At 34.5% G+C, this 288,358-nt stretch overlaps 11 protein-coding genes and 7 non-coding genes across 27 annotated transcripts in view; 9 read left to right on the forward strand and 9 right to left on the reverse strand.

The window, feature by feature from the left end:
- Nucleotides 1-30,988: 30,988 nt before the first annotated feature.
- TRNAY-GUA (transfer RNA tyrosine (anticodon GUA)) lies at nt 30,989-31,081 on the reverse strand. Its single transcript has 2 exons — nt 31,045-31,081; nt 30,989-31,024 (listed from the first exon to the last, which is right to left on the reverse strand). It is a non-coding gene; the product is annotated as a tRNA-Tyr (tRNA).
- Nucleotides 31,082-33,087: 2,006 nt separating this feature from the next.
- On the forward strand, nt 33,088-159,562 carry LOC149426522 (uncharacterized). Its single transcript, XM_089631504.1, has 8 exons — nt 33,088-33,404; nt 42,999-44,193; nt 148,123-148,185; nt 149,866-150,057; nt 150,520-150,661; nt 153,561-153,736; nt 156,610-156,869; nt 157,279-159,562. The coding sequence occupies exons 2-8, from the start codon at nt 44,026-44,028 to the stop codon at nt 157,730-157,732; spliced, it is 1,455 nt and encodes a 484-aa protein (XP_089487630.1). The 5' UTR covers nt 33,088-33,404; nt 42,999-44,025; the 3' UTR covers nt 157,733-159,562.
- TRNAE-CUC (transfer RNA glutamic acid (anticodon CUC)) lies at nt 63,537-63,608 on the forward strand. Its single transcript has one exon. It is a non-coding gene; the product is annotated as a tRNA-Glu (tRNA).
- Nucleotides 63,811-63,881, forward strand: TRNAG-CCC (transfer RNA glycine (anticodon CCC)). Its single transcript has one exon. It is a non-coding gene; the product is annotated as a tRNA-Gly (tRNA).
- TRNAQ-CUG (transfer RNA glutamine (anticodon CUG)) lies at nt 65,127-65,198 on the forward strand. The gene has a single exon. It is a non-coding gene; the product is annotated as a tRNA-Gln (tRNA).
- Nucleotides 66,286-66,358, reverse strand: TRNAK-CUU (transfer RNA lysine (anticodon CUU)). Its single transcript has one exon. It is a non-coding gene; the product is annotated as a tRNA-Lys (tRNA).
- LOC149426527 (pancreatic lipase-related protein 2) lies at nt 80,265-121,148 on the reverse strand. The gene is made up of 8 exons (XM_089635104.1): nt 121,038-121,148; nt 110,653-110,752; nt 110,248-110,393; nt 102,169-102,235; nt 97,219-97,406; nt 90,089-90,307; nt 81,361-81,499; nt 80,265-80,328 (listed from the first exon to the last, which is right to left on the reverse strand). Exons 1-8 carry the CDS (start codon nt 121,087-121,089, stop codon nt 80,265-80,267), a joined length of 975 nt encoding a protein of 324 aa, XP_089491230.1. The 5' UTR covers nt 121,090-121,148.
- Nucleotides 110,535-110,605, forward strand: TRNAG-GCC (transfer RNA glycine (anticodon GCC)). Its single transcript has one exon. It is a non-coding gene; the product is annotated as a tRNA-Gly (tRNA).
- Nucleotides 114,842-114,913, reverse strand: TRNAE-UUC (transfer RNA glutamic acid (anticodon UUC)). The gene has a single exon. It is a non-coding gene; the product is annotated as a tRNA-Glu (tRNA).
- Nucleotides 159,563-159,614: 52 nt separating the features above from the next.
- On the reverse strand, nt 159,615-162,771 carry ND-SGDH (NADH dehydrogenase (ubiquinone) SGDH subunit). Its single transcript, XM_089631505.1, has 3 exons — nt 162,562-162,771; nt 161,387-161,642; nt 159,615-159,910 (listed from the first exon to the last, which is right to left on the reverse strand). The coding sequence occupies exons 1-3, from the start codon at nt 162,717-162,719 to the stop codon at nt 159,752-159,754; spliced, it is 573 nt and encodes a 190-aa protein (XP_089487631.1). The 5' UTR covers nt 162,720-162,771; the 3' UTR covers nt 159,615-159,751.
- A 4,946-nt stretch (nt 162,772-167,717) lies between these two features.
- ND-75 (NADH dehydrogenase (ubiquinone) 75 kDa subunit) lies at nt 167,718-186,306 on the reverse strand. Its single transcript, XM_089637343.1, has 14 exons — nt 186,197-186,306; nt 185,669-185,854; nt 184,517-184,848; nt 182,628-182,769; nt 179,886-180,107; nt 178,617-178,787; nt 175,973-176,138; nt 175,719-175,870; nt 173,462-173,549; nt 172,862-172,974; nt 171,873-172,047; nt 168,694-168,856; nt 168,233-168,380; nt 167,718-168,118 (listed from the first exon to the last, which is right to left on the reverse strand). Exons 2-14 carry the CDS (start codon nt 185,849-185,851, stop codon nt 167,972-167,974), a joined length of 2,202 nt encoding a protein of 733 aa, XP_089493469.1. The 5' UTR covers nt 185,852-185,854; nt 186,197-186,306; the 3' UTR covers nt 167,718-167,971.
- Nucleotides 186,307-187,056: 750 nt separating this feature from the next.
- On the forward strand, nt 187,057-188,462 carry eEF1beta (elongation factor 1-beta). The gene is made up of 3 exons (XM_089631604.1): nt 187,057-187,237; nt 187,509-187,752; nt 188,055-188,462. Exons 1-3 carry the CDS (start codon nt 187,158-187,160, stop codon nt 188,397-188,399), a joined length of 669 nt encoding a protein of 222 aa, XP_089487730.1. The 5' UTR covers nt 187,057-187,157; the 3' UTR covers nt 188,400-188,462.
- Nucleotides 188,463-188,562: 100 nt separating this feature from the next.
- LOC149426533 (erlin-1-like) lies at nt 188,563-198,692 on the reverse strand. Of its 3 annotated transcripts, none has more exons than XM_089631582.1 (7): nt 198,563-198,692; nt 196,331-196,465; nt 194,746-194,826; nt 193,600-193,708; nt 189,720-189,871; nt 189,224-189,376; nt 188,563-188,987 (listed from the first exon to the last, which is right to left on the reverse strand). In XM_089631582.1, the coding sequence occupies exons 2-7, from the start codon at nt 196,436-196,438 to the stop codon at nt 188,613-188,615; spliced, it is 978 nt and encodes a 325-aa protein (XP_089487708.1). In that variant the 5' UTR covers nt 196,439-196,465; nt 198,563-198,692; the 3' UTR covers nt 188,563-188,612. The 3 variants fall into 3 exon arrangements, with proteins under 3 accessions (XP_089487708.1, XP_089487716.1, XP_089487700.1); XM_089631590.1 differs by having other exon boundaries at nt 198,541-198,676; XM_089631574.1 differs by lacking the exon at nt 198,563-198,692 and adding an exon at nt 197,460-197,583.
- A 48-nt stretch (nt 198,693-198,740) lies between these two features.
- Nucleotides 198,741-213,311, forward strand: LOC149426534 (puromycin-sensitive aminopeptidase-like). Of its 2 annotated transcripts, none has more exons than XM_089631507.1 (10): nt 198,741-198,790; nt 200,543-201,495; nt 201,765-201,954; nt 204,042-204,293; nt 204,837-204,914; nt 205,675-205,839; nt 206,432-206,709; nt 207,545-207,764; nt 212,787-212,909; nt 213,076-213,311. In XM_089631507.1, exons 2-10 carry the CDS (start codon nt 200,753-200,755, stop codon nt 213,286-213,288), a joined length of 2,262 nt encoding a protein of 753 aa, XP_089487633.1. In that variant the 5' UTR covers nt 198,741-198,790; nt 200,543-200,752; the 3' UTR covers nt 213,289-213,311. The 2 variants fall into 2 exon arrangements, with proteins under 2 accessions (XP_089487633.1, XP_089487632.1); XM_089631506.1 differs by lacking the exon at nt 198,741-198,790 and adding an exon at nt 200,170-200,431.
- Nucleotides 213,130-221,786, reverse strand: LOC149426535 (SET domain-containing protein SmydA-8-like). Of its 7 annotated transcripts, XM_089631516.1 has the most exons (10): nt 221,669-221,786; nt 221,224-221,414; nt 220,690-220,910; nt 219,561-219,854; nt 218,620-218,890; nt 218,305-218,535; nt 217,927-218,015; nt 213,834-214,020; nt 213,529-213,558; nt 213,160-213,249 (listed from the first exon to the last, which is right to left on the reverse strand). In XM_089631516.1, exons 1-10 carry the CDS (start codon nt 221,722-221,724, stop codon nt 213,239-213,241), a joined length of 1,581 nt encoding a protein of 526 aa, XP_089487642.1. In that variant the 5' UTR covers nt 221,725-221,786; the 3' UTR covers nt 213,160-213,238. The 7 variants fall into 7 exon arrangements, with proteins under 7 accessions (XP_089487649.1, XP_089487642.1, XP_089487635.1 ...); XM_089631523.1 differs by lacking the exon at nt 213,529-213,558 and having other exon boundaries at nt 213,130-213,249; XM_089631509.1 differs by lacking the exon at nt 213,160-213,249 and having other exon boundaries at nt 213,472-213,558.
- A 5,606-nt stretch (nt 221,787-227,392) lies between these two features.
- Nucleotides 227,393-250,348, reverse strand: LOC149426536 (uncharacterized). Its single transcript, XM_089631617.1, has 21 exons — nt 249,930-250,348; nt 249,691-249,841; nt 248,014-248,102; nt 246,658-246,816; nt 246,441-246,567; nt 245,697-245,876; nt 242,140-242,234; nt 241,905-242,028; nt 241,459-241,538; nt 240,346-240,450; nt 238,040-238,211; nt 237,674-237,700; nt 237,347-237,427; nt 236,810-236,901; nt 234,139-234,294; nt 232,735-232,896; nt 232,228-232,312; nt 228,927-229,125; nt 228,687-228,801; nt 228,400-228,605; nt 227,393-227,805 (listed from the first exon to the last, which is right to left on the reverse strand). Exons 1-21 carry the CDS (start codon nt 249,978-249,980, stop codon nt 227,607-227,609), a joined length of 2,655 nt encoding a protein of 884 aa, XP_089487743.1. The 5' UTR covers nt 249,981-250,348; the 3' UTR covers nt 227,393-227,606.
- Nucleotides 250,349-251,370: 1,022 nt separating this feature from the next.
- CSN4 (COP9 signalosome subunit 4) lies at nt 251,371-262,434 on the forward strand. The gene is made up of 8 exons (XM_089637352.1): nt 251,371-251,602; nt 251,693-251,772; nt 251,868-252,123; nt 259,673-259,858; nt 260,491-260,609; nt 260,715-260,869; nt 261,172-261,388; nt 262,176-262,434. The coding sequence occupies exons 1-8, from the start codon at nt 251,520-251,522 to the stop codon at nt 262,307-262,309; spliced, it is 1,230 nt and encodes a 409-aa protein (XP_089493478.1). The 5' UTR covers nt 251,371-251,519; the 3' UTR covers nt 262,310-262,434.
- Nucleotides 262,435-268,961: 6,527 nt separating this feature from the next.
- Nucleotides 268,962-288,358, forward strand: part of LOC149426538 (ionotropic receptor 40a-like) — a 24,848-nt gene continuing 5,451 nt past the window's right edge. The window contains exons 1-8 of the mRNA XM_089631644.1: nt 268,962-268,970; nt 269,148-269,249; nt 269,337-269,473; nt 270,279-270,444; nt 272,856-272,962; nt 273,282-273,375; nt 285,331-285,489; nt 286,706-286,856. Coding sequence (XP_089487770.1) covers nt 269,178-269,249; nt 269,337-269,473; nt 270,279-270,444; nt 272,856-272,962; nt 273,282-273,375; nt 285,331-285,489; nt 286,706-286,856 — 886 coding nt within the window. The 5' untranslated portion in view covers nt 268,962-268,970; nt 269,148-269,177. The remainder of the gene's footprint in view (nt 268,971-269,147; nt 269,250-269,336; nt 269,474-270,278; nt 270,445-272,855; nt 272,963-273,281; nt 273,376-285,330; nt 285,490-286,705; nt 286,857-288,358) is intronic.

Here is a 288,358-nt window from a genome sequence, read left to right on the forward strand (position 1 = left end):
AAACATAAACATAAACATAAACATAAACATAAACATAAACATAAACATAAACATAAACATAAACATAAACATAAACATAAACATAACATAACATAAACATAACATAACATAAACCTTTTTAAAACACTTTTGTTCTGTTATTTAATATGTTATAGTCATGAAACAATTCACAGTGTATCTTTAAATGCAACGTAAAGATTTATTGAGAGATTTAATCTCTATTTAATAAATATTTTCTCTTAATTATTGTCGTTTTTTTATATTAGGGCGCTCCCTCTTACATTCGTATTTACATATATCTTTATTTCAAACCATCTTTAAACGATTACTACGGGGCCTTAAGATGAGACAATACCCTAAAATAAAACCAGAATCCGACGTAAGTGAAGCAGCCGCCCTTTGCATTGGACAGACCTGCGGTTGAATTTGCCCTATCGAATTTCTAAAATAAAGTGGGAATCTTAAAGACATAAGTGATGAATATTCGGCGCGGGGCCCAGCATAATGGATAAACCTACGGTCGACTTTAGCAGGCTTAGAAAATTAAATTTTCCGTGAGGTTTATGTTAATTGTTTTGATGAACTTATTACTAAAATTACAAAGGTTTCTAGAGGGATCCCTCGGGGAAGTTACTAATTCATCGTCTAGAAAAATGAAATCTGGTGCTTACCGCTAATTTCAGAGTTAAAAAAAAGTTTTATAAAATTTTCAAATCGTTTTTCACAAAGGATTTTAAAAGTAAGGTCCTGTTTTTATTAATCTTAAATATAAATAACTTACATCCGTAGAGATCCCTCTAGAAACCCCCGATATTAGAGTGTTATGTCGCCAATTAGAGTGTTCGCAATATCAAGATTAATGCAAATTTTATTTCGTCAGGGTTCAGGTGATTAGTAGGCATATTTGAACGTTGAAACTCTTAAACAAAGCCGTTGTGGAGTGTTGATTTTTGAAATGAGAAGCAAACGTCTTGAAGTACAGGAAAGTGAGTGCTACCACTAAACTTGTACACAACCGCTTTCCATGCGTTAATTTCTACAGTTGTACCAGTAGTAGTAGTAACAACTCGTAGTTGAATTGGAGAATAGAAGCTCGTTTTGCGGACCATCTCCACAAACGGTATTGTACGTGTATTATAATGTGCATGCATACGTAGGTATGTTATATTATTTACATACAGTTACTCTGTACTGTAAGTGGCAAGAGATAAAATAGCCTGTTTGGTCGCAACAAATAATTATCAAGAATTGACAAAAAGTCGCACATAAGGTTGGCTATTTGAGAGGCCAGCACACCCTTGTAGATCAATATTACATTGTGTAGACAATTTATTTTTGGTATAATATAATACAGAATTTTTGTATTCTGTCCAGGTTTCGCCTAGTTATAATTTTGCTAAACGGGCATTTTCGTCGAAGTTTGTACATTGCGTTTTTGTCATCACCTACGATTTTGATTGTTTTTTTTTGTAATGAAGTATTGTAGAATTTTGGAGAGTCTGTTACTGCCATTCCGTGACTATATTTATTTCTTCATCAACGCCCTTTTAGGGACTTTTACACAGGAATAGTTTATAAAATTGTCCACAATTCCATTAGTATTATTAAATGAACTGCCCCATTGACAATCTTTTGTATTTTATTGGGTGATAAATTGAAGATGTTCACTGACTCGACATAATTATTATCCCCAATATCCATTAGTATTCTGAGCAAACAGGAATATATATTATTATGTTAGTTTGTCCCAGAATGTATACCCTAAAAAAATCCCGTCTTCTAGAAATCCGGTTTGATGGAAACTTATAAGTGAATCAATAAAATAACGGAAATTGAATGCATAAAAATGATAAAAAGATGTAGGTAAAAACTTTGGCTAAAATTTTCTTCAACTTTCGATTCAAAACGTTTCTTCTGCGCTTCCCTATTTTTTTTCCTGAAGGAAAATAACGCTGATATTTCTGAATGAGAAAAATTATCGCCATGGCCGGCCTTAAGGGCGCTGTATTAGATGTAAGGTATTATCAGTGCTTGGCTCTTTGTCTCTTTAGCGCCTTGGCAAGTCGGCGTTCGGGCGCCTGCACAGGGCCAGCCCTGCCAAGCTTAATATTATTTGGTGATTAGATTAGAAAATTTATTTGGTAGGAGTCTGCACACAATTTCCTACAAGGTACAGTAGGTAGGTACCTAATGGACTTGTTTGAAATAGTAGGAATTTCGGGAAAGCGGTCAAAGGAAAACCGAATTAGTTCAAGTAACTGAAAAGCGAACATTCTGAAAACAAATTTAACGCGCTATTAACTTTCACTGTATACAATGTATCATAATATTTGAAAAAAAAAACACAAACACCACCAAAACATTGCGTGCGGCTAATGCCATTTTAACATCACACACATACGTAATGAATTACGATTCAATTAAAAAGACACGAGGATGTCGATTGGAACAACGTTTAAATCGCTTTTACAATTCGATCGATTCGAGGTAAAAGCAAATTTGTTTTCAATTGAAGAATTTGGCCCGAGATTGTTATTGCCATCTAATCGATGTTGCGTAAATCTTTTATTTTTGAAGTAACATTTTAATAAAAGCCAACTAAAAATATGATTGCTTTTATAAATATCACCAAACGCGTATGATATGTGTTGATCATTCAAGGTGTCCACGATCGGTCTACGTTGTTTTTTTTATTAGGTCAAATTCAATATTGTAAAATTGTTGTGTAAAATTATTTATAAATTAAAAACTTAAAAAAAAAAGAAAATTTAAATTTAAAAAAAAAAACCAAAATCAATTAATATTACAGTTATTCGCAAAATCTTCTGCTACAAGTAAATTATTTTGAATACTTTTGATTGGTGGAAGCGGTTGTAAGTTATTTAGGCCCAGATCAAATTGAAATTTCAAATCCCGTACAAGTCTTCTCAGTAAAATCTGGCCGTCTTTAATTAGCCCTAACATAGATACCACAGTAAGATAATATTACAGGCGAATAGAAAAGCAATCGTACTTATCTGTCCAGGCGGGACGATCTTGTTGTTAAAAGCAACGATCCCCCTGTAACTAATATCGGTTAATTTACATACAAGGAAAACAAGTTTTATTCCTTCTTTTGGTCTTATCCCGGCTCCCGTCCCACAATGTAAGCCACCGGTATTCCCCAAATGAGATTGAATCGTTTTAAACCTGTCACAGTTTATTTAGATAAGTACTGAATACCTTTATTTATTTGAATACTCGACCACTATTGTTAATGTCAGACCTTCACGTTTCTTTGACTATATACTATAAAGGATTCATAGGGAAATTAAGGGTCTCCTTTTTAGTTATTTATTTCAATAGGGTGAACGATGTTGAATGCTCAGACAGGAACCCACCCTTTGGCGAACTTTTACCCTCTTTTAAATTTTAAAAATACGTTTTTGGCGATCTTTTTTATCGTGTGTCTAGTGCCTCGGTCCCACGATTTGGTATATCGAGCAAAAGTGCATATTACATACGTAGATAGTAAAAATTATTATGTAGTAGAATACAAAAATATTGTAGCGAGTAACGGTTCTATAAATACCAGTCGAAGTGCAAATAAATTGGTATTACTCAAGTTTTGTCAAGCAAAGCTTTACTTCTTCTGGTGTTTTATCTTATCAAAGGTTGACTATCATCGGGCCAATTTTCAGCCTGGAGACCGTATCCCCTTAAAACTTATCCTTGTCCCTATCACGTAAGTAAACAAATAAGAAATGCGAGGAAGATATTAACATAAGTAGTCCGTATTAAGAAAGTAACTTCCCGAATATCTTTTCGCACGCAATGTTGATAATTACGCTTACTTTCTTCGGCAATCAAAACAATACACACATGTCACAGTGATTGGTTCTGTAAATGTCAGCTTTCCCTCCGTCTTCGTGACGTTTTCACCCCATCCGATAAGTAAATACCAGGCCTCGGGCAGCAGAGAAAGAGTAGGACTTACAGCTATGTACCTAATACTGTAAATTTAACATAATATAAGTTTTTCACACGAACTGTAGGTACATTATAATTTAATTGAAAAATGTACAATTTATGAAACATACCAGGCGGCTAACTAACTAACTAAACATCACGTCATTTCACAACAGAGGTAGGCAGAGAGGATACACCGCCTGGTGTGATAACTACTACCTGGCTATGGTAACCAATTTTTTTTCACCTTGAAAGGGAACATTGGTAGAGATGCAGGGGGTGGGGGATTAAAACTATGAATTTTAGTTCAAATCCCCTCCCCTCTCTAAAGTCACCGGGACCATCTCTAAATACAAACTGAAGAGATAAAATGGTGAAAGGAAGGTAATTTTTATCTAATTCTGAGTAAAATTAATCCAACATTTACAAATATCGAAAGTCATTTTCGAACAGATATGCAAATTTTATTCCTGGAGCCCAGGAGTAGAAAGGTCGTAAGGCACATCTAATTGGCGACATCAGTTCTCTTTCTAATTTTATTTGTTTTTCTATGACGATATCTAAGGACGGGTTTTTCACAGAATTTGAACAATTCATCAAATTTCAACGTTAATATTCAAGTTCTGTGAAAGTTACATTCAGGTTCTGTAATTATTTTACTATGGGCCAGTTGATTATCAGAACGGAAATAAAAACCGAACTTGTATGGAACTTGGAAATTGTGTTTGAAATTTGATGAATTGTTCAAATTCTGAGAAACAACTGGCCCTAATAGTCAAGATAATCTTTTGTTTTCAATTTGATGTCGTGAGTGGCCTGGTCTCGGCGCTTTCTTCGGACAACGTGTCCCGTTCAAAAACGAACGCATGGTGACGTTGTACTTGGCACACACTCCTTGGTTTATTCATATTCATTTAGCTTTTCATAAATACTCTGTTATACCTACTTTTGCGGAGATTAAACTTTGACATAACGCAAAACAGACCAGACAAAAAAAAAATTATAATTCAAATGGAGTAGGTAAAATGTAATAGAGACCAACGATGACCACTGGCCTAGTGAATCTAGTGACCAATGAACGTCATTATCAAACACAAATAAAATGTACCTACCGTATCATCATAACTTAGATGTGTATTTATAAGTACCTTAATTAATCTATTTTGAGAAATCAAAGAAAACCTTTCATTGTGATATATTTAAAAGCTGATTCAACAGCCAGCGATCCTAGTGTTAACTAATCACTCAATCAGTAACATGTCCTTCGAAATTTGGGGTTAGCGAAAGTAGTTGTGGTTCCAGTATTTCGAAAAAGACCCAACCCTCGAAGTAGCGTTGTATCGTTTTATAGGGTTTTTTCCATCACATTTTTGGCCCGTGTACATTTGTTATTTTTATTTTCGCTGAGTTGCAAGATTCTACTCTGCTTAAAAATATTACGGTTTAAACGTATCCTGCAGCGACGGGCTAGAATTATTATGTTGCTAAAATGTTTTTTTGCCCTGGGCTTTTTATACCTCTCCCTGCACCAAAACGTATATTTTTCTACGAATCACTTTGATGATGTACAGGAATGCAACCAACAAAAATTTGAATATTTGACCACAGCTTGGAATAATTTATTACAAATTATAATCCAACAATCCTTCAAGGATCGAAATAAAAAAATAAAAAAAATCGCTTGTGGCGTGTGCTTACCTAGTAGGCTAGTACCAACATATACGAATACATTTATTTACCATTGTAAGCCATCTTATAATGTCCTGTTTTTAAATTGGAAGTCAAATCGCTCCCCGTATATTTATATAGACAATGACAGCCTTGTGTCGCCAATGCTTACCATTGTTTTAACGGCAGTTTTCAATGGATGATAATTTTTTCCCTCTTAAAAATGAAAAATAATTAATTTATAAGTAGACATATTATTTTATTAAGAGCCTTGTTTAGTATGCAAAAGTAAGAACATTAATATTAATATTATCACATTAACCATTTCAGCAAAGAAATTAATTTATTTTGTTTAGTTGTTCTGCTGAAAGTAGTAGCGCAAACATGATACTTGAAATCAATAAACTCGCAGGTGTGTGTAATATCAAAACATGGATCGGGTGTCATGGATTTGCCATGGTCTTCTTGATCGTATTTTTGAAGTTGAGGTACTTTTAGTGATCAGATCCGAATAGACGGGCACTTCCAACGTTCATTCACCCCTTCTCCCTCTCCTCAGTTCCTCCAGACGCACAATATTGACAATATTGTGGATGAAAATTTCGCATATGAAAAACCACCTTCATCCCATCTCCCAACCATCCCGTAGAAACTCAATCGTAATTTATGTGGCGTAGCATATTTGGTACAAAAAGTGTGTAAGCACCAACCACTTACTTATAATCGCAGTGTAAATATTACACGGCGCATAAGGTTGCGATTAGAGGTGGGTCCTATGAGTACTTTTCGTGACTGGGTACAATGAGTACATGTACAAAGAAATACCTGGTAAAAATACAGGTGACAAAATACTCAAAAGTATTTAATACCGACCTGAGGATTGATTAATTCAGAATAAGTAATTTCTAAAGTGCACCACATAAAATCTGCCCAAATATTCCCCACAATTAATTATTCATAAATCCATAGGGGGGGGGGTTGTTAGAGATTTTCTCTAAAACATAATTCCCCCCAGTGAAAAAAATTTCCCCACAAACAAAAATTCATATGTGATTCCCCACAATAATTTTTCATGGGCGGCTATGGAATTCCCTGTCAAAAAATTCCGTACATTTTTCTGATCACAAAAAATCATCATAAAAAGTACCAGTCACAAATACCCATCAGGAATACCCATCAAAAATACCCGGTACTTTTACTAGGTACGTTAAATACGCCTCACTATTTAACGTACCTCTAGTCGCGATTGGTGAATAACTTGACTTATCACCACGGGCGGCGTAGGTACTGTTAAAACACCATTAAACGCTGAAGGCCTTATTAACTACACAAACCTAGACCCGGCGCGTAAAATTTAAATTTAAGTGCGACGAACAAATATTTCAACAATATTTTTTTTATTGGTGCCCTTTTTTACTCATTTAAAGTACGCTCTAGCGTGTTTAAATCGCACTTTATGGAACGCGCGTTTTTTAAAGTTACCATGGCAACATCAAAAAATCAACAAAATGTGAAGTCTGATTCTGCTTTGGTATTTAAATTATGAATGTTAGAACTCATTTTACAACACACAATAACTAGTAAAAACTGTGATGTCAACTATTAATCTTATGTGACAGATTGCAAATTAATGTTTGTGTTTTTCATTTCCATGACAACAAGAATTGTGATGTCACATCACAAATTCATTAATAGTTCTTATTTCCAAATTTTTAATAATAATATCAATATTTATGTTTTCAAAGTGTACCAATAAAAAAAATAGCATAAAGTATTCGTGGATAACTGGTCTTTAAAACACTTGCTTTATTTCGAGCACTCGGCTACGCCGTCGTGCTCGAAAAATCGCGCGTGTTTTAAAGACCTGTTTATCCACTTATACTTTAATATACTAATTCATATTATGAAAATCGTCATCATCAATCTTTACTTTATTTACCGCAAATTCCATGCTTTATTTTTAAATAGGCAGCATACCTACATAATTGGGTTTTAGCATGCGCATTACAGATCCTGAGTCCTCAAGTCCTGACCCAACCGCAATGTGAGTAGTCAATCGAACGAATTTGTAACAATACCCCGACATATGAATTCCTAAAGTGCGACCAAATCATCAGAAATGTGTTATAAAACCCAATGAAATCAGTCATCAAGGAAATTGGGTCAAATGATCAATATCCATATTAAATAAAATGATGACGAGGCGCAACAAGAATCCATGATGTATATTTTTTGGTTACGAATCTAATTGTCGAATTAAATGTTTAATTGCGTTACTTCGGCTTCTGACAGTCGCATTAAACAATCAGACTAAGCGATTACTATGTTCAAATATCACAATAGCACAACAGTTTTTGTTGTTGTTGTATTTTTTTATTTTTGTTTGTGTTGTTGTATCGTCATTTTATTATAAATATATTTATAAATTACAATTTGTCAATGGTAGTCGTACATTATTAAAATTATTATGTAGGATCTAGGAAAATAATATTTTGTAGAAACAAATAATATAACATAACAGAAAAAAACAACATATTTTAGAAAAAAAAACCAAAACAGAATTAAAAGTGAATATTAAACTGAACGGTAAAAAATTATATTTTAAAATTTCAAAATACATATTACAAAGTAAGATTAAAATACATCATATTAATTATTTATACCAATTATTTCAAATAAGTTCTTTTTTTTTCAATTGGTTTCGAAAAAAAAAAATTATAAATACGTTTTGATAAATATATTACTTTTCCAGATAATATAACAGTATCGCCCTCCTTTATTCAATTTTTACCTGCTTGAATCTATGTACGAGTATTCCGCGAAGCGCTGTTTGGCGAAACTACCGGAATAGTAAAGTTGAAATAAGAACAGTACGTAGTTAAATAAATAATACAATGTTTGCAAACCAAACCACACCTCTTGCAGATAATATCAACGATCTAATATGAAAGGTTAACGATTCAAGTAACATAGGCTTAATATTAATGCTTCGAAAACAAAACTTCTACTAGGTAGTTAAGGTAGCCTTGAAATTCCTGTATTAGACACGAAGAATTCTGTTATCTACAACAAGCCAATAGAACGTATACACTTGTACAGTTCAATGAAAACAATTACGAATGATAAATGGAACCCATTTGCAGAAATATGGTTTTTATTGATTTGATTTTCTGTGATTAGGGACATCTTCAATAAGACGAAGAAAATATAGTGTAGCTATGACCTAAACGAATTTTTATATTATTAATAGTTCATTGAAATGACTGGTGTATTTTTCTCTGTTTGTTTTGGAAGCCTAGACTTCTCTATCAAGTATTGAACACGAATATTAGCTTTCGATATTTACATCGCATACATTGTAAACTAATATGCGCTTACGAAATTTGGGTATAAAAGGCTGTAAAACTAACATGAGCTTTCGAAATGTATGTACAAAAGGCTATAAGCGCATCCTCAAAATACCTACCAAAGCATTGAAAACTAACATTGGCTTTTGGAATATGGGTCTAAAATAATATAAGCGCATCCTCAAAATACCTACCGATACATTTGAAACTAACATGAGCTTTCAAAAGGGGGCCTAGAAGGCTATAAGCGCATCCTCAAAATACCTACCGATACATTTGAAACTAACATGAGCTTTCAAAAGGGGGGTCTAGAAGGCTATAAGCGCATCCTCAAAATACCTACCGATACATTTGAAACTAACATGAGCTTTCAAAAGGGGGGTCTAGAAGGCTATAAGCGCATCCTCAAAATACCTACCGATACATTTGAAACTAACATGAGCTTTCAAAAGGGGGGTCTAGAAGGCTATAAGCGCATCCTCAAAATACCTACCGATACATTTGAAACTAACATGAGCTTTCAAAAGGGGGGTCTAGAAGGCTATAAGCGCATCCTCAAAATACCTACCGATACATTTGAAACTAACATGAGCTTTCAAAAGGGGGGTCTAGAAGGCTATAAGCGCATCCTCAAAATACCTACCGATACATTTGAAACTAACATGAGCTTTCAAAAGGGGGGTCTAGAAGGCTATAAGCGCATCCTCAAAATACCTACCGATACATTTGAAACTAACATGAGCTTTCAAAAGGGGGGTCTAGAAGGCTATAAGCGCATCCTCAAAATACCTACCGATACATTTGAAACTAACATGAGCTTTCAAAAGGGGGCCTAGAAGGCTATAAGCGCATCCTCAAAATACCTACCGATACATTTGAAACTAACATGAGCTTTCAAAAGGGGGGTCTAGAAGGCTATAAGCGCATCCTCAAAATACCTACCGATACATTTGAAACTAACATGAGCTTTCAAAAGGGGGCCTAGAAGGCTATAAGCGCATCCTCAAAATACCTACCGATACATTTGAAACTAACATGAGCTTTCAAAAGGGGGGTCTAGAAGGCTATAAGCGCATCCTCAAAATACCTACCGATACATTTGAAACTAACATGAGCTTTCAAAAGGGGGCCTAGAAGGCTATAAGCGCATCCTCAAAATACCTACCGATACATTTGAAACTAACATGAGCTTTCAAAAGGGGGGTCTAGAAGGCTATAAGCGCATCCTCAAAATACCTACCGATACATTTGAAACTAACATGAGCTTTCAAAAGGGGGCCTAGAAGGCTATAAGCGCATCCTCAAAATACCTACCGATACATTTGAAACTAACATGAGCTTTCAAAAGGGGGCCTAGAAGGCTATAAGCGCATCCTCAAAATACCTACCGATACATTTGAAACTAACATGAGCTTTCAAAAGGGGGGTCTAGAAGGCTATAAGCGCATCCTCAAAATACCTACCGATACATTTGAAACTAACATGAGCTTTCAAAAGGGGGTTCTAGAAGGCTATAAGCGCATCCTCAAAATACCTACCCAAGCATTGAATACTAATATGAGCTTTCGATACGTGCGTCTATAAGGCTATTTATAAGTGCATTCTCAAAATACCTACCTCGAACTTTGATCAGATAGGGTGACTAATAATTTAGAGGCTCTTCGTAGAATTGATAAAAAAATATTTTCCTTTTAAATATCACTGTTGCAAGGTTCCAGTCAGAAGCTACAGTTAAATGTAAAAGTGTACGATTTTCAAATTAATCATAACGATCTCCCACTGCTCTGTGATTACGTAAAATGATGTCAGTTTCTGAACATGTAAATGACGTCTGCTTACAGAAATCAACAATAATTACTAATGATACCTTAAGTACGCAATAATATTAGCTAATGGACACAAATATTGCGTGAAGTGCAAACAACAATCACAATAGATATTTATTAGTGCCCGCACGATACTGTAATGACTTGGAAATTTATGTATAATGCCCAGATTTCTATGTATATTGTCAACTAGTTGATTTTACTAACACTTCCACCTGCACTGAGGTGTGACTAATAATGTTTCTATTCAGCATAGTTTCCACGGAAATCACGTCATTTCAAAGAATATTGGAATAGTTCGCAACTTCATAGATAAATGTAGTATTTCATTTGTAACGAGTTCATTTTTAATGTTTTTGTGAAACTTAAAGAAACTAAGCACATTTTTTGTTGTTGTGTGTATACCACATGTATTGAAAGAAGTATTTGAAATGAAATATTTGGGGGTAATAATTGACTCCAAATTAACTTTTGCTCAAAATACAAAACAAATTATTAAAAAGATTGCCAAAAAAATCTCACTGTTGGGAAGAATAAGAAGATTCCTTAACACAGTTTCCAGTAAAAATGTGTACAACGCAATTATTGTACCACACATAAATTACTGTAGCAGCACTCTATTCTTATCCAATGACGGTTTAATGAAACAAATGACAATTCTAAAAAATAGAGCAATGAGAACCACATTGAAGAATTATCGATACACAAAAATTAAGAACATGTTGAAGGAGTTAAATATCTTGTCATTCAAACAAATTATTTACTTTAATACCATATTTTTAATCTACAAGATAATCAATGGCCATACGTCTAGTGAATTCCTAAGAAAAATTGATAAACTACAGAACAAACACACACATGAGACGAGGAAAAGAAATGAATTGAGACAAAAGTCATTGATGTACGGAGCGTTGAAGATATTTGGAGAGCTACCAGAAGAAATAACATCAGAAGAAAACATAAAAACATTTAAAATTAAACTACGAAAATATGTGATTGATTCATTTTAAATGTGTTACTATAATTATATGTATATGTATATAAGGATTGTATTAAGACATAGATAACTATGTACCTACTTAAAATACCGCAATAAACAATAAATAAACAGAATAGTCCAAAACAGTCCTAACCGGCGCCAGTAGGACTACGACATCTCCAATTGGGTACCTGTGTTGTGAGACGGAAGGGTACCTACTTTTGAGACTGGTGACGTCATACCCCACGTCCAGAGATTTGGTGCGATTTTTTAAAACTTGCAACATTATTTTAACTATCAAACCTAACTATAACAGTAAAAACATTGTTTTTTTTAGTTAGTAGGTCATTATTGTTAATTACAATTACATAAACAATAAATAAAAAAGTGACTGGAGTTCCTTGTTGAAACGTTGCTTTAAAATGAATTCAGTCGTGTTTGTTGACCAGATCTGACTAGCCAGGTACTTTCTCCACCTTCTCCTCCCAATCTTATTCCCATTCCCACTGCCTTCAGCCTCAGGAAATACTTTTATCGGGGATGCCATAGTCTCACTGGCTCCAGACGGTTGGGAGCAGTTGTAGTTGTAGCAGCATGGTAAAATATTACTAAAACAGCCAATGAAAAAAATCAATATCTGGAGGAACAGTGAAGGAGACAAGCAGATGTATCAAAATATGTCGATATTATTGTGTAAAATAATAAAAAATAAGATCTTTCATAAAAAGGAGTTTATTGATTTTCAGTGTTCATCCATAAATGAAACAACCTGTAGGTACGTTTCCTGCTTTGTTTGCCACGCCTAATCCAAGACCTTCTGAGGCCTGCAAAAACCACCGCTTGTTTTCCTTCATTAACTTATTGGCCATTAAATGTAAACATAAACAATCGTACATTTCAATCAGTACATTCTTATTTACTCCGTACTCGCCTACCTGTCTAGAAAATTCATTTTACATAGGTGGGTACATTAAAATATTATGATTGTGTAAACATAAAAAATTATAGAAACCTAAAAATTAACCATTAAGTTATAATTATACTATAAGAGTTTGGATTACTTTAGTTTATTGTTAAACCAAGTACATTTAGTATTATCTAGTTGCGAGCTAGGATGTTAGAGAGAAATGAAGCTAATACATGCTTTTATCCTACTATACTATATCTGTCTCGCTCTACGCTAACAAAGTCAAACACCTGACTTTAATGTCTCACACTTTACTTACCTTTGACCTTCTAAGAGAATTAGAAGCAAACCACAATAATATATTGTTAAAATAAAGGACATACTTTATAATCCTTTACAATTCAAAATAAAGGATTAGAAAGTATTCGTAATATGCAACCATATATATTCAATTATTAATCTTCTTTAGCGTGATATTTTATTGTTTGTAACAACAATTGTTTTGAAAACAATTTCCACAAGTAAAATATTATTATTATAAATGTTGATCCCAATTTACAAGGGCAAGTCGTATTGCTTTTTAATCTATTATATTTTTGTTTATTTTTAATGATCCTAATGAATACCTAAACATATAACTTATTACTTTTTTCAGGATGATGTTGTTTAAAACCATCACGACTGTTTAGAAAACGATGTAATCATTAACGTTTTAAAATTAATATTTTTAATATTATATTTTAATCTGGCAACGTTATTTGCATAATGAACTATCAACCTATGAAATTTCAAATTATTGATTTTTTAGAGTATAGATATCTATAAATATATTATTTAGAGACTAATAAATAAGTGTTCGACTTATCAAAACATATTGTTGCTTTGCGAAGCTGCGTAGTAAATCTAATACATTATTGTTTATTGCAGATGTCTATGTGCTTTTAGTAATTCTTAAATATTACACACATATACACGTGTAATACTCTGATTCGTTTCGATTCATACTCACCTGCATAAAAACAAAGTAATCAATTAATTACGTCGCTATGAGTTATTTTCTGAACAGTGTAGTAGTTTGCCTTGGATATACATACAACTTTTGGATTTTATCTAGTAACTATCTACAACAGATCACAAAACATTTTTTTTTTGTTTGACCGCGTCTACCTTAATTCGACATAAACTGACTTGTCAACAAGTCTTTATTAATAATTTGTAAAGGTACGGCGATCAAAAAGTAGATCAATAAGTACCTACCGGCTCCAGCTGCTGGACTAGGTAAGTAATTTATGGTTCCAGAACGAGTTATGGAATTTACAACAATAATTAACTTTTATTTCATACTCCCTAACCCGCGGAGTTAACTAGAATCATAACTCCATAGGCATAATCGTCCAAACCGGTATAAAAACTGATCCAGTACGAGGGTTTATAACAAAAGAACTATTTCTCGACTACAGGTATAGATTTAATGTCAAATTAAATTTTTCACCTTTTTGATGGGGTGGTCAAATGTCTCCCTTGTGGGGTGGGGCTGGATATAATGGAAAGACGGGTCTCTCTGGTTAAAGACTATTTCAGGTAGCTAGGCGAACAGGGGATTCTACGGCCTTTGTAGGTACTTCTAGGTTCTTATTCTCGGTAGGTACTTTGTGCGATAAATTGTATTTTTCAACGACTAAATACTGGCTATTTTAATTTTATATACGACTTAAAGTGTTCTAAAATCAATTTGCGTTTTATAGAAACATGTATAGTTTATGGATACAAAATTATATAAAACCCACATCCTCATTTTCACAAAAGGGAATTTTGTAGAAGGATCATTTCATTTACATTACGAATAATTTTAGTTTATTTACAGGAAAGGGGAAAAATCCATTACGAGGTGTAATTAGCAATCGTACTTCGTACAATCACCGTGGAGCAATTAAAATTTCACTACTATCTACCAAGGTAAGTACCGACCTAACATTTATTAAAAAAATCGAGAAACATGTGTTTTAATGGTAATTACCTCTCAGAATAATACAATCAAAGTAGAAAACGGTTAAATCAAATATTAGGATCGTATCGAATCTTACCTCATAACTTCCCAATAGGTTTCGGACTACTACAAACAGAGGTATTGATAATTAAAGGCATATATTTATCTCATAATTAAAGAAATTAAATCCATTGTACCAAATATTGTAATGATTGTGGTACGTACCTGAGATACCCTTTCATAAGACGGGCGACACAGCTGTCACGGTTATTATCTGGCAGAACTTAATAGTAACAAAAAAATTAATGACATACTCTTATAATCTAAAAATCTTTATAAATTGTTCAAAAACAATACACGTTTCCCGGAAACTTGTAGTACGAGTACAAGCTGTAAAATTGTGAATCTATATCGATTTCGTAGAATGACTTTTTTTGATTTGAGCTTTCGTTAATATTAGCTGTAATGTCTTTTAAAATGCGTCGAAGTGTAGACTCGGGTCCTAACGTTTTTTTAACCTAATTTCGCAAACTAATTGCGAAAAAAAGTCGAAACCACCAGATCGATTTTTTTTTTAGGATTCACTAGTTGCCTGCTTGTACGACTGGTTTCCGGACAACGTATATTCCAGTTTATCCACCGAGACACTCAGACTCTATGCCAAAACTCGTTTGAAAAATTTTGAAATTAAGGATTCTCACAACAAAACATAAACACACCTCAAAATAACATAGCATTTATATAACGCAGTTTAGTGTCATTTCACTAAGTGCGATGAAACAACGATGACAACTCCACTTTTGTGAATTTGCCAAGAAGAAAAAAATTAAAATTAAGGATTCAAACAACAAAAAATAAACATACCTCAAAATATAAACAACGATGACAACTCCACTTTTGTGAATATGGCAGGAAGAAAAAGATTGAAATTAAGGATTCGCACAACAAAACATAAACACACCTTAAAATGAAAACAACGATGGCAACTCCACTTTTGTGAATTTGGCAGGAAGAAAAATATTGAAATTAAGGATTCACACAACAAAACATAAACACACCTCAAAATATAAACAACGATGGCAACTCCACTTTAGTGAATTTAGCAGGAAGAAAAAAGAGATGATTTTGTATTTTTTTTTATTATGTTCACTGTAATATAAACATTCGAAAAGTTCTTGACAAACTGCCACCGTTTTTAAATTTAACATGTTTACGAAAAATTTTACAGGGTTTGTGATTTTTTAATTAAATATTTTTATGTGAAACGAAAAAAAGTGAAGTGAAAATAACCTTTATAGTAATGATATAAGTTTTTAGTTCCATATAAATTGGTAACTCTACAGTTTCCGAGAAAAAAAAATAGAAGTGTGACAAATAATCGTAAAAATTTTACTCTCTTTTTGAAATCAGAAATTTTATATGGGATTTGTCCGTTTGTAATATTAAATTCTGAAAGAGTCTTTTATCAACTTTAAAAATCAGTAATTCATTTTGGTTTACATTCAAAAACAGCGAATCTATTAGATTCATAAATTTCAGAAAAAAAAACATAATTTTTTTCACGCAGTACCAGAATTTCAAATCCGCGAGGATTCGCGGCTTGACGTCAGAAACAGCCGATGTAGTGATTTTTAATTCTTTGTTCATCATAAAAAAATCAGAAATGTATTGGGAATCGGCTTTTGTTAAACTATATAACAAACGCCTATATATTTATTTATTTCTTTGAACCGTGTTAATTTTCACTGGAGTTTCTTAAAAAATATTGCATTTAATTATTAAACGAATTGATGAAATATGTGCTGAAGCTCCTAAAAAATAAATACAGAAATCAAAATAAAAGAATGCTTTTACTGTTATCCAAGTCCGTGGTCATAACGCATGAAATAGGTAGTAGTAATTAGGTTACCCACATAATAAAATCTTCGCTGGGTATCCGTCCGGTAAATTCCTCTACATTTTTTCTCGGTTTATCCTCAAAAACTTTGTATTATATCTAGAACATTTCCCCTTATCGAATTACATATAAATAGTGAGATGGAAGATGGCACTTTCTGCACGGCACTTGGGACGGAATACATATAGTGGGATGGAAGATGGCACTTTCCGCTCGCCAGTTGTGACGGAATAAATATAGATCCTGGGATGGAAGATGACACTTTCTGCAAGCAATTTATGCTGGAATATACATATATAGTTGGATGGAAGATGGCATTTTCTGCACGCCTCTTGTGACGGAATATATATAGTGGGATGGAAGATGGCACTTTCTGCACTCCACTTGTGACGGAATGAAATAACATGGATACGCCACTATACATTATATATAGATAGTGGAAAGGAAGATAGCAATTTCTGCACGCTATGTGTGACGGAATGAAATAAAAAGAATACGCCACGATAAATTATACATTGATAGTGGGATGGAAAATGGCACTTTCTGTACACTATGTGTATCTACCTACATAACAAGATTGTCTTATAATATGGTAGGTTAGGTAGGTATAGCATTTCCTCGTCTACATACACGCATTGTTTTTTTTAACATTTTCAAAAGAACGACTCCAAAAAACTTGTGCAACGTTTTATCTCACTTTCACAATAATATTATATTAGTTTCCTACTAGGATATGACTTATGATATGGGGAGTTTAGTAAAATGCGAAAAATACCAAAAGATTCCATCCCAAAAATAGTAAGTACCTATGTAAGAGCATATAAACTGGAACAAAATTGCGAGAAAAGCTTTTTGAAAACAATAATTTCGATTTGGGTACACTCGTATCAAAAATCAAAGAGTCGTAGACGAAAAGTGATGAGCTGAAATATCAATTGTCAATGCTCAATCCTTCCATTGATTCATTCTTCCATCTTCCATTTCATTCATACAAGTAGAGTAAGCTGGATAAAATATAAAACCCAGCCTTCTCCCATCCTCAGAGCGTGTGTACCTAGTCTCCAAAATACAGTGCAACAGCGTACCGGGATAGGAGTACTCCTGGCTGAGGTGATACAATCGTACCTTATCGGGACTGAATACTACTGGACCATACACCGAGAAAACTTCCCGATAAAAAAGTTTTTTTGAGAATCTCTTCAAAATATTCGTATTCCTGTTACAAACGGTATTGAAGGAATGAATAGATAGGTAGTTTATGTAAAATACCAATGTTTTGTCACGATGTCCGAACACGTGTTCATAAAAATCCTAACATTTTTGCATTTCGTCTTGGATGAACACGTGATACGATATTATTATGAATTTAATACTCTACCAGGGGCCTGCTGTTCCGTTTTTGATAGGATTTGCCAATAATTTGAAGAGATTTTTTAATAAATAAGCATTTCTCATTTTTTCCGTGTAGATAATAGAAACAAAGGGTTTGAGTTTGATCGTATATATCAGACATCTGGTATATACGACCAAACTTCACGATTGGCTATGCAATGAAAGTTATGCGTTGGTGTAGGTGGAAAAAAGGCGGGGAGCCGCTGAGAGCATGTCAGAACGATGTTGGCGACACTTTTGTGCTGGTATTCTCCCCTATCGGAATATAACTATTAACCCTTTGGCTTTAGCCCAAAACAACTGAGGACACTATTAAGTTTTGTTGTGATAAAATACATCTAGAGCAGTCATCATATTTTAATTAGGACGGTTTTTGTTGTTTCACTAAATTTGCAAAATTCATCAAATTTCAAAGTTAATTTTCAAGTTCTGTGAAGGTTCTTTTCAAGGTGTGTTATTATTATTTACTAGTTGTCACACAAAAGTGAAATAATAACATAAATTTAAAATTAACATTAAAATTTGATAAATTGTTCAAATTCTGTGAAACCACCAGTCCATAATCTTTTTCAGTATTTTTCAATAGGGTCTGTTTTTAATCAAATATTAGATACACTTATATCGTGCTGGTGCACAAGCGTGTGTAATTGATCAATGTGCAAGATGCGAAGTATTTATTTAAAAAATAATAAATATTATAAAGGTAGGCATTGCCTAAGTGCAGTGTCGACGGTACCTTCTCCACACTAAAGACTCTCCTTAGCCGGGGCTAGAAGGCAATACCTGCCATTTCTACAGCTTGGAGCTTTGCTACCATGGAGACCTATTTGTGCATCTTAGAACTTAGAACCAACAATGAAGTAAGCAAATTTTGGCCTATCCCAATAATTTATTTATCTATTCATTCATAAAATGGTGCATTACAATAGAATTCTATAATTACTCTATAAATTTATCCTGTATTATAATAGAATTACTATAAGGAACTCCAGTCCTTTTTTATATTTTTATCAAGAAAAAATACTACCTAACACTTAGGTCAGCTGCATTTTGTACGGGGATCATTTTGATGCAAGGTTTCAATAAAGATTTGCTGCAAATTTGACCTGTACTGTACATGTAAGTTTGATTACACCTTGGTGTTTCACATGCATATTTTCGTTGAAATTTTAATGATAGTTTCTAGATTTTTTCTTTATTATACCTATTATTATGTTACAATTATTATAACAAACAATGATTACATCATAAACATATTATACAGATTACCATTAGATATTGTTGTATATAACTAGGATCAACTTACTTTGACATTGACCTCAAAATTGCCTTCATAAAATATTACACCTATATCTATCATTCTATCTGTGATGTTATATCCTTCAGGATATACAGCCGTGGACTTCTTGCCACAGACTCCCAACACTCCTTGGATGGAAGATACCTCTTTCAGTAATAAATAGGTTACTTGTTATTAACTGGTTTATTTAGAATATCGCGTGTACAATATAACCGCGTTGGTCAACCTTTATCGGTACTCGCTAGATTCGGTCTCCCAGTGGGATTCCAATGAAACCTCACCTAAAGCTGAGACGCCCTCTGTCGTCGGAGGCTAAAACTAAGAGCACTGCCATCTGTGTCTGAAAGCCCGAAGCTTTATACACAACAATTTTAAATATATTAGAGGATCTTCCGCTATTGCTAACGTATTTCTCAGGCGCCTCCGACTTTTTCCACCATTCACTACTGTATACTACAATGTTACTGTTAAAGAACTACATTATATCGACTTTTTCGACTCCGTAGTAGAGATATTCCTTAGGCGTCGCCGACTTTTTATACCATTTTAACATCTTTTAAAAACAACAGATTCAGTAGTGCCAACCAAACAGGGCGTTTTAATATAATGGTGTTATATTCATTTTGAAATGACGATTTATGAATTCTACGTATAATTATTTATAGTAAAACTTTTTATATTCGGAATCATCGTTTGTTGATGCATATGAATATATATTTTTTAAAGCCGTAATATTTTTCACTAACGTTCCTTATTGTGAATTTTAAAAATAATTATTAATTCCATAATTTCAATTTCCAACCATGGACGAAAAACGTAATATCTTGGTTTTACAACAAATTGGTTTCGCTAGATTCAGGCAGACACAACTTGACCTTATGAAAACTAGAGTAAAAAGTAGCTCCCAACCCTCGAATGATTTTCATCTTAAGGGGTTGAATAATATATCTAAGGAAATGCGTTTTTTGAGTGGTGTATTTTTTTTATTTTTTTTATAGTGAATACCTCACAAGAGTCCCAACTGCTCCCGTCTGGAGCCAGTGAGACTATGGCATCCCCAATTGGGGGATGTTGTGAGGCTGAAGGTAAGTGGGGAAGGGAAAGAGGAAGGTGGGGAAGTACCTGGCTATTCAGATCTAGTCACTATACACGGCTAAAGCCATTTGGAGCAACGTTTCAATTCTGAATGGTGGTCTTACACCAGGGCGATACTGGTAGTATCTTCCACTCTGGAACGTGCCGCAAATATACTATAAATTATTTTAATTAATTAATTGTGAAATAACACAAATTAATCAAATAAAATTTATTTGCGCACGCCGGGTTCGAACCCGCGACCTTCGGAATGGCAGTCCAATGCGTTACCACTGGACTATGCCGGCCGTATTGCGCCCCGTTAGATAAGTTTTGAAAATATTGTAAGCATCCCCGGCCTACGGCCTACACCCCAAGTTGCGCCCCCCAAAAATCTTGCGTCCTAGGCTTTAGTCTAGTGAGCCTAAGGGTTAATCGCGCCCTGAAAATGGACTCTGACTATTCAAATATTATTTAGTTGACTAAATAATTGGTTAATGTTTATGTACTAAAAAAACCGTATGTAAGTAGACGCTTTTTTCTTAAAATTTATATTTTCTTAAAAATTTTCGGCTTTCTGTAATTCCGAATTATACTGAACTACAATAAGGCAAAGTTTATTGTTTTGAGGTGAACACCATCATCATTGTATACATATAGGCAATCCAATATTTTATTACATCCCTATCACACAATGATTTTTTCTCTTTGTACGGCCGTGCGAAGGAAGATGGAGTGAATATACCCATAATAATTGGGACACCGCTGCGTTCGCAATTACCTACATTCCTCCATTATTTATATCGAACTGGGCACGATTTGTTATTTGTTAATATGGATACCTTATCCCTTGGAAGCGTGATCACTGTATTTTATGCAGGTTTATATTATAAAAAAATAATATTTGTTTAGTTATCGATAATCGAGAGGTGCCCTTGTAAAGGATTTTGACTGATGCGTATGGTGACTCTTCACTTTATTGCCTTTTAATATAATATTCCTAAATTTATCAATAATCGAGAGGTGCCCTTGTAAAAGATTTTGACTCATGAGTATCGTGACTCTTTATTCCCTTTTTACATTCTAATATGCCTAAAGTTATCGATAATCGGGAAGTGCCCTAGTAAAAGACTTTTACTCATGAGTATCGTGACCGTTCACTTTATTCCCTTTTAACATTTTAATATTCTTAAAGTTATCGATAATCGAGAGGTACCCTTGTAAAGGATTTTGACTCATGAGTATCGTGACTCTTCGCTTTATTCCCTTTTAATATTCTAATATTCCTAAATTAATCGATAATCGAGAGGTGCCCTTGTAAAAGATTTTGACTCATGAGTATCGTGACTCTTTATTCCCTTTTTACATTCTGATATGCCTAAAGTTACCGATAATCGAGAAGTGCCCTTGTAAAGAACTTTTACTCATGAGTATCGTGACCATTCACTTTATTCCCTTTTAAAATTCTAATATTCCTAAAGTTATCGAAAATCGAGAGGTGCCCTTGTAAAGGATTTTGACTCATGCGTATGGTGACTCTTCACTTTATTCCCTTTTAATATAATATTCCTATATTTATCAATAATCGAGAGGTGCCCTTGTAAAAGATTTTGACTCATGAGTATCGAGACTCTTCACTTTATTTCCTTTCAACATTATAATATTCTTAAAGTTATCGATAATCGAGAGGTGCCCTTGTAAAGGATTTTGACTCATGAGTATCGAGACTCTTCACTTTATTTCCTTTCAACATTATAATATTCCTAAAGATATCGATAATCGAGAGGTGCCTTTGTAAAGGATTTTGACTCATGAGTTTCGAGACTCTTCACTTTATTTTCTTTCAACATTATAATATTCCTAATGTTATCGATAATCGAGAGGTGCCCTTGTAAAGGATTTTGATCATGAGTTTCGAGACTCTTCACTTTATTTCCTTTCAACATTATAATATTCCTAATGTTATCGATAATCGAGAGGTGCCCTTGCAAAGGATTTTGACTCATGAGTATCGAGACTCTTCACTTTATTCCCTTTCAACATTATAATATTCCTAATGTTATCGATAATCGAGAGGTGCCCTTGCAAAGGATTTTGACTCATGAGTATCGAGACTCTTCACTTTATTCCCTTTTAACATTCTAATATTCCCCTTATAATTCGAAAGTGTTGAATTGGCTCAAGGGGGAGATTGATGGCCGACGTAGCAGAGGCTTCGAAATCTACGTTACTGGTGAGTACTATAATTTTATTTTATTTGGTTTTACGCCCAGTCCATTTTAACATCGGGATTTTATAAACAGAATATGCCGAGTAAAAATTGTTCTGCATGAGTCGGTACTTTTTTACAAAAATACCCTCCGTTTCGATTACCTTGTGTATCGAAGAGTTGGAGAATGGAGCCGGGTTATAAATTACAAAGAAGGAAAAAAACCGGCTCATTTTAATTTGCAGTTGCGTGTCGAGGAAGGCGCGGATTTAGAAGAGGTGTGAAAATAACATCTTGAAAATCCAACATCCGGGAGATTGTTTTACACAAATTGATGGAAAAAATCGGGATTTGAATGGGCGTTACTTCTTGAGAACGCATTTGGCGGGTACAAATAAAGACACGAAACAGAAAGTAGGTACCGCCGACTCGTTTTACTACATGTAGAGGGGTCCGGAGACGATCGATGTCAATTTATTATCAATGCGAAAGCGACGCTCGTTATATTCTACGTGTTCATAGATGGCGTTAATTAATTTATTTTTATAAATACGCTTTTGCAAGGTACTGCTTTACAATATGGACAAATTATTTTTTTGCGTCCGTATATAGGAATAAACAGTTTTGTCCTTTTCAAAATATTCAACATGTTACCAAGCAATATAAAAAAATGCGAATTACCTCAGAGATTCAGATATATGCTGAAAACATGGCTACTAAACAGAGATACTCTGTATCAGTAATACTTTTGATTATGGCAGTGGTTGGTGATAAATATGATGTAGGGTGAATGTCCCAAAGGTCAGCCTCTTAAGATTTTTACTTGATTTATTACATTTTAAAAAGTAGTAAATAGCGTTTAAGTTTCTAACAATTACACCTTATTATAGTTCAAAGAACAGACTATTCACTTATCATTATTGGAAATGTATTTGTTTCATTGAAAATGATTTAAAGGCCTTTCAAAAATTAAATGCCAAAATCACCCAAAGTCAGCCACCATGTGCCTATCTCCAGCCTTTCGAGTTCCTAAAGTCAGCCTAGTCGACGGCTGAGGGTTTTAAATTATTACATATGACGTGAAATTAAAAAAATAGGTATTCAATAGTAGCAATTTTATTTATATCTACATAGTAAGCAGACAAATATGGCAAGTAAATTGTTTAGAAGCAACTTCCGCATAAGGTGTTTTTGGGTACACTTGAGGTGATACCATCTTGGACAGATGTCACAACCAACATTTTTCAGATCATCGTCTTCTACATCACTGATTAATTCTTCTTCACATCCAGTGCATGAAATTTTAGATTTTTTCAGATCATCATCTACTACATCACTGTGTAATTCTTCTTCACATCCAGTGCTTGAAATTTTAGATTGAGTAGATGTTACATTTAATTTCTTATTGGTTTCTCCAGTCTTTCGTCCTAGGTTCTTGTATTTGTCAGTGTTTGCTTTTCGTTTCATTTGTTCTTCCCTTCTTTTCGTTCGTTCTTCTATTTTTGTAGCCTGTTCTTCTTTTCTTTTTTTTTATTGCTTCTTGCCTTTCAATCCTCTTTTTTACTAGTGCCTGTTTTATATCTTCTTTTTTGGCCATGTAATTCTTCCAAGCATCAGACGAAATTGCCATCGGCATCGGTTCTCCTGGTTTCAATTTTCTTTTTCCAAATTGCAAACATTTTGGAGTGAACAAGTGATTGCTGAAGGAGGGAGATATTCCGCTTTTAATTTTGTTGGCTACGCACGACAAAGGTGTTGTTGCAGGCACCGGCGGTGGTGTATTTACAGACTTAGTAATAATTGAGGTAGGGCTTGAGTGGAGAGAGAAATTGGAATGATTTGTCATGTCCAGTGATTCAAAATCATCATCAGGAATAGACAAAAATAAATTATTTTGAGCATCTTCTTGGTCGCAATTTACTATGCAATCACTAATTTGTAATTCATTTGCTTCATAGCCTGAAATTGAGGGTTGAGGGTCAGCATCTGGTTCCAGAACACCTTTGGAATTTAAAACGTAGTTTCCAATAGTGACAACACGATTGTCTGCTTCAGTAAAAGAAGCTTCGATAATTTCGATAACACGGAGTGCATCTATGTTCTCATCCTCCAATTGTTTTTTTATGCTTTTGATGACGTTTTGTGCTGTTATTATTTCTTGTCTGTTAAAAGTAACCGCATCTTTTGGAGTGGTTAATTGTTCAATTCTGTTGGTATTTTCCGCACGCTCTAATGTATTTTGAATACACTTAGTGTAGTCAACGGCATCCGGGTTAAAAGGGAACAGCCCACATTTTCTAAACCCATTCTTAATAATATCTGTCATATCTTTTTGTAGCACTTTGTTCAGTAATGGACAAAAGGTGCTCTTAGACAAGACTGAATTATAATTTTCCGAATTCCCTTGCCATTCTCTAATAGTTTTTCGCCATTCGACTTTAAGAGGCCGGAAAACGCTGACGTCAGCTGGTTGCATCAAGTGAGTCGTGTTTGGGGGTAATGAATAGAGAATTATTTGATTATCATTGCAGAATTTGCTCAGCTCAAGAGTAAGGTGGGATTTATGCCCATCTACTAACAAGAGTACTGGTTTTGGAACAGAGTTTTTCTCCAACCAAGAATTCACTGCATTGGCTACGTATTCAAAGAATATTTCACTCCTCATCCAACCAGTCTCCGAACGACCAAGAAACCACTCATCGGGCATACTTTGTATTACATCTCGCGGTGGTCGAACATATGGAAAGACGACCATCGGTTGTAAGGTGTCACCTGCAGCTGTGAAAACTAACAATACCGTTATAGTTTCTTTTTCATTCCCAGCTTGAATTTCGTATACATTTTTCCAGCCTTTTGGTGCGATAACTTTTCCAGTTTTAGGGCAAACACTAAAACTGGTTTCATCGCAATTAAGTATTCTTCTCGGGTCTTCCAAAAGATCTATAGCATTGATGTCACTTAAATACTTTTTGAGATCATTAAACCATTTGCGTATGTACTCTTCAGTAACAACCGCTCTACCCTTACTTATACCTTCCGGGACACGCTCATTCAAGATTGGATGTCTCTTAATAAATAGGTCGTACCATTTTCTTCCCGGTCTATCATTTGTGAAGGGGTTTGGGCGTTTGTCATCCTTCATAATTTTTTGAACTGTGTTTAAAAGATCATCCTTCTTTCTTGAAAATCCACATTTGGCCAATTCGGATAACCATTGCACCAAAGACTCTTCTTCCTCTTTAGTTAATGTGGTATCTCTACCCATATTTGTTTTATCAGGAACTCTGCCGTGGAGACGATCTTGTAGAGTTCCCCTGGGAACTCCATATTTTCTGCTGGCTTCTCTGATGCTAATTTGATCTCCCCTTATTGCTCGGAGAGCATCTTCAATTTTGCTTCGGTCGTATTGTAGAAGGGGTTTTTTATATCCCTTTGGTTTGACGATCTTCTCTTTCGGCATGTTGAATTTCGTTTTTATGAATACCTACCTAGAATTCAAATACAACATTAAATCATTCACCATACCATAAAGTGTATTAGCACGTTGATGGCTGACATTTGGATCATTAAGTTCCTAAAGTCAGCCACGTCTACCCCAAAACAAAATGAGGCGGCTGACCTTTGGTGTTTTTATTTTAATGCATTTATTTGTGTATGTAAGATCACATTGTAAAGATAGAGAACACTACTGCACACTTAGATTCCATATTTGAAATAACCTACACATGGCCTAAGGACAGCCCCCCCGGCTGACTTTAGGATGCTCTAACAAAATTTGTTCCTAAAGTCAACCACCACAACATTGCAAAAATCAAACATCATAAACATAATTTGAATGCTTGAAAACAAGGCAAAATAATCACAGAAACATAAAATAATACTTAACTCAACAATATTAGTAAAATTCAGGGTTTTTAAACTTACTTTGAAACCGTGGTCAACTGCAAATTTATTATGGCGCGCGGGAGAATGTCTGACAGGTCTTCACTTGTTTGAAAGCAACGGTCGAATATAGGGACAGAAAATAAGTTAGAGCCGCCATTTTGAAACCATGTTTGGTTCATTAGTTACTAGTGCGTGAACATTCTCATAGATGGTGATAGAGTGCACATTTTTCTTATTATTTCACGAAATTATGAAAGAGGCTGACAATAGGCACAGGCTGACTATAGGAGCGTTCACCCTATAAGTTGTATTGTAAAAAGTAAATTAATGATAATTAAATAATTTATGAAATATTTATTAAATTTATTAATTTATTTTATAATTTATGAAAATATGTTATATTGTAATTGAACATGAACATCCTGTTGACAAACTGCGTTTAATGGGATTGTACTTTGAAGAACAATAAATAAAATAAAACTCAATTCTTTCAAGAAAGGCATACAAATACAATATTGGATCGAATCATCGGTACAATATTGTAATTGTATCTTTCTTGAAAGGATTGAGTTTTTGTACAAACAAAACTATTTATTCTTGCTCATAATAAGTCTTAAAATTGTAAAGGTTATTTACCCAAATGAATCAAATAAAATTTACTTGCGCACATCGGGTTTTGACCCGCGACCTTCGAATTGCTAGTCGAGAGCCTTACCCTCTACCACGGAGACGGTTATTTTTAAAAAATTTATCACCTTCTCTACAAAACGTGAATATACATAAAATACGTACTCATTTGTGCAGAAGGAGGCGTCGCTGTTATAGACAAAATTTCACTAACTAGACCGAGGGATAGCGGCGGTGGAATCAGGAACTACGGAAATTAAAAAAAATATCTTCAGTATAATTATTGTTCTTTGATTTTCATTCTTGGTTTCGACTGAAGTAAATTGAAAGATTTTATTCCTCCTCTTCTCCAGGAGAGATGACTTTGTAAAACTGTTAGGTACGTTATGTTTGTAATAACTTTATACACCTACCGAAAAAAAGCATTTAGAATATTACCATTGAAATAATATTTTGGCTCTTTTTTCCACTCTATGATCAATAATTGTAACTACATGGTGAAATCAGAGTTCTGTAGTGGGCAACATTTTGTTAAGTCTATTAAAACATAGATGGCAGGCATTGAATAAATATTCGACAAAATTATTAGACATGTAACTTTTTATATTTATATATAATATATTGTAATAGATCAGTTATTTTTTTCTAATTATTGAAAATTGAATTGAATTTAATCTCTTGGTACTTAACAGCACGGTCCTAACCTTTCAACAATCCTATAAAGTGACCAACTTAGTGACCTCATATATTGACGTATATTGTATACGTATATCGCAGTGGGGGTGTGCGCATAGGTTGGGCGGATAGTAAGACATGGTTACATATATATGTTAAAGTTAACATTTTGCACAAGGTTTGTTTTGTTTTATAATATGTTAAAAAAATCTTTTAAAAGTAAGAAAGTAGCAACGCCATTGATTTTTTTCTATCTAAGTAGGTGTAATTGCGTTTGCTACAGGTTTTTTGAAACATAAATTGTATTTGGGATACGTTCAAAAACAGTGAATTTATTTGAAATTGAATGTCAAGGGGGAATATTTCATGACATGACATTATATATTTTGTCTAGGCCCGAGGGGTAAAATGATCTGTCCATACAACAGGAAAGTAGTTATGTAGGTACCGTATAATTTTTACAAATAAAATAATTCTAAATTTAAAAATTAAAAAAATAGGAAGTAGAAAAATAACTGTTTTTAATGGTTTCCATAATCAATAGGTAATTTTAATTTCACCGCAAATGAAATGTACAAAAATTACGAATTTTGCATGTTTTAGTAATTTCGTCACAATAATTTATTTAGGTAAAATTTTCTCGTTTGCTGATGATAACGGTTCATGGAAAAACATGGAAAGACGCAGAGATGTGCTTTATTTCAAATGGAAATGCAAAATGCAAAATGGGTATTTTCCATTTTGCATTTTAAATGCTTTTCTAAAAACCATTTTGCATTTTAAATGCTTTTTTAAATGCATTTTCCATTTTAAATGCTTTTTTGCAACATTCTTCCTACTATCTCCACTCATCTTTTTTTCATAACCCCAAATATCAGTCGGTCCTCAACCTCGCTATGAGAGATAATTTACATTTGTCAAGTTGATCCCTGGTAGGAGCCCTGGCAATTGAGTGATACCATTACAAAAAATACCGATTCAAATACTGAACATGGGGCCATGACGCTGTAATATTAAATGTTAGATAGCAGTTTCTATGTTTTTACGTTGGCAACATTAGTCCCGCGCAATTTCTTTGTGGTTTCATAATTTGTAGTCGTGGTGTTTGTGGATTTACCATCATGTAATATGTGTGTTCTACATTGATGTCCATTATTAAATGACAAAATTGTTTAAAAATTCTATAATTATTTTAATTGTTTGACCTGAGAAAGCATTTTGCATTTTCAATGCATTTTGAAAATGGGTATTTTGCATTTTGTATTTGAAATGCTTTTCTAAAAACCATTTTGTATTTTGCATTTTCAAATGGAAAAGTTCTGACTCATTTCCATTTTGCATTTCAAATGGTTTTGGGTACCCATTTTGCACATCTCTGGAAAGACGCAACCAATAAAGCTAACAAATTGCTATTATTTCTACTGTCAAAGAGTGACTAGACAGAAACCTTCTAATTTTAAAATTCCTTTTTATTTTAATAATAACATGCGCAAACTATGAATAGATCAAACCAGGAAAATACGGGTTTTAACATAAAATGGACCAACCACGTAGAAAACACTCTAAATAAATTGAGATACTTATTAGTTTATGTTTAAGTTTAGATATGTATATGTTTAAACGAATGAGTAACACTGTAGATATAAAAAAACCATAAAACTTATCTACCGTGCACTAGTTCATTGTTCATTTGTCTCTTTCCTATGTAATAAATGGGGAACTTACTATAATCACATAAAATCCATGGAAATTGTCCAAAAATCAATTATAAAGATTATGTTTAATAAAGTCAAAACTTATCCCTCCACAATTGTTCTAAGAACGTGATATTTTGGACCTAGTACAAACCGATTGCATGCAATATCTAAAAGTTATTTACATGAGTCCTTACAATGATAACCGTTCTGGCCAGATTAGCCCAAAGGCATGTTAATTTTATTGCCCCTAAAATGTACAACTTAAATTAACTAAAACTTTTGATGAGACATTGTTACGAAAAAAAATTAAAACACATCAAATTGAAAATAGATGTATTTTTCTTATAAGTCAACAGTCATCTGTAGTAATGCCGAAGTGTTGTTTTTGATTGCACAAATTATGATATACTTATAATTTTATCTGAATAACAAACTCTTCTTTTTGAAAAACATTAGTAGGTACCTTATTTTATTGTCTGGTTTAAAACTTCTACTGATAATGTCAAATTTGATGTTATTTTTGGTTTTCATTTCATCTATTCTACGTTTAGAAGTAAATTTTATATTATTTATCGCGAAATAAAACGTACACATTCATTTTATGTTTTATTCTTACGAATTGTGATAATGTACAATAATACCCACACACAGGCTTTGCCTTTGTGGGATTTTTTTATACACACTACATTGTAATTTTATTTGTATAACTGTTCATTATGTAAATATGTATCAATAAATAAAAATATATAAATACAACAGATATTTGAACGGTTCTATACATTCTGTCTAAGCCTTACCCCTTACAAAGAATCAAAATGATTAAAAGTAAATAGTATGTTTTAATAATAGCTTAGTGTTAAAAAATGTACGCAGAAATGTTCAGAAACATAGCCGCAAAGAATAGTTTTCTTCTTTAGTACCTACCTACTTATTTCCGTTTATTCTTGGTGAACATTAAAATATGTTTGTACATAGTTTCTTCAAACAACGTAATTTTTTTGGTTTATTTATGTTTTTTGTGTTGTGCAATGAACAAAAACGTAGGCGTGTTATTCATTATATAATATAAAAGAGTCGTCTAAGGAGAGGCAGTCCTTTGTTACCCCTTCTACGAACACTCTCCCCAAGTTGCCACGCCGTTGACGTCACAATGACGTCATTCCGTAGTACTATCTACCTACGTCACTTCGTAGCCCCAATCCTATACACCCAAGCCGTGCGTGTGTGCGTGTATTCTGTCAAAGCACCAACACATTCGAAAATAATATGATTTATTTTAACGGCAGGTTTCTAATAATAGGTACCTACTAAAATCAGATACGAAAATGGCTAAAGATTCCCATGAACAGATAATTTCAATTATATTATAATCATTAATTATGATAAAAATGAATCTGGGACAGGTCCCTGAACTCAATATTGCGGGAGTAGTTTGCTGACGTCATTGTAAGAATTTTATTTGTCACTGTTATTTTTTCTTTGATTTTTAACTGAGGCAAGCCAGTTTAGTACGATTATAAATAAAGAAATGATAATGAGATTTAAAAAAAAAAACAAAATATTTATTTATTCCTTCGAGCCGGATTTGAACCAGCGACCTATGGATAACAATATTGTTGAGAGCCTCTACAGTCCACCGCTCTACCAACTGAGCTATCGAAGGTTACGTGCTGCCGCGAAATTTATAGAATATAAGAGAGAAAAGTTATGATAGACTTATTTCCGGTTTTCCGGCTTCCCCAGTTATTATTTCCCATAAAAGGATATTAAACACGTTTGAGGGAATGTTTATCTAAAAACCCTGGTATTTAATACTCGTATATATTGGTAAAAAGAGTAAATATAAGTAAAAATCGAAAATAAGTAATGAAAATTTTTTACGTTGCATTTTTTTAATAAAATCTTCATACCTAGATATCTAATATGCAGGTTGGTATTGGTAACAATAACATGACATTATTTATCAAATAATATAATATTAATAATCAAACATATAACATATTCCCATTGCTTTAATCCTTGTAGTTGGTAACACTGGTTATTCTATAATAATATTAAAATGTAAATTACTGCTGCTAAATAATATGGTTAAATAATTATATTATGTATCACTGTAACTCTCGTGTCTCTTGTTTCTTCTATTATTATTTGTCATTTTACTGAACTTATGTATAATTTTATATTATTATTTGTTTGGTTTTTTAATTGTACGTAACCTGTATTTAATTTCATTTTTCCCTGTATGTATGTAATTTCTAGATTTTTGCCTTTAACTTAGCTGGGTTTTTGTAACTGGATAGTTCTTACGTAAGTGAGTTCATCTGTAAAAAAAACAGTATAAATAAATAAGTAAATGAATAAAGATAACATTGTTTGAACCACTATGCCTTGTATATTCTGGTTTATATTTCGCCCTGAGGAAGGAACCGTTGGTCCGAAACCGGTCGGTGTTCTATGTAGTTTGACATACCGTTGAGAGCCTTTCTTGTAACCTCCAACTTTTCCCAAAAATAAGTGGTTACAATGGGGCTTTCAGCAGCAAGAGTCCCAAACCTGTCGAGAAATTCAGAGCTCTTTCTAATTTCGCCTGTCACTTTCTGGTCAAGTTGTACAAATTAGACCACGTTCTAATTTCCAGATATTTCAGATATTCAGCAAGCACATTTGAGACATTAATATTTGCAATGTTTGGCATAAGTGATTAATTTAAAATGTAAAAACGGAGTTCAATAAATATTATGAAATTTCGCTAAATATTATCTAATTTGGAAATTGAAAAGACCCGACCTCAGTTAGACGTAAGTCAGAAAGTTGACATAGAATCTACGCCATAACTTCGGATAGTTGAAAGCGCCCCGAAAGGTCATTGATTTGGGATTAAAATATAATATAGTAAATAAATAATGTATTAATATCAATAATTAAATAATACCTCTACACTTTCTTATAGGTTCCAATATACAATGCTGTTAAACAATTTATTTAAAAACCTTGGTAAGCCCGGGGCATTTTTATTTCTAGACACCTGTGTAGGAAATATAAACATATATTTATGCAAATTTCGTCATGTACATTTAATGCGACAATGGTACCTACCATTGACATTTTATTCGACAGTGGTACCTACAATCTACCATTGAAATTTTTTGGGACAGTGGTACTTACCATTGACATTTCCGAAAGAAGCGAAATATTTTCAGACTTTGCACACAAGGATAATATTTAAATATTTTACCAGAGTGACAGCTTCTATTTACAAAAATAACTATTGATTTTATCCTACAAATATGTAAATGAATATTTTTAATAAGGGATCGCAGTTTTTTCTGACTAGACAAAATCCAGTTTTATGCTACCCGCTATAGATAGTAAATTCTTACTAGCTGCGCTCCTTGAGCGTAAAAGTGAAATTTACCGTTGCTTAAAGTAAGTTGCAGTCAGGTGGGCAGAGCTATAAATACCCGATATGGGGTTGTACGGTGTACGCGCCAATTTCCATCGGAAAACGCATTAGCGTTGTATCGAGGAAAGCGGCTGTGCGGGGAGGGACGTGGGACGCGGGACAGGGGCGGCGCGTGCGCCCTGGCGCCCGCCGCCGCAGGAGCCAGGGAGGGGAGCGGGCTCGCCTGCAGTGGACATCCCTGAGCCAGCGCCAGTGTGTAGGCAGCGAGCAGGGCCAGTCGCTACCCTCCTCCCGCGGGAACCGTTGACGTGTATTTTGGCGGGACCGGCCCGACAGCCACTATGAAGTAACGCACGCGGACCAAGGCTCCTCGGAGCGGTTCTGTCGGCGGCACCTTGCTCGGTCCTCTCCCGAACAGGATTCGAGGGAAAACGGGGAATTTCGGCTACCTTTTGTGTTATGATTCCAATTCCCCGCGCCTGTCAGTGACGCCGTGTTGTCTTCCACAATTCACTTTGATATGACGTGATTCGCTTTGTGAAGGTCACGTTATCCTGCACAATCGATGCGTTTATTTTATCAGGTAATAACAACCTTTAATTACAATATGACACTGACCGGTACTTCATTAATGAATAGTTTCAGTAACCCGTTTTAATTGCAGTAACAATGCGCCAAATCTCGCTAATCTCTGCGGAGTCTTCGTTTCATAACAAAGTACCCAGATGAAAACGTGGTCAGTACACAAGAGTACATAGCCAATACTAGCTTTGTTACACAACAACATAAAATCCAAACAGAGTTGTGTTGATTTGTTCCTGTTATCCATACAACTTTTTTTGTTTTGTTTCTTCAGTTATGACTTTTTCAGATCATGAAACGCGCAACAACATTCATTTGCCCTTTGCATAAAGGTTGTGGGGTCAGTGTTTTTACCTTACCTTAATCGAATAAAAACATATTTTTTAGTATTGCACACAACCACCACAGTATTAAAAACTTTTAAAAAAATTTCTAAAACGATTTGTATTGGCTTTTTATATTTATTATTTACTTCACTGCGAATTTTGCAGTCAAAACAATAACAAAAACAGAGAATTTAAGCAATATAAAAAAGATTATTTCCTACTTCATAGAAAAAGAAACTTTAAAATTTTCAAAGCTACATCGATTTATGATATTGTTTAGGTACTTAACCCTTCAGGCCTCTGGCATATTGACGGTTATTTTTCTTAAAGAAGCTGCCAGAAATTCGGAGAATTTGTGTGTATTTCCGTTTATTAATAAAATCCAAATAAATGGAATATTTCTGAACGTATCCGAAAACCAAACACTGTTTGTGAAATACGTTTTCCTTTAGCCATTGGAGGTGCAAGATATTTACGATTAAATACGAAAACATATAAATTGTTAACATTTTTTCAAACCCAGTGAATTTACCTGTATTTGGTAATTTATTAAGTTTCTAGGTTCAATATAAAAAAAAATAATTTAATTCAAAAACTCGCGAAATTCGTCTGATTGTTAAAAAAACGGTTTAGGACGGGTTGTTTCGGAGAATTTGAACAATTCATCAAATTTCAACGTTCATTTTCAAGTTCTGTTTTCATTTCAGTTTTGTCAAGCAAGTAGCCTATAATGATATAATAACAAAACTTGAATAGGACTTTCACAGAACCCGAAAATGAACGTTGAAATTTGATCAATTGTTCAAATTCTCCGAAACAACCCGTCCAAAAGAATGGTACTTATTACGGAAAATTTTTCGAACAAGTATTTTAAGTTAAATAGAACTAAAGGCATGGTTTAAAAAGATATATTTAAAATAACACTACGCATTATTATTTTGAAATGAAAAAAAAATCGAATGTACATTATTTACGAAAACCGCAAAAATCGCTTTTTTGATTTTTACTTGACATATAATTTTTTGATCGTAATTTATCATAATCGTAAGTTATCCTAGAAAAATAAAAATTCTGTCTATTACTTTGTTATAATTACTCTAACTGTATTAATATATTTTTTTTAAATGTACGTGCGACAATACCTCTAATTTAACGATTATTTAGGTACGGCACCGAAAAACAACATTTTTGAGAGGTGCAAATTAAACTTCACTTTAAGATCTTATTTCATTTCATAAATATTTCAAAACTGTAAAACGTTGTTTTTATTAGAGCACTGTATAGAGATGGGAGGCATGACAAGTGAAATGAAACAAAACTGATTCATATAAATCCTATGTTATTATTATCTATTGAAAAATAATGATTCCATTTGCTGTTTAAAACAATTAGCCCAGTGAATATCGCAGTTACGAAAACGTGGAAACTTTAAAAATAATTCAAATTTTTTTACATCTATTCAAATTGGCTCAATTTTTCGAAGCGTAAGAAAATAAGTTCCAGTGTATATTTTAGAACAGATTGACTCTACGGGTGATAGCGGTTTGTTCCGAAAATCGGACAAATTAACCCGAGGAGTTGATACATTCAACATAGAAAAAATCTTACTAAAAAATGTCTTACGATAGGTAGCTACCGACCGCGCCGTTTCATTTATCCAACTTTATATCTTTTGCTCATGCGATTTGGTCATTTGTTGAAAATGTATTCGAACTTGTTTGTGGTTAGACGGTACACTTAAGGGTAAATACAGACTAATTGTATTATGTTAATAAGAATTCGACAAAAATTATTATTGTTAGCCTATTCCTGAGGAAAATAAATAATGATTTGGGGTGAGATTTAAAGTATAATGAAAATGTTTTAATACATTATTAGACTTCTCTGTACAAATTACGCATACACAAAATTCTTTAATTTTAAAAAGTTGGCAATCAATATCTGAAATTAAGCCCTAAATTTACTTATTGTCATGAGTTATCTTGCTTTACAAATCCGATTAACTGGTTGTATACAAATGTATTTATTAAAAATGTTCGAACTTTTCTACACAACTTTGAACGGTAAAGCAAAAAATAAACTTGAAAATATCGACAGTTTTCAAGTTTATTGTCACAAGCAAGTCACAATCTAACTGCTTTTTACGATAATACTATTTACCTTCTATAATAGTTTATTTTACGTTAATAGTAGGTACTTATCAACCTTCTCTTCCCTTATTAATTTAATTTAGACTTATTATGGCAAGCCACAATGTAGCTGCTTTTTACGATAATACTATTTACCTTCTATAATAGTTTATTTTACGTTAATAGTAGGTACTTATCAACGTTCCCTTACCTTATTAATTTAATTCAGACTTATTATGACAAGCCACAATGTAACTGCTTTTTACGATAAACTATTTTTTTTTATTCATAAAATATATTTGAATACAGTTTCTTACATGCTTTTCGACTATCACACTAGACACATGTCCGTATTATGGTAGTCGAAAAAAAATTTACCTTCTATAATAGTTTATTTTACGTTTATAGTAGGTACTTATCAACGTTCCCTTTCCCACATCTTACCCAACTTTTTTCAGCCTCGCAACATACCCCATAGTCCAACTGAATCCGGATAGTTATGACTCTTCAGTTTTCTTCTTCTCCAATCTTTTGCGAATATTTCTTTAAAACAGTTGTGGCAAAACGGCGTGTCTATTCCGGTACAAAGTTCAAAAGACCATTGATTTACCATTTACCACATATTATTGAACAACTAAGCCTACGAGCGCTCCGCAGACTTAGCGTCGCGGCGCCTACGGGTCGGGTATATTACCGGCGTGTAGGGGAAAGCCCAGCGCCACGTCGCGACGCTAAATTCTGTACATTTTCATCGGTCGCCGATACCAGAGCACTGCAGTGGTACAAATGTGTTTTTTAACACGTAAATATTAGGTTGGTGCATAAATTCCCATATTTATATGCCCTAAATTCCGGCAGTCCGAACTCTCCGGAGGCAGTGGGAAAATGGCATCCCCAGTTAGGGTATTGGAACGTTTTTTAAAATCCATCCTATTCTACAGATTCAGCATCAGATTTTTTTAATATTTCCGCTATACTTATCTATCCAAAAATCTCTCAATCCAGGAATCCTAATAAAAACAACGCGGCTTTCTGAAAATTTCACCTCCAAATGAAGGACGTTTCATTCACGGAATTTTAAAAATGTTTAAATGCTGGAGGTCAATCGTAAACTATGCGAGTAGGAGTAGCTATTTTTTGTTTAAAAAATCGTTTTTATTAATTTTAAATTCTGAGAATTTATGCAACCACCTATTACATAGATGGTAAGATTTGTGGAGTAATAGTGTAGTTTCAGGATTTACATAAAAGGATATGAAAGATGATAAATAATAACTCATCTTATTTATGTACACATAAAAATTTCGGAGGCATATATATCTATTTTCAAATGTCTTTTAAAATAAATTGGTTTGACTGAGGATTGAACCTTCCTACCCAGAGAAAAAAAACAACTCGAACAACTGAGCCAAATCCTGTTTGGATGAGACCGACGTTAATTGCGTATATTAACTGCTGAAATGTCATCGAATTTCAGAGAAATGCGTTTATGTCCGCGTGTGTGTGTGTTAGATTTAGATTGCCACCAAGTTGATAAAATGCATTGTCATCGATAAATAGTATATCTGCCGGGTTTTAGCTCGATCAGATGTCGGGAAGTGAGTTAATTTCTGCTTCCAAGATTTGTATTCATTCACGAAAACAAAAGTGAAATTCAAATAGACATTATAAATACATATAAAGAAGTCAAAAATGATAAAAAATTATAACATACCTTATAGTTTTTTTTTGTAAATAGACTCTTTAACTTATGTTCAATGATTTCGGGGCCTGTAAATAACAATGTAGTTGAAACGTGAAAAATATTTCTTTATTATTTTATAAAACTTAATTAATTATTTTTTTTTAAATTCAGGAAATTCTAGTTTTATGTTTTAAATGTAAACAAAGCAATAAACAATAAACGATTTTATTCAAATTGGTGATGCAAAATGGAAAGCTATTAATAAAGAAAGGCGTATTTCATTTAGGTTATAATAACAGGACGTTCAATATTATTAGCTATCCATGTTGCTGACTCATTGTGGCAAGCAATATGGCAGAATTGGCATTTCCACGGCGAAACAATGGGCGGCTGGCACGTAGAGCCCGGACACTGGACACGTATTCCCAAGAAGTGTATCTAATCTATACCGATTTGAAATTAAACTGGTGTCGCCAATTTACATAATACCCTTCGAAATCTAGACTCCACGCGGAGAAAAACAAGTCTTGCTAATTTATTAAGAATCTCTTCAAATCATCCGCTTAAAAACGGGATTGTGATCCTTTAACGAATGAAATAAAAGGTTGCCTGGTAAACTTTTAGTACATTTCGAATGCATTATTACGATGTCGAAACACGTGTTCGAAGCAATACTCATATTTCTCCGTGAGGTCCATCTAATGAAAATGATTATATCCCCAAGTAAGAAATTCGATATATGAAAATGTTTCAACAATTTCAGCAGAAGTAAGGTAAAATTGGGCTTATTTCTGGCACTCCCAAAGTGAATTTTTTCTATTCAGTGGTCCCAGGCTATCGTCGAAACATATACGAAGCACTTCTTAAAACGTGGCCGAATACGTTAATTTATTCTAACAGTAGGGGTTTGTATCTTTTTTTGGTGTAACTACCTTGGTCTTCCACGATGTAAAATGTTTAATTCAGTATAATCGAATAGAATTATCAAAATAATGTAGGTAACGTAAGGTAAGAAATTAGACAGAAGGTAAGGTAACCGTAGAACGCTGTTATTAACGTTAATGACGTTGCTAACTGCAAATAGTTGCGTTGATCTAGAAATTGACAGTAAAACAGTGAAAATGTCATAACACTTTCCTCTACGACAAAAGATTCGATTTTCAGTTTTAGCACATAGGTACATAACTTGATAGCGTTTAGCATGTAGGTACACAAATTTAATTGAGTTAAAAATTCTAACACCTTTACAGAAATTTAACAGTTTAACAGTTTTAGATCTACTGATAGGTGCTATATAAATTTTAGATATAACTGTCACCGAAAATAATATAGGAACTTAATGCGAACCCTGCGGCATCCGATTTGTTTGGCCTCAAGAATGGATCTAGAACGCATAAAATATTAAAAACAAGAGTTTGATAACGCTATATTATCTACTTTAAATCACATTTAAGATAAAGACAGAAAACGATGATCGCAAAATTCGAAATCGATATGTGTACAAAAAAATTAATTCTCCTAAGTGAGGTGGATGTATTCAAGTATCAATATATTCACCACAATCGAAAGTTTGGGAACCTTAGAATGCAAACAGTAGTGAGTACATATGTTATTATAATCTCCTTTTTTGTATGTAGGTAGTATGTAATGTGTTTATACAACACGAGCTTTTCCACGTAAGTTACGTGAAAGTAACAATAATTGATTGATGATGACTTGATGACTGATGACAACAGAACGGCTTCGTGTATTTTTACAATGAAGCATGTTGTAAAAATAAACGCGCTATTTTTTATATACCCACACAATTCCAAAGATGTAATTTACAAAAAAAATGTGGGAAAGCATTATATTAATAATATAGATGCACCGACATAATATAAACAGTACCAGCCTAAAGATGTCCGCTGCAGGGTGATTTTGATTATGAGTTAAATAAATAAGTGGAACTATGTTATTCATATAATGAAAATCCAGCACGAATTCAATTTCATAATTAGAAAAAAATCATCATTCTAATGATTGAAGACGGGTTCACAGATTTTGAACAATTCATCAAATTTCAAAGTAGATTTAAAAGATTTTTGAAGGTTCTATTCAAGTATTATTATTTTAGTTTTGAGAAACAACTGGCTAATAATGGTATAATAACAAAACTTGAATAGAAACCTCATAGAATTTGAAAATCAACTATGAAATTTGATGAATTGTTCAAATTCTGTTAAACAACACGCCCTAAATTTATTTAATTATAGTTTTGATTAATGATACAAACCGGTTTCGGTTCAGCCTGTACCGTCCTCAGGGCTATGTGTATAAATGCATGCTGCAATCAATCATTCAAACGAAGTTTTTTTTAAAATCCAAATTATAATTATGTCTAACCGCAAATTGATTGCTTATCTGCGAAAGTTTATTTCATTCATTTATTTATACTCCATCAAGACCAAACATGCAATAATCGTAAAACAAAGTTAGCGTATATAGTTATAAAATGGTATCATGCAAATTATATATTATATATTACTTAAGTAATTGAAATGACTAAACTTTAGATTCAATTTTGAATGGTTTTATCTAGAGAAACCAGAATCCAATTACAAATAAAGCTTCGATAAATCTTTTACCGTATTGTTAATCGCGTACCTACAGTGCAGCAGTATAAAATAGAACCTCATAAATCATTGCTGTCAAATATTTTACAAGTAAAAATGTAAGACTTTTAATCGCGTGTAAATCGATTGACTATTTGAAAAGCGTAGAACAGTGTCAGTTTGCAATAATAATAATACTAGGTAGGCAACTAGCCAGATTACCGTACCTCCTCATTCCTACCTGTCAAGTCCCTCCCTAACGTTAATGCGTTAAATGCTGTGTCAAGTCGGCGACCAACCCTCGAATTAGCGTTTATATCAACGATTTAGTATATTGTCATCGACTTTCATTTGTATATATTCAATAATGTTATCATTCAATTTATAAAAACAGTTTTTTTTATAACCAAGTTCTGCTGTGTTATTATTATTATTATTATTACGACAGCTGTTTCGCCTTCTGAAGGCTTTATCAAACTATACTATTAAAATGCCTTCAGAATTCGAAACGGCTGTCAGTCATATTAATAATTAGACACACTGAAAAAACTGAGTACTGCTAATTTATTAAGAATCTCTTCAAATTATTGTTAATCCGGTTAAAATGGCTTGAAAATATATATACAAAAATAAAATCGGATTTTCATGAACATGTTTCCGACATCGTGACAGTATATTCGTAATTTACTAAAAGTTTAACAGGAAATCTGTTAATTAATTTGTTAAGGCCTGTAATCCCGTTTTTAACTAGATTACCAATAATTTGAAGAGATTCTTAATAAAGCAGAAATACTCACTTTTCTTCGTGTATAACAGTATAGAATATAAAAGTGACGAGTTGGCACTGTTATGAAATTATAACTTTTAAATTTTTAGCCCTATGTATATATTTTGAATAGATATATAAAAGTGCCTACTAAATAATCAGTTGATAACACCAATTAATTATGTACCTAAGATTTTTTTTTAAATTATTTTGCGGTATTATTATACCTCCTAAAGCCCTAAAGGATTCATGTTTTTTTATCTCTTCTTCTTTCTTGTTATTTCAGTTTTCTGCAAAATCACATGAAAAGTATAAAATATTCACCAATTATTATTTAAAACTTTTGTCACATTTACAAAATTAACTCACTATGTACCAGCTACATAATCGTAGCGGGTTCATCGGCCAACACAGGAAATCACAACACAGACTAAAAACCTTTATTTTACACCCAATAACAATTAACGATAAACTTGGATGGTTAAAATGGTTGGTTTTTAGATGTTACTAGTGAAACCACATAATTTAATTAAACATTAAGTTTAATCTATGTACTAAACTAGCCACATTTTAAACAAGCCACAATATGACAGATTTTTACAAAAATAAAATAACGAAATAACTTTTCAGCGAAAGTGACCTTTGCGGATTTTAAATTTTTAAGCGAAAATTTGACCTTTGAAGCAGATTTTTAAGTCAGAACTGCGTCATTGGTGAATTTTCCACAATGCCTCCTGCCCGCGACGCTTTCCTGGGGTCAGCTGCTACAACTTTAAGAACCTTCGTGTAAAATTTTATGATAAAATCAATAAACCCTTACTTTTACTCTACACAATTATATCGTATGCCTTACTTTCACAATGATGGCAGATACGATGCATACATAAAATGTCTTTTTACGCAGTCAAAATACAAGATAAGAGTATGTTTTTAGCCATTTTAACGTGTACGCAATACAAAATCGAGGTTTTTTGTGACAACATGTTGTACATTTGAAAAAACACTATCTGTATACTAACTAGCTTTTTAGATCACCCTTCAAAACAAACGACATAAGCTTATCCTGTTTTTTATGCTTTTTTAAGTATTTGAAACCTTGAAGGGGACTGAAAGTATGGATTTTCTTATACAATAAGAAAAAAAAATATTTGAAAAGAAAGGATTTTACTGTTATAAATAGATATATTATAAGTACAGAGAAAATTATTATGTCAGCGTAATTTATTCATCCTATGTTTCTAAAATACAGATAGATTATGAATATAATATGGATGGGCAAGGCATTTGTATTAGGTGCTATGTACCCCAGTGGCGTGCTGCGCTGAGAAAAAAATCGAATATATATATATTTTTTTTAGAAAGATAAACACTCTCGGGTTACGAATAACCTGACAATATTTGAAAATCTCCTACTACTCCACAAATTACGAATATGATATGATATATTATCATATTTCTTATGTTTCAAAACTGTCATTAAAATTGTACCACCTACATGTAAAAGCCCTTTGGGCGTTAAATAAATAAAAGACAAAAACTCATACATTTGCCTTGATAGGGAAAAACTGAAAAACTAATATTCTTCTTAAGAGAGTTGTTCCTTCTTCTGGATAGCAATTTTCAAGTTAGTTTTTAAAAAAATAATCATTTAAAATTACTGTTTGGTTGATTACGAAAATCGTAAAAAAAGTTACCGCCCGCCTCTTTGAATAACCTTTTTACGATTATACTTTAATGTCGAAACTTGTTCAGATTTATTGAATGTTGATTTAACGAGCATTCAAAACTCTATATCACTTATTATGTCAATATTATTTGTCCTTTTTTAGTCGAGCTATCTTTGGTTTGTAAAGCAAACACTACCCATTTTGGGGAAATTACACTATGGGTCATAATGTGTGGGCATCGGAGATACGCTTTGCCTCTCCTATTTTATATGCATACTATGTAATATGAATTATTAATTGAAATTACAATCCCTTGCTTTAACCAAAGCTGGCTTTAAAATGGTTACATATATACATTGTGTGTTATGTTTTTCTTGTTTAGAAAGATGGCATTATGTGAACTATTAATTTTTTTATTTTTTATTCCAGATTCAAGCAATAAAAACTACTTACGTAATAAATTAATAAAGAGACATTGACTATATTAAACAATAAGATAAAGTATAAATAGAAACATGTTCAGTATGTCTTAATATAAATACTTTAACGGGATAAGTTTTATTAATTATGTTGCGAAAGATAAGTTCTAAAAATAATTTAACCAATAAAATTTTAGTTTGAGGGTTAAATAATAATTTTAACTTCTTCGAAAATCATTAATTATTTTTAATTAATTAAAGATTTACTTTCTAAAACACGTTTTTCCTCCTAATTAGTGTTCAGCGAGTGTTACGTGAAAAGTACGAAAAAGTTTACTCTCATTTATCTTTCATCTTCAGATAAAACTAGCTGATGATTTAAGTAGAAATAGTTTACTTGTAAAAAAATAGTGTCAATTTCTCAATGAATAGCTAAGCTATCAAAACTCCTCTATTTCTAATTAATTCTATTTAAACTAACACCATGATAAATATAACCTCTACATAATATATTATAGCGGGATTATTAATTCAAACTTGGTTACTACCTTTTCAAGTGCGTCAGAAACATATGTGGTTGTGACACCGCAGTGGGTTTCGTCACTGCAGCGGGTTTGAAACAGGAATAAATTTGACATCTCAACGAGTTTGATGCATCAGTGGAATCGACTCATCTATGGATTTTAAACTGCAGTGGGCTTGAAGCGCCCGTGGATTCGGTGCGGTAGATAAATTAACACAATATTAGTAACTTCGAGACCACAGTGGGTTTGACACACTAGGGAATCTGACAGCGCGGAGGGTTTGACACATCAGTGCGTTCGCCACCGCAGAGGATTTTAAACAGCGGGTTCGACACATCAGTGGATTCGTCACCGCATCGGGCTTGACATACCAGGGAATCTAACTGCGCAGAGGGTTTGACACATCAATTGATTCGTCAGTTCATCGGGCTTAACATATCAGGGAATCTAACAGTGCAGAGGGTTTGCACGTTCGTTACCGCAGCGGGTTCGGCGCAGCAGTGGATGTGAGCCATGCCGCAGCGATCCCTTTCATCTTCCGCCCTTATGCGCCCTTTCGTGGTGCTGGCGCTGCCGGGCATGTACCTCTTCTACAAGTACAACCAGTACAAGCAGCAGCAGGTGGAGAATGCGCGGAGGAAGATCACGGAGAGGGAGTTGCAGCATCTCAACCATAAAATCGTAAGTCTATCTGTATTTTATTTCTAGAAACATAACCACAAAGTAGAATTATCGAACCTATAGGTATTTTAACTAAGTGTATGATTTTTTCAATGAAATAATTTTTTGAACAGTAATTTTGAAAGACAAACTTCCACGTGTTTTCCCTAGTATGCCCATGGGATAGGTGCTTTTCTCGGATTTCTTAGAGAAATATAATTAAAGGTCAAGATTCTTATAAAAAATACGCTACTTCAAATACACAAAGTTATTTCACAGAAGTCGCACCATGGTATGGGTAGTGAGCGGTTGGTAGGCAAAATTCATTCCATTAATGCATACCAGTTTTGCACAAAACTACTTACACGTACTACACGTACTCACTACACGTGATATGGTTTAATCAATTTCATAAATAGCGTATTATAATCATGGTTAGCTACCAATAACCGATAGTGTAAGCTTGCATTGCGAAAAACTGTCTGGAATACCCACATTACCTATGTAGGAATATTGTAGTTTGTTCACACAATGCCTGCGAAGTAGGGTAGTTCTATGTAACTACAGAGTACAGAGCTACCGATACAGAAAGCCCTTGTTATGTTCTTTCGAGGCGAACACCGTACCTACGGCGTACCTACACCGTACCTACGGCGTACCTACACCGTACCGTACAACCCTCCTGTACACGTAAATACTTGTTCCTACGCCAACTCGTTATCCGTTAGTATTCTATTCTTCTCCTCCCCTGGTGGTCCCGTAATGATGATTTGTCTGGCCTTGTTGAAATAAATAACAGATTGAGGCAGCTTTAAAATAATTAAAATGGCACCCTTCTTATAAGTATAAATAGTCTATCTTAAATTCATTTCTTTCATTTTGGTTTATTTTTGTTGTCTTTAAAACTCTAGTAGTTCTTCACGTCCAAAAAAGTATGTTTATAATTTTCTCCTGTTTAAAATCAAGATAAAAATTTCCTCTGATATCATAAGATTTGTAAGCAGGTATTAAAATACCTACCTACTTAATTATAAACCATAGATATTTTTTTACATTTTCATTTCAAATAAGAAGTGGTCGAGGGGTGAGGCTCTCGACTAGCAATCCGAAGGTCGCGGGTTCAAATCCCGGCGTGTGCAAGTAGGTATATTTTGTTTGATGAATTTATGTTGTTTCACAATTTGTTCATTTAAAATAATATATAGTATACTTGCGACACCTTCCAGAGTAGAAGATGCTCTCAGTTTCGCCCTGGTGTAAGACCATCATTCAGAATTGAAACGTTGCTTGAAATGGCTTTATCCGTGTTTGGAGACCAGATCCGAATAGCCAGGTACTCCCTCACCTTCCTCTTCCCCTTCCCACTACCTTCAGCCTCATAAAATACCCCAATTTGGATGCCATAGTTGGGACTTTTGTACGGTATTCAGATAAACACAAAAAATTGTTCAAAGAAATGTCACCATCCTTATTCTTTTTAAAATTCTTCAGGTACCATAATATTGATTATTCCAATTAACAACTCGAAGTAGGAACCGCGATCACACGAACAACACGACCACCATGTTGAACCGAAACCGGAGCCAGAACGTAACAAACATATTTACTGATAGATGAAATGCCAAATGGTCGAGCTAAGCTCAGTAAATTAACGTGAATCATGATGAGATATTCTCTAATGTTGGCTGTAAGAAAAATGAGAAGAGTATTAAAAAAATGCTACTTCCTCCCGTGTTAAAATCACCCACAATAATCGAAATGTCGTAGCGTTGCTTGAAATGGCTTTACCAATGTTCATATATGAATGGTTAGGTTATACCCACGCATGTGTTACTTCAGAAAACGACGAATACTTCTTAGTATTCGGATGAAACATGGTTTTTTTTCCAGTTCCCTCACCCTTTTAGAACATATTGATTGTATTGTCCTCTTTTTGTGAGTATACAAGCCCCGAAATCTTTTTCTAGCCAACAACACCCTCGTCAATATTACCATTAAATAGATTGTGCATTTTCTTTAGACGGATACAAACATTGAATCCATTTATTAACTTGATTTTACGTCCAGTTTGTCTTTTACACTGGGCCTTTTTTAAAAAAAATTATTTATTCAAAAAAATACAAAATAAACTAATTCGTAAACACGTATTGAAACTTTTTATTCTTATAATTAAGTAGGTACATTTGTAGCTATATTTTAATTTGTTTTATTTAACTAAATTTTTAGCCACGGCATTGTTGTCATTGTCTAGAAAAACAGGCAGGGAGATACGTAATTTTTTATTGTTCATATGAGCTCCTTTCTCGTACATAGGCTAATACCCTATATACACATGCATGTGAGCGAAAAATATAATATAATATATTACTTACGTTCATTCTGCACGATATCTAAAACCTCTAGTGTTAATATCACAAGAGATTTTGCGATGCAGAGAATTCAATTTTCTGCGGATTTCTCAAATGCTAAAGGTGAGCCATCGATGGTGCGGGTTAATTCGATAACCAAGCCACTTACTTACCTACGTTCACCAAACTCTCGCTAGATGGGGTTTACTAGACGATAACCTTTCCACAAAACCTTTATGATGTAATAAATAAGCACGTAATCCATCGCGTAGATCGTAGAGGTTGAACGTAGGACGAATTATACAATCGGAATATGTCCTGTTCATATCAGGAGTACAAAACCTCCCGGAGACATGTAACTGCCGTTGAAGCAAGGCGGCCATTGGCAACACTTTTTAGAGATTGTCATGTGGTAGAAAAAACGTCGGCAGCTTTATTACTCCCAATAAGAACAACATAAAATAAGGGAACACAAGGATTTTATGTATTTATTTTTTGTTGAAAGGTGTTTTGTAGTTATATAGGTAATTATGTTCGGTGAAATTTTAGTTTTAAGATAAACAGGGTATTGCGGAAAAATGTATGTTGTGTGGAATTCCATACTACATTATCTTCTTGTTCTCTAAATAGTATAAAACAAAGTCGCTATCTGCGTCTCTCTGTTTGTGCGCTAAGTTCTTCTAAAATACGCAACGGATTTTGATATGGTTTTCGTTTAGAGAATCAATAATTTAGAGAATTTCTTCTGGAAGGTTTATATATATTATACTTAAAGTAAATAAAATAGAGAAAAGACGGTGTTTTGTAAACAAGTAATATTGAGATAGGTACATCAAAATAATTTACTAAGGAATTGTATATCTTGAAAATTCCTACAGAAAAGTCCGAAATGATATATGTTTATCTCCTAAAGATAACCCCCAGCAATGCCGGGTTCTTGTCAGCTAGTAATATATAAAATAATGTACTAAGGAATTGTATACCTTGAAAAGGCCTACAGAAAAGTCCGAAATAAAATATGTCTGTCTCCTAAAGATAACCCCCAGCAACGCCGGGATCTTGTCAGCTAGTAATATATAAAATAATGTACTAAGGAATTGTATACCTTGAAGAGGCCTACAGAAAAGTCCCAGATAAAATATGTCTGTCTCCTAAAGATAACCCCAGCAACGCCGGGTTCTTGTCAGCTAGTAATATATAAAATAATGTACTAAGGAATTGTATACCTTGAAAAGGCCTACAGAAAAGTCCGAAATAAAATATGTCTGTCTCCTAAAGATAACCCCCAGCAACGCCGGGATCTTGTCAGCTAGTAATATATAAAATAATGTACTAAGGAATTGTATACCTTGAAGAGGCCTACAGAAAAGTCCCAGATAAAATATGTCTGTCTCCTAAAGATAACCCCCAGCAACGCCGGGTTCTTGTCAGCTAGTAATATATAAAATAATGTACTAAGGAATTGTATACCTTGAAGAGGCCTACAGAAAAGTCCCAGATAAAATATGTCTGTCTCCTAAAGATAACCCCCAGCAACGCCAGGTTCTTGTCAGCTAGTAATATATAAAATAATGTACTAAGGAATTGTATACCTTGAAGAGGCCTACAGAAAAGTCCCAGATAAAATATGTCTGTCTCCTAAAGATAACCCCCAGCAACGCCGGGTTCTTGTCAGCTAGTAATATATAAAATAATGTACTAAGGAATTGTATACCTTGAAAAGGCCTACAGAAAAGTCCGAAATAAAATATGTCTGTCTCCTAAAGATAACCCCCAGCAACGCCGGGATCTTGTCAGCTAGTAATATATAAAATAATGTACTAAGGAATTGTATACCTTGAAGAGGCCTACAGAAAAGTCCCAGATAAAATATGTCTGTCTAATAAAGATAACCCCCAGCAACGCCGGGTTCTTGTCAGCTAGTAATATATAAAATAATGTACTAAGGAATTGTATACCTTGAAGAGGCCTACAGAAAAGTCCCAGATAAAATATGTCTGTCTCCTAAAGATAACCTCCAGCAACGCCGGGTTCTTGTCAGCTAGTAATATATAAAATAATGTACTAAGGAATTGTATACCTTGAAAAGGCCTACAGAAAAGTCCGAAATAAAATATGTCTGTCTCCTAAAGATAACCCCCAGCAACGCCGGGATCTTGTCAGCTAGTAATATATAAAATAATGTACTAAGGAATTGTATACCTTGAAGAGGCCTACAGAAAAGTCCCAGATAAAATATGTCTGTCTCCTAAAGATAACCCCCAGCAACGCCGGGTTCTTGTCAGCTAGTAATATATAAAATAATGTACTAAGGAATTGTATACCTTGAAAAGGCCTACAGAAAAGTCCGAAATAAAATATGTCTGTCTCCTAAAGATAACCCCCAGCAACGCCGGGATCTTGTCAGCTAGTAATATATAAAATAATGTACTAAGGAATTGTATACCTTGAAGAGGCCTACAGAAAAGTCCCAGATAAAATATGTCTGTCTAATAAAGATAACCCCCAGCAACGCCGGGTTCTTGTCAGCTAGTAATATATAAAATAATGTACTAAGGAATTGTATACCTTGAAGAGGCCTACAGAAAAGTCCCAGATAAAATATGTCTGTCTCCTAAAGATAACCTCCAGCAACGCCGGGTTCTTGTCAGCTAGTAATATATAAAATAATGTACTAAGGAATTGTATACCTTGAAAAGGCCTACAGAAAAGTCCGAAATAAAATATGTCTGTCTCCTAAAGATAACCCCCAGCAACGCCGGGATCTTGTCAGCTAGTAATATATAAAATAATGTACTAAGGAATTGTATACCTTGAAGAGGCCTACGGAAAAGTCCCAGATAAAATATGTCTGTCTAATAAAGATAACCCCCAGCAATGCCGGGTTCTAGTCAGCTAGTAATATATAAAATAATGTACTAAGGAATTGTATACCTTGAAGAGGCCTACAGAAAAGTCCGAAATAAAATATGTCTGTCTCCTAAAGATAACCCCCAGCAACGCCGGGATCTTGTCAGCTAGTAATATATAAAATAATGTACTAAGGAATTGTATACCTTGAAGAGGCCTACAGAAAAGTCCCAGATAAAATATGTCTGTCTCCTAAAGATAACCCCCAGCAACGCCGGGTTCTTGTCAGCTAGTAATATATAAAATAATGTACTAAGGAATTGTATACCTTGAAAAGGCCTACAGAAAAGTCCGAAATAAAATATGTCTGTCTCCTAAAGATAACCCCCAGCAACGCCGGGATCTTGTCAGCTAGTAATATATAAAATAATGTACTAAGGAATTGTATACCTTGAAGAGGCCTACAGAAAAGTCCCAGATAAAATATGTCTGTCTAATAAAGATAACCCCCAGCAACGCCGGGTTCTTGTCAGCTAGTAATATATAAAATAATGTACTAAGGAATTGTATACCTTGAAGAGGCCTACAGAAAAGTCCCAGATAAAATATGTCTGTCTCCTAAAGATAACCTCCAGCAACGCCGGGTTCTTGTCAGCTAGTAATATATAAAATAATGTACTAAGGAATTGTATACCTTGAAAAGGCCTACAGAAAAGTCCGAAATAAAATATGTCTGTCTCCTAAAGATAACCCCCAGCAACGCCGGGATCTTGTCAGCTAGTAATATATAAAATAATGTACTAAGGAATTGTATACCTTGAAGAGGCCTACGGAAAAGTCCCAGATAAAATATGTCTGTCTAATAAAGATAACCCCCAGCAATGCCGGGTTCTAGTCAGCTAGTAATATATAAAATAATGTACTAAGGAATTGTATACCTTGAAGAGGCCTACAGAAAAGTCCCAGATAAAATATGTCTGTCTCCTAAAGATAACCTCCAGCAACGCCGGGTTCTTGTCAGCTAGTAATATATAAAATAATGTACTAAGGAATTGTATACCTTGAAGAGGCCTACAGAAAAGTCCCAGATAAAATTTGTCTGTCTCCTAAAGATAACCTCCAGCAACGCCGGGTTCTTGTCAGCTAGTAATATATAAAATAATGTACTAAGGAATTGTATACCTTGAAAAGGCCTACAGAAAAGTCCGAAATAAAATATGTCTGTCTCCTAAAGATAACCCCCAGCAACGCCGGGATCTTGTCAGCTAGTAATATATAAAATAATGTACTAAGGAATTGTATACCTTGAAGAGGCCTACAGAAAAGTCCCAGATAAAATATGTCTGTCTCCTAAAGATAACCTCCAGCAACGCCGGGTTCTTGTCAGCTAGTAATATATAAAATAATGTACTAAGGAATTGCATACCTTGAAAAGGCCTACAGAAAAGTCCGAAATAAAATATGTCTGTCTCCTAAAGATAACCCCCAGCAACGCCGGGATCTTGTCAGCTAGTAATATATAAAATAATGTACTAAGGAATTGTATACCTTGAAGAGGCCTACAGAAAAGTCCCAGATAAAATATGTCTGTCTAATAAAGATAACCCCCAGCAACGCCGGGTTCTTGTCAGCTAGTAATATATAAAATAATGTACTAAGGAATTGTATACCTTGAAAAGACCTACAGAAAAGTCCCAGATAAAATATGTCTGTCTCCTAAAGATAACCTCCAGCAACGCCGGGTTCTTGTCAGCTAGTAATATATAAAATAATGTACTAAGGAATTGTATACCTTGAAAAGGCCTACAGAAAAGTCCCAGATAAAATATGTCTGTCTCCTAAAGATAACCTCCAGCAACACCGGGTACACGTCAGCTAGAAATATATATAAAATTTAGCCTGCATATGTTTGTAATAGGTAGTCTATCGATACCACTAAAAATTTCGAAGTTTGTTCTTATTACTGCTAGGGGTGTATAGAAGTGGTTTTAATGGTAGAAGAAGTCGGGGACGCCTGAAAAATACTGAACGCAATATCCCTGCCCCGGAATGAGACGCAGAGTAGAATTAAAGTCGATGTAATGCACAGACATAGGAATTAATAGACGAGAAGATAATGGCGAGGGGTAAAATCAACTGTTGAAGAACGAAGGGCGTAAGACTGACTGTGATTCGTCAATAAATCAATCTGACAGTAAATAGGCATCTCGCATTATAATATCACCATTTACTTCTTAAAAGTAAAATCTGCTTTTGAATGAATAGACATTTTTACATGGGAGCGCAAATTACTCGCCACGTTATGAACTAATTTGCGAAGTCCAAATTCGGCAAAGTAAATTTCTTCTGTTTGCAGAGTCGTAGTTAGTTTCAGAGTATTTAGTTAAGACACTTTTACAAATGTTTCATAATTTACTTACCCCAGTAAACAACGATGAGCACACTTGAGAATCGCTACATTGTGATGTGATAGTATATGTTTCTAAAACTGATCCATATAATACGGTGTGAATAAGCTTAAAATAAAGTAAAATAATGCTTACTTATGAAATGTAATACGACAATTGGGTTTATTCTCTTTTTCACATCTATTTTTACAAGTTTTCATATCACAAGTCAACATTTTGCCGTGTTATTTCGTAAAATGAACCGATGATGCCTCGACCATAGTTCGCACAAGAATGATGACGTCACGTTTTCAAATTTCACTTGAGGCCATACGCGAGCACAGCCGGCTCCAATGGACCCGGTATGGGGAGTGGGGATAATACGCTTTTAATCACTTAGGGCAGGTCTACTAATATTCATATGTCTATGATGTAATGTAGTTTTTTAACAGTAACATTGTGGTATACAGTACTGAATGATGGAAGAAGTCGGAGACGCCCGATAAAGACATTAGAAATGGCGAAGCATTTGGGATTCATTAGTTTAATATATTTAAAAAATAACAATATTTTTTAAGAGGTTCCTATCTATTCTAAATTATATGTTTTGTAGAAATAGAATATGTTTTCAGGTAAATAAGTTTTGTGAAATTATTAAACGTTTTAAAATGAATTGTGGATTTGATAAGATTAATTTATTTATATAAGTTTGCCAGAGAAATCATTCTTCTGATTTGTAAAATTTACCGATTATGGCATAGGTAGGTATCAAAGCTTCCTGCTCAAATATTGCGAGGACTGTTCCACGATATATATTTACATATTTTAGGACTGCGGTCTGTTTCGTAGCCACGTAAGCCACGTAGACACTCGTAACAGTGGATACAGCATGCAACATACGACAAAATCGTATACTGAGCAATAAAATCTCTCGCTAATTTCTTTTGGTTGTTCATTTTTTCAATATTGGTGTTTTTTTTCAGAGAGTATTTTTGCTGTTAATTAATTTTTTATAGTGAATAATAACTTTTATTTTAATTTTCTTTATTTTTTATTTATTAACCCTCAAAAATACAGTTTTTTACTATTAAGTCCCGTTAATCTGATTTATATCAGTTTGTCAACGGGTTCTTTTAACAATTACTTTTTACATACATACCTATACAATTTTAACAAGTACATAAAATATACACATTTTTTAACATACATACATTTCCTTCTGTGAGTCAGTTCACAGCTTTTTATTGAGTTTGGTAACATGTTGTAAATTATTGGTACGAGGTATACTAGAGTTCTTTGACCGTATTTATTCAGGTATCTGGGAACTACAAGTCCATCGTTTGCAATTAGTCTTGTATTATGAACATGTGTCACTATTTTATTATGTTCAGATTGAGATGTATGCTGGCTCGCAATTTTAAGCCACAACATAGAACGAACAGATAATAAATTAACAGAATTAAATAATTTGTTGTTGTTAATAGAATAGGCCATCTTGAACTAATTTTCAGTGAGGTCTTCATAAGTTGTTTTGATTCAATCGGTGAATTGAAAGTCTAGAGTAGTAGTTAGTAAACCTCGCGTCCAATAAAGTATATTTATTTTTTTCTTATTTTCATTATTAACCATATATTTTATGCAAGATTATTTATATCAAAGACTCTTCGGGCAGGTAGGTACCAAATAATTAAAAATAGATTAATTTACCCAAAGAACAAGCATTAAATAAACGAAATTTTCTCAGTCACTGATATTTTACACTTACCGGCCAAGGCAATTTAGTAAATGTCCCCTGGAAAAAGTGAAATCATAACAAGGCTACTGTGTGTAATGGGACATGTTATAACTATCATTTTTCTTCCTTTCTTTCTTTCTACAAGCATCTTGGTACATTATTATGTTATTATATACATATCTTATCACATTGTTATGTATATTATTTTCCGTGTTTGTTGTCGAAGTTTTTTGTGTCCCGATTAAAATTAAAAGCTTATGTTCACATTATTATTACACGAAACGCCGTTTACGGTTGCTTCGATCCTTTCCCAAAATTGGTGGTAGGGCTCGCGCAAAATTTGTCCTGTTTATACGCACCCTTAGCTGTAACGTGGTGGAATCTTCATAGTCAATTCAATTACGGTTAGCTAAGCAAATGCGTCCTATGGATGGAGCAATAATGACTCCAGTGAAAAATATAATGGCTTAAAGAACATATATCCAGGTAAGTAGGGTACTGTATATTATTATCTCCATATATAGTGAGTAGATCATTGTAGAAGTGTATTATATATTTGTACAGACCCCTTGAGGTGATTTTGCACAAAAAAACGGCGCTATATAAATCATCCAAATATTATTATTATTATAGATCAACAAACGCACCTTTGACGGCCTCCGTGGTCGAGGGGAAAAGCTCTCGACGAGCAAGCCGAAGGTCGCGAGTTCAAATCCCGAAGTGCGTAATTTTTAAATTTTATTTGATTAATTTGTGTTGTTTCACAATTTAAAATATTATATAGTATAATTGCGACACGTTCCAGAGTGGGAGATACTCTCAGTATCGCCCCGCTATATGACTACCATTCAGAATTGAAACGTTGCTTGAAATGGCTTTAACCGTGTTTTGTGACCAGACCTGAATAGCCAGGAACTCCCCCACCTTCATCTTCCCCGTCTCCTTCCCTGCCGTACAAGTTGGGAGTCTTGTGCGGTATTCGCATTAATAAATTAAAAACGCTGTTTCTGAATACGTAATTTTTGTAGTGTGGAAATCGATTACATTCGAGGACATTCGGATAATCTTCCCATAGTTGATACGGATATGATTATTTTATTATAAGTATAATACTGACTACGATTTCCTTATTGCGTCAATTCAATCTCCTTCATTTATTCCATAAAATATTTGTCAAAGATCAGTCTGAGATCAAAACCTAGATCACTAGTATCAGAACCTCCAAAAAATATTTTTTTAAATGAACTAAAATATTTTAAAATCTTTTCATAAATGAGAAGAAAGAAAAAAAACATTCTTTTTGTAGAATCTCATACAAGTTAAGAGGCTGATTTGAATGAATGTCCCAGCCTCGTAATCTAGAGGGTTTTGCTGAGATTCGTATGAAAAATCCGTTTGAAAGATGGACTTTGTGCTAGATTTTACATAAATGACACATTTACTATGTGTTACCTTTGAACAATTTTCAATTATCCTATGAGTTTAAACCCAGCAGTTACATATAAGTCGCTTGTTTGTGTGTCAACCTCCCACATGAATAAAACATCATTTGGAACCCTGAAATAGACTAGATCTCCATACACGGTACCAATTATTGTTCCCGTGTTGTAAAACCACGAGGGTTGGTTCATGTTTGCCTTGTCAGGTTTGTGGGCCCGTCCCAAACTATAACATATTTTGATCACGGAATATCGGGGTGCAGTTGGCCACATTACTAAATTAAACCTACAATTAGTCATGGATTTTGACATTTCATAAATTCACGTATAATTCTTTTTCGTTTTAATTTCAAAGGGATCAAGCATATTACCGGTGGTCACATATTTAGACAATTATTGAGACTATTTATAGGCAATTTACAACGTAGACGACTCAATTTTTATTCAAATTTTTGTTTTAGTAGTATCGTTTTAATGCCAAGCTATTACGTCCAAATAACGGTTTTAATTATTTTTTCTTTGACTTGAATTATTAGTACTTCTGTAAACAGTAGATAGCGCGTCCAAAAAGTATATTTCTTATTTAAAAGGGTGATTAATTAAAAAATATTCTAAATTATAATAGTTAACGAAAAATTAGTTTTCGAGTGAGAATATATTGTTCACGTGATGAAAGTTACGCGTCAGTAGCGTAACAACGTAATATTATATAATCAAAAAAAAATAGTTAACTTTAAATAAATTGTTTCCTAGTAGAGCCAGAAAGCCTGTGATTTATTTCATAGCGTGAATGAAAGTCCAATAAAAGATAATAATATTTAGCTAAGGAAAATAAGGAATAATATACCTTTGTACGTAATTATTCTTCCCGGCTAAATATGAAATTATTTATCTGTATATAATTCAACGATCCACAAACAATAACATAATAAACCTCTAACAATTTTTTTTTTATATGTATGAGAGATAAAAATACTTATAGTAGGTATTTTCCAATATTTATTTATCAGAAGGAAAGTGACAGTGAATTCGACAAGTTCATAGCCAAATAATACCATTTTCAATATGCTTTGAAACATATTGGGGATTACTGACTGTACCCGTGATTACTGATGAGAGGTAATTGGTAGCCCAATATTATAAAAAATCGTGAGCTGGTCCTATCGCGTCTGCAGTACGAACATCTATAAAAAAATAGTTTGATAACAGTAGTTGTATAAAATAGTTTAAAAAAACAATAGTTTGATAAAAATAGTTGACTAATCATAAATAACTCATCTGCCTATCTAGTCCAAATTAGGGATTAATGTTAAACAATTATAGATTAGTACCTACTCACTTATCTGAGAAATGTCAGAAAAAACTGTAAATTCGACAAGTTCCATAATCAAATGAATATATTTAAACCAAAAGAAAAGACATGGCTGAAAGAAAAAAAAGTGATATTCAACCTACAAACATTATGAAGACGGTGTAAAGACAACTTGAAACTAAATACAAAAGTTTAAAAACTACAGGCCGCCTCAGAACAAGAAACCCTAGTGGGGAAGACTGAAAAAAATTGAATTTATACATATATTATACTTTATACCTACATCATGTACAATTGCAATTGAAACTAATAAAAAGAACGCCACTGTCCGGATTGGGGATTACTGACTTTGCCCGTGATTACTGATGAGAGGCGTCCAATATTACAAACCAGCTGTGCCCCGCGAATCGTTGTTGTGCAAATAGAGAAACAAGAAACAATACCGCGTTTTACTTTTACCTACAACAGATGGCGCTGCTTTTCAAAAAAGCATTTTGTCCAGCAGATTGCGCTGTTTTTTAAAAAATGCATGTTTTCAACTGTCACGGTGACATTTATCTTCTTGATATATAAATTAAATTCTTAATAATATGTCACTGTGTTCGTACAGGCTAATCTCCGAAACCGCCCAACCGATCTCCTACACAGAAGGCGGTCTGTTGCAGGATATAATAAAATGCATTCCAAATGGTTGAGTTAATTTCTAACTGGTTTCTAATCTTATTTTAATTTAATTTAATTAATTTCAAAATTTGTTCTTATTAGTGCATGGAGTGTTTAAGGCGATGCACTACGTGTAATATTTTGAATCGAGCCGCTATCAATAACACACCTTACGTAGATGGCGATAAGGCTTAAATTCCCGCTTCACACCATACACCTGTTTTGATTTATGCAAGAAAAAAACATGGCCAAAAAGTGCCTTTTATTTTATTTTGTGGACGTTCAGGCACAAATATTAAAATGTTTTTCGATCATTTTATAAATAACTTAATTTGCCGCATTATACAATAAAACCAAAACCGAAAAATGGTTCGTAAGTAGGAGGTTTTGAACTTTAAAACAGTTTTCATAGGCCTAAACATTATTTTTTTTCTGGGATTATAAAAAGACTTATCTAAAAAATAATCGATCATTTCAAAGGCTAAGATGTATTCTACTCGCAGAATTTAATTAAAGCATCTGAAACATTTCTAGACGACCAAATTTTCGAACCAAAAACACATGATTTTAAATTACTACGTAGTGCATCGCCTTAAAGATGTTTAAATGGTAGAAGTAGCCGGGGACGCCCTAGTAATACTAAATATCATTCATCAATGCTAAATATCTCTGCATCGTATTGAGATACGGAGACGAATTAAAGTAGATGTAATGTAGTTTTTTAACAGTAACATTGTGGTATACAGCAGTAAATGGCGGAAGAAGTCGGAGGCGCCCGAGAAAGACTTTAGCATTAGCGAAGCATTGCGCGGGATCCACTCGTAGGTATATAAAAACCCAAGCGTATTCGAATGTAACGTTGTGTCAAAATTTCAAAGCAATGAATGAAGAACTGAGATTTTAGATTTTGAACAAACAAACATTGACATTTTTATTTATATATACAGGGTGTATCGGCACGTACCCGACAAGCTTTAACCAGCTATTCCTTAGCACATTTTGAGTAAAAAATGTTATGGGCACTTTGCTGTCCGGTAACGTTTTTTTTAATAAAAAATTTACTATTCATATTTTCACCACATGTCACCACTGTTTTATCCTTTGTCAAAGTTCGAAAACCCATCTGGCAATATTTTATTCGAATTTCGTTGAATAATGTACGTGTGTACCTATATTGGCGCACTTTTACAATCACAACGAAATGGCACGGCATCATTCGTCTCATTTTTAACTATTATTATTTAGTGTGTGTGAAAGAGCGAAGACGCTTTTCGACATACTTGCTTATAACAGCTGTTGAACACGAAAATCAATGCCAATGATGTAGTGTGGAAATTTTTAAATTTTTTGTTTTTAATTGAAAAAAAAAATGCTACCGGACAGCAAAGTGCCCATAACATTTTTTACTCCAAATGTGCTAAGGAATAGCTGGTTAAAGTTTGTCGGGTTAGTGCCGATACTGCCGATACACCCTGTATAGATGGCGTGAGTTGGTACCGTTGGAAGGGGTAGTCAGTCCCCTATCCGAGAGCCGCTTTTCTATTCTGATCTCCGTGAACAGTGGAGCATATTGTTCAATTAATTTATCCTAAGTGCCCTCCGACATTCAGTTAACCCGACAAGGTGTGAATGCCAAATTAACCTGTGGAATGCATCGGTTGACGATTCTTTTCCCTATTGAAACAACGATGTTCACCTTTTTATTTATTCATTTTTATGTTAACGCGTTTGCATTTTGTAGGATTAAAACATACAAAATACTTATTCACATGGAAGTAATGTTAATATTGAAATCACGATGGCTGTTTTTGAAAGCCAACTTATTAGATGCAATTGGGGAAGCAGAAATCTGTTTGCTGGTCACTTGTTTAATTTTTACACCTTTTTTGTGATGAATTGATGAATATTTTAACGACATTTTTATCGCGAGCTTTAAAATATCCATTTGACTGCGAAAAAATAAGTAATGTCGCCGAAGGAACAAACTGAAGAAAAGTGGTGCAACAAAATATGGTTGATTAGTCAATAGATCTGTGATGACTGTTTTTTTTTTGTGTTAATAATAATAATAATATTTGGCTAATTTAAACAGCGCCGTTTTTGTGAAAAATCACCACGAGGGCGCTGTAGAAATATATCTATTAAATAATCAATACTGGAACTACTGACTTAAAACTAGTGACTTACATCTAATTATCTAATACTTTTATCTAGTGACTTACGACTAAGGCCTATAACTTCTATCTTAATGACATATATATTTACAAATTTAGAAACATACAACAAACATTAACAGTCTAATTGTACTAGCGCCTGAAGAGGAGGAAGTTCTATGATATTGGGGTGTTTTTATCAATAATTGTAGAACACGGGTGCAAAATGCGCCCAATGGGTTAGCTGGATATATATCTTAAATGAATGAAATTCAATTAATCATGTGCCAATAAACGAGTAAGATAAATTGCCCGTGTTTGCTTGTTGACGAACAATATATATTGTCATGCCAAAATAGTATTTCGGTATAAGGTGTTGGCCATCAATATTGTCGTGTCCCGTCAAGATTGCCGCATTGTAGGAACCTACAAGACAAATTAACATGACAAAAAAAAATCTCCTGCAAAACTTGTAAAAACATGTTAGAAATTATGACAGCTTTTGTGGTAGGTAGGTAGCGGACAGAGTTGCACATAAATACATGATATATGCAACAACGCGAGAATGAAATAGATTTGGCTCGGCAATATTGTCCTAATACCGGTAGTCGAGCGGACTCACAGGAAAGACAGGGCAATACGTCGATAAGAATAAGATACGTCACAATCCTACGCAATCTTTGGTAGGTATACTGTAGATTTTATCTTCTTTGTAAAATCGGTACAGCTTGACATAGTTATCTCTGAATGTGGCCAAAGGAGGAACTAGGTAGGTACCTAGTAGGTACAGATAAGTAATATTATAAATATTACAGATAAGTATTATCTGTACCTACTTCAAATATTAATTCAAACTTCGATCTTCGTCGTCTCTGGTACATTCCAATTATGAAACTGTCAGTCTTTTCGATAACATTTCAGTTTCAATACCGGTTTTCATTCAAATTTGAGTAATGTTTAGATACATAAATAGATTTGATCTTATTCGAAAACTCGGCTGCGGAATGTTTTGCCGGCCTCTGTGTTACTCTCTCATACAGCATGGGTTTCTTCTCTCCTTCCTCTCCTCAAGAAAACTCTCCACTCGGCATCCACAAATATGACAGGCCGTGAGGGAAATTATTTTCCTCAGGGCCTCCTGTTTATATAATAATAAAAACGTTTCTATTATTTCACTTTTACTTTATTGATAATGAACTTTATTCCATGAAATTTCTCGGATATCCATTATTTCATCTACTTTGAAAGCGCCCTCTATGTGATTTTTCACTAAAATGGCGTAATCAAAAATTATTCTGATTGTTCCGAACAATCCGAACCAAAATGTCTTTGAGATTTGTTAATATATATCACAAACACAGTAATATCGACATGGGCGTTGGTGGTGTAATGGTCAGCATAGTTGCCTTCCAAGCAGTTGATCCGAGTTCGATTCTCGGCCATCGCACAATATTTTTTGCATTTTCTTCTTTTTTATTTATTTATCGTTTTGATAATAATTATCCAGATAATTTTTTAACAGAAATCTCATAGATAGGTTACAAAATATTTGAAAATTGTTAATAATATACAGGTAACGAAGCCACTAAACGAAGAAATATAGAATATACGAAATAATACGAAAATCGAGATAATGTTGAAGGAGTTAAATATCTTGTCATTTAAGCAAATTATTTAATTCACCACTATATTTTTAATCTACAAAATAAAATGGCTATAAATCAAATTAATTCCCAAAAATAATTAAAAACCAGCAGCACAAATGAATCGAGGAAAATAAATTAAATAAGAGCGACGAAGATATTTGGCGAATTACCAGAAAAATTAAATTAGAAAAAAACAGAAACAAATTTAAACTTAATTACGAAAATATGTGATTGATTTATTCTAAAACAATGTTTTTTAAAACCTGCATAATGATTGTATTATGACGTTGATATACCTATTTAAAATAAAGACTAAAGAATTCCACAAATAAAAAAATATATTTTTACACAAAGATTTAATTTAATTGCCATTTCCAAGAATGGAACTTATTGTGCCAAGAATTCTAACAAGCCATAAAGTACCCAAATACCTATTATAAAATATTTACTAACAGAAAATTATTTGAATGTATTTCTTTTGTTATAATCAGTAAAGTTAAATTCCGTGATTTTTTAAATGCCTATGCTTTTTCATTTACAATAAAGAGTTATATACTAACTACCTAGATTACATATATAACATAAAATATTCCGTGATATTTCATGGGTCTGCACTAGCCTTATAATCTACATATAAAGATCTTCGGATTTCTCAGATTTTTTGTTCTCTGGCGTTTGGTCGAAATATTGATTTATTTTTGATTGGATTCTATATCAGCATAAACGTTTCCATAATCCAAAGGAATCAAGTCACTCCGACTTCGGACTTCGCATATTTATGTGGCATCGCCTGCACGCTTATTGATTCAAGTGTGTATTCTTTGTTCATACATTTTTTGATCACATCAGGTATCCGAAAAAACGGTTTACATGATATACTGTGCCCATTCGTAAACAATTCTTTCTAAGTAGTTGATTTTACAGCGAGATTCTGATTCTAAAAAAAAGCAAACCTCGTTGATTATGTTCCGAGTTTATTACTTATGACGAAGTCACGTTTACCAACGTTTACAGAGATAATTTGATGTAGAATCATAGACAATAGATAACGTTGTGCATAAATGGCGGATTACGTGCGGAATTTTTCAGATATTATAATATCGCGTAAAAAATTGTTATTTGATTGAAAGAAGTTCAAAAATATGCTGAGCCGTAAAATGTTATTTTTCGAACGTTGAACAGCTGTTTACACGGTCTACACAAAGCATGTCAAACTTGCGGCCCGCGACGAATATCTCGGCTCGACGAATTACAAAGTGTCCGGTGGTAACAGTTCTAACCAAGATGAAGTATTCAAATGTAAGAAAGTAAAAGTTATATTTTTAAATATTACAATAAAGAAGCATTGTGAATTATGTGTCCTATTTAAAATCTTGATTAAAACAAACGTCAATAAGGTTACATTTTATAGGTTAGATGGTTTCAAAAAACTATAAAAACGATATTTTTTTTGGCTAGGATAATTTTGGCGAAAGTTTTTTTTTCTGCTAGTTCAAAGTCGATCACATGTGACATGGATTTTTTCTATGATGTTTTATACATGAAAATAATTTTAATGTGAAAAATGCTGAAACCCACACGTGGATGTTTCTAATATTGAACTTTTCGGTTGGGTGTCTTGGGTCAAAATAAAATATCTCTATATATGAAGTAGGGATACATCAAAACTATTTTTTTTTTCAAATTGTGGGTTGGGTGGTTTATGCATAACGTGGTCCATCTTAAACCTTGTAAATTTGGCCAGTCAGAGCCTCTAAATTTGACATTTGACGGAGCGATACAATATTTTGGTAAATGGGTATATCTAACGCGGGAGTTCATATTATAACAGTTTGAGAAGTGTACAAAATACAGTGGATCTGTAAAAATATAATTTATTCTGTTTCGAGCTGAATGGTGGTAAGTGTTTTAAGTTATTTACCAGTGTTGGACGTGATTTTTAAATCTACATTAGATAAATACAACCTAGGTGCTTATTTCCTTATTTACATACATTAATAAAATTATGACTTTCTACAATTATGTAATTTAAATGATTCTATGATGAGATAAATTCAATGATTCTATTGTTATTATATTCAGACTATTTTCGTCTCGTGGTGTTTTGTAAGCAAACATTAGCTACCTGCTTTCCTGATGGCAAATACCCTAAATAATATGTCAAACTCCTGTAAAATATTGGCAGAATCAACAACGCTAGAGGCGCTAGTGTAGTATATTGAACATATTTATTAGACAAATTTAATATATTTAGTACTTGGCTGCGATGTTGTGCGTTTTTTAATTTGTATTTTGATCAATATTGTTAAAAATATGGACATAAAAATGCCCCAAATGGAGGTTCTGTGTGTGCAGTTTACAGATGTAATAATCACAAAAACAGAGTTATTAGCCCCTTAATATTTTTGTTGTAATGTATAAAAAAAGGAAAAGTTCGTAAGTAGGTTACCTATTTTTTTCTAAGATTTCTATGATTTATTAACGTAAAATAAAGAATATATTTCATAAAAATTGGTTAAAATGTTTCAAAGAAAACCAAGGGGCACAACCCGCCGCTAGGAGGCGTCACAAATAAACCACTAGCGCCAGCTACTCTATGCTCATCAGAAAGTATGGGAAATGTCAGAAGTTGGAGATATTATTAATATTATAGGGTATTTGCACATCAATGGTATTTGCTAATAGCGAGATATTTTAGGTACCTACCTACCATTGATGCACAATTCGATGGTATCTACTAATTTATTGAAAATAATGCGATGAAAAACGTTGTATAATTCGTTGTAATTATTAAATAACTTAAGTACCGTATTTTCGCACCTTACGGCATGTCCGGTATGGTCTAGTGGCTAGGATACCTGGCTCTCACCCAGGAGGCTCGGGTTCGATTCCCGGTACCGGAAATTATTTTTTGTCAATTTTCTGAGATTCTGTTTTATTTAAAATGTTTTTTGATTATTTCAGAAAATTCATGATATTTTTAATAATTCAATTATTAAATACAAGCAGCGCCTTGAAAAAATAATGAAATTGTTAATTTTTCCATATGGACTTTTGGCAGCCGGGATGTATTTATAATTTCACAATTATTTTGGGAATGCGGAAGCACTGCTGGTGTAGTGGTATCATGCAAGATTCCCATTCTTGCGACCCGGGTTCGATTCCCGGGCAGTGCACTCCCTTTTTTTATGGAGAATCATTATTTTTCATAGGAATAAGGGAAATTAAACTATGCGATCTTTTTGATATTGTATCTTAGCTCCAGTAGTAAGAAATAAAATTTTCTTTTATTCCTGTTGAAGTGTGCAGCTATACAGCGACAAGTTGGGAATGGAATAATAAATTTAGGCTGTACTGAAAAAAAGATATGGCATACCTTTTAATTACAGAATAATTGAAAAACTATTATCAATTTACTAAAATCAAAACAGCTATTTTCCGTTAGTTAGGCTGATTTTAGTGTCACGCCGACCGCACGCGCACCGTCGGCGCTGATGGTCGAGATATATGAACTTCTAGGAAGCGTTTTTGAATGACGCGTAGCTATCAGCGCGTAAGGTGGTCAGCGCTGATGGCTACGCGGCCGTACGCGTCGCGCGTCGGCGCCGCGTAGCTGTCGGCGCTGACGATCGCACGAGCGCCTCTGCTTTCAGCGAGCGTTCTAGTGTCGAGCGGAGCAGACGTCATCGCGTGTACAGTCATGGCGAATCGCGAAGTGGATACAGGTCGATTTATCGATGAGGTTCGCCATATAACAAGACAAAGTCTCCAGCAACGGCTCTCTGCTCAATCAATGGATGAACATGGAGTCTTCGTCGTCGCCGGTTTTTATTTTTTTGGGATAGGTAGTACAAAGCAGCAATAACTAATACACTCCGCATTTTGGTCTTCGACTGTACAGTAAGGCGGTCAGTACGATACTCATAAATGAACCACTGAAACTGAAACGAGCCACGCTGAGCCTCAGCGCTGACGAACTACGCGCTGATATGAGCGCTGACGGTGAGCGTGACACTAAAATCAGCCTTAGTAGTGTAGATTTGTAGAATATTGCAAACACATAATTCCTGGCAAACACAGAATATTTTGTGGAAGTACCTACCTACCTCAATCATAAAAAGTTCCTTTGTGATTGTTTTCATCTGCGACCGTGAGATTTCGGTGATGAAAATTTATAAAATTATTAAAACCTATCTGTACTATCTATAGGTACATGTTAACGATATAATAGTCCGGTCTTCGTTAGTGTACAGTGTTGGTAAATAGTACAAGTAATCTCGCCTGTTCGGAAAGGAAAGGAGGTTTTCTGTCACGCGGGAGACATGGCTTCGATACTTCGATTCCGTGCCTGGAAGATTTTTGCTGTTTTATTTTATGTGCAGTGACTAGTTTTATAAATTATTTGTGAAGCGATGACCGTCGGTTCCATGGTGTAACGGTTAGCACTCAGGACTCTGAATCCTGCGATCCGAGTTCAAATCTCGGTGGAACCTGATCTTTTTTGTTATTTCGAGTTTTTTTGTTATTTTTTTATAGTTTAGTAATATATAATGATTATTGTTAAAAATAAAACGACAACTCGACATACTTTTTATTTTTTTAATACTTAATGCCGACCGGGTTTAAGCAATTTATTTATTTATTGGACAATTTGTATAGCGCTGCTTTTGTGAGATATCACCTCAGGGGCGCTTTACAGTTGATGCAGGTATTACAAAAAAATATAAATATTACAAAAATAAAGTGAAGTTAAGTTAAGTAAAATGAAGTACAGGAACAGGTGACACGAAGATAGAAGATGGAGAATCCTAGGTGGTGAGGAAACTGGACCAGTTGCTGCAGCGAAAGAGTCCACCGCGTCCACCAACAGTGCACAGCACGAAGTTCGTCATCCGTCCAGGTATATGTCTGCTGCTAATAAAGCGCTGACAGAATATCCTCTCACAGATACCAGACCTTGGCAGCACCGCTGTGACGTTCGACGAAGATAGAAGAAGGGGACTCTGCTGTAGTAGCTTCGTCAGGGCTGTATAATACTTTATTAAAATTTAAATCTACAAATAATATGTGTTAACAATATATTAATATGGTAGATTTAAAATTTGAATATGATGCCCTGATGAAGCTACGGTTGTTGCGAAACCCGGTTGGCATTAGTATTAAAAATAAAAGTGGTGTTTACTAAATTATTGTTTTATTTTAAATTATAATGTTACATCACAAAGTACATGTTTGATTTGGACAAAAAAGAGAAATAAACCAAGGAGGTACCGGTTAAACTCGCAAAGCTTAATAAACATCATAGAAAACTTTAGATCTAATATTTGTATTTATGTAAATGGGAAAACAAAAAAGTAAATTCTTATTTTTCTATATCAAAATTTCAACAAGGCATCAATCAAACTGTACGTCAAACTGGTTAGAATTACGCAGTCCCTCTTATTCCGCAGCAAGCCCACGATACGGTACACAACTACAACTACACGAGCGATTTTCCTGTACACTGTAAAGTGCACATGAAATTTCATTTTATATTATGTATTTCAATAACTAATATCAAATAAAATGGCAAAAAATATTCGCCCAACGTGGGGCTCGAACCCACGACCCTGAGATTAAGAGTCTCATGCTCTACCGACTGAGCTAGCCGGGCTGGTACAGTATATGAAAAAAATACTCAATTTAGTTGTTGCATGTGTTTTCAAAGTACATAGATTAGGTACCTATATCGTTATTTTAAAACCTGCTACCTTTCTTTTTTGGCCGTCAGATAAATAATGATGCAATCAGTACACAACCTTGTTCCTTGATGTAGATATGAAATGTTTATGAGCCAACGTGTAGTATAAAAAAAGTTATAATAATAATAACCTGATTTTTAAGTAATAATAAATAAATAAATAAATAAATAATAAATAAATAATAAATAAATAAATAAATAAATAAGAGTTAATATTGTTTGAGTATACAGGTGAGCAATTTTAAAGCATTTTTTTGGTTTGACTGAGGATTGAACCTCCCTCCGCAACAAATGTTTCTTAAACTGCTGTGAACTAAAGGAAAAAAAGAAATGGTTGGACGGAGGATTGAACCTTCCTTCCCAGAGACTGTCTTAAATAAGTTAACCGCGCTTACATTAAAGCCAAATCCTAATCGGATGGTACCAAGATTTACATCGTATAATAACTCCTGTAATGTTTATAATGTCATTCAATTTCAGAGAAATACGCGTGTGTGCGCGTATGTGTACGTGTAAGCCACTAATGCAGTTGATAAAGTGCATTGTCATCGACAACGAGTCCTGCCGAGTTTCAGCTCATACTAAGTTCGGTGAGCGCGCTTTCGGAGTTTTAGGGCCTAAATTGGCATGATTTCAGAATGATCACAGACTCGATAGAATTCAGAGCTAAACATAAATCTCACCTTTTTAGACAGTCATATTCATAAAGTCAAAAACCTTTCACCTTCACAGTCATAGTCCGCGATATTGTAAATAACTAAATATGTAAAAAATGTAAACAACCAAGAATTTGTAAGCTTTTTAAGGTTATTTCATAAAAATTCTCCAGTTCTTAAGAGTGCCAAACTAACCAGTCTTTCAAAAGAAATTACAACTCTACTTTTGCCACTAATCCTATAATAAATTTAATTATCAATAGTAGTGAAGGGTAAAATAGTAGAGTAAAATCAATGTCCAGTATTTTTATTATAGTGTTCTCTGCGTGCAAATTCGTAAACTTTTTAATAAAAGTGTTTTTGTCTGAAGTACGTTTTTCTGAATCTGTTTGTAAATAATAAAATTATACAGAACCTAGGAACTCGTAAGAAATTGTACAGCGCCCTTGAGGTGAGTTTTCCCATAAACGGTGCTGCATAAATTATACAATCATTATTTTTACTAATACAACAGCAGGATTTTTACAAAATTATTGTTCATATCATGACAGTTTTATCTAAAAAGATAAAGATGTCATGAAGCTTGCATGGCAATGTAAAAAAGCCCAGAATCCTATTCTGGTGTACTTATTAGAGCACTTTCCAAAAATTGTTCCCATTAAGAGCTTTATTTAGGATCTTTCATGGACACTGGTGGTATTTCCTGAACAAAGGCAGTCGGAATATTTTATCTGTTTTTGCGAACCGAGTCTGCGTAATAAACTAAAGAGGGAATAGGCTGTCGAGATAGCGGCTATTGTGAGCTATATCACCAACAACTTAGTGTTTACAACTCTTTCTACTTCTTGCTCTTAGTTCTCGTGAGATACATGTTTGATATTTCTATAAAGTCATAGGCGCTTATGGGAATCGACGCTTATAAAAATAAGTAGTCTGTTATTGTTAAATCATTATTTATTATGTTCAAATGGATCGTGGGCAATTTGAAAATACAATTATCCAAGATTTTCGCTACTAGGGAATCTGATTTTACGTTTTAACCCCTCCAGCGTTTGTGGGTCATATATAGGGTTGCCAGACGTCCTTTATTTTAAAGGATGTCCTCTATTAAATTGATCTTGTCCTCTAATTTAAAATCTTCAATAGAGGACAATACTTTGTCGTTTCATTTGAAAAAAATACATGAATCAGCGTGATTTCGCGCGATGTGCTGCGAGGCGGCGGGCGGCGGCGCGGCGCGGGCGGCTGAGTCGAAATGCGGAGGAGGGGAACACGGTCGGGCAAATATTGCTCGGCGCCTATTTCCTATTTCCTCTGCTAGGTGAGGTGACGCGTGACGTTAGAGAGCGTGTTATTTCGTCTGTACGCAAGTAAATCGAATTGAAGATGCCTTTTTTGGAATGGCAGTCCAGCAAATTCTTCGAAAAATGTCTACTTCTCAGGCTGAAAAATACACTACTATATTTTTGGAGTGGTATCGAAATGTATTGACATATATAGAATCGCAATTCGATTTCTCAGAAAACAGTAATATCCATTATTTGCAGCTGCTGACACTGACGAAAGAAATTAAGTTCCAGGATTTGTGTATCATGGTATCAAAACTACAGATACCTAATATTAACCTTGATGCATTGTATGAAGAGTTCTGTATATCAAAGCCTCTCCTGACGAAAATTATAGACGATAAGAAAATGTTCTTGAAATTTGGAATCAGATTCTCAAATCTACGGATGAAAACAAGAATCTGCTAAAAATAATACAATACGTATTTTTCATCCCCGTTTCTAATTCCCAAGCCGAAAGGATTTTTCCTTGTGTACGAATAGGTGGACCAAAACAGAAATAAGTTAAATATTGATACATTAAAAGCCGAAAGTAATACCAAGTATTAACTTTATTTATTACTTTAAATGCAAAATGACTAATTAAGGTCGTACTACTTACTTGGCTTCGATTAACATTGTTTTTTTTATTAATAAATGTAACTACTGATACCATTACAGCATTTTATTAAAAAAATATTGGTGTCCTTTATTTTCATCATATATGTCCTTTATTTAATCGTATCAAATCCTCTAATTCAGAAAACGGGAGCTGGCAACCCTAGTCATATATGACCGGGCGTTCATATTTTATAAAAGTATTTATATCTTTTTTTATCATGCGAAAATACTCAATTTTTTGACGTTAGAAAGAGAAATAATCTTTCTTTCCAGTTTGCCCCAAATATTTCTACTGGAATCCAATAATAATAAAATCCTAAAAATAGCCAAAATGAATAATTCACATTTCGCGCCGCTCTCATAACAATCGACTTTACTTTAAAAATTATTTCTATTTTTTTATTGTATGAACGAGATAAAAGTAAATGGACAGTTTTCTTACAAATTCCCCAAATAAAACGAATGTTTTTCGAAATATCGGGTGCTCTCAATTTTTACAAAATTGGAGTAAAAAATTAAGTAAAAATGTGTTTAGAATTTTTCACGTTTAATACTAAAATTTTATTATTTAAGAAAAGTGATTTTAAAAATAATAAATTTTAAATTTTAAATTCACCGGAATGATAATTTTATATAGTTTCTAAAACAATATTTTTTTACGGAAAATTAAAAAATAAAATGTATATAGCGAATTTGAAATAAAAATTGCAAACTGGACAAATGTGATGAATGTACTGAAGGGTTAATATTATTGATTCGGGTAATAAACTTTTCGGTACATTTCACACACGAACAATGGTAAAGGTAAATCATTTTAAGAGACCCTTGCTTGTGTAGTGGTGAATTGGATGGATAAAATATAATTTAATTGAAAAATTCTGTTTTTGAAAAAAAAACATTTTAAGAATATTCTTGAATTGAATCACGACTCTAAATTTAAGCGGAATTGATAAACGTCGCAATGCACTCAGTATCTTTGGTCATTTGCGGGGTAAGAGGGGACTTAGTTGGGGAGTTAGTTGGACACATTTTTTTGAAACTTTCCATACTATCAGTGTGAACAAAAATAAAACATAATTTTATTTCTTGTGGTAATAAGGAATTCCATAATTTAAAAATATATTTTTATTATGAATTTTCACCTTCTAACTTAAAAACCAGATTTAAAAAAAAAATTACGAATGTCGCTTTCATCGTTGAAGTTTTCAAAGCCCGCCAAAACGATCGAGATCTGATGGGTTTTGCGTGACGTCATACGTACCTCGGTTTTGTCAGTTAATAATGAGGTCAATCCCACTCGGGTCGTTTGTAAATAAAAAAGCCAATTCAAATGTATTGCAAGATTTCCAAAAAATATTTGAAATAATTTGTAACCTTTTTTTTTTTTATAGTGAATACCTCACAAGAGTCCCAACTGCTCCCGTCTGGAGTAATCTGCGGTAATTCCACGTGTGCGTGTGGCCAACCCGCGAGGAAGCGGTCTAAGTGCTGTCAGAACCCGCCGACCAAACAGGGCGTTTGAGTGTCTTACGGTTTTAATCGTTTTTAAATGACAATTTATTAACTCTACATTTATTTATTTATTTATTTATTTTTTCATGTTCTCCATGAAACGGTCATACACCAATATATCATGGAGAAGATTACATATTGAAAGGTTTACACAGGCAGTTTTACTATTTTGTCACATGTGTTATAAGATAGTTACTGAATTGTCTGTAGGTGACATTGAAAATGTCGATGGCAGTGTATATAACAAACTTATATATTCGAAATCAGTGTTTATTGATCTATATCAGCGTCTGCCAAACTCGAAGGAAGAAGCCCCAGAACGGTTAATTTGAAATAATTCTGATTCATTTAAATAAATTCAGCATTTGTGTACATATATTCAAATAAATATTAATCACGTTCGTAAATAGTGGTCGATGTGACACGGGGATTCAGTTTGGCTAGTATTTTGTTATATAAATGTTTATTCGTTTTAACACAAACACGTTTTGACAAAAATTCTTTCTAAAAATCAATTGCATTCTTCTCACTCATAAAATTATTACCACCTATTTATATGTACGTTGATAAAATAATAAATATATTGTTAATAAATTGTTACCTGCACTATGATTTCCTTTGTTCATTTTAATAAAGCAAACTTCTTTTTTAAGACATTTTTATTTGGTTTGCCGTGAAGTAAAAAGTTTTGCAGTTACTGATCTATGTGAGTACCAGTTTTTTAAGCCATAATATTTTTCACTCCTTTCTTTCAAGTTCCTTTTTCGAAAAATATCTTCATTGCTCCGTACATCAACAACTTTTGACTCTGGGTTTTTTTTTCTGAAGGGAAGTCTTATTTCTTTTATTTTATGAAAAAGACAATTAACTCAGTTTACATCATTTTATTTTTTTATATACACAATCTTCATGTTTCGCGATCAATGTTCGCTACATCAGGAGTACAAGATGATTAATCTAATATTCTAACGAAATGATGTAATGAAATGACTGTAACTTTAGGGTTCATTTACTCCTGATGACCTTTTGTATGACAAGATATTTAACTCACACAAAGTTTCCTTGATTTTTGTATATCTATTTTCTTACGTATAATTTGCATGGCTCTGTGTTGTAGTGTTGTCATTTATTTAATTAATCCTAATACTACCATTTGTGTCATCACAACTTTAACATATTTGTGAATTAAACAGAAGCAGAATATACGTTGAAAGACCATGGACCGCTATAGTCGTCAAGACCGCAAAGTTATAATAATTATTTTTATTTTATTTACAAACTATAGTCTTAGGAAATCTGACGATTTTTGCGCCATCCCATACTTACCTATAGCCTATAACACCATAGTTCTCTTCTCTACATGTTTATGTATTTCCGGTTCTAACCCCAACCTTCTGTGAAGTCTATTTCCTATTTCCCAACATGTTATAAACTCCCAAAGGAGACTCCTAAAGATTTCTCAGGAGTATATTTTACTGTGTTTTTGTTATGGAAATATGCCCCTTCCAGCGTTCAATCTAGCAAGCGGGAGTTTTCCATTCGTTTTCTCTTTAAAACTCTGGTTAAATTATAATTGCTCGTGGCTCAATTTACGGTTTTAAGGAAGAGCAGAAATAAAATATTTGAACCCGCGACCACCGGATTCCGGAAAAGGATCGTAACCATGGAGGCCGTCATATTGTTATTATTTATTATTATAATTTTTTTATATTTATTTTATTTAAAAATCTTTAGTATATAATATCATCATAATTAGGTTATTTTGTATCTCATGATTTATACTGCTCTTCCTTTAGAAAAGCATTTGCTTGTGGATGAAAAAGGAGTGTACTAAAATGTATTAAAAACTGTATTAAAATCTATTCACAGATACAGTTTGAATGATTCAAACTTCAAATGATGTTTTATGAAAGCATAACCGTTAAGCTTGACGATTGATCATAATTTGATGAAAAGCTGAAACGGGCCGGAAGGGGACCGTTTAATAGTAGGTAATAATACCCATTAGAATCATGTGCACTGAAAGATAAATATTTTGTGTTATGCAGTCCTCTACGTCGCGTCGTTTCCATCTGAAAACATTGAAAAAGGGGATAATTGAACCTGAAAACATATTTTTAATTCTGCCTAGACAAGTAAGTACCGACGCACACTTCTGAGTCGAAGATAGCGTCACTTATTTAGATTCGTATGAATTTACGACCTGCGTTCTGAAGATCGACACGCACGGCGTAGCCATTTGGCTCCGTGCCATTTGGATTAACGGACCAAATTAGGGTGACACACACTTACGAGCCGAGCCAGACCAGTTCACCAGTTTGATCTATTTCACTATTGAATGAACAACTCGAACTTGTGAACTAAAATAGTATATTGGTATTTAAAATATGCTATTTCTTTCAAAAAATATTTAATATAGGTTTATTTAAAATTAAGTATCTATTAAAAAGTACCTAATTTAGATTAATAAAATACTTTATTTCAAATGAAGTAGTAAGAAATAATATAGAAAGGTAGTACCTACTAGATACGTAAAATAGGTATATATTTTTCCCTCCGCTGCTCATCTCACTAGAGAATTCCTGTGTCGAGATGAGCAGCTTTACGATTATTTTCAATCAAATATAGATATTTTTTATAACATTTAGAAAATATCACGTGCGCTTGACAAAGCTACACCATGGAGGATTTTCCCTTCATGGGCCATACTATCCGACACGAGGTCTGAAGGTCAAAGAGGACTAACCGACGTGTTTTAAAACAATAATAAATAATTAGTCGCCTGAAATATCAATACAAATTGAAAATATCTCCAGAGTAAAAATAAATGCCGCCAACGGGAATTGAACCCGTACCTTCTGATGTCCGGTCAGGTGCTCTGAACTACTGACCTATGTCAGCTTATTTCCAACTCGCCAAATAATTCAATATGTACTAGTACCTCAATCAACAATTACTGTTTATTATATTTTTTACTCGGGAGATATTTTCAATTTGTATTGATATTTCAGGCGACTAATGATTACTTATAATTGTTTGTTATCCTTTACGCTATGCATAAAACCTTTTCTTATAAACATTAGTTTATCATTAAAAATAATAATAATAAATAACCCTGGTTACTCTGAATTCATGGTGAACGGATTTTGGCTCGGGGATCTCATACACACGGCGGAGCCGGCGGCATATTCATAAATAGCAGACGCGTTACCCATTCGAGATATTTCGACAGCGTTCAGGCGCCCGGCAAACACCCCGTGACGATACGTCAGTTATTTACCTCTATATTATTTTAAAGTTCAATGGCTTATTTTCGGCGATTGGCGGCAGATATTAAACGAGCAATATTTGTTTATGCTACGTGTATATTTGGTAACCGAATCACAAATTGTGGGAAAGAAACGAAGCAACCGCCGGCAGCGTTTCGTTTTTGGTTGCTTCGTTTTTGAATGTTGGACTCGCCAAATATCAGTTTTGGCTTGGCGCGGGGCCATTTGGTGCGTTAGCTCTGCCGTGTGTGTCCAGCTTTAGAGCCAGCCAGAATTAGATAACCCAAGTTAGTGTATTTCTTATCAGCAATGGGGTTGTCGGGTGAAAGAATATGGCGGCGAGAAAACGCGAATCACGCGATGTTAGCTTAAAATGGCCGCCAGTCAGCCGTTTCCGGTTTTGTTTAGCTTTCGGTGCGGCGCCTTCAACTTTAACCCTTTAGCTTCCGAATGGAGAGATTTATGCATGGCTTTACGGCTTCATAAAAATAATATTAAATCTACAGTAGATAATATAAATCTGAATGTTCTCATTTCGTATCCGAATCCTTGTTGTTTGTTGAAGTTAATACGGTAAAAATATAAGCTTATTCTGGTGGAAAATGAGATGTCATATTTTAAAAATTAGACAGATTTTAAACCAAGCTTTGAGCCAAAAGGATTTTATTATTGTATAGGTATAGCTATATAATATGACAAGCCTAACTTACGATTAAGTAGAGTACCTATAAGAAGGCGGGTTTTGGTACCGCCGCACTGGGAACCATTTTTTGGACAACCAACACCTCTTCCAGGTCTGCATAGTTCACCCCAAGTAGTTCGATACGTATGGTGACCTTTCCAACTTGTCTCTCGACCTATCACCTTGCGCCGCAGTGGGAGGGATATTGTCCGAAACAGAACTTCCTCTCCTTCCTTTCCTTAAAAACGAACCTCCATGACAATCTCTGAGGGAAATGATTTTCCTGAGATTTTTTAAATATTTTTTTTATATATTAACTCCACACAGGAGGCCCTGAAGAAAATAATTTCCCTCAGGGCCTATTTCATCTTTGGGGATGCTGTGTGGAGGGTCTTTTTGTGGAGAGGAAGGAGTGAACATGGGTCTTGAAGAGTCCCATGTTGTAGGAGGGAGGAAACACAGAGGCCGGCAGTTCGTTCCATAGCCGAGCTGTTGAACTTAAGAACGAATCGTAGAAGCGACCCGTTCTCATGTGACAAATGTCAACCGTGTACAAATGTTAGGCGCGCGTTTGGCGTGTATCCCGACTGGATCAATGACGCTAGTTCCTCAGAGCATCTTCCATTGTAATACCGATAGAACAAGGACAGCATACCTACCTGACGCCTGTGCTCTAAAGATTGCAGTCCGTTTCTTAAGATTGGGGAATCTATCAAACGGACCGCCCGTTTTTGCACAGAGTCAAGGGTTTTTTTCAGGTATTTAGGGGCTCCGGACCAGAGATGGCTGCCAAATTCGACAGTAGGGCGCACTTGCGATTTGTACAGGGTCAGCAGTTGTGTACTATTAAAGTATCTGCGGGCCCTGTACAGTACGCCCAGCTTCTGAGAGGCCAGCTTTACTCTGGCTTCGATGGAGCCCCCGTACGTGAGCTGGTCACTTATAGTTACACCAAGCATATCAATGGAAGGCCTGTTCGGAAGATTGCTTCCGTTGAAGGAGACTAGATTATCATTTAGATCCCTTTTAGACGTAATTAATGTGTGGGGTGTGATTAGAGGTGTGGGGTTAGTGTAAAAAAAACTTTGATACCTACTGTGTTTAAACATTGATTATAGTTTGTTTATATTTTGTATATGTGTATGTATTTATATTTATACTTATTTTAAATTTTTACTGTTTTTTTATACTATTTATAGTTTATACTTTTTTTATTATTTGTTCATAATTTGTTTTATACCTTCTTTATACAGTGACCGGGCAACTCAGGGCAGTGGCAATTCTTATATCTACACTTCAACACACCTTTGAAAAGTAACGAAAAAAACTAGATTAAATAGATTACGTTAGGTTAGGTTAATACTCATTTTTTCATCACTTTTTGTGACTTTATATAATATCACTTTTTAAAAGTATGTTGAATTGCCACTCTCCCGAGTTCCAAGGAACCGTTTATACATCATTCTTACAATATGAATTTACTCGTATTAACGGTGCATAGATGCATACTGCGTTAGGAAATGTGGGGTTGAAGAAAACGAGAGGGAGATACTTGTACAATAAGCAAAGCGAATCACGCAAGGACTAAAAAATAAAAATGGAAGTGATAAAGATACAATTCTTCAAGACGAAATACTCATTCAAAAAAACTTTTTTCTGTTCATCGTTGGGTTAAACTTTCCAATATCCAATCATTCATTGAGGACTGGAATACTTTTCACTCAAATGTCCTAAATACATCGAAGAAAGGAAATCTATGTAACGTCACCCAAATATTTTTCGCCGTTGGCCGCAGCCCTCCACCCCTCCTCTCGCCCATGATGGATTGTGTCCCCTTCCTCTCCCTTCTCCTTGACCTTCCCCGCCCCTCGGACTGACCAGCAAGACCGATCGTAGGGCCCCATTCTATACAGGTACTGTGTTGTGGGTAGGTACCGCAGTTCAGCAAATGGAAAACATTCAATCCGTTGGAAGGCCGACATTTTATTTCTGCGACCTAGAAACGCGGCTAATACGGTTTTAAATGAGCTAGCAAAATTGTGCGAAGCCTTTTATATAAAATAACCCCTCTGTCAAATGGCAAGTTATCTCTTACTTCCTGCGCAATATTAACGACAATGTTTTGGTAGTATTAAAGAGCGATCTTCATGTATAAGACGGACAATTATTACGACAGAAAAAGTTTTAATTATAAAACACAATAAGAAGATTATGCATAAAACATTTATTATTCCATTATGATAACGCCCTTGAAGATTTTAATAACTCAAATAGGTCTTGGGTCAATTATAAATATATTAGTAATGTTCCTGTATTAAATCAATCCAAATAAACATGACCCTGACATTTTGTTTTGCTACTTATTTTTATTTAGAACACAATCCTCTTGACATCTATTTAATATTTTTTCTGATATAATGTAATAATAATTGGAGCCAGATAAATGAATGCACGGCTTTGGCCAGAGACAATAATATAAGTAATATGCATGTACAGTGTACACGGAGAAATGTTATTGCTGATTTATTGAAAACCTCTTCAAGTTATTGGTTAATTAATCCAGTTAAAACGGGACTGCAGGCCGCTTCCTGATAAACTTCTAGTATATTCGTAATAATATAACCTGCGTTTGTCTTAATATGACGAAATGCGAAATTGTTGGGATTTTATGAACACGTGTTCCGACATCGTGACAAATTTACTAAATGTAAATATTAAATCAGGATACCTATCAATTCATTCGTTAATGGCCTGAAATACCGTTTTCAACTGGATTACAAATAATTGGAAGAGATTATTATTAAATTAGGATTTTTTATCAGTAAGTTTTCTCCGTGTATTATTTTTATGCAGTTATTCTACAATTAGGCAATGCAAAAGGTGTGCATTTGGATTGAAATTCACACTAAATTAACCGAATTAGATTCACACAAAATGAATAGATTGAGATTCATACTAAACTAACAGATTGTGTTTCACAGTAAATGAAGAGATTGAAATTCATACTAAAATAACAGATTGTGATTGACACTAAATGAATAGATTGAGATTCACACTAAATTAACAGATTGAGATTCATACAAAACTAACAGATTGAGATTCACACTAAATTAACATGTTGATATTAACTTATTACATAAAATTGAGATATTAAATTAAATTAAAGAATTCGGAGATATATTTGATGAAAAACTAGAATTTGTACAACACATAAATCACATTACAAACATTAGTATGAAAACATTAAGGTTTTTGCTGAAACAGTTAAAAACTTTAATTCACTTCCTGTAATGAAAATGTAATTGTTTACCTCAGTTCGTAGCCAATTAGAGTATAACATATAGCCGTTATTTCGTCACCTCACATAAAAAAATGTCATAAATAAGAATTCAGCGAAAGTTTTTACGATTTATATAAATCCCTTCAGAACAAATTAATAACAGGACCTATTTCAATGTCATCATTCACAAACAAATTATGTAGCAAACTCGCCAATTCCTCGCCTAGAATAGATCAGCAAATGAATACACGAATTATATTGACATTTTTAATGTACAAAATAGTAAAAAATTCAATGTAGTTAATGTAAAATCCACTATATATTATATATTATACTATACAAATTGGGCGTAAAAAAAACAAATAAATAATAATCACATTGGTTAAAAATGTCTTCGCAGGAAGGTGAAGGACATAAAAAATATATTATTTGAAATTTAAGCTTAGATGCTCGTTACTAAAGTAAATAACTCAGCAATTCTTGCGAATACAAATATAAATGTTATATTTAACCTTGGCAAAAAACTGACTCAATGAACACTTAAGGGCTTTTAAAATACGTAGTTTCCTGTTTCGCCCAATCACAACATACAAAATTTAATGAATAAATAAGGAATACTGTTAACTAACCCATAAAAAAGAAGAAATAACGTTTCATACAATTTTCATAACACAAAACGTACAATTTTTAAAATGTCACACTCGCATGCATAAGGAAATTATATATTTTTTTATTTTAACTAATGCCGAGGTCGTAACTAAAGCATTCACATTGCGGTTGAGGAGGGAGGGGGAGGTGTTGAAATGTTTTACAAATAATTAAATATACAGTATTTAATACATATTTGAACATTTTATTTTCTTCATAAAGTGGTAACATTTATTAAACGTTGATATCACCTGATACTTAATAAATTCTAGTGCTTGCTTCTAAAAGGGTCGATGTCAATTTTTTTGCGATAGATTGGGATATCTTCTAAAATTCTACGAATTCTAAAATAATCTCTTGATTTAGAGAAAAGATATTTCGATTTTCGGGAGCCAATACAACAATAGAATTCTTAGGATTAAAACTTGCTAAAAGGAGCATATTATACATAGTCCCTCTGAGAAGCAAGTAATAGAATTGTCTATACCTAATAACTATGGTAACACCCCGAGCTACGGAACACACGACTTATGTAAATTAGAAAACTAGATTATTTTTTTTTAAATCAACCCGTAAAAAGTATTTTTTTCTAGTTGTTAATAATTTTTTTACGGGTTGTTGTAAATTCAACTATTTTAAAATGTCATGTAAAACTTTTTTTTTTGAATAACTGAGGATTACCATGGAAATGCAGTCTACAACTCTAACAACCGAGCCAAATCCCGATTGCCGAGCCAATTACCGATATTTATTGCGTATATTAACTGCTGTAATGTAACCAATTTCAGAGAAATGCGTACCAATATGTCATGTCCGCGTGTATGTGCGTGATTGCAACCAATGATAGAATGCATTGTCATCGACAAACAAGTCTATCTGTCAAGTTTTAGCTCTATCATATGTCATGAAAACTAAACTGAAATTCAAATAAATCTAATTTACAAATTCTATTTGAGTTCCTTCAGGTTCAATCCTCAGTCAAAAAAAATGTTTTTTTTTTTAAATATTTTCAAAGACATTTTAAAATAGATGTATTATAGTAACTTTGTTTTTTTTTTTATTTAAAAAAATATTTTTCCATTAAAACTTTTTTTTTATCCCGTATTTATAAAAGGCTACATAATGTTTTAAATTCTAACACATGTATGCATAAATGGCATTGTATGTGTAATATTAACTTGTTAACTGCTTCAAACTTCTTTCGGGATTATTCGGCTGCTCTAACGAAGCGCTATGAACATCATGAACAGCGTTTGGGGTATTAATTACTTTACAAATTTGACTTGCGTACATAAAATTCAAGTTACGAAAAGTCTACGGATAGGATTACAGTAAACAGTAATAGTACAGTAAACTTATCTGAAAGTATATTTAAAAATTCATGTGAAAATCACAATGATAAATTTATTATTTTCTCGCAAATATACTGTTCTTAGTTCCGACACCACATTAAATGCCAATTGGTACTTAATTATACATTCATAATATTATATCACCAGTGTGTTTTTAAAAGTAGGTTTTCAGCTGGGCAAGAATTTTCTTCTGTGGCAAGCACAAAGTATTGATTACATTAGCTGAGGTAATCGACTGTGGCAAGCACAAAGTATTGATTACATTAGCTGAGGTAATTTGCTTCTGTGGGAAGCCCAAAGTATTGATAACATTAGCTGATGTGATCGACTGTGGCAAGCGCAAAGTATTTATTACATTAGCTGATGTAATCGACTGTGGCAAGCGCAAAGTATTGATTACATTAGCTGAGGTAATCGACTGTGGCAAGCACAAAGTGTTGATTAGATTATCTGTGGTAATCGACTGGAAATTCTTCATGGGGCATTCTTCGCGTAAGGTTTTTCGGCATTGGTACCAAGGTAAAATTGTCCCCTTAATCTGGAAAAGGGAATCAATTAGTTAAGGTAGATGATAAAGTACAACATAATTTTTCAAGAAAAACAATGGAAGAGTGACAAAGGAAAATTGACAAAATTTGGTGGACGCATTTTTGCTATTGAGAGTAGTAAACGTTCACACTAAATACCACATTTCACTATTAAAACATTGCTATAGCCGTAATTAGTGACTATGTGTGAATAGCCACGTTCTTCTTCCCAATTTCTTTATAGGAGATGTCCATTGAACAGACGTCAGATACGTAATACACAATTCTTATAATGGTAGGTACTTACTCTGCTAAACACAAACTATTGAAAAGTGTCTGACCATCCCTACCTCTAACTGTCGTAAACCAAATGGAATGGCGATGTACCTACGACGTCTTTACGAGTATATAAATAATATATTTTTATTTTAAATTTTACACAGCTGATCAACTGTTTACCACACATAAATGGTTTATCAGGTGTGTAAAATTTGAAACACGTTTATTAGTAAGGCGACTTCTTCTCTCTTGGCTCCGGTCAGTTGGGACACAATCTTCAGAGCCTAGGGTAGATAGATGCCTGACTCTATAATTCTTTGGAACCTCCCTATCTCTTTCATGCATCGTTTACGAGTCAGAGTTATTTAATTATAATTGTTTAACACATATCAGCGGTTCGTCTCAAAATGTATTTTTTTTTCAAGAGATTTATTTATAAAAATAAACATACTTGAAAACAGAATAATAATTCATATGTACAATACACAGAAATATTTAATTTTCATAATTATGTACACATCTATATTTTTAAGAAAAGCTGTGCTTATATGTATGGGATGAAGGAGTTATAGTATGTAGTATAGTTATTAATAAGATTTTATTACTGTTATTTTTTTTTCACATTTTTACTAGTGTTTTAATGCTTTATAAAAAAATAAAATAATTTTCTTATTTTTTTAGTAATTTTTTATTTTATTTTTAATTTACACTGATTATTTTATTTTATTTTAATATTTTATAATTTGTATATTTATGTCATTTACCTGGGGTCCGCAGCGATACCCATATAGGCAACGGTGGTCTTCTTGCACACCCCGCCCTTGCAGCGGCGCGCAGGGAAGCCCGTGGGGTTGATGACTGACTCGGCGTACAGCTGCCAAGCGCGCCGGTGACTGCACCCGACTGCAAAAAAAACGAACAAACCCACACGAACTTTTTACGTGTTCCTTTTTTAAAACACTACAATAAGGTTTCAAGGTTTCCCCGAGCTTAAAAATGTTCCACTCTGTTTTCCGGGCAGTGTTTTGGAAGGGATGGAGAAAATTGTCTAGAGAATTACCTTTTTATTGAAAAAAATTTTTTTTGGGTGTGACCAGATGGTAATATAGTTTGCTGGTATTACGCAGTACATTCAGGGGAAGTCTTGTTAAATTAAAAGGTTTTTCTAAATATAGAACAAAACGATAGCATGATATAAAATAATTACCTACCCACAAGATATTGTTCAAATGATATTTTTAATATTATATTATTCAAATATAACGTGACCTGTTTTAAGGCCCGATGAATTATAATTATGATTTTAAAATGTGATACGAAATATTGTGTTATTTAGCAATGTCAACAGAACGTATTATTATCTATATTTGCAGCTATATTCATTTTTTGGTACCTACCTATAAATTTCACGAGGTGCAGTTTTTTTAATAAATAAAAAATAGACAGTTTTCCACCATGAAAATTGGGACTCTTAACTGTGTATATATTTTCCAACTCATAAAGCAATATTATTCTGACATCAACAAGAGATTATGTAGATATTTTGAACGACGCGACGTTCAAAATCGTCTATCATCATAAGGTTGTGGGATACTAATGGGATTATAAGAATCGCTCTGCCAAACTTTAACCCATTTCACGAGCAGATTAACGATTAACTAATTGACCCGATTTTCACATTCTTCAACAAGTCAAACAAACATCAAACAAGTTTAACGTCCAATCTATTCTTCACCAGTCCTTGTTGTTGTTGATTGTTGCCAACTTCATGGGAAATGAGTTCCGAGTCTTAACCGTGCAATCTTTCACGTTAGAATCTTTCTGTCGATCTGGTCGCATGCGATCTCCAGAAGTTCACGTTCGCGTTCGTGCTTCGCTGCATTCAATTCAACTTATTGAGTCTTTCATTATAATGCTCAACATAAATCGAATAAAATACCATTCAGGCAGTATGTAACACATTTAAAACAGCAAAAGTCGCAAATCGTTTTGAAATAAATTTTCAACGCTTTAAAGCTGAAACCATAAATAAGCTTCTAAATTACTTGCGTAACCAGCTAACTGGATTTGAATTTTTTTAATGTTGACCCATATTGACAAAGCTAACAAGTGCCGTGGTATATAAATATTTCCTTGAATCGTTCGTGATTAATGAAAACGTTTTTGAATGTATGTTGAATGTGCAGCATGCATGCAATGGTATAAAAAATGTAAGGTTGAAAAATCGATCTTGAATTTCCCCCAGATAATTTGGTATTTGCAAGCTTCGGTGCGATATCCAATGCATTTCCGTAACATGCCAGCCTGGAAAATGTGTTTGGCATTTCGCCAGATTTTGGAAAATTACTCTTTTACAAATGTCCCTAGGAAAACACACATTTAACTATTATCGACAAATATATGTCCCGATCGGCTCTGTAACGGGGTCAGGCGATAAATAACCACCAAATTTATTACAGTAGCCACTGTAAACCTACGTTTTCCATAATAATCGTTTACGTCATGAATTTAAAACCCACAATAATCCAAATATAATATTACGGAGCTAAAATGGGTCAAGACTCTTTAAATGAAATTTTTAATTTATCAATCGGAAATTTTCTCGAAAAATCGGTTTAACTTTTGTAGAAATCGTCTAAACAAATACCTAACAAAAGAACGCGTAAGTTTTTTCGTTTTATTTCGATTTGCGAAAAGTTCTTTGAAGTGACCGTGAAACGTTAGAAAATAGAATCTGTATTGATTTTTTTTCGTAGATGTAGACCGAACCTTGTAATAATGGAGTGCCGCAACTAAAAGTCAAATATTACGCCAGCAATTTGATGGGATACGTTTTACAGTGATTGATTTTGATAGATTTCGGATAAAGCACGCAAATTTAACGAATCTTTAAAAATAATATTCACATCGAAGCAAATATTCGTGATAACAAATTGACATATATAATATGTAAAATAATAGTAATAAATATGCCTTTCCTTACTAACCGTTTTCACGAAGATATTAAATAAGGTAAAAACGATATTATTTTACGTAGCAATGATGTCTATCTTTTCAATTTGGTAGGCGGGAATGGGTACCGCCGCCCTGGGAACCATTTATTGGATGACCAACACCTCTGCCACAGGTCACCCCAAGTGGTTCGCTACGTTTGGTGACTTAGCAGGGGTGCCCGGGTTCATGGGTTAAGGTTTGCCCAGGTCTTGGTGGCGGGTGCGTCGGCCCACCTTCTGCGTGGCGGGCCGGTTGGGAGATGCTGGTTGAGGGACACCCTTTACAACCGGTTACCGCTGTCCGGGCCGCTCGATAGTACAGGGGCCCGACCCTCAGGCTCACGACTAAGGGTGGGCTGCCCCATCAGCGAGTGAAAAAACCCCGCCACTGCTGTTGTGCCGGTTCGTAACCGGAGGGGACCCAGCAGCAGCGTTTGGGGCGCATTGGATGCCCTCTCCAGCCGGACTCTCCCAGCCTATCGCCTATCACCGCAGTGAGTGGGCTGGAACCAATCTAAATTCTGTTCATCACCATCTTTTGTCCCAACGTCCCAACCTTCTTTTCCTATCCGAAACTCAGATAGCCGAGCCGCCAGACTCCTCCTATCTGGACTGCCCGGGCTTTACCCTCGCAAGCAAGTTCCGTCTCAAAGGAGGAGTCTGCCTCTACAGTCGAGCTGACGTCAACTGTGTACGACTATTGAGTCTGGAAAACTCCAGATTCGACGTAATGTGGGTGCGCGTCAATCTTGCCAGTACGGCAAGATTCTACGCATGTCTATACCGCTCACCGAACCATAGCGAATCAGACACTTCCGAGCTCTTCAAACATTTGAGAGATACTATTGATGATCTCTTGCCCCGCTACCCTTCGGCCGAGTTTATTGTTCTGGGGGACTTCAATGTTCATAACGAACCATGGTTGAAGTTCTCAGGCCCAACGGACTCGGCTGGCCGACAGGCGGAATCCTTTGCCATTTGCTACGGATTAGAGCAACTGCTTCAGGAGCCTACAAGGGTTCCTGATGTCCAGACTCACCGTTCCAATCTGTTAGACCTATTCTTAACTACTGTGCCACACGGTTATAAGATTGACGTCACAGCGCCTCTGGGATCATCTGACCACTGCCTAGTGACGACATCAATCCCCGTTAGCCTCAGACCAACCAATGAGAGGCTGAGGAGAAAAGTGTGGCACTATAGGTCAGCAGATTGGTTCGGTATGCGGGCCCATTTCAACGCTTTTCCGTGGTCAGCTGTTTGTTTTCGGACTTCGGACCCTTCAAGATGTGCCCAGGAGATTGGTGAAGTCATCAAATCGGCGATGGATGGCTTCATACAATCGACTACTAAAGAAACTGGTGTGGGCTCAAAGCCGTGGTTCAGTCGACAATGCTCCGAAGCAGTTCGACGAAAAAACGCGGCTTACCGAGCCTACAACACATCTCGAACGCCCGAAAGCAGATCAGCATACAACAAATCGGCAAAGGAATGCAAGAGAATCATTAATAGGTCGAAATTCGAACACGACCTGCAGATCAGCAAAAAGCTGGCTGCCTGCCCGCATGGCAGCAGAGCATTCTGGTCCCTTGCTGGCTCAATAGGTCGGAATTTTTGCAAACCCAGTTTGCCACCTCTTACCAGACCTGACGGCTCACTAGCAAACACCGCCACCGAAAAGGCTAACTTATTAGGGAAAATGTTTGCGGAAAACTCGACCCTCGATGACGGAGGTGCTGTTCCGCCGTCGGTTCCTCACTGCGGCTTCTATATGAAAAAGCTGAGGATCCGGCATCGGGATGTACTCCACGTTATACGGGGGCTCGATGTTAACAAATCTAGAGGACCTGATGGAATACCTGCCCTGGTATTGCAGAGGTGTGCTGCGGAAATAGTTCCAGTTTTGACAAAGCTCTTCAAAATGTCCCTGAAGTGTGGCACTGTGCCCTCTGGTTGGAAAAAAGCGGTCATTCACCCTATTCCCAAGAAAGGTGACCGCTCCAACCCGGCCAACTACCGCCCCATAGCGATCACATCAGTTCTGTCCAAAGTGATGGAACGTGTGATCAACGACAAACTGCTCACATACCTCGAGAAGAACAAAATTATCAACGACCGTCAATACGGATTCCGGCGGAACCGCTCGTGCGGTGATCTTCTCGCGTATGTGTCGCATGTTTGGGGGCGGTGCCTGGAACGTCACGGTGAGACCCAAACGGTCGCACTAGACATATCCAAGGCCTTTGACCGCGTCTGGCACCGAGGACTTGTCAACAAATTGCCTTCTTACGGACTTCCCGCATCCCTGTGTACGTGGATTGCTGACTTTTTAAGGGATAGGTCGATTCAAGCAGTTGCTGACGGTTTCACCTCATCCTCACACTCTATAAATGCTGGCGTCCCACAGGGATCGGTTCTGTCTCCGACTTTGTTTTTGTTGCACATCAATGACCTTTTGACATGTGCACCGATTCATTGTTACGCGGATGACAGTACAGTTCATGATAGCTTTTTGTTTGACAAGCCCCCAAAGGGCACACAAACTCCAACGGCTCGGAGGGCTTTGAAGCAGAGAATGGACGGTTATCTCGAGAGTATTTCCTCCTGGGGTAAAAATAATCTCGTCGAATTTAATGTTTCAAAGACCCAATCCTGTCTGATTACGTCTAAAAGGGATCTAAATGATAATCTAGTCTCCTTCAACGGAAGCAATCTTCCGAACAGGCCTTCCATTGATATGCTTGGTGTAACTATAAGTGACCAGCTCAGGTATGGGGGTTCCATCGAAGCCAGAGTAAAGCTGGCCTCTCAGAAGCTGGGCGTACTGTACAGGGCCCGCAGATACTTTAATAGTACACAACTGCTGACCCTGTACAAATCACAAGTGCGCCCTACTGTCGAATTTGGCAGCCATCTCTGGTCCGGAGCCCCTAAATACCTGAAAAAACCCTTGACTCTGTGCAAAAACGGGCGGTCCGTTTGATAGATTCCCCAATCTTAACAAACGGACTGCAATCTTTAGAGCACAGGCGTCGGGTAGGTATGCTGTCCTTATTCTATCGGTATTACAATGGAAGATGCTCTGAGGAACTAGCGTCATTGATCCCTTCCGCACCGGTGCGTAGTCGGGATACACGTCAAACGCGCGCCCAACATTTGTACACGGTTGACATTTGTCACATGAGAACGGGTCGCTTCTACGATTCGTTCTTGAGTTCAACAGCTCGGCTGTGGAACGAACTGCCGGCCTCTGTGTTTCCTCCCTCCTACAACATGGGACTCTTCAAGACCCATGTTCACTCCTTCCTCTCCACAAAAAGACCCTCCACACAGCATCCCCAAATATGACATAGGCCCTGAGGGAAATTATTTTCTTCAGGGCCTCCTGTGTGGAGTTAATATAAAAAAAAATATCTGGTGAGAAATTACCTCAATTTACGGTTACCTTTCAAAAATGTGTTTGTCATCCTCCCTACCAACGAAAACAATTTTCTGAGCAATTGAAGAAAACATTAATCGTATTAACTAATGTCCTAATGCTTAACCAATGAAAAAGGCGTCGACGTTCTCAGGTACCAATTAAATAAACTCGAAACCTTTCTAGGTAGTTAGTGTGTTTATTGTTTATTAATTGCTCACTCACTAATATACACTTCATTTTATTTAATTACGATAAATCAATCACGTGGTAGAAGTTAATTCCCGTTGTTGAGAGCTTTTAGCGTTTCTCCCCTCGGAAGATTAATCAACTGGGATATTGTACCCGCGGGGATAGTCAATGTTCGAGTGGTTACGAGTAAAATTGCTTACTTTAATTTCCGCAAATTGAGCTGATTGGATAATTGAAATGGTAGCGGTGATAGCGTTGGCGGTTCTGGGTTCATTCTAAATCTTCGTAGCATCGACCAACTCAACAAGTCATTGAAAGTGTTAACTATTATGCTACCTATTCTGTTATGTGTCTGATTGTAGGTTGGCACATTCTGTGAATACCAGCTAAATAAATATTTTATAAAATACGTTTAAATCACTTTCATACCTACATATCAATTTGGTTATTTGTATCAATATCAATTACTTCCTCCACCGGATCCGGTTAAGTTCGAGGCAAATTGAATTTTGGTGAAAAGAAACCATATTGTAACCTATATCGTTACAGCACAATTGATCCAAGTAAATGAGTCCAGTCGGATTATAACTAACGATAAAATTATAGACCTTTTGCCAAGGTCTTCTGTTAATTGCTTTCTCCTTTGTTACTTTCAGAAAATGGAAATAGATAATGGAAACCCTTATAGCAAATCATATTAAGGAACTGCTGTGAAAAATATTATGGCTTTAAAAAATATATTCAACAAACGCTGATTCTGAATATATAAATTTTATTACAGGTAGAATTTATAAATTTTCAAAAACGAATAAAACACAATGTCAGGTTTTAGATTTTCACAGCCAAAAGCATTTTTGTTGTTTGTTTTTGGGGTGTTATGTCGTGTTGCGCTAACTCCTACTTTAGAAGACGTTTCGGACAGCGTTGCAGTGTCCATCATCAGGGCAGATCCGGTAGATCCGAAGATGTGAACGTCGGCTAAAGAAGGAGTTAGCGCAACACGGCATAACACCCCAAAAACAAACAACAAAAAAACACAATGTAATTAAAACACACCGTTTGGTTGGTAAAACTGATCCTCCAATTTCTACACAACCAATCCATTAGAGTAATAAATCTATGGTTAAAACATCCACATGAGGGTACCACTTCGTGGAGAATTCCCCGATTTTCAGGGAACTTAAGATTTTCAGGGAACTTAAGATTTTCAGGGAATTTAAGATTTACAAGAATTTTGCGGGAGAATTGCTTTTTTTTGCGAAAATGTTTTGATTCTAAGCATTTCTTGATTATCATACCGTATTGAAAAATAATACTTACAATCAGAGGCGGCTCTAGGGATTCAGTCGTGGTAGGTCATTTGAAAAAAATGTGTGACTAATCTTTATTTGATATTGTGAAAAATGCCCATATATTATTAACTATATCAATTTGTTATAGAGTTTTAGAGTCGCGGACTCTAAATAAATATTATGTTAATATAATAAATTGGAAATAAATACACAATCCATGTACTTACGGCAAATTATTTTTAAGATATTAAGTTTTAATGTAGTTGTCCACAACATTAAAATAAATAAAATCAGTGTTTGATTCTATTTGACAATGATTTTTTACGTTTTTTGTTTTGTTTCATTCTAAATCGATAACAACATAAATAATTATTCTAATCCTTTCCCGAACTATGCAATTGAAAAACAACCATTGTTCCACACACTACAAGCGTGTAAAATGAAAAAACGACATTTGTTTATGTCACCATCTCTGTAAAACATATAATATTCACCGTGTTGTCTCCCCCACGGTCATGACCTAAGCGTCCCTAAACTTTCTTCGGAAGCTAATTTTTACTTCGACGAAAAATATAGTGCCATCTCGTTTATTCTATGGCGCGCGTAGGGACAGAAGATGCCAAATTGGACATTCTTTAAAATTGACCCAGCGAATCGTGTGGACTTGTGAATGAAAGCTTCTATTAGAGACAACAGATGTCACTGCTAGTCACTCGCCGCCGCCGCTGTTTCGCGTTACATTTTAAATGTTTTGATGCACATAATTGATTATTATATTTATTATTGTTGTCTTATAATTTTGGGGGGTCAAACACCAATTGACCTAAGGGAAGAACCGCCACTGCTTACAATAATTGTGGGAATTGTGTATATTTCGTTTTTGTTCGCAGCAAATTTTCAAAAATATATTTTTTTAAAGCCTGAATGAAAGATAAGATTCTAAAATAACTAGAAAATAAAAAAAAAAACAGCAGTACTAGTAGTAGTAGTAAAAGTAGTAATACAATTTGGTTTCATTTTGGAGTTAAAGGAACTTGTAGAGATTTTGTGAGGAATTTGAAAATCTCTTCACCTCTATGCAATGGCAACTCTGGTTCACATTCACATTTGAACCGATGAAAATATTTTAATGCAGGTTTTCAAACACCGGAAAGTTGTTAGTCAGGTGCGGTCATGGATACATTTTTGCACTTTGATTCAATACGACAACATTAGTGAAGAGATGTTAACTTTTTTCCTAGTGTTCTTCAATGTTAAAAGCGAGTAATCTTAAGAATAAAAAAAGTCTCGATTCCCATACAAAGTACAGCGCCGGTTGAAAAAAACGTAGGACATCGGTGACGTCACGGGACACCATAGATTCGATCCGTTTTTCGGAGACCCGAAAAATTGAAACTTCAACTATCAAAACTAACTTTTATAATATTATTTAAACTATTATAACTAACTATAACAATTGAAAAACTATGCAGGTATATAGTTTAGAGGGTCATTATTGAAAAAAAAAATGGACTGCAGTTCGTCATTGTACTTTGTAGAACACCCTTCAAATCAGAACAACAAAATTGAAAAAAAAAATTATCGAAAGATTTATTACGTAATTGATCCAGGATTCTCCTTCTGATGATATCCTGTGGTAGGCAGCCTGGCTGGATGGGGGATCCCCAGTTGGGGTAGAAATCCACATCCCCTATTGGAGTTGGGTAGCCAAAGACTCCCGAGTTGGTGTGGATCACGTCCACGAAGATTGCATCTCCTGTGCTCAAACGTCCTCTTCTCCCCATCAAGTTATACAGGGGAAATGCAGGGTCCAATCCTGTAGAAAATATTTCAATATTGCTAGGGAAACATAACATACGATACCAGAGCTTAATGTTTCTTAAAGGCAGAAAAATGTAGGAGACAGTAAAAGAAATAAATTAAATACATTTTAGGTAATTTAGAATTTAAATAATTCATAACTTATTTTAAATAGTGGCGCATATAATATTATTTATTTTATTTAAAGTAAAATCAGGCTATAAAGTAAATTCGCAATTATGGAAGAAGAAATTTTAGAAGCCCCCGTGTAATGGCAATATGCTGTATCTCCAAAAATTGAGATAAATGACTTTAAAATTTTTTGGAAATTTTGTTACTTTCCTCGCAAACTAAGAGTAGTAACAATTTAAAATTTTACATTGTTCCGAATTTTAGTTTGCAAATAATTTTAATAAAATGACTAAAAAAAGTCTTTTAATTTTTTTTGTGTTGCATAGTTTTCATTTTATTTAAAGTCATTTTTGTTTTTGGAGCTTTGCGTAGATACAGCATATTGGCAAATCAAGCGACACGCACATGGCACGGATAGCTTAGCAATAGGGTGCTTAGCGTAAAGATTAATTCTGTACAATCGTATATATTTGAGGCCACAAGTGGGGTCCAAGGGTCCAAGGTCCTCAAGGGTCCAAGGTCCTCAAGGGCCTCAGTCCTCAGCACCTCAGCCCAATATTTTTCTTACCATTTATCAATAAAATTGTTGACCAATTTAAAGATGTAGAAGTCCTACTATTTGCTGAAGATTTAAAATATATAAAATATTACCAAATGTACACGATTGCCAAATTTTACAGACTAACTTAGATCAACTTCAACAATGGTGTAAACAAAGTGTTTTACTTTTGAACAAATTTCAAGTTATAGTATTTTCCAAAACTCAGTGAATCCATCCATTTTCCATAAATATAGATTAAATAATATTAAATTAATAGTACAATAATATTCGATGAAAACGTGAGATTCGTTGCACACATTAACACGATATAACTAATAAGACTGAGATGCTTGGCTTCCTTTGCAGAACTTTAACTGATTTAATTCCTTAGATTGTATGAGAACCCCCTATATTTCATTAGTTAGAAGTCAAGTGGAATATAATTTACCTATTTGGTCCCCTTTTTATAAAGTTCACTCTTCATTCAATATATAAAGAGTTCAGCACAAATTTCTTAGGTAGGTAAATTTTAAGCTCAAAATTCCAATTTAAAACATTCATTATGTCAGTTTGATGAATCAATGGCATCTTATAACACTGTCTGAGAACTTAATTGACAGCCCTGCCATCGTTGCCACTATTAAATTCCGTGTGCCGACTAGGAACACGGGACAAAATTCTTCTGCAATACATCCACAACCAACTATCCGACACATCCACTAATCAATTGGATGTATGATCTGGGCAACACGTTTGGGGTACTTTTGACATATTTACTGACTCAATTTATAATGTAATCTATACCAGCGCTTTGTTGAATCCTACAAATTATAGCAGCGGTGGTAATGTAGTATTAGTGATTTGTCTTATTTGTAGTATTGTTTCCATATTATTTTATGTTACTGTTACATGTTTTACTTACGTTGTTTCGTATTCAGTTTAACGTTATTTCATTCTTTAAAAACTTTGTGTATAGTATTAGATATCTCATTAGGTATATTCTGTTCTTAAAATCAATGTAAAAGCCCAGTTGGGCGTAAAACCAAATAAAATAAAAAAGCTGCCGATGTGTAAGGTCAATATGCTATAATTCAAACATCCCTTCTCCCGCAAGGTAATGGCGCTGTGTTGTAATTGCAAAACAGCATATTTGTGGGAATGTTCTGTCAGAATGTCGTATTTTAAGTTACAATGTTCTGTCATTACAGAGGTGTTCTTTTTTGCAGTTGCAACATTATTTCGCGGGTCCAGTGTCTAGTGTTGATCTAAGTTAACGCTGTTTTCCCTTTTAACTCTATTTAACTTTCAGCAGCAGCGTTGGTCCACCAGACCAGCGTTTCTTTGGTTAAACATGTTTTTGTGGTGTCTACAGAGGTTTCTTATTATTAGGCTATCGGAGTTGTGGTGGAGTTATGAGAGAGAAAATTATTTTTGTAATTGCGTCCCACACGATCATCGATAAAACTATTATTTAAAAATTTTATCGCTATCGGAAAATGTATGACATATGCATGTGAATTTGTATGTTGTAGGTGTAAACATAGAGAATAGAATCTAGTTGTGAATCATTTAATGTAATAATGAGGATTTGTGGAAAATTGGCGTGATATGAAATCACACAAAAGCACGGTCGTCCGTCTACCGAGAAAAAACTACCCAAGCGCAGTAAATAATGTCTTGCATGTTAGAATTATAAATCATTATAAATAAATAGGAGCTTTTGATATTGTTCTCGACTAAAACAACCCGAGAATAAAAACAACGTAGTACCTAGTTGTGTGCGACTGCTGTGTTCCTTTGTGTTCAGGAGTCAAGGGTGCAAAATGTCTCCAATATTATTAAGAAAAGTGTTTATTATACGGAGAAAAGTTACTAATATTGATTAAGTAATAGTAATTTATTAAAAATCTATTTAAATTATTCGTAATCTAGTTAAAAACGGTATTGCAGGCTTTTAACGAAAGAATTGATAGGTTTGCTAATAAACTTTTTGTAAAATATAAATGTATTCCAATATTTCCCCATGTCGTCATTGTATATTATCAAGGTAAATGCGGGGGAATGAACATGTGTTCCGATATATTATCAAGGCAAATGCGGGTGAATGAACACGTGTTATAAAAAAAAAGTTAAAAGTTTATCTTTTCATTTTTCTAGGGTGTATGAGCATGTATCGGAAAGACTTTAACTAACGATTCGTGTGCATATTAAAAATGATAATAAATGTTGACTTAATTTTTTTGGTAAAATAAAAGTGTTTTTTATATATTACATACTCGTAGAATCAACATGCCTGGAAATGATGGGATTTTTACCATGCTGAAATTTTCAAAAGCTGGTACAGGTAGGTATTCGAAACCTCCGCGATATGAACCTAATACATCTCATACAACGTAATGTACAACCCGTACCTACTAGAATTTTAATGAATACCTTATGTACCTATACGTTTTCAAAGGTTGAGGAACGGGAGTTATATTTACGTGACATTTACCTTCAGAAAAAGGTCAACAAGACGAAATGTCACGTTCCAAATTGGAGAATTCGCAGGGAATTTGAATCAAAACGCAATGAAATTGTAGTAAATAACTAATTTTGTATATTATGCATTACATTTATTTAACGTAATTTCATGTATAGGAAAAATTTAATTCAACTTTTTATTATTTAAAATTATTTTTATTTCTTGCTATGGAGCAATCACTCATTAGGACGGAAGGAATTTACAATGCATAAGTGGGAGGTAATACTATTTTACGTAAATAAAAAGTATAAGTTTCACGTGCTAGGAAAATCAACATGAAAAACAAAAAAAAATCAAAAAACACACACACCCAAGGACGTACTTAAGGTAGGAATTTTCAGGATGATTTCAAATACTCGGGAAAAAAAAGGAGAGAGAAAAGTTTTTTTTTCATTTTGAAATTTTATAACATTATTTTTAATTTTTATTAGTAGTGTGCATTATAGGATTTTATTATTATTTCCAGTGCTTTGGTTGTGGATGGCTTGAAGTTGAGTGTCGATTGATTGTTGAGTAATTTGTAGGATGGTGCTTGTGATTTCATTTTGGGAAGCATTGTGATTAGAAGGATACAGGAAACTGACTAGATGTCCCTGACATTAATATCCCATGGAAGACCAAGAAGATTTTTGAGAGCATGCAGCCTACATGTCAACTAACAGTTTATTCGAGGCAAAGCCCAGATACAGCAGAGATAGGATAGGTAATACATAAGAATGTACCTTGGCATAGTAAACTAAAGTGAGTAAAGGATTGGGAATTAAAATTATTGATGTGAAGTACCTGAATGATTATAAATAATTTCTGAAACGTTGAACCTATAACTTCTCTATGACTTCATTTCATTTCATCAAGTTTTGGCCAATTCATAATTAATCATTAGGCACCGTTTATGAATGGTTCAATTGGTGTAAATATTTGATCGAAGATTGGGTCGTGCTTCGTCGACTATTGGCTGAAGTGAATTACGTACTTAATTTAAGTAGAAGGTTATTTATATTAGATTATTAATAAATATTGTTGTAAACATAATACTGTAGATTTATTTCGTTTCCGAACATCAAAGAACACCTCCAATCATTAATTCTAACGAATTAATTAAAATAATTTATACAAAGCTAATGTGGCTATATTCAGAAACATATTAGGTGTATCAGTGGGTGTATCCAATTTGGAAAAAGGTATTTTGATAGTTAGTTTTAACTAGCAACTAATTAACCAAATTATTATAATTCCCTTGGAGGACCTTCTACTTTTATGTTGAACAGTCAATTTAAATATTGTGTCGTCATAAATAAGAGGAATATTAAGGTACTCGCAAGCACGCGAAATGAATGTCATGAAAAATTTTGTAGAATTTGATGTTAAAAATTGTATGATTTGATGTCATCGTGGGATTTTGTTTTTTTTTAAATTATTTAAGTAAGGGAACCTTTATGATTGTGGTCACATGGCTGATCCATGATTCTGCTGATACACATGGTTAAAAATCATAACCCCAAATAGATGTTGTCCTTCACATCCTGATCCAAACATCTTCCACTCAGTCCAGTCCAGTCCACCTCTTCCTCGGTTTGACTTCAGGTCACATTGTGGAGTTATCTCTGGAGATGCTGTGTGGAGGGTCTTTTAAAGGAAAATGAAGGGGGGGAAGCTCTGACAACGAAAAAGGTACGAGGAATGGGTAGAAATCTGGGGGGGGGTCAGTGTGTCCAGTGACGGACGTATGAATACTCGCATTGCGGTGCAAGGCGATGGGTCGAGAGTCCGTCTAGAGAGGTCAATGGGTCTCCCTCAACCTCCAGCTGGTGTCACCAAACGTAGCGAACCACTTGGGGTGACCTACACCAGAGATGTTGGTTATCGAATAAATGGTCCCAACTTCACCAGCACATGGTAGTCTATGTGACCTACAGAATCTTACGATGGTATCATGTACAATTAGTTCAGAATTTCCCAACCTTTTTAGTCCAGCGGGATGGTTAATATTTGAGTATTGCTTCGCGGACCAGATTCGAACTGACTTATATACTCATATCTATAAAAATGTACTAACTTTGAAAAGAAACAATTCCCGTGTTTTGAGTGAAATAAATAGTGTTCTTTTAAATTATCTTTGAAAAATTAAATTCTTGCGAGCTCTGTAAAGAAACCATTTAAGCATGATTTATCTTTTATGAATAACATTCTAGCGACTTTTGTGATAAAAAACAATTCTAAGTTCAAAAAGAATTATTGATTATAATTGTCATAGTTATGCCCTTGGAGAAAATTATTTCCTCAAGAACCGTGATTATTCACTAAAACACGAAATTATTTCCTCCAAAACCGTGCTTAAACCGTGCTTACGCCAGCCGTGTACAGACGTAATAAATCTACGCCGTGATAATAATTCAAGTTGTCACTATACCGAACTTCACTGCCGCATAATACTTACACTGCTTTGTATGCGTGCAACAGTAGCTTTTTCCAAACACCATGAGTAGCGAATGAGTCGTTCACAACTAGCAAGTAATATATAATAATATATAGTAATAATATATATATATATATATTGTACGAAAGACAATTTATTGATTTCGTGCACTTTATTTAGCTTTTCGAATGCTTGTTTTTTTACATGCTGGTTGTGAATCTCTCACGTGCGCTGTGCAGGCCGTTAGTGAACGAAGCTTGTAAGTGGCTCATTACCTGTAGTGCCCGAAACTCTTCCGAAAATCCTCGTGCGGTTGGGAAACGCTGATCTATTTCATTGTTAATTTTAACAATGAACTAAATTTCCTTCATTTTATAGTCCAAACATTTTTCGATGCATTCTGCGTTTCAAGATTGCTAATTTGGTATGTGGAATAATAATAATAATCGTTTTTTTTTCGGAATGTATGCAAGGGTAGTGAAATTCAATACATTCCATATTGTGAAATAACATAAAAGAAATCAGACAATGATAATAGAAATAAATTAGACATAATAACAAAATATTTTTATGTTTAAGAACAGTAAAATAAAGAATAAAATACGTAAATGAAAAATGGGGAAAATAAGTTAAAAATGTATGCAAGCAGCCGTTTATGAAGGATATTTTACCGTCTCCAGGGCCATCAGGGGGACTCGACAGGGGAACAACCATGGCAGTTATTATTGTATTATTTGATTGGTGTAGTCTGCGCCATACTATGGCGGAGAAGTGTTCTGAAAGAGTGCAATCGTCCCTCCAGGAACATTTCCGTAGCGCTGCAGTGTCTCGGTAGGCGAAATAGTTGGCGATATGCATTGTTGTAAGCGACTTTTAGCTCATGCCATGGGATGGAGTGTAATCTACCCACAGTCCCGATGTGTACAGCGAAGTACAGAATGCGTTGAATGTTTAGGTGTCAAGTTTTGTTATTTTGCTGTGCAATTTGATTATATTACTCAGTGTTTTTGACCTCAGGGATCCCTCCCAGATGTAAATGCTTCTGATTCCGGTAAATGGATTATTATTCAGTTTATTAAAAACGGCGTCTTTTAAGCAGTTATTCATTATTTATTTTGCAAACCTGTCGAAGTGATTTCATACGATTTCATGTGATTTCGCTCAAGAATCGCCAACCGATTATTGAGCGAATTAACATATTCATTCGGGGAATATTGAGAAGCTGAATGGTGTAAGGAAGGGAAGATTATGGAAATTTACAATATTTATGATGAAGGTTGAGGTATAAAGAATAAAGGCATCTGTAATCCTTACCTGTGATCCTGCCGATACGCAAGCCCCTGGTGGCCAGCTCCTTGCCGGCCAGACCTGCGGCCTCCGCGCCCAGAGAGAAGCCCACCACGTGCAGCGTGCGAGGCCGCACGCCGCGGGTGTCCAACCAAGACACGAAGCGGGCCAGAACGGTGCCGGCGTGGATCGTATTGCGTACCGCCGATATATACCTGAAAAAAACCAATATCATATTTCGGAATGAATTTCGAACGAACACAATTTTTCCTTACTTGGAGAAATTTATTTATTTATTTATTATTCATTAACGCCCTATCGGAGGAAATTGACAATTTATGTATGTAAGTGTAACATAATACATGGATAATATCATAACTATATACAAAAAAATTAAAATTAAATGCTAATACTAAGATTAACATCAAATCCAAATAATAACACTTAATATTGTAAATAAAGCAAAATATAAAGTAAGTTATACATTGTACATTCGTATATCCATATAAGTATTCGTGTTGGTTGCACACCAGTAAGACTGAAAACAGGAAAATAATTTACTCGTAAGGTAAATAAAACATAAATATATATAATATACTGATATGTATTATAAAACAAATGTTTAAAAAAGGAGAAAAATAATGTCTGTTGTATCTACAGAAAAAAAAACTAATAAGTAATGGAAAATACCAACGCCGTAATTTATATCGAATTTCAATAATAGTACTTGAAATGATAAAGTAAATCAAAGTATAATACACATATCAAGTATGACCGTACATGATTAAGTATATCAACATTTCTGTCTTTTATTTGTTTATTTAGACATACACCGTAAATTATGTTACAAGTGATAAGGTACATTAAATTGTACATAGAGTACCTATTATGTATGTCCATACAATATCTTTGTAATTTGGCCTAATTAATCTTTCATAATTTTAACTAATGAATATATGCGTAATAATATCTAATAAAAAATAATTAATAAGGAGGAAAGTGTGTGTGGAGAGATAAATAGAAATGTTCAATACAATACTCACGAATTGTAATGTTAATAAAAGTTGAATGAAAAATTGAGTTTTTAAAATTTTTTTATTTCCTTTATTTTTTCCCAATTTATATATTTGACATTACAAGTTTTATAATAATAGAAAAGGGAACCCACTAAGGTGCAGCCTGTGCGTGGGTAATATAAGTTTATACATTAGATTTTTGTACCTAAAAATAAACAGTAAACATAATAAAGAAAAACGGTATGATTATAATTAAAGTTGGTCTAAAAGATTGTGCAAGAGGTGCATATTAAAAATAAATCAAAGTAAAAATAAAAATTGTAAGATAATATATATGAAGTAAAAGAACACAAAATAAAATAATAATAAATATACAGAAACAAATAGAAAAAGAGAAAAAGTAAAAATTAAATCAATAATGCTTCAACATTTGCATTGTACAGCCACAAATTTAATTCTTTTTGGTATTGCGCTAGTTTAGTTGTTACTTGAATGTTTTTTGGTAATAGATTAAAAGTGATAGGTCCAATAAAGCCACTGTGAGCTTGCATTAGTTTGGTATTGGTTTGTGGGGTATAAAATACATGATTTCTTCTAAAGTTGATTTTGGGTTCATATTTTTGAAATTTGTTTTGGTTTTTCATGACATATTTCAGTTCAAGTAATAATTTACATAATAATTGATGTCATATTTTTAAAATTATAAATTACTTTTTTATTTGTATGTTAGCAAAGAACCATGAAACATATAGTAATTTTTCGTAGTGGGTACATGTCGTGATCGCGCGAGTAATTGGTGATTTATTTGCTGCATTAGTGTTGTTGGCTTCTACACAAAGAACCTTAGTGTGCCTGGTCTTGAGCTAATCGATTTCTCCGGCCTGTCTGGGGCCTAGAAGTCGAAAGGTCTTATGTAAAATGGCGAAATCAGTTTTCGATTCTTATTCAGTATCATTCGTATAAAAATCTAACTAAAAAAGTTTTCCACAATTTCAGAGTATATGTTTTCATTTTCTCCGATCCTTCTAAATTGTATTGTTATGAGCAATGAGCGTTCACTTTTACCGGCCCTTAGTGATTATAAACCGTGTTTCACACTCAAACCGCAATATTTTGGGATGTGATGATATTAATGCTTTATTACATTGTAAGAGTCTTTATAACTATGGCTATGCGAGTCGAATTATCACGAATTCGTATAAAAATTGAGAGGTGGGGGTAGGTAACAAAAATTCTTGGAATAACATGGAATACAAAAGTACCAACTTTTAAAACAACTTTTTGTCATCCGGACGCAAATAAGAAAATTAGGCTTTCGTTTATTTGCGCTTTAATGAAATTAACATTTATTTTCCTCAGATTGTTATGAATATTCCCCTAAAGTTTCGCGGTTTGAACGTGAAAAGCAGTATACCTATATAATTTTATTATAAATGCACGGAACTAAGGGATGAAAGTTTGCGTTCTTCCCTAGGCTATGGGGATGAAAATTTTTCTCCTTTCTTCCGGTGGAAAAATGAAAGAAAGAAAATAAAGTAGGGCATCGCAAGCTTTAGGAATCACTATTTTTAGCTTTTAATGAGTGCTGTGCAATTTAGCTCGCAGACTCAGTACATGAAATTTGAATGTTGTTATGAAATTTGAATGTGCGAAGTTTGAATGTATGAAAGTTAACCGTTTGAAATTAATTGCGTGCATTCTGAATAAAATTTTGAAGTTTTATTTTTGAATGTGTGAAATTTAAACGCATACAATTTGAAAGATTGAAATATTTAAATTGGAAATAATGAAATTTGATTTCATGATATTTGAAGGAAGAAAATATAATGAATGAATTTAGATTTAATGAAGTTTTGATGTACGAATTTGAATTTATGAAATTTATATTTATGAATTTTAAATGTATCAAAGTTGAATGATTGTATCGATTGCAATGTGAATTGATAATATTTCATGTCACGGGTGTAAATTAAATCGCTGTTCACTCCCGGAGGAAATGAGTAAATTGGTTTTATGGCGCTGTTATTTCCCAGCACTCCCGATAGATGGCGCTTATGTGAAATATCAGAACAGAAGCAAAGTGGCGGGGGAGGGGAGGGTAAACTGAGTTCGAGAAGTTTCAAAATAATTTCAGAATACCTAAGCCTCTGTTGTAAAGTTGTAATATGTAATGTAATGACTAATGAAACTGATTATTGTAAGGAGTCGTTGTGCATTTTTGATTTTAACACTAGCAAACACACCGATCATGCGTTACGACATTCCATTACCCCGGAGACGCTACTGTTTATAAAATCCATTGTAATAAGAGTTAACAGAATCAACAAAATCATAAAAGCAACAAATATAAACTCAGCAATAAAATTCCCACCATTTGTATCTGAAGTGAGCTGGGGAATCTGATATCCAATTGAACAGAGCAAACAATCATGAATAATAAATATTAATATTCGTGATTGTTTCTCACCAATTGTATCTGAAGTGAGCCGGGTAATCTGACTGATATCCAATTGAACCACGCAATCAATCATGAATAATAATAATTCTTATTCATGATTGTTTCCCACCATTTATATCAGAAGTGAGCCGGGGAATCTGATATCCAATTGAACTGCGGAAACATCACGAATAATAATTATTATTCATACTTTCAAAACCATAATCCTGCACTTTGGTGAAATGCGTTGATAAAGATATAACTGATTTTGCAAATCAACAACTTAACACGTAATAAGCGCTGTATTATAATTATGTAGTATTAGACAAATGAATGTGTTTCACATTGAAAAAATAAACATACAAACAAAATGAATAAGTCAACAAAAATTCTAGATTTTTCTACATTGAACATAGATTCTTCCGTGGTTCTTCAAATGAGTCAACAATTAAATAAACACCTATCTGTTTGCGACATTGTGTATTTTGACTTTTAAAGACAATGTAAATAGTAGAGCATAATTAAATTAAACTTCTAGGGAAACTAGATATTACAACCATTTGATGAGAGAAGTAAAATTATTTTAACTCTCAGACTTGAATTATGTTTTTAAAATTATTAATGGTATTATAGACAACCCTGATTTACTGAGCCTAATCACCTCCAAGATATCAACTAGAACTACTCGATCCAAAATTATTTTTATTTGATACAATAATATCAGGACTTGGTCATTTACATATTATACTCTTTTATACCTAGATTGCATTTAGTTGGCAATAGTTTCGCCGAAATTGTAGATCTGCACGGAATATATGTAGTTACAAGAATGCTAAAATAATACACTTCAATAATAATAGTAATTAATGTCAGCATTATGGTCAGTATGTCAGTAGTCTTCTGCATGGGTTCTAATGGCTTCAAATATAATTTTGAAAGAAAATTTTACTTCATGATTACTGATCCACTAAATTATATATAATATAAAGCCCGTATAGGAGTATAATATAAATGAGTGTGGTAGATCGGTAAAGAGCTTGGAGGATGTAAATAAATGAAATAAAAAAACATACCATGGCAATGCAATGAGAGCGCCCCAATCGACCAGAAATACTATAATATAAATAAGTGTGGTAGATCGGTAAAGAGCTTGGAGGATGTAAATAAATGAAATAAAAAAACATACCATGGCAATGCAATGAGAGCGCCCCAATCGACCAGAAATACTATAATATAAATAAGTGTGGTAGATCGGTAAAGAGCTTGGAGGATGTAAATAAATGAAATAAAAAAACATACCATGGCAATGCAATGAGAGCGCCCCAATCGACCAGAAATACTATAATATAAATAAGTGTGGTAGATCGGTAAAGAGCTTGGAGGATGTAAATAAATGAAATAAAAAAACATACCATGGCAATGCAATGAGAGCGCCCCAATCGACCAGAAATACTATAATATAAATAAGTGTGGTAGATCGGTAAAGAGCTTGGAGGATGTAAATAAATGAAATAAAAAACATACCATGGCAATGCAATGAGAGCGCCCCAATCGACCAGAATAACGTTGTAATCCCCTGTGGACAGGTAGGCTGAAACAAAACAATCATTTTATTACGAATACCACATATTGGGGTGTGCGGAGATTTGTGTTATTTTTTTCCGATTACCAATAATTTTATACCAAAAGAGGATTATTAAAAAAAAAACAATTATGAGGATATATTTTTTTTCTATTATTTATTTATTAATTATTCATTAACACCCTATCGGGCTTTTACAGAGTAAATTGACAGTTTATGTACGTAAGTGTAACATATGGATAATAGCATAACTAAATACAAAAAAGATAAAAATCAAATGCTAATACTAAGATTAACATAAAATCCAAATAAAATAATATTGTAAATAAAGAAAAGTTTCAAGTATAAAGTAAGTATGTACATTGTACATTCATATATGTATTTAATTATTTATGTTTGTTGCAATACCAGTAAGACTGAAAACAGTAAAATAATTTACTCGTCAGGTAAATAGAAAATAAATATATATAATATACTGATATGTATTATAAAACAAATAGAAAAAAAAACAACCTAATATAAGTAATGGCAAAATACCAACGCCGTAATTAATATCGAATTCAAATAATAGTAGGAAATGGTAAAGTAAATCAAAGTATAATATATATATATCAATTATGATCGTACTTGCATACAGTCATATTATGTAAAATGCGATATGATTTTGTATCCAATGACCCAGTATAATAAGAAAGAAACATTTATTCTACGTTACTCTGTGTGATTAATATGTGATTCTCCCAACGTGGGCGGTACCGTCCCTCTGGGGGCGTTAATGAGATCCAGGAGGCGATGGTGGCCTCAAGCGGGCGAAGAAGGGATAAAATCGAGGGTCAGAGGAATTATAAAAAATAATACATTTTCCTAATGGAGTCGTAGATACATCTTTGAAAGAATCTGGCGGATGAACCGTTCAATTAGGTATTAAAAATCCTTAAAATAATGTGGAAATTACCTAGAATTTTTTTTTTGTAATTTAGAAATAGAGCATTCCCGGGTAACAGATAATCTCAGTATTTCAAAAAACCACCCACTTCCGTCATTATAAGCGAAAATGTGGCTAGTGAAATGAAGAAGGAAGAAGGACTAAACTAGTAGAAGATCGAACCCGCAACACAATAAGTAAATATTTCTTTTAAAAGTCCACCGCTCTAACCGGTTGGTCGTGAAATCATTGATTGATGGCAATTCGTGATATTGGTCATGACCTTCCCGTTTATGTAGTGCTTGCCTCAGCGGTTTATTCTAATGCCGTGTAGCTAACACAGAAAACTTACTGACATAAAGTATTGCTAATTTATTAAGAATATCTTCAAATTTTTCGTATACCTGTTAAAAATGGGACTGCAGGCCTTTAAAGAATTAATTGACAGGTTCCCTAATAAAGTATAAGTAAACACGAATGCGTTATGGCGATGTCGGAAGGTTCATAAATATTCTGATGTTTTTGCGTTTCGTCATGGTCATCAGGAAAAACGCAGGTGCATGTACACGTTTTCAGATATATTATGAATGTACTAAAAGTTTATTAAGAAACAGCATACTATCCCGTTTTTCACAGGATTTTTAAAAATCAATAATACTAAATTTTTTCCGTGTGTAGTAAAAAAAATGAAAAGATTATATTATTATTATATTATGATTTTTCATTTTAGTCAGGAGTGTGTGAAATTGACAGCGGGAATGTTAGGTGGAAAGTTATGCGGAATTAAAACCTTATCACCATCTACAAAATATAATATATAATATACTACTGATGGCATTACTGAATGAAGAAAACATGAAGACAGAACGTTTTTCACAACTAGAAACGGGCGATGAAAATTTATGGGTCAAGGTCACTATTCACGACGTTTGTTTGTTTATTTGTGCGGTTTATATACCACCCAGTTCCAAAACAAGTGTTTACACGACTTTTTTCGAAATGCTAATTAGTAATTTAAACTACCTTGTTCGCAAGAAAATTTTAGTGATTGGTGATTTTAATATCAATTCTTCACAAAATCCACGTGCTGTGAAAACCGAACTCTCGTATGTTATGGAACTATTTCAGCTGAAACAATTTAATATAGTTCTGAACTCAAGTGGTCGTACTTTGGATCTAGTGCTAGGTAATTTTAATATGGTCATAGAAAAATCTGATTTCTGTCTTGTTCCAGAAGACAACCATCATCCCACACTTTGTCAGAAATTAACCTTAAACATGATAAACCGTTAAAAAATCATCATATACTATCAGAAAATAACTTCCGTGGTTGGAATTTCTACAAGGGAGACTTTGAGAAGCTGTACAGCCAACTGCGTGACCACAATTGGCAGGCTATCTTGGAGATTTCCGATGTTGACGAGGCAGTTAAATGTTTTTACGATATCCTATTCGCGTATTTAGATGAATGCTTCCCAAGAAAAAAAAGGCATCGAAAAGAAAACTATCCTAAATGGTTTTCGCGCGAAATTATTGGGGACATAAAGATGAAGCGCATACATCACCGGCGGTGGAGACAATCAGGTTTGGAAAGTGAACACGAGTTATTTAAAACTTATCGTACTAGAATTAAACGCAATATTTCAATAGCCCACAAAAATTATATTTCGGAGGTAGAGAATAACGTGAAAAACGATCCGAAATCATTCTGGAAATATATTTCTGACAAGAAACGTGACAGAGGTTTCTTAAGTCATGTCAATCTAAATGATAGCACACACAAAGGATCCGACATACCGGAAGCCTTCGCAAAGTATTTTCAATCCGTATATAATTCAAAAAAAGTTGATTTTGAATCTTATGTTCCAAGACAGACTGAATCAAAAAAAGCTCAAAATATATCTATTCATAGCGTTGATATTGTAGATTTTGTTTTAGCAGTAAAGAAATTGAAACCAAAAACATCGTATGGTCCTGATTTCATTCCACCCTTTATTATTAAGGGATGTTCTGAACCATTATGAAAGCCACTTCTATATATATTTAATCTTACGGTTAAAAACGGAATTTTTCCTAAATTATGGAAGCTGTCGAAAGTCACCCCTTTACACAAAGATGGCGACAAGTATCAAACAACCAACTACCGTCCTATAGCGATTCTCTCCGCACCTGCTAAACTATTGGAAATAATTATCCATAAATATGTTTATACCAAAGTTGAACCATTCTTGATCGAACAACAACATGGATTTAGACATGGCCGATCAACCACTACAAATTTAATGGTATTTACAGATTACTTGTCGAGAGCACTCGATAACAACGAGCAAGTTGACGCATCTTACCATGACTTTGCAAAGGCTTTCGATAGAGTTGATCACTTAGTGCTTCTAAATAGGCTCGAAGAAATTGGTTTTTCGGAAAACTTATTGAAACTCTTTTGTAACTATTTGAGTGAAAGAGAACAATTCGTGTCCTATGGTGAGTTCAACTCTAATGCATATCCTACAAATTCTGGTGTGCCGCAGGGATCCAATTTAGGACCCCTATTGTTTTTAATTTTTATAAACAATATTCAGGGAAAGATTAAATTCGTCCGTTTTCTACTTTTTGCCGATGACATCAAACTCTTTCTGAGAATAAGATCGATAGAAGACTGTAGAAAGCTCCAGGAAGATATCGATGCAATTATTGACTGGAGTATTGATAACAAACTTGGGTTCAACTTCCAAAAATGTTCAGTGATGTGCTTTACAAGGGCACACAAGACCATATATTTTAATTACAAAATGAAAGATACGTCACTGAAGCACATGGTGACTTGCAAGGACTTGGGAATTGTGTACGACATTCGCTTAACATTTCACGCTCATATTGAAAAGATCTGTAAATCAGCCACTAAGATGTTGGGTTTTGTCATACACAATTCGAAAGACTTGACCAACCTTGCAGTAATAAGGCTGCTTTACTTTAGCTTAGTGCGTAGCATTCTCGAGAATGGATCTCAGGTATGGGGGCCAGAGGACACTGTCTATGTACTAATGGTCGAGAAGATACAAAAAAAGTTTTTACGATACCTCTACATGAGAGAGTTTGGTTATTACCCATGGCTGTTTCCAACAGCATTTATCTCGGGAATGCTGGGTATATGCAGCCTTAGTTCCAGAAGGGATGTTGCATTACTCCTGATGGCGTATAAGCTACTAAACGGTTTAGTATCAATACCAGACATTCTGGCTAAAATAGGATTTTATGTCCCGGATAATTTCGCGCGAGGCCGCCAACACAGGCTTTTGATTCTTCCTAGGTGCAGAACTAACTTACCAATGGTGATGCCCTTGGGAAGAATCACTAGGTTAATTAACTGCCTCGCAGGAAATGTGGATATTTTCCACATGTCCTACAACGTATTTAAACGTGAAATATTATTATTCAATACTTAAAATTGTAAATCTAAATTTGAAACTTTTTTCTTTGTCCCACTTGTAAATGTACCTATTTGTTATTCACTTTTTTGTAAATGTTAATTATCGATATTGCAATGTTCTGGTTCATACTGTTTTTGCAAATAAACAATAAATAAATAAAAGGAGGGTTATTGTTAGCGAGCCGATTCCAAATTGACTTATTCTCAAATTTTTAGGATTTTAAATCGTTTAGCACCGTGGAATCACCATAAGTTATCATCGCATCCCCTTAAGAAGCTAAGGTTTCATCTAACTACCTGTGATCGAAGAAAACGATTTTTTTAACCTTAGCAAGAGATTTAAAGCTTTACATACCTACTTCCTCTATTCTCCCGATTAACTGCCACCGTTAGCCCAGATGCCAGCTTATGCCCTATGCCCACCGCAACGCAATAAAGCCCATTAATTAAACGACAAGCTACAATGTAGGTATAATGTAGTGAACACTGTACTAAATTGCACTACACTGTACATGTGCACAAGTACCTACACTCCTACACAGGAAACCGTGTACGAAGGAAAGTTTCCCGAGGGAAAATCTTGAATATACTCGTATCTACGAGGGATTTAAAAACGATAAAGAATAGCGAAGTGTTCCTACTCTTTAAAGCCTGCAATAGGACAACGTAAGGTAAATGATAATATAAGAAACCAATGAAAAACGTAAAAGCTTTTATCGGGAAAATGAGTTTCATTGAAAGGTCTTTGCTGGCTACACTGAAAAATATATATGTGTCATAACTGTTTGTGTTCTGACCCTGGAAAAAATATGTCTACCTAATGCTTTTATTAGCACATACTACCTACCTACGTCCGTACCTACCACAAATTCTACTATTGAAGAATTCTCAATAAAGATTCCCGAGGTAAGATTCTCAAATGTGAATACGGCAAAAGCATCCCGGGAGGCAGGGAGACTGCTATGTCGTCCCCAATTTTGTTGTGATGCTAAAAGAAGTGGGGAGGGAGAGTAGGGAAGAGAATGCTTGGAAAGTAGATATATATTATGTATTTTCAGAAATGGTCGTTTCACTGCTCAGAAACGCTTCGATTCTGAGCGGTGATCTTTAATCATGACAATGCTCAGAGAATCTACACGTAGAAAAATGAGTATTGCTAATTTATGAAGAATCTCTTTTATCCGGTTAGCGGGATTGCAGGCCCATCTTTAATAGCCGGAGACTTGCAATTGCAGGGTTGAAGAATTGAGCCCACCACGTCACGAAGCACTACAATTATTGCAGTGTCGAATTTATACATTCATTTTTTCGCTTACAAAAATCAAAATGTCACTTTATCAATAGTGGTAATGTCTTTATACTGGCCTGAATAAAAATATTATATTGAATATTCTTGCCGGTTCCTACGGGTTAACAAATTGAATTGATAGGTTTCTTGATACTTTTAGTAAAATAAGAATGTATTAGCACCTTGTTGGAACGCATTTCGTCATTATACATATCGCACCTCCGGTGCTAAACTGTCACTTATGCAAGTTTTGTCAAAATTGATCTAAGTATGAGAAAAAATAACTAATGTACCTCTTTACTTGGTGTGTCATCGTCGTTTGTGTAGTGCGTATAATTTCCGCGTGAGGGTAGTTATGTCGTTATGGTTTTGGTGCAAATCTAACCTCCACTGGGAGAAACAACGTTTGATTGGTTAGTTGCGCGCGGCACCCCGCACGAATAGCAGTCTCCTGGAGCTACAACGCCACTAAGGTAATTGTGACTATGATTTTGGAGCAATAACAACACTTAAGTTGGTTGTGACATGAAATAATAAAGATACTTGTGTACGTAGTGACATTGTTTCCCCAACCCTTATGTTTTATGGTATAAAGTTTTCGTTCGATTAACAATTGTGACAATGTTCCTGATTCGTGGGGCGAAGAAGACGGGTAAACCATTTGTGGTAAAAGAAATGAATTACGATGATTTCTTTGATTTGAAGTCACTTGAGGAAAGCATGAAGTTCAATATAGCAAAAATTTAAACGGAGATGTAATCAAAACTGGTTATATTAAATGCATTAAATTCACAAAGAATTGTGAAAATTACCAATATCGAACAACTTACAAAACTGAAAACTGGGAGGAAGCAAAAGCTATAATTCAACCAAGAGGAAAAAAATTACGCGGAAGTAGAGGCAACTCCCAAAGAATAGATCACATTCCCTTCAAGCAAGCATACACTTCAAAAATACCAATTACAGAACGCAAAAAGCGTGATTTATTGCAATTAGTGGAGGCAAATATCATACCAAGATACTATGAAGGTTTCTATAATGATCTCATTTAATTTTTTGTGCTTCTAACATTCTATAAATTCACATTTCCACTTGCAGGGAAAACAAGTTTATTGAAACCACATCGTTAAAGACTCCCTGATTTTCCTGTGAATGTAACAATAAATTTAAGGTTTTTGTTTTTTTAAGAGTACCCAATTAGTACAAAATTAATGCTAATTAAAATAATAATAATAAGTAAAAGAAATTGTATTTGTTTGATACTGTTGTTAATTGCGTAATTATAGTATTTAAATAGGAACCATACATGACCAATGACTGATTTAATATGAAACGTCGCTGAAAACCGTTCGTAAAATGATAAGAAGACTGAGATTAAAAAGTCTGATTAATAGTAAAGTTCTATATGTAGAATTAAGAAAGTTTGTTATACTGCTTTGATATTTTAATTAATAAAACTTTAGAAAAGTATGATATCGTGTTTTGATTGTTATGACATAATTGCCTGGTAAATTGTTTTCTAGTGCCATAATGTCACTTCTGGGAGGGTTGTAAATTTAAAATGTTTATATTTTTTTATTACAAAGTTGTGAGACGTTTGCTTTTACTTTGATATGAAGTTTAAAGTTGTAGTTTAAATAATTACCAGTTCATTTTTTAGACAAGAAGAACTATACATTATAATAGGATGTCGAATTTCCAAACGCTTCTCCTGAAAAATTACATTATTTGCATAAGTGACAGTTTAGCACCGGAGGTGCGATATATTATCAAAGCAAATGCAGGTGCATGAACACGTGTTCCGATATATATGGAATTTACTGAAAGTTTATCAGGAAATGGCCTGCAATCCCGTTTATAACCGGATTACCAATAATTTGAAGAGATTCTCAATAAATTAGCAATATTAATTTTTCTCCATGATACACTTACATAATACTTTATTTTTAACAAATGTTTAAATGTTTCAAGTATAAGCATATTGCAGTATTTGGTATTAGTTTATTGCAATCATTACGTGTTAATGCAATATTTTACATTTATATAAAATTTGTATGGATTCAAACCAACATTAAAAGAAAAATTCCTAAAGTTTATTTTTGTTTTTCTAGCTAAAGCGCCTTTGAGGTGCACAAAATATATGCCATGTAAATTAGCCAAATTTTATTATTGTTAGTAGGTAGATTATTTATTCTGCGGAATAAACACAAAAGTCTCTGTGTAAAAGCACACTTTGTTAGTGGTGTTATTTATTCAAAGCCTCCAAAAATTACTATGCAAAAAGGCCGCCAGAGGGCAGTAATTCCAAATAAATTAATATTTTTCAGGGTTTCATAAAAAGGTATTTTTTATAAAAAAATAATACGATAAATACAACATACCGTCTCTTATATCAGTCCCGCTCTGTCCTGGTGCAATCTCTGTGAACCCGTGCAGGTAGATTACTGTTGGCCGGGACGAATTCAACTTTGTGTTGCTAGTCAGTTCTCGATATGAAATTATTTGCTCTGCTTCAGTAGGATTTTCTCTAAAACAAAATACCTATATTTTTATTTCATCTTGCAAATATTGAGGCAAGTACACAAAGTTAAATTATTTTGAAGTAGCAATAAATTATGAGATAAACAACGCTCGGGTTTTATACGAAATAATTGATAGGCTAGTCGTAGCATCGGTGGTTCAGTGGTAGAATGCTCGCCTGCCACGCGGGCGGCCCGGGTTCGATTCCCGGCCGATGCAATTCTTTTTTATTGTTCCTTTTAATTTTTTTATAAACTTTTTCTTACCTTGTATATAGCAAAAATCTCATATCCGTGTCATCATCAATGGGGCAGCATTTAAAACAATCCCCTTTCGGTAATATATTTACTTTTATTGGGGCATACGCTGCAAACGAAAAATAATAATAAATCAAGAAAATACATTGGACCATAGAATATGGGGCATTCTAAAAAAATCTTTGAAAATAAACATTCTGAACTTATTTCTGGGGATTCTTGAGGTATTTTTCCCGCCACAATTTCCCTCGACAACTTTATTCCCATTTCAATCATTTCATTTTCTTTCTCTCTCGAGTATTCATTAGGAGAACATTTCTATTGAAGGCGCAAACTTAAATAATAGGTTAGAATTTCCTGGCATTTTCCCTATTTATGTTATATTGTCTCAAATGTCAGTACATATTAAAACCCTGTCTATTTTTTTAAAATACCGTTTAATTCTTTTCATGGGTGTGAGAACCTTGCAAAGCCATTAATTATATCATTTAAAGTATTTCCACATAAAGGAACACAATAATAACGTCATTATAAAACATTTGTACTAAAGTATTTTTCGCTATTATAATTACATAAAATATAAGATCAAAGTTCCAAAAACATTTTTGTCACTTCATCTAAAATATACGTGCTTAAAACACGATAAAAATTTGCAGAATCAAGTGATCAAATATACATAATTTTGTGCTTTGTTTACATTAACTCCCCGGCGACAACAAACAGGCAATTTGAATCACTCTCACGTATAATTTGAGTTGGCCGCTGAGGTACGCGGTGCGTATCTACCAGGAAATTTTCCGAACGAATTAACAATATAAATCACATTCTCTGTAAACCTCCTGAATAAGTTAACAACCAGATTACCCACAGATTACGATGGGCTGGATTAAGACGTTATTACCAGACAAACCAAGCCAGTGTGTGTGCGGAATGCACACTACACACACTGGCACACGCCATAACCTTGTATGTAAATTTAAAAAGCCCAAACAAACCAGCAAATCAAACAAACTGAATCATTTATTATGTCATATTCTCTCATTTTAACTAAAACGTAAATGTCAACAACCCGTGAACCTAAAAATCCCTGGACAGAGCATTATTAGTAAGATTTCAATTAATGACATTGAAGCCAAATCTAGGGTGAGGGAAATTGCCTGGCAGCCATCTTGTATAACAAACTTTTCAAATGATTTGGGCGCTAACAAGAAAAAGATTAGTGACAAAAGAGTAATAAATACAAATTAATAGTTAGGCTGAATTCAATTCTTCGCCTTTTATATCGGTGTATGGTTTTATATAGATGCTATTGGATACCTCGTGATACGATTTAAATCCAAAACAAAAGATGATGATTTTTATTCCATTATTCCATTATGAGTAAAATATTGACAAGAGTGAAAACAGATTAATTTATTGATAATGATTTAAGTGAAGGTGCCTTCTCTTACTAACTAAAGGATACATAAAATACGATGTTATCTATCCACAAGTGAGAAAGTTGTCACAAACTTTCGTTTAGTGTGAGCCATGTTGAAAACCTACAAATTATAATAATATCGATATTTGATATTTTCGTCACTACCCAACCTAACCTAAGCATTATTTCAGACAAAACATGTCTAATTTGTACTCCTTGCATCGTTTACAGGTATTGAAAGAGTGTTCCTACAGCTTCACTGCGAATGTACACAATACCAGAACAGAGGACTTTCCAATGCTTCGATAAAATTGCAAAATATTTAACTTTTTACAAGATATATTTTGAGACGGTATGGCACGCCCCTGGTGTTACGTCAAGTTAAAGAAAATAAAATGTTGAAATTAATAAAATAATAAGTACCTATTTTTAATTAGTAAAATATTTTTTATTCAGAATAATATATAATATTAATTAAACAATGGAATTTAATTTAATGTAATAAAATTTGTTATTACATTAATTAATGATTTAAATTATGATTTTAATTAATGATTTGAATTATTTTCTGTATAATTGACTGAGCATGATGAAGTCCTGTTTTATTTTGACCGTCTTGCGTATAGTCTATCTGTAAATTTGTTTGTGCTTTCCATTTCCGTTTTCGAAATTTTACAGCATCCACTATATTATTCAAACAAGCCGTACTTTGACTAGAAGACTTTCTAAGATCTTTTACTAAGAACGGGAGAATTTGAACAATTCTTCAAATTTCTTAGTTAATTTCAAGTTCTGTGAAAGATTTTTCAAGTTCTGTCAAGTAACTGGCCTTTAACGATATAATAACATAACTTGAATAGGACTTTCACAGAACCCTACATAGAACATTGAAATTTGATGAATTGTTCTAATTAACCAGCCTCAGAACAGACTATGTCTAGTGAGGAGGGTAATGAAAAAAAAACATCTGTACAGAACCAACCTTATAAACGCCCGGGTTGCCGGCACTGAAACTGAACTGAATTCTTTGAAACAACACCTCCTAACGTTCGGTGAAGATTCTATTTTTAAAAATGAAATCGTCGTATTAATTTGGATTTTACGATTTGCATATTTTCAATATTATGGTACCTAACTGCCTGAAGTTGTTATTAAAATAGTGACATTTCTTTGGAAGAATTGTATAATTCCTTATTTGAAATTGAAAACACGTCACGAAAAATATATTGTTTTTTATTCATTTGGTAAGTATTTAAGTACTTTATAATTTCAGAGGAAATTTTCGTTTTGATTTATTAAATGAAAGAAAATTCGAAATATACTTTTTTGACGGGAGGTCTATTGTTCACAGAAGAAGTATAGATAGACATAATATACATATATATTATTATGTTTGCCTTCAAGGCGACACTTACATCACTTGAAATAAAATTATAAACAAACTGTGTACATATTAATTTTACTCTAATATTTCCTTAATAAAAAAAGTTATTTCTAATTTATTGGAAAAACACGACATTAAAACTATAATTTTTGAAGTGAAACTTCTTTAGGCGCGTAATGGATTTTCGATGGACGGAGTAAAACCGAGTCAGGATCGACACGAAAATGCGGGTACCCCCACCACCGCTCACCGTTCACTGTCCCTCTCTCACCATATGCGCTTGTTGAGGTGGGGGAGCCGCTCACGAACGTTCTCTCTCTTCTCTTCTTTCCTCTCTCTCAGACACCAGCGAACTGCGCCACGCCAAGCATCAGCTGCTTGGTTAGTATACTGCGTCGTGAGTGTAATACGAGTGAAATACGTAATTGATTGTGGTTCATACGGTTTAACAAAAGAAGTTTCACTTCTGTCTTGCGTAGGCTTGACACACCCACTTTTTTTATTTTATGTTTTGGCAAAATAATTGGGCCGTTAAACAAAACCGGATATCGCTGATATATAATATTAATAATGGTATAGGTAATAAAAAATACAATCAATTTATTTTTCATTATAAGTACCTTATTCGGAATAATATAAATAGGCATATCGTCTGTAAGTGACTTCACCCCAGTTTGATGATGCCTTCAGAAGGCGGAACAGCTGTCACGAGTAACAATAATTATACAGCAGAACTTCCTTTTAAAGAATGTTTTTTTTTATTTAAAAATAATGTTGAAAAATATGTAAAATAAAAACTCACCCGTTAGATAATATTGAAAATAATCATCATCATTAACATTGTTTGAACCACTATATATTTATTTTTTTATAATTATTGAGGAAAAGGGGAAACATGTTGTGTCATATAACTCTCTTTGTATGCAATATAAAATGTGGATATAATTGTAAACGTTTGTTTATATATGTAAATAAGTGTTTGGTAATTTTTACTGGAAATTTGGTATAAAATACTGAGAATGAGACCTTCAGAAGCCATGTACGTATAATAATTTAAAATAAAAAATGCTAATTTAACTACGAAAATTCAAAAGTATTAAAATAATGTCTCCGTGTTATTTTTGTTTCCTGAATAATAAAAAAAATTGGTTTGTGTACTCTACTCAATGACTAAATAAAATATCTAACTCTACTCATACTCAAATAAGTACCTACCTAAATCTTTGTCAATATTCTATAACATTCTGACAGCGATTATGAAAAAAAAATTTGCACTTTTTTTTAAGATAAAAATTAATTTAAAATAATAAATTTGGTTTATTCATGAAAATATTATTTATGTAAGAAAATAAAAGAACAGATTAAAAAAAATATTAAAAAATACCGAACGGTATTTCCCGTACCGGGAATCGAACCCGAGCCTGCTGGGTGAAAGCCAGCTATCCTAGCCACTAGACCATACGGGAGGATGACAATGGAGGCTAGCATGTTGTTCTAAGATAAAAAATAATGTTGAAGGTAAGTACTAAGAAGGTACAAATGTACATGGTTACTAATAATGCAAACTAACCAACATAATATAGAATTTGTGATTCTCACGACTGATTTTTAAGCCGCGACCCCCATAATTAGGGTCGTATTACTATGGTATTAAGACGAATATCGCGGACTTTGTTAAAAATGTATTTGATTTCACAAATATAGATCGGTCGCGCAATGAAAATGCAAAAATTATTAATGCCTATTGGCAGCACTATCAGAGGAATATTTTAAATCGAAATATCGATTTACCAAAGCAAATACGGAACGCACAATCGAATTGGCCAAATTTCCAAGCAATTCAAAGCATACCGGGTCCATGACATCGCCAATGTCATCTGAAGATACGTGAAGTTAGTAACTAAACGCGAAATGTAAAAATTACTATGTTTTTGAGGATTGGAACAAAGTGGTGCCAGTCTGAAAAATCCAATAAGAGGTGTTATTTTATTATGTTCATAAATTAAATTTTATTTACATAAACACTCACTTGCCACAAACTACACATCACTTCTTATCACTTATCACTTCTTTTATTTTATTATGTATATAAATTTAAAATGACAGCTTCAAAAGTAACATCTACCGAAATAGCGGGCTATTCAAAATAACACCTCTTATTGGAAAACCCTATATTTTAACCTGAGCAGTGTACGGCCTTCCTCACCGAATAGAAGCGAGGCAGCAGTCTATTAGGGAATCTTTATAAGTAAGACTGATTATGTTATATGAATTTTTGGGTACGCGGTAAGAATAAAAAGTGCCCAAACATGTATAAATAAAACATTATAATAATATTGAGCCAATCACGTTATAAAAAATATTAATTTTTTACACCATAATATTAAATCAATATCTTGTGCATATTCAAACCTCCACAAAACGATAACGAATTAATTATAAAACATGTACTGACATGGCGATCATAGGTTAGTATTTTACAAACCTTGGTACATAATAATATCTGCTATTTTTTTCACTTGTATCGTTTGATTTACTTACCGAAATTATGTCAAGACTGGCATAGCATGACTATAGGTCCAGTCAAAGATATTCGAAGAACGAGATAATGCTATGTTGGCCGCCGGACCGTAGGCAGAGTACTACCTAATTAGGGTACTTTGAATACTATCGGGACGTGTACGCATAGAAATCTGTTCTATGTATTAGTGTCAACTGAAATGATATCTACGTCCTTAGCGTAAGCGAAGGTGTGCAGTAGTATTGGTGAACAAAACCGGCGACACTGGTCAAAACAATTCCACACAGTATGAACTGCTCATAGCACATCTCGTTCTTCTAATATCTTCGGGTCCAGTGCTATTGAATGAAATTTCTAAAACAGTTATATTAAGGACGGGTTGTTTCGGAGAATCTGAACAATTCATCAAATTTCAACGTTCATTTTCAAGTTCTGTGAAAGATTTTTTCAAGTTCTGTTTTTATTTCAGTTTTGTCAAGCAACTAGCCTACAATGATATAAAAACAGAACTTGAATAAGTCTTTCACAGAACCCAAAAATGAACGTTGAAATTTGATGAATTGTTCAAATTCTCCGAAACAACCCGTCCTTAATAAGGCCCTTACTAATTAACATGTTTTAAATATTACACAACTGAAAAACAACCGTTTACGATAAATAAATAGTTCTTTTTCAGTTGTGTAATTTAAAAATGATTTCTTATTATTATTTTATTCGAATATTACTTTTCGTTGGCAATAAATTATTTACAATAATTTTGCTGATCTTGGCATAGAACTTGTGCTTAAAAATAAATGAAAATACAGCATTGAATTATGTAAATAAAAAAATGAGCATCATGTCCATTATATATGTATAACGACAGAAAAAATTTACGGTAAAGTTATTGAAAATTAAATACGTCATCTAAAATTTCTACAGCGTCCGGATAATTTATTAATTAACTAAGCAATAATTTAAACTACCGTCCACATATTTATGTAGCTACTGTTTTGTTCTAGATTCTGGGTATCCTTTGTTCATATCCCAAAATTGAAAAACCGTGTTTCAAGGGTAAAAAACCATGCTGTAAAAAACGTGTTCTCCGTAAGCTTTTTATCGAGAATTTAAATAATAAAACAACGGTACCTAAGAAAACTATTTACAGGGTTTGCCAATAAGAGGTGTTATTTTGAATAGCCCGCTATTTCGGTAGATGTTAATTTCGAAGCTGTCATTTTTGACATTTGACAAGTAAAAACTACGCCATTAATAAAAATGGAACGATACACGCTTCAACAACGCATTGAAATTATTAAAATTCACTTAAGTGAATCAAATGCAAATCATCTTGAGTGATGAGGCCCATTTCCACCTCGGTGGCTTCGTCAACAAGCGAAATTGTCGCATCTGGGGCTCGGAAAACCCAAGAGTTATTGTTGAAAAGCCTCTCTATCCTCAACGTGTGACTGTTTGGTGCGGTTTATGGTCCGGCGGAGTCATTGGCCCTTACTTTTTCGAAAATAAGGCTGGAGCAACAGTTACGGTGAATGGAATGCGCTATCGAGAGATGATTAATGATTTTTTATGGCCGGGATTGGATGGTATTGACAACGTTGACTGGACAACGTTTACTTTCAAAAAGACGGCGCTACGTGCCACACAAGCAACGAAACCATTGATCTTTTACGATTGAATATCAAAATAACACCTCTCATTGGAAAACCCCGTATAATGATTTGTTAAAAAGAACAATTATTTTATAGTTTTCTTTTGAATAATGGAAAAAAATTACATACAAATAAAAACACAGAAAAGTTGTTTTTTTGGCTTATTGTTAGTATATTTAATTTGTGCAACTCCGTTTCAAATGAAAAAATAATATTATTAAATATTTTTAAAAATTTAAAAAATATATAGGTACTTATTATTCAGATCCACGAGAGAGAAGAAATCTTCACAAGTCTCAATAAATATTTTTTGTTCTACATTTTACAGTAGTTAGCTTAGGTACCTACCTAACTTACATTATACTGAATTATATTAATACATATTATTTACTGACATAATAATTAGATAAAGAGACAGCATCAGTACAGTATTAAGTAAATATTAAGTTCACTCAATATTTTTGGTGATCGGGTATAAACCATGTGTTGTAAGACATGGTTTAGTTAATGTAGTTTTTTAATAGTAACAATGTGGTATAAAGTAGTGAATGGTGGAAGTCGGGGACGCCCGAGGAAAACGTGGCACAATCAAGACAAAAAAATGGACATTAAACTTTTCAATTCCTTAGAATAATATTATTTCCACCATAAAAATAGACCCAGTTTTTAGGTACACTAGAATTCACAACCTCAAAATTTTACTTCAAACCATTCATAACCCCGATCAACGCCGGTACACATCAGCTACTTTAAAATAAAATACCTAACTATTACCGGAGGAATTTTTTGAGTGTCAATGTTAAACTAAAATATTATACGATAGTTAAGAGACATTCCCTAATTTAATGCAATTTTGTTTACCAGAAAGTTATATATCTACATACATAATATAATCAACTTCATGACAAAAAAAAACAGTTTTGCCTCGGAATCCAATTAAAAAAAAGTAGGTGCCCATCTACATTTGCATACAGGCAGGTATTACAACATTACAGTTACAAGCTTTTTAACAACATTGTACTACTAATACCTTCTATATATATTGTTATTAACATTTTTTTTTAAATAACAAAAGAAAAGTCATTTTCAGGACAGAACATTTGAGTAATGTAGAACTGCTATAAACCGTCTGGAGCGAATGTGACTATGGGTTTGTTATGAGGTTGAAGGAGGTGGGGAAAAGGACGCTGGGGAGGTATCTGGCTATTCAGATGTGATTATCAAACACGGCTAAAACCATTTCAAGCAACCTAGAATCTGAAGGATTGTTTTTCTTCATGCCAATATACTGAAAATATCTACCACTCAATTTAAAATATTATTTATTTTAAATTATTAAATTGTGAAAAAAACACAAATTAATCAAATCAAATTTAGGTGCGCACGCCGAGATTTGAACCCGTGACATATTGATTCTTAGCCAAAAGATCATAACCACCCAGCCACTGAAGCCGTTTTCAACCAATAAACAGAAAAAAGTTCACAGCACGCACACTTCCCTGGATTTTTTTTAATGTGACACCACGAAAGCCCTACCCTGCAAAACCAGAGTAACCACGAGTATTTCATCCAATTATTAAAAGTTATGATACGGAGCCTGTCCGAATGACTTTTTCCAGATTTTCACGTTTTTCCATACGACACGTTTTGCACCTATTTTTATTTTATTACAAAAATAACTATTTGGTTGAAATAATTACATGTTTTTACATGCCTACGTCAAGTTTCACGTAAAATTTATTTTTCGTTGATCAAACATGAGATAATAGTTAACCTAATATACTTACAAGTGCATTTAACCGTTATTTTTTGTTTGTTTATTTAAATAGATATATTTATCAAAACTAGTTTATTAAATTTGCAACATTGTTTGTGTCGCAACGTTCATTGAAGCGTCAATTTAATTTATCAAAGCCAATTGCAATTGCAATACTTTTTAAGTCTTAAGAAATGCGGAGCAAAGACAAGTATTTAACCACAAGGAATTAACAACAACTAATCAATAGCATAATCAGCCGAAGACGAGAAGGAAGAACAAACACTCTTGAAAATACGGTGAACATACAGAAAAAGATTCAGTGGCATCTAGAAAAAGAACTCGAACCTCGTCCTTACTGGGGAAGTGCTCTGACCACTGAGCTAATTCGACCATATCAACTTACATTTTTAACTGTCTACGACCGAGAGCTACCAACATTCTCGTCATTTTCTTCCTAGTTGCGACTGAATCTTTTTCTGTCTTTCCTGTTTCACATCTTTCGTTTGAGAGTCGTTAATATTGCCTTTAGTGATTAAATTTTTATAGAATTTATTCATATATTTACGTATTTTGTTTTTCCTGTAATTCCTGAATTTTCCTGAAACTAACACTGTTTTGTTTCACCATCTACATTTCATTTAATGTGTAACAGTCAGACTTGCTTACTTTATGTCGATTTACAATTTTACTGAGAAAAAATAAACTTTAACTAAAATACCAATTAATTGTCACGATGTGTTCATTAAAACCTAACCTAACCTAACATTTTCGCAGAATTTCTTCATTATATATTATTAAGACAAACGCAGGTATGAACATGGGTTCAATTTACTAAAAGTTTATCAGGAAGCGGCCTGCTTTCCGGTTTTTAACCGGATTGCCAATATTTTGAAGAGATTTTTAATAAATCAGCATTACTCATTTTTCTCCATAGGCGGCATAATAAACTAACTAAGTAAAATAAACTAGCGAATGTAAATCTAACTTTGTTTTGCGTGGCAACATACATATCTTAAAACCGACGTCTGCCAAATATTTGTAAATCTGTACTTGCAAATTGTTAATTATTGTTATTTTAATTAAAATTTTCTGTCAAAATCTTTTCTCTTTAATTCATTTTTATTTATTTTTAAATTATATTTTTGACATAACAATTAAGACCAATTTTGCGAAAAATTCTCTTTTGAGATATTACATTTTTATGTTTAGCCTACACTTCTCTTCCCCTTTCAAAATTTGATCTCTTTTTTTTAACACCACTCAACACCATTTCAAATAAAATAAAAAATATTTAAAAAAATCAATATTTCAACAACATAACCTTCAAATATAAAAATTTCGCAGTTCTTTCAACTTATGTTAAAACGATTGTTAGGTTAGGTTAGGGAAAGTTAGAAGTTAGGGAACGTTAGAAGATTTCAAAGGGGAAGGCCAAATTAATAAAAAGAAAAAACTATCTTTGTACTTATTAAAAAAAGAAACAGTGTTAAATTGTCAATTGAAAATTATGAATGGTTGAAACACAACAAACGAGAAAAAGATCTTACTCAATGTTGACAAAAAGGTTTTCATTCTACAATACAACGGAGGCTAAGAAAATATTTATTTTCACGAAAATATTTAAACATTATAAATAAATTATGTACATACTAGAAACTTACCCAATAAAACAGTCGAGATTTGGCAAATAGCCGCTGTAAATAGGTTGACCATTTTTTTCTTCAATCAATTACTTTACCTTCGAGTTGAACAAATTCGGGCACTTTTTAGAGAATATCTTGTATTGTAATTAACTCACAATAAAAAAAATATATGTGTTACAAAACATTCAGCACCAACGCCAATGCCGGACCAGAGCCATTTTCCCGAGATTTCTTTAATATTAAGTAATGCAATAGATTTCAGCTTCACACTTCAGTCACTTTTTGGGTATGCCTAATCAAAAACTGCTATCAATTATTTTTATATTTAGCATTGCATTTTATTTCTACAAGACGAACATTGCAATCTAAAGAATCCATTAATCGTCGTAAGAATGCAGAAAACCCCAATTATAAATTCGTCAACGTTTTTTAAGGGCTGGCTAATGACAACGACATCTCGTATAATATAACAACAAACGCATTTGCCAAGTAAATTATCTAGTTTTTTTTTCTTGATTTTGTAGACACTTCCATGGGCTTTATATAAAATTTATCACTTGTATGTTGTTCATAGGTGCGCAACACGATCAAGACGTTTTAAACAGGTGATTGCTATCGCGGTAAAACGTCAAATAAAAAGTTCCCGCGCATTTCAAGCCGGCAATCGACTGATTCGATTTGATCTGTTGACGCGAGTGGGGGCGCTTTTGGCGCCAATGGGTGGGGGGCGGAAAATCTTCGGCAGGAAAAAGACAACGGGTACTTCCTGCCCGACGATTCCCATGGCAGAACTATTGCAAAACGCTTCAAGGCCAGGTTCACCGATCGCGTGCAGTCGGTACTGAACTGGGCACTCCGCCTACAAAACTGTGACAGCTTTCGCTAGGCGGTACAGTAAAATCATTTTTGATAGATTTTTTTATATTTTTAAATATAGGGTACTATGGGCGGTTGTTCCAAACTATTTCGAGCCAATTTGAACCGCTATCGGTGTTCACAAATACGTTTAAACATGCAATCTTGAAAATGATTTGCCTGTACCTAGAACACAATCGCAAGTTCCTACTAATTCATTATTATATTATCGCTATTCCCTGCGTAACAATTTGTGCGCTACGTTTTTATGAACTTGACCATCAATCGTTAACTAAATTGTGTTGATGAGCAACCAATGACGTGCATAAATGTAAATATAAATTTTTTTTTTTTTGTTAGTAACATCTCAATTATTTTTAAAGCAAATTCGTACGTGAGTTTGACTAGGAATATGAATTGTCACGTGTGATAGTTGTTGATTTATTATTTTGTGGTTAGTTTGATAATGGCTTTAAAGTCCGAAACGGCTGTCAAACAACAATCAACGCTGTGCATAAGCAGCAAACTAGCAGAACATAATAATAATAATACCTATGTATTTTCTGCAATTTTATTGAACATAAAGACGTTATAGTTGTTTCGCTTTCCGATGATATTAACTATTACGGAGTCGAAACCAAGAACATATTTTCAGAATCTGTTTATTTATAGCACATAAACAAATAAATATATGTTAAAAAAAATGGAACCTTTAACTCACACTAACATAATATACTAGTAGTTCCGTGAACTGTAGCCCTCGCGTCCAAAAGAGAATTTTTTTTTCTCATTTAACAAATCAAAACCAAAATTTTATCTGAAATCATAAGAATTATAAGCAGGTACTTAATACCTACCTAATTAATTATGAGCCATATATTTTATGTAACTATTTTAAATTTCAAATAAGGAATCTTAACATTTTGTCAAAAGAAATCACTATCTGAAAAACAATTATTTTATCAAACTTTCTTCATGCAGGTACCATAAAATTGATAAAAAATTCTAAAGATAAGAAAGTCTAAACCAATAACGAAGAGTTCAGAAACATTAAAATAGCCGTTACCTTGAATCTGAAACGGAACGGACAAACTAATTTACACACAGACGAAATTTAAAACGGTAGAGCTAACAGACGCTACGCTCATTCAATTATATTACTACAGTTTTAATTTTAACATACTTATAACAAATCGCAATCATGTAACAAAAAAAGACTCATCATTTATTATTCACTCAACTCATTATGACACTTCACATACTCGATATAATTAGCAAGTAGCACCAGTAGCAAATTATATTAATAATATTAAGTGGCATATTTTGAGGCCAAGAAGATTTCCTGTAAGGATTTCTAAACTTGAAAACTCTGAAACAGATTCATAGAAGTGTGATCTATAAAACTATACAGATTTAAAAAAAAAAACAGTTGTCCCCAGTAATTTACACGAAACCTTCAGAGTTCTAGAGCCATTGAAATTATTTATCTGTTTTCTATGTTTGATAAATTGCAGCAAAAGAAAGGAAAAACTGAGCTTATTTCGGGCGAATGGATAGACCCACAACACTATTCTATCTGTTTATCCTTTCAGTGCATGTACGAGTATATGACGCCCTATTTGAATGCCATTATTATTTTGGAAAATTTTCAGTATTAGTCTAATTCACTATTTTTCATTTAAAAATATGTAGCTAACATTTAATTTATTTGAGTAACTTTTTAAGGTCGTATTCATCAATATTAGTTTAATAATTGAAAGAGAAAATAAAATAAATAAATCTAAACGAATCATGACGTAGAACAAGACACAGAAAAAATTGAAAAAATCTGGGAATCGAACGCAGGATCTCTGGCTTTAACCGTTAATGCCTCAATGGCCGAGTGGTTAAAGGCATTATCACATCAAAGACAAAGATTCTGGGATCGATTTTATGTTTTATATTGCTCCCAAGATATTCAATTCACTCAATATATATACCAGAAAATCGGAGACTGAACATCTTTATATAAAAAAATATTCAGAATTGGCTATTGATAAAGGGAAGGAAATATTTAAAATAATGTCTCGTGTCATTAAATTAAATTAACTGCTCTTTTATTCCATTCTATTCATATGTTTTATTTTTATCTCTTTTTTTCTCTTTCTTATTTCTGTACATCTTAACATAGCAATCTAAGAAATTATGGCTACCATAATACGGGCATGAGCCTAGTATGGTGGCTGTAGACAACAAAAAAACTGTAAGCATTTACATTTTTATGAATAAAGAAACACCAAAAAGAGAAAAAAAAACTTTTTTTAATTTTCTGTGTCTTGTTCTGTTTCATCTTTCGTTTAGATTTATTAATATTATATTTTTCTTCAGTTATATTATATATTTATACTTATTCAAGTCCTTTCCAGTGAGTTTATTTCTTCAACTCGTCAAGATTTTGCGTCACAGGCGCACCGCTCATAATCTATTGTAACTTCTATATCTTTATTACAAACAACAAAAAGCACAATAAAATGGGATAGAAGCACATAATAAAGAAGAACACTAGAAATGCCTTCCATATAGATTTGAATGCAAACCAATGTCGCCACTGACTTTAGTACCTTTTGATTCTAGCTCACTTATATTTGCCAAGCCTTCATCGTCCCATTTCATAATGATGGTGAAATACAGTTCTGCACAATACGACATTTAAGCAAAGATTGGTCAGACTTTTGGATCACGAAACACCCCCAGATGGCATTTCCTGTGTTCTGCTTTATTCTATGATTACAATGGACCTCTCGGCAAATTCACATTTTTTTCTGCGATATACGAGTATTATTATTTTGTAAGATGAGTTATTTTACATACTTACTTATATTATATTATGCAAATGTCTAGGATCTGTGGAGCAAGCCAGTTAACAAACTTCACCTTCACTTCACCTTAACCTTCACCTACACCTTCCACTTCTCCTCCTCCACATCCTTCAACCTCACAACTTCCTCAAATGAGAATGCCATAGTTCCAATTGGCTCCAGGTAATTGGAACTCTTGTGCGGTAAATAAAAATAGTCATTTCGGTGGTGTGTCTCTGTGTAACAGCTTGTTCAATGATCTCTAGAACTGAAGTTTGCTTTGATTTTAAAAATTGGAACTGACTGTCGCAACGATTCAGACAAGCTAGAAAGTACGTATACCAAAATTAATTAATAATTGTGTGTTTGAAATATATATATATATATATATATATATATATATATATATATATATATATATATATATATATATATATATATGTTTGTTAAAATTTTTGACAGATTTTTTAAATTTCAAGTTTATTAATACTGTTCATTCTAAATGAAAATTTCTATTCGTCTTTTGAATAGCAATGGTACTGAGGAAAATATCTTTTTTATAAATACGTTTAGCTTCACAAATCCTATAATTATAATATCCAGTGATCTTTCACAGCTTTGTGCTAGTTCCAAATAACATAAAGAAAATACTTAAAATTTCGATGCCATTGGAGAGTTGTCTCTAACCATCCAACTTTTGCCTATCCCCCCAAAACTCCTTCGACCTGTAGGTTTATTGGAGAAGCCTATTTGGTGGTGGCAGGCTTTGGGGTAGAATAACTTTTTTTTTCGTCCGTGAATAACAAAAACAAAATAAGTGAATCGGGCATCAGCAGCCGCGGGTTCAGACAACTCAGTCTTCCGCTGACACCGTACAACCCAAAAGGTAAGTGTCCCAACATCCGGTCACTTCGATCTCCCATCATTTCCTCTCAGAAAATCCTTGATTTAATTTCATGACCGTTGACATTTTTTCGATCAGATTTGACCGATGACTGAAGAAGGTATTTATTTACAGCGTTGATGTTGTAACAAATCGTTTGGAAGTTCGGTAACATGAGCACTTGCCGGAAACATGACCTTGCAACTTGACTAAGTAAATAAAATTGTAAATTCTGATTCGTTTTTTTAATCACGATTCTTCGACTGAACTTCCTCTGAAAAAAACGTGCATTTTTTTCAAATAATTCTGATTCGTGATAGTACTAGTGGTTGCTAGTACTACCCGGTTTCGCTCGAGTTTCAATCTTTCAATCGAAATATTTATAATCGAACATGTTATTGAAAAGTATGGAAAAAACAAAATGATGTCTAACTTTATTTGTTGTAGTTAAATTATTTTTCAAAGCTTCATTGCTGATGACGGAAATGACGTTAAGAATTGACAAAAATTAACTTGACTTAGAAATTTCATACATAATAAATTGTTCAAAATTATGATGCTAAAACCCATTGTTCGCGAGTTTTTGCTTCTTTTTAAAAACATAACATTTGCCATTCTTCATCTTCCCATATCCTTTCCGTCCCACTCCCTTTAATTAGGTTATTTTCGCTGTTTTTACTATAATATAATATATATGAAGAAATAAATTACAGTTGGAAACGTTTCGAATTGTGTGGTTTTGATTATGAAAGAAAATATTCAATTATATTTTTTATTACGATAATCGTAATCATAAAAATAAACTTCAAATCTTCCACCCCTCTGACGTCAAGTTCCACCCCTTTGTAACGGTCATAGTTTGTGAAAATACGACGCCATGGCTTTATACAGTTGGGAGCAGTTGGAACTCTATTGCGAAATTCACGTAAAAAATCTGTATTGTAACATAATGTAGTTACTAGATACTCACCTATAACCGAAAATATTATCAACGATACGAGAGCGGCAAGTACCTACGCCATGTGTTTATATATGTACATTGGTACGTATTATATTTTTGTGATATTTCTTACGCAATGCAGGAACCAGGTAGTGTAGTGATACTAGGCATTTGATCGCTTTGGCCAAGGTAAAGGAAACACTCGCATTAACTACTACAGGTATTATTATTACGATAATTTAACGTTTTGTTTTGTTGCAGTATTCTTTATAATTTTTACTATATTATTTTAATTGGTGTTAAAGCAGGATGATTATAATTACCTACGTAATATTACGTAAAAAAACATAAAATAATAACATTCATTAATATCTTCACAGTGTTTTTTTCCCACAACCTTTAAGCTTCGGCCATGAAAGTGCTTCTTCAATTTCTGGATACGCGTACATTTTTTTTTTAAATCTCGTAACATAATTTCTATAATCAGCTGTAGAGTTATGAAAAAACCACTTAATTGTAAAAAAATTACAATAGTTGCGTTTAGCTGTAAATTTCACATAGAAAAATAAAACAGTTTTTCTGCTCTGTAGTTTACATAGGTTCACATACTATTTTATATATTGATGGGTATCCAGAAATCTTCTTTTGCTTCTTACTGTGAAAGAGAGTTGGTGGAGGTCATGGTGGAATGCAGAAGTTACTTCGTCATTTGACGCCATTGGGAGTCACTTAATTCAGAATCTCACAGACTCAATATTTTCGTACGAATCAATGAGTTCATATGTTCTAAAATACCCAAAAAAGATGAAGAGATTTTCAAATTCCCTTCAAAATTCTCACAAGTTCCTTCAATTCCGAAATTAAACAAAATTCTATTGAAATCAGCATTGTTTTTTTTATTATTATCTCATTTTCTCTTTCGTTCAGGCTATAAAAATAGATTTTTTTGAACAATATCTGCAAACGAAAACGAAATATAGTGCGTTCTCACAATAATTATAAATATTATTTTTGATATGGTTTGATAAATAATTAAGAAATGCCCGCATTTTCCCCACAAAAAGGTTCTCCCCGCAAGAAACGCAATTTTAGAAAATCTTTGAAATTCTCCGCAATTTGCAGAATTCTCCACCAATTGGCAACCCTTATGTGGAAGATGTATAGCTACGACAGCCATACCATAGATATATTACTCATGTAGACTGGATGTTATGAAACTGCAGGTTCAGTCGTACCAGGCAAACGGTGTGTTATTGGATAGTGGTTTATTCGTTTTTATATGACGATTTATACATTCTATGTATAATAGTTTATGTATTCAGAATGAGTGTTTGTTGATCTATTACGAATATTATATATAATATTAAGCCATAATATTTTTCACTTTTCATTATTGTGCGGCTCGTTCGTGAACGACTCTCCGCTACTACAGATGGTGCCCCTAAGGAAACCTTACTTACGTAGGAACTATCTACACTATTATTTCTGTGAAAAGAATATGTTACTTATTTAAAAAATCAAAGACGAAATTTCCTCTGAAATCAATTTGCGAGTAGGTACTTAAATACCTACCAGCTTAATTATAATCCATACATATATTAAGGACGGGTTGTTTCGGAGAATCTGAACAATTCATCAAATTTCAATGTTCATTTTCAAGTTCTGTGAAAGATTTTTTCAAGTTCTGTTTTTATTTCAGTTTTGTCAAGCAACTAGACTACAATGATATAAAAACAGAACTTGAATAAGTCTTTCACAGAACCCGAAAATGAACGTTGAAATTTGATGAATTGTTCAAATTCTCCGAAACAACCCGTCCTAAGTAACATTTTTTTTAAATTTCAAATAACGAATAGTTTTGTTTTGTTTATTTAGGAAAACCAACAGATTTTTTACATTATTAAGTGCTAGTTCAGACACGGCGGGAACCGCGCGGTTTGAGAATCGCGCGGGAACCGCGTGGGTCTTATTTACGCAGGTATTTATAATAGGTATAATAATCATTCAGACATAATCGCGCGGTTAGTCCAACCTCGCGATTACCGCCACTCAATCGCTAGAAAATAGAATCGTGCGGCGCCCACGCGGTTTTATTACTATGGAGATCTTCCTCAGCGTTCAGTAGCGTTGCGGGCAGGGGCATTTAACTAAGCTTTGGCCTTGAAACTCATTTGAAACCGCCACGCCCACCTCAAAATTCTTATAGAAAACGAATAATATGGCTAAAAGCTCAGATCTCATTGGTTAGAAAAGAAGGATTTGTTTGATCTCTCGCTCTCTACCATAATGACTCGTGTAACAGAAAGAGATGACGGAATTTTGCCGTTTGACAGTTTCAAATCATTCAAACAAAATGAGTGTGGTTTATTTATACACGCGGGTTGTCATTTGCTGCCGAAGTACTATCATTTCCGTCGAAAATATTGCGTGTTAAAGTTGTTCGTGATAAAAATACAATATAAGCCAGTATAGTGTTAGCGAGTTACAAACATATATTCAACCTACCTACGTAAGTTCAAGTTTAAAGTGAATTGACAGTTTTTAGATTATTCGTTCGGTTTTTTGAACAATGCTTCATACTTGGCATATGTCTTCCTCCACAACGTATAAATGTTATTTATTATATCAATAAACTTATTCATGTTATTGATTAGTGTTATCCCGTATTATCTTATTGTTTTGGTGAAATTAAAGATTTTTAAACATATGTAACCGTGAGTTCATGAGGCTGAAAAATGTCGGAATTCTTCGTCATACTGTCGGACAATCATGTTTTGGAAATTTTCTTCAGTGTTTTTGCAAATTTCTTGTCATTTTGGGTTTCTTCTTCTCAGATTAACAAGTTTCATCTCAAGGAAATGCACTGTAAAAGTTTATTTTCTTAGTCAGATGAACCTTGCCCTTGGAAAACATTTCGACATTTTTCTGCTTCAAGGACATTTTTATTTTTATAATAGTTTTTTTGGGCTAGTGAATGAATAGAGTAGGCTGAGAGCAATTATGTTGTCTATGGTCGCATCTTTTTTAAAATGGCCTTGAGTTTCCTCTACCTTGTCTACTGCTCTGCTCCGCACGGTAGGTACTGCTTGTATGCTGCTTGTATATCTGTGGTTAAGTACTGTATAATTCCGTTACATACAAAAAGCCCGAAGATATCGATCTAGAGAGTGGTATATTTATGGTTGCGGGCACCGCGCGATCAACACGTCACAACGAGAGCACACTCCTCTCAAACATTCTTAAATTGGGATATAGCGTTACGAATTGGCCATGTGTCAGTCGATCCCTTAATATTGGATGCACCCAAAACTGCCTTTTCCTTCTTTTCTTTATTTTTTTCTGGAGCACCCACAGACACGCTAGTTCCTCTTCGACTTCCATCTTGAAACTGATCGCTAATCGCTAACTAACCGCCGATGTTTGAACAGTCAACATTTTTGCGGTTCAAACCGCGCGATTTTATCAATCGCGCGGTTATCGCCGTGTCTGAACAGGCCCTAAATAATCAACTTATAAAAGATACATATAATATCTAATGATAGGTTTTCACTTAAAAATTTAATTATAATAACAAACTAAGGGTCCAGTACCCGTGGGCAAAAAATATTTACAGAAAGTACTAAATAAAGTAAAAATAACATCGGATATAAGAACACAAATAAATTACAATATATCAATTGTATCCTCACACAACACCAATAATCACCAATATATGTATTATACCTACAACCAAACTGAACAGATGTTTATAAAATGAATCACTTGTAACTGGACAGGGTTCATATCAACAACATGATAACTTGCAGTATGTTATTAATTATTATTTAATAATAGCTAAGGTATCTTTTTTAAATGTTCCTAAACTACACGAAAATATGTCAATATAATTAAAAAATTTATTGTATAGGGTACAAGCTCTGAATATAAAAGCGTTTTGTCTGAGATTAGTAGAACATTTTTGAAGATGAAAAAGTGATTTATCTCTAGTTCTAAAGCTCGGGACTCTAAAATTAATCTCAGACAAAAGGGGCGAACAATCAATAAGGCCATTGATAATTTTATAGAGATATATTATATCTGCGGAGTCTATTCTAGTTTTTAATGGCTTTAGTCCATAATATTCCATCGAGCTGTTAATCCCGTGGTTACCAATATTCATCTTAAAATTTAGATGACTGACAATTTTTTTTTGGATGGCTTCAATGCGCTTTACATAAATATTATATTGAGGATTCCATATGGGAGAAGCAAATTCAAGATGATTGCGAACATAAGAAAAATACAATATTTTAAGTGTTTGAATATTATTGAATTCTTTTCCAATACGGAATAAGAATCCTAACATTCTAAGGGCTTTCTTCACAATCATATCAACTTGCGCCTCGAATGTAAGGACGGGTTGTTTCGGAGAACTTGAACAATTCTTCAAATTTCAAAGCTAATTTTCAAGTTCTGTGAAAGATATTTTTAAGTTCTGTTTTTATTTCAGTTCTGTCAAGCAACTAGCCTATAATCATATAATAACAGAATTTGAATAGGACTTTCACAGAACCCGTAAATGAACGTTGAAATTTGATGAATTGTTCAAATTCTCCGAAACAACCCGTCCTTAGTTTACTGTCAAGCAGAACACCTAGTAATAGTAACTCCAAAGGAAAATGTTATGGCTTTAAATATATTCATATAAATCAACGAATGCTGATTCTGATTATACGTAGAATTTATAAATCGTTATTATTTAAAAATGATTAAAACACCATCACATGCGCCGTTTGGTTGGCACAACTCAATCTGCTGATTCTGACATCACAGAACTCATGCAGTTCATATTTCCACATTTCATTCTGGTTTTGTATGGAGCGTATGGAGGTTGAACCAATGAAACCCAGGTTTCGTTTGTATTTAAAAGATTTAATTATTGTTGTTTCAGTGTTGACGAATTGAATGATAATTTGAGCCTTCAATAAATAAAATCCGGATGGAAAATGACGGAAATCGGTTACGTTCGGTTAGGACAGTCGGACAATCTTGCGATAGTTGTTAATTAGTTGATTGTATTTTGCTTACATAATTATGTATATGTTATTATGATTATTGGTTAAAATAATTCTAATAGGTACCACAAAGGAAAAATACTAGAAACCATCTTGTAATTTAAAAAGAAAATATGCAGTCGACACGCCAAAGTGCAATCAAAGTTTAAAACATTTACTAGATCACCAAACTATTGTACTTGCATCAAAATGATCTCCGCAACAAAATGCAGTTGACCTTAGTGGTAAAGGAGTATTTTCCTTATTGGTTAGTTAGGATGGCGTCGCACCAATTTTTCTTATTAATACAGGTTTTGGAATACTGATAAATTGATAATCAGGTGCCGTGCGGGTGTAATTTTGCACTTTGATGTAATACAATAACAGTAATGACGAGACGCTGACATTTTACCTAGTGTTCTTCAATATTAAAAGCGGTTAAACCCAAGAATTAAAAACGTCTCCAGTCACGACGCCGCCATACAAAATGCAGTGCCTGCACAGACATAGGAATTAATAGACGAGAAGATAATGGCGAGGGGTAAAATCAACTGTTGAAGAACGAAGGGAGTGAAGCTGACTGTGATTCGTCAATAAATCAATCTGACAGTAAATAGGCATCTCGCATTATAATATCACCATTTACTTCTTAAAAGTAAAACCTGCTTTTGAATGAATAGACATTTTTACATGGGAGCGCAAATTACTCGCCACGTTATGAACAAATTTGCGAAGTCCAAATTCGGCAAAAAAATTCGGTTCTATTTTCAGAGTCGAATATTTCGTTTAAGTATTTAGTTAAGACACTTTTATAAATGTTCATAATTTACTTCCCAGCAACCAACCAGCTTTGTGTTTCGCGTCCAGACGTTTCTCGATGTGATAGTACCTATATGTTTCTAAAACTGATCTATATTATACGATGTGAATATGCTTAAAATAAAGTAAAATAATGCTTATATATGGAATGTAATACGACAATTGGGTTTATTCTCTTTTTCACATCTATTTTTACAAGTTTTCATAGTACAAGTCAACATTTTGCCGTGTTATTTCGTAAAATGAACCGATGATGCCTCGACCATAGTTCGCACAAGAATGATGACGTCACGTTTTCAAATTTCACTTGAGGCCATACGCGAGCACAGCCGGCTCCAATGGAACCGGTATGGGGAGTGGGGATAATACGCTTTTTATCACTTAGGGCAGGTCTACTAATATTCATATGTCTATGAGTGCCTGTTTAAATAAAACGTAGTTTTTTTGTGACTGGTGACGTCACACGTAAACTTCACAGATTTAGTGCGTTTTGGGGAGACTCGAAAAATAAAATTTTTGATAATTATTAAAACTAACCTTAATTATACAAAAATACAGCGACATATCTAAGTCAAAAGGTCATTATTTTTAAAAAAGGACTGGAGTTTCTTATTATTCGTTTTGTCCAAAGAAATGTCATCATCTCAATGACAATTCCTTTTCAAACTTTCTTCAGTTCTGTAGGTACCATACTATTGATTTACGATTTGACAGTTCGTAGTCGGAACCACGATCATGTGAACTCTGGCGGGTTAAAAATATAGTTTTGAACACGGCAACCATCTTGAACCGGAACTGGAACGTCACAAACAAATTTACAAACAGATGAAATGCCAAACGGTGGAGTTAATACAGGACTTCGCTATGCTCAGTAAATACATACCACCTTACTTATTAGATCTTTCAGCGTTTAAGTATACACCCCGTTTAAGGCAGTTTCAAACATACCTACGCCATGGAAATAAGTTTTCATAATTCCGACCGCGTAATATTTGCACCGCGATTGTAAGTAAGCGGCTAGTGTTTTAGTTCTTGACAACGACTGAAATTCACAAAAACGTTATTACTGCGAACAAAGCGATATAATAATTTGCAATGGGAGAATTCCGCAACAATGAGGAGTATTATTTTCTGCCCACGTCATTACGCAAGTTTGAATTAATTCCTGTGACCATTATTGGCAATAATTCCGGACCGACCTGCTCTGTTCTGTATTGTCTCAGAGTCAAGGTTTCGTCGTCAGCGTTCATTTCAAAACCGCACAACGGCGTTAGTTGCTTGCAATATGGCGGAAAACAGAAAAACGTTTATGTTAAAATCGATAAACAGGAAAATTACCTACATTTTTCACGCGGACTTCGTTGCTTTTTTAAAAACCTCTGCTCTACCTAATATTTATAAAATGCTTCTTCTGAGTTGTAAGAGAAGTATATTCTATGTCAGAAAGATATATGGGTTTGGTTTACGATTTCAACGATGAGCTCTGGCGTCCAGAAGTCTGGAACGACAACTATTGTCAGCTGGTTTTTGTTTGCGGAGCTTTTAAATTTTTTTACCAAATACATAGGTACATAGTAGATGTCAGATATCATATTGATTCTTTCATATTTTTCAGTTGTTTTGTGAGAAAAAAGAGGAATGAATTCTTTGGCGAAGTCCGGTCGAATCACTCATTTGTATAACTCTTTTATAATTGAGAACAGTTTACTTAACAAACTCACACCCCTGAAATATGAAGGAAAACGTTTTTCACAAAATATTTCAGAAAATTTTCTTCTATTATTAATTACTAAATATTCTATTATTAATTGTGATGTCTTACATAACACTGAATTCGTGATATTTTGCTCACATTTGAAATTATACTTTTCATTTTATTAAAAAAATTAGTACGTAGGTACTTACTAAGGCAATACAAATTCAAAGGCAGGGTTTGTAGAAAATAAATACAAGGTTCGGTCATCGAGGGAGTAGAGTAATGATTGGTTAGAGTTTCGTGACGTAGCTTAGGTTCATTTTCCATCGGGAGATTTGAATGTACCTACTGCAATACAAGTGGCGTCAAGCTACTCTGAGTGTACCTACTGCAATACAAGTGGCGTCAAGCTACTCTGAATTTACCTACTGCAATACAAGTGGCGTCAAGCTACTCTGAGTGTACCTACTGCAATACAAGTGGCGTCAAGCTACTCTGAGTGTACCTACTGCAATACAAGTGGCGTCAAGCTACTCTGAATGTACCTACTGCAATACAAGTGGCGTCAAGCTACTCTGAGTGTACCTACTACAAGTGGCGTCATTTGCAAATAATTTATTTATAAAACATATTAATACATTTACTATACCAATTATTATATTAAAACTAATGTTCGGAATAATAGGGGAAAATCCCAGGAATATTTGCGGTGTTAGTTCCACATTGATGAAGTCGAATCGAGGTTATTAGCGCCTTGTACCAAAACCTCATAGATCACAAGGCCGGAACAGTCATTCAAAGCAGCCTCCTAACTTGTACACTTATGTAGTTAAAATTCCCACTTCATTTTAGAGATTTGATAGGACAGTTTCTAGGTTTATTTTAGGGTATTGTCTCGTCTTATGCCGTATTTGGTGACCATATGTGAATAGCCAGGTACTTCCCCACCTTCCTCTTCCCCATTTCCTTTCCCTACTCATACCGAAATAGCCCAAACTGTTTTCATCGTGGCATCGCATGGAATAAAACCTACAATTTATTTATGATACAACATAATTATACCAAAATAAGCCAAATTTTAACATGGATAAAGATACAAGAATTTGTTAACGTTAACTGCACACAGAAGGCCCCAAGGAAAATAATTTCCCTCAGGGCCCATGACATCTTTGGGGATGCTTTTTAAGAAGATGAGGTTGTGAACATGGGTCTTGAGGAGTATGGAAAATATTTACCAGTGACTAAATAAAATACCCAATGATATTTCCACATCCAAACTGTTAAACTCAAGAACGAGTGTAGAAACATTCAGGTCTCATGAGATAAATTATGTCAACCGAGTATAAATGTTGGGCGTGTGTTTGACACGTTTCCCGACTATGCACCGGTACCGGATAAATGAGACTAGTTCGTCCGACCATCTTCCATCGAAATACCAGTAGCACAAGGACAGGATTCCCACATGACGCCTGTGCTATAAAGATTACATTCCGGGGAATTTATCAAACTAGCCAACCGTTTGTGCACTGAGTGAACGGTTTTTTTTTCAAGTATTTCGGGGCTCCAGAACATCTGTTCTGGAGTGGCTGCAAAATTCAACATCGGTCAAAAGTATGTATTGGTGATGTATTCAAAGTACGTACAAACCTTTATCATTTCAGTGCAGAGATATGCGCTAAGAGGAAGCCACAAGCCAAAAATGTGTATATTCTTAGTATACCTTATATAGTAGGTAATAGGCATTAAAATTGCTTGGCAAACTTAGTCTAGAAACGGTCGATTTCAAGTACAAAACTGGTTTTTATTTATTTTGTAAATAATGTTATAAGAAAGCAAAAAAGTTATTCAAGAGAAACTATCACAAATAATCTTAGCTATAATATAGTATTTTTTAAAGTTTTTTCCTACGCGTTTATACACTTATATTGAAAATATAATTTTTTTAGTAGTTTCATTTATATTTTTACTGAGAAATTTATTTTTTTATTTGTATTCTACTCAAGTCAAACGATAGGAAAACCTTAAATTTATTTAAAGCATATTTTTTTGTATTCATAATGTACACCAATTCGTTATAAAGATTAATCAAAATAGTGATTTAGCATTAAGCTTCGCCTTAAGTCTTCCTCGTGTCTCCCCAACTTTTTATACCTTTCACTTCTGAATACCACATTGTTACTGTTAAAAAAAACTACATAATTTAATTCGACTCTTTTCTATCATTCACTACTGTACACATGGTTACTGTTAAAAAATAACAATTTATCGATTTTAATTTGACTCGTATGTGTACAAACATAGGCGCGTGGAAATTAACTAAGATTTAACAAAAAATAATATTATATACATAGTAAAAAGTGAAGGAGATTCTTCCTTTCAGATTCTAAAATGACTCCAAATGGACTTCGAGCTACGTCACGAGTTTGCCAGTGGCACGATGCTTTTTTTCCCGAAAAGTGCCTGTATGAGCGAACCCTGCTAAGTATTTTCTACGAACCTTTGTAGTAGGGTCTGTTTCCACTCGCTACCGTAAGCAATAATATAAAACAACAACAAACTTAGCGAAAAAGAAAATTGTAACGATATTATCTTATTTGCATATATTTTTACTGTATTCTTAATACGAGTAGTATGACAGTATGATCTCTCGACCTAGACCCCACACGTTTGAAATTCTTAGAACGTGGTTAAAATGTTTCCAATAACGTAGTAAGCAGATTTTTACCATAAAGTTAAAACGTTGTTCCGCCTCATGGCTTGCTACGGCCGCGCGATAGCCTGCCACTAGCAGGCTACGTGATATCTGGAACTTGGGTAAAGTAGGTGATAGGTAGGTATTCGGGATAAGTAGGAGATAGCCACTACTTCTAGCCCTTTCAGACAGGGCGATTTTAGTTGATCAACTCTGTGTTGAATGATACTTGAAAGACAATCGACAAATGTAAACACACTTTCAGCAGAGGGTCGGTTTATATGATGTTTAGATTTATGGATCTATACCAAAGCCATCCCTGTCTTTGGGATCAGAAGCAAGAAGTTTACAAAAATAGGAATGCCCGTGACACTGTACTTAATAATATTATTTTTATAATGTTACTGTAACCTAGTAGTTATTATTATTTAATAGCACGTTTCTAAATGTTTCAAAAAATAGTTATTTTTACCTTGATAACAAATTTTAGGGCATCAATTATTGCAAAGAACACTTCTTTTATAAACAATGATATCGTATTTTTGGAACTTATATGCATATAAGCCAGACTTGAAAAAGAATCCCCCGTTTCCAGGTGTCGTTGCGTAATTTGTAACTTTGTTTTGCCAGGATAGCCGTGCGCATAACTGTGTCCTGTTTTTGGATTTTTCTCTTGAATTTTATATTAATATATAATATAACAGTACGTCAAATGGTTCGTCCGAAATTCTCAAATGATTGCGATAGCCTTCGGTATCTTCTAACGCCATCTCTCTCAATATAGTTTTAGAAGTACCCAATTTCTTTCTCCTTATAATCCATTTTCTGGCCCACATACGACGTTTTTTGGGCTTTTTTGTAATTCGTTCCGTAAAAGGTCCGAAATCATAGGGACGAACGCAGCAATAACTTCACTTGACGCCATCTTGATTAAAAACTTTGAAACGTCTGAACTAAATCTTGTTCAATTTTTGTCGTTCAATTAAAGTCTTTCAACTAAAATCGCTCTGTCTGAACGGGGCAATCGCCCTACCTACTTGGCGCCGAGCCTTGAGGTGAGCTGTGAGCGTCTGCCCCAGTGACGATGAATCTAGGGCAATTTCTTGGTTTTGAGCCAAATTTCGGGAAAATATCAATTAAAACTAAAGAATTATTTCGTCTGACTGCACGCGCAACCTTAGAATGGTCACTATGGTTACGTTATAGATGTCTTAGATGAAATATGAAATTGGAACCTGCACCTTAAAGAATTGTCACGTTTGGTGTTTGCCTTATATGAAACGTTTGGCGTTTGATTAGTTTCTGCTCAAGGCAAGCAACTTGGAAAATGATCGAAGGAAAAGAAGAGTAAAAGGTTCATTGTTTATGTCCATTTTGGGCATTAAATCCATGGGTGGCACTGAGCGAAACGGCGCCTGGCGCGAATAATATTTTGACGCCCCTTGTAAAAACCAGTAGACGCCTAGGTAGGTGATCACTGTAATTAATAATATTCGGATGATTTGTATATTTGTGCAGCGCCGTTTTTGTGAAAAATAATCTCAAGGGCGGTATGTTAAGACTTTAATGTGTTAGTTATTAGATGTTGGCAGAAGCAAGTGAAAGCTTTTTTTCTCACTGACGGTAGGTTCAACACTTAATGAGATCCAGATCCGTTATAACGTCTCCTTCTTTCTAATGAACCTTGTACAACATTTTTTAACAATTAATTAAAGACATGATATTTAATTAAGAAATTTACAGATAATAGATATATTAAATCAGCATACTAGGCGGTTGCCTGTTTCATGGTGACCAATGAAACAAAGTTATATAGTGTAAACATATGGATTAAATATACAAACATGTTGAAAATTATAAAACTTAATATAGAAAGTAGAAAAAAGAAGAAGACTTGCATAAGGATTAGATTACGTATTCGCATTATGTAACGGATGTTATAATGAAGGAACATGCTCACGGTACGTTATAATGGCCAAGCATATTAGTTCATTGGGTAGAATTGTTTTACACTATCAAAAGGATAACTCCAAACTCAATCGTTTATTATTTTAAAGCATCAGTCCGCAGTAAGGCATGTCACCTTTATTTAGATTTATTTTTCTTATTTGCTCTCTGGAGCTAAAATATTATTTAATTAACAGCTTTGAGCTTTAATTCAATATGCCACAATGTACGCCATTATTTTGTAATGATGGGTAATTTGTAAAAATATTCATAAAATCACTGTTGTAGGTAACTTATTGTTATAAATATAACCTGCTAACCACATACTGGCCACGACTACTCAAGAAAAATTTCAAATTTCGGAATATTGAAAAACGATAGCCACCAAAAAGCATTACCATTAATTCCTCCACTTCTGATTGTAAAGTTCACATCATTTCATCCGGTTCTTTTAATTATCATCTTTCCATCAATGTAATATCGTAATTATAATCAGTTATATTAACATTGTGCATACCATAATAAATCTCAGTGTGTCGTTTCATTTTAATACACACATCTTTATTCTTAAGGCGAAGCTTATTGCTAAATCACCATTTTGATTAATCTTTATAACGAATCGGTATACATTATGAATACCAAAAAATATGCTTTAGATAAATTGAAGGTTTTCCCATCGTTTCGCTTGAGTAGAATACAAATAAAATAATAAATTACTTAATAAAAAATATAAATGTAAACTACTAAAAAATATTACTTTCAATAGAAATGTATGAACTCGTAAAGGAAACAACTTTTGAAATATACAGTATTATAGCTAAGATTATCTGTGACAGTTTCACTTGATTCACTTTTTTGCTTTCTTATAAAATTATTTACAAAATAAATAAAAACAAGTTTTGTGCTTGAAATCGAACGTTTCTAGACTCCATTTGTCAAGCGATTTTAATGCCTTTTACCTACAATTATATTGGTAAACCAAGAATATACACATTTTTGGCTTGTGGCTTCCTCTTAATAATATACTCAATTCACACGTATAGGAATGTACGAATCGCCCAAGATTAATACACATGTCTTTGTTCAATATTATACTCAATTCACAACTATAGGAATATAAGAATCGTCCAAGATTAACGTCAGTGTACCTATAACTATAAATAATCATATTCCTAAACTATAATCAAGTTATTTGAAGATAAATTTATCGTCTTTTTGGTATTGAAACATTTTGCTTTGTATGATGATCAGGTAGGCGACACATTACGCTATTCGCATCGTGGCTTAGACTATTTCAGCATATCGCTTGCCATACACTAATGGGAATGTATAGCGAGCGATGTGCTGAAATAGGCTAAGCCACGAAAATATAGGGCGCTTATAGCGTGGTCTGTCACAGGCTTCAATAATTTCGAAATGAATACCTCGATTATTCACTATCACCTTTAAATATTCCGTTGCGTAATTACATGTGAACCACTACTTAAGTCATAGTCTCTGTCTATTATTGTTTATCACATACGTTAGCCTCAAAATATTTCAAAAGTCAGCTTATTTAGTGTCATCTTCCAGTAGCTAAGAAAATACTTTAGGGAGAGAAATTTAATAAAATATTGGAGGCAAACTACGTAGATACTTCTCAATCAAATTCTGTTCAAATGAAGATTAGAATAAGTTTACGTACTTGCATAATATTTATAAGACTAGAATTCTAATCGAAATTGGTTATCGATTTTACACACAACCACTATATAAGTTGCACTACAACTACACTATGCCACAATGGCCCGTGCATACATAAGTTGCTCTTTATCCTCCCTAAGTACGACGATCCTCAAACAAAATGTATACGGGCTAAATTGGCCGCTTAATCCTTGATAAGCCGCAAAGTAGTTCCCTTTTTTGACGCCGAGGTGTTAGCAGAGACACATCATGTCAAATTTGACAATTACGTAAATAATTACTTACTTTGGTCTCACCGAAATATACGTAAATTGCTTACTTTTATCAGTATGGAATTCGATGATTCATCAAGCGGTGAAGAGTGTCGATGATGTTAATTGATAAAAATACTCAATCTAAAACAGTTTGGGTAGGTAAAGTGTAGGTTCGGCATAATTTCATGAATAGTGCACGGACTCCAAGAAAACAAATACTATTCACAATTAGTATCCTTGCATAATTTGAGAGGCGGGTTTGGCTACCGTCGTCCTAGGAACAATTTATTCGATAACCAACACCTTTGTCTCTAGACCCATCGCCTTGCGCTGCAGTGGAAGGGATAGAGCTGGATCAATCGATCGTTTAGAGTTTAGACGACCCGGGTCGCTTGCGGCCCACTAGCGTCAAGAGCGGGTGGCAAAAACCCGCTCTGTAATCGGGTTTCTGGTCATTCGGTTCGATTACCCGTCACCCGGCTGCTTTCACTATTGTTGGACTTATTCACTTTTATTGACTTAGGTAGTTAGTAGTAGCTCGTGAGCGGGTTTCAAAGAGCGGGTCATTCACAATCAACACAGGACTAGGAGAGATATATTCATATGTTCGTCGCTCCTGGACACATAGACCCAACACTCATACCTTTTACCTTCCCAGAACTTACTCTCTTTCCTTTCATTAAGCAAGAACCTCCACGCAGCATCCCGAAATATGACATAGTCATGCATACATCCTCCTGTGGGGGTTTATGTAAAAAAATGTAGTACTGTGCCGATTTAAGAGGGCGACTTTATCAAAACTCAACTGTTAAATTAAACCCGCGTAAAAATAAACAACTTTACTGTTGTCGTTAACATTTTTAAACATCGCGATGACAGTAGTAGTTATGTTTGCAAAGAAAAAATCTCCTCTATTAATGCCAGACAAAATATTAAATATTATGGTGGTATTTAAGCTTACGACCTATATACGAATGATGTGCTCAACATAACAACCAAGCCGAGCTTAAGAGCAACTGATATATCGGGCCTGTGTACGTCTTTCGTATGAACGGACAATCTACATTTTTTTCCATTGGTAAGTAGCAATTTTTAACCTTAGATAGAAGTTAATTGCCTAATTTAATACGGTAAGATTTCTTTCTGTAAATCCACTGTCAATCAAATAAAATTCTTAACCCAATGTTAATAAAGGTCGTTTACCTAACACAAGCCATATTATCAAGAGTATATTATGAATAGTTCAACTTTGAATATGGAATGTGTGCCAAGGTAGATCATTGATTTCCTTGGTCAAATCAAAATATGCTGGTTATTATTATTGTGAGTTGCGTAATAATAACAAAAGTAAATGGCTTCATATTTATTTGTAAACATTGAAAGTTCCTTAACCCTTTGAGCCCCAGTGTTAATTCAAATTAACACGAAATTTGTGATTTTTTTTTGCCGTAACGGTAGTGATTTAGAAAAGCCATGTTTTTGTTTTCGTATAGCTTGTAATCTTTTCTGTGGCGTCAATTTTTTCCACTCGGTTGAAATCCTTATTCCCGCCACAAAAACGACAAATATTTTGACATCTGCTGATTGTGAGTTTCATCGAATTTCTGCCGTCATTGATTAATTCATGTAATGTGAGATATCAATATTTTCTACTCGAATTACAAATATTTGAACGCATAAAGATGTGTTCTATAAAAATAACATCAGTTCAATTCACTGTTCACAGTAATTTGCCAGAATATCGTAAATGAATTTCAATGTTCATTCAAATTAACACTGGTAGCGGCGGACATGTTTTCGACTAGTATGGCGAATTTTTAAAGATAATCTAGGATAATAAGATTATTTATTTATTTCTGAATGAATTTTAGTTAAAAAATTTTTCAAACCTTAGAGATTATCACTACATTGTAAACGTGCATTTTTGACATGAAACAGTTATCTGTATTACTTTTGTGTTATGCTTATTTTACCTTACTATTTAAAGAATACCCTCTGACGTCCAATGTTAATCCAAATTAACGTAAAATAATTTCTAAAAAAAAAAAAAAAAATACAAAATTTTTTTAAATAATTTTCTGCGTTATTATCAAGCATTACATATTTTATATATGTGGAAACAATAATCCGGGTGTGAAAGGGTTAACAACCGTAGTACGGAACCGGAAGGGGTCTAGACTTATGTAGACTCCTGTAGGTATATAATGTTGTTAACTCATCATTTACCGAATGTTCCAAAATGTACATTCCACCAAGGTTATATTTATTCTAATGAGTAACTTTTTGCTAATGACATATAATGTATACAACAAAATACAATTTAATGCAGTCGATAAATATGATTATTATTCGCCCACATGTACAATGGTGTCGTCTAATTTCCCTATCAACGGTTTTCCGACAAAAATCCTCAATTCATTTACACAGTACTGTGGTTAAATAATTCATAATTAATTAATTAATTATTTAAAGTTCGTTAATGGTTAAGTAATCTACGGAAGTATCAGCACTCTTTGTATAAATATGGAATAAATTATATGGAAGCACATTTTAATATTAATAATTTCATTAGAAAATTGTATCCTTGCAGTCTTGTTTTTTACGGACGATGTTTGATGGGGCTCTCATCGGGTCAAATGTATCATTGCTAAATGACCATGGCTACAGGCTAGATACGGAAATGAGTAATGCTGATTTATTGATAATCTCTTCAAATTATTAGTCACCCTGTTAGAAAAGGTATTGCTTCCTGATAAAGTGTTGGTAAATTCGAAATAAATCGTGTTCCGACATCGTGACAAAACATTGTTATTTTACTTACAGTTTATCAGAATACCTATCAATTCATTCGTTACTGACCTACAATCCCGTTTTTAACAGGCATACGAAAAAATTTTATAGATTTAAAATAAATTAGTATTATATTTTATCAGAAAGTTTTCTCCGAGCAGTAAAAAGTGTCCCGGGAGTAAAAATAACTAATTGACCATCCAGATCCTCATTGAAATCTAAGTACTCATTAAATACCATTTAAAATGAATTTATCTTTCAATACGTCATTACCAATAATTCAAAAAGCATCGCTAGCAAAGCGAAAGCTTGTTTGCGAAGACAGTAATAATTACTAACACCAGGATTAATTAATTAAATTTCGAAAAAGATTTTTAGTGACTAAACAATATACCTATAAAGGCACATAAGTACCTATACCTGATTTAGATACGGAAGTACACACGTACGATTAATTCATATACAAATGTTTAATCGAGTAACTACTAAATAAACAATAGAGTTTTCCTACCAAGTAAAGCGTAGTAACTGCCTTATGTGCCCAACCTCCAAGAAGCCCAGCAGTTATAGTAGGTCCCAGAGTCCCTGAGATCTTTCTACAAAAATAAATGGCTTTTATTAATATCACGCCGTCTGAATTAGAAATACCAATAACTGGCGCATTCCCCTTTCTTCTGGCTGATATTATTATTGGTGTAAAGAAATAGTGAAACCATCCACACGATCGTATTCTGTATTTTGTAGTGACTATGATAATAAATGATATTGAGAACTATTCTGTATTTTGTCGTGATTATGATAATATATGACGGCCGGCATAGTCCAGTGGGAACGCATTGGACTGCCATTCCGAAGGTCGCGGGTTCGAACCCGGCGTGCGCAAATAAATTTTATTTGATTAATTTGTGTTATTTCACAATTAATTAATTAAAATATAATAGATAGTATATTTGCGGCACGTTCCAGAGTGGAAGATACTACCAGTATCGCCCTGGTGTAAGACCACCATTCAGAATTGAAACGTTGCTCCAAATGGCTTTAGCCGTGTTTAGTGACTAGATCTGAGTAGCCAGGTACTTCCCCACCTTCCTCTTTCCCTTCCCCACTTACCTTCAGCCCCACAACATCCCCCAATTGGGGATGCCATAGTCTCACTGGCTCCAGACGGGAGCAGTTGGGACTCTTGTGAGGTATTCACTATAAAAAAAAAATATATATATATATATATAATATTGAGAACTATTCTGCATTTTGTCGTGATTTTGATAAAATATGATATTGAGTACCATTCTGTATTTTGTCGTGACTATGACAATATGTGATTATGAGAACTATTCCATATCTTGTCGTGACTATGATAATATATGATATTGAGTACCATTCTGTATTTTGTCGTGACCATGAAAATATATAGTATTGAGAACTATTCTGTATTTTGTCGTGATTATGATAAAATATGATATTGAGTACCATTGTGTATTTTGTCGTGACTATGACAATATGAGATAATGAGAACTATTCTGTATTTTGCCGTGACTATAATAATATATGACATTAAGAACTATTTTGTATTTTGTCGTGACCGTGATAATATATGACATTGAGAACTATTCTGTATTTTGTCGTGATTATGATAAAACAATATATGATATTGAGAATTATTCTGTATTTTGTCGTGACTATGATGATATATGATATTTAAACTGGGCATGAGAAAGTATATTAAAATGTCAAAAGTACTATAGAACGATTGGAGTGGAGCTCTTATAAAATCAAACAAATTATTAAATAAAAACAAGATCAACCGAAAACGGAATAATTTTCAATGTGATGTTTTCATAATAACTCAAAACAGGAATTTAAAATGAATAATATAATATGTCATAAATTCAAAACCATTTAATGTAAATATGATGCGCTTAAATCTTCGAGGTAAGAACAAGCTCTAATTGGTTTTATATTTGCGTTTTAGATAACATGTGTCTGTTCTCATTTGATCATAACCGAATCTAAAATAAATCAAGGCTACTATCAGATACCATCAAAATTCGGCCTCCGTGGTCGATGGGTAAGGCTCTCGACTAGACAGCTGAAGGTCGCGGGTTCAAATCCCGGCGTGAGCAAGTTAATTTTATTTGATTAATTGTTGTTATATCACAAATTACTTATTTAAAATCATATACAGTTTATTTGCGGTACATTATACAGTGGAATATACTCTCAGTATCGTCGACCGCTATTCAGAATTGAAACATTGCTTGGAATGGCTCTGTCCGTGTTTGGTGACAAGATCTGAATAGCCAGGTACTTCCTCACCTACCACTTCCCCATCTCCTTTCCCTCCCCACTACCTTCAGCCTCACAACATACCCCAATTGAGGATGCAATAGTCTCACTGGCTCCAGATGCTCTTGTGCGGTTTCACATAAAAAACTACATATTATTGAAAATAAATACACGCATTTTGAAGCTATGGCGTAATATGTTAGCGTGAGGAGAGCATATTATTATGGAATCGGTATTAATTACCAAACTTATTATGCGAAAAGTTTAAGTAATTATTTAATAAAAAGCTTTCAAAGATTAGATGCACGTTTGATGCTCGCTAAGCTAAAGATTATCAACATATTTTAACCTAACTCAACTTTACGTACTTACTCCAAGTACTTATTTAACTGCTGGGGCAAGGTGGTCCACATTCCATGGTCGAAATAAATATGTTGTTTTAAAATGGTGATCGATGTGATTTTCATGGAGGTCTGTAAAGAGATAAGGAATTCAATAGTATAAACTGAGATATCTGTGTGATACTATGTATCAGGAACATAAAAAAAAACAAAACAAATAGTTTGCATTGCAATGCATTTTAATAATGAAAAGTATACTAATACCATAACACTTTTTATTTGATAAAAATAATTTATATATTGAGAAAACTAAGACTTTTATTTAGGTAGGAAAAGTTTTAGTAAACAATAATAGACAATAATAACAATTACCTATATTTAAAAAAAAATATCTATATAACTACACTTGCCGAAAAAGCGATGGCGAAGAAGATGACTAGGTTCGACTATTGAAGCTCTGAGGACGGGTTGTGTCGCAGAATTTGAACAATTCATCAAATTTCAGTTATTTTTCAAGTTCTGTGAAAGATTTTTTCAAGTTCTGTGTATTTCAGTTCTTTCAAGCAACTAGCCTATAATGATATAATAACCGAACTTGAATATGACTTTCACAGAACCTGATAATGAATGTTGAAATTTGATGAATTGTTCAAATTCTCAACTCATAACAGAAATCTTCTAGTGAGGCGGGTTACTTACTCGTTTGTATATGATTATGTTATTGCAATAAACGCACGGGTTGCCGGAAATTAAAAAATAAATTCTCCGAAACAACCCGTCCTAAGGGTTACAGACAGAAATTTCCCTCGGTACTCATTTACCTTGCTGAAAATGGAAGACACATCTTGCTGTTCAGTATCGGGTATCAGGTATTGAGTCTAGGACTTGTTCTGGACTCTCTAGATAATATTAACACTTTTAATTCATTATTTTGAAATATTTACTTTACTGTTTTTTGGTATAATTTTCTATTTTGGTCTATTTACCCTAAAATTGTATTATTTGCATTGTATCATAATACATGAATGCTCATTACCAGAATGTGAGAATGTTTTAACTTATTGCGGTGTAATATTATGATTTGCGTCAGTTATTTGGTTTATTACTTCTTTATACTCGTCTAATGGGCGGTTCTATTTCCTGACGGCAATTTCTACCAACCAACCAGCACTCATCCTATAAATATAAATGATTTTACTGTTTTTCATCTGATAGACTTCAACAGATAAGCAACCAAATGACTCGGATAAAACGTAAAACTAAGGATGGGTCTTTTCACAGAATTCTAAAAACAAAATTCAAGTTCTGTGGAAATTCTGTTACTATCCAAGTTCAATAAAAATTTCACGGAACTTAAAAATTAACCTTGAAGTTTGATGATTTGTTCAAATTCTGTGAAACATATTTACTCGTAGGAATCTTGGACTAACACAGGTTTTTGGCAAATTGTTTTCAACCCATTCTGGTATTTCAATCAAAATTCGAAATAAAAAAAATATTTGAAAAGAAACCGCACAGATGCTTTTTTCTGAGCGCATTTAACGTTTTCATTACGGGGCGTAGAGTTCTCCCATCTGCCATGGTTACCTGGTAGATACCAGCCTAGTGCCTACTGCCTATTGCCTGGTACGTGTACGGTGCTACCCGCTTTAACGCCTGAGCTAATCTGGTTGCCGGCGCCGGGCGACGACTAAAAACATTTCCTTTGCGATTTAGTTGGAGGTTAATTAACCTGTCCGAACCCTTCAAGGTAATTTCACCCGAGCTTTAGAATAAAAAGTGGGCCTACAATAACTTAAATGTATATTTAATTTGTTAATAAAGTACTGCAGTTTTAATATATTTTTTCCCATTTTCAGCTCTATAAATCTCAGTAAAATCTGCGGATTTTTTTAAATTGCTTTACACTTATAGTGTTTAAAAATACAGCATGCCTAATGCCCCCATTCGTTTCCTACGTTATATCTGTACGAGTATTTTGTCAGAGAAAAGAATTGACATCTTTTGCCAAAGTTAGGATTAATTTGTGTGTTTGTTTTGTTTTCAGGATAAGTTGCTGAACAAACTGGAGGAGAATGAGCCGGAACTGGCCACCTGCCAGGAGGAAGAGGTAAGGAAACAACAAAATGCATTACAAGAAAATACAAAGTAAAACTATTATAGAGATGTACTAAATTATTTGCGTAGTTGGAGGCGTCTACCGCGGATATTGAGGTTTCCAGTACAAAAAAAATCTTTTTCATCAGTTCTTGAACGCCTAGTTCATTCGTTAGTTTCAACAATTCGCACCTACATAAATAATATTGTAAAATTGTACCAGTTTACATATCTGTATTATTTTTCTACGTTATCTCCAGACTGGAGGCCCCAAGGAAAATAATTACGAATGAATTAACAGGTTTCCCGACAAACTTTTAGTACATTACTATTATTATGTTTTCATTCCGGAACACGTGTTCAGGAAAATCCATATATTGCTGTATTACAACGAGAGTTCTAAGAATCGTCATTAACAAGGCAAATCGATAAAAAATTAAAATTGATGTTTTATTAATAAGGCCTGTTAATTTATCGTGATGACAAAAACCCATTTCTCTCCGTGTATAAGATCGAGACAGTCAATCAATACTTCGTACTCTGTCTCTCTTAAACTGCCTGACATCGTATATTATCACCCCTATTTATATAAAGGGTATATCCAAAATTAGAAAGAGTCCACAAGAAATTTTAATTTATTTTTTCATCTCTTCTTTATCCATTTATATCTTGGACATGATCAATTACCATTCCTTAGAGACAAGTAGATGTATTGTTCTGATTAAATATTCTCTTAACTTTTACTAAACGGTAAACAATGTGATTCAGAATTATTATAAGCATTAATTACTCGCTGAAATATCCATACAAATTGTAAAATATCTCCCAAGTAAAAATAAACGCCGCCGACGGGAATTGAACCCGCACCTTGTTATGTCCGGTCAGGTGCTCTGGACCACTGAGCTATGTCGGCTTACTCCCAACCCGCCAAATAATTCAATATGTACAAGTACTTCAATCGACAATTACTGCTTATTATATTCGGCGGCATTTATTTTTACTCGGGAGATATTTTCAATTTGTATGGAAATTTCAGGCGACTAATAAATGCTTATAATAATTTGTTATCCTTTGTGCTATGCATAAAAACCTTGTCTTAAAAACATTAGTTTATCATTAAAAATAATAATGAGATTCCGGCTTAAATAAATTTATGTTTACCAGAGTCAACTATCAAAGACGTCACTGTAACCTCTTATATAATAGAGCCAGCCGAACCAATTTGTTTATGAACTCACTTGTGGGGAGATCCACAAACCCACTTGCTAAAATGCAGTTCGATTTTTTTTTCATGTCCTATAACGCACTTATGTACATGGTTTTTGGCACTGCAAACTTAGAACCGAAATACGTAATGTTATTAATAAAACATACAAATTGATATAAAAATATTTATGTATACATATATATATATATTTTTTTAATATCTCTATTCCATCTGAGTTTGAATTTTTGGGTACTGAGTGGTACTGAGATACCAAATTTCAGAATTTGAACTTTACGTCCGATCGGTTCGACTTTTGGATCACGAAACAACTTCACATTGCTTTTCTTGTGTTCTTTATTCTTTGAAATATGTATATTTTTAAATAGAACTAAAATATAGAAGTACCTACCTAATCCAATACATGTTAATTTATGTCAACTTCTTGTGATTGGGACTAATCCCATAATACATCGATTTTAATTTCAGTGCGTGATATGCGTGAACGCCAAAGCCACGATGCAGACGTCCCCGTGCGGCCACCGCGTGGTCTGCCGCAAGTGCTTCGTGAAGACCATCCAGATGGCCGTGAGTCAGCGGCTGCTGCCCTTGCGATGCGTCATCTGCCGGGCCAAGATCCTGCGTCTCAAGCAGAGCATGCCCACCAGCAAGAGCTGGCAGGTATGTCACTCCCTTTTACTGAGTGCTTTCAACCCGCTTGTGTTTATCATTGCACCAATAACTTCGTAAAGACCATCCAGATGGCAATGAGCCAGCGGCTTCTGCCCCTGCGATGCCACATCTGCCGGGCCAACGTGTCAAGCAGAGCATGCCCACCAGCAAGAGCTGGCAGGTATTACTGAATGTCTTCAACCCCATTGCGTCTCTACTTGCCCCAAGCGCTTCGTTAAGACCATCCAGATAGCCGTGAGCTAGGGGCTACTACCCCTGGGATGCATCATATGCCTGGCCAAGATCCTGTGCGTCATCAGAGCATGACCACAGGATTTGAATCCGTGATCTCCGGACTCGTATTCGAAAGCCTTACCCCTTGACTACGGAGGCCGCTAAATGCCTACCTCTTCCAGAAACTCCAAATTAGATGGATTACTCGGATGATGTATTTTATATAATTGGTTGCAGGTCCCCGGGTCAGCCAGCAGCTACTCCATGGGCAAGGCGTGGGGGCTGACGGGGTCTGCCAGCGCCTACTCCGTGGGGGCCCACTCCGTACCCAACTCCGCCAGTCTCTACTCCATGACCAGTGGCTCGTCTTCCTTTTCAGGTAAAAATGATGCGAAGAGAGCAATAATACCACACTAAACGAAATTGTTCAAATTGCTTTAACATTTTAAATTATAATTTAATATTTTTAAAATTAAAAAAAAAACGATTCCATGATATCTCATCAAAATGACAATTCAACACACCTTTAAAAAGCGATATAGTCATTAAAAGTGATGAAACAAAAACTAGGTTAAATAGGTTACATAGGTAACTATTTAACCTAGTTTTTGTTTCATCACTTTTCATGACTTTATATCACTTTTTGTGTGTTGAATTGTCATTTCGATGAAATATCCGGTCACCGATCATGGTAACTCGTTGAAATTTACTAAAAAGTGCTGATTTAATTTATTGATATATTATTTAATAATTTTAAAGTCTTCTACTAAAATTATTTAACCGATATTTTATTGTGTTGTAATCCTATTTTACGTATCTTTAATTATTATCTTATTTAATTTCACTATACTGAAGCAAACCACTCTTGAAAAGTGTCCTCTACAACACCTCTGCCATAGGCCACTTCAAGTGGTTCGCTACGTTTGGTGATAGGGGTGCCCGGGTTCATGGGGTGAGGTTTGTTCAGGTCTTGGTGGCGGATGCATCTGTCCTTGGCCAGCCTCTAGTAAAACCCCCAAGAGCGCTGTTGGGTATTATCAGAGCCTTGGTTTCTTGCAATTACACCTACGCAGGGCCGGCCCAACACCTGCGCTGGTGCGGGAGAGGACGGTTGAGGGAGACCCTTTGGCCCCTCCATTCGAACTTTTAACCCAACACCAGTGGGAGGAATGGATTCATATGTCACTCCTGGACACAGTGCACATACTGACTAACCCCCAGATTCCTAACGACCTCTCATACCTTTTTTCTTCCCAGAATTTCCTCACCTTCCTTTATTTAAAAATACCCCCCGTAGAGCATCTCCAAACAGGCCCTGCGGCATAGGCCCCGATGGCAATTTTATTTTCCTCTGGGCCTCCTGTTTGAAGTTAATAAAAAAACCTCTGTGAATAATATACCTAAAATTTAATAGATTAAATTTTGTTGTTTGTTTTAAAGTTCAAACGCAACTTTCACATAAATGTATTGTTGGTACTAAGGTACGGGAGATAAGGAAGGATTCGTGAATCCAAGCTTTCATATATTTTTCCGGCCTGTTAGCGTTTGGTCGAAATTTGACGAACGTTGTGTTTGACGGCTGATCAAACAAAACAATTTTATATTAGACCAACCGCAGACGAGTGAAGAATCTGCAGAGGGGACCGTTATTTGAAGCGGATAAGTGTAAAAAAATTGTGGTAATGTTCAATTTAATGACACTGTCTGATGTGACGTTCGGGTTAAATTTGGAAAATTTTACCCGAAATACCTGCATAAAAAAGTTCTTTGGATCAGAAAAAATATCCTGAAAGATGGAAAAAATATCAGGCAAAAAGCAAATGGAGGTATTTTATGTGATTGCGTCAAACTGGAAAATAGCATTAAAATGCATGCGATCTTCTGCCATTGACATAAAAAATGCGGAAGAAACTTGCACGTCATGAGTCAAGAGTTAATTACTAGTGTATGGCAGGGGCTTAAATTACCACAAACAAAAATGAACACCATATAAAGTCCAAGGATTCTCTTAAACACATACAAAGAATATTATAATATCATATCTTCTAGTTGAAATAAAATTAGGATAAATTGTTGAATTAATACGCAAAAAATAATAATAGCACATGGACAAGAAATAACTATTTATGTCGTGGCAGATGGTAAGTGACATAGTTCCATTTTTTCTCAAAGTTAAGTTTGAAGATTTTGAAATACGCATAAATTATTAAAATAACCCAAATTATATGTTAAATATCAAAATTGTTGATAATTTGTCTTAATCTTTAAGGTTAAACGCAACGCTCGTTGTATTCTACGTGTTCACAGATGGCGTTAATTAATTAATTTGGTTTAAATACGCTTTTGCAAGGTATTGCTTTACAGTATTAAGACAAATTATTTGTTTGCGCCCTCATATACGCAATATGAATATGAATAAATAGTTTTGTCCATATAAAAACTCAATTCTATCGAGAAAGGCATACAAATACAATATTGGATTGAATCATCGGTAAAATATTGTATTTGTGTGCCTTTCTCGAAAGAATTAAGTCTTTAAACGAATAAAACTATTGATTCATATTCATATTGCGTATATACGGGCGCAAACAAATGATTTGTCTTAATATTGTAAAGCAATACCTTGCAAAAGCGTATTTAAACAAAATTAATTAATTAACGCCATCTGTGAACACGTAGAATACAACGAGCGTTGCGTTTAACCTTAATAACTTGCAAAAAGCGTATTTTAATAAAATAAATTAATTAACGCCATCTATGAACGCGTAGATTATTAAAACTCTCCTGTAAACTTAGTTTTTGTTTCATCACTTTTCACGACTTTATATCACATTTGTATGCCTCCCTTGATAAAATTGAGTTTTTATACATTCATATTTATATCGCATATACATGCATAAACACGCAATTCATCGTAATATTTTAAAGCATTACTTGCAAAAGTTGTATTTTCATCAAATAATAAAATTAGCGCTGTCTATGAACTCAAAGATTATAACAAATGTTCCGTTTATCCTGTACTTAGTTTGGTATCACGTAATGATAGATTTTTTATAATGTTTTTTATAAACAATCATTGTGGGATTTCAAAATCAGCTTGCTTACCACACTTCTATCTCTTTATTAGATGTAATAGAAAGAATAGGTTACCTATCAGTTCTAACCTACGTTATTGTTCCATTATTTACTTAAAAGAGGTTTGCAAGGGACAGAATATCTTTAAGTGATATTATGTCCATACTACCTAACAGTATTCCCATTATTCTGTAATGTTCCAGGAGTGTCGTCTGTGTCGTCGAGCAGCGAGGCGAGCGCGGTGAGCGGGTGCCCTCGTGTGTGCCGCGGCGGAGACTGCGCGGGTGGCTGTCTGGGGGCCGTGCCCCGCCGTCTGGCGCCCCCGTTGCGCCAGCCCGGTTCCTCGGCGCTGCGCCGCTCCCAGCACCACTCCATGAAGGTACACCATCTATACCTACCACCCCACAAAAGAACAGTGACAAATCAGAACATCGATAAAAAGTGAAGAAAAAGAACAAACGAACAATGAACCTAACCTATGTATTATTTTATCATCTCGTTGCTCTATTTTGTCGTTGTTGTTTTATCCGGTTACCGTACAGGTTTCATGAGAAAATAATTAAAACAATATCGGTTTTAATAAATGCATATTCGATGAAAGTGATATTAGAACTAACTTAAAATCCCTTGATCTTAACAAATCGGCTGGTCCTGATAACATTCCTCAAATCCTCTTTTCAAAATGTTAGTCAGTATTGACTCTTACTAAATTTTTTAACTTATCTCTAAAAATTGGCACCTTTCTGAAAAAATGGAAAACAAGCTTCTTGTCTCCAATCTTTATCTCTAACTATATACCTATATGTAGGCAGTCGTCAATCCCGAAATTATTTTAATCTACTCTGCTCTCTAAACTCTTGCAATGAACAAACGTCTTCAAACAGACGTAGTGAACACCGACTTTAGTAAGGCTTTTGATAAAGTCTCACACAAATTTTTAATTAAAAATTTAGAACCCTTGGAATAACGGGGAATAAATTGAGATGGTTTGAAAGTTATCTGCACAAGAGAAAAATATCAGTTAAACTCAATTCACACTTTCAACGCCAGTTTGAGTTTTTTTTTCACCGGCGTTCCACAGGGGTCTCATTTGGGACCTATATTGTTTTCCTTGTTTATCATCGACATAAGTACCGCTTTTGATGGAGTTATGATACTCCAATTTGCTGATGATCTTAAAATTTACAAAACTATTACTAATCTCAATGACTGTTATGAATTACAATTAAATCTTGCGAGATTACTTATAGATTATCTTGAGTGATTCACCCGAAATGAACTATTTATTACTAAATATTGAAAAATGTAAAACGTTAACTTTTGCTCGTATTAAAAATCCTATCATGCATCAATATACCATCAATAACAATATTCTAAAAAAAGTCGAGCAAATGAAGGATCTTTTAAATTGCTATTCACTGGGTTGGAGAGAAGCAATCTAGAGAATAATTCGACAATCTGGGCTCCATTGTATAAGATTCACCAACTAAAAATCGAGAGAGTGCAGCATAAATTTCTAAGATTTATTAATTATAAATTATGAATGCTAGTAGAATATCTTAATTACACCTTTTTAATGGACTTACTAAACTTAACCGACTTATCATCAAGGCGCACATTGACTGATTTAGTTTGTCTTTTCAAAATAGCGAATGGCAGTTTGGACGCCATGGATTAAATGAACCTTATTACTTATAGTGTACCCACGCGTAATTACAGTAAGACAGGCTATTCTCTATAATGTTCCAAAGTCTGTTAATAATTATTTAGAAAATTCGTTAATTCAGAGGCTACACAGACTAGATAATAATTATAGTTCAATCGATGTTTACCGCCACCACTCAAACTGAACAACAATATATTAGAATATTTGTAACTGATCCACAAAATGTCTTTTTTCTTAGATGCCCACTTTATCTTTATACAGGGTGTATCGGCACTAACCCGACAAACTTTAACCAGCTATTCCTTAGCACATTTGGAGTAAAAAATGTTATGGGCACTTTGCTGTCCGGTAGCATTTTTTTTTCAATTAAAAACAAAAAAAAATAAAATTTCCACACTACATCACTGTCATTGGCATTGCGTTTCGTGTTCAACAGCTGTTATAAGCAAGTATGTCAAAAAGCGTCTTCGCTCTTTCGCTCACACTAAATAATAATAGTTAAAAATGAGACGAATGGTGCCGTGCCATTTCGTTGTGATTGTAAGTGTGCGCCAATATAGGTACACACGTGCATTATTCAACGGAATTCGAATAAAATATTTGCCAGACGGGTTTTCAAACTTTGACAAACTATAAAACAGTGGTGACATGTGGTGAAAATATGAATAATAAATTTTTTATTAAAAAAAAACGTTACCGGACAGCAAAGTGCACGTAAGATTTTTTATTCCAAATATGCTAAGGAATAGCTGGTTAAAGTTTGTCGGGTACGTGCCGATACACCCTGTATAAATATAAAGTTCCATAAATCACCCAATAGGGCGTAATATTTGAATGATGTTTTATGTAGCTTATATTATTATTTAGGAGTATCACGTAGGAGCGATTACATTTTTTTTTTCATTTACATTACTTTATTGTAAATTACGTATTACCAACCTGTTCTATGTATTAATTTATATTATTTTTAAGCCATCTGCACTTTTAAAAGTGGTTTATTTATTTTTTCTCCTTCCTTATGTACATCTAAATGGAAAATTATATAAACTATGTGTTGTGTTTTTGAATATTTATTTAGTTGTTGTTGTTTTAATACTAAAAACCTTCTGTTGGCATTGTATTATGCAATAAAATATGTATCGTGGAAGAGCCCATCAATTAATAAATAAATAAAAACAGAATGTTGAAGAAAAAGTACGAATAACAAACCTAACCTAACCTGTTCATGTTCCGTTTTGTCACTGTTCTGCATTCAGTCACCATACAAACCATTTGGTATTCAGGAGCCTCATCCAGGCAGCACCCGATTCCGTTTGAGACGATTCGGAACTAGCAAATTAGTTATTTTTCAAAAAGTTAAAGGTCAAAAGGGCAAAATAAAATATATGAAATCAATAATTGTGACTATAATAACATATTTTGGCCTTTCCATTAATGTTAAATTAATTATTGCTCGAAAATTGTTCCCACTTGTCTAGCTCATTCAACACATGTTTGAACGAAGTTTATGTCTTTTAATACGTACATCTTTTCTATAAACCTAATATTACAGCTGTGGAAATGTTAAAAAAATGTTTGTATTTCAGTTGAGACTGCAGGATTATAGAGGGCAAGGCTTTTCGAGTGAGTTGTGTTCGTCCAGTGGAAGATTACCGCCCATTAAAGAGTTCCAGAGAGACTTCCGTGCCTCGCAGCTCACCAACATCAAGGAGTCCCGCAAGGAGTCCCGAGTCACCACCGTGGGGATCACCAAGGAAGGGGAGCCGGTCAAGAGCCCAGCGTGTGCCCCAGTGGGATATGTTACAGTCAGTGGAAATGCAGTTGCTTCAACATCTACTAGAATAAGGTGATTAAAGAAATACATAAACTCGCAATATTTTGTTTTATTTTCAGAGACATTAATTAAGATATGTATTTAACCGTATCTAAGCGAGTATCACACATGTGATCCATGAAGATTCACTTAAACACATTCATCGTGCCAAAACATCCCGCGTGATGGGATAGATTATGTTGAAAAGGTCAACACTTTAAAGGTTAACATTACTGTTAAAAATTTATAGGGTTTGGATATATTTTCTTGATAGGATTTCTTACAATCATCACCCACAAAAAAAGCTTTTAAAATTATACAAATATTTTTTTTACTTGAAATATCTAAACCCCTTCACCTTTTGCTCTTTTATTTTCACCTCAATAATGTTATACTTGTTTTAAAATTATACTTAATAGATAATATTATTTTTTCATTCCAGATGTGCACAAAAGATATTAACTCAATTAGAAACCACACCTTTAAAAAAGGGGAATTATCACCGCATGTCCCAAAAGACAGGAAAAGATGATGCCGCACTATCACCTCTGCTTAGCAAAAATGATCAGGATGAAAATGAAAACAATGCAAACATTATGAACAATAATCAAGGATTACAAGATTGCGATGGTAAACAAAGGAATGACGAGCTGAAGATGAAAAAATCAGAAGAAAAAAATAAACGTGAGGAGAAAAATGACAACAAAAAGAATGAAGTGGCAGAAAGAAAGAAAGAAGAAAAAATGAAACAAAAAGCAGAAAAGGAGGCCAAGCGAGAAGCGAAGCGGGAAGCCAAGGAAGAAGAAAGACAAGCAAAGCTTATCGCCAAAGAAGAAAAGAAGAAGGCTAAAAAAGAAGCAAAACAGGCGCTATTAGCAGAGAAGGAAAAGAAATGAGTTTATTAGAATCTTCCAATCTTTGAACTTCATAATTTTGAATATTATTGATCTAAACTAAATTTTACAATGATTGAGATGCATCAAAATAAATATCTAATTTTAAAATGCACCCAAGATAATATTATTACACAAAATGGTGATTTTGGTAATATGTAATTTACTAATGGCAATCATCAGGGTCTGGGTCTTTGATGAGCAGAAAGGTTTATGAGATTACAGTATTCCTTGGGAATACTCAAATAGGGTTTAAGACAGAAATGTTAGAAAATGGGCCTCTTTAGTTTACAGATATAATAAATTTACTGCAAAACAGAAAACTTGCGTTTATAACAATAAACATAATTATTTTAACTTTTAATTGAAAAGACAATAAATATACCTAAGAGGTAACAATTCCGAGTAAAAATGGTAAAAGGTCCAATAATTAAAAAAATGTAACATCTTCAAGAAGGTAGTTAAGAATCAAATCGCAAACAGAATCTTTCCTACAGTTTTTGTAAATACCAAACAAGAATCTAATAACTTGTCTGAATTGAAAGCTTTTCCAGCAATTTTTATAACAACTATGCATCTCTACTGATAGTTGTTGCAATTTTTTTCATCTGCCAGACATCCTGTCTCAAAGTATCTGTATTTGATTGAAAGAAGTGGAAAAACAAAACTGTTATTATTAAGGCTCCATTTTGGCTCTACAAGGAATAACGATTATGTATTATATAAATGTGCGAAGTTGTTTAATGTTTGGAAATGGTAGTCCACAAGTATGTAATTTGCAACTAAATAGCGACGGGTAGTCAATGTTGAATAGTAATATGTAAGAGCGTCAATTGTGAAATGCAATATCATTTAGTTTATTATATTTGTATCGATATCGGAACCGTTCATTCTTCAATGAAGTAAATTATTATAGAGACGGAAATGCTTCCATATTAAAATTAGAATATACTTTATTTTCCTATTTGTAAAATGTCCATTGGAAATTAATAAAAGTTTTGATCACTTTTGGCAATAATATTCTATTACGTATTTCTTAAGATTGTGCATTAACTTGTTTGACTATTGCTAAACATTTTTTGTGGATTTAAAAATTCAACCTAGTTGTTAAAAGTACTTAGCAGTTGGCTTTCTTATAAGAATTACATAACTTCTTAACTTAATATACCTAATTGTTATCTATTGTTTTTGAAAATAAAATAATACATAAAGCTAACCTACGAATGTACATAGAAAGTAGGCATTGAAAATTACAGAGCAGAAGAAACCTGATGGGTATTGATATGTATGTAGGTTAAAGATAGGTATATTTTGATAGTAAACAGTTTACATTAACGGAGAAGCCGGGGTTGAAGGAATAGGAGAACAGAAGTCCATGAAAGAGCCATTTGAAAGATTAACGTTCCTTTTCTTCATATGATGGCGTACCCTTCTTTTTGTGCGCATTTTCATTTCCGTAGATCTCAATAAAGCTGAATGTGATACTTAATATTTATTCTTAAATCAATCTATGTAGTTCAAAGTGAACTTAATTGTAGAAAACGGTAGGGAACATTCCTCAACAAGATAATATATGCTTTCTTTCTGACTCCCAGACTATGTATGTGTAAATAATTGTTATATTTGACTGTACGTAATTAGAAGAATATAATTTGAGGTCAAACATTATTATGTAGAATTTCATATCAATCTGTTAAGTTCAATGGTACTTCAGTAATTACATGTCATGTTGTGTAGTCTTTTCTAAAGTGACATAAAGGATGTCACTGTTACTACAATGTAATTATTGTTAGAGGTCAGACATGTATTGTTATGCCAATAAAATGGGTTAACAAGATTATGTTATTTTCTTAACAGCAATAATAGAAATTAAGAAAAAGCGGGGTTTGTATGTATGTAATTATTTGTACACCATTATTTATTATATTTATTTATTATCTACATCATATTTAACAGACCATAATTTACAAAATGAAAGTAAAGCCTCTGTGCAAGTGGTTGGAGGAGGGTGCGCGCGTGTCTTTAGCCTCGCCTGTCTCCCAGGCGGTCGTCCAATTCCTTCTCGTACTCCTGGTACCTGCGGATGTACTTGGCGGCGAAGGGTTTGTAGTAGAATGCTTGGTAGTCCTGACGTTCTTGCATCTTTGCCAAAATTTCTTCTTCCAAACATCTGATTTTCATCTATAAAATAATGAGTAACAATTAAGCAAGATATAGGAGTTGCAGTAATAGCTTCACTGACCAAAAAATCCACACACATTTGTCCACCAGACCATTTGTACACCAGAAAATAATAAATTAAATAGTTACGCATAAGTCCATAATATACAATTTGGGAGTTAAGTATCAATGTGAGTGCAAGTTTAATTAAAATGGTTTTTTAAAAAAACATACACTTCACTTTAGCATGTTTTCTAATTGATTAATTAATTTCTTGATTTGTCTTCCTATTGATTCATTTATTGCTCTGTTAACCTTCCATCAACAATACACAATTTGAAATCAGAATTGCTTTCGGTAAAAATCTCTAAAAGTAGTCTTCCTTATCAGGCTTTGTTCTCAGAAGTTAATTTAAAACTTTTAGAGATACAGTGGAACCTCGCATTACGAGCATAATTCGTTTCAGAAAATTGAGAGTTATGTGAAACACTCATTAAGTGAAAAAAAATTTCCCATATAAATCAATGTAGAATACGATAATGCGTTCCATGCCAAAAAAAATACTCACTTTTATTTTTATTTTCAACGTTTATTCATATAAAATTACAAACATATAAATTGTTAAGGAGCGTAACAAGCTGGAAAGCGATTTCGATTTGCAAAGAAACAATAAAAAAACGGAAGAACTACTTTATTATTTATGAATTTATGACAAATAATTCATTCATTCTTACAAGAAAACTGTCTCGAGACATTTGTTTTTAGTGACGCTTCAAAATTCAGTGAAAACGTGACACAGCATTATTATTGAATACATTTGTAAAACACATGGCCACCTCCTTATTAGGGTGATGCTTCTCAATGTACGATGCAACAGTTTCCCATGCAGAATATTGTTGGTCTGCTACTTCCTCTTCCTCCACTAACCAACTCTCCTCTATAACATCTTGCTGTGAAACACAATGCAACTCCTTCCGCAATGCTCTTCGGTGGTCAGCTCTTGACTGTACTCTTCCACAAGCTCATCAGATTGAATGTGCTCCGCTAGATCAGCCATGCTCACACCTTGTTCTCGCTTTTCAATGATTTTACGTTTCATTTCTACAGTTACTTTTATTCTCTTATGGCTGTCTTCTTTTGCCGTTTACTTACGTGCTAGCGGAACGAGTGCTAACCAGAAACTGACGCACTGGCGCAGAAGTTCCAGCTCACAAGTGAGTGACGTGAAGATGGGATTTGCCCTTTCTGCGTCACTCGTTATGCGAAATCTATTTTGCTCGTTATGAGAGGTTAATTATACTGGTACAATGGATGTATTTCCAAATATCAACTGGACTCGGTAAGGTTTTACTTAGATTTAATATAATATTAATATTTATAAAAATACTAAAAACAAACTAGCACAGCGCTGAAACAGAGGTATAATCTTTCCTTACCTCTTAATTAGATATATTTACATAAGCCCCAACAGTTTTTCATGAAACTTAAAAGGTTTACCTGTTCCTTTTCTTCGTAAGCCCAGTGCATGAACTTTTCGTAGTCCTCTTGGGGGCTCTGGTGGATGTAACGGGCGATGAAGCGGGTGATGGGGTGAGGGTAGTACTCCCAGTGCTTGGGCACGTAGCCCTCCGGGATGGGCTCCAGCTGGGCGGGGCCCACAAACACGTTGGAGAGGAAGATCACCAGCCCGCAAGGGATGGCTCCAACCATAATGTAGTAGTGGACCATGTCCTTGAACTTGTTCCATTGCCACCTGGAAATATCATAACAAGAATCATAACATGCTATTCTTCTCCTCTTTTCATCCTTCACAAATCCTAGGAAACCTAAAAACCACCAGTATTTTTAAAAAGTCAGAGTTCTCTACTAATGTTAGTTTTATAACTTTTTATAAATATGGGAAAAAAGATAGGGTGAAGGTTTATATGTATATACAATCATAACATTCGGGTTATGGCGGGTCTCCAGCGACAATGTTACCACAAGCATTGAACTAAATGTTTGTGCAAATATGAAACATTGGGGGAGGGCCAATGTTTTTGTTTTACGTGGCCGATGATAAATAAAAGACGGCCCCGACCCAATGTTTTGAAAGCATTTGGTCACTGGAGACCCGACATGTAATAGACATTGTGTGTATGTATACTTTAAAAATATGCATTTAAAAATGGAATGCTGGATATCGCATGATAATCAAAAGCACCAGCAAGGAACTAGAAAGCAAAATTAGATTGGGCAATCGGTAGTACCCTAAGAAATGGAAGGTGCCACTGACTGCAGCCGATTTTATAATCAGTCCTACCAATGTAGTCATGGTAAATAAAAACACATGATCCTCAGTGACATACAGATTTCAAAACAAAATAATTATAGTCGTTGTACACATAAATCAATCAAACAACTATGAGTACACACAGAATACTCGAAAATAAATAGTCTAATGGATAATTTAGCACTTGGATGAATTTTATTGGCCTTTGTGTGAAGCGAGGTGGTTTTGAAATTTATTTTACTAAACCAAAAAAAAACTTTTATTTAATTAATTTCATAAGCTCTCGCGGTAAATTTTTAAATATAAAATAAATCATAACACGATTTTTTTTGGTTAGGTTATAAAATTGAAAAATTCGTAAACGTCAAAAAACAAGTTAGATAACATGCAGCGGTCTTACTTGGAAGATTGAATACCCAAAATTCGTGGCCCTCCATGATCACTCCTCATCACGGTATTTACGGAAAACTTCACATTTTGGTTAAATGTCGTTTGTTTAATGCTATTCGTTACTATACTCCCGGTAAGCAATTTTCGGACACTGCTCCAAACAGCCATTTTTAGCAGAATTCATGCAAAATTGCTAACCACAGAAGCTGAACCTGAAAGCTCTTGACAAAATGTCATAGACAATTAGAATCAAACTGACAGATTTTTAATGATAACAATACTTGCAGTACTTGCACAGAAACATATTTACATGATTTTTCGTTTACGAACCAGGTGAGGTGAGTGGTTTATTTATGCAGGTGAGATAATTTATTTATGCAGGTGAGATAATTTATTTATGCAGTTGAATGGTTTATTTATGCGAACCAGCAATGTTTCAAAAACAGCATTATTATTATTATGAACAATATCATGGCCAATATTTTAAGTTAGTTAAATTCGGTTTAATAAATACTAACTTCTAATTGTTATCTAACTAATACAGAGTGGTTTTTCTATTAAATATGCGTATTTAGGCCCCCGTATTAAGCGTTCAAAGATGGTATGAGACGGATATTTTTAAATACTAATGTCAGAAGGAGCGCGCTAATATTAAAAAAAATGATAATAATTAAGCGAAAATATTTAATAAAACACGACTCGTTTGAAATAGAGCAAAAATGTCTCGAAAAATGCTTTAGTTGCATTTAAAGATACAATGTGATGTTTTTTCATGCCTATAACATATTGAATAACAAAACAAAACGCGTTTTAAATAATTTTCGGAGCTTACTTTGCGATTTTTTCCTATCGAGGAAATTTCATATAATGAACGTTTCGGCATTACAAATGTATGGATTTTATCTTCAAAACTATCTTTTTTTGGAACTTAAAACTAAAAGAGTTAACGAGAAACTTGTTATAAATCGGTAGAAATTGGGTTTTCCGTGTCCCTATTTGTATGTATTTACCAAAAAGGTAAAATATTAAAACTTAATTCAGAGTTCCGTGTGGAACACTGGTCTTGTTGAAGTTATAAATCATCGTCAATGTTGATTTTGAAAACACATTTTACAAAAGTTAGTTAAATATTGATGTATAATATAAATATAACAATTAAGTATTTTATTACCTTTCTATACCATCAAAGACAAAGCGAATAGCTGCCTTAATGTTTTTAATTATTTTTTTTTTAAATAATACGTTTTTTATGTGAATACCGCACAAGAGTCCCAACTATTCCCAACCATCTGGAGCCGTGAGAATATGAGATCTTCAATTGGGGTATGTTGTGAGGCTGAAGGTAGTGGTGAGGGGAAGGAGATTGGGAAGAGGGTAGTGGGGAAGTACCTAGCTATTCAGATCTGGCCATTAAACACAGCTAAAGCCATTTTAAGCAACATTTCAATTCTGAATGGTCGTCTTACTCCAGGGAGATACTGAGAGTATCTTCCACTCTGGAACATGCCACCAATATATCTTTTATTATTTAAATGATTAAATTGTAAAATAACACAAATCAATCAAATAAAATTTGGTAAGTTTTTTTTTTTTTTTGGTAAGTTTTTAGATTCTCACGGCCAAAAGCATTTTTATTGTTTGTTTTTGGGGTGTTATGCCGTGTTGCGCTAACTCCTTCATTAGCCGACGTTTCGGACAGCGTTGCAGTGTCCATCATCAGGGCAGATCCGGTAGAAACATCTTCGGATCTACCGGATCTGCCCTGATGATGGACACTGCAACGCTGTCCGAAACGTCGGCTAATGAAGGAGTTAGCGCAACACGGCATAACACCCCAAAAACAAACAATACAAATAAAATTTATTTGCGCATGCCGGGATTTAGACCCACGACTTTCGGATTGCTATTTGAAAGCCGTACCCCTCGACAACGGAGGCCTTCGTTAAAATGTATGAATGAAAAATAAGGTGCACAACTCACGCCACTAGGAGGCGCTAGTGAAGCATGTTGCCTTCAGAATGTATGGGAAATGTCAAAGTTGGAGGTATTATTAATATTATAGGGTATTTGGTTTCTGTCTGTTATTAACCTTTGGAGTGCCGAGCTCCTGCGATCTGATACCTTCGTCGTGTGCCCACGCAAATTTTAGCTTACCCAGAATAGCTATTTATATTCAGAGAAATGTTTTTTTCTCTTTCACGTCATAAAAAATATGGAAATATACTTTATTAATTAAGTTATTATATTTTTATTTTTATTGCAGAAACAAACAATACATAATTACCTAGAGGACAATAGTGACAAAGTTATACAAGTTGATAAAATATTAAAATTATTTCATAAATTACTTTCATAAAGCTAAATAAGTGTTTTTCACTATATAAAATAAAGAAAAAACTGAATAAAACCAATAACTCGAACGCATGCGTTGAGAATGACGCAGTAGTAACTTTGTTATTGTTTTAAAATGGCTGCTCTTTACAAAATGAAAAGCCGAAACTCTTATATCATTATTTATTTTGTAGCCAATAGAATAAGATTTATTGTGGTAAGCTCAAAAGATTTTTTACAATGCAAAAGCCCGGCAGCATTCTACAGGTACAATTTTTAAGCCGATAGACACATAAAGAGTTAACTGACTCCTATAAATGCAAAATCTTCCCAGTTGGAAGAAAGTGGTTCAGTGATACATCTATGTTTGGGGGTCGAAACAAATTTTAATAATATTTTTCAGTAGTAGATCAAAATAAAAAGTTGAGTTTCAGTGTAATTAATATTCCGATAAAGATAATTTAGCTTTTTATTCAGTCATTCTCTTCTCAGTCCTCTGCTTGATTGAGTTTCTGAGGGCTTCTTCCTCCTTGGTACCCGATAACAAGGCTGGCCGATGTGTGAATCTTATTTTACTTATTCATTTGAAAGAATAAGGAACACCAGTCCATTTTAAAAAATGTTTTTTTATTAGTTAAAATAATTTTAAGTTACAAAAAAGTTAGCTCCTAGTGACGCCACAAGGAGATTAATTTTTTTATCAACAGGATCAACTCTTTATCAATTATTGTGTTTAGAGACAGACTCATAATAATAATAATTGGATAACTTGTATAGCTCTGTTTTTGTGAAAAATCACCTCAAGGGCGCTATACAATTTGTTATGAATTCCTAGTCTAATTGTATTATTTACAAACAGATACAGAAAAACATACTTACCTGGCTGGTGGCACTTTAGATAAAGACACTTTTATTTAAAAAAAAGTTTATGACTTTGCACATAGAGGACACATGTAGTAACAAAACTGGACATTGATTTTACCCTTCATATTACAAATGATATTAATTTTTTTAGAGAAGATTTGTGGCAAGAGTAGAGTTTATATATTTTTTAAAAGACTGGAGAATTTCAATGAACATTTTTTACACATTTAGGACGGGTTGTTTCGGAGAACTTGAACAATTCATCAAATTTCAACGTTAATTTCCGGGTTCTGTGAAAGTCCTATTCAAGTTCTGTTATTATATCATTGTAGGCTAGTTGCTTGACAAAACTGAAATAAAAACAGAACTTGAAAAAATCTTTCACAGAACTTGAAAATGAACGTTGAAATTTGATGAATTGTTCAAATTCTCCGAAACAACCGGTCCTTAGTAATTTAGTCGCAGACTGTGAAGGTGAAAAGTTTGATGAGTTTTGAGTTTAGCTCTGAACTCTGTTATCATTCTTAAATCAAGTGGCAGTCCATTCCACTCCGTCCAGTTCTGACACTCCGAAAGCATGCTCAGCGAACTCAGTATTTGGTGTGCGCTTTGGTTCCTTCAACCTTCCTACAGCTGATGACGCTGCTGACTGTCGTAAATTAGTATTTTCCGTAATATACATTTCCGATAGGTAAGCCGGATTCATTCAATTCATTAAGTGTTTTAAATTTCGTTAAGTGATTTAAATACCATCCAGCAGAGCTTGAACTGGATTCTTTCAGGACATTTGAGACATTGAAGATTTTTGAGATGCTTTTAGATGCTCTGATAGTCATTCTATTTCCTTTTGTATTACAGTGAGATTTAAATAGTGTTAGACAAACGCAACACAACATACAGTACAGTACATCTAAAAGTTTATTATACACTTTCACAAAATTCGGTCCAAGTTTGTGAATTTTTTACTGATTATTTTTATATGAAACGAAAAAAAAAGTGAAGTGGCAACCTTTATAATTCATCTGATAATTCAACATGTTTTTTTAGTTTTATATAAAGTGGGTTTTCTATCAGTAAGTACAAAACAATCGTAAAAAAATTCCTCTGTTATTGAAATTTTTCTTACCAAAATTCTCCGATTCCGAGACTTCACAATCTCGGACACAAATATTCTGATCTGGGTGATATATTTCATTTAAAACTAATCAGTATAAATGTTTTATATTCTATCACTTTTATTCTTCTAGACACAAATAGACCTATGTACCCATATAACTTATCCGCTTCTACTATTTTGTTTTGTTGAATCTTTTAAATTCAATTATATGCGTGAGAATTCATTTTTGCCATTATGTTTACATTCTTCTTAATGGTATTAATTTTTAAGTGTTTACTCTGATACAAAATGCTTGTATTTTTTTTTTTAAAGAAAAGCCCACTAGGGCGTGTAATAAATAAATAAATACACCAGAATTTTTATATTTTTAATTGCATTATCTCATTTTATCTGTATTTCAGTAATTTATTTTGGTATACATTCAAAAACAGCAAATATATTTGAAAATTAATGTCATCCGAAAACATTTCTAAATAAATCCAAAATCTCCCGATCTGCGTTTTTGAGGTTAGATCAAAACCCGCTAAGACTTGCGGCGTGACCTTAGAAACCGCCGATGCAGTGAAGACAACCAAACAGGCCATTTTAAAGGGAGTGTTTTATTCATTTTAAAAAAAGATTTATTTATTCTACATATAATTGTGTACAACAAAACTTATATATTCAGAATCAGAGTTTGTTGGTCTCTATGAAAATATATTTTTTAAGCCATAATTTTTTCACTGAAATTTCTCAGTTATTAGAGCATTCTCAGTGATTAGGGCAGCTTTTAGCTGTTTTCATGTGGCACACAGATAAAAACGGTTGGAGGTCAAGATGAATCGGGGGGAAAAGCGAATAAAATACGAATAGGGTATATCTACATATATATATTTAATCAACATTAAGATAGTTCACCGATAAAAATAAAAATAAAATTTTGAAATGTGTTTTTCAGTGCTCTAATACATAATATATAATTATTTACAATGGTGTATTAGAAACATTCAGAAGTTTGAAATACAGGTAAAAAGTAATTTAACAATCAGAAGAGGTATGCAAAAGTCACATAGCAAAGTCGGCTGTTGAGAATGTAAGCAATTAATAAATACGTAATTAAAAGATTGAACTAATATTTAGCAGTTTTCTGTTTGATGACTGCCTGGACACACTTAGCCATGGTGGGGGAGGCTCTGCTGATGGGGTCCGTCATGAAGAAGTCCTGCAGAGTCTGCTGCTGCACGCTCAGTTCCCCCTTGATGGTTTTTGGAAGAAGCTAAATGAAAAAAAAAATTGCTCTCATAAGAAATTATACTACAGTTACAGACATTTTTAAATGAAGATATGAAAATAAATATGGTGTGATACGCAACACTAATATAGAACTTACGGAGGAGAGTTTTTCGGCTTGGGCAAAGTAGTTGTTTTCTTCACAGTTTCCGTAGTTGACCAGTGCCGGACTGACATCAGCGAGGCGATCCCTGATTTGATCTAAATTATCGTAGTTTAGTTTGCATCCTACTACTTCTGACAGAGCTCTGAAATGTGAACAAAATGACCAATTAATGTATGAACACTACCCGGTGGGCTGATCTGATAGAATACGTAATGCTAAAAGTTGACTATGACTCTGTAGGTACCACAGTGGAAGGGACCCAGAGGCAAAGTGAAGAAGAGGAGGCGGGGATTGGAACAGGACGGGAACCGTAGAGATGATAAAATGAAAACTATCATTTTACAAGCCTTTGAAGTGTTTTTTCAGAAAAATTACAAAAAATTTCATATTATTATTATTTTCAGCCAAGTTGTATATTTTTATAGTTGCATCCAAGGAAACAAAATGAGTTGTACCTAATGATCTTCCAATCTTCTCGAGCCTTTCCCGGTGGAGTGACGGCGACAAAGGTTTGCTGGGCCCTTCCCTCGGCATTCACATATGTGGCTTGCTTCTCCGTGTAGGCCGCTCCGGGTAGGATGATGTCAGCCATCTCTGCTCCACTGTCACCGTGATGTCCTGCACACGCACAAACACAAAACATTTCAATGCCATTTGTATATAAATATTATGTTTTACACAACACTCGTACTAAAATTAATGATACGTTTCTCAGTTAAGTAAATTGCACATGTATAAACCAAACATATTGTAACTGTTGATTTTTCTAAAATAAAATAAATAAAAATGTTGGAAACAGAAAGATAAAAAAAAAAATGTAGGCAGAAGGCCGTAACACATTTTATAATAAAATTTTGTGGTTGTCGCATATGTACCTACACTTAACAAAGATTCGAAATATCAGTTTGTCATGAAGGGGTCACAAATCTTTGGGGAAACTCTTTACCACATTGTAAATTGGCTAGAGAAAACTATTTTATTCACCAAATGTTACCCATTTCTTAATTTTAATTTTGTTATATATTATTATTATGAAAGGAGCTTTTAATAATTCATTTTCAATTAAAAAAAAGTTTCTAGTGAAACTTCATGAATCGCACAGGCGACAGGCAGAAATGTTAGCAGAAGACTTCTATAAAAGCTTAATATAATATTGAAAATTATATTTGAAATAATTGTCAGGTATCTACAATGTCAACATTTTACTGAACTTTTCATGGACAGTATTGAAATGCGTTAAAAACTTTTAAAACCTAGCTCTAAACACTTCACATCGAAGTGCACAAGAAGGTAGTCAAGATTTCACTGAACAGTTATTGTAGTTGGTCAGATCCTAAGGGTTAAAACAGTGGATTGTTTGGAATATATAAATGCCTATGTGCTGTTTTGCAAAAAGATTTAGTCAGGGGCATTTAACTAAACTTTGGCCTTGAAACTCATTTGAAACCGCCACGCCCACCTCAAAATTCTTATAGAAAACGAATAATATGGCTAAAAGCTCAGATCTCATTGGTGAGAGCAGAAGGATTGGTTTGATCTCTCGCTCTCTACCATAATGACTCGTGTAACAGAAAGAGATGACGGAATTTTGCCGTTTGACAGTTTTCAAATCATTCAAACAAAATGACAGTGGTTTATTTATACACGCGGGTTGTCATTTGCTGCCGAAATACTATAATTTCCGTCGAAAATATTGCGTGTTAAAGTTGTTCGTGTTAAAAATACGATATAAGCCAGTATAGTGTTAGCGAGTTACAAACATATATTCAACCTACCTACGTAAGTTCAAGTTTAAAGTGAATTGACAATTTTTAGGTTATTCGTTCGGTTTTTTGAACAATGCTTCATACTTTGCATAGTGTCTTCCTCCACAACGTATAAATGTTATTTATTATATCGATAAACTTATTCATGTTATTGATTAGTGTTATCCTGTATTATCTTATTGTTTTGGTGAAATTAAAGATTTTTAAACATATGTAACCATGACTTCATGAGGCTGAAAAATGTCGGAATTCTTCGTCGTACTGTCGGATAATCATGTTTTGGAAATTTTCTTCAGTGTTTTTGCAAATTTCTTGTCATTTTGGGTTTCTTCTTCTCAGATTAACAAGTTTCATCTTAAGGAAATGCACTGTAAAAGTTTATTTTCTTAGTCAGATGAACCTTGCCCTTGGAAAACGTTTCGACATTTTTCTGCTTCAAGGACATTTTTATTTTTTATAATAGTTTTTTTGGGCTAGTGAATGAATAGAGTAGGCTGAGAGCAATTATGTTGTCTATGGTCGCATCTTTTTTTAAATGGCCTTGAGTTTCCTCTACCTTGTCTACTGGTCTGCTCCGCACGGTAGGTACTGCTTGTATATCTGTGGTTAAGTACTGTATAATTCTGTTGGATACAAAAAGCCGGAAGATATCGATCTAGAGAGTGGTATATTTATATTTATGGTAAGTAGTGTGTGTAATCTGCTCTACGATCTACGTTTGAGTTTTGAATTTGAGTGTATTAGAGATGGTATTAGAGTGTATTCAAGGACGTCTTGTTTGGAACCGCAGCGAAGCAGCCTAGCTAGCAGGGGCATTTAACTAAGCTTTGGCCATGAAACTCATTTGAAACCGCCACGCCCACCTCAAAATTCTTATAGAAAACGAATAATATGGCTAAAAGCTCAGATCTCATTGGTGAGAACAGAAGGATTGGTTTGATCTCTCTCGCTCTCTACCATAATGACTCGTGTAACAGAAAGAGATGACGGAATTATGCCGTTTGACAGTTTTCAAATCATTCAAACAAAATGACAGTGGTTTATTTATACACGCGGGTTTTCATTTGCTGCCGAAATACTATCATTTCCGTCGAAAATATTGCGTGTTAAAGTTGTTCGTGATAAAAATACAATATAAGCCAGTATAGTGTTAGCGAGTTATAAACATATTATATTCAACCTACCTACGTAAGTTCAAGTTTAAAGTGAATTAACAGTTTTAGGTTATTCGTTCGGTTTTTTGAACAATGCTTGATACTTGACATATGTCTTCCTCCACAACGTATAAATGTTATTTATTATATCGATAAACTTATTCATGTTATTGATTAGTGTTATCCTGTATTATCTTATTGTTTTGGTGAAATTAAAGATTTTTAAACATATGTAACCATGAGTTCATGAGGCTGAAAAATGTCGGAATTTTTCGTCGTACTGTCGGACAATCATGTTTTGGAAATTTTCTTCAGTGTTTTTGCAAATTTCTTGTCATTTTGGGTTTCTTCTTCTCAGATTAACAAGTTTCATCTTAAGGAAATGCACTGTAAAAGTTTATTTTCTTAGTCAGATGAACCTTGCCCTTGGAAAACATTTCGACATTTTTCTGCTTCAAGGACATTTTTATTTTTATAATAGTTTTTTTGGGCTAGTGAGTGAATAGAGTAGGCTGAGAGCAATTATGTTGTCTATGGTCGTATCTTTTTTAAATGGCCTTGAGTTTCCTCTACCTTGTCTACTGCTCTGCTCCGCACGGTAGGTACTGCTTGTATATCTGTGGTTAAGTACTGTATAATTCTGTTGGATACAAAAAGCCGGAAGATATCGATCTAGAGAGTGGTATATTTATGGATTTAGTATAACGTAGTCACCCTGGTAGATGACGGTGCAGTTGGCGGGCAGGTCCTCCCTGGTGATGGCTCCGGCGTCGGCTCCCAGCAGGAAGAGCACCTGGGGGGCGGCGTTCCTCAGCTCGGCCACCCCGGCCTTCCAGCCCATGTCCAGGGCGGCCACCTGCGAGGCCACACGCTGCAGGACATTCAGCACCTGCCCGGATAAACAACAATGTTAATTGAGAAACTCGGCTTAATTTACAGTTCATTTCAAGCTTAACCCTAGGCCAGGGGTCGGCATTTATGGCTCTTCAACTCCAGCTTCACCTTCACACCACAGCCTCATTAGAGCACGATAGACAGCTGCCAAATTAACGCATATGTATATTTTTTATTTGCATGCTAGTACTGGTACTGAATCAAAATATAACTATCCTTAGCTAGATGCCGTCAACGTCCAATGTTATTCACGAAAATTTTCATTAATGGTGATGGATTTATTTGATAATATTGATAATCATCAATATTATTGAATGCAATGCCGTCATATAACGTAGTGTTTTAGCAGTCTTAGCGCCAAAGTGAAAATTGATGTTTCGACAATATGAAAATGTTCTATTATATATATATAATTCTGTTTACTTAATATTTGGTCTTCTCACTATAAAGTGTGCCAATTCCTGCCCTAGGCCAATCAATGTAGAGCCAGGGATCGATATCATCACCTAATGGGCAATATTATAAGGAGGATTTGGCACATGCGATATTCAAGTGTACATTAAAAAATCTTAACTAAATAATCATCACGCTGTTGTCCGCAGAGGTAGACAGAGAGGATGAAATGCCAAATAAATTTTTGTCTTGCAAATAAATTTTTCGAGGTTGCTAGATGAAATTTATTAAAATATGTTTTTTTTTACATTAGCTCCACACTGAGGAAAAAAAATCGCTCAGGATCTAGGTCATCTTTTGGGAAGCTTTGTGGAGGTCTACGTTTGTCAATATGTTCAAATGAATTGAATAATTACCTTCCACTGTTTATCTTCCAAGGAAGCTTGTACTCTGGAAGCCAGGGACTGTACGTTGGCCAAGATGGCTGCTGCGTCAGACCTCTGTGCTTGATCCGCACCCAATATGATAACTAGAAAAAGATGAATATTTTTTTAGTAAACAGATATTGTACTGGACACCTACGCCAGTGACATTGACTGTAAATGCCGGTTTCCTCTGGGGGTACCTTGGGTAAGGATTTGAATAGAAACACAACTTGCGAAAGTCGTCGGACAACTGACTGGTTGAGCCAGTTGTTGGCGTATTTATTGGGTTCAAATTCAATAATTTCTACACGTGTAAATGTGGAGCAATTCTTCTTAAATCTAAACATATGCTAAGGTCCCACGGTTTGTCGTGCGACTAATTCACCCTTGAACTGGCGATATGACACGTGTACGGTGCTTTAAATTCTTAGCAAGATGATTCATCGTGCGAGACAAGCCTCAAAGTGTGTGACATGAGACAAATATTTATTTTCTTGATTATTTAATAATTATTTAGGTATATCCATCTGCTGTCCGGTACAGATATAATTGTTTTCTTGTTATACCTCGGTAAGGAAAGGATCGACATACCTGGCCTCTTTGCTGCCTTCAATTTCTTGAAGAAGTCTCCGCGCCCAGCCTCCAAGTCTGCTAGAACTGATGCATCTTCTCCCAAATGCTAAAAATAAATAAATATTCAATTTATGAGAATGAAAAAATTGCCCAAAATAGCGGATTTTAAGGTGATAAGCCCTGCAGGTGGCTTTTAATGATGATAAATTTATTTGACCATAAGGGATCATTTTGTCCTCATCAAATTACATAAAATCTCTTAAATTACAGAACCTTAACAGCTCAGCTACGGAGGTCGTCAACTTCATATCAAAACGGTACATACAGTAGAACCCCGTTAATTCGAACCCCGATAATTCGAAAAAACGCGTAATTCGAAATTTTCGCCAAAAAATTTCTGCAGAAAAATTTTTTCATACAAAAATTTTTTTAATTCGAAATTCGTTAATTCGTAATTCGAAATTTATTTTTGTCCGGGCACGAAAATTTCTTCGTGTAATTCGAAAAAATTTGATTTTTGCGAAAATAAATCATAATATTTCGTAAATCTGAATCTAAAAGTCAGCCGTGGCGGTAAAACGCCGAAAAATGTATTTTTATGTGGTTATACATCGTCCTAATTAGTATTATTATTTTGTAAATCTGAATCGATTTACACTGGATTGTCATACTTTTTCAAATTTCTTTCGAATATCCGAGTTTGAAGGGCCGAAAAAATACGTTTTACGAGGATATATGTCGTAGTTTTACGAGTTAACACCAAATATCTGAATTTAAAGGGTCGGCCGCGACGAAACTCGGCCGCGAAATTTCGATTTACGCGTAAATCGAAATTTCGCGTAAATCGCGTAAAGCGTATCGTATATTTACGAATTTATTTCGAATATTTCAATTTAAATGGCCCGCTGTGACGGAAATCGGCCGCGAAATCTCGATTTACGCGTAAATCTATCGTATTTTTACGAATTTATTTCGAATATCTGATTTTAAAAGGTCCAGCCGCGACGGAAATCGGATGCGGAAATATATCGTATTTTTATTAACTTAACTTCGAATATCAGAGTTAAAAAATACCGCGCAACGGAAATCGGTCGAAAAATTTCGATTCACGCCGAAATATGACATATTTTTACGAATTTACTTCAAATATCTGAACTTAAAAGGCCAGCCGCGACGAACAACTGCCGATAAAATTCGATTTACGCGGAAATATATCATATTTTTACGAATTTACATCAAGTATCTGAATTTAAAGTCGGCCGCAACGGAAATCGGCCGCGCATTTTCGATTTACACGGAAATATATCATATTTTTGCGAATTTATTTCGAATATCTGAATTTAAAGAGCCGGCCGCGACGGAATACGGCCGCGAATTCTCGTTTTACGCAGCAATATATCGTATTTTTACGAATTTAAATTCAGATATTTGAAATAAAGGGCCGGCCGCGACGGAAAATTGCCGCGAAATCTCGATTTACGCCAAAATATATCGTATTTTTACGAATATCTCAATTTAAAGGGTAGGCCGAGACTGAAATCGGCAGCGAAATCTCGATTGACGCGTAAATATATAGCATTTTTACGAATTTATTGCGAATATCTTAATTTAAAGGGCCCGCCGCTACGGTAATCGGCCGCGAAAATAAAGAAATAATTGGTATTAATACGAATTTACAACTAAAATACCACCCGAATTTGAAGAGGCGGCCGAGAAGATCGATTTTCGGCGTTTTTTTTTTTTTTTTTTTCATAAAATTTCGAATTACGTGGGAATTCATTAATTCGAAATTTGATTTTTGATGTCCCGTGGATTTCGAATTAACGAGGTTCTACTGTATTTATATATTTCAGCTTTTGAAGAATGCAAATATTACAACATGCCATCTTTTGTGTGGGTTTGATTTTTCAAAAGATGCTGCAGATAATAATGCCAGAAGATTTGACTTTACTCTGTCCGTTTGATAGATTCCCCTTTCTTAACAAACCGATTGCAATCTTTAGAGCACTTGCGCCAGGTGGGAAAGCTGTCCTTGTTCTACATGTATTTGTAACTTGAGAACGGGCCATTTCTACGACTCGTTCTTGAGTTCAACAGCTTGGCTGTGAAACGATTTGCCGGCTTCTGTGTTTCCGCTCTCCTACAACATAGGTCCCTTCAAGACCTGTGTTCACTCCTTTCTCTCCACAAAATCACCCTCCACACAGAATTCACAAAGATGACACGTGGAGGAGTTAATGGAGTTGTATAGAGTTAATGTAAAAAAAATACTCACAATATGATTGTAGGTCAGGTCAACTTTGGGTCCAATATAAGCGACATCGCACTCCTTGTGGATGTACGCCTTGCGAATCCTGGTGTTCAGCAGCGGTGCCTCGAATCTTGGGTTGGTGCCAATAAGCAGAACCAAATCGGCGTCTTCCACATCTGTAATAAACATGCTTATGATTCATTTTACAATACTAATCCTAATAACACCAGTTTGGGTTAAGAGTTTGGAGAAATGAATCGTGTTTTAATAATACTTACTAGCGATTTTCGTGTTGAAAATGTAAGAGGATCGCAGGTCGGTGCCGGAACCATCAGTTGGGAATGCCAGTTCGGTGCAGGTCAGCTCGGAGCCCAGTGCATTAAGCATGTCCTTCAGGGAGATGAGGGCCTCCGCATCGGCCTGACCTCCAGCCAAGGCGGCAATCTATGAATTCAAAATATGTACATATAGATGATAACGCAACTAGTGAATGAAAAACTTATTTATGATGGGTACTCGCCAAAGTGTTTTAGAAATACAAAATTTATCATTTTAAAAATACAAAGTTTTAATACAGAATACTGCATTCATTACAGTTAAAATGCCTTTAAGGAATAGATGTATGTACAACTTTATATGTATGACTTTAATATTAATTGTAGAGGAATCAGTGTTGCCAGATGCTTGGTTTTAACCATGTTTTCATGGTTTTAAAAAAAAAGTGAAATACTATTTTTTGACATGGGTCGAGTGGGGGAAATCCCTAATCCAGGAATGTAGTTTTTGAACTTCAGTACGGGTTCACAATGTCTCTTTATCTAATGATTATCTTTGTCAATATATAATATGAATACAATCATAAAATGAAATGTATACATGTAACTTTAATTAGGTATCTACCACAAAGGTAACTACTGTAAAATAAATTATTAAACTTATTTTATTTTAATTTTTTTATTTATATTTAATTTGAAATGGAGGTCTACAAATTAAACTTGATAACAGTAAAAAAAATATTTATAAGTATGGTGTTTTTGTTTTTTCAAAAACACTATTTTATTATTCAAAGGAAAATTATAAAATGATTGTTTTTAATAAAGCATTATAGATAATTTACTTATTACGGTATCGTTGTTTTCATAAATAAATGCTCAATACAAAAATTACGAAAATCATGTTTTTTTTATCCTTCACTGGAAAAACATGGTTATTTTATCCCTGAAACTTGTTTGTTTTTGGAATATGGCATCACCGAGAGAAGTATCACATTTTTTTTTATTGAAAATTCAACGCTTTCTGATACATTAGTAACTTTCAAGGCGAACATTATTAAAAAAAAGGAAAAATTAACCTTGTTTTCTTCAGGACATAAATAATAATGTTTAATAAATATACATACATATAATGGATTGGTTCCAAAAAAGAAATGTCATATGAAATTTTACATTTAAGTGTGAAAAATAAATTCTCAAAATAGTGCTCATTTAAAATTATTTCTTTGAGTTAACGCAACACCTAAAGTATAAGATTTTTCATATTTTTTTATGCAAATTTCATAAAAAATCTGTAGTGGCGAAATATGGGTTAACCTTTTCTATGCGTCATAAATTTGGATCACTTCGTTCACACGCGGGGCTATTTATCATCAATCTAATTTATGACTTTAAACAATAATCATGCATGGATTTTAAAATTTGTTTTAAAAAATATGTCGCTTATGTCTTGAATTATCTTTTCAAGTATAAATAAACAATCCGAACATCAATGGGACTTGATAAAAATTCGAAGTATATATTCATAATGTAACTGATACGGTATGCCCGGGCGGCCATGTTAATATTTCAAGGATAACGATACACATGCATAAACATACCGGAGTAGAGCTCTTCAACTGTGGTGCGATGTAAGTGCTTGATTTATGGGTGCGATGTCGCGTTTGACTGGATACATGAAATATTGACACACTTAAAAAGGTTCATATAATAAAAAATAACTACACTTAAATTTACAAAAATAATGAAATAATTTTTCTGTTATTATATCACCGTAAATATGTATCACTTAATATATTTTTTTATCGTGATAAATTTTGAAACAGTTCTCAACGCATAACGGCAGAATCATGGCTTTCATGTATTTCAGCAGCTTCGCAATTATTATCGACGTCACAGTCACTAATTTCAAAATCTGAATCTATTTCTAAAGTAGCACCAAATATTTCTTCGTCATTAAGACCACGACCCGACATTTTGTATTTTGGCAATAAAAATACTTTCAAAAATTGATAAAAAGTCAAACTTGTACAACTTTACACTTGATTTTTCACTAAAAAAAAGTTTTAACCACGTATCTTTATTTGAAAATAATCTAACACTGACGAAATTTTATATTTCTTCAATAGTTTGAATGAATGTATGTAACTGAACTTATTTTAAAATATGATAAATCAGATGAATGTACACTGTAATTAAAATAGTTCATATCCACGAAAAAGCAAACAATAATTCGATAAAACAATGTAATCTACACGGCGAGCGTCTCTGTTTGAGAATCTTATAAAATGCGCCTGCGCAATAACGTGTGTAAAGACGCGGGAAGAATTCAAACTGATTCATTTTTCGCTCTGAGTTGGAAGATCCCTTCAAATCTTTGTATCGATGATTAGGATACGTATTATGGATAAATATCGTAAGATGTCAGTAGTGTAAAGATGTGAGATTTTTTAGGAGTATAAGTTTTACCGTGTTCAAGCATGTTTCATACCCATAACGCCGAAGAAACTTTGCGTCGCACAGATTTGTCTCCCGCGTACAGGGCATGTACAGTGCGTCGCAGGCATGCATCTCCCGCAGGGAAAGGGTTAAACCAATTTAAACATGACCTAAAAAAAAACAATAAATAACATAATTTGAATGTTTGTACCTTATTGGGGGGGCAGTTGGTGATGGCCTTGGCGGCCGCGACCAGAGCGTCCTCCCACTCACACGGAGTCAGGCTGCCGGCGGTCTTCACCATGGGGGAGATCAGGCGCTGGCGTTTCAGACCGTCGCAAGCGAAGCGGGACTTGTCCGACAGCCATTCCTCATTGATTTCCTAAAGTAATTAAAAAATTTTAGTCATGAATGTTTTTAACATTTTTAAATTTCACATTTTAACACACAAATTACTTTACTATTCATTATAAGCGAATGATGGAAGATTTAGCTAGCAGAGGATTATATTTCATCAAAAAATGATTGAGGACTTCATTTCATCAAATAATGGAGGACTTATCTAGCAGAGGTTAGAACCCGCGATGGCTGGGTAGGAACTCAACGCTCTTGATCACTCGGCTATTAACCGGTCATTGTATTTTTGTTATAGGTTACATATTTGGTAGAGGAATAATTGTAAGTTTTGAGCTGATTGAATTCGGATGATCAACTAATGAATCAAATTTTCAAAATAGGGTTTTCCAATAAGAGGTGTTATTTTGATTATTCAATCGTAAAAGATCAATGGTTTCGTTGCTTGTGTGGCACGTAGCGCCGTCTTGTTGAAAGTAAACGTTGTCCAGATCAATACCATCCAATTCCGGCCATAAAAAATCATTAATCATCTCTCGATAGCGCAATCCATTCACCGTAACTGTTGCTCCAGCCTCATTTTCGAAAAAGTAAGGTCCAATGACTCCGCCGGACTATAAACCGCACTAAGCAGTCACACGTTGAGGATAGAGAGCCTTTTTAATAATAACTCTTGGGTTTTCCGAGCCACAGATGCGACAATTTTGCTTGTTGACGAAGCCACCGAGGTGGAAATGGGCCTCATCACTCAAGATGATTTGCATTTGATTCACTCAAGTGAATTTTAATAATTTCAATGTGTTGTTGAAGCGTGTATCATTCCATTTTTATTAATAGCGTAGTTTCTACTTGTCAAATGTCAATAAATGACAGGTTCAAAAGAAACATCTACCGAAATAGAGGGCTATTCAAAATAACACCTCTTATTGGAAAACCCTGTATATCTATATACAATAAATATTTAAACAGTTAAAAATATTTTAGAGATCAACGGAGAAGTAATATTAATATAGAAAATGTATTTAGATTTGAAAGTAGTTATTAAAAAGAAAATTTAGAAATAACACACATATTTAATATATTCATTTTTGATGCATATTTATAACATTTTAAGTGGATGTACTACCTCGTTAGTCCTGGGCAAGATACGGAGAACTTCTCCGGTCCTGGTAGACACCACGATATTGCTGCCCAGCCCGTCCATGACGTCGATAGAGTCTGTCTTGCGCGTCTCCCAGGGGCGGGCGGAGAAGCTGTACGGCTTGGAGGTCAGGGCTCCCACCGGGCACAGGTCAATCACGTTACCAGATAACTCTGACAGGAACAACTTCTCCACGTATGTGCCCACCTAAAAATCGTATGATAATAAATGGAAATTTAAAAAAAGCCAATAATTTCAAGATCAGCAAGTAGTGTATAGTAATATACATATATTTCTTTAAAGAATACATGAGTTCCTAACTAAAACTAAAACTAGTTTTCACTCTATCATTTATTTAGTTTATATTTTTTTATATCGCTAAATTCAAATGTGATCATAAATAGGTACATTACTAGATAAGTACGTACCACGATTATCCTGTGTTAAAGAAAAAAAAATTAAAATACATACTATGTTATTAATATCTTACTTTTAATATTTTTTTCTATTTTCTTTAAAATATCTTTTTATCAATCAGTTTAATATTTATTTTTATTTCTAATATTATGGTTTCTGTAATATGTTTCACTTTTCTTTTTAAATTTTGGTTTGCCATAACAAGTCCTTTTCCCCTATGTTTTATTATTTGTTCTACAATATATTATTTTGTTATTCTTACATAAATCATGTATGACTACGGGCTACTATAATACGGGCATGAGTCTATGAGGTGGCCGAGTTGACATCGCGCTTGGGTCCCACTCAGGCGTAGTGTGTTCAATTCCTCGGCTGGCTAAGTCCTCCATCACAACACTAGCAACATTTTCAGCTCACTGTGGTGGTAGTAGGAGATTTTCAAATATTGTCAGGTTATTCGTAACCTGGGAATGTTTGACTATCTTTAAAAAAAAATAAATAAGGGTCTGCAGCGCAGATCAGTGTAGAACTTTTCTGCGCAGGATCATATAGCATTTGGTTTATGTCGATTGCTTACCGACCCGTGGGACGACAGGCTAAATCTAGGAATGATTTTTTCACATTCACAATGATTTAACGAACAGCCTTGAATTTAAGACAGAAATAAGACATAACTAAAGACTGAAGTTGAAGCATAGAGAGTGTGGCGAACCCATCGCTCAGGAAGTGGAAACACGACATGCAATAGCCATCCCAAGCTAAGGTGTGAGCTACCGTGTTCAGGCTGAATGACCTGGGGAACAGTGTCACGAACGGTGCCTCCGAGAAACAGGGTCGCATCTTATCGAGTATTTAGACCTTACTCCAGCACTCGGGGTTCTGCTGGAGTAGACCTTCTATTTCCCTGGGACGAATATTGGACCATTTGAAAACTCACTTTTCCCTCGTGGTGCCTTCAAGGAACCGAGGGGGAGTGGACTCTTCTGCCATGGGGCCTTCAGGGAACCAAGGAAGAGTAAACCCCTCTGTCGCGGGGCCCATAGGGAACCAAGGAGGAGTGGAGAGGAGAGACGAAACCCTCTTCCATCCTGGGGCCTTTAGGGAACCAAGGAGGAGTGGAGAGGAGAGACGAAGCCCTCTTCCATCCCGGGGCCTTTAGGGAACCAAGGAGGAGTGGAGAGGAGAGACGAAGTCCTATTCCATCGTGGGGCCTTTAGGGAAACAAGGAGGAGTGGAGAGGAGAGATGAGGCTCTCTTCCATTTTGGGGCCTTCAGGGAACCAAGGGCGATTGGAGAGAAGAAATCAGACCTGGGAATACACATTGTGGAACCAGTAGACATAGCCACATATCCAATAACAACCCTGGTGAACTTTATAAAAGGGACCGGGTGACTGTTAGAAGAATGAGGTAAAATAGGATATAGCACAATGAGCCTATGGCCTAAGTGCTCGCGGGAACTATATGTAAACCGTCTCCGCTCTATAAAAAAAAAAAGGACTGAAGTTGGGATCATAGATATAGATCATAGCCTAGAGAATGAAAATAAGGGTTTGCTGTAGGGATTATTGTAGTCTACAATTCATCGCAGATGTGGTAATAACATAAGTTATGTTTAGACTTATGAAGTATTCCTGTATGACGATTTGTGTACAAGCCACATAATAACCAGGCACGGCGTCCAAAACTTTTGCATTCTGTAAACAATTAGGGCCTACTAATAAACGTGTTGTAAATTTTACATACTGATAATTAATTGTTTATGTAAAAACCTTACTAATAAATATAACACAGACTAAACTGACAATTAACAGCCGTAAAGAGTTCATGGAAAGTTACACATTGCTTACAAGCGGAAGAGACTTATTTAGTTGTGTTTTAGAGTTGATTTCAAAAATATTTTTACTTTTATTTATGCATTAATTAATTTCACTTTATATTTTCGAAAGCGGAAGAATTTTTTGACACTAATGATGTAATGGCATTGACATTACGCCATCGTAAGCAAAACATATTTTAAAAAAAATGCTTGAATCCATTCGATCTCCGTGAGCGGATTTTAATAAATAATTTATGAAGAAGCACGTCATCTTCTGTCATTTAACGACACACAGCCATACTCGCACCCGAAAACAATATCAGTCTAAGATTTGTTTTTATTAAACAGTCAAACAAATGCTTTCAAAACTGAACTTATACAGTCGGTTCAATATGTAACTAAAACACTACAGTTATATATAAATACAGTGATATATAAATACTTCATTCTTAAATGTTCATCATGAGAAATTGGAAAAATAATTGAACAAACCTGCATATCTGTTCCTCTACCAGTTGTTCCAAGATCATCCACGCCGGCAACTTCTGAAGCAAATCTGATGCAGCGAGTGCAATGGATGCAGCGCGTCATGGTGGTCTTTACCAATGGTCCAATATCCTTGTCTTCCACAGCACTGAATAAATAAATAAATGGTCACAAATTTATGATTTAAGATTTTCACGGCCAAAAGTATTTTTGTTATTTGTTTTTGGGGTGTTATGCCGTGTTTCGCTAACTCCTTCTTTAGCCAACGTTTCGGACAGCATTGCAGTGTCCATCATCAGGGCAGATTTGTTATTTGAGGTTGTGGTGAAATGTGAGCTTATGTATGAGGTTGTTGTTGGACAGATCTGGCTCAGTACATTATAAATTTTACATTTTTACATTTTTTTCTATAATGCGTAGATATGTGATATGTTCGTCATTCGAAACATAAATAATTATTCTTCACAGTTTGTATCAAATATTATTCATTTTTACATGGATAAAATTTTTAAAAATTGTCAAAGTGCATAATTACGAATTTCTACATTTTTTCATTATCAGTTGAAAGTTACAAAATTATTTATATTTTTTTTATTGTACAAACGGTATAAAAAAGTAAAGTGAAGTGACAGTTTTATTACTTATTACCTACAAAAATAGGAATATGTTTTATAAATATCGAACTCTTTCAAAATTATGGACGTTCCGAGTAAAAATGTCCTGGTAAGTTTTTTTGTTAACATTTTCATGTTTGATATTAAAAAAATATTTTTAAAAAAGATCAATGTTATTTTCAAATACAAAATATTTCAAACATAATTTTATCTAGTTTCTAAAATAGTATTTCTTTTAACGACAACTTCAAAAATAAATAATATGTAGCACATTTTAGATACCTAGGGAGTAGTACCATTACGAAATTCCAAGAAAATTCACCATGTCGTAGGGATTTGTTGGTAAAATTATTTAAAAACCTAAAGGGTTAAAAACTCAATTCTTTAGAGAAAGGCACACAAATACAATATTGTATCGATTATTAAATCCAATATTGTATTTGTATACTTCTCTTGAAATAATTTGAGTTTTTTTAGGGACAAAACTATTTATTCATATTCATATCGATTATCAACCTTGCAAAAAGCGTATTTTAATAAAATAAATTAATTAAGGCGATGCACTACGTAGCAATGCAAAATCATGTGTTTTTGGTTTGAAAATTTAGTCGCCTAGAAATGTTTCAGATGCTTTAATTATATACTGCGAGTAGAATACATTTTGGCCTTTGAACTAATCGAGTATTTTTTAGATAAAGTTGTTTATTAAGCCCAGAAAAAAATAATGTATTAGGCCTATGAAAACTGCTTTAAAGTTCAAAATCTCCTACTTACGAACCCATTTTCGGTTATGATTTTTTGTATAATGTGGCAAATTAAGTTATTTATAAAATGATCGGAAATAAATTAAATATTCATGCCTGAACATCCACAAAATAAAATAAAAGGCACTTTTTGGCCATGTTTTTTTCTTGCATAAATCAAAACAGGCGGTCGGTGTTAAGCAGGAATTCAAACCTTATCGCCATCTACGTAAAGGGTGTTATTGATAGCGGCTCGATTTAAAATATTACACGACGTAGTGCATCGCCTTAATGCCATTTATGAATACATTATAACGAGTGTCGCTATCAATATCACCCTGGTGAAAGATTACCATTCAGAATCGAACCATTGCTTGAAATGGCTTTAGCCGTGTTTGGTGACCAGATCCGAACAACCAGGTACTTCCCCACCCCATAGCCTACAGCCTCACATACCCAAATTGGGATAGGATAACCGCCGATGGATCACATATGCAACAGCCATGTAAATAAGGTTAAACAGCAAGCACAAAATTACCGTTTTCCTGAGAAATTTATGTCAGTGAATCTGCTCTTATCAGATCCAAAGGCCATGGACTGATCCTGGAGGTCGCACTCCCCGCCCTGGTCGCAGATGGGGCAGTCCAGCGGGTGGTTGACCAGCAGGAACTCCATGACACCCTCGCGGGCGCGGCGCGTCATCTCCGAATTGGTCTTGATGCGCCAGCCCTTCATGACGGGCATGGCGCAGGCGGCCACCGGCTTGGGCGACTTCTCCACTTCCACCAAGCACATACGGCAGTTGCCCGCCACAGCCAGCCGCTCGTGGTAGCAGAAGCGTGGTATCTCTACACCCACTTGCGCCGCAGCCTGAAATTCAATAGTGTTATGTCATTACCGCACAACTGTGGAACTACAGCATCTCCGATTTATAATGTTTTGTGAGGCTGAAGTAAGTTGGGAGCTGTAGGAGATGGTGAAGAGGAATTAGAAAAATACCTAGACATTCAGATATGTTCACCTAAATGTTGGCTAAAACCATTTCAAGCAACCTTTTGCAACATTTTAAATTTACACCGATGTTTATTCACTATTGGATTATTTTCAGCAGAGCATTATTTTTCAAATTTTAAAATTTGTCTGAGACCTTAGGTCAAATTACGATATCAGGGACTGTGTATAACTTCCGCTTTACTAATTAGATTCTTACACGCCATGTGTGGTAAAGTCCGCCTGGAGCCTGGTTTAATACCGTTTTAACCAAACAAATGCCATGGTAATAAGTCAATTTTTCACTATTCTGACCTTACGCCCCGCGTAATACTTACATCACGTTTTTTTTTTATTTTAGGCTGCTTAGGTGTAATATGTATATTCTCCCCAAACATAGAATTGTCCCTGTATGTCGAAAGACAACACGTTTCACTGGTTTCTTCGGTTTATAAGACCATTTGTGCAATATGTGGAGTTATAATAAATCAAACAAGACACAAAACTTAATGAAATTGACCATAACTGAATTATTCTTTTTGCACCCCATATGACCAGACCTCGGACCATAGATTTATCAGTGTTGTCGTATGTTGTTATGATTCTATGTATCAATGTTTAGATAACAGGTCATAATTAGTGTGTTCATCTAAGACAGTTAAAGATATTATATTTCAACACAAAATAAATGTTTAAAAACCTGTAAGACAGTTGTCCCGGGGAACACCATGACAGGTTTGTCATCTATGAAAACTTCAATCTTTTCAGGGGCCTTGTCTGCATATCCTTTGCAGAGCACATTGCAAGGGCTGAGACGTACGACAGTATTTTGGGGAGTCAGAGATGGAAGAGCCAAGGCCCTAGTTATCGTAACGCGGAACATTTTCTGAAAATAATTTTTTTTTGACATTTTATATCGAGAAACTATGTTGTAATTTATCCTAATAATTTTCGTAAAAATGAAATTGATTATTTTATATCGTATTATATAACTTAATAGTTTATATTGTGGCCAAAGGAAACAAAATTAATCAATGCTTTGAAAATAATACGACAGATATTATTTATAGGTTACATAAGACCTAACCTATCTTACTAAATATCTCTTTAGCTTTATGTTAGTGACAAATATTTGGAGGCTGAATGCTGAGGTTTCAAATGAAAAATAGCAAAAGGACCAACTAAAAGATTTTAAACGCAAATAAAATCTTTTCAGTGGCATATTTACCTGTAACAAGGATTCCAAATTTGACCGACAGATAGCGTTTAACGCCAAACGTCAAATCAAATCCATAGATATTACCATAGACCAGTCACTGGATATTACGCTGTAAAGCTATTGCATGCAAAAATAACAGTAGAGGTAAAGTAAAGCAGAAACAAGAGTGGAATCACTTGTAATATGCTTGTAATGGTAGCCATACACGTTAGGGTTTGCATGATGGTTATGCATGTACATGCATAACCATCATGCATAACCGAGTTTAATAAAACACATACACGTTAGGGTTTGCATGTACAATTTCCTATAAACTCTCAGTTAAAGGTAGTTGCAGCTAAGTGACGGTGTTTTGTAGGACATTTTCCTAATCTGCTGTGCACTGTATCGCCAACAATGGACGACGACGATGTGATAGCTGTACTTGGCTTAATACTTGTAACAAATAAAAGGACAAGAAAAAGAGATCGCACTGAGTGGTGTAAACACTGGCTTTTGAAAATAAAACAGTTCTCTCATATACATTTGATGAATTAACTGAGATTTACATCCACTACCACAGAATATTGGACACTGAGAACTGAGAATGACTGAGAACTGTGCATGCAAGCATGAGCGGCCGCCACACACGCTCGGTTATGCATGCGCGCAAACATAACCGAGCGGCAAAAAATATCTATTTTGGTATTTGTTAGGTTGCATGTATGTATATGCATCGATAACTGTACAGTTTTTTACATACACACTAGGGTTTGCATAATGGTTATGCATGTACATGTATAACCATCATGCAAACCCTAACGTGTATGGCTACCATAATATTCATAGACACCACAAGAACATAACACTATATTTATATAATTCATCTATGGTTGTCACTTCCTCTTCCTTTGCCGGTGAAACGTCGTCCCCCGTGGTCGTTTCTATTATACCTTTATTGCCTTTTAATTCTTAAATTAAATAACTAAAAATGGCATTCTCCGACGTGTCAAGTGCTGATGGACTGAAGGCATTGGACGATTTCTTGGCAGACAACAGCTTTATCTCCGGGTTCGTAACTTTTTATTGAAATTTTAACATTGTGAGGTTATTTTACAGTTATTCTAGGTAACCATGTCATATAAATAGATTTAGTTCAAACCCAAATGTCAAATGGGATGCATTTTATATATCATAACAGTCTTCATTGAATGAATCATTTTTCAAAGAGTTGTAATCTAACTCCATAATTTTATAACAGCTGCTGTAGGTAGCGTTTGAAAATAAATTCTGTTTATAGTTTCAATTAGAGTAAGATTTTAACTTCATTTAATATTTTCAGATACCAACCATCACAAGGCGATGTCAGCGTATTCAAGGCTCTGGGAAAGGCCCCAGCACAGTCTTCTGCCAATATCCTACGCTGGTACAAGAACATTGCATCATACTCTGATGCCGAGAGGACCTCGTGGGGAGGACAGGCGTGCCCCCTGAAGGCTGGAGCTAAGACCACAACCGCTCCTGCTTCCAAGCCCAAGGAAGATGATGATGACCTAGATCTCTTCGGATCAGATGATGAAGCCGAGGTACACTCACCATTTGCATTAAATTTAAAGTCCAGCATAAAGAAGAATTGCTATGCTTTGCTTCTCTATGCCAGAATCAACGTACTTGGTAGAAAATACTATTTTCTCTTATCGCCTAATTAATGTTATCACCAAATTATGCCTGTTGTGGAGTAATTGCAGAAGTTGAGTCCGTTATCCATATTGTAGATGATTTTGTCACTGCATTTTTCTAAAGATTTAAAAAAAGTACACAATAGTTGCCAGATTAGTGGTAATGATATACATCTTTTAAATGCAGCATTTTTGTATTATTTCCTTAGAGCGCGGATGCAGCAGCTGAGCGTGAGAAGCGCGTTGCCGATTACGCTGCCAAGAAGTCAAAGAAGCCCGCGCTCATCGCCAAATCCTCCATCATCATGGACGTCAAGCCCTGGGACGATGAGACCGACATGAAAAAGTTGGAGGAGACGGTCCGAACCATTGAGATGGACGGTCTCCTGTGGGGCGCTTCCAAACTAGTACCCGTCGGATACGGAATCAACAAACTTCAGATCATGTGCGTAGTCGAGGATGAGAAAGTGTCCATTGACCTCCTCACCGAACAGATCCAGGAATTCGAAGACTATGTACAGTCTGTTGATATTGCTGCGTTCAACAAGATCTAAGCCATTTGTTTCATCCATGTGAACTTTTGAAATCTTTTATTTTTGAATAAAATAATGCAACAATTTATGCCTTTCCTTTTAACCCATAATTTTTTATAAGAATCCGAAAAACGACTTTCTTTCTCAACTGGAACATTGAAACAATTCATCAAAACAATGGTTACAACAAATTTTTTCTTGATATTTATTATTAAATATGATTTACAGCTTAAATTAGATATCTAAATGTTCTTTGACAACTGCCGCTGTCACTGGCTCTGATATTCCCGATTGCACAAACATGGTTGGAATATCATTACCAAAATAGATCTTGTTATTGTTGGAAATATACTCATATTTTTTAAGGTCTACATATTCTTTAGTAAATAACACAGAATTGGCTTCTGCTAATTTAGAGGCATGGTAGAAGGCGGAATCTGCTCTTCCTCTTTCCTTGGCTAGGTGAATTGTATCTTCAATCATTTCCATCTTCTGTTGTGATTCCTTCTCCATTATCTTTTGTTCAAACTGTATTTTGGCAACTTGGGCTTCTTTCTCGGCTTCGATGATGGCTTTCCTTCGTGCCGTCTCTGCTTCTTTTTCCACCACCTAAAATCATATATTATGTATTTAATAAATTGTACTTGCTACTACACATATTATAAGAACTAGGGTTCCCATTTTTCCGACGGGCTAATTAGGTGAGAAATAAGTTCTCAGTGTGAACATATAAAGGTGAGAAATAAGTTCTCAGTGTGAACCTAAAAAGGTGAGAAATAAGTTCACAGTGTGAACCTATAAAGGTGAGAAATAAGTTCTCAGTGTGAACCTAAAAAGGTGAGAACCTTTTGGTGTTGTGCAGCGATGAGAAGCTTTGACTTTTCGCCTTCCATCAGCTCGTAATTTTTACGAATCGCTTCTGGAATTTTTGGTTTTGTGACACGCACAGCTTGGATTTGAAGTCCAGGAGCCATCTCGTGCAAGTCTGCTTGTAAAGCCTGAAAAATAAAGGAAATAGATTATAAATATGTATTACATAATATATAATCAAATATCTCAATGTTCATGAAGTGATATGAGATAATCAAATAATATAAATTAAATAATAATATAAATTAAATCTCTGGTGAGTTGACGTGTTGTTGTTCTTGTATTGTTTTGTATTTATTTTACTTATATAATGCACTTGCATAGTCTTGATTGACTAGCTGATCATTTGTGGAAAAGTGAGTGGAAGGGTTTAGTTTTTCCTATGGGGAAGATTTAACCCGGACAACAAAATCGGAAGCATAAAAAAAAAAATAAAAAATAAATATTATGTACTGTAGTATGAAGTTTTACCTTCTTCAAATTTTCATCAATTTGATCAAAGAGATCAATATGAACTTCATGTAGAGTGTGAACACTGCAGAACTGGTTTAACTCGTGATGGACTTTGTTGAATATTAAAGTTCTATCATAGTCAGCAGTGTAGTTCCGAACTATATCTAAAACTAAAAAGAAATATATTTTAATTAGATGAAAACTTTGATCAGACTGCAAAATTATTTAAGGGCTCACATACCCCCGCATGTGCTGAAAACCGATTAAATTTGAAAAATTAATATAAAGGTTATATAAGGTGACATTTTTTTTTTCATATTCTTTATTAACTTTTAAACAAGGTTTTCTTTTATTTGGAAAATTCTTTATAAATTATTAAAAAATACCTTTTTTTATAAATTGCAAACCTGTGTTTGAAAACTATAATTTCTTTATTAAAAAAAACCCCTCCGTCGGACTACAACTACATACTACATTATTTTACAAGATTCTTTTTCTTTTTGCAGATTGGATAATTTTTTATGAAGTTATGATGTCGACAATGGCTTTCATCAGTAGTCCATTTATATCCCTAAAAAATAATGTTAATATTAAAGGTTTTTTTTTTCTGTTAGTTGATAGTTAACCTTTATAATAATTTTTCAAATTTACTCGGTTTTCAGCGCGTGCGGGGTATGTGTGCCCTTAACAAACAATCTTTAATCTTAAACGTAGAATGGAAAAAATTGATGGGTGTTGTTCAAACACAGGGAGGTATAACTCCAATCGAAAATGGAATCGTAGAAAACACACAGTAATCTCTGTGGCTTGTGACGTCATATTGTTGCCTAACTATCCACCAATGAAAAACTCTGAATGTCTTTGGCAACAACTACTGTTGACAGCTGAGTACTGGCTGAGTGGTAAATCTATGGTTGTTTGATATTTTGATCTCGAACTACGCCGGAGTTTTGACGGATTTGAATATATTGTTTATCCAATATTAGCGAGATGTCCCGTTAGTTTGTGGTTCTCATTTCTCAATCGGAAGCAAGAGGCCGAGTGGTTCGTTATGAAATTACCAATGCTTAATCTTGACATCTCGAACAGAAAATAGAACATATGTTTGTAACAAAAAACGGTGAGAATCTCTCTTCGTTTTGTCCATAATTTGCTAATTTGTAAAAGCCTTAATTTATCTTCACTGCAGAAATGAATCCATTTTCTTTTTCATTGACAGTATCCGTGTTCCTGCCAGGAATTTGTGTATTGTGATGCCTTACTGGATCATGCTAGGTAGAATTCCATCTTTCTACCTTATTCATGAATGATTTAACCTGTGTCTATAGTGTATTGTCTTGCTAAAATAAAAATGCTTAACATGAGTCTTTCATTTTCTCGTTGCGAGGTAATATTTTGACATTTCAAACATTTTTATTTTTGAAATAGTTTAGGCTAATAAGTATGCAAAAGCATTAAAAATGTCATTACATTTATTGCAAGTATTGTCTCTCAGTTATTAATTTTTTAATTATCCCATAACACATTCGTACCAAATTATGAAAAGTGGGCCTCGAAGGGATGTTACCGTATAGAATGAGAGAGCCGGGCGTCAGTTCTACGTACAGGGGAATCATGTTACCTGTGACATCTCGCCTTACAAATTAGATTGCATAAGAAATTTAATTGTTTTGTTTTTTTTAATTTGTTTGTACGTAACGCGTTGTTCACAGTTGTTAGTTATTACATATGAGTTATTCAAGCAATTGTAAAAGTTTCTCCACGAGTCAATAATTAATGCTATTTCAACTAGTTAAGGGGTATTTCACTATCTCTGATTATGTTCTGACTAAGCACTAATCCGCGGATTAGTCATTTTTTCGTTTTCACTATATGTGAATAACGCTAACGCTCGGGTTAAAGTTCGATTTGACTAATCAGTGCTCGAACCTCACATTAGGCGCTATTCCTCGAATCAAAGATGGCGTCAAAACATTCCGAGTTTGACAGCGGAGAAGTGAGTCGAATTTTGTTGAATGAATTTGAATGCTTGTATGATCCATCCTGAATTATTTGATTGTGTTCAAAATAAGAAACAATGTATTAATTCGACACGAATCTATCTAAAATGACCTGATAATCAACATAACATAACCAAAAAAATGCACACTTTGCAGTGTGCGGACTGTGACGCATGACAGCCGTGGCAGTAGATGGAGTAACTGCAAACATTTTGCGATGTTGCCAGACTATTTCGAGTGTTATCTATCCGGAAGCTCGGAAACAATGGTGAAACGGTCGCCGTTGAATAACGAAGTTATTCTGATCTTTAAAGCCAGCCAACGGATAGCTAGTCAGATATTTAGCCCGACATAGTGAAATACCCCCTTAATGTCATAAATGTATTCAGTGATTATTATATCAAATATTAGTGGGAAAAATCGTAAACGTGTAGTAAAATATGGATAGGGAGGGGTGGGGGTAGCATGGTTGGGCATAGTAACCATGGTAAGTAAAGTATGGATAGGTGGGGTGGAAGCAGCATAGTCGGGCATAGTAAGTAAGCATGGTAAGTAAAGTATGGATAGGGAGGGGTGGGGGCAGCATATTTGGGCGTAGTAAACATGGTAAGTAAAGTGTGGATAGGGAGGGGTGGTGGCAGTATAGTCGGGCATAGTAAGCATGGTATGGATAGGGAGGGGTGGGGACATCATAGTCGGGCATAGTAAGCATGGTAAGTAAGGTATGGATAGGGAGGGGTGGGAGCATCATAGTCGGGCATAGTAAGCATGGTAAGTAAGGTATGGATAGGGAGGGGTGGTGGCAGTATAGTCGGGCATAGTAAGCATGGTATGGATAGGGAGGGGTGGGGACATCATAGTCGGGCATAGTAAGCATGGTAAGTAAGGTATGGATAGGGAGGGGTGGGAGCATCATAGTCGGGCATAGTAAGCATGGTAAGTAAGGTATGGATAGGGAGGGGTGGGAGCATCATAGTCGGGCATAGTAAGCATGGTAAGTAAGGTATGGATAGGGAGGGGTGGGAGCATCATAGTCGGGCATAGTAAGCATGGTAAGTAAGGTATGGATAGGGAGGGGTGGGAGCATCATAGTCGGGCATAGTAAGCATGGTAAGTAAGGTATGGATAGGGAGGGGTGGTGGCAGTATAGTCGGGCATAGTAAGCATGGTATGGATAGGGAGGGGTGGGGACATCATAGTCGGGCATAGTAAGCATGGTAAGTAAGGTATGGATAGGGAGGGGTGGGAGCATCATAGTCGGGCATAGTAAGCATGGTAAGTAAGGTATGGATAGGGAGGGGTGGGAGCATCATAGTCGGGCATAGTAAGCATGGTAAGTAAGGTATGGATAGGGAGGGGTGGGAGCATCATAGTCGGGCATAGTAAGCATGGTAAGTAAGGTATGGATAGGGAGGGGTGGGAGCATCATAGTCGGGCATAGTAAGCATGGTAAGTAAGGTATGGATAGGGAGGGGTGGTGGCAGTATAGTCGGGCATAGTAAGCATGGTATGGATAGGGAGGGGTGGGGACATCATAGTCGGGCATAGTAAGCATGGTAAGTAAGGTATGGATAGGGAGGGGTGGGAGCATCATAGTCGGGCATAGTAAGCATGGTAAGTAAGGTATGGATAGGGAGGGGTGGGAGCATCATAGTCGGGCATAGTAAGCATGGTAAGTAAGGTATGGATAGGGAGGGGTGTGAATGGTATAATCGGGCATAGTAACTGCACAGCGGGACCGGGGTTGTTGAATTGATTTTGAAATATTCTACCACCAAGAAATCAGAATTTAGGACTATTAAGCTGTTTATTTGAGATGGTTGAATTCACAAATTATAATGGTATGCATCTGGTTTGCTCAGATTGAATTTAATTATAGAGAGAAAAAAAATACAAACCACTTTTAGGCTCCAATTTATTAACAACTTCAATGCGATCGAAGTAAATCATAACACCTCCACTTGTACCACAAGGAACATTGATTACTTCATCTGTTTGTAAAGTGACCTGAAAAAAAAATTGGCCATTTAAGCATAAACTCTATTCGAGAATAGATTGAGGTAGTCGATAGGAGGTTGGCTAGCAGTTAGAAGGATTGGTTGGAATCTCGCAGCGTAGATAATGCATGACATACGATTCCAGAGATTTCATGGGCATCCCAAATATATTTTTATTTAACACCTTTCATAAATAACAAGTAGGCAAGTCATTATAAAACTTTATGATTTCCAAATTCTCGCCGTACTGCTTTTTTAACAAGTTATTGAAGTCGACAATTTTTTTAGGATTCGGAATTAATAACGGAAGTTCCGGTACAATAATTTGCGGGAATCAAATGCATATTTTTCTTAAAAACATTATTAGGGCAGGTTATTTTGGCCCTGCATGAAACTTCTCTCCGTATTTTTACGGAATTTATGTTTTTGTAAATTAAATATCTTTTAGCCTTATTAAATTGGAAATGCCAAGAACCAGTATTTAATATGTTATTATATAGCATTCTAAGTTAATTATACTTCACCATTTATTTGGATATCACTGTATTTTCCATTGTTCCTTGAAAATGAGCTACGATTGTCAAAGAGTACTGCGTACGAGTGATATTTTATATCCATCAAGAACGCAGTAAAAATGTTAAGTTGTAATTTTGTTAAAATTAATATACGAGTATGATTTGCATATTTCAATTGACACCATGTTGACAAAGATTAGACATGTCAATTCTAATGACAAATTCTGCTTATAAAAATTTTCAAAATATAAATTTAAATGCATGTTTTTCCATTTCCCTCGATGTAAATAGTTTGTTCTTGAAGTAATCGAGTTGAAATGAAGTGTTAATTCAATAATTAATGCGTATTAAGAATGAGGCAGATAGTCAAGTTTCACTAAATATTGAACTTAAACACACATAACATTATAAATATTATTACGCATGTAGAAAGGTAACTCAACTCCAACCGCAAGATATCAAAACCACACAAATGTTGATTGATACTGCTTATACATACTGCCTAATGAAACGATAGTATTGTTTTCTTTACCTGAATAGATTTATACGTTGTTAAAAATGGAAACATCATGTGGAATCCTGGCTGACTAGTTACGGGAAGCAGTGCCCCACCCTAAAAACAATAAACAAATAACATTCAATAAAGTTTTACATAGCTCAGAAGGTGTAAGCTACAATTATTATTATAGGATGGAGAATGCATCACCATACACAATGATTGCTTCCGTTGGCTGCGTCACCATCATGGCATTGGGTATTACTATTTTTTACAAAATTTATTGTAATGATAATATAGAATAAGTACCTACAATTGTTTTGCCAAAAATCATAAGGCCAATAGTAAATATGCTAAAAGGTTAAATAAAACTGTAAAAATTCGATTCTTCATTCTGGAGAATGACTCCCCTGGTTATTGCTGTGTTTTTGCTTACCACAGCAGTACACTCGTACCATTTTTCCAAAACATGTTGATTTATATCATTGAAAACAGTGGTTAAAACCAGTGGCAAATCGTGGCCTATCTCAGTGGGAATAAATAAAGAGGGACAAAAAAATTCCCTTAGATATACACTAAAAATCTCTTAGATATACACTAAAAATCTCTTAGATATACACTAAAAATCTCTTAGATATACACTAAAAATCCTGTCTTTTCGATAATATATCTCATCACATTAACAGTTCATACAAAACATACTAGTGGCGCCAGAGCAGAAGACTTGCAAACCATGGGTTTTTACTAGGTAACTGTGTGTGTATTCAAAGTGTGATTCCAAGATTTCTTAACATCAAATCTGTACGGAATAGTATTTTGCAAGAAATAACAGATTTTTACCGTGAATATTGTATTTTATATGGTTGTTAAAAAAAAGTTAATACTGAAGATGATAAAAAAATTAACAGTTTCTTGTGTAAATTGTGATTCTCGCATTTAAAACTATTTTTTGATAACTACGACATTATATTCTTTAGCCAAGACATTTTGATGAATAGCCGAATTGTACTTTGTCACCAAGTCGCTAATGTTTGGTGACGATAGACGCCGACATTCAAAGTGCACAAATGTGATTAATTTTAGACTCACTCTTCGGCAGTATATTTCCGTGGGTGAATTTTTTAACAGGGAATTCGAATGACGCGCTGTTTAAAGTATGTAAAAATTATAATAATGTTTATTTTATTCTCTTATCTTCTTCATGGGAGTTCTCTATACAAACACACCTTAGAGAAAACCGCCACTGATTAAAACTCACTCAGTTTTAACATTATTATTTAATTCAAAATGGTGCAACAAACCACTATTACAATTATTGAACAAACAAAATTTTTGATTTAAGATAACAAGAAAAAAAGAGAAACGCCACTGTGCTTGCATTTCCTATCTAAATAAATTGAGGTAATTGATGTCTGCAATAGTATAATGAAAGATCTCTTTGAACTCTTTGTGAGATTGATAGTAAAATGCATAAGATACAATCTTTGCCAGTCACAAAATAATTGATATCTGCAATAGAATAATGAAATATCTCCCTAAACTCTTTGCGGGATTGATAGTAAAATGCATAAGATACAATTTTCAAGTCACAAAATAATATGTACAGTAAAGAAGCACTTACCCTAAAATATACACCAACATGACCTTCCTCAAGTTTGTGCAGGGAAAAATTAAAAATAACTCCGCTTAGTAGCAAAAATCCAGCAAGAATCGCTGTTTGGTCAACCATTGTGCAGTCTTATTAATAAATATGTATCTGTAAAAAAACAAAAGTTTCAGAAATATCTTACATTACAAAGAAATGCATTTCTTGGTAATCATTGGATCAATAAAAGGTAAATATTTCCCTAACCTCCGCACTTTTAATAGGCACGGATTATGGAAATTACATTTAATTACTACAAGAAACAACGATTTACGTCAGGAAAGATGGTAAAAGATGCATTATAATTCCATTTTTATAAGTTCAAAATTTATCTAATAAAACAATCCCTTTGCCGCCGTTTTGGACTTTTTTGTATGGAGTGACACTTGCAAGAGTCTCGTTACAATAGAAATACGCATAAAATAACTTAATTGACACAACTATGAACCTAATAACCTATTTTGTAAATGAAAATAGTTGTTTCTTGTAGTAATTGTTGAAACAAAGTGCAATTTCCATAATCTGTATGTATAATACATATAAGTGCAGCGGTAGGGAAATAATTACCAATAAAATAAAATCAAAAATACGATAAGATAAGAAAAAGTGATGATTATAATCAGAATGTGATTTAAAAATACTGAAGACTTTTTCTTGACGGCCTAAATAATGGTTCACATACTCGAGGAACCAGATGATGAAATATAACGTAAATAACATAATTGGGTAAAAGTTCCCAATCTGACTGTAGATTAAAGCTGTTACTGATAATTAATACCAAATCTGGCGCCGGTTCACTGACCACCAAAATATAACACATAAAAACTACTCTGTGTTTCCAATTTTATGAAAGCGGGTATATAATATTTTCTAGTATAGATACAACACATCGACTACATATTCACCAGCAATCAGCGTTTATGAGTTCATAATATATTATTCATAAATCTGATATTAATTTATTGATTTTCCGGCTAATGTAATTCATGTGAAATGCAAAAGAAATCACATATATAGCCACGAATATAATGACGGAGCATCAATGATAACCGGCATCAATAAATTACATTATTCGTTCAGGGGATCAACTTAAATATTTACCTACCGTATTAAAAACTGATAATCGATAACATGAAATAAAAAAATTTGAATCGTTCAGACGACAACCTGTCACACTGGTCCCTTCTGTCAGTTTAAGACATAAATAAACCACTCTCGTTTAAGACATAATAAACCACTCTGTTTAAGAACATTTATTACAAAAGTTACAAGTATAGAAAAAATATTCAATGTTTGTTTAGTACTTGACACTACTTGAGTTAAGTTCACTAGAATTAATCGGTATTTCAAAAATTGCCTTTAGTAGAAAAAAAACATTGGAAAAAGGGAAATAATATTTAAATCTTAAAGTTTGATTGCTAAAAATATTAAAGATATTCTCCACCCGATATATAAGTGTTCCGTCCGCTGACATGGAAGAGTTGAATCCCACCGTTGAGAAAAAACTCTTATATGAACCCCTCCCCGCAAACCATGTTACTTCTCTTCCAATTAAAAAAAATATATAAATTAGAAAAACTAAAAACAGCCTACTAAACTCAGCCTCGTTTTATCGTGACCATCAGAGTAAACTTCGAACTCCCTACGCATCACGTTTATTTATGCTGTACATTGACAAAAGGAAAAGTTCAGCTCAAAAAATCATGTTATAACTTTGAAAGATTTTATGTACGGCCAGTGCCAGTATTTCTATAATTTGGTAATGGTATCAGTCGGCTTATCTCGTCAATAGGGATGACAGAAACCTGAAATGGGTTGTCACTGTTTATTTCCTATCTTAGTGTAGAGGAGTGGCTAGGAAAGTGGAGGGTGTAGCTAAAGAAATTACCAGTTTTTTCCCATCCTGTAGAAGGGCGGGCAGAGAAATTCTGAGAAAAGGGAACTGGATCCTCAAAAAAAGTATTTTGTCTCTTTTTTACAATTTTTAAAATATTTATTTCCATTTTTGATAAATATTTCAAGAGGAACTTATTAGGACGTAAGTTAGCAACTACGGACGTATATAGCGAGCGTAAAGCAACTGAAAAACCGGCCGGATATTGTCGACTGTTGTTATTGCCCACAGTTTCATAAATTAACTACACAACAGTTTATTTATGTATAGAACGTACCCACATGGTACCCACCTTCAAGTTGATTTATGCCCACCTTGTTGAACGTTGAAGCGAGTAGTGGTGGCAAGTGGTGGTGGAGGCGTGGTATATTTATGGTGGAGGCTGAAGACACTGGGAAATGCACTCTCCCCTTTTTCTTCTCTTTTTTCCTGGACTGGAGATGGTGGGTCGGTAGGTGGAGATAACTATAAAACTTGGCGGTTTATTTATGACACCGATTACTTGACTGACTTCTGGCTCTCTCCCAAATCTTGTTATCAGCGTGAGTATGTCTATGTTATCAGCTTAATCATTTCTATCAGATATCACCATAAATGAACCTACACCGATATCACTATGGCAACCAATGTTGCCAATTCAGCTCCTTTAGAGCTAGATCTGGCTCTAAATCGACGTCGTCAGCTCCAAAAAAAGTCATTTAGCTTCTTAGCTCGTTTATCAGATTTTCAGCTCTTATTCACGTGAAATAATATTAAAAAAATATTATATTTGCAATAATATTCCAAAATAACGAGGACTTCCCAAAGAAAGAGATTCCCCGAACTCCTGCACAAGTAAACAGTTACTAAAAATAGCGCCGTTTACACGCACACTTCGGAGCGACCGAGTCCCGCGACACTTCAGGCCGCCGCGCAAGTTTTACAGTGAACTGCTCTGTAAACCTATCGATCTTTACTTTTCTGCGACTTTTAAGCACCTTAAGCAAAGACTACCGGAAAATTATGAAGTTTTACGGAAAATAGATCAGTTATCAGTTTCGAACACTTTAAAACAGCTGAAAGAAAGCATCGCACCTCTGATGAACGGAATGGGCATTTCTGCAGACATCATTGGAAAATACGAAGTCCAATGGTTCAAGATCTCTCTAATACCCTGGAGAAGCACATCAAGCACAGTCAAGTTTTGGGCTGAGGTTCTAAAGTATCTTGATGCCGCTGATGAAAATGCTTTCCACGAAATCAGCTCTTTCGCAGTTTTGGTACTTGCTCTGCCGTGGTCAAACGGAGAAGTGGAACGAGTTTTTAGCCAGTTAAATATAGTCAAAAATAAAACTAGAAATAGACTTGGCAATGATATGGTTAATTCGATTTTAACAATTCGATCGGGGCTCAGGCGACACAACAAATTTTGCGAGGATTATGAACTTCCCCCAGAAGTTCAAAAAAAAATTGGAACAATGGCTGTATATGAAAAAAATCCTGATGAAGCCGGTCCTAGCAGTTCGATGGTACAGGAACTGGAACCGGATGACTGCTTAGATTTTTTAGAGGACTAGTCGCTGCCTAACAAAAAAAATATAAAAAAAACAATAAAAATATCCTGAAGACTTCGATATTATCAAAAATAATTGTGTTTTGAAAATTATAAAAACAAACAAGTATATTGTTGAGTGTTTGTTATGAGTTGTTCAAAAGCAGCCAACAAGAAGGACAAAAGGTAAGTTTTTTTTTGTCAAAAATTCTGCAGTCCGCCCCCGAATTTTTCTTCTCTGAAATTCTCTAACAATCCCCCCCCCATGCTTTATGTCACTTTCAAAATTTTAGCTCTTTTTTGGCTCTTTTTTGGGTTTCGCCTAGCTCTACTTTAAAATTCGAGTTGGCAACACTGATGGCAACTGGCAACACCAACACAGGGAAATGTCAGTGTCAGTAGTCAATATTGACATTTTCAAAATTGATAAGTATCTTACCTAGTATTCTTACTCTCAGCAGGTTTATTTATCATTCTCAGTAACAATCGCTTGCATTCAGTGGTACGTTATGAATCATAAAAAATAAATATGCCGGAAAAGAAACCCTTTCAGAGGCTCTCCAAAAATGTTGTGCCTAAACATTACGATCTCGAGTTAAAGCCCAATCTAAACACCTTTAAATTCGATGGAAGAGCTTTCATTATATTATCGGTAAGATGCATTTACCTACGTTAACGCTTGTCAGGAATCGTTTGTAGTAAAAGTCAGGAATTTATAGTAAAATCAAAACTGTTGTAACTTATTAATTTTTACTATTTTCAGGTTAAAGATGAACCGCGACAGATTATTTTGCATGCACTTGACCTACAAATTGAAAAAGTGTCATTGGAACAATCCAATGGAGTGACCGTTTCTCCAGTTGAGACGAAACTTTCGGCAGACGATGGGACACTGTCTTTGATCTTCGCAGAAAGCATTCCCACAGGCGAAAGTACTCTTTGCATTGAGTTTTCCGGCGAGATCAATGACAAGATGAAGGGATTCTACCGCAGCAAGTATCAGGGCCCAAATGGCGAGGAGCGTTTCGCTGGCGTTACACAATTTGCTGCGACAGACGCCAGGAGGTGCTTCCCTTGCTGGGATGAGCCGGCCATCAAGGCTACTTTTGATATCACCCTGCAGGTACCTGTAGACCTCGTAGCCCTTTCCAATATGCCTGTCACTGCGGAGACCTCCCAGGGGAACACCAAGACTCTTAAGTTTGCCACTACCCCCATCATGTCCACGTACTTGGTAGCAATAGTTGTAGGAGAGTATGACTTTGTGGAAGATACATCCGAGGATGGTGTTCTGGTGAGGGTATACACTCCATTGGGCAAGAAAGAGCAGGGTGCATTTGCGTTGGAAGTGGCTACCAAAGTGTTACCGTATTACAAGCAGTACTTTAACATCGCCTACCCATTGCCCAAGATCGATCTGATTGCTATTGCAGACTTCTCCCTCGGCGCCATGGAGAATTGGGGTTTGGTAACATACCGAGAGACCTTCCTTCTGGTGGATCCGCAGAACTCATCGGCCGTCAGCAAGCAGTGGGTAGCGTTGGTGGTGGGTCACGAACTGGCCCACCAGTGGTTTGGGAACCTGGTGACCATGGAGTGGTGGACTCACTTGTGGCTCAATGAGGGCTACGCTACCTTTGTGGAGTTCTTGTGTGTCAACCATCTATTCCCCGAATACGATATTTGGACACAATTTGTAACTGAAACTTACATTAAGTAAGTTTCCATAAAATATTTCTAAGCAAAAATTACAAATGATAACATTATACACTATCACTGCGTCCATAGTCGAGTGGAAAGGCTCTCGACTAGCAAGCTGGAGATCGCAGGTTTAAATTCTGGCTTGCATAGTAAATTTTATTTGATGTGTTATTTCACAAATTCCATGTCATGCCATAGTCTCACTGGCTACTATTTCATATAAAAAATACACATTATAAGTCTTGAAGGTTTTGCAATTTTCAACATCTTAATTTAATGAACAGGGCTCTGGAACTCGACCGTCTGAAGAACTCTCACCCTATTGAAGTGCCGGTGGGCCACCCCGATGAAATTGATGAGATCTTTGATGTCATTTCTTACAACAAGGGAGCTTCCATCATCAGAATGCTACATCGCTACATCGGTGATGAAGATTTTAGAAAGGGAATGAACCTCTACCTTACGAGGCATCAGGTATTATACTATTTTAGATCATTCTATATTGAGATGTGGACCTGTTATTCTGCTGTGTCTGTGTAGTGGCCCAACTATTCTGCTATCATACGCAAAGAGGAAGCTTTATTACAAAAACATTGCTATAAAAATCATCCAAATATTATTATTATTCATGGTTAGGAACATAATATTATAAACAATAAATGTCTAGCTTCATAAAACATATTACATGAGAAGAGTGGTGAAAAAAAAATTGGTACGTATAAAAAAAATAATTGTACAAAACAAAAAACAAGGACAAATTTATTACTTCGCGATTTGTCTCAAGAAAGGTTTAAAACATCTTTCTTTGTTTAAAAAAAAAACACACATAATACGATGCAAATGTTGGGTTTCATATTAAGAACTTCAAAAGATTTTAAAAATTTTAAAACTTTAAAAATATTGTATTCATCCATTGTCAGAAGCCATTTAGAATTCAACTCAACCATTTGGAATCCATTTTACAATATTCATGAAAAATCTATCGAGCGAATCCAACATAAATTTTTACGAAACATAAATTATAGATTAGGTATTCCTATTGAAAACATTAACTACACCTCACTGTTGAAAGTGATGGGCCTTGCCACATTAAAAGAAAGAAGAATATGTTCTGATCTCTTTTTTCTTTATAAAATTGTTAATAACATGTTTGACTCCCCTGAACTCCTTAGGTTGATCGACTTTCATGTGCCTAACATTAAACGGAGTATGTGCGAACTATTTCTACTACTCTGCAAACTATTTTTATACTTTCCTATAATCATTATCATTGATTTGGAGGATTTTGGCAGATTCTCTATTTTTAATCTCAATTATTTGTACCTATATTTTGTTAACTCCATAGACATGAATATTAGTAGACCTGCCCTAAGTGATTAAAAGCGTATTATTCCCCACTCCCCATACCGGTTCCATTGGAGCCGGCTGGGCTCGCGTATGGCTTCCCGTGAATCTTGAGAATGTAACGTCATCATTCTTGTTCGAACTAGCGTCGAGCTATGGTCGAGGCATTTTATGAAATAACACGGCAAAATGTGGCTTGTGCTATGAAAACTTGTAAAAATATATGTGAAAAAGAGAATAAACCCAATTGTCGTATTACATTCCATATGTAAGCATCATTTTAAGCTTATTCACATCGTATAATATTAATCAGTTGTAGAAACATATACTATCACATCGAGATACATCTGGTCGAATGTAGCGATTCTCAAGTGTGCGCATCGTTGTTACTGGGAAGTAAATTATGAACACTTATAAAAGTGTCTTAACTAAATACGTAAACAAAATATTCGAGTCTGAAAATAGAAGAAATTTTTTTTGCCGAATTTGGACTTCGCAAATTTGTTCATAACGTGGCGAGTAATTTGCGCTCCCATGTAAAAATGTCTATTCATTCAAAAGCAGATTTTACTTTTAAGAACTAAATGGTGATATTATAATGCGAGATGCCTATATACTGTCAGATTGATTTATTGACGAATCACAGTCAGCTTTACCCCCTTCGTTCTTCAACAGTTGATTTTACCCCTCACCTTTAATTTCTAGTCTATATATTCATATGTCTGTGGTTAACTCGGATATTTTTATTTTTTTTTTAATATTTTTTTATATAACCTATATTTATCATATAAGATATAAAGTCTGTATAATTAAAAAAAAAAATTATAAATAAATAAAGATGTACATTATTATCTGTAAAAGCCCTATGGGCGTTTAAATAAATAAATAAATATGTTTTGTTTATGAAACTCGGTACATTGCCTTATTGCTTACATACTGCTGTTTATGTGAAAAAATGAAAAATATATTTTATGTTGCTATTTTATTTATTACAAGGGTTTCAGAATTTTATACAGAACGTTCTTCATATTTAGTTCAATTTGTCATTTTTTCATGACGGCAGTATTGGTATTTATTTGGTACTAAAAATATTGGAAATTCATTGTTTTTCGAGAGCATTATATTTGTAACTCTGATTAAGATAGAGAAATAGATTTCATTCCCTGCGTATCTACAGAAGTTTTCAGAGTATAAAGTTAAATATTAACATTTGACAGTACAGCAACACCTTCACAGAGGACTTATGGGCTGCTCTCGGGGAGGCGTCCAACAAGCCAGTGGAGGCCGTGATGTCCACCTGGACCAAGCAGATGGGCTTCCCATTGGTGCGGGTCAGCTCCTCGCAGCGGGGGGCTGACAGACTCTTGACCCTCACCCAGGAGAAGTTCTGTGGCGACGGCTCAGACAGTCAGGGGGATTTCCACTGGATCATCCCAGTCTCTATCTCCACTCAGCTGAACCCGGATGAAGTAAACTTCATGTTTTTTAATTACTCAATATCTTTCACCCTGCAATTCTTCAGTTTTTAATTTTACTTCATATATTATTAATCTGATCTAAGCGGTTGCATGTAATTGGCAGCTATCACCGTATGTGGTTGTCACACATCTGATCCGTGAAGTTTCATAGATACGTGTGCGCCCCACCGACCGCGCTGTGACGCCCTCAGATGCGGCATAAGCATTAACTAAGGGTACCCAAGTGCTGCCAACTTCAGAGTAGATTCATATTTATATAATAATTATTTTACTGTTTTCAAACTGTCCCTACCCTGATTAAAAACTCTACTGCACGCTACTGCCCAAATGTATTTATGTAGGGCCGATTATAGCTAAACAATAATAATGGTTTCCATAGTTGATACTGCTGGCCATTCATGAAGTATTTAACAAAAAATGAATGTTCTTTAATTTTTAATCATACGTACTTGATATAGCGGGTTTTGGAATGCACATCCCACACATCCATGGCGGAATCATTTTATATTATTATTAAACCCAAAGAGTTTTCAGGTGGCACTCACAATGTTACTGGAGAAGAAGACTCAAGAAGTAGTACTGGAGGGAGTTTCTGCAGACGAGTGGGTCAAGGTAAGTTCAAAATATGGCTCCTCTAATATTTAGAATTACACAACTACGCTCATCTTGAATAAAACTAGTCACGTAGTTTGCACAATGTTTTTTTTAAATTTTGATTACAGTCCCAACTGCTCCCGACCATCTGGAGTCAGTGAGACTATGGCATCTCTAATTGGGTTATGTTGTGAGGCTGAAGGTAGTGGGGTGGGAAGGACGTGTGAAAGAGGATGGTGGGGAAGTACCCGCCTATACAGATCTGGTCACCAAATACAGCTAATCCTTTTGGAGATCATCTGTTCTGTCTGACCTACATTAACCTTGTCACATTCGGAACAGCTGAGTTTATAAACTCCGTCTGTCTCAAGAGAAAACTTGGTTTTTGCAGGCCTCAGTAAGTCTTGTATTTATGTTGTGGTTCCAAAGACAGTCCTGACGCTTTCTTTTCTATCTTGGCAATTCTGTCCGTCACATTGTGAACATAAGGCAAGAAAGAGCAACCTTTTGGCTCTTGTTCAATTCTGTCTTCGTTTTGGGTAAAACTCGGCATAATACCCCAAAAATAAATCAATATGCTACTTTTGGCCGTGAAAATCTCAAATCAAATCTTGTGATATTTAGGGTGAACTGCCTTTTATCTGCGGCTTCGCTCCCATGGTATTAGGGAGAAATACAGTACAGAGAATTTTCCCATGGAATTGAAATATTTTTCCGCATTTATAATACTTCTTGGGATTACTTGGGATTATACTTGGGATACGTTGGATGTTTTTAGGTTAATCCCGGAGCAGTTGGTTACTACCGCACATACTACACTGGCGGGGAACTGAGTCAGCTGATGCCTGCCATCCACAACCACTCCCTCCCGCCCTTGGACCGCCTTAGTCTTCTGGATGACCTGTTTGCCATGGTGCAGGCTGGACACACGCCTACTGTTGATGTAACTATCTTATTAAAGAAAGACAAACATTTCCAGGAAACGAATAACTTACTATATATTTGAATTTTTTTACTCTCATCATTATAAATGAAAAAGTCAGTTTTCAGATATTTGAAGCGCTGCCACAACAGGAAAATGAGTATTTTTTCTACAAAAATGTTAATAATTCAGCATTTCTTCAATCTTGTAGCTGTGTGTCTTGTAAGTGACCACCAATAACCGTCTTTTTATTCTCTGCAACTGTCAAAAGGTGTTTACATGGTTTGGGCATGTTGAATGGATGCACAAAGGAGTGTAAAGAAAATATAAGTAGAAGTGAATGGTATAAAAAGTCGGGAAAGCCCGAGGAAGACATGGCGTGTGTGCCAAGATAAAGTTGTATGGCAGTTTGTCAGTTAGTTAGCCAGAAGATATCTGAACGATATAAGATATGTTACGCTAATCGATTATAAAATCGACCATGTAAATAGTTGATTCGACAGGCTTCACAGGTGACTAGACTAGATTTCGACTTTTGCCGTACAGCGTCAGGGCATGCGGCTGGTGACTAGTGTAAATTCACTGTCTAATATGAATAACTTCGAATTTCCAGTTCCTCAAGCTGATGGAAGCATTCTCCGAGGAGACCAACTTCACCGTCTGGTCTTCCATAGACAACTGTCTCTCCAAAATCTCGGTGCTGCTCTCCCATACGGGGGCCGAGGACTCATGGCGCCTGTACTGCCGCAACCTGCTGCGGAATGTGGCGGAGCAGGTCGGCTGGGACGCTCAGCCGGGAGAGTCCCACCTGAGCACCCTACTGCGGAGCCTGGTCCTCGATAGGATGATCACATCCCAGGATCCGACTACCATCGATGAGGCCAAGGGGAGGTGATTATATTTTATGTTTTTTGATTGATAGAGTAAAATGAATTGAAAACATTGATCGAATGTAGTTACTATAGTAGCTTACCTCTTGTACGCATTGACATGAATGGCGAGGCAAATGTATAGTTGGTTCACTCAACATTCACCTCGTTTACAATGAGTGCACGCTTTGGTCTCTTTTGCTTGTGAAAAATCATTTTGGGGAAATTTGGTGGTCTTAAGTTGAAAATCGATTTTTGTAGTTTTGCCACTTTGCTTCTCAGCAGACGATATATAAGGTTTTCCCGCGAAGAAGTTATATTTTTCCAGTACCTTGGAAAACTTCGAGAGTTCCACTGTAAATTTTATACACATAATTCAGTGTTCGGTACAAGAATCTTGAAAGTTGTGTTTAACACCAGTCTTGATGTATCTCTAAATAGTATAAAAGAAAGTCGCTATGTCGTCTGTCTGTGCGCTTATTTCTTCTAAAATACGCATCGGATTTTGATGAGGTTTTCACTATCATTTAGAAAAATTCTTTCGAAAGGTTTATAGATATGATACATGTTCATTATATTTATAGAAAGTAGAGAAAAGTCGCTGTTTTGTAATCACTCTTTAAAAAAATATTTTCAGGCACTTACATTGCTAACGCTGGCTAAACCTTATGAGATACATAAAAATAATGTACTTCGGAATTGTATATCTTAAAAAGGCCTACAGAAAAGTCCACGATGGTACATGTCTACCCCCTAAGAATAACAACGCCGGATACACCTCAGCTAGATCATATTAAATTATTTATTCCAAAAAAAATAAAATTTTATGAGCTTAAATAAATCCAATGTTCTTCAAGGTTCTGCGCCCATGAAGCTGGCGGTTTACAGATTCCTGCTGACCTCCGCTCTTCCTGCTACCGCGCCGTGTTGCTGGATGCAGGCGAGACAACGTTCCTCCACTTCCTGGATATGTACCGCACCGCCGAGCTGCAGGAGGAGAAGAAACGCATAGGCCAGGCACTTGGCGGCACCAAGGACGTTAAACTGCTGGAAAAAGTCTTGACTTTCGCCATATCGGTAAGTGTCATCAGCATTAATTTTTTAAATTCTATTTTTATTTTTTTAAATAGAGGTAAACATTCCGGGGTTATGAATAATCTGACAATATTTGTAAATCTCCTACTACTACCACAGTAATCAGAAAATGTAGCTTATGTTGTTGGAGGACTTAGCCAGCTGAGGAATTGAACTCACGACGCCTGGGTGGGACCCAAACGCGATGCCAACTCAGCCATTGACCGTTCAAAACTTACTTGTTTGGTGTTTTCTATGACAGATTTTTGTGTGTTTTCTTCGCTTTTGTATTTTATTTGGTCATTGTTTTTCTTCACCCGTAGTGACGATCTGTAATGAAAATTGGGATTTTTTGTGCAATGGCTTCACATAGGAACCATTCATTATATGATTATATCTCCATTTTATTTTATTTATTTGGGAAAATCAACAGATTATTTACATATATAAGAATAAACTAAATAATAAAGATAAAATCCAATAACAGATTTTCACTTAAAATTATAATAATAATAAAAAAATATTTTAAAAAAAAACTAAGGGTTCTGTACCCGTGGCCTGAGAGATTTACAAAAAATACAATATTGTAAATAATAAATAATAGAAGATGTAAGAACACAAATAAATAAAAAATTGAAGTTAACTGATATACTAATAACCAGCTAAATTTCACAAATTTAAAGTTAACTGATATACTAATAACTAATAATTTCAAAAATTTAAAGTTAACTGATATACTAATAACCAGCTAAAATTCAAAACATAATGTATTGTAAAATTTCAACACAGCAGCGATCAATAAAAGCACTACACAATAGCAATAATAACAATATAATAAATGTATACCTACGACTAAATTGAACACATGAGTATAAATTGGAAGGCAAGTAACTGGAAAGGATTCAAAGCAACAACATGATAACTTCCAGTAGAATATTTAAAATTATTTAATGTTAGTTATTACATATCTTTTAAAGGTTCTTAAATTACATGTGAATATGTCCATATCATTAAAATTCTTATTAAATATACTACAGGCTCTGAATATAAACGCATTTTGTCTGATATTAGTAGAACATTAATGGAGATGAAAAAGTGATTTTTCTCTAGTTCTAACGCTCGGGACTCTAAAATTATTTTCAGATAGAAGGGGAGAACAATCAATAAAGCCATTGATAATTTTATGGAGATATATTATATCTGCGGAGTCTCTTCTAGTTTTTAATGGCTTAAGTCTGTAAAGGTCCATCGAGCTGTTTACGTCAAGGTTTGAATTTAGTTTGAAATTTAAATGATGGACAAATTTTCTTTGGATGGCTTCAATGCGATTTATGTAAATATTATATTGAGGATTCCATATGGGAGAAGCGAATTCAAGATGACTGCGAACATAAGAAAAATACAATATTTTAAGTGTTATGATATTATTAAATACTTTTCCAATACGGAATAAGAATCCTAGCATTCTAAGGGCTTTCTTAACAATCATATCAATATGAGCCTCAAATGTAAGTTTACTGTCAAGTATAACACCTAGATCACGAATTTGTGTAACTTTTTTGAGTAGTTGGCCAGCTATATGATAATTATGGTCAAACTTAATTTTATTTCTAGTGAAGGTAATTATATAACATTTAGAAGCGTTCATGTTGAGACAATTGAGGATACAATAATCATTAAGCCTATACAGATCTTCTTGTAGTTTAAAGCAGTCAATTATAGAATTAATAGGCAGGAATATTTTCATATCATCAGCGAAAAGTAGAAAATTTGCATAATTAAAGCATTTTATAATGTCGTTGATGAAAATTGTAAACAATAACGGTCCCAGGTGAGATCCTTGGGGCACACCTGAGGGTATATTTACAATCTCAGAGATGAAGCCATTTATTGTTACTCCCTGAGTGCGCCCATTAAGATAGGAGACTAACCATCTATATAAATCCCCATGAATTCCCAAAGCTAGTAATTTGGACAAAAGAAGACTGGTCAATTTTATCAAACGCTTTTGAGAAGTCTGTATAGATTACGTCAACTTGGATTTGATCATCCATTGATTTAGTAATATTTTCAATGAAAATGGCAAGATTAGATACAACCGATCTTTTTTTCATAAAGCCATGTTGGTTCACGAGTATTACAGATTCGATGCAGTTATATAGTTGTTCATGAACAATTTTTTCAAAAATTTTACTAAAGATTGGTAATTTAGATATCGGTCGATAGTTCTGTACATCACTTTTAGCCCCTAAAAACTGGTGTGATGAGAGCACTCTTCCAACGATCAGGAAAGATACCTTCTTTAAATGAGGATTGAAAGAGCAATAATAGGAGCTTCGAGATTACCTTGCTACACATTTTGATAAAGAAAGCCGGAATTTTATCACTACCCGCACCCAGTGAACTAGAAATAGTATCGATTATTTTTTCTATTTTACTATTACATATACTAAAATAAAGTCACTATCCACGTCTATCTGTTTGTGCGCTTAGTTCTTCCAAACCACGTGACGGATTTTGAGAGAATTTCTTCGGGAAGGTTTATATATATAATACATGCATATTATATTTATAGAAAGTAGAGAAAAGTCGAGCAATGCCGGGTAAATGCCAGCTAGTATTACATGTATATGCAAAAATCTCTCACTAAATCGCCACCCCAAAAACCAGGCAAGTTAGTTAATCCAATTAGTGAAAGCAGTTGATTATAGTGCATACAACAGATATATATTTTTTATTTATTTGGTAGTATTATTTTGCATACAACAGATATATATGTTTTCTTTATTTGGTAGTATTTTTTTTGTTTACATAATATAACATGATTTTGCAGTGTACAATTTTTTCGTGCGTTATTATATACTTTCCTAATGTAAGCTGGCGCTTGTGTTTTAGAAAAAGAGAGCTCGTTAAAATAGGGAAGAAAACAAATGTACTTTAAAATTTTTAAAATTAAAATGTCTAAACAAAGGAAAGATAAGTATACAGAGACATTTTTTATTTTATTTAGGAAACATATTACATATTATAAACAGTCATTTATATATTTAGCATAAACAGCAAATTATTTACAATATTAGACCATTAATTCTAGTCGTTGATTCAATATTTGCACCTATACAAATATAATATGAATAATAATTTTAAAAAATTATAAAAGTGTGTAAATAATAAAAATAAATGTGTTATAAACACTATTTATATGCATTAGCGTGCGTTAGTATGCAACAAGCAAGTAAGCGGAGGGGTCGCATGTTTAGTAGAAACTTATAAAATTTCGAGTTTAAAAATGATACAGGTAAAATTTTTAGATAAAATTTCTTTAAATGTTAATTAATTGTATGTTAACACAATTTTTGCAGATAGTTTTTTTTATCAAGCGCTTTTATATCAGATTCACGTGCAAAATTACGTTTCACGTAAAATAGCTATAACTTCTTTTTTTTTTTTAAAAAGAAAGACAAACATTCCCGGGTTACGAATAACCTGACAATATTTGAAAATCTCCTACTACCACCACAGTAAACTGAAAATGTTGCTTGTGTTCTGATGGAGGACCGAGGAATTGAACATACTACGCCTGGGTGGGACCCAAACGCGATGTCAACTCGGCCACCTACCGGTCAGTATTGATCGTATTTGAATAAAATTTTCAGTATCTCACATTAAGGAGGGGTTGTTTCGGAGAATTTGAACAATTCATCAAATTTCAACGTTCATTTTCAAGTTCTGCGAAAGATTTTTTCAAGTTATGTTTTTATTTCAGTTTTGTCGAGCAACTAGCCTATAATGATATAATAACAGAACTTGAATAGGACTTTCACAGAACCCGAAAATGAACGTTGAAATTTGATGAATTGTTCTAATTCTCCGAAACAACCCGTCCTTAATGAAATCTTTTATTCTATCCTATTCTATATTTTTTTATATTTTTCATACAAAATTAACGTTAAATTAATATACAAGGTTAAATTTAAAATTTTTGAATAAACATTTTCTCATATTGTCTAATAATTATACATTCTATGAGCGTTCACCATAATATATATTTTGTAAAATATAAAAGAATTAACACTAATATTGTTTCAAAGTATGATATGGTTGGAAATAGTTCCCTGTATGAAACGGACGTCACAGAATTTACACATATATCGTGCTTGGCTAGGTACTTTGTGGGGTGAGCACACACGACATCTATTTGTTAGCAGTGCCTTCAATGTTTTCCAACTTATGTTTTCTCATATCCATAGAAAATCTTCCTGGATGATATCACTTTGATGATTTTATTTGGGATACCAGATGTTGATGGTTTTTGTTTGTTCCGGGTCTTGAATCTTGAAGTCGTCCAAATCTGATCGGTCACCCAGTGCACTGCGGTGTTTATAGTCAATTATAACAGTGGAATGGAGGCAGAAACAAAAATAGAGAATGTATTGAACACTGTCTACCAATAGTACGTAAATACAAAAAAATGCTTTTGACCGTTTGGGTGCCAATCGTCGATTTTCGTCGATTCGTGTTTTAACGAAGATTGCCGATTGTCGATTTCCGTCGATTGCGTCAGTCGTGTTCTGATTTGCGCGTATGTCTGTACGTAAAATTCTAATTTTTTCGAAACGCCTGGACTTCGGGATCCTCCTCCGCGTGATTCTAAACCAATATTCTTTAATAAAACACCGAAAAAATCATCGAAATCCTTGAAAATTCAAAGAATTTATGGGGTTTTAAAAAAATATATAGTTTCATAAAAAATAATGTTTTTTTGGTGGCATTTTACAAGCAACTGTATGAATTTTTTTGGCACTCAAACGGTTAAGTATCTCCCGCTCTCTATGAACAGTATGAAAAAAACATATTTAAGCATCTCCCACAAACTATGAGTTAAGAATTCATTTTTAACACAAAACATTGTTATTTTTTCATAGTGGGTTTCTGAAACATGTAGTGGGGTCTCTCCCCACGATCCGGGGGGATGAAAAGAACCGCCACTGCATATATATATATATAAACCCTTTCATCTTGCAGGAGGATGTCAGATCACAGGACACTGTTTTTATCATAATGTCGGTAGCAAACAGTCGACTGGGAAGGGACCTGGTGTGGGACTTCTTCAAGGAGAACTGGAAAATGCTCATGGATCGTTACCAGGTACATTTTTATTTGTAGCTTTTATTAGCAAGTTTCATTTGGAGACAGTTTGGATAAATGTGTGTGGCCTTCATTGTTACAAGCATTGAAGGCAGCAATAAATTTGGTAAATATTTTGTACTAATTGTTGTTTTTTGATGGAATAATAGGCTTGCATTTCCTACAGGGAGGGTTCTTGCTGACACGTCTTGTCAAGTGCGCCACTATGAACTTTGCATCAGAAGAATCTGCCCTCGAAGTTGAAGAGTTTTTCAAGTCACACAACTCCCCCGGCACAGAGAGAACCGTCCAACAGACGCTGGAGACCATCCGACTGAATGGTTCATGGCTCAAGCGAGATCTAGAGTCCATCACCCAACAATTAAAATTCTACCAATAAGATTATCAAACATCACATCATAAATAGTAGTGTAACCTATTGTAGAATACTATCAACGAATCCCAAAAGATACTTGATAAATTTATAGATCAGGTTTGGGTACATTTTTTTATTTCATTGCTTAATTTTTTTGTTAACGGGAAAAATTTTTTTTTTTCCAAAAAGTGTTTTTGTAATAATGACACATTTTGGAAGCAAAAAAGCTAGCTAAATATTAAATGATGTTTAGTAGTAACACACTTTGGCTGGTGGTGACAGGGAGGCAGCTGGCTGCAAGAGGAAAATAAGGAGTTAGTGGTGAATTTTATTAAACTGGGAATCAACTGGGATTTAAAAAAAAATCAAGGATTTCTGGGTATGTATGTATTTGTATATAATCCAGAATTCTGCCTTACTAGATACGGAAGAAAAAGCTACAGACTGTGATTAATTAAACTATTCTTTTTATGTAAGTAAAAACAATTTATTTAAAATTTAAAAAATTATGCCTTCGCAATAAATACAAAAATTAAAAGTTATTTTTTATTAAATATTTGATTTTTTACTTTTTTTAGTAGATTTAGCTTTGATTTCTTCCTGTATCATTATTTTAACTCCGTCAATTGATTTTTTGAGATCTCGCAACTCTTCCATTGCCCTTCTACACAACATTGCTTCAGGAGTAGATTGAGGTTCGAAAAGCAGAAATTTGATTGCATCTTTTAAATATTTTTCAGCTTCTTCCAAATGTGTCTGAAAATATTTTAAATATATATTAATAAAAGTTAACTTTTGTAGAATTTCGCTCAATTCAATTTTGTTTATCACCAGTACATAATTATTTTTATATGATTTTTTTACAATTGGTTTTAACAAGTTTTGTGTAATTAAAGTAAAACTGTGGATCCAATCCAAAACTCAGTTCTTCCTCTGATGCACACCTATGTTAAATGAAATGTAAAATTAACTGCAATAAAAGATAATATTCCTGAAATATCTACAAAAAATAATAATAATAAAATTCGCAATATGTCATTGCTTAGGCAGAATCTCGTAATATTCTTAATCGAGATGTTTCATTGCCAGGTAGAGCTTTCAATCCCGGAAACTCGAGAACCGGGATCCCGGATATCACAGACTTTGTCTCGATCCGGGATTTTTCTTGGTTTTACGACGTTGGTTCAAATGTGGGAATTAGCGATGGCTTTTGACAAATTTTATTAAGAGCGGGAGCCACGGTACCAGCTCAATATTTTCGTACGGCTCAGAGAGTGGACTCAATTGAACGGGAGCCGTGAGCTCATAGCGTATGAGCAATTAGAATATTGAACACGGCTTCCTCGACACAGCTCCCAACTCGCAGCATATGAATGATCGTACGACTCTCCGGTCCGTCGCCTCATTCCACGAGAAAAATAGGGTGCTAGGTAGTTAGTACTATGTGAATAATAATAACATGGCATTTATATAGCGCAGTTTAGTGTCATTTCACTTCAATTGAAGGTACATATATCCAAGTCTGACTCTCAGACGCCGTTCACATCTCTGAATATGTAATAATTATTAATGTTTGGATAATTTTAATGACACAATTTTTCTAAAATATCTCCTAATAAAAATAGTAATCGTTTGATTGAGCCGTGGTATGTTTTACCAGGAGTCGTACGAATACGGTTCATCAAAAATTGTGCAGCTCGCTCATGACCGACTCGTCGCTAGTGGGAATATCTTTTTTTTATTCGCAGCAAGTTATTTATTGCGCAATAATCTTGAGATCTTGGGATACAGGACATAAGGATTTTGTGGTAGGTTATACATATTGTGCTTTTTCTTAGAAGTAAGGAAAGTTCTATTGGAGCCTGAATAACATTCAGAATTTAGTCTTGTGACATTACTACACCAGGATTGTTTAGGCAGACATTTCACTTCTCAATTTTAGCTACGTCAGCTGATACAATGATTTCTTTCAAACTTAGGTTTTATTCTTCAATTGAAGGAGTCACTTGCTCGTCAAATAAATGAACAACGGGCTTGTGTATCTTCTTTGTTCCATTTTTTGCACAAAGGCCATCGAGATTATGCAGAATCTAATTTAGACCCCCTTTTCCTTCGTGGGGCTTATAGGGAACCAAGGAGGATTGGAGAGGAGAGATGAGACCTGAGAAGACTTATTGTGGAACTAGAAGATATAGCCTCGTTTCCAATGACAACCCTGGTGAACTTCATAAGGGACCAGGTGACTGTTAAAGGAATGAGGTAAAATAGGAGATAGCACAGTGGGCATATGGCTTAAGTGCTCATAGGAACTATATGTAAACCGTCTCCGCTCTGTAATAAAAAATTTAGACCCTCTGTTAAATTTTGGGCATTTTTCTTTTTTTTTTTCTTGTTTATTCCAGATCTCATTTGAACAAGACGATAATAATCTCGATGTCGAAAAAAAGATGTCTTTTTTGGTGCTGAAATTAGACATTGAAATTGTAGATGAAGTCGATTTAAATCTGTCTCCACAAGAAAAGGTCGATAAAGTTATTACCATGGACTAAATTCCAAAACCTTTTCAAAAATATTATTAATATCAAATATTATTTAAAAGAAGCTGCAAATTTCAAATGCTACAATTGTTACAACTCCTATTTAAAAAAAATAATTAAACACTTAAATTCCCAGTGCCAGCACCGGGATCCCGAGATCCCGGGATTGAAAGATGCTTGCACCTAATCCCGGTTCTAAAAAAAATTCCCAGGATTGAAAGCCCTATTCTCAGAGATATCTATAGAGATAATTTATTGCATACAAGTTGGTTCCACCCATGCAGCCACACTTGTTGATCAATTTTGATTTATTATGATGGGAGCTACAATCACTCACCTTCGCAACAAACTAATGTAAAGAAGTCACATTCATATGCGTCAGTTGGGTTAATATATCACAGAACTTATTTTGTATAGTTTGTTGTTTCACTCATGGCTCACTGCACCCAAAGTCAGGAGTAGTTTCTGTTATAACTTTAGGTTTCCAGATATTGAATTTATATCATTTTAATTTGCTGGTTGCAGGGGAATCTTTTCACAGTTGATGGTGTTTTTTTTATATACATACCTACTTACGCAGTTTTTTTACAACAATGAATTAAAATAATCTTCAGTCAAAATGCAATTTACGCTACTCAACAGAATATGTATTTATCATTCTTAATACAGTACTCTCTCAGTAGTCAACATGTCGGTGTACAAAGCTTGGCGCTTGCACGCGGTGGACCATTGAATTTGACATATGAAAACCAATAAATTCAACTAGTAAAAATAATAAATTCTTTATTCCAGGATGTGGGGAGGTGAGTGCAATCCCACACATAGAGGGTATAAGTACAGATAATATTTTCAAAATGACTGCAGATTATAATAGTTGTTGGATAATCGAGAGGCAGATTACTAGAGAGTACTGTGTGTAATTTTGTGGACGTAAAACGTGAGTAAAGTAAAATATGTAAGTAGATTATTTGAAAAGGAGTTTGTAGTTTTCCAAATCACCAAATGTATAGTGTCTGATGAGGTGTGTTCCCGGCAAGGATCTGTAATACAAACTGATTTTACACTGGTAAAGGTGTGTATATATAAGTTATGTAGTTTGCGATGTGTATCAACAGGAACGGCTGCGCAGCCTTTTTCATACAAAACTTAAATTTTGGATTTGCGGCCAAAATATCCAACCAAATTGAATAATATTTTTTTTAACACAAGGATATGGCTACTTCATTTATTTGTATTTTAAATTATAAAATATAGGCTATTAAAAAATCCATGTTTACAAAATTTTATAGGAAACTTTGGCAATTAATAATTATTATTTACCAAAGTAATTTTGCTGTATTTACTATAAAAAAATGATGGGCGTAAATTTAAATTACAAAAGACTGATTTACGTTGGAAAAAAAATCTGTTGTACATGAATTAAATTTTCTACCCTAAAAAGTGCCTTATTTACAATGTTTTTTTTTTCAAATTTATTTAATAGTTAAAATTAGCTCCGAGATATGACAAAGTTGCCCCTAAAATCACGCAAAATTGAATTCTTTAATGGCCCATATATCCAATTTAAACACACAAATAAATAAAGTAGCACTATATATTTGCTATCTATTACACATTATTTTGATTAAAAAATATATTATTTAGTTTAGTTAGGTATTTTGGCCTCAAATACAAATTAAAATTTTGTATGAAAAGAGCCATCCAGCCATTCCTCCTAATGAAATTTCGTTGTTACTCTTTCTTATAAGCAACTCTCAAGCATAGTAAGGCAAGGATAATAATTGAAAACAATACAAAACAAAAGGATGTAATCCACCACCTTCTCATTCATTGGCTTCACATCAGCATTAGCACATCTGTAAATTATTTCATAAATATTCAAACTAAGCATTGAAGTATATTTCAATGTTTGTATGGAAGGTTACACTTGTCGTTTTATGAAAACCTTCATACATTTGCGGGACTGGGAAAGTTTGGCATTGTAAAACTAAAATGTATATTTTTAAAATGCCTGGGAGGATGGGCTAAAACGGATTTCTTTTTCTTTATATACAAACTAAAATCTAGAAGGGCTCGTCTAATTAACACAAAATACACATTATGTTATTCAGGATATTCAGCATACCAATAAGACGTTGCTTGATATTTCCCTTGCCTCATACTCTTTGTTAGAAATCTGTACTATAGGATAGTACACTTCATACAAAGTAACAGCTGTAAATTTAAAATATTATCAACTATAGGGTGGGTTGTTTCACAGAATTTGAATTCATCAAATTTCAAAGCTAATATTGCAGTTCTATTATTACCCAAGGGTTGGGAATAAGCCGACGTAGCTTTGTGATTCATAACACCTGACCGTCAATTAGAAGGTTCAATTCCTGTTGGCGGCATTTATTTTTACTCTGGAGATATTTTCAATTTGTAAGGATATTTCGAGCAAATAATTATTGCTTATAATAATTTATTAAACGGGTAGCTAAATCGTTAATCTTCTACATACCTCTCAGCCTAGAAATTCCAGGTTCCAATATATCTAGCAACGGAAGAAACTCTTTACATATTTCCAGTTTCCGCATTATACTTTTCTTGGGAACGTTCCATGTCTTGTTTAAATAGTCCCGCAGAACTCCGGCCAACTGCTGCTTGGCTTCAAGCAGGATGTAATGACAGGGAGACAATTGGCGAGATATTTTGGAGATAAAATTTTCAATATTCTTCATATCAGTTTTATCTACAAGAATCAAAATAAGAATTATTATTTAAAGGATATGACTTCAGAGAAATGAAACAAATTGAAATGTACAAAAGTACCTACCCAAGTTTTCCTCCTCCTCGAGTATTGTATCCAAAATGACTTTAACCTGATCTCCGGGGAGGGTGTTTACACATGAGTTACAAATCCAAATATCTGCAGATGAATATTGTGAAATATTCAACGGATTCTTCATTGTGATCATACCCGTAATGCATTTCCAACATTTGAGTGAGCTCGTGTGAGTTCCTAATTCGGTTGCATCACTGCAACGTTCACAAATGCATTCAAAGTACTTCCCTTCTCTAAGATGCTCTCTTCTATTGAAGGTTCCCTAGAAAATAAATCAAAATTCCAATGCAGTAAAAGCCTGCAGCGTCTCATTACAAAAAAAAATAATATTGCTTTAGTTTAACTTCTTGATCGCCGACACAAAATTTTCGCCGTGCGCCACCTGATTCTATTTTCGTAATAACTTACTCGTTCTTTGCAAAATTATGTATTTGTAAATTGTACTGCCTTACCAGATAATGCGTTTAAATATTTATAAATATGTACTAGTATATAATCTACTGTAAGTAGCTTTCCCAAAATAACTAGTTACATATATATTATATATATATATATATAATTAATTTATTTCATCAATAAATTACAGAATATATAATATATCATTAGTAAGTTATACAACTATATATAAGTTAGTAACAATGACATTGATGAAAGAATATTGTTACAATAATAGAGCAGTTTCTAATAGAAGAAAAGTAAATATGTATGTAAGAGTGTTATATAGAAATGGCATAATATACTGTATTTTAAGTTGTGCATAACCTGCCTCACTAGGCGGACCTGTATTGAGGCAGAATTTTTAGTTAATTATTTCTTGCATTTTGTCTATGGTTTACTTATAAATGTTTAATATAGGTTCCTATGCATATTCAGATAAATGATTTTTTATTAGTATCCTTGGTACACTGGCGAACAAGACGGTAATGACAAACCTGCATAGAATTGGTGTAATTGAAAAGTATGGCAGATCCCTTGGGTATGGCAACACTGGCCCTTACAGTCATATTATAAGAATCATCGATGGCTAAGTGAGTATTGCAGATGCAGCTGTGAGCCATCAGAGCAGCTGTAGGGAAAATTCCACAAATTGAGTCCATCCCTGGAGTGCCAGGTTCGTTGTTGGAAGCCCGCAGCTCAAAACTGTTCACGTCCAAAACTCCACATATTTTTTGGATAATGTCTAATTTCACATCTTCCTCACTCAGTAAGCCAAGATTTTGTATCATCTGAAAATAATAATTAAAATGTGTAGTGAGCTGCACTGAATTAGGTAGGAAGTAAGTAATGATGCCACAGTGCCTCGCTGACATCGCCCGAGTACAGATGTCTTCAATTAATTAAGTTGTTTTTATTAATAATGTATTATTCAAAGACTGGAAACACAAAGGACGTTTGACCTTTGAACCATAGGGATGCAAGTTAAGTGTTATTTTTTATGTTATATTATGGTATTTAACTTTGTAGTCATTTTTGTACATATTTTTGTTTTCTTGTTTCTGCATTTCTCCAACCGTTTGCTTATGGCATTTGTAAATCTACTACCTATTGAAGTAGACCGATTTTGATTTCTGTTTTCGTATTTTTTTTGCAAAAAGTCGGCGCATGGATTTTTTGTATAAGTGAAAAAAAAACTAAATTTATTTCGTGCCACCTTTATTTGTTTTTTTTTATGTTTTAAAATATCTATTATATATTCTACGAAATTATTCTTCTCGAAAAAACAATAATAATTAGCAACATACATTGAGTGCTATAAAAACATTAAACAATTTAATTCCTATAAAACTTTTCTCATTATCTAATAATTGTGTCTAATGTAAAGTGATTTAAAAACAATAATATGTAGGTACCCCTCCCACTAACTTTATTTAAGTTGTGTGACTGCTGCCGTATTCGAATATTTGACGAAGGACAACAGTAAGTAAATTTTAATTAGATATGTTTATCTTCTCTTAAATTTCTGAACCCCCTGTTAAAAAGACCACGAACCGCCACTGGTCATGAGAAAAATAACAAGAAAGTTTTGAAAGGAGTATATTGGGTTCTTATTAGTATCCTCACCTTTGAAGTAACATCATGAAGCTCCCAGATCGGAGTGTTTTTACGTTTCTCCCGATGATCTTCGAGGTTCATTAACATATTCCATTCTTCCTTGCTCTCCTTACTGCGCAATGCCAAGCCACGTAAAATTGTAACAATGTGAAATACACTGAGCAATTGCATCAGCGGAAGTTTGTCTTGGATTTTGGAAAATAATTGACATTCAATCGAAGTATGATCACCTGAATTAGAAATAATTATTTAGACAAATGCAAAAATGAGAGTACATAAAATATGCATTTCTATATTGCACAGTGGGATAAGCAGAAAAATGGACAGATATCAAATTGGATATATTTATGAATATATCTGGTTTGAATAATAAATGATATTTTTTTCCCTACACAGGAGGCCCTGAGGAAAATGATTTCCTTCAGGACCTATGTCATCTTTTGGGATGCTGTGTGGAGGGTCTTTTTTAAGGAAAGGAAGTTCTAGAATTAAAAGATAAACAAAACTAAGATATTAGTCTTTTAAATCATAATAATTAATTACCTTTGCCATCTTCACATGATGGCTCACAAAGAGGTGCCAATTTACATTTTGTACAGATGTGAAATTTCTTAGACAGAATACGGTAACAATTGATGCATACTAACTCTGAATTGATTTTTGGGCCAATTAATATTGGTCTATCTTTAAGTATTATTTCACCTGCTCTTATATCTTTTGAAGCCACCAAATACCTGTAAAAACGTTCCACTTATGATTATGTAAAACCATATTCACTTCAATATTATTTGAATACTGTATTAATATTTAGTACAAAAACTAATTATTTTGCATAAAAATACGATCACATTGACACATTTAATACAAGTCACACCATTTTCCCATGTGCCAAATTAACATATTTAAAAATACACCCCTTAAAGTTATTGCTCATTTTTCAGATAAAGTTTAAAAACATAAAATAAACCGTGTTTAACTTGTTAATTACCTTCCATAAATTTCACTGATTTCAACTGTAGAATTTGTAATTTCCATGTTCTGCATAGTTAGGTAACCTCAAGAGAGCGAGTAAGTATTCACTGACAGAATGTATTTATACCACGCATCTGTATCTATTTTAAGATTCAGATCAATGTGTGGGAGATTACAGTAAGCACCTGTAGTACTTACTGAAACCAACAACCCATCAAACTTTACAATATATCATTTTTCATATAAAGTTCAAATACATTAAATAAACCGTGTTTAACTTGTTAATAACCTTCTATAAATTTCACTGATTTCATTTCCATGTTCTGCATCGTTAGGTAACTCGATAAAGCGAGCAAGTAATTGTAATTTTTAAAATTCCATGACAGGGAGAGGGGGGGGGGGGGGGTAAATAAAGAGTAAATAATGCAACTGTCCTTTATTCACATATAAATTTGTGATGGAATAATAATTTAAACAAAAAAAAATAAAAATAATAATTTAAGAGATATCGTAGCCCGTAATATCAATGTATTTACAATTTGTATTTCATGGAGACATTTTAGGAAACTATCTAAAAAAAGTTCTCGTGTGACCTCAAATAAAAACAAATAAATTAAATCCCGAACATCTAATACACGCATTTAAAAAAATCTATTTTATATTAAAAAAAATTGTAAAATTAATAATGAATAGGTACATATACAATTAACTGTGGGAACACAATCATATTTAAATTTACTATTCTAACTATCCCCTGGATGCAAAGCTATTTATACAGGTACTAATGGGTACGGGCAGAGAATGGATAAATATTATGTATTTTTCACTAGTTAATAAATAATAACGCCAACAATTTAAAAAAAATATATAAACAGAGAGCTTTAAAAATTCATTTATAAAATTAAGTTCATGTAGTATCTATCTGTCGCCGGAACTAGTGCAAATTAATATGAGTTTTGTCAGAAGTCAAATTGATGTTATGTTATATATTATACACGGAATGAAAGTGAAACAAATTCACAATCAATTAATAAAATTTACAATGTTTTTTTTTTTTATCTATGACAACACATACCAGCTAAAAGATCTTTTTTGTGTACCAACATAATAAATTGCTTACCCACCTGAAAACTTGTGAAATAAATATTGATGGATGTGAAAGAAAAATCAAACACTATCAAATCTATGATTTAACTTCATTACATTCTTTTGGTAAAATAATCCACACTTCAGAATTCGTAATTGATAGACAAACATCAATTCATCAGTAGACAATATGAATAGACATACATATTATGTACACCCAGTGCAACAACATTAGCCGAACCTACTGAAAATATGATTTCGGCAGTTATTAATTGCTTCATTCACTTTATCAGCATTGCTTGTTTTGGTAATGGTTATATCTTATATACTAATATTTTAAATAAAATAAATACATATTTAAAAATGGATTTTAATCACAACGATTCTGTGAAAAAAAAAAGAATCGTGTGGAGGTAGGTTGTGGAGATAATTTTTTTTTTTTTTAATTTACGAAAATTATCTCACAGAGCGGGTACGATGATGGCAACATGCAGACGGAATTAACCCACAGAACAGGCACGGCGGCAAGGTGCAGACGGAATTAACTCACAGAGCAGGCACGATGGCAAGGTGCAGACGGAATTAACTCACAGAGCAGGCACGGTGGCAAGGTACAGACAGAATTAACTCACAGAGCAGGTACGATGGCAAGGTGCAGACGGAATTAACTCACAGAGCAGGCACGATGGCAAGGTGCAGACGGAATTAACTCACAGAGCAGGCACGATGGCAAGGTGCAGACGGAATTAACTCACAGAGCAGGCACGATGGCAAGGTGCAGACAGAATTAACTCACAGAGCAGGCACGATGGCAAGGTGCAGACAGAATTAACTCACAGAGCGGGCACGATGGCAAGGTGCAGGTAGAATCGTCCTTAAATACTGGATCTTCAATTTTTTTGAGTGAAATTCTCAGTTGTTGGTAAAATACCTTTAGGCTCTTGAACGACAGCATATCCTGAAGGATACTATGAGATCCCTGAGGCGTATGTGTGGTAAAACCATGTACGATTGTGTGAGAAGTGTGAAGATTGGCAGATGAAGAATGCAAGGCTGATGTAAGCGTAGAAGTCGCCCAAGAGGACGCCCAAGGAAGACATGGCACGATCAAGTGAATCAGATACTTGAGTCGGACCATGTCAAGAGTCAGAATTATAGAAGATTATATAAATGTGAATGGGGCAAGGAGAGTGTGCCAACTCTCCAAGACCAAGTTGTTTGGCGGTCTGTCCTCTCTGCCTATTAAAAAATCGTTTCTCAGAATATAAATAGCTATTCTGGGGAAATTACAAATGGATTATATACTATTTTAAAAATATAGGAATACATTATCTGGGAAGACGGTACATTTTACAAAAAACAAGCATGTTATTACGAAAATAGAATCAGCTGGCAAAATTTTGCGTCAGCGATCAAGAAGTTAAGAATAACTTAACTAAATTATTTTGCTTTGGCTCATTGCAGTGGTTTTTTTTTCTTTTCCTTGGTCAGCAGAGGTTTTTTTGCAGGTCTTCTTGCCTATAAACTCACATCCTTGAGCCTATTCCGAATAGTTCTGACACTAACACTTGGAGTTCCACTATTTGGCGATGTATACACACCCGAGACTAACTGCTGACCCGAACCATGAATTATGGAAAAGGAACGAGGCAACCGCAAATGGCGCAAAAAGCCGCTTGTGGTTGTTTCGTTCCTTTCCCATAATGCATGGTTCGACTTGCTCTTCGGTTCACAAATGTATTCGCAGCATTAAGTCTGAAGCAGAAGCAAGACGATTTTACAAAGAAAGCTATTTCAAAATGCAATCGCCCCGATTCAAATTATTACGCTTTATCCTCTGGAACACTGGATCAGAAAATTCTCAGATACCCTTAAACACTGGCCAAAAATTTGCAGGACCGCGTTAAAATTTTGGGACGAGTTTTGCTCAAATATCTGAATAAAAACTATGATTTTATTTTTTTCCGTTTACCAGATAATGTATCTTATTATGGATATAATATATTTCATGTTTATGTCGTAAGACTTTTTCCTAGAAAAGCTACATTATCTAAAACTAAAAAATAAATCTCCCATTCAGGAGTCAATTGCCAATAAAATATATTTATATTAAGACAAACATTCCCGGGTTACGAAAAACCAGTATATATGTATATATATGAACATATACACTGATTTTATTATTTCTACCTAAATCTGAATACATACTCTACATGAAAAAAATAATCAAAATGTGTTTTCAAAGAAACAAAGACATTGATACTCCTTTGAAACCTTCTAATATTTTACTTTTGCCAATTTAGTTGCGTCAGTTGAAATTTAATTATTACAGTCATAGATAATTTAATTTGCGCACTATCCAAGGGACTAGATGCGTGAAATCTAAATGAACTCTAAAGTGTTGCAAGCGCAAGCGATTTTGATATATTTGTAAAACACTTTCTCACGGCATGGAGGTTTAAAAAGCATTTAAAAAAAAAATTTAAATTCAAAAAAATTTTAAAAATTTTAATTCCAATGTCACAAGTCGGTTTGTTGGCGGGAAAAAATGCTTCTCCCTGATCGGTGTTCCAGAGGTTTCCCACTTTTTTGGAAAAATCTGCTTACCGATGTATCATTACACTGAATTTGCCTCGCTATAGCACAATTAGAAGTATTGTTTTGATAACGCAACGCACTTTTGTTGCTCACTTAGGACGGGTTGTTTCAGAGAATTTGACCGATTCTTCAAATTTAAAAGTTAATTTTCAAGTTCTGTTATTATTTCAGTTATGTGAAAGTACTGGCCAATAATGATATAGCAGAACTTGAATTTTTACTTTGAAATTTAATGAATTGTTCAAATTCTGAGAAACCACTGGCCCTTAGTTGAAGTCTCATAGACATTGCGATTCGGTAAAACTAATAAAATGACCAATCATTGCAAAAACGGCCACTAAAATGAAGAAATATTGGGTTCTTCTGCAAGAGGACCGCTTTATCCCATTTCTATTGCATCTATTTTTGTTGCGCTGGGTGCAAGTGTAACAAATCGCAAATGGTAACTGGGCAACTCAGAACAGTGGTATTTTCACACACTCTTGAAAAGTGATATGAATCCTATAATTTCTATACCCGCTATATCCGATTTTTTGACAAAATGATCTGAGTATGACATCTTGTTCACATTTTTGCGAGCAACAAGAGGAGCCTAAAATTGAGTTTCAAAACCCTCCTTATCACGACCAAAAACCATGTTAAAACTGCGAGTGAGAAACCAAATCCGCTATATCATACAGAAAGTTACTATCAAAACGCGCTATATCGGATTCAACCAATCACAAGAAGTTATTTTGCCAAAATACAATATGGCCGCCGCTCTGACGCCACGCTCGTGTGTCAAAATGATCTACGCGTGTGTTTCTAAACCCGCCATGTCGGCTCAGTTGACTTTCAAAAGCCTCTATATCACGAAAGTGAGTATCAAAATCCGCTTTATCCATTTTATTTATCGAAATTACTTAATTATTGCTAGACATTTATAGAAAAATAAATGCTTTTCGAAATTTTATTACTCCGATTCATTATATAAAATTTTTTAATGCAATTACTTATGTACGCTAGAGATGTGATAGTTTTTTGCGGTTTTCTCCAAATCAATGAAAGTTGATATAGCGGGTATAGAAATTACACGACTCATATAAAGCCATGAAAAGTGATTAAAAATCTAGGTTAAAAAAGTTATATTATTTTAGGTTTAAAGGACAGTTTTTTTTTCCACAACTATTAATGACTTTATTTAACTTTTCGAAAATGTGTTGAATTGCCACTGTTGCCACGGAACCTCACAAATATGTATGTAGAAAATAGTACAGGCCATATTTCCATAAATAATAGGAAAAATCATATATTTTTAAGACAATAATCACAAATAAAACTTACTATTATTATTATTATTATCTACAACAAAATAAAAAATTTCTGAAAGGGGAATTAGCAGAAAATATGCAATGACAGCTCTTGATGATTTTGAAGAAAAAAAGTAAATATAGAAAAGTGATTAAAGGAGTAACAGTAAGATATAATATTTAAAAAAAATAACTTTTAGTTTGACAATTTACCCCTATGTCATAAGGCACAGGCTAATGGGGACAATGAATGGGAGGGCGCTACCATCTCCCTTATCCAAAGCCGTCACAGGGTGCGCCTGCGCATAATTCATAATAATTCTCTAGAAAAATATTAATCACAGCACATAATTTAATCTTGTTTACTCAGACATTTCATGCACTCATAACTATACTTACTGTAAACTTTGTACAAAAGCTAGCCTATCTCCCACTACCCCAACCTCCATTAATCAAATTAATATACATTATATATTATTATATTGCCTCATTTCGTTTACCAGCATAAAATATACTATTGTTATTTGTAAATAATGTAATTATGCAAAACACAGTATAATATATCTAGTGCACCAAAAACAAATACATATTATACAGCTTAAGCATTACGAAACAACAGTGCTCTTTATTGGAATCTGTTGCACGTAATGTTTCTAAAATGAGTGTTCATAATAAATTATTACCTATTTATCTAAGTACAAACACGGACAGTACGAACTGACACTGAGAGATCCCACCACTACCCTATATACAATTTTATTAACACAATTTGTACACAACTTATAGAAGGAAAAAATAAATGTATTCATATCTTATTGAGGTTACCGCCCGCTCCTCTATTACGTACATATTAACATGCAGTGACATTTTTTACGATTTTCCAAAATAAAAATATTTTGAAAATTACATAAAAATTTCATTATGAAATATTGACAAAGTCACGTTTAAAAGGATATCACGTTTGTTTGGGTAAATGTTTGGTTACAAGATATTAGGAGGCACTTGTGCGGGCTTGGTGTGCTGGGCCGCACTGATGATATCCTGCAGGCAGTGCGCAAACTCCTCCAGCACTTGCCGGGCTGCCCCGCCACCCCCCAGGCTCTCTGCATCGGCGGCCTGCGCCACCAGACATTGGCACACGGCTTCAATCACGTCGCTGGTCATTATGCTGCATGGTTGCCTGAAAGAAACAAATATATATTCTACTTGTAATTTGAGGTTATGTTTACAATTATTTTAGCCTGGATTTGATTTCATCCCTTTAATTAAAACAAATCCGACTTGTACCATTCACATTATTTGAATACGTATAGAAATAAATCCCTTATAAAGTAACCAATACAATGGCTTTCAAAATATAAGTCGACTACTAGAGGCAGTTAATCTCAAATGTTACCCCAAAGAGTTATCTCTAAAAAACCAGAAAGTATCCAATAGCTTGTATTTTAGATTGCAAAGAAAGTAATGCAGTTTTAGTCAATAGATGACAATTGTTTATGGTGGAATTTTGCAACAAATTAGTCTGGGTACTTTCTGCTGACAATCCTCCGTGATTCAATTTGTTAGCTACTTAATATATCTAATTTGTTGCATTCGAATACGCATGTGTTTATATAATGTAGATGTCACCTGTGGCAGGTTGCTTTTTTTTTAAAACAGCTCCATCTGTTGTATGTAAAAGCAACACCCGCTATTGTTTCTCTGTCTGCATAAACAGACTCAGCCACAACAACGCGTGGCGGAGTACAGCTAGTATGTATATAAATGAAAGTACCTTTTTTGTAGAGCTTGGTTATTTTTTGGTGTGAGAAGATTGCAATTATTGCGGGACGACACCATACTGAACTGTTCATTGGCAGGGTCGGAGCCTATACCCATTACACTCTCAGCCCGAGATCTCCGCAACGTTTTCTTGTCCAACGAATCCTCGATATTACGACAGCCGACACACTTGCAGTTAGCTGAACAAGCGATTTTACCCTGTAGAAAAATAATATTTCAATGATGGCTCTATTTTGGATGTGCTAATTTGATCATATTTAAATTAGTAGAGTTTTTTACCTCATAGCACTCGCAATAGTTCTTTAAGCAACCCGATCTCTTGCAGTTGCATCCTTTATTATGCCGTCTTACTACCTCTGGTCCCAGATTATTTTTAGCCTTTCCAATTTTGGGCCTAAAAAAAAATACAAAAAAATCTTAAATTAGCATAAGATTCTGCAGTATTGGAACAATATTTAATTATTAAATGGAATTATAAACATAAATGGGTGATAAGTATAGAACTTGACGTGAACTCACCTAAAGGCATTTGGATTTCTATCTAAACAACTTCTGATGGCTTTCTGGCGGTATTCTTCATTTTCTAGATTATTAAAGCAATTATTGCAGTTACACTGATTACAAAACTCTCCATTGGCAAAGCAATCACAGTACAGTTTGAGACATTGTGATTTGGTGCAGTTGCATGGTTTGCGTGGACGAAGACCAAATTCAAGAGCTGGAATACAAAGAAATCATTATGTATATACGCATTGGCATTTCCAAATCTTTAAAGTCATAACAAACTTCTGCAGTTTCCCATCGGGCAAGTAAGTAAGAGAAATTATTATCTTTTTTAATGGCGGAATGTTACGTTAAATAGATAACGATTCTTCCCCATTATTATTACTTTTAACTATGTAATAATAATCATATTAATCAAATACCCTATAATGTTAATAATACCTCTAACTTCTGATGTTTCCCATACATTCTGATGGCAACCTTCTACACTAGTGACACCTCGTAACATGACTTATGGGCCTTGGTATTTTCTCATACATTTTAATGGACGTGATATGAAATTACATTCTTTATTTTACGTTAAAAAAATTATAGAAGGCAAAAATTTTTGTTTAACCAATCGGCATACCTGCCGCCAAGATTGGGGGGCTGCACTTTTTTCACATCGGCATATTGCCCACATACATAAACTTTTCCCACATACCTACTTAGATGGATCACAATAAAATTATAATCTATATAAAAGCATACAAAGTGTTTAATTTGGGGAAAGATGGGGTGCAATACTGCACAGTAATAATCCTAATCAAGTATGCACAGATGTCACAAATAAAAATTAGTATGCCGATGGGTTAAACTAGATATCCCACATACGACCTTACTGCTTTTTTTGGTCATACATTAAAAAATATATTAAAGAGGCTATTAACTCTGTCTTTGATGGTTTAGAAGGGTAACAAAATACTTGTATAATTGTGAGAAATTTTGAAAAAAGTTATCAATATATTTAATAATATGAATGTATAACAAAAGTTGTAAGTCATTAATATTATATTCGATAATTCAAAACAAATACAAAATTCTGTTTTTTTCAAGACCCGCATTAATAAATCCTTTCCTACAGCCCCTACCTTAACCCGCCTCGCAAGGCTGCAGGTGGTGATATAACTCCTCTGCCGAAAAAAAAATATGAAATGTGTTTTGAACATCAACATTGACGATGATTATAACATCAACTTGAACACAGAATGCTACATGAAACTAACTTTGCTGAATTAACCTTATCTTTATAACTATATTCTCATGGTTTAATCCACGTTTGACGAAATCAAAAACATTTTATTTGCTACGATTTAACGAAATCATTTCATCAACTATAAACCTGTCAATGTTTTTTGGCATCTTGAAAAACGACTTGGGAGTGTTTTCACTTTTTGTTCGTAAACTGAACCACGGAACTCACTTTTTTAAACATATATACAGTAGAACCTCGTTAATTCGAAATCCAGCGGACATCAAAAATCAAATTTCGAATTAACGAATTCCCACGTAATTCGAAATTTTATGAAAAACAAAAAAAAAAAAAAACGCCGAAAATCGATTTTCTCGGCCGCCTCTTCAAATCCGGGTGGTATTTTAGTTGTAAATTCGTATTAATACCAATTATTTCTTTATTTTCGCGGTCGATTACCGTAGCGGCCGGCCCTGTAAATTCAGATATTCGCAATAAATTCGTAAAAATGCTATATATTTACGCGTAAATCGAGATTTCGCTGCCGATTTCGGTCGCGGCCTACCCTTTAAATTGAGATATTCGTAAAAATACGATATATTTCCGCGTAAATCGAGATTTCGCGGTAATTTTCTGTCGCGGCCGGCCCTTTATTTCAAATATCTAAATTTGAATTCGTAAAAATACGATATATTTCCGCGTAAAACGAGGATTCGCGGCCGTATTCCGTCGCGGCCGGCTCTTCAAATTCAGATATTCGAAATAAATTCATAAAAATGCTATATATTTACGCGTAAATCGAGATTTCGCTGCCAATTTTGGTCGCGGCCTACCCTTTAAATTGGGATATTCGTAAAAATACGATATATTTCCGAGTAAATCGAGATTTCGCGGTAATTTTCTGTCGCGGCCGGCCCTTTATTTCATATATCTAAATTTGAATTCGTAAAAATACGATATATTTCTGCGTAAAACGAGGATTCGCGGCCGTATTCCGTCGCGGCCGGCTCTTCAAATTCAGATATTCGAAATAAATTCATAAAAATGCTATATATTTACGCGTAAATCGAGATTTCGCTGCCGATTTTGGTCGCGGCCTACCCTTTAAATTGAGATATTCGTAAAAATACGATATATTTCCGCGTAAATCGAGATTTCGCGGTAATTTTCTGTCGCGGCCGGCCCTTTATTTCAAATATCTGAATTTGAATTCGTGTAAATACGATATATTTCCGCGTAAATCGAATTTTGAATCGAAGTTTTTCGTCGCGGTCGGCCTTTTAAGTTCAGATATTTGAAGTAAATTCGTAAAAATATGTCATATTTCGGCATGGATCGAAAATTTTCGGCCGATTTCCGTCGCGCCGTATTTTTTCAACGCGGATATTCGAAGTAAAGTTAGTAAAAATACGATATATTTACGCGTAAATCGAAATTACGCGGCCGAGTTTCGTCGCGGCCGACCCTTTAAATGCAGATATTTGGCGTAAACTCGTAAAACTACTACATATATCCGCGTAAAATGTATTTTCTCGGCCCTTTAAACTCGGATATTCGAAATAAATTTGAAAAAATATGACATTCCAGTGTAAATCGATTCAGATTTACAAAATAATAATACTAATTAGGACGATGTATAACCACGTAAAAATACATTTTTCGGCGTTTTACCGCCACGGCTGACTTTTAGATTCAGATTTACGAAATATTATGATTTATTTTCGCAAAAATCAAATTTTTTCGAATTATACGAACAAATTTTCGTGCGCGGACAAAAATAAATTTCGAATTACGAATTAACGAATTTCGAATTAAAAAAAATTTTGTATGAAAAAATTTTTCAGCGGAAATTTTTTTTGCGAAAATTTCGAATTACGCGTTTTTTCGAATTATCGGGGTTCGAATTAACGGGGTTCTACTGTATTTTTTTTTTCAAAATACAAATTAGAAAACGGAAAACACCGCCATCAAATACTAAATCAATTCGATTTGCGATCATCGAAAGGAATGTCAAAGTCAACATACTACACTAGCTCCATCTGGCGTTGGACATATTAATATTATAGGGTATTTGCAAGAACTTACCGCTTTCAAACTTGGAATTATATTCAGAAAGTTCTTCTTTTATTTCCACACTTGATGTCATCTGCATTGATTTATTTGCTGCTGCCTGTGATAAAAAAAATAAGAAAATAATTCTTATTATTGCCACAAAAAATTATAAACTCAAAAGGATTAAATCATTAATACCACAGGACATTGTTCCAGATAATGTTATCTCCATCTCTTATGTTAGAAAGAAATCAGAGAGAAGAATACCACACTACGTTGCCGATTCCCAGACACGAGAAAGTGCATCTACTGGCATTTTTGGGTACATATTTAAATATTTATCACATGAAGCTATTGGTGACTTCGTCATGTATTAAGAATACCAGAAGATCGAACTCTGCTGAAAATTCTGAGCGCTATTACAGAGGGACAATGTCCAGTGAACCGCCCCAGTCATAGGCGGGAGAAAGAACTCCAGAAGATGGGTTGTTAAGACAAAGGGAATAAGATGAATGTATGAAATTAGCCATGACTACTTACAACTGTTCTAGGCTGAATCTGATGAATATAAGATGCAGGCAGCATGACTATGTGTTTGGGCTCCATGGTAGGGCCAGGAGAAGATGGGGACTGGAGTTGCGGAGAATCTTCAACCTCTTCTTCCACCATCTCCTGGTCCAGCATGTCGTTACTCGAAGACATCTGTGCATTGGAAATGTTTTAAATATTATAAAAATTTAAATGTTCTAAATATTTATGTATATCAAAGGGATTATGAGATGAAAGAAATGAAATCAAATTGAATGTGATATATACAATAATGATGAACAAATAATAATTTACTGAATAACCAGCAATCATTCCAGTGTTTTGAAATATTAACATTTAAACTGAACTACACACTGACTGAAAACAAAAGAATTCAGATAAAATTTGAGTTCCGAAAACTTGAAATTCTAGGTAGGCCCATTCAATATTTTTAATATATCTACAATACAATAAGAACTATTATTTTTATTTATGTAATAGTATATAAAAATAATAGTTCCTACTTATTTTAGAACTTAATAAGTAGGAACTATTATTTTTATGTATGTAATAGTATGCGTAAAGCTAGGGCTTGTTTGTAATGTAATACATATTTATAAAGGCTGAATAATAAAAAATGTACTTTATTATGGAGTGAAATAGAGGGAAGATAGGAGTCCATATAATTTTGGAAAAAGGTAAGATAATAACCAATAACTGCTCAAAAAACCAGCAAAATATGAATTTATCAATAAATCTTCAGGTCATCAGCGAATTTTAAAAAATTCATGTGATTTTTCATAGATATATCTCAGAGTAACAATAATTGGAATAATAAAAATTAAACATTGCAAAAACACCTAAAAACAAATTACACTTAAAAACAAATTTGGCCGAGATTGAACTCACAAATCACGTTTCAAAATGTAAAAATGGCTACAGCCAAAGATATTAGAAGAACTAGATATGCTATGTTGGCCGCCGGACCGTAGCCGGAGTACTACCTAATTAGGGTACTTTGAACGGTATCGGGACGTGTACGCACAGAAATCTGTTCTATGTATTAGTGCGGATACCTTAGCGCAAGCGAAGGTGTGCAGTAGTATTGGTGAACAAAACCGGCGACACTCGGCAAAACAATTCCACTCAGTACGAACTGCTCATAGCACATCTCGTTCTTCTAATATCTTTGGCTACAGCCTTAGTTAGTAACGAAAATGCAATAAAAAAAAAATAGCGGCACAAATTGAAAAATAAAAACTGTCAATTTTTATTAACGATAGGGAGGAAAAAATTCATAAATTAATGAATTTTTAAATGTACCCACGGTCCGAAAGGTTTAATGGTATAAAAATTTGCATCTGCCACCGGTTAGATTTTAACAATATTAAAAAAAAAAACAGTTCAAATTCAAACCTCTTCTTTAATGTTTTCTGGTGAAGTAATGACTTCTTCTTGTTGTTCCTCTATCTCTATTTCCAGTTTTTCTCTTTCTTGCTTCACTCTTTCTGGTATATTCAGCATAGTTACAGGGGGTTGTGCTTTAGCAGATTGTGAAGGCGCAAGGGTAAACTAAAATTTTTAAAACGAGTAAGTCAACATAATATTATTTACATATCCACTCGCTTGCCCCAGACTTTTAAAGCAGCATAGTCCACTTTTTTGGACTTGCGATATCGTCTGTCCTGAGTTGCTCTTCTATTTATTTTTTAATATTTTATGTATGATAGCTATAGAAATAAAACTTCTTGCTTTGTGTAATCTCTGAATTGGACTTTCTATTACTAAAGATTTTAGAATAATAACATTGATATTTATTAAGTTGTTCAAGTGTCAAAGTTTAGTGACATTTTATGGAGATTTTTTGTATTTCCGACGATTTGTCAGTACAAATATAAATCTAGATATTTTTTTTGTATACATATAAGCATTATATTTTAAATTGTTTCTTATTCTTTTCCACTTCTATTAGTATAAAAATAAATAAAACGTTTGTTGACATAAAATAACAATAAGTTTATAATTATTTATATTATAGTACAGTAGAACCTCGTTAATTCGAAATCCACGGGACATCAAAAATCAAATTTCGAATTAACGAATTCCCACGTAATTCGAAATTTTATGAAAAAAAAAACGCCGAAAATCGAGTTTCTCGGCCGCCTCTTCAAATCCGGGTGGTATTTTAGTTGTAAATTCGTATTAATACCAATTATTTCTTTATTTTCGCGGCCAATTACCGTAGCGGCAGGCCCTTTAAATTCAGATATTCGCAATAAATTCGTAAAAATGCTATATATTTACGCGTAAATCGAGATTTCGCTGCCGATTTCGGTCGCGGCCTACCCTTTAAATCGTCGCGGCCGGCCTTTTAAGTTCAGATATTTGAAGTAAATTCGTAAAAATATGTCCTATTTCCGTCGCGGCGGGCCCTTTCAAATTCAGATATTCGAAATAAATTCGTAAAAATACGATATATCTACGCGTAAATCGAGATTTCGCGGCCGATTTCCGTCGCAGCGGGCCATTTAAATTCAAATATTCGAAATAAATTCGTAAATATACGATACATTTACGCGTAAATCGAAGGCCGACCCTTTGAATTCAGATATTTGGTGTAAACTCGTAAAACTACGACATATATCCGCGTAAAACGTATTTTCTCGGTCCTTCAAACTCAGATATTCAAAATAAATTTGAATAAGTACGACATTCCAGTGTAATTCGATTCAGATTTACAAAATAATAATACTTATTAGGACGATGTATAACCACGTAAAAATACATTTTTCGGCGTTTTACCGCCACGGCTGACTTTTAGATTCAGATTTACGAAATATTACGATTTATTTTCGCAAAAAACAAATTTTTTCGAATTACACGAACAAATTTTCGTGCGCGGACAAAAATAAATTCCGAATAACGAATTTCGAATTACGCGTTTTTTCGAATTATCGGGGTTCGAATTAACGGGGTTCTACTGTATCAGGATTGTTTAAACACAGTCTCCTTATTATTTGATACCAAAAACATTAGAATTGATTCACTTTTCAGGTCACATTAGCGAAAATTACAACTTTCGACAGTAATTATTTGAGCGCTGTCAGTCAAAGTCCACTCTACTCTCTTCCCGACAGAATATTTTGTGTGAACAGTTTGTATATTTTTAACTTTGAATTAATTTTAAATACAGCCTGTTTTTAAATCTTGTTGCAAGATGATTTGACCCTTTGGATGTAAAATTTTACTGTATGATTTTTTTTTTCACATTTCTGCTAATGTTTCAAAATGTTATTCCCAAATAACCCGTCTAATTGAAGCTAATTGGGTAGGCGAATGATATTTTTATTTTACTTAAAACTTGCATTCTTTATTTGCTTTTGTAAAAATCCCACCAACGTGCCAGCACAGCTTAAGGTAGGCGACACATTACGCTATACGCATCATGGCTTCGCCAAATTCAGCATATCACTCGCCAATGGGAACTGGGAACACTACCAATGGGAATGTATGGCGAGTGATGTGCTGCAATAGGCTCAGCCACGAAAGTATAGCGTGGTCTGTCACAGGCTTTATACTGTCATTTCACAAATACAGGGGTTTTTTTACCCGCAAAGGTTTGAAAGCCTGTAACTTTTAACATTTCAGGAAGACTACAACTTTTTTTGGTATCAATCGAAAGAAGAATGAATTTACAATAAAATATTACAAAATAGTTTTCATATCTCACATGAAAAAAAAGCTGACTGATAATGATGAATTATTTTTTTTTACACATAGTCTGTTTATTTATCTATGAAAAAAAAAATTATATCTATAAACTTACATAGAAAATAACGTAATTACGGTATATTCTTTGTAATGCGTTCATGCATTACGTTCAGCTCGGCCTCCTGTTTGTTAATAATAATAATGATTGGATTATTTGTATAGTGCCGTTTTCGTGAGAATATCACCTCAAGGGTGCAAAATGGGCAATCCTGACCGTTTTTGTTAAAACGTGGGGCAAGTGAGTGGATATACCTAATTAAGAAATGAGGTAAAAAATTATTACAATGAAAAAGGGAAAAGTATAAAATAGACTTACGGTGAGTGGTGCAGGAGTATCATTCATTTTTTGAATCGCTGATGTCATATTCATAGTCACGGGTGCATGTTTGGTTTGTGTTTTTCCTACAACTGAAATTTTACAAGATAATTTTTGATCTGTGAAATGAATTTGTAACAAAAATTAATGCGTAAAAATGCCAAATATATAAAAGTTTAATAATGATTATTGGGAATCTAATAGAGCATGGAATGATCATAAGATTCTGTAGGTCCCAAAGACTGAATTGGACTAGCCACGTGGAAAGAAAGATAGCAAAAATCATCACCAAATGGGTTCACAAGTGTAAGCAATATAGAGGCAGACCGTGGAACAGATAAACTGACTACGTAGAAGAAGATTCGAGCAGGATGGGATAGCCTGAAGACTGGATACAAAATGCTCAAGGACCAGAGCCGCCAGTTGAGAACATTTGTGTAGGTGGTCAAATCCCACCCTGAGACGTAGTGCCACAATGATGAATGATAACATTTATAAGTAAATATTAGTTTATTTAAACTGTCCATTTTGACTTACATTTTTGTAAGGACGTGTGGGGGGCACTGGAAGTGTTTATGATGCTCTGACCCTTGCTGGGAACCACTTGCATGACGTTACCTGCGTCAAAAATAAAATGCGTAAGAAAAGTACATGTAATGTCCTGACATAAAATAGAATAGTTTTATTCTCAGTCATTTTATAAGGAGTAAAGGCCTTACTACTATCACTTGATCTTTCTTTATCAAAATCACCTTGTTTCCACAGGTTGAGATTGAGAATGATATCAAAGCTGTAGTAACATCTCAAAAAGGAGTTCATGACATTTTTATAAGATATTGTATAAAAACACAAAGAAATACTCACAGGGCATGTTGTTACCCTGGATGAATGCTTGGTAACAAATAAGTTTATTTGTACATTACTTTATGTAAACCAAACAAAAGTGTAAAACAATAAATTAGTTTACTATGTAGTTTAATTAAATCAACGTTCCCTGCATAAAGTACCTACTCTATCAGAATAATTATATGTCATCTATTATTTCATAAAACGCCCATTGTTTTAGTAATTTTAAAGTTGTCTTTGCTAAAACATAAGATTTGCAGAAAGAGTCCTTTCATAAGACCTTAGAATAAGCATGCGACATTATTATCTGAAAACCATACATAACATACGAAATAAAAATGCATGTGTATAAATGAAATATGAAAAAATTTAAAAGTTGCATACTTTGGAAGTCCGTAATGAGGAATGTCTTTGGCAGCATCTGAGGGGTGGACACTTTGGTTGGGGAGGCTAAGGCGAGGGTGGCAGGGGGACCGCCGGGGGAGGGGGGTGCGGCTGACGAAGAGGCTTTGTTTTGGCTGAGGCCAGAGGCTGGCAGCAATCTCACATATTGCACCTGAAATACAACATATTATGTTATCATAAACATTGTAACTTTTATAGCACAATTAGTTATTGTGAATCTGTGACTTTGGAAATAATGACCGTTGATCGTATAAAATAATCCTTTTAATGTCATTATAAAATCAAGTTATCTCTATTATGTTGTATTTTTATCTGTCTAAAAACCTCCAAAGGCAATTTTCTAGATATATATAAACACATTTTTTTAAAAAATTAAACACATTACAGTCGGATCTGTTTTTACACGATTTTTAAATAACATGGGCGACAAAGTGCAAACCTAGATTTTTAAAAAACATGGGCGACAAAGTGCAAACCTAGATTTTTAAAAAACATGGGCGACAAAGTGCAAACCTAGATTTTTAAAAAACATGGGCGACAAAGTGCAAACCTAGATTTTTAAAAAACATGGGCGACAAAGTGCAAACCTAGATTTTTAAAAAACATGGGCGACAAAGTGCAAACCTAGATTTTTAAAAAACATGGGCGACAAAGTGCAAACCTAGATTTTTAAAAAACATGGGCGACAAAGTGCGAACCTAGATTTTTAAATAACATGGGCGACAAAGTGCAAACCTAGATTTTTAAAAAACATGGGCGACAAAGTGCAAACCTAGATTTTTAAAAAACATGGGCGACAAAGTGCAAACCTAGATTTTTAAAAAACATGGGCGACAAAGTGCAAACCTAGATTTTTAAAAAACATGGGCGACAAAGTGCAAACCTAGATTTTTAAAAAACATGGGCGACAAAGTGCAAACCTAGATTTTTAAAAAACATGGGCGACAAAGTGCAAACCTAGATTTTTAAAAAACATGGGCGACAAAGTGCGAACCTAGATTTTTAAAAAACATGGGCGACAAAGTGCGAACCTAGATTTTTAAATAACATGGGCGACAAAGTGCAAACCTAGATTTTTAAAAAACATGGGCGACAAAGTGCAAACCTAGATTTTTAAAAAACATGGGCGACAAAGTGCAAACCTAGATTTTTAAAAAACATGGGCGACAAAGTGCAAACCTAGATTTTTAAAAAACATGGGCGACAAAGTGCAAACCTAGATTTTTAAAAAACATGGGCGACAAAGTGCGAACCTAGATTTTTAAATAACATGGGCGACAAAGTGCAAACCTAGATTTTTAAAAAACATGGGCGACAAAGTGCAAACCTAGATTTTTAAAAAACATGGGCGACAAAGTGCAAACCTAGATTTTTAAAAAACATGGGCGACAAAGTGCGAACCTAGATTTTTAAATAACATGGGCGACAAAGTGCAAACCTAGATTTTTAAAAAACATGGGCGACAAAGTGCGAACCTAGATTTTTAAATAACATGGGCGACAAAGTGCGAACCTAGATTTTTTTCCATCCCATAAACTTCCCAATAATAGTGTAGGAATAAACTATGACGTGTTTTATTTTTTGAGATCCTGGAGCGATTTTCATATAGCGGAATCTTTCTTTTTAATTGAAAAGAAAGACCAACATTCATTCCCAGGTTACGAATAACCTGACAATATTTGAAAATATCTCCCTTCCATCATAGTGAGAGGAAAATGTTGTAACTTATTGAGTAAAACCAAATTGTAATATTCAATCATTGTAAATAATATTAAACACTCTCTAACGAAAAATGTCAAACAGAAAATTACAGATAGAGCAAACTCCCAGCAAGGCTGAGGTTTTGGATTCAAATCCTAGATGCGACCGAACCTTTTTCTAATTTTTCTGTTTCACATATTTCATTTGAGAGTTATAAATTTTATGTTCAATGATTCAAGAATAATGAAACATAATGAGAAGAAATCTTAGGCAAATTTGGCCATGAAAGCTAGTATTGTACATATAGGTCAAAATAATAAAAGTTCGGTCGCATCGAGGAATTGAACCCAAATTTGAACATGAAAGCTAGTACTGTATACATATAAGTCGAAATAATAAATATTTACACACATTAAATTAAAAGCCATGAAAAAGGCCACCATTCTTGATAGTTCACCATTACCATTCAGTCAAACCACTAGCGAAAATAGGTGTGCATTTTGCAGTGTTCAATTGTGCAATGGATGTCTAGCAGGATTTGAATGATAAAAAGACATCTTATAAGCATCAAAAGACAAACTTACCCCTTTCCCAGGAATATTGATTTGGTGAATCTGTTGGGGATTGATCTTCTGTCCCGCAGGAATGCTCGCCAGCAGAGTTCCAGTAGAGCCCTCCATCTTGATCACCTGCTGTTAGATTAGAACAATTAGACTTCATAAACCACAAATAATACACAGTAAGCAGCCCAAGAGCATAATCTCATACATAAATTAGGACGTATGTATGCATAGACATCCAAATTGATAGACTTCCCCTAACATGAAATCTGAATATCATTTCGACGAGCTGGAGGCAAACCACGTGACTATATTTTTGGCACCAGAAGGGTTTGAGAATGCTTTAAATAAACTAAAAGATCAGTCGTACATGGACAGCCGAAGAGCGCATACTGAAATAATCAGACCCTGCGCAGAAAAGTAAAGTTCGCTAAAGTAAGGCAAAGGTTTGCAGCACGGTACATTGTGGGATTTTTCTACGCAGGATCTGAATGTACATTTTTAAACGAACTGCCCGATGTAGCGACGCTAAAAATGAATGAGGTGGGTAATTTATAACACATTTGTAAAAGTGTCTAAATAGAGTAAAAAAATATAAAATTTTGGAAACAAGCCCAAACTTTTATTTGGGATTTGTAGTTAAGTTTTTTATGCAGCCAGCAATTTGCAAGCAAATGTAAAAAGGGCTAGTCATTTATTTGTATGCATATTTTATTTAGAAGGACTGTAATTCTATCATTTTCATTTATTGACAAATTACAGAAAGGGAGACGGTCACGCTGCTCTTCCTGTACTCCGCGCAATTTGGTTTGTTCCCCTTTCCGTGATTGGAAAGTTGTCCATCAATTTGAATGTCTGTGGATGTATGTATGTTTCATCAAGTCGTCAAAAATGTTAACTTCTTTATCAATCAGTTTGCTATTATACCAGAATATACCAGATGCAGAAGTGCTGCTTTCACCACTGGCGGTAAAAAGGAGAACTCTTCACCCTATCGGTAAAAAGGAGGACTACATTAATTTTAATACAATCGAAATAGTCCATAACCCGGAGCAATACCAGCATGGACCCAGGTCCACAAGAGCTAGTAGCAAATAATTTAAGAAATATGTTCTATTGAAAAGGTTAGTGTCTTACTTTAGCAGGTTTGTTGGAAGGAGCGGGTCGGATGACCACACTTTGGGAGCCGCCACTTAAAATAACTTTTCCCGTGTTTGCTAAAACAAAATATATTTTGATTTAAAAACATTATAAATGCATGTTTATTTTTATTATTTACACAAAAATGTGGCAACTATGATGTTAGTGAATTTATTCTAAATTAGATATATAAAGTACGTAATAATAATATATCATGACGTTAATGCGCAAATCACAATTTGAACACACAATTTAACACTAATACTGTCATGTCATGGCTTGGTCTATGTCACCATATCCCTCGCCATATATTCCCATTGGGTGAAATAGGCAAAGCCACGAGAGCATAGCGCGTGTGACTAGTTTAATGGTTTAAAAAAATTTAACAGGTGATAGTGATAGTACGTATAATATATTTATGTTGTAATGCAATTGATGCTTACTCTGGGGAGGAGCTGGTAATATTTTAGTTGGCGACTTCATTGAACTTATGAGATTTTGCCTGATTGGGCGGACTATTGGAGTGGATGTGGCAACAGGCTGCTTCGTGGGAGACACGGCTACTAACTGTAAAAACGCAAAACAAATGTGAGAAACATAACCAAACCGAGTATGTATAGAATTTTTAATAATGGAAACTTAGGTATAAATAATATTAATGAGAAAGCAAATTAATACCTGAGTAATTTTTCCACCAGAGAGTAAACCCATTTGCTGTGCTTGCTGAATACTTATGTACCGTGCCGGACCATTCTTCTGGACTGCCATAGACCCTGTGGATGCAAACATTATTTTGTTAAATTACTAAAAAACGAAATGTTTACAATAGAGGTGTAGAATTTGAGAGGTTGAGATATCGCATCTTAGTGGCCTCATAGGCAGTGGCGGCCAGCTAATATGTGCTCCCGAGCGCCGAACAACCAACAAGATTTCCGACATGGCTAATCACAATACGAAACTCGGTTCGGTTATAATATCTCATACAAAAGGTGCCTACTTATTAAGCGCGCTTAACTTGCAGACCGACTTTGACTTGTGCCTATGTTCGTAGCAGTTCGTTTTCGATTGCGATCCAAAATTTAACTGCTTTGTCGCATATTCTGTGGAACAGTCGAAAGCGTGGGTACATACCAGTTCATACTATTCTTTGCAAATAATACCTTATCAAGGACGGCGTTTGGGGTTTTACCACCACATCAGAAGGAACGGTTTATTCAGTAGAAAGTTAAACTAAAACGCGTATGTTTGATATTATTGTCGATATCGTGGTTTCAATTTACCATCTGCTATTTTTCAGCGAATGTTCCGCTTCTTCGATACAAGCATACAGGATAAAACATGTCATTAAGAGATGAGTGATGGTCAGATTACTTATTCTTATTATCAGTTTAGTCAGTACTCGCCGTTGCCGGACCTTGTCTGTGGAATTTAAAACTTTTCTTACTCTGCGAAAGTTTTGAAGTTTAATTGCAGGTTATATCGATCTTGTATATCAATTATTAATAAGGCATATCAATTGCAGGTTGTACTAATTTATGATTACTTTTGTGTTTGTTCAACGTATAAATTAAGAATAAGTTTGAATGTGGAATACATTGAGAACAATAGGTCGAGTTTTGAAAACAAAGTGATAATACAAAATGCCGGTTCACCTAAAACCTGAACTGATAATAAAACAAGAGTGAAAATCTGGATCGAAGAAGTTTACTCGATCATTTAACAAAACAATGTATAACAAAGCTTCGTAGCTGTGTGCATGTGATCAATTGAATAGTTTATTTTGTTTTCCGTGTTTAATTTATGATATTGATTCAGTTTGGACAATCAACGGTGTTACTGATGTAACTCACCTTTCTGAAAAAATAAAAAACATAATTCTTGTCATTTACATTTACAAAAAGTTTTGAGCTTAAAGGTTTTAGGAAAAGTTGACATCAGAATGCAATTGGATTCAGGCTACCGTGCCTAAGATAAACACCATAATGAGCTATTTAATAAAAATCAATTTTACAACTTTTTTATAGTACTTGTTTATTAGAAGACTATCCCGAGACTGTGAAATTACTAAAACTTTTGTGCACCATTCATTTGGAATGACCTCAGTTGAAAGCTAAAGATGTTTCTCAACGTTAAAAAGAATAAAATCTTTTTTAAATACGTTGAGCCAGGATAGACTGAACGCACCATCGGTGTTTACCATTGATAGGGGTCTTCGCTAAACAAAAGGAGCAGAGAATAGAACTTATTTATAAATAGGTATGTACCTTTATTTAATTTATTTTATGACTTAATGTTGTAATCCGGTGAACCCCCACATATTTTGACCACCGGCCGCCACTGCTCATAGGTGTGATATCGAGGGCTAATATTACTACAGTTAGGTAACTCCAAAATCAGCGTATCAGAGTTATACACAAAACCGGTTCCATGATAACTCAACACAGTGACAATTCAACACACTTTTAAAAAGTGATATAAAGTCATTAGAAACGATGAAAAAAAAAAAAATTTAAACCTAACCTAACCTACTTAACCCAGTTGATAAAGTTTTTGTTTCATCACTTTCCATGACTTTATATAACTTTTTAAAGATGTGATAAATTATCATTGTGATGATTTATCCGGTCACCCACAAAACCTTAACTTTATTTACACATAATAAATTATATATTAGGGTAGGTGGATTTAAAACACAAGATGTTAACCATTGAAGAAAAAAGAGTAATGTTAAAATCCAGTCCATTTTTTAAATAACTTTTTATCAATAATGACCTTCTCACTTAGATAATGTACCAGTATATTATTTAATTCTTGATGTTAGTTTTAATACTTAAAATTTTTTTAAGTTTTAATTTTTGTGGTTTTTGAAAATGCACCAAATCTATTGACATGACCAGTGACGTCACCAGTCACCAGTTTCAAAAAGCCTACGTTTTTTTTTCAACCGGCGCTGTATTTTGTATGGGAGTCGAGACGATTTTTATTCTCAAGGTTACCCACTTTTAACATTGAAGAAGTTTAGGAAAATGTTAGCATCTCGTCATATTATTGTATTGAAACAAAGATCCAAAATACACCCATGATGGCACATGATAAACAATTTACCGATGTTTAAAAACCTGCATTTGTCAATGCATATTATGTTCTAAAATACCCACAAAATATAAAGAGATGTTTAAAATACCCACAAAATCCCCAAAAGTTCCTGCAAAATGAAACAAAATTCTATTGAAATTAATATTTATATTTAAATATCTAGTCAGCTTCAAGCGTTTCGTTTAGGCTTTAAAAATTCTTTTATTTGAAAATTTGCTGTGAAAGAAAACGAAATATAGTACATTCTTACAATTATTGTAAATATTATTTTTCAATATGGTTGGATACTTAAGAAATGTCCAGAATCTCAACATTTTCCCCACAAAAAGGTTCTCCGGGCAAAAAAGTCAATGCTTTTTTCAGTCAATTCAATTTTAAATTTGGGGAATTCTCCATGAATTGGCAACTCCAATGTGGATATTGAACACAATAGATATATTACTCATGTAGACTGGTTGTGATGAATCAGAAGATTCAGTCGTACCAACCAAACGGTGTGTTTTAATGTGACGGTGTTTTATTCGTTTTTAAATGACGATTTATAAATTCTATGTATAATAATTTATTTTATTTTATTTATTAATTCGGAATCAGCATTTCTTGATCTGTATGAATATATTTTTTTAAGCCTACTATTAATTGATAAAAGATGGTACACAACATAAAATTGTCTGGTAAGGTATACGAAGGATTTTAAAATTTCCAGTATAAGAACAGTTTGTTTTCAGCGATTACTTTGTCAAAATTTCATCAATAGTGCAATGACTCCAAAAAACCAAATACAATTTACAATAAGTATCCTCGCATTTAGACGATGATGCTCACCATGCTGACTGAAGTGGGGAACTTTATAAAAAATCAACTGCGGGCGTTGACATGTTGAATACATAGTCTGGTTTTGCAAAGAAAAAAGAAACACGTTCCTTCATTAAAATCATAGACAAAACTTGTAATATTGATTTTATCCATGCTTACGGCAATTATACGGATGTATGTGCTATATAGCATCTACGTTAAAAGGTTCTAGAAATCCAGCTGTTTCTTAAAGATTCCAGTAATCCGAAAATGCATTAAGCTGAACAGGCTCGGTTTTTAATTGTTCGGATCATTGAGACTATACTGTAATGTTTTAGGTTAACCTGGGGTGAGTGTTAGCTTGGTGAGAGGGGGAGCAGGGCGTTGGCGGAGCTGCAGCAATTGGGCGGAGGGGGCGGGGGAGGGGGCACGCACCACCCCGCTCACCCCCACTCCACCCACTACCTTTAGACGGGCGCCTCCACTGGGCACCACCACCACCTGTCTGCCCGATAACTCGCCACCTGAGTGAAAATAAGCCAAAATAAGTACATTTTTCTTTCAAACTAAATTATAATGCGCTAGTGCTAAAACTTACTACTACAGACTATTATTTATTTCAGTTACGAACTATAAAAGTTCTTAAAAAATGTATGAACTTTCATTTTTATTTTATTTATCAAAACAACAATACCTAACAAAACCCAATTAAAAGAAATAGAAGACGACAATGCTAATGTGAAGATTGACATTGGTAAACCCTTATTCTATCTTTGGTACTTTTATAGCAGCAGGTCACAGAATAAATATCTGAAATGCACTATGTAATTATTTTTTTTTTAAGTATGCAGTAGGCAAAGTAATAATCATCTGTTGTTTACGGAATTGTATTAAGGTTTTTTTTTGTCAAAATGAACCTGAAAAATTGTTTTAACTACTTTAAAACAGTGGAATGGTGATTTTCTTATTTTGCATCTAAATTTTCTGAAAGCTTAGCCATGAAAATAATCGCTAATAAACTAAGCTAGCCTTTGGAGTATAGAGGCCTGCAAAGGTTTATAATTTTGGTATGCTACAATCATATTTACCTAAAATCCGACTAGGTCTGGCTTGCAAATCAGACAGCGATATCTTCTTAACGCTAGATGACATGGTGATCGGCTTTGGAGCGATGGAAACTGGTTTCAATGACGAATTACTGGCAACTCGAAAGGTCTGTAAATTATTACTAGTAAATATCACAAATATTCCAATGAGACATGTGTAAGTAATGGCAATGTTATATTGGGTGAAACTAATTATTACCTGGATGGAGAATGATTGTCCCAATGCAGAAGTCGGGAGACTGGTAACTTTAGTAACTGGTTTTGGGGCGAATAGTTCTGTAGGAATTACTTCCCTTATCGACTCTTCAAGGTCTGGTAATTGAATCACATTAGCCTGGGTACCCATCTTTAAATTAATCTGAAAAATACATGTTTCAAACATACTTGACTTATTTTAACATGAGTATTTAAAAAAATGTATATTTTTCCTTTTTACAATAGCTGACTCACACATATGTAATATGGAAAGTCTAGCCGGCTGATCGATCGGCACCCAAGATTAAATTCAAAATTTTACAGAATGTATAGGTCAAATTAATGGTATCCGGGTTTAAAAAGTGGCTTATTCTTTATTCCATTGACATCTATTGAAATTTAAAGAAGAAATATCTTCACTTCATCCAGATACATGAAAAAACATAGTCCCCAATTCTCGGCCGCCGGGAGGCCAATTTTAGTACGGGATGGTTTCATAGCTTAAATGTTTATGTTATTATAATAAAAATTAATGTTTTCAGAACAAGGTAAGTGTTTTAAATGATAAATAAAAAATGCCAAAACAAAGCCGCACAGGATTTGATTTGTTGAGCGGTGTAAAGCAAATTAAAGCATTACGGAATGCCCTGAATTGTTCAAATTCTTGGACAGCCTTCTCTCTTAGAATACAAAGGTATCGTTATGTTGGCTATCTGCTAATTACTATTGAAACTCCGACCATCGTTACATCATTGTGTAATGTTGCATTATGTCAAGTATTCCGGGAATAAGTACTATTAGTATTATTTTTTAAATGAAAGACAAACATTCCCGGGTTACGAATAACCTGACAATATTTGAAAATCTCCTACTACCACTACAGTAAGCGGAAAATGTTGCTTGTGTTGTGATGGAGAACTTAGCCAGACGAGTAATTGAACACACTTCGCCAGGGTGGGACCCAAATGCGATGTCAACTCAGCCACCGACCGGTCGAAAATTACTGATATTTTTTCTGGACCATCTGAAATTCCCGGCATTGTTTAGGCTTTATACAGAGTTATTCAAAATCAGACTTAGACAGTGACCTTTTTTGAAAGTCAAGAGTGCGAAATTTCATCTATCTTATAATAAAACTGTAGGTTTGTTTAAAAATCAAACAAACGCCGTCCACCCGGTATCTTAACACTAGGCCGCCCGCCCGCAACAGACGCTCTCCTTTATATAAATAGATTATGCAGAAATTACATTAACGACTGCTAAAAATCCAACGATTTATTGGCATTGTAAAATATATATTGGAGATTTGTTTTTATTTGTTAGTGAAATTTACTAGTATGACAAAAATCATTTCCATCACCTGCGTCTGGTCTGCTAAAACTTCTTCTTCACCGCCAAGGATGGGCATGTTGTGAGTTGAAGAGTCCTCATGTATATACTCCTCACCTCCTAAAATAAATTAGAACATTAGGAAGAAATTGTATATGAAAAGAAAACAATAATGTCTAAATAAAAGCAAATTGTGCAATCATTACATAGTTGCCAAAACTGAAAATTTTTGCTGTGGTTACGGAATAAAGGATTTTTAACATATACACTACCATTTGCAAAAAAATTACTCACAAATAATCCGTGTCAACTGTGATACGAGCATATATTTATGGATTTGATCAAGAACAAAAAACAGATCTCCGTCAGAGTCTCCGAATCAGACGAATTTGTGTCCCAGATAACCAAAGTAAATTAGTATTAGCTTCTTTATTTGGTATCTGTTCCTTGATTTTCACCCAAATAACCAGCTGCCCTGATAAACTGGTGTACCAATTAAGCGGAATTGACTTTATTTATGTCAAGGGAGATTTAAAAAGTTGCAATAAACTTACAATTTAATACACCTATGCAATATTTCTCATGTTTCAACGCAATATTTATCTTGTTAGTATGATGTGACGTTTGCCGAAAGATTTAGTTTCAATCTAAATAACTCCAACTAAGAACCTAGTAACCCATTTTGTGCATGTTTTTCCATCTACCCTGATGTAAATGGTCGGTTTTTGTACTAATTAATTTGAAACTTGTTAAACGTGAAAGTTGTTAATTCAATAATTGGGCGGATTTAGAAGTAAGCGGAGAAGGGAAATTTTACCTAAAAAAATATAGATGAAAGTAGTTGGGAGGAGAAGGAGAGGGAGAAGGGGAGGTGGGAAAGTACCAGGCTATTCAGATCAGGTCACCAAACATGCTAAAAGCCATTTCAAACAACAACGTTTCAATTCTAATGGTGGTCTTACTCCAGGGCGATACTGAGAGTATCTTCCACTCTGGAACGTGCTGCAAATATATCTTAATTTATTTTAAATGATTTAATGGTGAAATAAGACATATTAATCAAATAAAATTTACTTGCGCACGCCGGAATTTGAACACATGACCTCCGGATCGTCAGTCGAGAGCCTTCCCCTCGACCAAGGAGGAAGTCAATTATGTTAGTGATAAACAAGGTTAAGAAATGGTTGTACGTAGATCCTTTAAATGGTTGTACGTAGATCGGATGAATAGATGAGTGTTAGAAAAATAGTTGCGTTACTAATTATTTACATAAAATAATATTACCACATTGTAGAAACATTTAAAAAAAATTCAATCACTGCACAAGTATTATTTGTAAAAAAAAACTCAAAGTAAAGGACAATATAAAAAAAAAAGTTTTTAATAACATAGCCATTCCGTGGCCCTAATATTGATCCATCAATAATGATATGACCCAGTAGCAACCATCTGCGTCACATAATGGGGCGCGAGTCCCGCCGTAAATAATACACATATATTTTTTTCCATGGAAGCAGCGCTTTGAAAGAAAACATAAATTTAACCTGAACCGACTATAATATGAACCGAAGAGGCAGGCACAGGAGACAGAATATCAAGTATACTAATTAACTTGTACATGAGTTAAGTTTTTCTATTTTGATCACTCAACAGATTGTTGTCAACTTGTCAACGGTTCCATACAAACTAAATCATATTAAAAACATACCAATAATTTGATTGTCTGTTTCCATTTCGTGATCATCTCGTATTTGTCCAAGTTCCATTTCTTCATCTATTTCACTTTCAAAATTCGCATTGCTTACGTCAAAGGAGCAATCAGATGTTGTCACAACTTCTTGCTCACCGTTGAACTCGATCTTAAAGAATAATAAAGAAATATAAACATGGTTTAATTGAAACTTAGGTTTTAAACATTAGAATAATTTATCAGCAAAGTCATCATACCCCAATAGCTCCATCGTCCAAGCCCAGAGATTCGTCAAGTTGCTGGTCCATTTTAAAGGAAGATATTTGAGTAAAATTTCATTGAATCATAATAGAAAATTTTAAAACATATTTTCCGATGAAATATTCAGCACTATTTACAGAAAGATAACGAGAGATTTGAAATTGGCCGCCATTTTATTTCCAATTGTCAAATACAAAATAATATACGTGAATACGCCACTCATTGACAAACAAGGTTTCACCAGTGATCTTTTTGATTGGGTACACTTCCTTTGTAATATAAAATATCTAATTAAAAACCCCGACAATATCATAAACTGTTATTAAATCCACGGCAACACCAATAATTTATCCAAATTCGTCGAGAATGTTGATACATTTTCAAAATACCATCAAAAATTCAAAGCGCCCATTTCAATTTATTCGTACAATGATGCCAACACATTAATTCGAAAGTGCGGCAATGAAATAATTTATTACTAGCCATTTATCTAGGTACCATAAATTCAATCGGGTTATAAATTATTATTTTTTTTAATCGTTTGTTCATATTTTTTAAATTTTATAATGCCTTGTTGTGTAGGTAAAATATACACTTTCTTAGAATCCTGACCTTCAAACAACCATATGAGACTTAACTGTTAACAGATGTACTGTGACTTTGAAAATGTTAAATAATTAATATGTCAAAGTTTAATGAGTATATTTGCACTTCACGAAATGAGAGTCCAGAATAATAATTTGGTGCGTTATTGATTGATATGTGAATATTTTTTTATAATTGCCATTACTTTACAAAATATAATAAAACCGGCAAAGTGCGGTGAATAGCAGCGAATAGTAGCGAATCCACGGTGTATTCGTCGGCACACCACAGGTTCAAACGTTAGAAATCCTTTCTATAAATTCTCTAGCCACCCCTCCTCTTAGATTCTTCAGAATAAATACAGGATCGTATTTATATATATTTATGGTGAAAGCTGAGCGGTGACCCTTTTGTCAATATTACGAAACCAAATAGGATGATAAAATATGTAACAAACTATGATTATATTATAATTCATTGACAAATAAATGTTTTATTGTATATTAGTAATGCTGGTACAGAAGTAGTAAAGAAAAAATACATACATCTTTATAAGTTAGTGTGAGTATAAAATAAATGGTAGAATATTGACCGAGAGAACTTGAAAAATAAAGTCAGATATACAATCTAGATATTTATCGATATTGATTTAAAAAATGGACCGGGGCTGTGACCCTATTTCATCTATTCCGTGATCTATTTCATAAAATCCATGTGTGATATTCGATTTTTTTTATGTGAGTGGATTGTAAGTGGTTTGTATATGCTTTTGATGTCTCGATTATCACTTTCCGTCACTGATCAGTGATCATTGATCATGAGATTTTGATCTAGTTTGTTTTTGCTCTTATCTATGATTTTACCGACTGTCAAATCAAATTTCTCGAATTTTGTACACCGAATACCGAATCTTGTCGTAATACGGCGGGTTTTAAAGGCTATTTCTATTTCTTTAATTGTTATAATTTTTGGGTTTCTGTACTTTTTAGCAATACTCGAAAATGCCTATGTCCCTTGCTAATGTTCGTCAGAGTCTCAATGAGTTGGGGACATCCTGCAGTTCGCATAAGGATCAAGCGGAGAAGTACGCATTTATTCAGCTTCCTGTCACAAATTATTTTATACTGAACACCATATTAAATTAAACTTCTTAATTTCTTTTGTTAATTTTCAGGTACCGAAATATTCTAATAGATTTACTAGACAATCCCTTTGAAGAGCTGACAGAGACACTAAAAGTGTTCATTGAAGCAAGTGAGTTGGTGTTTCTGCGTATTTATATGTAATTTTACAGTTTTGTTACATTTGCGTAGCTGTGTAAGTATCAACGGTACACCTCTTTGTTTCAGTTGTTAATGAAAATGTCAGTCTAGTAATATCCAGACAACTTCTGACAGACGTGAGTACTCATCTCACTCTATTGCCCGATGATGTATCTAAGGAAGTGTCTCACTACACACTAGATAAAGTTCAACCTCGAGTGATATCCTTTGAAGAGCAAGTGGCCAGCATAAGGCAACACCTCGCAGACATTTATGAGAGAAACCACAACTGGAAAGAAGCCGCTAATGTTCTAGTAGGAATTCCACTTGAAACGGGACAAAAGTATGTTACTTTTTCTAAATAATTTTAAATTAAATTGTAATTTGTGTTCTTTCCAAACCCTTAGGTTTTTTGGGATCAAGTAGCGAGACAATAAAAGATGATAGGTTGTTGTGACACAGCGTTTATTCTGATTCAGTAGAATTGTGCAGTTGGGAGATGACTGGGAGCGATGAGGATGACACCAGGTGTAGACGGCGATGACGGCGATGGTGTGGTCGAAGCGCGGGTCAGTGAGTCGACACCGCGCTGATGGAGACCGGACGCGTGGATGCGTGCAGCACTGGTGAAGATGTGGAGTCTCCGGGTACTTCAGTGTGAAGGAGGTTGCCGAAGGTGCGATGGACCTGGTCGGGAGATGCAGGCCGGCGACGATGCCGCGGGACCGAGGCGCAGACCGGCGAAGTGGTCGCAGGGTCTAGGCGTGTGAGGTCAGCGCTGGCCAGGAATGTTAGCCGGGGCCAGGGCGCTGATGTGATCCCGAAGAGTCCATAATGATTTGTAGTCCGTGCAGAGCCGGGGTGTGTAGCGCAGTGGATTGCTGATTGATGACTGGCGAACTGCTAATTCATGACTGACCGTCAAGTTCCTTCCCGCTGTCGCTTTTATAAGGTGAAGAAGCTTCTCGAACATTTTGGTTGCTATGGCAGATATTCCCAAACAACCTAGTCAACGGCCGAACTTTCCAGAATGTTTCTATGACGGCGTGGTACCTTGGCGCTTGGTGTAGTGGCGTACCACCACAGGTTAATTAAAAATTAGGTAAATATACAGCAAATAGGGACATGCTTCATATGCAATTTTTTGAATAAAAAACACTTCATTGCAGTGAGATAATAATGAGAAGTAAATATTTCAGCTTCTGCAAATGGAAAAAAATGCATTTTAATATTTCAATATTATCTCTTCAATTCTCGAAACTAATATCACCCGACCTTTTATGGACACCATTTCAAAAATACACCTTTAAACCGAAATTCCGTAACTCTAGAAAAAGTAGACATTGATTATAAAACTCTAAACTCTTTACTTCAGTCAGAAAACTGGGAAAATGTAATATCAATAGAAAATCCACATTTAGCATTAGGGAATTTCTATAATACTCTTAGAGATTATATTCTAAAAAGTGAAAGTAAAATAGTTGTCACTAACAAAAAATATAAAAAAATTAAACCTTGGATTACAGTTGGATTAATTATATCAATTAAACAAAGGGATAAATTGTATAGAGAAATGTTAAAATATCAAATGGATTGCCAAAATAATAATATCAGAACAATGCCTTATCTGAAAACAAAATATCTAATGTACCGAAACTTACTAAATAGACTGATACGAAACTGCAAAAAGAAATACTATTGTGAACAAATTGAAAATGCTAAAAATAATACTAAAAAAACTTGGAATATTATAAATGAAATTGCCAACAAAAAAATTATGTCTTCAAATATTGTAAATGAGGTTAAAATAAATAATGAAATAATAACTAACAAATTGACCATTGCAGAATGTTTTAATAACTTCTTTACAAATATAGTAGACGAGGTACTTCAATCTTCTGGCATTAATGTTAATGATGATTATATGGAGACATCTCCTCAATTAGATTCTAATAACGATTCAATTAACTCTATAGAATATTTTTCTCCTATTACATTTAATGAAATAAAAAAAATATATTGATAGCCTAAAACCATCCAACTCTAAGGGAAATGATGGACTATCATGTGATGCATTAAAAAAAATAAAACAACATGTCTTAACTCCATTACAACATATTTTTAATATATGCCTCAAATATGGTCATTTTCCAGAACAATTTAAAATCTCCACTATAATACCTATTTATAAATCTGGGGATACGCATAAATTAGACAATTACAGACCAATATCCCTTGTTTCAAACCTATCAAAAATATTCGAAAAATGCATCAAATCTAGAGTCATTGAACACTTAGAAAAATATAAAATTCTATCGAAAAACCAATACGGCTTTCGTAAAGATCTAAGCACTGAGGATGCCATATATGAATTGACAAAAAATATTTACACATCTATCGATAAAAAAAAAGAAATGTCTTGCCATATTCCTAGATTTAAGAAAAGCTTTCGACACCGTTAATCATAATTTACTCATTAAAAAAATAACTCGACTGGGCTTCAAAAAAGACACACTAAAACTACTATCAAACTATCTTAAAGACAGAACACAAAAAACTAAAATTGGGAATAATTATAGTTCAGAGACACAGATAAAAAACGGAGTTCCGCAGGGAACTGTGCTTGGCCCGATTTTATTCTTAATTTATATAAATGATTTATGTAATTTTGTCATCCCTGGTAAGATTGTTTCTTACGCCGATGACACGGCAATAATAGTGGATGGTAATAATTGGACAGAAACTTTTTCGAAAGCAACTGAATGTATTTCAGTTGTTTCAAAATGGTTAAAATACAACAAACTTGTCTTAAACTACAGCAAAACATTTTACTTACCTTTTTACAAAAACATAAAAAACAAACCAAAAGACAACCTTAAAATTAGAATCCATAATACAACTTGCAATCAAGAAATGTGCTTCCTGTGCAACGAACTCGCTAATGTCAAAAATATAAAATATTTAGGAGTATCAATAGATATTAATCTAAATTGTAAATCACATATTAATCAAACCACTTCTAAACTAAGATATCTTACCTACATATTTTATAGACTCAAGGAAATTTTAAACGCTGAAAAATTGAAAATGATCTACTTCTCCCTGGTGCAATCTGCAATCACTTATGGCATAATAGGATGGGGTGGTGCACCTGATACATTTATTAAGCCCCTACAAATAATTCAAAAACACATAATTAAAGTCATATATAACAAAAATAAAACATTCTCGACCGACCTATTATACAAAGAATCTAAATTATTTAGCATTCGTAAATTATTTATATTACAAACAATGAAATATTTATTTAAAAACAAAAATAATTTCAAAATAAATGAAAACAGAATGAGCAAAAGAACAAATAATATATTTTACACCCCCCAAACAAATACTAAATTAATGCAGACACATAGCAGTTTCATTGGTCCTCGTACATTTAACCTTCTACCACTACAAACTCAAATGATAAATAAAACAATAGAATATGTTAAGGAGGTAAAATTATGGCTGAATGACGCAGATATTGAAACTTTTTATATAAATTTATTGATCCTTTCTACAACTCACTTGCTGAAACTTTATAAACTATTTTTTTTTTTTTTTTTTTTTTTAAATTTATTGTCATTTTTTTTGATACATACAGTTACATATACAATTATACAAAATACAAGGAGTAACAAAAAAATCCCACAAAGGCGAAGCCTGTGCGTGGGCATTATAAGGTGAAAATTAAAACAGTGGTGGTTATATTATCTATGGTTTAAATGAAAAAAGAGATAAGAATAAAGAAAAAAAAATCATATAGTACATTTGGTTATTTTAATAAAAAAAGAGTTCAAAAGAAGTTAAACTTTTCTTTTTTTTTTTAAATTTAGATGGTAACATATTATCATATATATAGGTATCATATTCGTATAACTTATAGAAAAAATTCTCTCACTTCCAGATACTTTTTTACCCAGTTTTTGACATTTATTTTATACGAGTTTAGGTTTTGGCATATTGTACATAATGTTTTCTCTTTACTTTTATAATAACTATAAACAAAAAAAAACTTTTTCTACTTATATATATTATACTTAGGTACTTGAAATATAGTAATGGTTTTATATTACCCACACTCAGGGCCCGTTCCCACTTCCGTTTTCAAATCGGGGGCGGGTCCCGTTTTAAAATCGGATGCCCTAGTGGCTGTAGTGGATGTATGGAGCTGTTCACACTTGTCCGACACGATTTGAAAACGGATCCGACATTTTTTGTCGGATGGCTCGCCTACGCAGCGCGTCCGTTTTCAAATCGTGTCGGCACACGCTCGCTCATAGTGTTGTATGGAGCTGTTCACACTTGCCGTCCAGTCGTTCCGGCAGAGTCCCCGCCAAACCCCGACCCCTCCCCGCCCGCTCCCTGTCGCAAGGAAGCAGGCACACTGCGTGCTTGTATTTGGTTATTTTGTTAAGTAAATAAATCAAAACTACAATAATGGATAAGGAAATAAATCCCGAAAATTTAATACCACTGGTCGAAGAAAGAGTATGGTAATATTTTATCTTTAACTAAATAAAAACAAAACACTTGGTGTACACAACTTTTGTACATCAAAATTTTTATGTTATTTTATTTAAGTTTACTTTTTTTTAAATTTTAAAGCTTTAATGAGATGCACGGAAGAGCGTATTAGTTAAATAAACACATAATAAAAAATATTTGAGTGTTTATTGTTTTCTTACTTTAAAATATCGATAGCCTTTCTTCAGGACAAATGCACTTTCTCAATTTTGTATTTTGATATGTTAAGCTCTCTGAAACTCATTCCAGTAGATGGTTAAAGGAAGTGATAGACATTCTCTTAAGCCATTAAGCGCCCTTGAGGTGATTTTTCATGGTGAAAACGGCGCTATATAAATAATCCATTCATTATTATTCTAAAATAATTAAAGAACTTTAGTTCATCACTTCTTAACTCACCAATTAACACTTGGAAAATTCCTACAGAAAATCATTCGGCTATGATTGGGTGTACTCAAAATTTTCTTTTCACTTTTTTCCTTCTATTTAATAAGTACCACATGACAACAAGAGCTTCATCGTCGTCCATTGCGCACCATTACTGAATAATGAGCAAATAACATGTTTTTGGTGAATCGACAATTATTTTTTTTCGTAGAGTATGGTCCGTTTTTAAAACGGTAGTGTGAACAGGGCCATTGGCCGTCCGTTTTGAAAACGGGACCCGCCCCCGATTTGAAAACGGAAGTGGGAACGGGCCCTCAGGCAGTGCCTTAGTGGGTTTTCATTTCTTGTGTATACAATTTTGGTAATATATATTATGTTATTATTTACTGTCTATTATTATGTATAATATATGTAAAGAAATGAAAATAAATAAAGTAAAAAACTTGTTCACTTGGCGGCCATTGTTATTGATGCAAAAGTTTTAAGGTAAATTTTCTTCTCTTATTTAACCCAAAATACGAACCTAAGATTCTAAAATAGGTTCTTAGGTATTTAGTTCGGGATTTATCAAAAAATAAACTATTTTTACTATTATTATTTCATAACATGGCATCAAGAAAATTTGTAAAATTAACAAAATAGCTAATAAAATGCATTATTTTCCATTTCCAGAAAATAAAATACTTCTCATTATTGTCTAACATATGTGATACAAAGTGTTTTAAAAATAAAATGTGTGTATTAACCCTTTAGTCTAATTTGTTTGCTTTTGGGAACAACTCATATGGTCTCACAGAAATAGTATGGTCGTATAATAGAAATCGTTTTGTCGCACAGAAATAAAAAAAATTATGAAACTTTGTGAATTTTTTATTAATTATTTTTGTATGCAATGACAAAAAAGTGAGGTGACAGTAACATTTTCAATACATTTGTCTAATAAAATGCATGATTTTTTATATATTTTTTCATTATCATTAATTTTAGTTACAAAAAAGGTAAGGTGGGCCATTTAAATTTTTTCTTATGCTGCATTCACAGACATAAGAATATATAGACTAGAAATTAAAGGTGAGGGGTAAAATCCAGAGGCGGTTCCTTGGTACGTGCATTTGTGCATTGCACTGCTTGTCTTCAATCTCCACATAACAAATTACAACGACATCTGTGCCCCAGTGATCGATGTAAGAAATTCGTAATTCCCGTCAGGTCATTATTTGAGCTATCTTCTAGTAAAAAAAATCCCGCGCAAAAGCAAACGGTCGTGCATACCCCGATATGCACAAAACCAACTTTTACCATACTACTAAAACAGCGTCGGGCGGTATCGAGACAGCCCGAAGTAGCCGAAACGGTGACATGGGCGAGACAGATTACACTATTAACGTCAAATTACGTGTTAGAGCAGTGCAGATACATAACCCATCCGTGCATTATCGAAGTGCTTTGACGGCGAGTGAATTTTGCATCACTTTGATCATGCGTAATCCAATGCGTTTGGAATGGATTCGCTTAGAAATACTAATGTTCAATGTTAACGCAACAACATTAACACATTGGAACTCGTTCGCGGTGAAATCAAACGGTTTCGCTATATTTTCAACGATGAATGAGTGTCCTTTATTTTCAAGATAATTTTGTATTATTTAATCAGTTATTTTACAAATATAACTTAGAAGATAGAATGAATTGCAGTAGGTGTTCCCATTCTTAATTTGCTCCACCTAAATTACAGACTAGGTACATTTTAAAAGTGAAATGCACTGCTGGTAATTACAGTCACGGGCCGCGTCTGGTAAAATCAACTGTTGAAGAACGAAGGGGGTAAAGCTGACTGTGATTCGTCAATAAATCAATCTGACAGTATATAGGCATCTCGCATTATAATATCACCATTTAGTTCTTAAAAGTAAAATCTGCTTTTGAATGAATGGACATTTTTACATGGGAGCGCAAATTACTCGCCACGTTATGAACAAATTTGCGAAGTCCAAATTCGGCAAAAAAAATTTCTTCTATTTTCAGAGTCAAATATTTTGTTTACGTATTTAGTAAGTGTTTATAATTTACTTCCCAGTAACAACGATGCGCACACTTGAGAATCGCTACATTCGACCAGATTTACAAGTTTTCATATCACAAGCCACCATTTTGCCGTGTTATTTCGTAAAATGAACCGATGATGCCTCGACCATAGTTCGCACAAGAATGATGACGTCACGTTTTCTAAATTCACTTGAGGCCATACGCGAGCCCAGCCGGCTCCAATGGAACCGGTATGGGGAGTGGGGAATAATACGCTTTTAATCACTTAGGGCAGGTCTACTAATATTCATATGTCTATGGCTGCATTCAAAATTTGAATATAAAAAAAATAATTTATTTATTTATAACTAGTGGACCCCGCAATGTTTTGCTTTGCTAATGTCTTTCTTGGGCGTCTCCGACTTCTTCCACCATCCACTATTGTATATCAAAATGTTACTGTTAAAAACTACATTACATCGACATTAATTCTACTCTGTATCTCATTCCGGTGCAGAGATATTGCATTAAGTATACCTCGGACGCCCCCGACTTCTTCTAATAACTCCCTAAACACTCCAGGCACTAACAAGAACTAACTTTCAAATAACTCCCTAAACACTCCAGGCACTAACAAGAACTAACTTTCAAATTTTCAGCGATATCGACCTACCACTTTTCGAGTTGGGCGAGCGCAAACATACGCAGGCTGTATTTTTGTATATTAAGATAATAAAATTTGAAAGTGTGTTTTATTATCTTTCAAAGTAGTTTTTGATATGTTGGATTTTATTGTAAAGCGGCAATAATCCGCCCTTATGTCAAGATATGGCAGAGGACCTAGGCGTTAATCGTATATCTATTTTCTGTATATTTACCAAGAATAATCTCGGTTTTGGTTGTTCTAATTTCAGGCAATACTCCGTGGATTATAAACTGGAGACATACTTGAAGATAGCTCGCTTGTACTTGGAAGACGATGACCCGGTGCAGGCCGAGGCTTTTGTTAACCGTGCCTCTCTTCTTCAGGCAGAAAGTACCAATGAACAGTTGCAAATCTACTACAAAGTGTGCTATGCGCGTGTACTGGATTATAGAAGGTTTGTTATCTCATTTTAACAAGGAAATAATGCAATTGTTAATGTACACTAGAGCCTTAATAATCCTATCTAATGAAGAATGACTCGCGAAGCGTTCAGATTACATTATGTTAGATAGAAAAATTAAATTAAATTACGTCTACACCTTATTTATGAAAAAGTGAATTTGCAGACACCCCATCTTAATATAGCACAGTTTTGCACTATGGTTAGGGTTTTAGGTTTTCGTTTTGGCAAAGGAACCATGTTTACAACCTAAAACATCAAGTGACGTACATGCAGCACAGGTTAGCATGGACACGATGCAAGAGCTCTTACGTAACTACAGAAAAAAATAGCATTAGCGGTCTCGGTATGAGGGGAGAGTGGTCGTTTGGCAGTTCAGATTACGGCAACGTTTGGACTAGCCCGAGAACGGATTATCAAGGCTCTGTTGTAGTAATACTTAAATACAACTGGAAAATTTAAAAAAAATGTAATCGATAGTGTAGCAAATTTTTTTTTTCTATTTTACCAAAATAATCTAACTCTCAACAGTAAATTGTTTCTCACAATCAAACCAGGCTCAAATACAAATATACTTTCGCAGAACTTGTTTCATAATCTAATAATCAACTGCTATATTTTTTTAGAAAATTCATAGAGGCTGCCCAAAGATACAACGAGTTATCGTATCGTACAATAATACATGATGATGAAAGAATGACATGTCTTCGTAATGCACTTATTTGCACAGTTCTGGCATCAGCTGGTAAGAATTTCACCGTGTATAATAAAACAGACAGATTTTTATTTATTACCAAGTGCTTAATTAGACATATGTTATTATAATATTATGCAATATTTTGTTTAAAAGGGCAACAAAGGTCTCGCATGCTTGCAACATTATTCAAAGATGAAAGATGCCAGCAACTTCCTGCTTATTCGATCCTTGAGAAAATGTATCTGGATAGAATTATCCGGAGATCAGAGCTGCAGGAATTTGAGGCCCTGATGCAAACTCATCAAAAGGTAATTTAAATCCACACATGCATAAATTATTTTCAATTTGACTGGTCAGTGGCTGAGTTGAAATCGCGTTTGGGTCACACCAGGCTTAGTGTGTTCAATTCCTCGGCTGGCTAAGTCCTTCATCACAACACAAGCAAATTTTTTTGCTTACTGTGGTGGTAGTAGGAGATTTTCAAATATTGTCAGATTAGTTCAAAATGTTTTCATATTTTTGACAGCTGGAGATTAATCTCGCTGTCTTTGTCAATCAGGTCCGAAGACGAAGAAAGAAATAACATTAATGCTCATGATATTCTTCTCAGGCTAGTACGGTAGATGGGTCCCCAATATTGGATCGAGCTGTATTTGAGCACAACTTGTTGTCAGCCAGTAAGCTGTACAATAACATCACGTTTGAGGAGCTGGGAGCGTTGCTTGAGATACCCCCCGCTAAAGCTGAAAGGATTGCCAGTCAAATGATCACAGAAGGACGAATGAATGGCTACATTGATCAGATTGATTCAATAGTCCATTTCGAAAGTAAGTTTGAAAAATTATATTTAGTTCTAATTCAATTTTACGATTCATAAAGAGCGCCTTGTAAATTTTATACCTTAATTTATGTAATAATTATTATTATTACTGTATTAAATTATCAATATGAATCATAGATGAATTAAAGTCAAGACATCTCCACTTTTTTTGGCGAAAATGAGTTACTAACTGGACTTTAAAAACCCATGCGTTAAAATTAAATTTGAAATTGAAATTTTTTTCTCGTTATAATGGTTTCACGGAGACGCAATATTTAGGAATTAAGCCATTATTATGTAATATATATATATATATATTATATACTTTTGATTCGTCGGAAAGCATAATTTTTATGTATACATTGTTTTCTGTTTAGTCTTTTATCAGTGTGCAAAATGTTATTAAACGAAAATGGATATAAATAAAGAGAGGGGCTCGATAGCCCGGTGGGTAAGATACCTGCGGGTATAGACTTATTCCTCGATAGCCGACGATGGATCTCATATGCGACATCCGCGTTCAGGGATAGCCGCCGATGGATCACATATGTGACGACCGTATTCGGGTATGATAATAATAATATTTGGCTAATTTATATAGCGTTGTTTTCGTGAAAAATCACCTCAGGGGCGCTGTGGTGAGATAGCCACTGATGGATTACGTACGTGACATCCGCGATCGGCGATAGTTGCACGTGGATCATATATGCGACATCCACATTCGGAGATAGCCACTGATGGATCACATGTGCGACAGCCGCCCAGATAAGGTTAATATATCGTTGTATTTTCAGCCCGCGAAGTCCTCCCACAGTGGGACCGGCAGATCCAGAGCCTGTGTTACCAGGTGAACAGCATTATCGACAAAATCACCGCCAAGGAGCCTGAGTGGATGGCCACCGTAATGGAGGAGCAGATGATTCAGTGAAAAAAATTATTTAAAGCCAAATTTAAAATAACTCTACTATTTTTTATTAAAATGTTGCTTAAAGTTACTTTTTTATACCTATCTATTGTTTTCTTTCTTGTCTTTGTAATTTTGGTAAATAAATAGTGGATATATTAAAGTAGTGCGTGTATTCTGTGTCTTTCTCACCATTAAGAGGAGTATGCAAGTCAAACATGTGTAAATTCTTACTGTGCCTTATAATCACCACAAAATTAGGTAACAGGCATAAAAATTACTTGCCAAAGGTGTGTTTTAAAATTTGTTTTGTGTATAATTTTATAGGAAAAAAAAAAATTTATCAAGGGAAACTGTCACAGAAAATCTTCATTCATGAAGTTGTTTCTTATAATATGTATTCATACATTTCTAATGAAAAAATATAATTTTTAGTAGTTTAAGCTCACATTTTTTAAAAAGTAATTAACAATTTTATTTAGGCAAAATGATAGAAATAGTTTAAATATTTTTATTTTATTGTTTATTGTTTCTTTACATTAGAATTTTTAACTTCAATAGGACAAGACTAAAAAAAAAGCCCAAGCAAAAAATATACATATCGTCGCATTAATTCGTAGAATGTGTAACCACCACATGTAAAATTTTACAGGAGGCACAAAAAACCTCGTAGTGAAAAAAAATTAAAAACGGCTCATTCTTTTTATTTATGTTTCGAACATATAATATATTTCGAAATTTATTTTCAATCATTAAACTTTTGTAAGTTAAGGCTTTCTATTTCAAATCGGAGTTAGGAAGTTTACATAAAAACCGAGAATGGAGATACGTATTTTACAAAAGATACATACTTTTCTGCGAACAGTTTTATGAACAACCTAGCGGAAAATTTGGGAGATAGGAATTTTAAATTCACAAAATAAAACACAACAATGTATGTATATGTCGAGGCAGTCTATTTAGATGCATTTTAATGATTTTAATGATGCGGAAGGTTATCGTAAAATGAGTGGTAATCCTTTTCTAATGTCTGTTTTAAGTCTTGTAAATGCTGGTACTTTTCCTTCCTTAAGGGATTAAATCTGACTCTCAAGTGAAATCTTCAAACTCTGGAGATCATTACAGATTCGGCGACGGTTTTGTGCTGGGTGAGATCTACACTGACCGGGAGTAGTCGTGTCAGAGATGCTCGCTAAGTGACGCTTGGGGTTGATGAAGGAGATTGTAGAAGAATTTGATCTGACATTGTCGATCACCCTTGTAGAGTCCTGTAGAAATAAAACTGATGTACTTACTAGGGTTTGCAAGACCCGGGCAAAGAGTAGCCATGACAGGAAACGTTGTGAAAGAGACTACTCAGAGTGTGAAGATAGGTGGGAGAGACTTGAAAGTGGAACTGGTGAGCAAACATGTGCTTTAAGCGTAGAAACTCTTCATGCTCATCATCACTTTGGAGTAAAGTGAACGCTTCATCTTGCCCGGCTGGTCGATCCCGAGGCGAGAAGAAAGGACGTCGATAGATGCGTGCGTTCCTGCATACAATGCAGGACAATTGACCCTCCGCTATCATCCCATGAAGCGGGTAATCTTAATGTTGTAACAACCTGGAGTCGCTTGGCAGTTGATGTTACTCATTTCGGTAGGAAATGTTTACTCACATTTATCGATTGCGGTCCAAGTAGATTTGCCGTGTGGCGGGAAATCGAGTCAGATAATGCAGCTTCGATTATCAGACATTTGGAAGAAGTGTTTCGGGAAAGAGGCCCGCCCAAAGTAGTTCTCATGGACAATGGTACTGCCTTTTGTTCCTACAGTGTTACAGATAAGTGTAAGAGATGGAATGTTCGTCAAAGATTTCGCGCGGCATACCGACCAGCTGGAAACGGTATAGTTGAACGACATCATCAAACAATAAAGAGAACTGCAGCCAAAAGTGGAAGCGATCCCCTGCAGGCAGTGTTTTGGTACAATCTTTGGCTGCAAAAAGTCAGGATGATCAAGGTGTTGCGCTGTCTAGTATAGTTCACACTTACTCGTGGAGACACCCTTCTGCGCAAGTAAATATAGAAGAGGAAGTATTGACTGAGTTCTAAGTGGGCGATCTTCTTGCGGTTAAGCCAGTAGATGGGAGATGCACATCGTGCATGGAAGGGTGACAGGACTTACTTCAGTCAACAACATCGAAGTAGATGGCATACCAAGACATGTGCTTGACCCGCGGAAGATGCCTGACAGGGAACGGACTGTGTCTGAGGAGAGACGAGATGGAATTGCCGCACGTTCCACCGTCAATATTTTGGGTTTGTTTGAAGAGGACAGTGAAGAACCGGATCCGGATATGCATCAGGAGGAGATCCACTTGCAAAGAGATGGTGACCTTGAAGAAGAGATAATCACAGAACAACGACCTATTAGGTAGGACGCGAAGGGCTCCGGGTTAGTTAAATCAATTCGTGCAGTGATGATGACATCAGGAGGGCGTGTGGTGATAAGCAGGTACCACTGTAAAAGCGGTGAACGCAACCGTAGAGGCACATAAAACAAGAGAGCTACGGCAGAGCGTCACACGGTGCAGAAGACGTCAGTTTAGACTACAGATACAAAACACTATTCGTGACTTCACAATTAAAATTAAGGTTATAAAATGTTCAAAATCGATTAATCAACTTATCTCAGTTAATTTCACGGTAAAACTATTACACGGTATATAAATTTCCTCTGTCAAAAACACAACAAGCGTGCACGGCTCACCGGCCAATACTGAATTAAGGAGTTTCGAAGTATTCGCGAGTAAAAATGGCACCAAGATTTTACGCAGTTTCCTAATTTGTGTTTATCTAAAAGGTTAATTTTTTTTTAAATTTGCGAGTTTTACTAGTCGATGCGGGACACCAGATGGCATTAAAAACGTATTTTCGAAAAAATTGGAGTTATGCCGTCTACGAATTAATGCGACGATATGTAGTTGTATATACAACATATTATGCCACAATTTAAAAGGACAAAGATGAAAGAATATGTTGGAAATCCTCGGCCAGCACAAATAATTTAACATTCTTTTTAAATGTACACAAGGAATTTGACGACTTAATGTGATCTGGAAGGCTATTAAATAGAAGTGGAGCCGGGTACAAATAATGTCTTTGCCTAAATGAGGATTTAGGGTGAATTGCCATAAAGTTCATACCAGAGAATTGTAAATTCTTGTAGTACGAATTTGCTGCGTTCTTTTTATTATATTTTTATATACAGTTTACACAAGTTTTGTTAACACCTCACTAGGAGAATCTCTTTTAATTTAATTTTTTATTTTTTTTTGAGAAACCGCACAAGTGTCCCAACTGCTCTCAACCGTCTGGAGCTAGTGAGAATATGGCATCCCCAATTGTTGTATGTGAAGCTAAAGGTAGTGGGGAGGAGGAAGGTGGGGGAGTATCTGGCTATTCAGATACTGTTACCAAACACGGCCAAAGCCATTTCAACCAACGTTTCAATTTTGAATGGTGGTCTTACACCAGGGCGATACTGAGAGTATCTTCCACTCAGGAACGTACTGAAAATATACTATATATTATTTTATATGAGTAATTTGTGATGTAACACAAATTAATTAAATAAAATTTACTTTCGCACGCCGTGATTTGAACCCGCAACCTCCAGCTTGCTAGTCGAGAGCCTTACTACTCGACAACAGAGGCCATTATTTGCCTAATCGAGGCTTAAATTTCCAATACAAAATTGTTTATGAAATTCAAATGGAATGGAAATCTTCTATGACAGGTGAGTTTAACTGAGACGGAGTGCTGGGCTATTGGGTTACATGGAACATTTGTTTCCATTCAAATTTGTATCTGACACTTTTATTGTTATTCTTTATTCTATGGTTATAATGAAGTCTGCAATAATAAAGTCAGATATAATCAAGACAGCAACAATCATGTCAGCAAAACTGGCTATAATGAAGTCAACATCAATGAAGATAATGAAGTCTAGATCAATGAAGATAATCAAGTCAGCTATAATTAAGTCAGCAAACAGCAAAAATATTTTTAAATACTCTTTGCAGTGGAGAGAATAATATTAATTTTCCTTGCTAAACATGAATCCTCACTTGCGAAGTGGCAAGAGTACCTCCATTTATTACGTGCCAATCAATCAAATCTCACTGTGCATGCAACGTTGCAGTGGAAAACTATTAATATCAGGGTTTCTCCTTCAAACGAAACTTTCTAAACTTACAAAAATTAACTCAACATTAATTTCCCTCAAGGCCTGTGTCATCTTTGAGGATGCTGTATGGAGGGTCTATTTGAGGAAAAGAAGGAATGAATCTGGGTCTTGAAGAGACCCATGTTGTAAGCACAGATACCGGCAAATCATTCCACAGCAGATCTGTTGAGCTCAAGAACGAATCATAAAAATAATCTGTTCAAATGTTGGGCGCGCATTTGGCTTGCTTTTTGACTGCACCGGTGCCAAAGGGATCAATGACGCTAGTGGCTTGAAGCATCTTCCATTGAGATACCGGTAGAAGAAGGACAGCTTTCCCACCTGACGCCGGTGCTCTAAAGATTGCAATCTGTTTAATAAGATAGGAGAATTTATCAAACGGGCCACCCGTTGGAGTCCGCTTACCTGAGCTGGTCACCAAGCATTTTAGGAGACTAGATTGTAATTTCAAAGTAGAACAGAAGAAAATTTCCTGGGGATATATAATATTGGAACTCAGTTTATTTATATATTTATATTTAACCCTTCAGGTTAATTTTTTCACTTTTGGGAACAACTCATATGTTCTTACAGAAATCGTTGTGGTGAGAAATATGATCTAAATGGTGTTAAAAGAAAAAAACACCACACTTTGTATTCAAATCTAGAAGTCGACTACAGAAGAATTGAAATGTCCACTATTTAAAAAAAAACGAGTCTTTTTGATTGTAAATTTTTTATTAATTATTTTTATATGAAATGACAAAAAAAGTAAGATGACCTTAACGTTTGTAAAACATTTTTCTAATAAAATATGTATGTTTTAATATATTTTTTCATTATCATTAATTTTTTTTATAAAACAAAGTAAGCCATTTTTATTATTTTTTTGGTTTGCCTTCAAAATTTTAATATTTTAAAAAATATACGTTTTTTTCTAATAACAAAATTTGAAAGTATATTTCATTACCTTTCAAAAACTGTTTTCAGTTTTTGGATGTGTTGAGAAATATTCCATTTATTTTGATTTTATTGCAAAGTGGAAATACTCCAACATTCTGACAGAATATCCCTGAGGCCTGAGGGGATAAAAGTATGGAAATAAGTTAAAACAAAAACAAATACTAGAAAAATACTTAACTTACTAGATTGGTTATATGGTTGAGGTGTCCAAAGCGCCAGGTTCTTAATCAGACGCTGCGGGTTCAATCCTCTGCATAGCGAAAACATTCATTGCTCAAGCAACATTTTCAGCTTATTATGATGACAGTAAGACAAATTCAAATACTGTCAGGCTATTCGTAACCCGGGAGTGTTAATAAATATTTTTAAAAGTTGAAATAATTTTATAAATTATTTTTTATTGACATGACATAAAGGAGAAACACTAAATTAAAGTGCTCTAGTTTTTGTTTGGCACTTTTGAATACTAAACAAACAGTACAATATTTTTTAATTCTCAAAATCTACAATTCGCCTGTAAATAATTTGCACTTCTGTTAAATAGGTTGTGCATCACTGTTCTACCTAAATCGATTTCCAAGATATTATAGTATTATAAAGGTGAGGATAAAGAAAAAGCTCAGTCCACACTGAGGCTTGGAGCCATGAGGATTTTAGCTATGGAAGGCAGTGCAATATTATTTAGTTTTAGTTTTTTTTCATTTTTACAGGAGTGCGGCGCAGGTATCTTTTTACGTATTTAACTGTACCAACACAGACATATTATTTATGTGCACTTTAGCTGATCATAAAATTGTTGTAGTAGGTACCTAAATTACTCATTAATAAAAAAATAAAATGAAATGCTACCTACTTATAGCTTTGTAAAATATTTTTTATTTGAAGGTAAAATAATTGACGTTCACAACGAAGAGCAAACACCGGAGAGCTTTTCCCTGGCCATTACTGACATAGCATTCGGACTTCAATGCAAATCTATGGTCATTTTTTGGGACAGTGGCGAATACAACAGGTGAAAAATGCACTTTTTAAATAAAGAGATACCTGCTGTTATAGATACCTACTGTTATAAATAGCCGAGTGAACAAATGCATTGGGTTCCCACTCACATTCAACCGGGTACTCTCTGCTAGCTAAGACTTCCATACGTAGTATTAGGTTACATGGGTTGTTAAAATATAAGGAAAATTCAAACAGTGCAAACCACAATAAAACAATAAATTTTTGAACAAAAATAATTTCCTGATGATGATGATGGATCCTTTGGTTCTGAAACATGAAAACAAATAATTTTTATTAAAATGGTAGATTAAACAAAATTAATTACATTCATCTAATTTAATAAATTTATTGTTCATTGAGGACATTAGGATTATTGGACATTGAACATGTACAAAACAATATTCTTTTGTGTAGAAGGCTTGATCAAACTCAACTTATTAAAACTCTCCAGGGTGAAAGAATCGCAACTACCTTTTTTCTAAATGACGCCGATCTTTCCAATGATTCAAAGGTAAAAATGAGTTTAAAAATACCTACATCAAGTATTATAAATTTATAATGATAGGAGTACAAGGAAAACAAATTCTCAGATTATTCGTAATCCGAGAATGTTTGTATTTCTTTATAAAAAAGTTTCAAAAGATAGTACATAAAGGTACAACACACATATTATATCTTTGTATTGCAGAAACAGTATTTTAGCTATCTTTCTCGGGCTATGGACAGCTCTTTGGATACTGTCAGCATATTATTCTGTACCCCTCTGCGATGTGAAGATCTACTAGTTGAGGTAATTATAAGGTAGGAAATAAAATACTATTAGCTATTCCACAATGTACTTTTATGATTGTTACTGGTTTTGATTGCACTTTTCCAGATTCGCGAGAAGAATTTAGTGCACAGATTCCTGCTATATATATTCTACTGGGGCGGAAGAGAACCAAGTAACCGTTTCATGGCCACTCTACATGAAGCCATGAGGGTTGCTGTTATCACCAACCCCCCAACAGGCGTGTGAGGATTTCATTTTACTTTAATTTTACAATATTTTATTACGCACATACTCCTAATGGGTTGTTTGCACAGCTTTATTTTATAAATATATCAATACTGAATACATACTAGTCTACTAAAATTTACATTACCTATTTACCTATGTTTTACATAAATAATTTCTAGTAAAAAGTAGCATCATTTTCGCTGCTCTTTCGAAAGACTTAGGACGGGTTGTTTCGGAGAATCTGAACAATTCATCAAATTTCAACGTTCATTTTCAAGTTCTGTGAAAGATTTTTTCAAGTTCTGTTTTTATTTCAGTTTTGTCAAGCAACTAGCCTACAATGATATAAAAACAGAAATTGAATAAGTCTTTCACAGAACCCGAAAATGAACGTTGAAATTTGATGAATTGTTCAAATTTTCCGAAACAACCCGTCCTAAATCTTATCACAATATAAATCATTAAATTATATATTGTGGTAGATCAGTGATATTCACATGTCCTTCCAACCCTGTTATTTTAAAAATGCTAATTTTGGTTGTGTGGTATGAAATCTACAATATTCCGGTTTTATGAACTCTAGATAGAACTCGGATTTGCTTTGAATTTAAGTGTCAATTTCAGAATTGGAACTGTTTCTTTTTAAAAAATTTAGAGAAACGAAAAAGTGCCTATGTATAATGTATAATATTTTAACAGAAACCTATTTTAATTGTCTTTTTCTAAATTGGATTTAAAATATCCCGTGATTGTTCACGGGTCTGCCCTAGTAAATAATTATAATTAGGAACTCCAGTGATTTATATTAATTGTATTCAGGTACCGTCTGTACTACAACCAGGTTCGAGTGAGCCGTGGTGCGCGCCCCCTATCCCTGGTGAACTGGTGGGAACGGGGGCGCCTGTACAGAGCCCCCTCGCTACCCGCGCCCCTTGAGGTCTACTCCAACCTCGGGGGGCGAGTCTTCAGGGTGCCCGTGCTTCACGTTGGTACCATTCATTTAATTTATAACTTTTATTTCGGTTATTGCCTTGGAGCGTAGGATTTGAAAAGTCTTATGTGAATTGGCGACATCCGTTTACTTTCAAATCGGTAGTTAGAGATTACAGTTCTAGGTTGAAGTTCTGTTCAGTGGTTGAAGCCTTCAGAAAATCGAAATCAGAAAGTAATAATAAATATCTGTGTTTTTGTTGTGAACGGTGTTTCGCTTTTATAAAAGCAATAATTGAAATTCGTTTACATTGTTCTTATATTTTTTATAAATAGTTAAAAAGAATATACAAATTAGATAGGTACTTACCATCTTCTGTTTTGGATATTTTGCCATAATCCCACTGTGGCAGAATTTACCGTTTTCTTTTAAAATGCCAACATATTGCAATGAAATGTCAGTCAATAGCGAATGCTTGAAAGTCAGAAATTATTAATTTTGATTGACAGGATAATCGTGATAAGTGACATTTAACGATTAGGTTAGTAGTAAATGCGATATTTTCCATCAAAATTCTCACTGACAGGAGGTGGACAGCCATAGCCTATTGCAGGGATTGGCAAACGGCTTGCAGTAGGTGTTTGTAACTCTTCAGACATCAACTCCAGTTTCACCTTCACTCAATCAGCCTTATTGAGATCCATCATATTTTTTTTGCTTTACTGTCAATACCACACGAGAGTCCTAACTTCAAATGCTGACTGGGCCCCCTTCCAGTTCCGTCTTTACCCTATGGGCACCGGGGCACGAGCCCAAAGCCCCCGGCTCGAGGAGGCCCGGGAACTCATACCCATAAACAGGGCCACCGAGAGGGGGGTTCAGGGGGCATAAATCATCAGACCCGGTCCGGGAACCCGGGGCCCTAGCAATCGCAGTATTTTACCAATACTTAAAGCACCCTTGAGATGATTTTGTCAAGAAAACTGCCCTGTATAATTACAAATCATGCAATTATTTTTAAGATACGTACTATAAATTAAAAGGTTACTTGAAAGATAACTGTCGTGCACTTTACATATAAATAATACAAAGTCTATACTTGTACAGATATTATTTATTTCTTCATTCCTGGCCACGATAGAAAGTAAGTTCCTTAGGACATAATATGTCGTCTTTGGGGATGCTGTGGAAATGATACACATTCAGGACACATGAATTGGAAAATAATATTATACATTTGTATATACGTGGAAAATGTTGCTTGTGCAATGATGGAGGACGTAGTTAATATTGGATTGAACTTGCGAAGCCAGGGTGGCATTTGTCCACTCAGTTACTAGCCGGTTAAGCTGATACGTTTTAATGGTTTCCGTTTTCAGCAATACAAAAATATTTCCATTTAATAAAATACTAAAAGGTTTCAGTCTAAATATTTTTGGTTTCTGACTATCCGAAAAATAAAATTCAAAAACATTGTTTTGCCCTTCGACCCAGAAAATTTTATGCCTGCTGTGCTTTTTCCGTGTCCTTGTGAATGCAATAATTCATATTCCACTGCCTTAACCCACACAATACAGATACATATTGGGGAACCCAGTAAAAAATGATGAAATGTTTTTTTTCATTAAAATCAAATTCAAAATTGATTTTTACCCCTTCCCCCCCGTGGTCCCCTTGGATATGTTTGCTGACTGCCTTTTGAGTCTTAGATCCGCCCCTGATGGCAACCCCATTGGGAGCGGGAAAAGGAAGAAGACGGGGAGAGAAAGGTTGAGAAATACCTGGCTATTCAGATATGGTCACCAAACATGCCTAAAGCCATTTAATGCAACGTCTCGATCCTGAATGGTGGTATTTTTCAAGGGCAATACTGATCTCTAACGCCAACTCAGCTCTTTTAAAGCTAGATTTAGCTCTGAATCTTGGTTATCAGCTTGGAAAAAAATGTTTTAACAGATATTCTAGGTCTTTATTTTATACCGAACTCATAAAATGTTAAAAGTTATTTCTATTGAAATCTTTGTTTGTACAATGTACTGAGGAACTGGTACTCGGAAATTTCTCTAACCACCCCCCATCGGATTATATGGCTTGCTGTTTAACATTTGTTATCCTGTTTCCTTAACAATCAGGTTCCTCTCACTTGAAAGTCTACCGCCCCCTGACCTAGTGCAAGGGTTGATGGGTGAAGGAGGAAACCATACGTTTCCTTATATGTTTTCCATTGGAAAAGTGGTGGGGTCCCCTCCAATGGCTGACATGGATCGACTTATAACAAGAATCTGAGAAGAGTTTTTGCCATTACTTAGTATGACCTAGTGGGTAGGACACTCGGACAACTGAACAGATGGAGTTTGAAACTCACAGTGGGTACCACCTTATGCACTTCCTTTTCAGTTATGTTTAATGAAAATATCTGTCTAAAATAATCAGTAATTCACATATTATTTTTAATGTTTGCTTAGGACCCACCTTGGCACTTTGTAAAACTTCTCAACGATTCATCTATTGAAGTAACTGGTGGCAGGGATCACCAACTCTTGAAGTTATTGGCTGCAAAACTAAATTTTAAGTAAGTTTATCCCATTGATTATAAATAACAGGGTATTTTATTTAGTCATTGGTTTAAATCCACTCCCTCACGAATTCGACAGTGGTAAGGAATTGACATAAACGAGTTCCAGTAAGAATGCGGCCAATGGAAGTATGTAACACTAAAGCGACTTGTGCACTGGCGCCAATACAAATATATGAAACGAGACTCTTTCGGTATAATGCTTTCTTACAGGACCAGGTTTATATTGAGTTGCCTAAAAAAAATTAAATACCTAAATTCTTTCAATAAATTGTAATAATCCATTCACAGCGTAATCGATTCAATATTTTTTCAGGTTTCAGTACTTTGACCCTCCTCAGCACAGCCAGGGTTCGGGGGTTTCCGCAAATGGATCCTTCAGGGGAGTTTTAGGAATGATTTATCGAAGAGTAAGTTATAATTTCAAATTGATATAAAAAATAATCAATACAGCTTACCATTATATACTAGCTCAAACCTGTAAAAAACATGGGATGATATAATTATTGTAGGATTTGTGAAGCTGAAAGTATTTATAAAATAATATTTGCCTCAGGATAATTGCCATTCAGAAACGAATATCGTCAATTTTCTGTAAAACACAATTATATTTTAATAGAAATTTACCTTTTGAATAATGATATATAATAATAATAATAATATCACTCTCATGCTATGTTGAGTCAGAATGTGGGTCCTGAATACATATCAGGTCGTGGTGTTTTAAATGCTCTTACTTATGCTGTTATTTTAACTCCTACACAACGGGAAAAATTTAGTAAATATCTCAAAGCTAAACATAATATGGAAAATTATATTTGAAATAATAAACACATTTACACAATATATAGAATTTTTTAAGAGAGTAAAGAATTAAACTAATTTCTATATTTCTAAAACTTAGTTCTACACAATGCATATTGCAGTGCACCTCAAGGTAGTCAATATTTAAAACTTAGTTCTGCACAATGCAGTACACCTCAAAGTAGTCAATATTTCAGTGGACTGAAAATGTTGCCGTCTTAGAGGTCTCCATTCCTCCGCCGGTTAGAGGTCTCCATTCCTCCTAGATTTGAAACTTTCGTAAGGCGTTTCAGAGAGCAAATCCATGTGATGCATAAATCGCGGATACTCACCATGCAATCTCATATAAAGTTACCTAATAATTTTTCGAATTTGTTCCAGCAGGTAATAAGGAAGTTGAGTGAAAAATATTTTGACTTATAAAAAATATGTTCATGTAGATCAAAAAATATCGATTCTAAATATATAAATATATTTCTATATTATTATTCTTAGAATTAGTTAAACGTTCTTGAAAAAGCATTCAATAGCAATAGACTGTATACGCTCCACGATTGGTCGAAAGAATTCTGACGTCACATGTGTCGTGACTTGTACGTACAATGGATCACCTATGGTGCATCTCTTTCTATTACATGAGAGATGGTCGGTTTAGATGAGAGAGGTGTATAGGCCAAAGGTTTATTTGGGTTTGTCAAATATATGTACGTATTTGTTGTTATTATTATATGAAATGGATTTCTAAAGATACATATTCGTATAGTGCTTTATAATAATATGTTGTTTATTGCATAACTTAGAAGTTTTTATTATTATACATGTCACATAGCATGTGATACACTTCAGGCCGCCGGCCGCCCAGAAAAGTCTCACAGTGAACTGGGCTGTAAACCGTTATTTTACTTTTGGTCTTTACTTCTCTGCGCGGTGGTCCTGAATTCGCGCGGGGAACGTCAACAAGTAGCGACGGCAATACCGTACAAGTACCGTACCGGGCGGGAAAAGCAAATATTCTAACTTAAAATATTAATTTAACTATGAAATCTTAATCAATTTTCTTTTTTTTTTTAATAACATCAATTCTAATAGACGGTTAACATTGGTAAAAAAATTACTGGAATTCCTTGTTGAAGAATTAAAAAATTTTCCATACAAAATGCTTAAGCGACGTGATTTTCACAGTTAGAATGACGTCACACCACACCCCGCCTCTTACCGCTCGGATTCCGCTCGTTTTGGCGGGCTTAATAAAATTTAAACTTTGAGAATTAATTTAATTATGAAAACAAACTTTGAAAAAAAAAAAAAATACCAGTATTTAAGTTTGAATGCGAACATTGATAAAAAAAAATTAAAAAAATGAACTCAACTTCCTTATTCTATGTATTTTTGCTGGTTATATTAACAATAACTCCAGTAAAATATTGGCAGTATTTAATTGTATTGGCTGGCAACTCTGGCCGCTAGAGGCGCAAGTGTAGTATTCTTTCTAGGCAATGGCAGCAAATATTTAAATTTATATAGTGCTTGGTAGCGGTGGTAGGCTTATAACTGTATCCAAGCCTAATAGCCGCTTTAATATTTTTTTATGTATGAACAAAAAAAGAACTAAGGGTTAGAAAGAACTATAGGTTAATATATATTTTTTTTATTTTTCAATTGTCTGTAATTTGATAATGTGTCATAAAAGAAAACCAACCCGCGCAACTCGCGCCGCTAGGAAGCGCTAGTGTACCATACTGCCATAAGAATGCATGATATATGTGAAATGTTGGAGGTATTCTATTCTACAGTATTTACTGTAAGTAAACTTTAAAAATCATCAAATCTGCAAAAAATATAAACAAGAGAAATACTTTTTCAAATACAGAATTATTATGTAAGTAATTGATTAGTTATAAAATAAAATAATTTACTGATTATTTCAATTGCATTGTAGAAAATGAGATATTTGAAACAAATTTGAGTTCATTGAATATGAATAATTTCACGAAGGAATAACTAATGCACATCATCACAGACAACCGAAATTAGTGTGTTTGGAGCAGGGGCGGTTCTAGAGTTTTCGTGAGCTAGAGTGGTAAGATTGAAAAATACACAGACATATTGAATATTAATAGACGAGAAGTTAAGGGCGAGGGGTTAAATCAAGAGTTGCGGGACGCAGAGAAGAAAGCTGACTGTGATTCGTCAATAAATCAATCTTACAGTAAATAGGCATCTCGCATTATGATATCACCATTTAGTTCTTAAAAGTAAAATCTGCTTTTGAATGAATAGACATTTTTACATGGGAGCGCAAATTACTCGCCACGTTATGAACAAATTTGCTAAGTCCAAATTCGGCAAAACAAATTTCTTCTATTTTCAGAGTCGAATATTTTGTCTCCTTATTGAGTCAAGACACTTTTACAAATGTTCATAATTTACTTACCCCAGTAAACAGCGACAAGCACACTTGACAATGGCCACATTCGAACAATGATCTCGGGTTGTCACAACTGCTCTGTTCCTATTAATAATAAAATAATGTAATTATCACTTTTAATTAAAATTAATTTACGCGAATTATTTCAAACATTATTTAATCACAATAATATGTAGCATTTACATTATTATTTGCTCCTTGTTTTTGTAGATACTCTCAGTATCGCCCCAACTACTTGAAATGGCTTTAGGCGTGTTCAGTGACCAGATTTACATAACTAGGTACTTCTCACCACCACATAGCCAGGTGTGGGGTATTATTTGGGAGTATTTTGTCGATGAAGGTGCTTTTTATTTATTTTTTGGGTATAATATATGCATAAACATTTTTTTAGGTACATTTAAGCATCATAATATGTCTGCAAAAAATAGTAAAACAGTATTATATACACCGACATAATAACAGTATTCTAAGACTATGCATAATATTATAAAAAAATATACGAGTTATATATATAAACATATACGGACAATGGAAGAAATCAAAAGAAAAAGACAAAAGGGTTAATAATTAAAGTATATTTTTGAGAACAGCATCCAATAAACAACTTACAGGGGTTTAAATAATGTACAAAAATAATAGCATAGTTTAAGAGAAAACAAAATGTACAATAGTTATATTATCGATGCTAGATAAATAATAACAGCTGAATAAAAATATATTTTAAAGATGAACCAACATAGAAAAAAGGTATTAATCTGTTGACTGTGATGACGCCCGTGACCGTGAGAAAAATTACACGCCGAAAAATCATAGATATGAAGATCTCCGTAGTCGAGGGGTAACGCTCTCAACTAGCAAGCGGGAGGTTTCGGTTTCGAAACTCAGCGTGCAAATAAAATTTTTATTTGATTAATTTGAGTTATTTCACGATTTACTAATTAAAAATAATTTAAAGGATGTTTGCGGCACGTTCTAAAGTGGAAGATAATATATTCCAACGCCGTCAAAGAAGCTGCGTATATCAAATAAAAAATATTTTCTAAATAAATATTTAGCGCAAGCGATTCTGGCCTTATTATTCATACAGTTCCTTTGTAAACACGGGTTAAAATTGCTTTAAAAAAATTCTTAGATTTTAGTTTGGAGTACTCCGGAGTCCCTCCCACAGTTGATAGGTTAATAATTGAATATGATAGAAAACAACGTAATACGATAAACGATAATTAAAACAGAACATACATTGTCTAGTGAGGCGGGTAACTTACTAACATTAACTAAAAAAAATATAATTCAATAAACGCCCGGGTTGCCGGCAATTAAATTAATTAATATATATTTTTTATACAGAATAGATGCTGAAATTTCCAATTTTATGTTCTGGTTAAATCTTCCTCATAAGAAAAACTAAACCCTTTCACACACTTTTCCACAAATTATCATCTAGTCAATCAACATTATGCAAGTGCATTATATAAGCAATATAAATACAAAACAATACAAGAACAACACGTAAACTCACAAGAGATCAAATGGGAAAATAATTCACCGACTCCAGATATTTTCATATCAGAGGGTTCGGCTTGGTAGAACTCTATTATTTGTTATTATTTCTAATACACCTATGTGTAAATGGTAAATTAATCTTTTACACAGATGACATGATTATTAAAAAAAATGTTACCAGACAGCAAAGTGCCCATAACATTTTTTACTCCAAATGTGCTAAGGAATAGCTGGTTAAAGTTTGTCGGGTACGTGCCGATACACCCTGTAATAGTATAATAGATATATATTTATATATATCTATTATACTTTTATATATTTTATATTATTTAAAATATATAGTTAGCAACTTCTTGTATCAACCAAGAAAACTTTTCAAATTATTTATAAAGAGCAATAATTAAGTAAAAGTCAATACACTAGACAAAACAAGAATCGCATTTAATAAATCTGCCTATTTCTGACTGTCCTAAAACAGGTTAATCTCCTAGTTGGACAGCCATCACTGTAATATGTAATGTTTTTCTTAAAAATTAATAAATAAAAAAAATATATATATATTTTATCAAAGAGCAAAAGGCGAAGGCACATCCCTGATTCTTGTTCACACGGCTTTGTGTTTCGCGTCCATCGCGTGATAGTATATGTTTCTAAAACTGATCCATACTATACGATGTGAATACATATATTAATACTCAGTTTCTTTGTTTTATTTGGTCGCTTAAAATTAGGCGAAAATCGACCACTCGAACCTTCAAGTCGCTCACACTCTAGGTTCATTTTCGTGTGCTTGAAAAAAGTTGCCTTTCTTTTGTTTCAGGCTTCACGCGAAAGTAGACCGAGACGCCTCTCTGTTTGCATAGAATTCAAGTTCAATTCAGCGTGCAAAAACGTGAAACTCGAGTCAGTATGATTTTCTATGAAAATGTTTACTAAAATATTTGTTCGGTGTAATTTGTCGACACAAATTTTTGTAGCATCTAGCGGCGGAAACTGGAAGCGCTCGCGGCGCTATACGAAAGTGCGCAGTTCTCTCTCCGGCCGCCAGGTTCGCCCGACACGCAAAAAAATGATTTAATCGGGAGAGCTTCGCGAAGTCACGTGGTCAAGCGAAAACCACTCGGTATGCTTTTTTATAAAATCGACACGCTCAACTTGATGATTGCAATCCGCAGCAAACACGCCGTCCGCCTTTAATATTATCGAAAAAAATCATCCTCCGAAGGTTAAGGAACGTTATTCGGCCGTCCCACAGATGGCGTTCGGTTCAAAATGTGTCACAGTAACCGGCGAAAGTTTTGACATTTGCTATTTTAACAAAAAATGCCAACAATCGGGCTTTTGGTTAGTCAGAGATAATAGCCGATCGTAGACAAGCAGCGAAATGTTGTGAATTCAAAGAAACAATAAAAACTGTGTAGGTACTTACTTGGCAGTATATTTTTAAAAATCGATAGTGCTTTTGAACGAAATAAAATAAAGTTTGGTAAAAATAATTTGGCAAGTGTACCGTCGCCCCGTAGTGAAAAACTACATCAATAGCGTTACGCAATTTTTTAATTTCTACCAGGAGCGCATAAATTGGATGAGGTTAGCCTGGAAGCGATTCATATTTAAAGTTTTCATTTGTTTATTTTATAACGAGTAGGTGCCTAATTGCGTTATGCAAATATTTTTTCGGTATTTTTTTAATAGTAGGTGCAGGTACCTACACAGATGGTACCGGGTAGACGTCCTAGGTAGGCAGGTACTGACAGCGTGATTTAGCCCGTTTTCTAGGTTCGGTCCGTAGTGTTGTTTTATAACGTATGGATTGAAAATTTAAAAAAAACCGATCAATAATTTGAAACGGGTACCGTTGCCCCGTGGTGAAAAACAACATCAATAGCGTCACGCAAATTGATAAATTGTACCAAGTAGTAGAAGTTGTGGTAGTGGTAGGGGTAGGGGTAGGGGTAGTGGTAGTGGTAGTGGTAGTGGTAGGGGTAGGGGTAGGGGTAGGGGTAGGGGTACGGGTAGGGGTAGTGGTAGTGGTAGGGGTAGGGGTAGGAGTAGGGGAAGGGGTAGGGGTAGGGGTAGCGGTAGGGGTAGGGGTAGGGGTAGGGGTAGGGGTAGGGGTAGGGGTAGTGGTAGTGGTAGTGGTAGTGGTAGGGGTAGTGGTAGGGGTAGGGGTTGGGGTAGGGGTAGGGGTAGTGTAGTGGTAGTGGTAGATTTTAAATTTAAAAATAAAAAATTTCCAATAAGAGTTTTTACATTTTGCTTTTGTTTATAGAGCAATGTTTTTTTCCAAAATAAAACTCGCTGGGACTTTTGACGAGTGTCGGTGACAAAAACCGTACATACGATATGGGTATCAAATTACGCGTCTCGACTTACAAAATCCGAATGGCTCAGTGAAAAAATGATCAGAAAGCTCCTTGGCACTTTTTTTTCTCAAAATATCCATTTCTTTCTATCCATACATATATTTTAATATATTTGTGGTCACACACTCATAGTTTCATTTATATGCCAAAATACATATTACATTTTTAAAAGTTCTTAAATTTTGCGTGTTAATTGAGCAATTTTTTTTCCAAAATAACAACTTTTGAAGAATGTTGGTGACAAAAACCGTACATACGATATGGATATCAAATTACGCGTCTCGACTCACAGAATCCGAACGGCTCGGTGAAAAAATGATCGGTAAGCTCCTTGGCTCTTTTTTTTCTCAAAATATTCATTTCTTTCTAAACAAAAATATATTTTAATACATTTGTGGTCACACATTCATTGCTTTATTCACATGCAAGCATACATATTTTTCGTGTTAATTGAGCAATTTTTTTTTCCAAAATAACAACTTTTGAAGAATGTTGGTGACAAAAACCGTACATACGATATGGATATCAAATTACGCGTCTCGACTCACAGAATCCGAACGGCTCGGTGAAAAAATGATCAGTAAGCTCCTTGGCTCTTTTTTTTCTCAAAATATTCATTTCTTTCTAAACAAAAATATATTTTAATACATTTGTGGTCACACATTCATTGCTTTATTCACATGCAAGCATACATATTTTTCGTGTTAATTGAGCAATTTTTTTTTCCAAAATAACAACTTTTGAAGAATGTTGGTGACAAAAACCGTACATACGATATGGATATCAAATTACGCGTCTCGACTCACAGAATCCGAACGGCTCGGTGAAAAAATGATCAGTAAGCTCCTTGGCTCTTTTTTTTCTCAAAATATTCATTTCTTTCTAAACAAACATATATTTCAATACATTTGTGGTCACACATTCATTGCTTCATTCACATGCAAACATACATATTACATTTTTAAAAGTTTCTAAATTTTGCGTATTTTTGAGGTTAGGTTAGGTTAGAACATGGAAAATAGGTATTTGAATCAAATCACAAACCAGTCTATACAAACCTAGCGTAGCCCACATACTTTTTGAAAACTGGGATGTAACTCTTAAGGGGACGCGAGCAGGCGTTATTAAAGGGGAAATTTACATTACTTAAAAAATTGTAGTCCCACACCCTCGCCTCATCTACATTCAAATACTACACCACGCAATTAATTTTTACCCATCAGTTGCCTGCAACGGGCAAAAAGCTAGTACATATATTAATACTCAGTTTCTTTGTTTTATTTGGTCGCTTAAAATTAGGCGAAAATCGACCACTCGCCCCTAAAGTCGCATAGGACACTAGGTTCGTTTTGGTGTGCGAGAAAAAAAGTCCCATTCAATTGTTTTTTGCCGAATTCCTGGCGAGCGAAAATCGACCGCCGCTCTCACTGAGCCGCTTCGACTCGAGGATCACTATGGCGGGACGCGTTTTGGGCAAAATTCAGTATGATTTTCTATGAAAATGTTTACTAAAATATTCGTTCGGCGTAATTTGTCGACAAAAATTTGAGTAGCATCTAGCGGCGGAAACTGGAAGCGCTCGCGGCGCGCCTTACGAAAGGGCGCATTTCTCTCTCCGGCCGCCAGGTTCGCCCGACACGCAAAAAAATGATTTAATCGGGAGAGCTTCGCGAAGTCACGTGGTCAAGCGAAAACTACGCGGTATGCTTTTTTATAAAATCTACACGCTCAACTTGATGATTGCAATCCGTAGCATATACGCCGTCCGCCTTTAATATTATCGAAAAAAATCATCCTCCGAAGGTTAAGGAACGTTATTCGGCCGTCCCACAAATGGCGTTCGGTTCAAAATGTGTCACAGTAACCGGCCAAACTTTTGACATTTGCTATTTTAACAAAAAATGCCAACAGTCAGCTTTTGGTCAGTCAGAAATCAGCCAATCATAGACACACCGAAGTGATGTGCTTTTATTTTAGGGATGTGATCTCAAAGAAACGATAAAATTTGTAGAGGTACTTACTTTGGCAGTATATTTTTAAAAATCGATAATTCTTTTGAACGAAATAAAATAAAGTTCGGTAAAAATAATTTGGCACGGATACCGTCGCCCCGTAGTGAAAAACTACATCAATAGCGTTACGCAGATTTTTAATTTCTACCAGGAGCGCAGAAATTGGATGAGGTTAGCCTGGAAGCGATTCATATTTAAAGTTTTCATTTGTTTATTTTTTAACGAGTAGGTGCCTAATTGCGTTATGCAAATATTTTTTCGGTATTTTTTTAATAGTAGGTGCAGGTACCTACACAGATGGTACCGGGTAGACGTCCTAGGTAGGCAGGTACTGACAGCGTGATTTAGCCCGTTTTCTAGGTTCGGTCCGTAGTGTTGTTTTATAACGTATGGATTGAAAATTTAAAAAAAAACCGATCAATAATTTCGCACGGGTACCGTTGCCCCGTGGTGAAAAACAACATCAATAGCGTCACGCAAATTGATAAATTGTACCAAGTAGTAGAAGTAGTGGTAGTGGTAGGGGTAGGGGTAGGGGTAGTGGTAGTGGTAGTGGTAGTGGTAGGGGTAGGGGTAGGGGTAGTGGTAGGGGTACGGGTAGGGGTAGTGGTAGTGGTAGGGGTAAGGGTAGGGGTAGGGGTAGGGGTAGGGGTAGGGGTAGGGGTAGGGGTAGGGGAAGGGGTAGTGGTAGTGGTAGGGGTAGGGGTAGGGGTATGGGTATGGGTAGGGGTAGGGGTAGGGTAGGGGTAGGGGAAGGGGAAGGGGTAGGGGTAGGGGTAGCGGTAGGGGTAGGGGTAGGGGTAGGGGCAGGGGTAGGGGTAGGGGTAGGGGTAGGGGTAGGGGTAGGGGTAGGGGTAGTGGTAGTGGTAGTGGTAGTGGTAGGGGTAGTGGTAGGGGTAGGGGTAGGGGTAGGGGTAGGGGAAGGGGTAGGGGTAGGGGTAGTGTAGTGGTAGTGGTAGATTTTAAATTTAAAAATAAAAAATTTCCAATAAGAGTTTTTACATTTTGCTTTTGTTTATAGAGCAATGTTTTTTTCCAAAATAAAACTCGCTGGGACTTTTGACGAGTGTCGGTGACAAAAACCGTACATACGATATGGGTATCAAATTACGCGTCTCGACTTACAAAATCCGAATGGCTCAGTGAAAAAATGATCAGAAAGCTCCTTGGCACTTTTTTTTCTCAAAATATCCATTTCTTTCTATCCATACATATATTTTAATATATTTGTGGTCACACACTCATAGTTTCATTTATATGCCAAAATACATATTACATTTTTAAAAGTTCTTAAATTTTGCGTGTTAATTGAGCAATTTTTTTTCCAAAATAACAACTTTTGAAGAATGTTGGTGACAAAAACAGTACATACGATATGGGTATCAAATTACGCGTCTCGACTTCCAGAATCCGAATGGCTCGGTGAAAAAATGATCGGTAAGCTCCTTGGCTCTTTTTTTTCTCAAAATATTCATTTCTTTCTAAACAAAAATATATTTTAATACATTTGTGGTCACACATTCATTACTTCATTCACATGCAAGCATACATATTTTTCGTGTTAATTGAGCAATTTTTTTTTTCCAAAATAACAACTTTTGAAGAATGTTGGTGACAAAAACCGTACATACGATATGGATATCAAATTACGCGTCTCGACTCACAGAATCCGAACGGCTCGGTGAAAAAATGATCAGTAAGCTCCTTGGCTCTTTTTTTTCTCAAAATATTCATTTCTTTTTAAACAACCATATATTTCAATACATTTGTGGTCACACATTCATTGCTTCATTCACATGCAAACATACATATTACATTTTTAAAAGTTTTTGAATTTTGCGTATTTTTGAGGTTAGGTTAGGTTAGAACATGGAAAATAGGTATTTGAATCAAATCACAAACCAGTCTATACAAACCTAGCGTAGCCCACAAACTACTTGAAAACTGGGATATAACTCTAAAGGGGACGCGAGCAGGCGTTATTTAAGGGGCAATTTATGTTTAAGAAAATAACATGGAAAATAGGTTTTAGAATTAAATCACAAACCAGTCTATAAAAACCTAGCGTAGCCCACATACTATTTGAAAACTGAGATGTAACTCTAAAGGGGACGCGAGCAGGCGTTATTTAAGGGGCAATATATGTTACTTAAAAATTTGTAGTCCCACACCCTCGCCTCATCTACATTCAAATACTACACCACGCGATTAATTTTTACCCATTAGTTGCCTGCAACGGGCAAAAAGCTAGTAAGCTTAAAACAAATTAAAATAATGCTTACCTATGGAATGTAATACGACAATTGGGTTTATTCTCTTTTTCACTTCTATTTTTACAAGTTTTCATAGCGCAAGCCACCATTTTGCCGTGTTATTTCGTAAAATGAACCGATGATGCCTCTACCATAGTTCGCACAAGAATGATGACGTCACGTTTTTTTCATACGCGAGCCCAGCCAGCTCCAATGGAACCGGTATGGGGAGTGGGGAATAATACGCTTTTAATCACAGTGAGTGGGGAATAATACGCTTTTAATCACGGCAGGTCTACTAATATTCATATGTCTATGGAAAAATACAATTACATCAATAATGTTAGCCTCCAAAAAATTGAAATTTTGAAAAAAAAATTTTTTTCAGCTATAACATCAATAATGTTGTATTTTTCACTCTTACCATTCTAGGTCACTGAAAAGTCACGGATCGCCACTGGATTGATGATTTTTACCCATTCTGTGAACTTTCTTAAATGTTTCACAAAGAATTTGTTTTTGATTTTTTAATTTTTTTTTTGCTTTTATGTCAATACTGCACAAGAGTCCCAACTGCCTGGATCCAGTGGGTGTATGGCATCCCCATTTAGGGTATGTTGTGAGGCTGGAAGGAGTGGGGAAGGGAAGGAGACGGGGAGAGGAGGAGAAGGAGACAAGGAGAGGAAGATTGAGACATACCTGACTATTCAGATATGGTCACCAAAGATGGCTAAAGCCATTTCTAATGGTGGCTAATGGTGTTCATTCTATAGGGCGATTCTGAGAGTACCTACCACACAAATTTTATAGCATGATTTATAACCGCCGATTTATTAAGCACATAAATACAAGAGTATATTATTTGGAATCAGGTTCCTGTTCATACCAACCTAATTTTCAACCTACCTTTCAATTTCTTGACATGGTGGATTGTGTACCCAGCATAACGCTGAAATAAATAGTATTATTTTTTAAAGATTGATTGTGTTCGCCCCAGGAAGCTGACTTCTTTCTGGGAGACGTGACCATGTCCTGGGAGCGCCAGCTGGGGGTGGAGTTCTCCTTCCTCACACTGGCGGACAGCGGAGCCTTCGTGACCCACGCTCGTCGCAAGCTCAGCGAGGCTCTTGCGCTACTGAGACCCTTTCGTTGGCAGGTCACACTAATCTCATGTCTAACGACGGGGTGTTTCACACAATTTGAAAAATTCATCAAAATTCATAGTTATTTTTCAAGTTCTGTTATTATTTCAGTTTTATGAAGCAACTGGCTCATAATTATATGTATGATAACAGAACTTGAATAGGACTTTCACAGAACTTGAAAATTAACATTGAAATTTGATGAATTATTCTAATTCTGTGAAACAACCCGTCCTTAATATATGTGTCTTAAATTGAGCTTTAGTTGATGAACACAAATGTGTTTCTTTTTATAAACAAGTACTTGCAAACACTCCCACCAGTCGGATTATCGATGTATGTTGTGAGGCTGAAGATAGTGGGGGAAGATGGGTAAGAGGAAGGTCGGGAAGTATCTGGTCACAAAACATGGCTAAAACTGCTTGAATTGCAGTTTTGCAATTCTGAATGGTGGTCTTACACCATTCAATCGACTTAAACTTTCGTTCTATAAATTGACCATAGATTCTCATTGAATAGATCGAGTTCCATGCAGCATAACAATTGGCTTAATTTGGGCAAGTGGCAATGGTTGGGATAGTGGCTCAGTAGAAGATATTGGCTTAACTGAACTGCTGGCTTAGCTGAAGCTGTAGGCTTGTTAGGAACCAGTGTTTTAACTGGAGCTAGTAGGGTTAGCTTGAATGGTTAACCAATGTCAGTTGTTAATTTATAATTAAATATTATCAAAATGACATTAAAATATACAATAAAAAAATATTTAGAGATTACTTTGTTTTGATATCTATTGAGATCTGAGTGGGAACTGGTGGTTTGGTTTGAGTGGGTGGCAGGGAAGCAATGCATCTGTCTGGGGTCTGAGGCCACAAGGGGACCCCCCCGAAGACATTCAAATGCCCAAAATATTGTAGATTCGTGGTAGGTATGAGGTACAACTGAATTCGAAACAAGTTGCTTACTTGAGTGCTAATCAACTTGAATGCAAATTCAGTAAACGTAAGCACAAGAAAAAATATTATTATGCGTTTAACAGATTGCCCAGGCCCCCAAATCTATGCCATCCCTGAAAAGAAGTCTTATATTAAATGGATTCTTTTAAGAACCACGATCCCTAGAAAGCTTGAGCAAAGAAAAACTCTAATTTTCAGATCTAGTATTATTCAATATATTTATAACAATCCGGTAGTGTGTAAGTAAAATACTATGTGAATAAAGTGCAAATGGTTCCAGGTATGGCCAGCCATTTTGATCACCTTGGCAGGCAGCGGGCCGGCCCTATGGATAGTTGCAGCTGTGCCCACACTGTGGAGGCCTCGGAGTCCCAGTCCCCCGTCACTGTCAAAGTGTATATGGTTTACTATGTCCATATTCCTGAAACAATGCAAGTATTCACAATACAACCTCATTCATATAATAATTATGAATGTAATTGTAGGCTAAAATAAATGCCTCCTGAGTACCCTTCACTAATTTCAATGAATATAAAACATTTAAATTTAGAGTAAGTACCGGAGAAATATTCTTTACTCTGTGGCAAGCAGATGCTCACTTGTCATCTTTCAAATTTAAAATTTTTCAGCGCCACTAAAAAACAAGTCGACAACCACCGATGTACTTGTGCAAGTACTTACCTAACTACATTTAATCGAAATTTATAATTTAACACTCAACAACCCTGGTGTGGTCATGTTGACCACTCCTGAGTCATGCAAGAGTGGTTTATTTATGGTCGTGCATTGTTTGTTTGGCAGTGCTAGTGATTAACTTCCACCCCGCCACCGTTACATTCAGTAACTCGAGTAACTTCCGTACCATCACGGCTACAAAAGTGATCGCGCGCTTGTTTATACTTTTTTCCCCTTAAAATCAGTCAATGACCGCACCTGGACTGTTACGTTATCAATTTTATAGAAGTATGTGAAGAAATAAGAAGGAAAAATTGAAAAAAACATGGATGAATGGTTAGAATCACACAAAATGTGTGATCTAAAAAAAGTGTAAAACATATCGCAATAGTTTAAGATGTAACTAGCCTCTTTGTGTAGAATGCACTGAGAAGGTCTGTACGAGTTGCCTAGACAATAATTGTAGATAATGTAAATGAATAGGATAATTGCAATTTTTATTTGTAATACATTTACAGGGTATCCCGTAAGCTTTAAGGATATGTGCAAGAATCAAATGAAGTGAGGTGACAGGGGAGGTCATTCGCAATCAAAATGACCCCATGTAGTGATTCGGTTCTTAACCCTTTCAATGTTATATCGACTCTTGTGTATGCCACCTTTTTCAGATGCCTTCAAAAAAAGTCCCAACAGTATATAATTCTCAATAGTAAATATTTAGTTAGTTTTAATTTAATTTTTATAGATTTGCTACTGTAAAATGAATATGGAGTTCATAAAATATTGTAATTTTTGATGATTTTTTTTTTTAGATACTGGGTCTAAAAAATACAAAATATCGATAATAGACCTTAACACATTTGGTCATTTTGATTGCGAGTAATCTTTTCTTTTTATTGTAAAATGTTGACCACCTCTTTAATTTGTTTAACTTATGTTTAAACTTGAAAAGTTCTAATAAAATGAAATTAAACTTCAAACACTTTTAAAATAACAATTATTTTTATAAGCAATAATTATTAGCCTGAAACACTCATCCACATTGAAAAATCTCCTGTTAAAAGATACATGACGCCAACGGGACTTGAACCCGTGTCCTTTCGATTTCCGGTCGGCAGCTCTGACCACTGAGCTATGGCGGCTTATCTCTTATCCGCGAAATAATTCAATATATACTAGTGTTTCATTCAACAATTACTGCTTGTTACATTTTTTCACCTGAAAACAACCAACTTTATTTTATATGAGAAAGGCATTG

This window comes from Hesperophylax consimilis, chromosome 1 (assembly GCF_061612785.1).
Source record: "Hesperophylax consimilis isolate HC1 chromosome 1, BYU_Hcon_1.0, whole genome shotgun sequence".
Lineage (NCBI taxonomy): Eukaryota > Metazoa > Arthropoda > Insecta > Trichoptera > Limnephilidae > Hesperophylax > Hesperophylax consimilis.

Bases quoted from the DNA above. Each gene is read 5' to 3' on its own strand.
- LOC149426535 (XM_089631509.1), bottom strand. From the start codon at position 221,724: ATGCAGAACATGGAAATTACAAATTCTACAGTTGAAATCAGTGAAATT. The intron at 221,415-221,668 runs GTAATTAACAAG...ACGTTTTTACAG, and splicing joins ATCAGTGAAATTTATGGAAG to GTATTTGGTGGCTTCAAAAG. The intron at 220,911-221,223 runs GTAATTAATTAT...TTTCTAATTCAG, and splicing joins ATCATGTGAAGATGGCAAAG to GTGATCATACTTCGATTGAA.
- ND-SGDH (XM_089631505.1), bottom strand. From the start codon at position 162,719: ATGGCTGTTTGGAGCAGTGTCCGAAAATTGCTTACCGGGAGTATAGTA. The intron at 161,643-162,561 runs GTAAGACCGCTG...TGATATTTCCAG, and splicing joins TTGGGTATTCAATCTTCCAA to GTGGCAATGGAACAAGTTCA. The intron at 159,911-161,386 runs GTAAACCTTTTA...ATTATTTTATAG, and splicing joins CTTACGAAGAAAAGGAACAG to ATGAAAATCAGATGTTTGGA.
- ND-75 (XM_089637343.1), bottom strand. From the start codon at position 185,851: ATGTTCCGCGTTACGATAACTAGGGCCTTGGCTCTTCCATCTCTGACT. The intron at 176,139-178,616 runs GTACAAACATTC...TTGAATTCATAG, and splicing joins CCAACTGCCCCCCCAATAAG to ATTGCCGCCTTGGCTGGAGG. The intron at 172,048-172,861 runs GTAATTATTCAA...TTATCCGGGCAG, and splicing joins TGGAAGATAAACAGTGGAAG to GTGCTGAATGTCCTGCAGCG.
- LOC149426534 (XM_089631506.1), top strand. From the start codon at position 200,309: ATGCCGGAAAAGAAACCCTTTCAGAGGCTCTCCAAAAATGTTGTGCCT. The intron at 204,294-204,836 runs GTAAACTTCATG...AAGAGTTTTCAG, and splicing joins CTCAGCTGAACCCGGATGAA to GTGGCACTCACAATGTTACT. The intron at 207,765-212,786 runs GTAAGTGTCATC...TTCATCTTGCAG, and splicing joins TCTTGACTTTCGCCATATCG to GAGGATGTCAGATCACAGGA.
- LOC149426536 (XM_089631617.1), bottom strand. From the start codon at position 249,980: ATGGACCAGCAACTTGACGAATCTCTGGGCTTGGACGATGGAGCTATT. The intron at 237,428-237,673 runs GTGAGTATTTCT...TTTTTGACGCAG, and splicing joins CCAGGGTAACAACATGCCCT to GTAACGTCATGCAAGTGGTT. The intron at 227,806-228,399 runs GTACTTTCATTT...TGTTTCTTTCAG, and splicing joins AACCAAGCTCTACAAAAAAG to GCAACCATGCAGCATAATGA.
- LOC149426527 (XM_089635104.1), bottom strand. From the start codon at position 121,089: ATGGTCAACCTATTTACAGCGGCTATTTGCCAAATCTCGACTGTTTTA. The intron at 90,308-97,218 runs GTAAGGATTACA...TATTTTCTACAG, and splicing joins GCGTATCGGCAGGATCACAG to GATTGGACCCTGCATTTCCC. The intron at 81,500-90,088 runs GTAATAAATCTT...TTTTTTTTGCAG, and splicing joins GAGAATCCTGGATCAATTAC to TCGGGTGCAGTCACCGGCGC.
- eEF1beta (XM_089631604.1), top strand. From the start codon at position 187,158: ATGGCATTCTCCGACGTGTCAAGTGCTGATGGACTGAAGGCATTGGAC. The intron at 187,238-187,508 runs GTTCGTAACTTT...TAATATTTTCAG, and splicing joins GACAACAGCTTTATCTCCGG to ATACCAACCATCACAAGGCG. The intron at 187,753-188,054 runs GTACACTCACCA...TTATTTCCTTAG, and splicing joins GATCAGATGATGAAGCCGAG to AGCGCGGATGCAGCAGCTGA.
- CSN4 (XM_089637352.1), top strand. From the start codon at position 251,520: ATGCCTATGTCCCTTGCTAATGTTCGTCAGAGTCTCAATGAGTTGGGG. The intron at 251,603-251,692 runs GTACGCATTTAT...GTTAATTTTCAG, and splicing joins CATAAGGATCAAGCGGAGAA to GTACCGAAATATTCTAATAG. The intron at 251,773-251,867 runs GTGAGTTGGTGT...TCTTTGTTTCAG, and splicing joins AAAAGTGTTCATTGAAGCAA to TTGTTAATGAAAATGTCAGT.
- LOC149426522 (XM_089631504.1), top strand. From the start codon at position 44,026: ATGCCGCAGCGATCCCTTTCATCTTCCGCCCTTATGCGCCCTTTCGTG. The intron at 150,058-150,519 runs GTATGTCACTCC...AATTGGTTGCAG, and splicing joins CCACCAGCAAGAGCTGGCAG to GTCCCCGGGTCAGCCAGCAG. The intron at 150,662-153,560 runs GTAAAAATGATG...GTAATGTTCCAG, and splicing joins TGGCTCGTCTTCCTTTTCAG to GAGTGTCGTCTGTGTCGTCG.
- LOC149426533 (XM_089631582.1), bottom strand. From the start codon at position 196,438: ATGGTTGACCAAACAGCGATTCTTGCTGGATTTTTGCTACTAAGCGGA. The intron at 189,872-193,599 runs GTTTGTATTTTT...ATTTCTTTTTAG, and splicing joins TAAATTGGAGCCTAAAAGTG to TTTTAGATATAGTTCGGAAC. The intron at 189,377-189,719 runs GTAAAACTTCAT...TTTATTTTTCAG, and splicing joins TTGATGAAAATTTGAAGAAG to GCTTTACAAGCAGACTTGCA.